The sequence below is a fragment of the Dryas octopetala genome, chromosome 9 (assembly GCF_963921425.1).
Source record: "Dryas octopetala chromosome 9, drDryOcto1.1, whole genome shotgun sequence".
NCBI lineage: Eukaryota > Viridiplantae > Streptophyta > Magnoliopsida > Rosales > Rosaceae > Dryas > Dryas octopetala.
The window spans coordinates 11,903,334-12,182,158 of record NC_141374.1 but is presented as its reverse complement, the minus strand read 5'-3'; the positions used below and the strand labels follow the sequence as shown (position 1 = coordinate 12,182,158).

General features: G+C 36.4%; 46 protein-coding genes, 1 long non-coding RNA gene, 1 other non-coding gene and 3 pseudogenes across 61 annotated transcripts in view; 23 read left to right on the top strand and 28 right to left on the bottom strand.

Moving 5' to 3' along the window:
• Nucleotides 1-3,622: 3,622 nt before the first annotated feature.
• On the top strand, nt 3,623-7,522 carry LOC147274168 (uncharacterized). Of its 2 annotated transcripts, none has more exons than XM_086256543.1 (6): nt 3,623-3,723; nt 4,024-5,386; nt 5,662-5,742; nt 5,851-6,028; nt 6,600-6,931; nt 7,100-7,522. In XM_086256543.1, the coding sequence occupies exons 2-6, from the start codon at nt 4,067-4,069 to the stop codon at nt 7,181-7,183; spliced, it is 1,995 nt and encodes a 664-aa protein (XP_086112669.1). In that variant the 5' UTR covers nt 3,623-3,723; nt 4,024-4,066; the 3' UTR covers nt 7,184-7,522. The 2 variants fall into 2 exon arrangements, with proteins under 2 accessions (XP_086112669.1, XP_086112668.1); XM_086256542.1 differs by having other exon boundaries at nt 5,659-5,742.
• A 2,173-nt stretch (nt 7,523-9,695) lies between these two features.
• LOC147274167 (uncharacterized) lies at nt 9,696-11,643 on the top strand. Its single transcript, XR_015124156.1, has 3 exons — nt 9,696-9,756; nt 10,767-10,985; nt 11,508-11,643. It is a non-coding gene; the product is annotated as an uncharacterized LOC147274167 (long non-coding RNA).
• Nucleotides 11,644-12,260: 617 nt separating this feature from the next.
• LOC147274166 (methylenetetrahydrofolate reductase (NADH) 2-like) lies at nt 12,261-14,112 on the top strand. Its single transcript, XM_086228312.1, has 5 exons — nt 12,261-12,332; nt 12,620-12,700; nt 12,802-12,979; nt 13,529-13,860; nt 14,029-14,112. Exons 1-5 carry the CDS (start codon nt 12,261-12,263, stop codon nt 14,110-14,112), a joined length of 747 nt encoding a protein of 248 aa, XP_086084438.1.
• Nucleotides 14,113-14,185: 73 nt separating this feature from the next.
• LOC147274165 (inositol oxygenase 4-like) lies at nt 14,186-18,340 on the top strand (annotated as a pseudogene).
• A 5,545-nt stretch (nt 18,341-23,885) lies between these two features.
• On the top strand, nt 23,886-28,344 carry LOC147274164 (nicotinate phosphoribosyltransferase 2-like; annotated as a pseudogene). Its single transcript, XR_015119707.1, has 6 exons — nt 23,886-23,907; nt 24,173-24,399; nt 24,853-24,987; nt 25,058-25,160; nt 25,795-25,903; nt 26,643-28,344. The product of XR_015119707.1 is annotated as a nicotinate phosphoribosyltransferase 2-like (transcript).
• Nucleotides 28,345-38,878: 10,534 nt separating this feature from the next.
• LOC147274163 (aluminum-activated malate transporter 9-like) lies at nt 38,879-43,384 on the bottom strand. The gene is made up of 6 exons (XM_086257287.1): nt 42,881-43,384; nt 42,310-42,450; nt 41,907-42,182; nt 41,087-41,226; nt 40,828-40,974; nt 38,879-39,672 (listed from the first exon to the last, which is right to left on the bottom strand). Exons 1-6 carry the CDS (start codon nt 43,188-43,190, stop codon nt 39,052-39,054), a joined length of 1,635 nt encoding a protein of 544 aa, XP_086113413.1. The 5' UTR covers nt 43,191-43,384; the 3' UTR covers nt 38,879-39,051.
• Nucleotides 43,385-46,546: 3,162 nt separating this feature from the next.
• CDPK6 (calcium-dependent protein kinase 6) lies at nt 46,547-51,806 on the top strand. Its single transcript, XM_086256692.1, has 8 exons — nt 46,547-47,332; nt 48,052-48,195; nt 48,664-48,816; nt 49,440-49,555; nt 49,734-49,901; nt 50,487-50,614; nt 50,754-50,853; nt 51,309-51,806. The coding sequence occupies exons 1-8, from the start codon at nt 46,663-46,665 to the stop codon at nt 51,390-51,392; spliced, it is 1,563 nt and encodes a 520-aa protein (XP_086112818.1). The 5' UTR covers nt 46,547-46,662; the 3' UTR covers nt 51,393-51,806.
• Nucleotides 51,807-54,017: 2,211 nt separating this feature from the next.
• TRH1 (Potassium transporter family protein) lies at nt 54,018-60,893 on the top strand. Its single transcript, XM_086256444.1, has 9 exons — nt 54,018-54,183; nt 54,480-54,723; nt 54,818-55,066; nt 55,205-55,252; nt 55,749-56,009; nt 56,087-56,139; nt 57,670-57,784; nt 58,180-58,431; nt 59,264-60,893. Exons 1-9 carry the CDS (start codon nt 54,175-54,177, stop codon nt 60,361-60,363), a joined length of 2,331 nt encoding a protein of 776 aa, XP_086112570.1. The 5' UTR covers nt 54,018-54,174; the 3' UTR covers nt 60,364-60,893.
• Nucleotides 60,894-61,434: 541 nt separating this feature from the next.
• Nucleotides 61,435-65,202, top strand: LOC147274160 (CAAX amino terminal protease family protein). Its single transcript, XM_086256167.1, has 4 exons — nt 61,435-62,202; nt 62,523-62,681; nt 63,678-63,749; nt 64,000-65,202. The coding sequence occupies exons 1-4, from the start codon at nt 62,050-62,052 to the stop codon at nt 64,666-64,668; spliced, it is 1,053 nt and encodes a 350-aa protein (XP_086112293.1). The 5' UTR covers nt 61,435-62,049; the 3' UTR covers nt 64,669-65,202.
• Nucleotides 65,203-67,274: 2,072 nt separating this feature from the next.
• Nucleotides 67,275-67,358, top strand: TRNAL-CAA (transfer RNA leucine (anticodon CAA)). The gene has a single exon. It is a non-coding gene; the product is annotated as a tRNA-Leu (tRNA).
• Nucleotides 67,359-71,144: 3,786 nt separating this feature from the next.
• Nucleotides 71,145-76,666, top strand: DAA1 (P-loop containing nucleoside triphosphate hydrolases superfamily protein). Of its 2 annotated transcripts, none has more exons than XM_086256165.1 (16): nt 71,145-71,377; nt 71,485-71,606; nt 71,702-71,790; nt 71,884-71,919; nt 72,153-72,246; nt 72,377-72,419; nt 72,532-72,632; nt 73,154-73,218; nt 73,381-73,877; nt 73,957-74,044; nt 74,138-74,269; nt 74,504-75,066; nt 75,282-75,420; nt 75,505-75,573; nt 75,661-75,813; nt 76,179-76,666. In XM_086256165.1, the coding sequence occupies exons 1-16, from the start codon at nt 71,160-71,162 to the stop codon at nt 76,290-76,292; spliced, it is 2,523 nt and encodes an 840-aa protein (XP_086112291.1). In that variant the 5' UTR covers nt 71,145-71,159; the 3' UTR covers nt 76,293-76,666. The 2 variants fall into 2 exon arrangements, with proteins under 2 accessions (XP_086112291.1, XP_086112290.1); XM_086256164.1 differs by having other exon boundaries at nt 71,206-71,377; nt 72,362-72,419.
• An 835-nt stretch (nt 76,667-77,501) lies between these two features.
• Nucleotides 77,502-79,173, bottom strand: DHNAT1 (Thioesterase superfamily protein). Its single transcript, XM_086257110.1, has 3 exons — nt 78,790-79,173; nt 78,515-78,706; nt 77,502-78,098 (listed from the first exon to the last, which is right to left on the bottom strand). Exons 1-3 carry the CDS (start codon nt 78,943-78,945, stop codon nt 77,946-77,948), a joined length of 501 nt encoding a protein of 166 aa, XP_086113236.1. The 5' UTR covers nt 78,946-79,173; the 3' UTR covers nt 77,502-77,945.
• Nucleotides 79,174-83,744: 4,571 nt separating this feature from the next.
• On the top strand, nt 83,745-83,993 carry LOC147274156 (uncharacterized). Its single transcript, XM_086228576.1, has one exon. The coding sequence runs from the start codon at nt 83,748-83,750 to the stop codon at nt 83,991-83,993; it is 246 nt and encodes an 81-aa protein (XP_086084702.1). The 5' UTR covers nt 83,745-83,747.
• Nucleotides 83,994-94,372: 10,379 nt separating this feature from the next.
• Nucleotides 94,373-95,430, top strand: LOC147274155 (SsrA-binding protein). The gene is made up of 2 exons (XM_086227938.1): nt 94,373-94,660; nt 94,877-95,430. Exons 1-2 carry the CDS (start codon nt 94,558-94,560, stop codon nt 94,996-94,998), a joined length of 225 nt encoding a protein of 74 aa, XP_086084064.1. The 5' UTR covers nt 94,373-94,557; the 3' UTR covers nt 94,999-95,430.
• Nucleotides 95,431-96,839: 1,409 nt separating this feature from the next.
• Nucleotides 96,840-100,017, bottom strand: BSH (transcription regulatory protein SNF5, putative (BSH)). The gene is made up of 10 exons (XM_086256823.1): nt 99,868-100,017; nt 99,680-99,768; nt 99,473-99,567; nt 99,315-99,386; nt 99,174-99,221; nt 99,001-99,084; nt 98,822-98,860; nt 98,612-98,694; nt 98,423-98,485; nt 96,840-97,571 (listed from the first exon to the last, which is right to left on the bottom strand). Exons 1-10 carry the CDS (start codon nt 99,915-99,917, stop codon nt 97,472-97,474), a joined length of 723 nt encoding a protein of 240 aa, XP_086112949.1. The 5' UTR covers nt 99,918-100,017; the 3' UTR covers nt 96,840-97,471.
• A 2,166-nt stretch (nt 100,018-102,183) lies between these two features.
• On the bottom strand, nt 102,184-103,488 carry IAA31 (indole-3-acetic acid inducible 31). The gene is made up of 4 exons (XM_086227390.1): nt 103,106-103,488; nt 102,631-102,842; nt 102,450-102,546; nt 102,184-102,311 (listed from the first exon to the last, which is right to left on the bottom strand). Exons 1-4 carry the CDS (start codon nt 103,366-103,368, stop codon nt 102,257-102,259), a joined length of 627 nt encoding a protein of 208 aa, XP_086083516.1. The 5' UTR covers nt 103,369-103,488; the 3' UTR covers nt 102,184-102,256.
• Nucleotides 103,489-109,340: 5,852 nt separating this feature from the next.
• On the bottom strand, nt 109,341-111,938 carry LOC147274152 (uncharacterized). The gene is made up of 2 exons (XM_086227924.1): nt 111,700-111,938; nt 109,341-110,957 (listed from the first exon to the last, which is right to left on the bottom strand). Exons 1-2 carry the CDS (start codon nt 111,745-111,747, stop codon nt 109,560-109,562), a joined length of 1,446 nt encoding a protein of 481 aa, XP_086084050.1. The 5' UTR covers nt 111,748-111,938; the 3' UTR covers nt 109,341-109,559.
• A 2,567-nt stretch (nt 111,939-114,505) lies between these two features.
• HYH (HY5-homolog) lies at nt 114,506-116,846 on the top strand. Of its 2 annotated transcripts, none has more exons than XM_086257418.1 (4): nt 114,506-114,886; nt 115,010-115,235; nt 116,281-116,437; nt 116,539-116,846. In XM_086257418.1, the coding sequence occupies exons 1-4, from the start codon at nt 114,697-114,699 to the stop codon at nt 116,608-116,610; spliced, it is 645 nt and encodes a 214-aa protein (XP_086113544.1). In that variant the 5' UTR covers nt 114,506-114,696; the 3' UTR covers nt 116,611-116,846. The 2 variants fall into 2 exon arrangements, with proteins under 2 accessions (XP_086113544.1, XP_086113545.1); XM_086257419.1 differs by having other exon boundaries at nt 114,510-114,886; nt 115,058-115,235.
• Nucleotides 116,847-117,201: 355 nt separating this feature from the next.
• Nucleotides 117,202-121,905, bottom strand: LOC147274150 (pectin acetylesterase 10-like). Its single transcript, XM_086256070.1, has 12 exons — nt 121,335-121,905; nt 120,757-120,839; nt 120,522-120,651; nt 120,334-120,407; nt 119,608-119,694; nt 119,396-119,520; nt 119,260-119,320; nt 118,716-118,769; nt 118,483-118,560; nt 118,094-118,199; nt 117,823-117,968; nt 117,202-117,508 (listed from the first exon to the last, which is right to left on the bottom strand). The coding sequence occupies exons 1-12, from the start codon at nt 121,531-121,533 to the stop codon at nt 117,401-117,403; spliced, it is 1,251 nt and encodes a 416-aa protein (XP_086112196.1). The 5' UTR covers nt 121,534-121,905; the 3' UTR covers nt 117,202-117,400.
• Nucleotides 121,906-123,034: 1,129 nt separating this feature from the next.
• LOC147274149 (protein NRT1/ PTR FAMILY 4.5-like) lies at nt 123,035-126,039 on the bottom strand. The gene is made up of 6 exons (XM_086228311.1): nt 125,944-126,039; nt 125,299-125,392; nt 124,985-125,202; nt 124,478-124,900; nt 124,274-124,383; nt 123,035-123,997 (listed from the first exon to the last, which is right to left on the bottom strand). The coding sequence occupies exons 1-6, from the start codon at nt 126,037-126,039 to the stop codon at nt 123,082-123,084; spliced, it is 1,857 nt and encodes a 618-aa protein (XP_086084437.1). The 3' UTR covers nt 123,035-123,081.
• A 3,140-nt stretch (nt 126,040-129,179) lies between these two features.
• On the bottom strand, nt 129,180-136,701 carry LOC147274148 (uncharacterized). Of its 3 annotated transcripts, XM_086256848.1 has the most exons (20): nt 136,402-136,701; nt 136,284-136,318; nt 136,069-136,190; nt 135,719-135,808; nt 135,471-135,590; nt 135,293-135,376; nt 134,691-134,768; nt 134,038-134,163; nt 133,875-133,964; nt 133,611-133,646; nt 133,461-133,516; nt 132,569-132,713; nt 131,952-132,396; nt 131,744-131,835; nt 131,110-131,659; nt 130,676-130,811; nt 130,432-130,473; nt 130,020-130,176; nt 129,793-129,876; nt 129,180-129,705 (listed from the first exon to the last, which is right to left on the bottom strand). In XM_086256848.1, exons 1-20 carry the CDS (start codon nt 136,641-136,643, stop codon nt 129,565-129,567), a joined length of 2,871 nt encoding a protein of 956 aa, XP_086112974.1. In that variant the 5' UTR covers nt 136,644-136,701; the 3' UTR covers nt 129,180-129,564. The 3 variants fall into 3 exon arrangements, 2 of the variants coding, with proteins under 2 accessions (XP_086112974.1, XP_086112975.1); XR_015124214.1 differs by lacking the exons at nt 129,180-129,705; nt 129,793-129,876 and having other exon boundaries at nt 130,101-130,176; nt 130,432-130,492; XM_086256849.1 differs by lacking the exons at nt 129,180-129,705; nt 129,793-129,876; nt 130,020-130,176 and having other exon boundaries at nt 130,299-130,492.
• Nucleotides 136,702-139,208: 2,507 nt separating this feature from the next.
• LOC147274147 (F-box/kelch-repeat protein At1g16250-like) lies at nt 139,209-142,953 on the bottom strand. Its single transcript, XM_086227543.1, has 5 exons — nt 142,809-142,953; nt 142,544-142,715; nt 141,644-142,219; nt 140,652-141,230; nt 139,209-139,846 (listed from the first exon to the last, which is right to left on the bottom strand). Coding segments are annotated over exons 2-4 (1,152 nt in total). The 5' UTR covers nt 142,546-142,715; nt 142,809-142,953; the 3' UTR covers nt 139,209-139,846; nt 140,652-140,656.
• A 1,845-nt stretch (nt 142,954-144,798) lies between these two features.
• On the bottom strand, nt 144,799-146,991 carry LOC147274146 (reticulon-like protein B5). Its single transcript, XM_086256183.1, has 5 exons — nt 146,685-146,991; nt 145,937-146,117; nt 145,704-145,845; nt 145,385-145,454; nt 144,799-145,287 (listed from the first exon to the last, which is right to left on the bottom strand). Exons 1-5 carry the CDS (start codon nt 146,869-146,871, stop codon nt 145,121-145,123), a joined length of 747 nt encoding a protein of 248 aa, XP_086112309.1. The 5' UTR covers nt 146,872-146,991; the 3' UTR covers nt 144,799-145,120.
• A 9,212-nt stretch (nt 146,992-156,203) lies between these two features.
• On the top strand, nt 156,204-157,685 carry MAKR2 (membrane-associated kinase regulator). Its single transcript, XM_086228121.1, has 2 exons — nt 156,204-157,491; nt 157,579-157,685. The coding sequence occupies exons 1-2, from the start codon at nt 156,204-156,206 to the stop codon at nt 157,683-157,685; spliced, it is 1,395 nt and encodes a 464-aa protein (XP_086084247.1).
• Nucleotides 157,686-162,424: 4,739 nt separating this feature from the next.
• On the bottom strand, nt 162,425-163,280 carry LOC147274144 (late embryogenesis abundant protein At1g64065-like). Its single transcript, XM_086227726.1, has one exon. The coding sequence runs from the start codon at nt 163,214-163,216 to the stop codon at nt 162,548-162,550; it is 669 nt and encodes a 222-aa protein (XP_086083852.1). The 5' UTR covers nt 163,217-163,280; the 3' UTR covers nt 162,425-162,547.
• A 2,757-nt stretch (nt 163,281-166,037) lies between these two features.
• On the bottom strand, nt 166,038-166,681 carry LOC147274143 (late embryogenesis abundant protein At1g64065-like). The gene has a single exon (XM_086228459.1). The coding sequence runs from the start codon at nt 166,662-166,664 to the stop codon at nt 166,038-166,040; it is 627 nt and encodes a 208-aa protein (XP_086084585.1). The 5' UTR covers nt 166,665-166,681.
• Nucleotides 166,682-171,841: 5,160 nt separating this feature from the next.
• On the bottom strand, nt 171,842-172,745 carry LOC147274142 (late embryogenesis abundant protein At1g64065-like). Its single transcript, XM_086256641.1, has one exon. The coding sequence runs from the start codon at nt 172,643-172,645 to the stop codon at nt 172,016-172,018; it is 630 nt and encodes a 209-aa protein (XP_086112767.1). The 5' UTR covers nt 172,646-172,745; the 3' UTR covers nt 171,842-172,015.
• Nucleotides 172,746-174,363: 1,618 nt separating this feature from the next.
• LOC147274141 (late embryogenesis abundant protein At1g64065-like) lies at nt 174,364-175,253 on the bottom strand. Its single transcript, XM_086257537.1, has one exon. It carries the CDS (start codon nt 175,145-175,147, stop codon nt 174,500-174,502), a length of 648 nt encoding a protein of 215 aa, XP_086113663.1. The 5' UTR covers nt 175,148-175,253; the 3' UTR covers nt 174,364-174,499.
• Nucleotides 175,254-176,565: 1,312 nt separating this feature from the next.
• Nucleotides 176,566-178,194, bottom strand: LOC147274140 (ammonium transporter 1 member 1-like). Its single transcript, XM_086228310.1, has 2 exons — nt 178,183-178,194; nt 176,566-177,261 (listed from the first exon to the last, which is right to left on the bottom strand). Exons 1-2 carry the CDS (start codon nt 178,192-178,194, stop codon nt 176,602-176,604), a joined length of 672 nt encoding a protein of 223 aa, XP_086084436.1. The 3' UTR covers nt 176,566-176,601.
• An 812-nt stretch (nt 178,195-179,006) lies between these two features.
• On the bottom strand, nt 179,007-179,892 carry LOC147274139 (late embryogenesis abundant protein At1g64065-like). The gene has a single exon (XM_086227670.1). The coding sequence runs from the start codon at nt 179,801-179,803 to the stop codon at nt 179,174-179,176; it is 630 nt and encodes a 209-aa protein (XP_086083796.1). The 5' UTR covers nt 179,804-179,892; the 3' UTR covers nt 179,007-179,173.
• A 1,156-nt stretch (nt 179,893-181,048) lies between these two features.
• On the bottom strand, nt 181,049-181,990 carry LOC147274138 (late embryogenesis abundant protein At1g64065-like). Its single transcript, XM_086256476.1, has one exon. It carries the CDS (start codon nt 181,870-181,872, stop codon nt 181,243-181,245), a length of 630 nt encoding a protein of 209 aa, XP_086112602.1. The 5' UTR covers nt 181,873-181,990; the 3' UTR covers nt 181,049-181,242.
• A 634-nt stretch (nt 181,991-182,624) lies between these two features.
• LOC147274137 (late embryogenesis abundant protein At1g64065-like) lies at nt 182,625-183,513 on the top strand. Its single transcript, XM_086256534.1, has one exon. The coding sequence runs from the start codon at nt 182,720-182,722 to the stop codon at nt 183,350-183,352; it is 633 nt and encodes a 210-aa protein (XP_086112660.1). The 5' UTR covers nt 182,625-182,719; the 3' UTR covers nt 183,353-183,513.
• A 4,120-nt stretch (nt 183,514-187,633) lies between these two features.
• LOC147274136 (late embryogenesis abundant protein At1g64065-like) lies at nt 187,634-189,012 on the bottom strand. Its single transcript, XM_086257044.1, has one exon. The coding sequence runs from the start codon at nt 188,489-188,491 to the stop codon at nt 187,895-187,897; it is 597 nt and encodes a 198-aa protein (XP_086113170.1). The 5' UTR covers nt 188,492-189,012; the 3' UTR covers nt 187,634-187,894.
• Nucleotides 189,013-189,157: 145 nt separating this feature from the next.
• Nucleotides 189,158-190,050, top strand: LOC147274135 (late embryogenesis abundant protein At1g64065-like). The gene has a single exon (XM_086257043.1). The coding sequence runs from the start codon at nt 189,257-189,259 to the stop codon at nt 189,881-189,883; it is 627 nt and encodes a 208-aa protein (XP_086113169.1). The 5' UTR covers nt 189,158-189,256; the 3' UTR covers nt 189,884-190,050.
• A 2,145-nt stretch (nt 190,051-192,195) lies between these two features.
• LOC147274134 (late embryogenesis abundant protein At1g64065-like) lies at nt 192,196-193,082 on the top strand. Its single transcript, XM_086256535.1, has one exon. It carries the CDS (start codon nt 192,268-192,270, stop codon nt 192,901-192,903), a length of 636 nt encoding a protein of 211 aa, XP_086112661.1. The 5' UTR covers nt 192,196-192,267; the 3' UTR covers nt 192,904-193,082.
• Nucleotides 193,083-200,558: 7,476 nt separating this feature from the next.
• On the top strand, nt 200,559-205,820 carry LOC147274132 (late embryogenesis abundant protein At1g64065-like). 2 transcript variants are annotated; one of them, XM_086256611.1, is made up of 2 exons: nt 200,559-200,647; nt 205,014-205,820. In XM_086256611.1, the coding sequence occupies exons 1-2, from the start codon at nt 200,574-200,576 to the stop codon at nt 205,588-205,590; spliced, it is 651 nt and encodes a 216-aa protein (XP_086112737.1). In that variant the 5' UTR covers nt 200,559-200,573; the 3' UTR covers nt 205,591-205,820. The 2 variants fall into 2 exon arrangements, with proteins under 2 accessions (XP_086112737.1, XP_086112736.1); XM_086256610.1 differs by lacking the exon at nt 200,559-200,647 and having other exon boundaries at nt 204,861-205,820.
• Nucleotides 203,365-204,228, bottom strand: LOC147274133 (late embryogenesis abundant protein At1g64065-like). The gene has a single exon (XM_086256609.1). It carries the CDS (start codon nt 204,133-204,135, stop codon nt 203,503-203,505), a length of 633 nt encoding a protein of 210 aa, XP_086112735.1. The 5' UTR covers nt 204,136-204,228; the 3' UTR covers nt 203,365-203,502.
• A 2,141-nt stretch (nt 205,821-207,961) lies between the features above and the next one.
• LOC147274131 (late embryogenesis abundant protein At1g64065-like) lies at nt 207,962-213,533 on the top strand. 3 transcript variants are annotated; one of them, XM_086227403.1, is made up of 2 exons: nt 207,962-208,077; nt 213,008-213,533. In XM_086227403.1, the coding sequence occupies exons 1-2, from the start codon at nt 207,962-207,964 to the stop codon at nt 213,531-213,533; spliced, it is 642 nt and encodes a 213-aa protein (XP_086083529.1). The 3 variants fall into 3 exon arrangements, with proteins under 3 accessions (XP_086083529.1, XP_086083530.1, XP_086083531.1); XM_086227404.1 differs by having other exon boundaries at nt 207,962-208,085; nt 213,025-213,533; XM_086227405.1 differs by having other exon boundaries at nt 207,962-208,091; nt 213,031-213,533.
• A 489-nt stretch (nt 213,534-214,022) lies between these two features.
• On the bottom strand, nt 214,023-214,867 carry LOC147274130 (late embryogenesis abundant protein At1g64065-like). The gene has a single exon (XM_086227574.1). The coding sequence runs from the start codon at nt 214,838-214,840 to the stop codon at nt 214,199-214,201; it is 642 nt and encodes a 213-aa protein (XP_086083700.1). The 5' UTR covers nt 214,841-214,867; the 3' UTR covers nt 214,023-214,198.
• Nucleotides 214,868-217,066: 2,199 nt separating this feature from the next.
• LOC147274129 (late embryogenesis abundant protein At1g64065-like) lies at nt 217,067-217,929 on the bottom strand (annotated as a pseudogene).
• A 1,400-nt stretch (nt 217,930-219,329) lies between these two features.
• On the top strand, nt 219,330-220,171 carry LOC147274128 (late embryogenesis abundant protein At1g64065-like). The gene has a single exon (XM_086256896.1). The coding sequence runs from the start codon at nt 219,429-219,431 to the stop codon at nt 220,053-220,055; it is 627 nt and encodes a 208-aa protein (XP_086113022.1). The 5' UTR covers nt 219,330-219,428; the 3' UTR covers nt 220,056-220,171.
• A 2,266-nt stretch (nt 220,172-222,437) lies between these two features.
• Nucleotides 222,438-223,379, bottom strand: LOC147274127 (late embryogenesis abundant protein At1g64065-like). Its single transcript, XM_086256707.1, has one exon. The coding sequence runs from the start codon at nt 223,278-223,280 to the stop codon at nt 222,654-222,656; it is 627 nt and encodes a 208-aa protein (XP_086112833.1). The 5' UTR covers nt 223,281-223,379; the 3' UTR covers nt 222,438-222,653.
• A 1,139-nt stretch (nt 223,380-224,518) lies between these two features.
• On the bottom strand, nt 224,519-225,496 carry LOC147274126 (late embryogenesis abundant protein At1g64065-like). Its single transcript, XM_086256867.1, has one exon. The coding sequence runs from the start codon at nt 225,342-225,344 to the stop codon at nt 224,715-224,717; it is 630 nt and encodes a 209-aa protein (XP_086112993.1). The 5' UTR covers nt 225,345-225,496; the 3' UTR covers nt 224,519-224,714.
• A 564-nt stretch (nt 225,497-226,060) lies between these two features.
• On the top strand, nt 226,061-227,143 carry LOC147274125 (late embryogenesis abundant protein At1g64065-like). The gene has a single exon (XM_086257396.1). The coding sequence runs from the start codon at nt 226,132-226,134 to the stop codon at nt 226,762-226,764; it is 633 nt and encodes a 210-aa protein (XP_086113522.1). The 5' UTR covers nt 226,061-226,131; the 3' UTR covers nt 226,765-227,143.
• Nucleotides 227,144-229,752: 2,609 nt separating this feature from the next.
• Nucleotides 229,753-230,632, top strand: LOC147274124 (late embryogenesis abundant protein At1g64065-like). The gene has a single exon (XM_086256839.1). The coding sequence runs from the start codon at nt 229,843-229,845 to the stop codon at nt 230,467-230,469; it is 627 nt and encodes a 208-aa protein (XP_086112965.1). The 5' UTR covers nt 229,753-229,842; the 3' UTR covers nt 230,470-230,632.
• A 3,732-nt stretch (nt 230,633-234,364) lies between these two features.
• Nucleotides 234,365-235,047, bottom strand: LOC147274123 (late embryogenesis abundant protein At1g64065-like). Its single transcript, XM_086257157.1, has one exon. The coding sequence runs from the start codon at nt 235,006-235,008 to the stop codon at nt 234,382-234,384; it is 627 nt and encodes a 208-aa protein (XP_086113283.1). The 5' UTR covers nt 235,009-235,047; the 3' UTR covers nt 234,365-234,381.
• Nucleotides 235,048-240,861: 5,814 nt separating this feature from the next.
• LOC147274122 (late embryogenesis abundant protein At1g64065-like) lies at nt 240,862-241,728 on the bottom strand. The gene has a single exon (XM_086227632.1). It carries the CDS (start codon nt 241,626-241,628, stop codon nt 241,056-241,058), a length of 573 nt encoding a protein of 190 aa, XP_086083758.1. The 5' UTR covers nt 241,629-241,728; the 3' UTR covers nt 240,862-241,055.
• Nucleotides 241,729-243,517: 1,789 nt separating this feature from the next.
• On the bottom strand, nt 243,518-244,475 carry LOC147274121 (late embryogenesis abundant protein At1g64065-like). The gene has a single exon (XM_086228451.1). The coding sequence runs from the start codon at nt 244,267-244,269 to the stop codon at nt 243,721-243,723; it is 549 nt and encodes a 182-aa protein (XP_086084577.1). The 5' UTR covers nt 244,270-244,475; the 3' UTR covers nt 243,518-243,720.
• A 2,150-nt stretch (nt 244,476-246,625) lies between these two features.
• LOC147274120 (respiratory burst oxidase protein F) lies at nt 246,626-257,110 on the bottom strand. Of its 4 annotated transcripts, none has more exons than XM_086227894.1 (14): nt 256,216-257,110; nt 255,874-256,033; nt 255,627-255,675; nt 254,606-254,719; nt 253,209-253,631; nt 251,714-252,100; nt 251,525-251,620; nt 250,912-251,027; nt 250,510-250,677; nt 250,251-250,410; nt 249,862-250,059; nt 249,639-249,767; nt 249,009-249,205; nt 246,626-247,166 (listed from the first exon to the last, which is right to left on the bottom strand). In XM_086227894.1, the coding sequence occupies exons 1-13, from the start codon at nt 256,883-256,885 to the stop codon at nt 249,029-249,031; spliced, it is 2,847 nt and encodes a 948-aa protein (XP_086084020.1). In that variant the 5' UTR covers nt 256,886-257,110; the 3' UTR covers nt 246,626-247,166; nt 249,009-249,028. The 4 variants fall into 4 exon arrangements, with proteins under 4 accessions (XP_086084020.1, XP_086084021.1, XP_086084018.1 ...); XM_086227895.1 differs by lacking the exon at nt 246,626-247,166 and adding an exon at nt 247,183-247,334; XM_086227892.1 differs by lacking the exon at nt 246,626-247,166 and adding an exon at nt 249,295-249,373 and having other exon boundaries at nt 248,317-249,205; nt 256,216-257,105.
• Nucleotides 257,111-272,599: 15,489 nt separating this feature from the next.
• Nucleotides 272,600-273,609, top strand: LOC147274119 (LURP-one-like protein (DUF567)). Its single transcript, XM_086227768.1, has 2 exons — nt 272,600-272,899; nt 273,208-273,609. The coding sequence occupies exons 1-2, from the start codon at nt 272,600-272,602 to the stop codon at nt 273,607-273,609; spliced, it is 702 nt and encodes a 233-aa protein (XP_086083894.1).
• Nucleotides 273,610-275,711: 2,102 nt separating this feature from the next.
• LOC147274118 (uncharacterized) overlaps nt 275,712-278,825 on the bottom strand; it is a 6,203-nt gene continuing 3,089 nt past the window's right edge. For both annotated transcript variants that reach the window (XM_086227766.1, XM_086227767.1), the window contains exons 3-7: nt 278,773-278,825; nt 278,253-278,593; nt 277,385-277,913; nt 277,193-277,231; nt 275,712-276,643 (exon numbers count right to left, since the gene is read on the bottom strand). The exon at nt 278,773-278,825 is cut by the window's right edge and continues 103 nt beyond it. In XM_086227766.1, coding sequence (XP_086083892.1) covers nt 276,123-276,643; nt 277,193-277,231; nt 277,385-277,913; nt 278,253-278,593; nt 278,773-278,825 — 1,483 coding nt within the window. In that variant the 3' untranslated portion in view covers nt 275,712-276,122. The remainder of the gene's footprint in view (nt 276,644-277,192; nt 277,232-277,384; nt 277,914-278,252; nt 278,594-278,772) is intronic.

The following is a 278,825-nucleotide window of genomic DNA, read 5'->3' as shown; positions in this document are numbered from 1 at the left end:
AAAAGTAAGTTATTTTAATTTAGAAATTAAGAATTTTAACAGCAAATTGCTATGGCCATATATGCATAGACATTAATTACCTGTGGATGAACAACCGTCATCATCCAAATTAGTAAAAGTTGGATTCACATTGCTATCAATTGAAGGAGATCTACATGAGCACAAAAAACAAATTACATATAGAAATTAGTATTCAATAAGTAGACAATAAAAGCACAATTCATAAATAAAATAAAATAAAAACGTTCTTACCGATTAAGAAGCTTTGGACAATTTTTTTTGTCATGTGGCTGTCCAATTTTGCCACAACCATGACAACGCCTACCTTTTTATGTTGCTTTCCTTTTTGCTATCTCTTTTGCTCTCTTTAATCTCTTTCCACACCCTTTTGCTCTAACTGGAGCAGGTGCATTAAATCTATGTTCAAGAGTACAATTTTTTTTCTAAGTCACTACTGCACTTCCACCACGAGTACCAACCATTGGTTGAACTTTCTCAAATAAAGTATCTAAAGCATCTATAAATTCTTTGCTTGCCTCTTCACTTACCATGACCTTATTAATCACATGTGTAGCATATTGGAGCAATCTAGCCCTCCTCAAAAGTAAAGCTTTGTTATCTGTTATCTCAGCACCATCAGAATCTAGCACAACTTCAAATTTTGCTGATTTAGTCCATCTGTTTAAAATATATTGATTAGACAAAAAGTCAACATCTTGGATTTTAATCAAATATGCCAAAATATGTCTACATGGGATTCCATCACGTACTCTTAAATTGTTTGCAACTGCATGATGCAAAATCCAAGCTTTTTCATAATTAATTTCTCGCACCTTAGATTTCCCATTATTTTTTTTTTGAACCTTATACATGCAGTGGGTGGCATTATCACTTAAAAATTCCAACTTATAATTGAAACTCTCACACAACTCGTCTCGGAATAACCAAAATTTGAACGTGTATACACATCAGCCATTTGCTTTTCCATATCGTAAGGCAACTTCAATTTCGGTTTCTCATTGAAGTCAACATGATCTGCTCTTAATTTCTCATGGTGTTGGTGTAGGATTTCCCTATTAAACTGAATCATAAACTCCACTAATGAACAATTCTTGGAAACATACTTTTTATAAAATGAATGTGAACTTTCTGCTCGTTGGCTACTTGACATACCAGTTGAGAAAACATGATTCATATATGCTGACACCCATGTTAAGCAGATTTCAAACATTGAATGCAGCCACCGGTTATTCTTCAACCCATTTTGATTCAAACTCATCCTTGCTATTTGAATTCCATATGCAATTTTGAAAGACATGAAAGTAATCTGTATATTTAAGGGTATCTAACTTCTCAGAAAATTTATTCAAAATGTGCCACCTACAAAACCTGTGAAATGTTTGTGGGAGTGCTTCAGCAATAGTTTTGGTGATTGCTGGATCTTGGTCAGTAATGATCATTTTGGGGGCATTGTTTGGCATATCACTTAAAAATTGCTTGAATAACCAAACAAAAGAATCTGTGCTCTCGTTATTTAATAATGCACAAGCAAAAATTATTGTATGTCCATGATTATTAACCCCCATCAATAGTGCAAAAACATTCCATATCGATTTGTGTTATACCTAAAGCAAAGATAACTACATTACCATAAAATTTGTAAGAACATCTAGAAGTAGCATCAGCCCAAAAGCATCGTGTAATCCTTTTTTCATCATCTGACTCTATTTTGAAAATGAAAGAAGAATTTTTATCTTATTCTAACTCAAAATGTGCAAACAATATGTCAGCATTTTGCCCCTTAATCTCATTACGACAATCTCTTTTGTAGTTATAGAGATATTGTTTTGTACATACTACATTTTCTAGTCTTCCTGCATGTCTCCAAGAAAATCAAATTGTCGATGTCTTGGCACATTTAAAACACAAACCTAAAACACAAATCTAAACCCAGTGAGGCAGTGAGGCAGTGACCCAATGACCCATCCTCATTCCTCTTGAAACCTCCTCACAATCACAGTCTCTCGCGCCGCCCTCTCTCTCTCTCTCTCTCTCTCTCTCTCTCGCCTCTCGCCTCTCATCTCTGTCGCCGCTTCGCACGGTCGCATCGTCGCAGGCTTCGCAACTGAACTTTGCCAATTTTCACCCTCACATCATGATTGGAGAAGATAACAAATTGAGAATGCATATTTTTTTATTTAGTTGAAATTACATTTATTGAAATCGAGATGTTTTTCAAGTTCATATCTCAAGTTCAAAAACTTAAAAATACATACCTCAATTTTCATTTTGTGTCAAATTCATACCTCCATTAAGTTTTTTGTCAATGAGAATGCTATCTGCTGACATGGCGAATGTATTTTCATCTTTTCACCACATGTAAAAAGAAATTTAATATTTTAAAAAGTTAAAACTCTTTACATCTTCCTTAAATAGAAAAAATTGTTCTTCCTCCTTTCCCTTCCCCACCCGAGCAACCCCCAACCCAGCCCCTCCCTGCCCCCACCCCCTCGATCTGTAGACAACAAGTAGCAACCTCACCCACCTACCCATAAGCATTCAGGCCACTATGCCACCATTGACCCATAAAACCTTACTCACTCAACCCCTTAATTTCTCAAACAAACCAAAACTTTGAACCCAAACTTTAATACCCAAAAAAGTTTTGTTCACGTTGAGACAAGAGATCGAGACTGATCGATTTCAAGGGAGGTCTTCCCCCAAAAACCTGGCCAGCTCATCATCATCCCAGCCTAAATCCAAATCCAAATCCAAATCCACCCTATCACCACCACCATGCGCCCCTTAATCCTTGCTCATACCATACGCGCCGTCGCAAAATCCACTCTCATCCTCCTCTACCGCTGCCTCGGCCCACTTCTGCAAGTCAAAGTCCAAGTCTAACCCATCTCATCCAAATTGAAGCCCAGTACCTGATATTGAGTCGACGTCCCAATGACGAACCCGCTCATGTCCACGCTAGCCATGACCGACGATTCGGAGTTCGAGAACGAGAACCTACAGCTTTCCTTGTTGCCGTTGATGTTGACGTAAGACGACGGGGCGGGGTGGGGCTAAGTAAGGGGGAGAGCATGGGTCTGGCTTGGGTAAGGAGGGGTGGGGGCGGGGGTGGGGAGTGGAGGGGCGGGGAAGGAGAGGGGCTGGGCTGGGAGGTGCTCGGGTGGGGGAGATAAAGGTGGAAGAATAAATTTTTTTTTTTTAAGGAAGATGAAAATAATTTTTTTTTTATGATTCAAAAAAATTTAAATTTTTTTTATATGTAGTGAAAGACGAAAATACATTTGTCACGTCAGCATATGACGTTTTTATTAATAGAGAATCTAATAGAGGTATAAATTTGATATAAAATAAATGTTGGGGTATGCATTTTTAAATTTTTGAACTTGAGGTATGAACTTGAAAATCATAATTAAGTTGAGGTACTAAATTATAATTAAGTCTAACAAATATAATATTAATCTAATATAATAAATAAATAATGATGTGCACAAAATAAATTCGGCCACGTCAGATTACAAAAAACTCTTATTGCAGCCTTTGCCGGACACAATCTTTTCCCTTATTTATATTCATATAGTCATATAGATATAGATTATAAACGTAAGCCTGGGTTGCGGCCTCTTCTCTCTGCCGCTGCGCTACTTGAACATCGTTTTTATTTCAGATTGTTGCTGGGTTTCGATTTGGATTGAAGTATTTGTGGTACATATTCTGTTCTTCTTCATGCTCATTTTTTTCGTCCTTCTTCTGTTCTTGGGTTTTTGTTTTGCGATGCTGTGATTTTTTGGTTTTCTGAATTTTGATTTTGTTTTTGCGATTCAAGGTTTTAGAGTTTTCGAATTGATGTTGGTTTAGTTGTTTTAGATTACATGTTTTTTGTTATTCGTTTAGTTTTGTCTTGGATATAATGTTTTCTTCTTTTGATATATCCGAGTAACTTGTAGAATTTTCTTTGATTCTTACTGTTTTGAGTTTCTTTTTGTGTGATTGTTCTGTTTTCAGGACTTTTCCTACTTGCTTTTGGTGTTATAGTGCGTTGAACTCGATGGAAAAAGATATGTTTTTGTACTTGATGATGGTGGACGGTGGATGTTTCCGCCTATGTCTGACAGATATGTGTAAATGGTCGTGTCCAATCTATGTGGAGAAAAGGGTGCAACTCCCTGCAGGGTTGAGTCCTATCACGGTGAATTCCCAAGTTTTTCTGGTGGGCCAGCGATCGGATGTTTATTACATTGACTCAGTGGCAAGGGGTAGTGATTGTCCGCGAATCTGCCGCCCTCACCCGGATGATCCAGTTTCCAGCATTGCCGGGCTTCTTAATCACAGAAAATTTGTGGGTTCTCCTATCATTGAAACTCTTGAGAATAAAATATATGTTCTGGAAACACCACCAAAACCCCACCGGGGGTCAGAAACATATGGAGATGGAAGACTACCAGAATTATTTTTTAAGGTTTTTGATCCCTCAAAAAATGCATGGGAAAGTCTTCGTTACCCCCCACACCTCCGCTGTCCAGATAACTGGCGTTATTTGAAGCCGTATGTGTCGAGTCACTCTGCTTGGGGACACAAGCTTCTTGTTGGTTCTAGTGGCTTGCATGGATGTCTTAAGATGTATGATACGCGGCTTGAGAAATGGGTCCACCACCGGTATCGGAACTTGGTAGCTTTTGCAGAGGTGAAGGGTTTCTTTATTGCAGTGGAATTCCCTGGACGAGTTATTGCTTGTCGGTTGGATTCAAATGGAATGCCGGGGAAGGAGTATATGGTCCTGCGGGAACTTGAGCAGCTATTCTGCCCATTTTTATGGCTAGATAAATGTTTTATGGGTATATACGATCGCGACCATTTGTGGTTAGTGCATACTGCTATGGATACTGAAAATGATAGCTATGAGACACATGTAGCCGTATTTGAAGTTATCCTCTCCTACGACCTTGCTGGCAGTACAATCCCCTTTGCATGTCTCAAGGCTTCACAATCCTATCATTTGGCTGTGCGTGACTCAGATGACATTGATCATTCTGATAGGTTGTCTTCGGCTTTCGCCGTACTTCAGCATGTGAACAAGGATGATGGGATTTGGGAGAGAGAGTTGACAATCCCACCACAGCATCATCATCAGCATTGTTATCCTCAGAAACTCCAGGATTTTGAGCCTCTTTCATCTGAGGCTCATAGTGTCAAGAGATGGCGTTCTTCATCTGAGGATTCTGAGCCTCATAAGAGAGGGCATTCTTCATCTGAGGATTCTGAGCCTGATAAGAGAGGGCGTTCTTCATCTGAGGATTCTGAGCCTCATAATGTCAAGAGAGCGCGTCAGGAATCTTCATCTGAAGATTCTGACTCTTTTGATTATCAGGTACATATAATCACAGAACTTTAGTCTTGTTGCTTTCAATTTCGTCATGAACTTGGGCGGATAAATTTTCAAATTTTCAAAACAGTTTAATAGTTAAACCTTCCAATAATGTTCTCTCAAAGAAACAGTTACTTTTAACCATAATCCAATTTATTTTTGTTAGATTGAAGTTCTTAACTCCCATTTGGCTGAAATAGCACATGTCCTTGTTTTATTTTGTTTTCCTTTGCACTAGAGTTGGGTATGTATGACTTAAGTCTTATATTTCTCAGCAGTGCATGTCCCCACCTGAACCTCCTATCAAGCTTTCTAAAGAATGGGTTTTGTCATTGAGTAGTGTTGAAGATATTTATCAGGTGAAATTTCCATCTCATTTTATTTTTTCTTCGTCATTGCCAACAAATTATGTATATATATATATATATATATATATAAATTGACATATTGGAATTGCAATGTATCAGAAATTTAAGAGATTTTGGCTTGGAAAATTGAGAAGCAGTCCTTGGTCAGGACTCTTTGTGCTTCAGTCGGAGTGGAGGATTGAAAGAACACTGCTCGGGAGAATCAATGCAAAGGGCTTCCTTATCATCAACATCCAACCAGCAGTGAATGGGCAAAGAACTGATTCCCCTTCTTTTGGTATGTAGCAAGTGTGTGTGTGAGCGGGGCTTTATGAGAGTTTATTTGATTTTTATCATCGATAGTTTAACATGAATTCGTATCAAGAAAGACTTTAATATGAATCACTGAAGTCACTTAATGATTAAAAGAGTGTAGGTCTCGATGGAACCATAAACTGACTTGAACTTGATGAAGTACAATATAAATTTGATATGTTTTCGTTTTCCATTTGCGAAGATCAAATTAAGTTTAAAATGTATTACCTTTTTGATAACTATAGCACAACATTGAGTTCAGAAAGGTGATGATAGCTCCCATATTGTGGTTTAACCTTTACTAGTAGTACCATGCATAGTATTTATTTCTGTGAAACTGACCTTATGCTCTGCAAAAAGTTTGTCTTATTTAAAAAGATATCCATTTGAAAATGTTAAAGGTCTAGAGATTGAGATGGAAGCTCCTGATGTAATTAATTTACTAAGAGAACATCTTGCTTAAGAGTACTTCCCTTCCTGTCTCCCTCCCCTTACCAAATCTAGAAACTTTGCATATTTATCTAGACTGTACGTAACATATGATTTGTTTTCAGGATCGGGTGGGCTGCCTGGAGGATATTTTTATCAGAGAGCCTGTGTAGAATTTTTCTGTTCCAAGGAGAAGTTGGATGCTCTTGTTGACAAATGCAAGGCTCTTCCATCTCTAACCTACAATGCCATGAAGAGAGATGGGAGTTGGATATCTAATAAAGGTCGAGAAGATGTGAATTTGGTAACATGGGAAGTCTTTCCAGAGGGGACAATCGAACGGACTGTTCTGAATCATGACAATTTTATTGTTCGGAAGGATGAGGCATTTGAAATTTGGTCAACATGGGCCGGCTTATACCTTGAGTGCTACTCATCTAGGGAATTGCTTGAAAAGGTTTGATTTCTTCATTCTAGTCTCTTCTTGCCTTTCTACATAATAATTATGGTTTGATTGTTCAAATGCATGCTTATCACACAGCCCTGCGGGCACTTTTTAACTCATTTTTTTTGGCTAGCATTTAGTTTTGTTATGTTGACACGATCTTGTTCATGATTTGTGCAGGTGCAGAACGGATACTTCTTTGTCAGTTTGGTAGATAATGACTACATCCACGGTGATCTATTTGCTGTTTTTGCTGATTTCTGAATGAGCTCTTCAATTTCTTACAGCCACATTTAAGAATCATTTTGTATATACCTAACACCGATAGTTAGGTTACATGGCGTATTTATTTTGAACAATCCAAGACATGAGTTTGATCATGGATGGAAATGTCTATTTTGTGCATACCTAAAACGATAGTTAGGTTACATGCTGTATTAATTTTGAACAAACCAAGACATGGGTTTGATCGTGGATGGAAATGTATGTTTTGTGCATACCTAACACCATAGATAGGTTATGTATTTTGAACAAACCAAGACATAGGTTTGATCATCATGGAAATGTTTAAATGGCACAACTGTATTTATATGTTGTGTGTACATGAGTGTGTTTGATGCTTTACCTTGATTTTTTTTTTTCTTAAATCTGATTTCTTTTGGGTTTGACTAGTTGGTTTGAATTTTAATGTTCTTTTTATAAAAGAAAAAAAATGGATGACAATTATGTCTGAGTTACTGAGGTTTTTTCTGTCTTGGTTACTATGGTTTTTTCCAATGCCAGTGTCTCGATTGATTATCACGAATTTGACATAATTCTTTAATTACCATCTCTGTCTTGTTTGATGAAGAATATGTTTAACTCAATGCGTCTTATTTCACACATAAAATGTTAGATTCATGAACATAAAAGAAAATAAAGTGACTAGTTTTCAATAGGGGCTAAACAAAAAAAAAGTGAGGGAGGAGTATAGCAAGTTGAATAGAGTGGAAATGAGCATATGGGAATGCTGTGAACTCCTTCAATGAGGTTGTGGATGACAGTGACCCTAATTTGGTTGAACCCCAAATTGAGCACTTGTTGCAAACAGCTGAAGCTATTAGGAAGGACTATCCCAATGAAGATTGGTTGCACTTGACTGCTCTTATTCATGGTATATTCCCACATCAAATTCCTTGATTCTGAAACTAACGCTCTTCATACATCATAGTATTTGTCTCTGTGAGTTTGCCATACCCAATTTTCTTGGCAGTGTGATTAATCAACTTAATCTTGCATGGCTTTCAGATCTTGGAAAAGTGCTTACTCTTCCTAGCTTTGGAGGACTTCCTCAATGGGCTGTTGTTGGTGAGTATTATGTTTTCACTATGGATTTGTAATTGCCCTTTTCCCCTTTTGAGCTATTTCAATTGAAATGTCGAGGCCTCAAAAAATGCATGGGAAAGTCTTCGTTACCCCCCCCACCTCCGCTGTCCAGATAACTGGCGTTATTTGAAGCCGTATGTGTCGAGTCACTCTGCTTGGGGACACAAGCTTCTTGTTGGTTCTAGTGGCTTTCGTGGATGTCTTAAGATGTATGATACGCGGCTTGAGAAATGGGTCCACCACCGGCATCGGAACTTGGTAGCTTTTGCAGAGGTGAAGGGTTTCTTTATTGCGGTGGAATTCCCTGGACGAGTTATTGCTTGTCGGTTGGATTCAAATGGAATGCCTGAGAATGAGTATATGGTCCTGCAAGAACTTGAGCAGCTATTCTGCCCATTTTTATCTCTAGATAAATGTTTTATGGGTATATATGATAGTGACCATATGTGGTTAGTGCATACTGCCATGGATACTGAAAATGATACATATGAGACAAATGTAGCCGTGTTTGAAGTTATCATCTCGCACAACCTTGCTGGCACTCCAGTCCTCTCTATATGTCTCAAGGCTGCACAATCTTATCATTTGGAGCTGTGTGACTCAGATGACATTGAACATTCTGATAGGTTGTCTTCAGCTTTCGCCGTACTTCAGTGTGTGAACAAGGATGATGGTATTTGGGAGAGAGAGTTGACAATCCCACCACATCATCATCATCGGCATTGTTATCATCAGATCTTCCAGGATTCTGAGCCTCTGTTATCTAAAGATTCTGATTCTTTTTCATCTGAGGCTCATAGTGTCAAGAGAGGGTGTTCTTCATCTGAGGATTTTGAGCCTCATAAGAGACACTACTAGAAAATAGATTATCTACCACATCCATTTTACCACGGTCCAAAAAAGTTTGTGGTAGAAAATATATATCTACCACGATCAATATAAGCCTGTTATAAATAAAGTTATTTTATCACGGTCAATGATGGGTCCGTGGTTATAATAAGCTAATTTACCACGGACATTTAATGACCATGGTCTATAATAAAATTCACCACGAAAAATGAGCGTGGTTAACAATTTTAATAACCACAGCGCCTTTTTGTAATCCAGCACGGAATACGTACGTGGTTAATATTTTTAATAACCACAGCGCCTTTTAATATTTGACCACGGGAATAACATGTGGTAAAAATAATTTTTGTTTTTTGTTCAAAATTTTCTAAATCCCGCCTGCTAGCATATGTAACCCTTAAAGTTCTTTTTTTAAATTCAGATTTTTATTTTCATTTTCTTTTTACCCAGCCCCCCCGAACCTACGATTTCTCTCCTCTCTCGCCGATCTCTTTTCCCGGCGATTTCACTGTCGTCCGGCGGCCAACGGCGACGAGACCACTCTGGTTCTCCTCCGCCTCTCTCTCTCTTCCCTCTGACCGCCGATCACGGCGACGAGACCACTCCGGTTTCCGTCGATTCAGGTATCCATTTTAATCCTCTCTTCATTCTCTACGTGATTCTGTAATTGGATTGAGCTGTTGTACGTTGAAAGAAAACAGAAGCCCTGTTTTGAACCCACGGACACGCAGCCACTGTTTGGGACTTTTGGTGAATTTAATTTGATTATTGGATATCTTGTGGATGATGAGCATCTGCTCCAAATTGATGAACATATGTTAATGTTTTTCTTGTTTTGCTATGAACATATTTTGGAAACACTTTTGTTTCATCTCACAGATTTCAGATTGCAATTGGGCTTCAGACTTGTCTTGTATTGGTTTTTAATCATTGGTAGGTGATATTGAGCATATTTAAGCTTATGGGTATTTGAATTTGAGTGATATTTGGATTAGCTTTTTGCTGTTTTTATTGAGATGGGTTTGAGTTTGAGCTCAAGGTTAGACGCACTTGTTGGATTATTGCTTTAAAGTGTTTGGTGCTTTGTTGCTAAGATGCAGCCTGATCAAATGAAAAAGCCTTCTTGTTTGTTATGTTTCCTTATCAGCTTGAGCTGAATGATTTCAGATGTGCAACATGAAAGTGGTGATTTTTCTTCACTTTATTTTATTTTATTTGGGTCTGAAGTTGGTTTGGATTTTTAATGGTGATCAATATTGTTTTTAATGAGTAGAGTATTGGTTAGAGAAATGTGTTTTGCTGACAATGGCATGAACTGGAGTTTATATATTTTCTCAGATGGTATTTTGCTTCTTTCTAGGGGTTGAGATTTGAGAGCGTAACTTTGAGATGCTTGGCATAATATTAATAGCATAGGTTGTTCACAACTTAATCATTCCCTTTGTTGTTCATTTGCTGCAATAGCTATATGTATGCTGCTGCTTATGTTCTGTGTCTAGTCTTTTTTGGGTCCTAGTTCATCTGTACGAAGCTAATAATAATAATAATAATAATAATAATAATAATAATAATAATAATAATAATAATTCTATAACACTACTCTATGCGAATTGGTTTATGTATTTTGTTTCAGATGGCATGAACTTGGGTTTATTGGTTAGAGAAATATGTTTTGCTGCAATTTGTGATAATATTGACGATGAAGCTCATTCAGTGAGCTAGTAAGAATGAATGAGTTATGCCAACAGTATTCAGAAGCTTGTATAAAGCTGTGCCAGGAAATGGGTGTCAAGGTTGTTGATCTTTTTACTGCATTTCAGAAATGAGATGACTGGATGAACACTTGTTTTACGTAAGTTAGCTTGGTCATATTGCTCTCTCTCATTTTTGCTAACGCCATCAAGTTTGACATTTGCATTATGTTGCTTTAAATCATCAATTGCCCTGCCAAATATTTTAGTTTCATGATATATACCTTTTGTATACCTTTTGTATACTCTTTAATTTGCTAGTGGGTTGATTACTAAAGTGGTATTATATTACTGGAGTGATGATCATTGTTAAGATATCTATGAAATATATGCTTCCCATTTTCCTGGAACAGAGCTAAATGCCTAAATGAAGGTGTCCTTATGAACCTTACCTCCACCATAAAAAGTTATTTAACGGTGACATAAATCTATGAGTTCATTGTTTAGTTCAATTTGGGTTTATTGGTTATATGTGGCCTAAAGCTATTTGCATTGTTTCTGATAAATGTTGTAGGTTAATTTTGTGAACCAATACCTCAATGTTTTTATATTAAAGGTAGACAAAATATCCATTTGAGGAAATTACTTCAACTAAACTTTTAAGCAGTGTGTGGTTTTTGCAGGACCCATCATTTAAACAAAGTAGCTACTGGTGGCATTGCCATATCAGCAATGAGCAATGCCTACTACACCAGATTTTGCAGCTTTCACCATCAAGTAAATTTTCTTTGATCCAATTACTGGTTACTCTTCATTTGCTTATCGACAAGGACAACGCCTCAAGGAAAGTGAAGCCTTCAAGTGATAAGTCCTTCACTGTTCGAGTCATACATTGTAGGTGATTTGTAGCTTGGTTATTTTATATGACTCTTTGGACATTAATTTTAGAAACTCTTCTCTAGACATTTAGTATAATTTTAGTTTTAGTAGTTTGGTATCTTGTAATACTTGACTAATTTTCTTAATGAATTTATCATTGCAATTATATATTCTAATGAATGTGTAATTTTGATAAGTGTTTATATATTTATTTTGCCCTTATATAGTTTATTATGATAAATGAAATTTAAAAAAATTATTTAAAAGATTTTATTTTTTTTAATGTTTATTTGACTTTCTTCACGGGCATTGGCCGTAGTTGATGAAGATAATCTACCACGGCCATTAACCGTGATATATGTAGTAATCTACCACATGTAGTGTCCGTGGTTGTATATGGTAATTAATCTACCACGTGCAGTGTCTGTGGTCAATGTTACGTTCAACCACGGATATTGTCCGTGGTAGATGACCGCGCTAATCTACCACATCCCAATACATAACGGGCGGCCCGTCCGTGGTTAATTTAAATCTACCACGGACATTGTCCGTTTTAGATGAACTGTTTTTTAGTAGTGAGAGGGCGTCAGGAATGTTCATCTGAAGATTCTGACTCTTCTGATTATCAGGTACATATAATCACATACCTTTGGTCTTGTTGCTTTCAATTTCGTCATGGATTTGGGTGAATAAATTTTCATAATTTTTCAAAATTTCAAAACAATTTAATAATTAAACCTTCCAATAATGTTCTTTCAAAGAAACAATTACTTTTAACCATAATCCAATTTAGTTTTGTTAGATTGAAGTTCTTAACTCCCACTTGGCTAAAATAGCACATGTCCTTATTTTATTTATTTTTTTCCTTTGCACTAGAGTTGGGTATGTATGACTTAAGTCTTATATTTCTCAACAGTGCCTGTCCCCACCTGAACCTCCTATCAAACTTTCTGAAGAATGGGTTTTGTCATTGAGTAGTGTTGAAGATATTTATCAGGTGAAATTTCCATGCATCTCAGTTTATTTGGTCTTCGTCATTGCCAACAATTATATATATATATATATAAAATGACATATTATAATTGCTATATGTATCAGAAATTTAAGAGATTTGGGCTTGGAAAATTGAGAAGCAGTCCTTGGTCAGGACCCTATGTGCTTCAGCCGGAGTGGACGATCGGAAGAACACTGCTAGGGAGAATCAATGCAAAGGGCTTCCTTACCATCAACATCCAACCAGCAGTGAATGGGGAAAGAACTGATTCCCCTTCTTTTGGTAAGTAGCAAGTGTGTGTGTGAGTGAGGCTTTATGACAGTTTATTTGATTTTTATCATCGATAGTTTAACATGAATTCTTATCAAGAAAGAGTTTAATATGAATCTCTAAAGTCACTTAGTGATTACAAGAGTGTAGGTCTAGATGGAACCATAAACTGACTTGAACTTGATGAAGTACAATATAAAATTCATATGTTTTCGTTTTCCATTTGCGAAGATCAAATGAAGTTTAAAATGTATTACCTTTTTTATAACTGTAGCACAACATTGAGCTCAGAAAGGTGATGATAGCTCCCATATTGTGGAAAGGTGATGATAGCTCCCATATTGTGGTTTAACCTTTACTAGTAGTACCATGCATATATAGTATTTATTTATGTGAAACTGACCTTATGCTCTGCAAAAATATTGTCTTATTTAAAAAGATTTCCATTTGAAAATGTTAATGGTCTAGAGATTGAGATGGAAGCTCCTGATTTAATTAATTTACTAAGAGAACATCTTGCATATTTATCTAGACTGTACGTAACATATGATTTGTTTTCAGGATCGGGTGGGCTGCCTGGAGGATATTTTTATCAGAGAGCCCATGTAGAATTTTTCTGTTCCAAGGAGAAGTTGGATGCTCTTGTTGACAAATGCAAGACTCTTCCATCTCTAACCTACAATGCCATGAAGAGAAATGAGAGTTGGATATCTAATAAAGGTCGAGAAGATGTGAATTTGGTAACATGGGAAGTCTTCCCAGAGGGGACAATCGAACGGACTGTTCTGAATCATGGCAATTTTATTGTTCGGAAGGATGAGGCATTTGAAATTTGGTCAACATGGGCCGACTTATACCCTGAGTGCTACTCATCTAGGGAATTGCTTAAAGAGGTTTGATTTCTTCATTCTAGTCTCTTTTTGCCTGTTTACATAATAATTATATGGTTTGATTGTTCAAATGCATGCTATCACACAGCCCTGCGGACACTTTTTAACTCATTTTTTTGGCTAGCATTTAGTTTTGTTATGTTGACACGATGTTGTTCATGATTTGTGCAGGTGCAGAACAGCTACTTCTTTGTTAGTTTGGTAGATAATGACTACATCCATGGTGATCTATTTGCTGTTTTTGCTGATTTCTGAATGAGCTCTCCAATTTCTTACAGCCACATTTAAGAATCATTTTGTATATACCTAACACCGATAGTTAGGTTACATGGCGTATTTATTTTGAACAATCCAAGACATGGGTTTGATCATGGATGGAAATGTATATTTTGTGCATACCTAAAATGATAGTTAGGTTACATGGTGTATTAATTTTGAACAAACCAAGACATGGGTTTGATCGTGGATGGAAATGTATGTTTTGTGCATACCTAACACGATAGTTAGGTTATGTATTTTGAACAAACCAAGACATAGGTTTGATCATCATGGAAATGTTTAAATGGCAGAAATGTATTTATATGTTGTGTGTGTACATGAGTGTGTTTGATGCTTTACCTTGATTTTTCTTTTCTTAAATTTGAATTCTTTTGGGTTTGATTAGTTGGTTTGAATTTTAATGTTCTTTTTATAAAAGAAAAAAAATGGATGACAATTATGTCTTAGTACGTTACTAAGGTTTTTTCTATCTTGTTTATTACGGTTTTTTACAATAGAAAATTAGAATTAAATACCAAATCTTAATAATTTTTTAGAATAGTATGAAAACCATATAATATTTCAATTGAACTACTAAATTTAAATGTAGTTTTTTAGATTAGGTCACAAACATGTTAGCCCTTTTGATTGGGGCCTTTCCATTTGGTATTTTTGTCTTTTGACCCACATATGATGGGTGTTAGTTAAAATTTATAAAGTTTTGACAAAATTTTAATTGTGACTGAACGACAGTCACAGTTAAGTTGTGACTGAATTGAATTTTTTTTTAAGAGAAATTATCTATATAATAAAACAGAACAATTTTTGAATTATCTCCGGGTTCGAATGGTTGAGATTGTTTCGCTTAAACTTAATGGTCAGTTATCTATTATCTATTAACTAATTACGCTTATCAAAATATTGGTGTTTGCGTAATAGAAAGAGCCGCCGCGAGTGCGGAGAGGCTAGTACTACAATATAGTATAAATAGATGTCAAAATAATACTTTTACTCAAAATAACACCTATTATAGTGGTGAGAGTTGTCTATTTCAATTTACCAAGACAGTCACAGTTAAGTTGTGATTGAATTGATTTTTTTATTTTAGATTTTAATACAATATAGTATAAATTAATATAATTTTTGTGATGTAATTTTATTTTTTATTTTTTTATTGTAATGGCATGTAATGTAATATTTGTGAATTCTAATACCTTTTACTTTATTATTTTGGTTGACTTTTCAACTAGTACCTAATCTAAAATGTTATTAAATTTTAATATCTAAACTGAAAAACTATTAAAATTTAATATTTAAAATCAATGAACCTTTTTTCCAATACGAGTGTCTCGATTGATTATCACGTATTTGACATAATTCTTTAATTACCATCTCTTTCACACGTTTGATGAACAATATGTTTAACTCAATGTGTCTTATTTCACACATAAAATGTTAGATTCATGAACATAAAAGAAAGTAAAGTGTCTAGTTTTCAATAGGGGCTAAATGAAAAAAAGTGACTAAGTTCCAGTATCTTATTTTAAATGTATGGGTATAACTCAATCCTATTCTATCCTCGTATGTATTAACTTTGGTTCTTATAAGAGAAAAATTACCTTTGGCTTGGGGAATGAGAATCTAATTTTACAAATTTAAGGTTGCCCAGTCCACTCCAAGTTGTCATGTGATTGGGTGGTTGCACGTGAAAAAGTATTATTAGCCAATTACATAGTTTTTATTTATTTAAGAAAAAAAAAAACAATTTTAGTACCTGGGTTTACCTGAAGACATAATGCAGAAACTGAGATCATTTGCAAATGTATTGGTTGAAGGGATTATAATGCAGAAACTAAGAGGCAGAAAACTGTGGAAGAATTCTACCGGTTGAACCACATTCATCAAACATATGATTTTGTAAGCATACATACTTCTTGATATATATTATTCAAAGAAATAAATGAAACCACAGGAAATTCGGATTCTGACATTTAGAATTCCAATCTGCAAATGCAGGTGAAGAAGATGAGGGAGGAGTATAGCAAGTTGAATAGAATGGAAATGAGCATATGGGAATGCTGTGAACTCCTCAATGAGGCTGTGGATGACAGTGACCCTGACTTGGATGAACCCCAAATTGAGCACTTGTTGCAAACAGCTGAAGCTATTAGGAAGGACCATCCCAATGAAGATTGGTTGCACTTGACTGCTCTTATTCATGGTATATTCCCCAAACAAAATCCTTGATTCTGAAACTAATGCTTTTCATACATCATAGTATTTGTCTCTGTGAGTTTGCCATACCCAATTTTCTTGGCAGAGTGATTAATCAACTTAATCTTCTTGCATGGCTTTCAGATCTTGGAAAAGTGCTTACTCTTCCTAGCTTTGGAGGACTTCCTCAATGAGCTGTTTTTGGTGAGTATTGTGTTTTCACTATGGATTTGTAATTGCCCTTTTCCACTTTTGAGCTATTTCAATTGAAATGTCAATTTTTCTGTGGCAGGAGACACACATCCTCTTGAGTGTGCTTTTGATGAATCCATTGTTCACCACAAGGTATTTACTTGGACTGTGTACATCTTAAATGTGATTATAATCATACAAGTTACACAAGTTTTCTATGCTCTTGCAGTATTTCAAGGACAATCCTGATTACAACAATCCTTCCTATAACACCAAGAACAGAACCTACTCAGAAGGATGTGGACTAGAAAGTGTCATGATATCATGGGGTCATGATGACTACATGTACTTGGTATGTCTTTCACACAATTCAAACATAAATCTTTGAATATAAATCAATCTGACATAGTCCTAAGTCTTAATTTTCTTCATCATAACTCTGATTTGGTTAACTGGTATATTAAAATCTGCAGGTGGTGACGCAGCAGGTAGCTGGGAGGGGCTAGCTATCGTGCTAGGGACGGTTCTTCCTTGAAACACAAAGAAAGATAGAAACTCAGAGAGTTTTGGGAAACAAGTTTACTTCAAATCTATTCAATAATACTTCTTGAAACAAGAGTACATCAATATATAGCAGTTCAGAAGATGCTATCTAACAGAAATGACAACATAGATAAAAGGAAACCTGCATAAAAGAATTAAAAGACTATCTGGCTTCTGTCTTGGGAAATTGCAAGTGGAGTTTAATGGGGTTGGGAATTCTAAGCAGTCACAAATAGGTGCAGAAGAGAAGAACATAAATCTTCAGAGCTTGCATTAAAGAACACTTATTGGCTGCTTCCTGGGGTTTCGAACTTCTTAGAAGGGAGGCTGTGCTGCCAGCTCTGCTTGTCCTGCTTGTCCTACATCAGGTGGCCAAGGAAAATGGAACAACTTTGCCTCAGGCTGGATTGTTCATCATCCGGTATCACTCATTTTACCGTAAGTACCATCACCAAATTCCCTTCCAAGTATGCAAACTCGACTTGACAATATTCTGGCCAAGGTGAACAATATTACAATTCCAATTTTATCATCTTGCAGCTTTACATAGGTCAGGGGCATATAAGCACCTTATGAACAAGGAGGATGAAGAGAATATGAAGTGCATGGCTCAAAATATTCAAGTAAGCTCCATTTCCAATTCTCATAATTTGTTTATATATTCTATCTGATATTGCGTCAACCAAACTGACCATATTGTGCTTATATAAATGTAATCTTTTGCAGCAAATATGACCTCTACATCAAGAGCAAAGTTGGGATTGATGTCGAACGAGTCAAGCCATAGTATTTGTCCCTCATTGAGAAGGTGACCACTGTTTAATTTTAATATAAGAAATGTATTCTTGTGCTAGCTACTGGCTACTGCACATTACCCAATTTCCCAAATAAAGAAAAAAGTAATTTCATTTGCTGAGGAAGGACACGTGAGGGGCGGGGTTCATGGCCAATCCAAAGCTGACTCACATACGAGCTCTGCGTGACCTTCCATTCCAACTCTCTCTCTCTCTCTTTCGGCGCGGATTCACCAAAGGTTCAGTTGTTTTTCCAAAGACCCCTGATGAGAGTTGAAGGGCCAATTGCTGTAAGAACCATTCAACTAGTTTCTTTATAAGAAATTGTTATGCTTAATTATTAATTTATATTTGTCTTATTATTTTAGGTGGTTCAGTTGCTGGAAACCCCATTCTTGAATCTTCTCAATTATGCATCATTAGTTTCTACAAATGCTGCAAGGCATCGTTTTGTTGCTGGAGAATCTAAAATGCTACCCTAATAGTCTGTAGCTGATACACATATGCATGGCTCAATAAAGCTATAATTCAACAAATAATTCATTATATTCAATGCTTTGCATAGAAATTCTTAATCTTTTTTCTTCATATTTTGTGATCCAAACACTTCTTTTCTTTTATGCTAAGTGTCCAAAACATCATATACTTTTTCACCAATTTCTTAGCAACCAACCAGAGTATAAAAATATCACTAAAATGAAACAATTTTGATAAATATACTACCAAAATAGAAAAATAAAAAAAATTAAGATAGATGAAGAGAGAGTACAAACCATAAGTGAGTTCCATGGCATAGTAGAGCGAAGCTCATTGAAGAGCTGGGTGAGACCCATCTCCGTCGACACCACCCAACTATCGCTGTCACCGTCGATTAGAGTCCGGTCAAAAGGAGCAATGGAAACCCTTGTTACAGTTGCTCAAAAGCAAGGATGGAAGCAATTATTTTCAGGACTTAGCATCAATTACTTGAAGGTTGTAAATCCTAGTCATTTTTTATTTTTTATTTTCACATAAACATCCCTTGTCTTTCTTTTAGGTAATCATGTTTTGGGATGTGTATTTCAGGTTGTACCATCTGTGGCAATTGGGTTTACAGTTTACGATCTTATGAAGTCCTGACTTCAAGTTCCAGCACGGGATGAAGCTGCGAAAAAAGTGCTAACCAACAAAAGAAATACTCAGCCATCCTCTCTTCACTCCTAGTGAAGGTTTCTTCCCATTATTCACTTCAAGCGACACTCTTACACAGATGATTGGGAGCTTTGCTTCCCACTCCATCACCACCACCACCTTTGCAGCTTGAATTTCTGGTGTATATGCGATTAATTAATGTAATTTTACCTTCTTAATTAATTATTCTCTTTATAATTTACTCCAAATTAATGGAAACCTTATTTTGGACACTGATTTTTGTATGTTGGTTGTGCATATATACAATTTCTTATTGTTTTCTTGCTTGACATTGCAGATACAAGTTATGTGGAAGGCTATGCGAATTCTTGCTATGATCGAGGGTTGCTCCAAGAATAATCGTCATAATTAATTATTTAATTAATTGGGTATTAATTGTTGTCTCTGCAATGTCTTGCTGCAGAATATATAAGGGAAAAGCTATGTCTTCCCTGTTATGTAAAAATTTCGATTCTGAATAAGAATAATAAGATTTGCCCAGTTATTCTATTTCTATCATTGCCTTTTGTTGTTCTTTTTTCTTTTTGTTAATGCGTATAATTTCATCATAGCATTCGGCCCATTTACCTGGATCGGAAGACTGTTTTGAGTTGTTGAACTTATATTCGGCTTGACCAAAGAAAAAACTTATATTGGGCCAGACAGGCCCACGTGCTTCAAATTAATGAGAAAAATTAAATAAATAAGGATAATATTAGTATTCTAAAGGGTTAATTTCATTTAAGAGTTAATTACACTTACATCCCCTGAGGTTTATCGTCTTTTCGCATAAACCCCTGGAGTTTCAATAATTACACATACACCTCTTAAGGTTTTAAAACTGTTGCATATAACCCCCTACAAGAAAAAAAAATAAATAAATTAAAAAAAAATATTTGTATTCAGGTTGTACCTTACACCTTGAATAATCTTATTAGGCTATTTAATCCCTTAGCATGTTTTTTTGCATAATTTCTCATCATTTTCGTCTCACTATAGGGGGTTGTATGTAACAGTTTTAAAACTTCAGGGGGTGTATGTGTAATTATTGAAACCTCATGGTGTGTATGTAAAAAGACAATAAACTTCAGGGGGTGTAAGTGTAATTAACTCTTTCATTTATATACCTCAACTATACATCACTTATTAACTGGGTACCTCTGGTTCAAAAACTTTCATTCGGGTACCTCAACTTCAATATTTCGTCAACTTAGTACCTCCGTTAGTCTGATCGTTAAAAAGACCGTTAAATGCCTACGTGGCGCTGACGTGGCACACGCGGACCCACCACTAAACATTGACTTGTCTTTAAAAAAAAGCCACATATACAAAAATTAATAAAAAAATAAAAAAAACTATTAAAATTATATAAAATTGAACCAAAAAAAAAAAAAGCCAACCCCCACCTAGCACCCTCCCTCCCCCACCCTTCCCCCACCTAGGCCACCCCCCCTCCACCTTCCCCGCCCCTCCCCCCCAAACCCAGGCCACCCCCCACCTCCCCCGCCCTTCCCCCGCAAACCCAGGCCACCCCCTCCATCTCCCTCGCCCCTCCCCCCCAAACCCAACCCCCCTGGCCCGTCACAACCCCCCTCCCACCTAACCCCAACCTCTCTCCCCCCTGGCCCGTCGCACCCCCCTCCCCCGAACCCAGTTGCACCCCCTCCACCTTCCCCGCCCCTCCCCCCCAAACCCAGTCACACCCCCCTCCCACCTAACCCCAACCTCTCTTCCCCCTGGCTGTGCAGGGGAGGCGGAGGTGATGCTGGGTTCTGGGCTTCCTTTTTCTTTTTATTTTTTATTTTTTTTTCAATTCAATTATTTAAGTTTTATATATTATATTAATTTAAAGGTTTATTAGTTTTTTATTAATTTTGGTTTAGTGGCTATTTTTAAATGCTAAGTTAATATTTAATAGTGGAGTCCGCGTGTGCCACGTCAGCGCCACGTAGGCATTTAACGGTCTTCCTAATGGTTAGACTAACAGAGATACTAAGTTGACAAAATATTGAAGTTAAGGTACCCGAATGAAAATTTTTGAACCAGAAATACCCAGTTAATAAGTGATGTATAGTTGAGGTATATACATATATATGTAATTAACCTTACCCTATTCTAAAATTTGATGGGTATGATTTATAATAATTTAGATGTAATAGACTACCCTTTCATTTTACATTCAATAGAAGAAAATTAAAAAAACGAATTTATGGAATCAAATGAAGCCTTCATAAGCTTGTCAGATCACCTCTAATAAAACAATATTCTTTTACCAATGAATGAATTTACCTTTTGTACCCAGGTGAGTTGTTTGGTGGTGTTTTGGGGTGGGGAAATAAAGAGAGAGATGAGAATTCAGAATTGAAGTAATGGGTGGTGAGTGGTTGTGGTATTTAATTGAAGTAAGGAGAAATGAGTAAATTGATAGAGATGAGACTGAGGCTGAGGGAGAGGACATGTGAATGAAAGTGATGTGTTTGTTTCTGTACTCTGCAAGTCTGCAGTCTGCTTTTTCTGCTTAAGCTGAGACGAGAAAGCCTTGGGCTGTGTTGGGCTCACGTGCCAAGACTTGGCTTTTCCCTCTTTTAAAACTTGACATTGTATTCTTGATATATTTCATGAACTAAAGAAAAGTTTCTCTATAGCTTTGTTCCCCTCCTCCAATTTCTCTGAGAGCTAATCTTCTTCTCTGCACCACAATATTGACAGTTCAAGCAAACCTCCTAACCTCGGCTCCAGGCTTCTTCAACTTGGCTGAGGTAGGCCTTCAGTCTCTTCTCTTTTGTCTTCTAAATCTTCTTCATGTTTAGGGTTTTATCATTTGGGATTTCAACTTCTTTAGGGTTTTTAACTTTTTGTCATTCTCAGAAGTTTGAACCTGAATCTCTCTTTCTCTTATTTTTGTTTTTTATTTGGTTTTTTTGGGTAAGAAAAAGAAAACGAAAAAAACATGATATAATGTTACTTTTTTACGAATTTTAGATAAATTCTAAACAGCCTAGACGAAGAAAATTACTGATTTGTAAATTCTCTGACTTTCTTTTGAATGCAATGAAAAAAAAAAATGTCTCTGACTTTGTATACCTGAAATTGCTACATCTCTTTGACCAGCTGCCTGACTTGATGCAGGAACTCTCTCCGCGACTATCTCTCTCTTGTCGACATTTTCTCTCACTTCTCATGGATCCGGTAATTCTTCATCACCAATTTGTACTGTGGTCAGCTGGGTTTCATGTGTAGTTAGTGTGAACAAGTCTGTGGACAGAGATTTAAGTGTGTAAAATCAAACATTTATTTTTAAATTCTATTAGACTAATATTGTTTTTTTAAATTGAAGTTGGTTAGCAGCTTAGCTTAGGGTAGATGATCAGCAGATGTATCATCCTCAACTGACAAATATCAGAACTTGATTGATTACTTATACGAGTAGCTATCAAGTTGCTGTTTTAGCTCATACATATCCTCAGAATGATCCCGTTGTGCTTCAATGACAACAGTGGTCGATGGAAAGAGGTAGCATGTTTATACTAAAAATTATTTAACCACAAGGAGGTACAATTTATACATAATTTTCCAGGCAAACCTTAGAAACCTTCATCAGGATTCTCAAAATGTGATTGTCATCCTTGATGGTATGAGAAAGTTTCGTCTCCTCCCCGAGCTGGCAAACTCATACTATCACGGATGACAATCACATTCTGAGGATCCCTGATAAAGGTTCCTAAGGTTTGCTTGGAAAATTTTGTATAAATCGTAGCTCCTTGTAGTTGTATAATTTTTAGTATGAACCTGCTACCTCTTTCCATCTACCACTGTTGCCATTGAAGCACAACGAGATCATTCTGAGGATAGGTATGAGCTGAAGCAGCAACTTGATAGCTATTCGTATAAGTAATCACTCTAGTTCTGATATTTGTCAGATGAGGATGATACATCTGCTGATCATCTACTCTAAAATTGCTAACCAATTTCAATTTTTGAAAAAAAAAAAATGTTAGTGTAATAGAATTTAGAAATAAATCTTTGAACCAGATCTACTCTAAAGCTGCCAACCACAACATCACCAAGAGGGTCTCGTGAGCGAGAAACTTCGAACCTGATCTGCCTAGCACCACAGAAGAAAAGCTGCCAGGAGAACCAAGCCGCTAGCTGAAGTCGAGCGCCTGAAAGCAGTCTCAAACAGAGACTTGAGGGAAGCATCAACTGGAAGGAGATGGAGGAAAAAAGGGTTACAGAGAGGGGGAGGCTTTGAGGGAAAAAGGAGGGAAGCTGAAAGGAAAGGGAAAGAGGCATGAAGCCCAGAGAAGAGGCAAAAAACCCCAGAAAAAAGAGGCAAACAACCCTAGATTTGAGCAATGCTCAAGCAAAAAGCCCTGGAAATTAAGGGAATGAACAGATGCCACTGACTCTCAAAACTTAAGAGAGAGAACAGAGCGTTTTATTCTCTTTTATGTGAGTTCTCTTACAGTGAAGAGGAGTAAGAGAGAGAAATGTTAGAAAAAAAAAAATGAAAACTAGCATATTGTGAACCATTATACGGTTTATACCCATCAAATTTTAGAATACTAATATTATCCTTATTCATTTAATTTTTCTCATATATTTGAAGCACGTGGACCTATCTGGCCCAATATAAGTTTTTTTTCTCATTAATTTCACCATCATCCTGACATTACCACTTTCGCTTTTCGAATCTAAAATGCTACTTGAGTTTGGGCTTTGACGAGCTCAGGTATCCAGCACAAGCTTAGGCTTTGACAAACTCAGGTTTTTCACATTTGAATTCTTTTTTTTGAAGTTCTGAGCTGGGATTTTCTTCATAAGACAGAGGCCTTTGTTTTGATATTCAGGGACCTGATGGTGGAATTCATGCAACAAGGTAATGTCTGTTGAAAACTAAGCTGCGGCATATTATCATTGTTAATTCCATACTTCCTTTATTCTTTGAGATTGATTTTTCTTTTCCTAAAGCATTCTACTTCGTTTTATACATTGTATAATTGCATTCACACATTTGTTTTTTAATATTGGACAGCTGGACAAGTTTCATATGACTTAAAACTTGTTACCAATGGTAGTTTTGGTCCCTTGAGTTGAGACCAGTTTATTCTTTAACATTTTATTGACTTTTTTGCTGTTCTGAGTAAACATTTGGAATTACTTATCTCCATGCACACTATGTTTTGACAGTAATGTTGCAGCTGGGAAATTATTTGGGGTACGTCTTCGTGGGACGCATTCTCATGCCTTTGCAAACTCATCCTTGTGGCTTATACTGGGTTTCCATATTACACTATATGATTCTAGCCATTGGCCCACTTTTGTAGTTGCTCTGAAACTTGAAATCACATTAAGAAAACATCACAGGACGGTACTCGTTTTATTCTAGTCTCCCCCAACCCCTCTCTCTCTCTCTCAATGCTCATTTATTGGATGGTTTTTGTAGTACTTAACTTTGAAGATAAATAATTAACTTACTGATTTTACTGTATAATGAAAAATGGTGGGGAGTGTCATTTATATGATTATGTCCACAGTTCCTGCTACTTGCTTTGCTAATTATTTAGTACATAAATCAAAGCTATTACTCACAGTCACAAAGCAACACAAAATGAAATGTGGATGGCATCTTGAAAATGCAGATGATTCCTTTCCAATGAACATGGACAAAATACTGTTATGCATTATTTTTGTAAAATATTACTGTCATTATATATCAACTTCCAAGTTTTTTATCTTTTAATGTTGGGGCTTGTTGTCATAGGACGAAATACATCTTATTGGACCTAAATTTCTTAATTTAATTAGTCTATTTCGTGTGCAGGGTCATGAGGTTGATGCATATGGAATTGGAACCCATGTAGTTACTTGTTATGCTCAAGCTGCTTTAGGTTGTGTTTTCAAGCTTGTTGAAATAAATAATCAGCCTCGCATTAAACTTTCTGAAGATGTTTCAAAGGTTTGATCACTGTCAATCAGTTTCCAGTACCATGCACTTTTAGATTATAATTTTGTAATTATTATTTTAGGTCTCCATCCCTTGCAAAAAGCGGTCTTACAGATTGTATGTATGGGAAAGAAGGTTATCCCCTAGTAGACATAATGACAGGGGAAAATGAACCACCTTCAAAGGTATCTTGTCAGCTTCAGCTCTGCATTAATCACACCACATATGTTCCAAAGATTCTTTAGTACTTAAATGTTTTCTTTCTCATTCATATATCCAAGTGTATACTGATGAGCACACGCAGACACATTTTGCACGCCCACTTCATACATGGAATGAATTTTCCTGCATTGCAATTTTTTTTTTTTAACTTTACCCTAAAAACTGTGCTTTTTTAAGAAGATCAATTTTTGCTTAAAAACTGATCATTGGATCATGTATTAATGAGCTTTGATGATCAGTGGGATTTAAAGAAGATGAAATAAGAGGGGAAATTAAGAGGAGAGGATCCAAGTCCACACAGATAAATGAAAGAGAGTAATTACAGCAGAACATTTGATGATCCATGCATTTTTGGCTGTTTTCATCATGAAACTGCAATGTAAGAATAGAGTTTTTCATTTGAACTTGTTTATACCATTCATTTCTACTGTCGTGGCCAAAAGATTCAATTCTACATATCCTAATTGCTTGTTATTTCAGCATGCTTCTGTTGCTTGTTCTTTTGGATTCTATACAAGCAAAGAGCTGACTCCATGTGATAATTACTAGAATAATGGAAGCATAAAGGTCTCATTTTATTTATATTTCAAGATACAGGTGGGAGAGAGAATCCTGTGCCGTCACCCTTTTAATGAATCAAAGAGAGCATATGTGGTGCCGCAGCGTGTTGAGGAACTTCTGAAATGTTTTTGGAGTGGGAGCGCAGGTAGACCTTCAGGATATGCTATAATCTTTGAAAAAGAACAGTATTTAAACATATAGCATTGCTCCCCTCCTGCTTTTCTTTTTATATTATTGGGTTGTTTTTCCCAATTTCGTTTCTACTAGACCCTCTACACATGTAGTGTGTGCAAGTGTGACTGAAAGCACATTAAAAATAATTAAAAAGAAAAAAAAGTCCCTTTTTTTTCCGCTGGTAGGTTGCTAGGATCGTAAAAGGAGAGAGGAAACGTATGGGGTGGGACATTTGTTTTACCATATTAAACCCTAAAGTTTTCTCAGGAAAGTTATGCATTTGTGTATAATAATTGATAGTCATGGTTTCTTGAGCAAAAACAAAAGTTTGACCAGAGGTATTGCGCAAAGAGGGTTTCTTAATTAACAGTCGAGATTAGTTGCCTCATGCTGTGGCCTTGTTATTTAGATTGGCACGTCTAGTTCTGCTGCATGCAGTTAGTCACATGCATCTTCAGTTAACGCTTGATATACTTGTTTTCTTTGTGTGTAAATGTGAGTTTCTTATCACTGAAACTAAAATTCTGCCCTGTTGTGCAAATAAGATAATAGATTCTCTATCGAGGTTTGATCTTACTTACATTCTCTTTTAGACCATGAAAGGGTCATGAGCATTATTTATTTGCTTATCATTGTGTAGAAAAATGCCCAAACAATTCAATTCATTATTGTCTAGATAATGTCTATACTCAAGTTTTTGTTTATTGAAGGAGGAGTAAGAGAAGACCTGCCACCGTAAAAGGACAGCAAGGAGCGCTGCATCAAACAACTCGGGAAAATGCATCCCAACCACATGAGGAGGCTAAATCCAACGACGTACAAGGTACCAGTGATGCATCTTTGCTTAAATTATTTTTTGTTATTCAGTGATTGCATTTATAACTCTATTTTTATCAAAGCTAAGCCGGTTAGTGTGAGTGCAAAATTGTATGACCTCATTCATTTCTTATGGCTCAATGATGCACCTGTTGGGGAGTTGCAGTGAGGGTGTAATAGCAAGGGTTACATGAAGAAGTATACATTTTGCAGCGCAAGCAATGATTAAAGTTTTAGGGGCTTCTTTAAGTAGTCAAAGCACATACACATGTCCAAATACATAATTAGCTGAGTTGAATGATTGTTGAGGAACGGAAGATCATTTTTTCTTGTTTATAGAATGATTGTTGCTTCTAGAGAGATACATCCATTTCGAAGGAAATACGATTCTCTACTTACATATTTTAGGTTGATACTGTATTTATGACCGAAATGACGTAATTTTTGAATCTAGTCCCATCATTATTTGGGCTATGCATAAGTTTCAATTCATTCCATGGTTGGCTTCTATTCCAGACTATGCCTTTCCTCTTTTTCTCAGTTTTCATATTCACCAATGCTACTAGAGCAAATATTTATGGGCAGCCTCCTACCTTTTTATTGCATAATGAGTTGACCCTTTTGTGGGGCTTATGATTTCGGTTTTTACCTTCCCAATTTTGCCCAAGATAACGTAAAACGTACCTATGAGGGGTACAATCAAAATGAATTATATTGTAAGACATACATTATCTTAGTATATACATAATTTAAACTGTAAGGAATCCTTTGAACTGTTGAGGCAGCCAAATTCACAATTTTCCGAATTTCCACCAACTCTTTCTCTAGTGGCAGTCTAGTGCTAGGCTCCATCTGCCAATCCAATTTCAGAAAATGATTTAACACTTTTATGCATAAATACAAAGATCATGCCAGAGATAATGCCGTAGTGAAGAAAAGTAAAATTGGATTGCAATTCACTATCAGCTTTTAGTTGACAATGCAAGGTAATAGAAGACACAGTACGCTTGGTTATATACCAGGTTATTGAAATTTCAGCAACTCTGCACTGTGATGTACCTAAGAGCCCCTGCCATGTTCTTTTAAAAAACAGAAACTTTTAATATATAAACAAGAAAATTTGATCTATAATGACTCTTTGCATCATAATGGTCTTCATTTCATAGTTATGTGTATGTTGCCTGTAGATCCATGCATGAAGTGTAAGCGTGAGTTGCTCTTGTGAAACAAAAAACCTCTGTTCTCTCTCCTCCACACACCAGCAAGCTTCAGGAGGGAGAGGGGTGCTCCTCTGTCCCTCTCCCTCCTGCCCCTTCTCTCTTTACTTTGTTTTCCACCCGAAATGGGTGTTCCTTCCCTGAGTTCTGTCTCAGCTGCTCTCCTGTTAATGGGAGCTCCTCTCTCTTCTTTGGGAGCTATTTTACCCTTTACTCTTTCTCTTTTATCTCCTAATCCTTTCTCCTGCAAACCACATTTTGAATCCCTAAATTTCCATGCCTACACCATCATCCCTCTCTCTCCTCCTCAGTACTTCACCTCTATTACCATTCTCTCCTTCAACCTTCTCACTCCTCAAACCCCAAATCTGAATGGATCTTCCTCCTGCCTTACCCGCCTATTCGGCGAGTTGTCTCAGTGGGTGCCGTGCGGTTCGTCCCCGTCACCCCATTACATACCCATCTCTCAGTGTTGTTCCATTTTGCAGGGGCCATGTTTGCCGTTTTGGAAGGTGATGTTTGGATCTTGGTGTTTGCCTAGTGAGTTTTGGTTTGGGTTTTTGCGCTTTTGTCGGGGTTTCAGTTTGGGTTTTGGTTGCTATTTTGTGGCTGGAGTGCGCTTGTGGCTGTGGCTCATCTCGCTGCGAACCCGCGTGGTTGGTGACAGAATTCGGTCTTGGCGGCGGCTGCTCCTCCCTGTATCAGGATTAGGGTTATCGTGTTTTCTTTTTTTCTTGTTTAGCTCAGCCTGCACCTTCTCTTCTTGAGTTGGGCCTCTTGTTTGGGCTGTTTTTCTCTTGTTTTTTCTTTGGGCCTTGGCCCTTTTGTTGTTTTTTCCTGGCTTGGTGCCTCTTTAATGAATCTCTTCACACTTGCCCAAAAAAAAAAAAATGTGTATGTTGCCTAGCCTAATGGGCAAAATAGGGGGAAAATTAACATTAACAAATCCAATAAGTCCATGATCAATGTAACAAGCCCACAAATGCAATTATGCAAGGATCTCTCAGCAATAATATACACCCTAATAGTCTGTAGCTGATACACATATGCATGGCTCAATAACTTCAACAAATAATTCACTATATTCAATGCTTTGCATAGAAATTTTTAATCTTTTTTCTTCATATTTTGTGATCCAAACACTTCTTTTCTTTTATACTAAGTGTCCAAAACATCATTTTCTTTTTCACCAATTTCTTAGCAACCAACCAGAGTTTAAAAATATCACTAAAATGAAACATTTTTGATAATTATCTACCAAAATAGAAAAAAATATATATATATATATATTACAGATAGATGAAGAGAGAGTACAAACCATGAGTGAGTTCCATGGCATAGTAGAGCGAAGCTCATTGAAGAGCTGGGTGAGACCCATCTCCGTCACCACCCAACTATCGCTGTCACCGTCGATTAGAGTCCTGTCAAAGTTGATCTATAATGACTCTTTACCACACTTTTAGAAAAACAGTAACTTAATTTACCCAATACAACAAAAATTGATTCTTTACTACATCCTCTCAGCAAACCATTCACGTATAATGATTTCATTCAATCTATTTCATGTTTTATTTTTTCTTAATTCAAATTAAAAAAAATAAGACACTAGACAAATTAATGAAAAAAAATTGAACCTTTTGAAGGTAATAGGAATGCATAAAACATTAACTAGCATAAACCATCATAGGAACATTAATGAAACCAAAAGCAATATACATGCGGCCATAAAAGAAATGGACAATATGCCCAGAAATTAGAAAGCTAAATAAAAACAGTACCTAAAAGAAATGTCACCACCTACGTCTCAAAGGGTCCAATCTTTTCAATGAACAATTCATGGCCACTTAGCACTTCATGTATCATAGACAAGTAATCAAGATAAAGTTGGTTTAAAAGGTTATCGGCTACTAGGAATGGTAAATTGGTGTAATGTGCACAAAAATTTCTGCATAAGCGAAAAAAGGGTTTTAAAGATTTGTAGTTATTGTGCTTCTTAAAATTAAGATTTTATAGGAATTCTGTTGACCCTGATTTCCAAACTATTCGGACCCAATCCCTCCAATGTCATACGCGACCAAATCTTATCATTAATCTCTGCTTGAAAGCTTTAAAGCAAGTTTATCCTCTATTTTAAGCTTTTGACTCTTTTATGCGCTTTCTGATAGTAGTGGAGTCTCTTTTCTGTTGTACGAAGCACAAGATGGTTTACTGCGTTCATAAAATTTCTCAGAATCCAGTGAATAAAGAATCCAACCTTTGGACGAAGACTTTGAATGTGATCATCCAATTCCAGTACCATTTCACATATTGAAGTTCTTTTGACATCGGAGTGCAATACCTCTACATCCTTCACCATGCGGCATATTGAAGCATATTGCCACATGGTGGAGAATGTATAAGTATTGCGCACCAATGGCAACATAACTTCAATCTGCAAAATGGTACATGATTTGGATGATCACATTCAAATCCTTCATCCAAGGGTTGGATTCCCTGCTCACTGGGTTCAGAGAAATATTATGAATGTAATAAACCATCTTGTGCTTTGTACAGAAGAAGAGATACTCCACTACTATCACGGAGCGCATGAAAGAGTCTAAAGTCTTAAAAAAGAAGACAAACTTGCTTATAAAACTTCCAAGTAGAGCTTAAGGGCAAGATTAGGTCGCGTAAGGAATTGGAGGAATTGAGTCTGAATAGTTAGCAATTCAGGGTCAACAGAACTCCGCAAAAATCTTAATTTTAAGAAGCACATCACCTACTCTTATTTAAAACCCTTAGATTATATTCGCTTTTGCAGAAATTTTCGTGCACATTATACCAATTTACCATTCCTAGCAGTCGATAACCTTTTAAGATAACTCCAGTTACGAACATTTAAAATCCTTCTAGTTACGAATTGAAATTTTCAATGAATAACTTGGGATGCCCTAAGGAACGACTTGAGAAACTCTAGGGTATGACTTGAGATGCTTCAAAATATAACTTGAAATGTCAATAAGTACAATTTGAAATGCACCTTGGGTATAAACATTTAAAATCCCTCAAGTTACGAACTAAAATTTTCAATGAACGACTTGAGATTCCCTAAGGAGCAACGACTTGAAAAACTATAAGGTATGACTTGAGATGCGTCAAAATATGACTTGGAATGTCAATAGGTACAATTTGAAATGCACCAAGGATATAAACATTTAAAATATCTCGAGATACGAACTGAAATTTTCAAAGAATGACTTGGAATGTCCTAAGGAACGACTTGAGAAACTCTAAAGTATAACTTGGGAAGCGTCAAAACATGACTTGAAATTTTACTAGGTACAATAAGAAATGCAATAAGGGTATAAACATTTAAAATACCTCCAGTGACGAACTGAAATTTCAAACGAACGACTAAAGATGCCCTAAGAAACGACTATAGATGTTCTAAGAAAAGACTTGAGATACTCTAGGGTATGAATAAGGAAGCGTCAAAACATGACTTGGAATCTCACTATATACAATTTGAAATACATCAATGGTATAAACATTTAGAATCCCTCAAGTTACGAATTAAAATTTTCAACGAACGACTTGAGATGCCCTAAGGGACGAATTAAGAAAATATAGGGTATGACTTGGGAAGCGTCATAACATGTCTTGTAATGTCACTAAGTAAAATTTGAAATGCACCAAGGGTATAAATATTTAAAATATCTCGAGTTACGAACTGAAATTTTCAACGAACGACTTAGGATGCCCTAATGAACGACTTGAGATGTCTTAAGGAATGATTTGAGAAATTCTAATGTATGACTTGGGAAGTATCAAAACATGACTTAGAATGTCACTAAGTACAATTTGAAATGCAACATAGGTATAAACATTTAAAATCCTGCAAGTTACGAACTAAAATTTCAACGAATGACTTGAAATGCTCTAAGGAACGACTTGATAAACTCTAGGGTATGACTTGGGATGCGTCAAAACATGACTTGGAATGTCAATAGGTACAATTTGAAATGCACCAAGGGTATAAACATTTAAAATACCTCGAGTTACAAACTGAAATTTTCAGATAACGACTTGGGATACCCTAAGGAATGACTTGAGATGTCTTAAAGAACGACTTGAGATATCCTAAGAAACGACTTGAGAAACTCTAGGGTATGACTTGGGATGCATCAAAACATAACTTAAAATGTCAATAGGAACAATTTGAAATGCACCATGGGTATAAACATTTAAAATCCCACAAGTTACGAAGTAAAATTTTCAACGAACAAGTTAGGATGCCCTAAGGAAATTTTATAAATTCTACACCATGTTGTATTATGCCGCATGGTGGAGAATGTATAGGTATTGGACACCAATGACAACATAACTTCATTCTACAAAATGGTACATGATTTGGATGATAACGTTCAAATCTTTCATCCAAGGGTTGGATTCCCTGCTCACTGGTTTCAGAGAAATATTATGAACGCAGTAAACTATCTTGTGCTTCATACGGAAGAAAAAAGACTGCACTACTATAACGGAGTGCATGAAAGAGTCTAAAGTCTTAGAAAAGAGGACAAACTTGCTTATAAAGCTTTCAAGCAGAGCTTAAGGGCAAAATTAGGTCGCGTAAGGAATTGGAAGAATTGGGTTAGAATATATTCAGGGTCAACAGAACTCCGCAAAAATCTTAATTTTAAAAAGCACATCACCTACTCTTATTTAAAACCCTTAGATTATCTTCGCTTCTACAGAAATTTTCGTGCACATTACACCAATTTACCATACATAACAGCCGATAAACTTTTAAGATAACTCCAGTTACGAACATTAAAAATCCCTCCAATATCATACGCGACCTAATCTTGTCCTTAAGCTCTACTTGAAAGCTTTATAAGCAAGTCTGTCTTCTGTTTTAAGCCTTTTGACTCTTTCATGCACTTTGTGATAGTAGTGGAGTCTCTCTTTTATCGTACAAAGCACATGATGGTTTACTGTGTTCAAATATTTCTCAAAACCCAGTGAGTAGAAAATCCAATCTTTGGACGAAGACTTTGAACGTGATCATCCAATTCATGTACCATTTCGCAGATTTAAGTTCTTTTGCCATCGGAGCACAATACCTCTACATTCTCCACCATGCGGCAATATACTTCAATATGCTGCATGATGGAGAATGTATAGGTATTGCGCACCAATGGCAACATAATTTCAATATGTAAAATGGTACATGATTTGGATGTTCACGTTCAAATCTATCATCCAAGGATTGGATTTCCTGCTCACTGGCTTCCGAGAAATATTATGAACGTAGTAAACTATCTTGTGCTTCGTATGGAAGAAGAGATAGTCCACTACGATCACAGAGCGCATGAAAGAGTCTAAAAGCTTAAAAAATAGGACAAACTAGCTTATTAAGCTTTCAAACAGAGCTTAAAGGCAAGATTAGGTTGTGTAAGAAATTGGAGGAATTGGGTCTAAATAGATAGCAATTCAGGATAAACATAACTCTACAAAAATCTTAATTTTAAAAAGCACATCACCTACTCTTATTTAAAAACCTTAGATTATTTTCGCTTCTATAGAAATTTTCGTGCACATTACACTAATTGACCATACATAGCAGCCGATAAACTTTTAAGATAACTCCAATTACGAACATTTAAAATCCCTCCAATGCCATACGCGACCTAATCTTGTCCTTAAGCTCTGCTTGGAAGCTTTATAAGCAAATTTGTCATCTATTTTAAGCCTTTTGACTCTTTCATGCGCTTTGTGATAGTAGTGGAGTCTATCTTCTGTTGTACGAAGCACATGATGGTTTACTGCGTTCATAATATTTCTCAGAACCTAGTGAGCAGAGAATCCAACATTTGGACGAAGACTTTGAACGTGATCATCCAATTCTTGTACCATTTCGCAGATTGAAATTCTTTTGCCATCGGAGCGCAATACCTCTACATTCTCCACCATGTGGAAATATGCTTCAATATGCGGCAATATGCTTCAATCTGCCACATGGTGGAGAATGTATTGGTATTGCGCACCAATGGCAACATAACTTCATTCTGTAAAATAGTACATGATTTGGATGATCACGTTCAAATCCTTCATCTAAGGGTTGGATTCCCTGCTCACTCGCTTACAAGAAATATTATGAACGCAGTAAATCATCTTCTGCTTCGAACGGAGGAAGAGAGACTCCATTACTATCACTGAGTGCAAGAAAGAGTCTAAAGGCTTAAGAAAAACGACAAACTTGTTGATAAAGCTTTCAAACAGAGCTTAAGGCAAGATTAGGTCGCGTAAGGTATTGGAGGAATTAGGTCTGAATAGTTAGCAATTCAGGGTCAACAGAACTCCGCAAAAATCTTAATTTTAAGAAGCACATTACCTACTCTTATTTAAAACCCTTAGATTATCTTCGCTTCTAGAGAAACTTTCATGCACATTACACCAATTTACCATTCCTAGCAGCCGATAACCTTTTAAGATAACTCCAGTTACGAACATTTAAAATCCCTCCAGTTGCGAACTGAAATTTTCAACGAACGACTTGGTATTCTCTAAGGAACGCCTTGAGAAACTCTAGGGTAAGATTTGGAAAGCGTCAAAACATAACTTGGAATGTCCATACGCGACCTAATCTTATCCTTAAGCTCTGCTTGAAAGCTTTATAAGCAAATTTATCCTATGTTTTAAGCCTTTTGATTCTTTCATGCGCTTTGTGATAGTAATTGAGTCTCTTTTCTGCTATACGAAGCACATGATGGTTTACTGTGTTCATAATATTTCTCAGAATCCAGTGAGCAGAGAATCCAACCTTTTGACGCAGACTTTGAACGTGATCATCCAATTCTTGTACCATTTCGCAGATTGAAGTTCTTTTGCCATCAGATCGCAATACATTTACATTCTCTATCATGCGGTATATTGAAGCATATTGCCTCATGGTGGAGAATGTATAGGTATTGCGCATCAATGACAACATAACTTCAATCTGCAAAATGGTATATGATTTGGATGATTACGTTCAAATCCTTCATCCAAGGGTTGGATTCATTACTCACTGGCTTCCGACAAATATTATGAACGGAGTAAACCATCTTGTGCTTCGTAAAGAAGAATAGAGACTCCACTACTTTTACGGAGCGCATGAAAGAGTGTATAGGCTTAAAAAATAGGACAAACTTTCTTATAAAGCTTTCAAGCAGAGCTTAAGGGCAAAATTAGGTCGTGTAAGGTATTGGAGGAATTTTTGTCTAAATGGTTAGCAATTCATGGTGAACAGAACTCTGCAAAAATCTTAATTTTAAGAAGAACATCACCTACTCTTATTTAAAACCCTTGGATTATCTTTGCTTCTGCAAAAATTTTCATGCACATTACACCAATTTACCATTCCTATTAGCCGATAACCTTTTAAAATAACTCCAGTTACGAACATTTTATACGCAACCTAATCTTGTCCTTAAGTTCTTCTTGAAAGCTTTATAAGCAAATTTGTCCTATGTTTTAAGCCTTTTGACTCTTTCATGCGCTTTGTGATAGTAGTGGAGTCTATCTTCTGCTGTACGAAACACATGATGGTTTACTGCGTTCATATTTTTTCTCAAAATCTAGTGAACAGAGAATCCAACATTTGGACGAAGACTTTGAACGTGATTGTCCAATTCATGTACCATTTTGCAGATTGAAGTTTTTTTGCCATCGTAGCGCAATACCTTTATATTCTTCACCATATGGTATATTGAAGCATATTGTCGCATGGTGGAGAATGTATAGGTATTGCGCACCAATGACAACATAACTTTAATCTGCAAAATGGTACGTGGTTTGGATGATCACGTTCAAATCCTTCATCTAAGTGTTGGATTCCCTGCTCTCTGGCTTCCGACAAATATTATGAATGTAGTAAACCATCTTATGCTTCGTAAGGAAGAAGAGAGACTCCACTATTATCACGGGGCGCATGAAAGAGTCTATAGGCTTAAAAAAAAAGACAAACTTGTTTATAAAGCTTTCAAGCAGAGCTTAAGGGCAAAATTAGGTCGCGTAAGGTATTGGAGGAATTGGGTCTGAATAGTTAGCAATTTATGATCAACAGAACTCCGTAAAAATCTTAATTTTAAGAAGCACATCACCTACTTTTATTTAAAACCCTTATATTATTTTCGCTTTTACAGAAATTTTCGTGCAGATTACACCAATTTACCATACATAGCAGCTGATAATCTTTTAAGATAACTCCAGTTACGAACATTTAAAATCCCTCCAGTTGCGAACTGAAATTTTCAACGAACGACTTGGTATGCTCTAAGGAACGACTTGAAAAACTCTAGGATAACTTGGAAAACATCAAAACATGACTTGAAATATCCGGCCATACGCGACCTAATCTTGTCCTTAAGCTCTGCTTGAAAGCTTTATAAGCAACTTTGTCCTTTGTTTTAAGCCTTTTGACTCTTTCATGCACTTTGTGATAGTAGTGGAGTCTCTCTTTTGCCGTGCGAAGCACATAATGGTTTACTGCGTTCATAATATTTCTCAAAACCCAGTGAGCATAGAATCCAACCTTTGGACGAGAACTTTGAACGTGATCATCCAATTCCTGTACCATTTCGCAGATTTAAGTTCTTTTCGATCAGAGCGCAATACCTCTACATTCTCCAGCTTGCGGCAATATATGCCCGCAAGCTGGAGAATGTATAGGTATTGTGCACCAATGGCAACATAACTTCAATCTGCAAAATGGTACATGAATTGGATGATCACGTTCAAATCCTTCATTTAAGAGTTGGATTCCCTGCTCTCTAGCTTCCGACAAATATTATGAACGCAGTAAACCATCTTTTGCTTTGTACGGAAGAAGAGAGACTCCATTACTTTCACGGAGCATGAAAGAGTCTATAAGCTTAAAAAAGTGGACAAATTTGCTTATAAAGCTTTCAAGCATAGCTTAAGGGCAAAATTAGGTTGCGTTAGGTATTGGAGGAATTGGGTCTGAATAGTTAGCAATTCATGGTCAACAGAACTCCGCAAAAATCTTAATTTTAAGAAGCACATTACCTACTCTTATTGAAAACCCTTATCTTCACTTTTGCAGAAATTTTCGTGCACATTACACAAATTTACCATTCTTAGCAGCCGCTAACTTTTTAAGATAACTCGAGTTACAAACATTTAGAATCCCTCCAATTACGAATTGAAATTTTCAACGAACGACTTAGGATACCCTTAGGAACGACTTGAGAAACTCTAGGGTATGACTTGGGAATCGTGAAATCATGACTTGGAATGTCCATACGTGACCTAATTTTGTTATTATGCTCTGCTTGAAAGCTTAATAAGCAAGTTTATCTTCTGTTTTAAGCCTTTTGACTCTTTCATGCACTTTGCGATAGTAGTGGAGTCTCTCTTCTGCCGTATGAAGCACAGGATGGTTTACTGCGTTCATAATATTTCTCAAAACCCAGTGAGCAGAGAATTTAACCTTTGGACGAGAACTTTGAACATGATTATCCAATTCCTGTACCATTTCGCAGATTGAAGTTCTTTTTCCATCGGAGCGCAATACCTCTACATTCTTCAGCTTGCAGCATATTGAAGCAAATTGCCGCATAGTGGAGAATGTATTGGTATTGCACACTAATGGCAACATAACTTCAATCTGCAAAATGATACATAATTTGGATGATCACGTTCAAATCCTTCATCCAAGGGTTGGATTCCCTGCTCACTGGCTTCCGACAAATATTATGAACGCAGTAAACCATCTTGTGCTTCGTACAGAAGAAGAGAGACTCCATTACTATCATGGAGCGCATGAAAGAGTCTATAGACTTAAAAAAGAGGACAAACTTGCTTATAAAGCTTTCAAGGGCAAAATTAGGTCGCTTAAGGTATTGGATGAATTGGTTTGAATAGTTAGCAATTCAGGGTCAACAGAACTCCGCAAAAATCTTAATTTTAAGAAGCACATCACCTACTCTTATTTAAAACCCTCAGATTATCTTCGCTTCTTTAGAAATTTTCGTGCACATTACACCAATTTACCATTCCTAGCAGCCGATAACCTTTTAAGATAACTCTAGTTACGAACATTTAAAATCACTCCAGTTACGAATTAAAATTTTCTACGATCGACTTGGGATGCCTTAAGGAACGACTTGAGTAACTCTAGGATATGACTTGGGATGCGTCAAAACATGACTTACAATGTCAATAGGTACAATTTGAAATGCATTATGATATAAACATTTAAAATCCCTCAAGTTATGAACTAAAATTTTCAACGAATGACTTGAGATGCCCTAAGGAACGACTTGAGATGCCCTAAGGAATGACTTGAGAAACTCTAGGGTATGACTTGGGATGTATCAAAACATGACTTTGAATGTCAATAGGTACAATATATTTGAAATGCACCAAGGGTATAAACATTTAAAATAACTCGTGTTATAAACTGAAATTTTCAAAGAACGACTTGAGATGTCATAAGGAACCAGTTGAGATGTCTTAAGGAACGACTTAAGAAACTCTAGGGTATGACTTGAGATGCGTCAAAACATGACTTGAAATGTCAATAGGTACAGTTTGAACTGCACCATGGGTATAAACATTTAAAATCTCTCAAGTTACGAACTAAAATTTTCAAAGAACGACTTGAGATGCCCTTAGGAACGACTTGAGAAACTCTTGGGTATGACTTGGGAAGCGTCAAAACATGTCTTGTAATATCACTAGGTATAATTTGAAATGCACCAAAGGTATAAACATTTAAAATACCTCGAGTTATGAACTGAAATTTTCAACAAACGACTTGGGATGACCTAAGGAACGACTTGGGATGACCTAAGGAACGACTTGAGCTGCCCCATAAAAACTGAAGGAATATGTGGTCACACAGGAACCCCTTGTGCCTTTACACCCCCTGAAAAATTGTAGAATACATTATATTTCAAAATTTGAACTTACATCCAGATTTTTCCTTCTTTAATATATCTTTTTTAAACAGCAATGTCCTTAATTTTTACATTATTATTTTTCATATCAAATCTGTATATGTGGACTTTAATTTTCTTGTATACAACATTCCCTCATGCACCTAGAACTTGGCCAGTTTAGAAAGCTCATCAACTGCTTCAACCAAGTGATCAAGCCTAGCCACAAACTCAATAAGCAAGGAAGTGAAAGTGGCCAGTGACAAATTTGTAGTGCTCTCAAATGCCTTCATCCTAGGCAAGAAGTCCGTACCAGCTGACCCTTCTTCTTCAAAAGTATCAACCTGCCTTGGTGGCCAAGAATAATGTTGCCTTCTTGACTGTTTCCTCATCAGCTCATGGTAAGAGTCTGCAACCTGCTGTGTGCTTTGATTCAACGGGTTCGAGTTCTTTTCAAGGCTACCGCTGCTATCAAGCTGATTATCGACAACCAGTAGTTGGCTTGGGAGGTCTAAGAAGGTGTTTGATAGGGTCTGAGAGAGCCTGGGGAGTGGCTTAGAGAAGTTGTTGTCTGGGGGATCACAACTGGATGTGAGGAGATAAGAGTGTATGTCTATGGCACGTTGCAGTCGCTCTGTGGAGCTGTGAACCCTCTTGAGTAATGATGTTCTTGTGCTTCTTTTCATATTGCTGATGTCTTGGCCCAAACTCCTTACCAACTCTGCAGCCTGGCTTGTGGCTTCTTGGATCTCTGACTGGAATGTAATTCGGAGATTGTAGGGTGCCTAAAGACCAACCAATAAAACATTTATACAAACTAAAATGGTGAAGATATGCTATTGGAAGAACAAAAAAAAAGAAAAGAAAAGAAAGTAATTTATGTAAACAAGAGTTTCATTCTTTTTAGTATTTTTTAGTTAGTATTTTTCTGCTACATCAGATTTAGATTTTAAGTAACCATCTACTTCAATTGCTAAGAGTAAGACTGCCTTGGCCAGAATACATCAACAGAATATACTGGAGAAGGGGAGCTCAGTTAGTTGCAAGTTATTCTGCATAAATCATAAGGTGAGATCAGAGCTATGCAGTTTCCCATTGAGATCCTTGAGATATGTCCCGAGACAGCCTTCTGACAGAGGATCTGCTCACAGTACAATACCAACTAACTATTGGTTCAATGGTATCTCTCTCCACAATGTTGGAGACGTCCCAAGTTCGAATCCCTCCTCCCCAAAAAAATAAAATAAAATCTCTCATTTACCCAATTCTTGAATTTTTTGAAAAGCTACTAGCTCTCTTCCTCATCCATCCCAACATAAAGTTTATTATGCTACCATGCATGTATATTAGTATATATGTAGGTGCTCTCTGTACGTCACACTATAAGATCTATAAGGCCCCATAGTCCCTACTAACATCTTCGTGGTCTGAAGATCAAATTCTCATGTGAATCTAGTCATAGGAATTTTATATGCTTGTGATTTATAATTCATATCAGACTGATACAATTAAAAACAAATGAATATCATGAATGCCTTTTAGCACTTGTCAAGCTAATTATTATTCCTGGCCCCTAAATATTGGACACCAACTAGAGAATAAACACATCGTATAATTTGTATAACCTGATTCTCACCCCTAATTAATTCTTTCCAAATATTCGCCTGTTCCGAAAAATATAGAGCGGTGAACATAAGTTGCAATTTGTAGATTCCTGAAAAGTTTTGCTTTCTTTGAACAGTTGGAAAAGGGTCCTGATTCCTTTCAAGTGGTCTGTGAATATCCCATCTGATTATTTTATATGTAGACCTTTAAAAATTAATCAGACACAAAAAGGGTTTGAAGTACACAGTAGAAGCTAGCTTATGAATTGAATACAAATTTGATATGTGCACCCACATGTACATACATGGGGAGGGAGAGCAGAGGAGAATATATACCTGAATTTCAGAGTGCAGAACTCCATGAAGTGCCATAACCTCATATGCACAATATCTAAGAACTGCTGCCACTTTAACATATTCTGACCAGGGATAGAAGAAGTGTCTGAACCTCCCATGTGGTGGTTCCCATTTTGCAGAGACAGCCTTTTATTTGATTAAATATGCAACAAGCAGGACTATTTTTTCAGTACATGGTATTTATGGTAGTATAGAGCTGGCTTTAAAGCTTATGAAAAAAATAGAAGAAAATCATTACCAGAGACTCAAGCTTTGCTGATGAATTCAATGTGTTTCGGCATTTCCTATATGCAGGTTCGTCTGGAAACTCATCCATCACAGTTTTACAGAATTCATGATGCTCTGACCCATCATCTTCAAGATATTTTCTAACACATTCTGAGATTTCGAAGATAATAATTAAGAACTTTAGTACTATTCGTTTAGTGACATGTAAAATTCAAATATTAAATAGCCTGGTTGGACATGCATGCTTCAACAGCCATATATTTAAAGGGTAGTGTGAGAGACACTATATATTCTGACCATATCAGCTGACGATATTATGTGATAGATGAGATTCATTTGTTATATAAATTATTATGACCAATTATTAATTGACGCATCACCCATATAAGGTTGTCAATTAATGTGGTCAGAGAACTCGAAAAATATGGTGTCTTTAACATTATTCATATTAAATCCATCAAATGACTCTAAATTTTCTTGTAGCTAGGTTTTAGGGTTTGTGAACTTTGTGTGTGTGATTTTTGTTGTTGTTGCAAGTACAAGCATATATGGTTAATTTGCATAGTATATTTACATGGGATTTGCCATTTTTACTTTTTATGGTGGTTAGAAGCTAAACCTAGTCAATAAATTAACTTGAACTATTTTTACTTATTTCAATCATAGTCATGTTTTACCGATTCATAACTTATGAATCTATGAATGTAATTTCACACACAGACACACAAAAAGTATTATGAATTACATTTATTCTTTTACTCACACACTCTTAGATTTATAATTAAGTTTAAAAGTTGTAAAAACAAATAGAATGGATCCAATTAACCTACCTTCAAGTGAGTTAGCCACAGAGTCAAAGTTGTTCACAACTTCCTTGTGTAATTGTTCACCAGCCCATATGGGAAAAACAAGCACATTCACTAAGACTGCTACGAAGCCTCCAATGGCGATAGAGTAGAGTCGGTCGATTGCAGTGCTCAATGGATTTCCCCTCGACATCCGATACCCAGAAACCACGATCAAGCAATAGGTGAAAAGTATGACCCTGAATCCATACTCATATGGCACAAGTGATGGCCACAATTTCATGAACGATGTAATGGTTCCTGCATATATAAAATGCCCAACAAATTAAAACAAAAAAAGGTGCTTAAAATTTGATCTATGTGAGTGGCTTTGTTAATTTGTTCATTTGGGAAAACTAATTAGTTTATTTGTAGGCCGGTGGCATACCAATTAAGAAGATGCTAATGCCAATGATGATGGGTTCAGCTACGCGGCCAGAACTTAGTGCTACTTGAGCAACACCAATGGCCAAGACTCCCGCAAGCAAACTTCCAAGGGCTCGGTTAAATCCTCTGTTAAATGTTGCACCTACAATATATATATTTCACAAACATGGTATGTGTGAGTAGTTGTAAACAATATTAGTGATATATACACTAGTATTCACACACACACACACACACACATATATATATATGTATATATATTTATAATCTGCTTAAGTCTTTAAGGATGATTCTACATCCTAAAGTCCGCATGCAGATTGCCAACTATGGAAATTATATCTATTTTCGCAAATGTTTTCTTACTAGATGTGTGAAACTTGATCATTGATTACATTGATTATTAGCTTATATATCTGGTCCAGATTTACAGTCTGGCAAAATAACGTTAGATCATATATATACATGTGCTAAAGTCAATCTAAAGATCATGTTAATTAGTTTTGTATGTGGGGGCATGAATTAATATGAATATATACGCATGCATGAAGTTATATATATATGCATGCACATACCAACTGTGTATTCGAACATGATGGCAACAGTGAGGATGGACCAAATGATATTGGTGCCAAAAACTTCATAAGGTGCTCGGAATAGTATAAGCAAAGACACAAGAAGCACAGCCAGGCCCACTTTGAATGAGAATTTTACTCTGTCGCTATCCTCTTTGCAAAATTCCCAAACATTCCACATCCAAGCTTTGAAGGAAAAGCCTCCTCCTCCACTATTGCCGGACTTCTTGCCACCGCCTTCATGCTGTTTCACTACTTTGGTGGTAGCAGCAGGAATGTTAATCTCAATACTACCCTTCTTGCCATTCATTCTCCAATGCAGCAATATAGTCTCTTCTAAGTACCCTATGAGGTGCTCTTTGAAGAGCCCCGTATTGTCGAATTGCTAAGAAATTAAGCTAGAGCTTTTAATTTCAGAGATCACAACAAACTGGTGTGGGAATAGTGATATATTGAGTTCTTAAGGGGTGTGATCAGAAGAGAAGATTAAGGTAGGTTTTAAAGAGGAGGGGGTGCATGTAGCTATATGGTTGTTGTGCAAGTAGGGGTAAAAGGTACGTCTAGTCAGGATGTCATAAATAGATGAAAAGAATACAATACGACAATAATAGAGAAGAGATCAAACGAAGCTAAACCTCAGGATAAAAAGATGCTTAATCTCAATAATGCTAGCTGCATGCATGGATATATGGAGAGAATTAGAATCTGAAATATATTGCAGTTTTCAATCGCCACGTTTGCCTCTCCAAAGTATTGATCTTTCACCATATGGAGAGAGTGGTAATTACCACTAATATATTAGAGTAGACTAGTAGTACTCCTCCTATACTTACGACAACGATAAAAGTATTTGTTTCATATTTACTGAGCGCATTGTTGTTATCATATCTCTTAATTAAATACATGAAACTGGTCATCTATCAAGTGACTCAGACTTCAACAAGAGATATGGTCAATAAATGTGATACATTTAACACTAGTACTCTTTAAAAGGAATGAAAACCTAAAAGCTGGCTTTTGATTTCACATGAAATATGGTAATCTGGCAAAATTTCAAACTTTAGTTGAAGGTTCCTTAAAGTTTAACCTAGAGAAGGTAAGAGTAATCAGCAAGGTAGAGGAATATTTATGGAATACAGAACTCAGAAGCTACGTACGACTCCTTTCACAAGGAAGCCTCTTTAATTTGCTCTTAATTTCTTCATGTAGGAATATTACGTACCTATGACTAAGACTGCTATGCCCTCACCAATTCAATGGTTGTTTGTTCTGGGATATGCACAACTTGTCAAAATAATTACATATCAAAGAATTTTCTCTATATCCCCCATTTTCAGCAATCTCTGGTGGCTGCTCCTTTTCTATCCTTTGCCTCAATGATTATAAGCATAACATGTTCTGTAATTCTTCCCTCTTAAACACAAAATGCTGAGTATCTAACTAGCTATCCATCCATCTAATACCATCATGTATCACCTTTTATGCCTCATTTATTCCTGAACTTAGACATAGAAATTTATGCCATGATTCCTAGCTAATTAATATAGTATTATCTTATGTTCCTTTATTACTATTTACTGCATAAAATTACAGGTATTTTAGTGCTCCATCTATCTATTTCTGAGAAGGATTTCTTTTGTCCCCTCTTTCTTCAATTAATGAGGAACATATTCAAGGAATAAAATGACGTAAGATAAATTGTGATTTGCCAAGAGAAAGTGATTAAGGAGTTCCACTGTAGATCGGGATGGGAAAGGTGACTAATTAAATCGCTCTTGATAACCAAAGTGTACGCGTGGTTCAAATAATGAGCTCACAAAATCTAAACTCAGGGCTAAGTTTGGGATTAGAATCTGACCACCTCATAATTCTGCAAATCGTGCATCGACAAATTCTCTCGTGTGCCCGACGCGTTGCGTCTAACACCAATACAAACGCATGGAGTCCACCACACCCAAAAGTTTGTCTCACATGTTCTTTTTTAAGTGAGTGGTGCATATTTGGTGATGACCTTTTAGCAATGGCAGCAAATAAACTTGACCTTAGTGGCCAAAAAAAAAAACTTGACCTTCTTAAAGGCCCTTAGTTGATCACAGGGCCTGCAGATCCCACATCGCTAATAAGGACAATAAGTACAGTTTTGCTCTGTATTAGGAACTCAAAATATTTACTTCTGTTGCACTTGGTCCGAGCTTGGTATACTTGTCTCTTGCAATAATAATAGTTTCATTATTTGAGTAAACACTCACTCACTCAGCAAATCATTACTTTACTTAGTATTTTTTTCCCCACATTGGCATGTATTGGATTAATTGCCTCATGCAAATTTTAGGTAACATATGAAGCATATTGCCCTTTCATGAGTCAATTTTGGGAATGTCAAACGTATTCTTTTTTTTTTTGGCCACGTCAAACGTATTCTAAATAAGAACAATCTGTTATAATTAGGTTATTTGGGTCTAATGGTTATCTAATATGATATCAGAATTTTGTTTACATGAGGTATGAGGTTCGAAATCTTTATTCCCTACTTCTTTGTTGGTTTGCAAGATACATGAGCCTCTCCACATGTAGAATAAAGTTGCACACGAGGCATGGCGTGCAAGTTTGATATACATGATTGATTCATTTCTTAACAATTTAAACTTTTGAAGTCCGGTAATTAACTAACTATTAAATTGTCAACTTGATACACATCAAAACAAGAATCTATATAAATGATTCAAATTATAATTTAGTATTATAACATGTTGCATTGTTTTAACAAAAAGAAAACATTTTGTTTATGGGTCATATTACGAGTGAACTATCAATTTATAATGACAGCAAAGCCAACATATGGTGGAATTGGATGCCCAGGTGATTGCAGTGAGGATCCTAAGTATTCTATACTCCCGTGTGCAGAGGGGCTTGTGGTGTTGTGGAGATGCAAATGGACCACCACACTCCCACCACCACCACACACACACGTACACCAAGTAAAAATATAAGGTCATGAGGAGCACTTCCAACACACATGTAGCAGATGGCAAATTTTATGAAAATATATATGCAAGGTGATCATTGTGCTGGTCCTCATTTTTGGTTGTGGAGGATATTTTAATATTGGTAAAGTAAGCAAGGGACCGTTTCCATTTTTTGTTTCTTTTAATTTGACATTTATGATTACACATCTGTGTCAAAATGTCAAATGTGAAAGTTTGCGCTTTCTGAGTCAATTTGAGCCTTCACATGGATGATGGATTGAATAATTAAGATTGATTCATGGGCCAAAATACTCAAAATCGATCACTTGTACACATTTCTCATGTTGGAATTGCCTGTGATTCTGCCAATGGGAAGCATTAGTTAGCTTCTAAATAAAGTGATAACATGTGAATAATAAAATTGAATTCGCTTGTGAATAACATACAAACATATGTCAATGGAAAAATCTATATTCTACTAAGAAGATGGTAAACTCATCAAATTTTGAGAGTTAATTAAATGTATTTGTATGACATATTTTGCATTCCATGTAAGAGAGGTGTTTAAATTCTTTTTTTATTTTTTATTTTTACTCAAAAAATATTTTTATTTTTATCTTTAAAAAAAATATTTAACCATGGTCAACTGAACTCCCATGAAGTCCATTATAGTCATTTTACACGTTCCCACTACTTGAGAGTTGAGACATAACTCCACCCACACCGGCGTTGACAAAGACCCAGTTCTAGTCTTTCCCTGTCCGAAGATCCCAACTCCCCCGCTTGCCGCCAAATTGACCAAAACACCCCCCAAAAATGGGCGGCAACTGCAGCACCGCCCTTCCCTCCGCCCAAGACTCCACCGAACACACCTCTAACGGCGTCGTCCGGGTCCTCCCTCCCAATGCCACCCCGACCCGACCCGCTCCACCCAAACCTCAACCCCATCCAACCTCAGCAACCGGCACCGCCCCCATCGGCCGGGTCCTGGGCCGGCCCATCGAGGACATCCGGTCCACCTACACCTTCGGCCGCGAGCTGGGCCGTGGCCAATTCGGCGTCACCTACCTCGTGACCCACAAAGAGACCAAGCAGCAGTTTGCCTGCAAATCCATCGCCACGCGTAAGCTGATCAATCACGATGACGTGGAGGATGTCCGCCGCGAGGTCCAGATCATGCACCACCTGACCGGCCACCGTAACATCGTGGAGCTCAAGGGGGCCTACGAGGACCGCCACTCGGTCAACCTCGTCATGGAGCTCTGCGCCGGCGGCGAGCTCTTCGATCGGATCATAGCCAAAGGGCATTACTCCGAGCGCGCCGCCGCGAACCTCTGCCGTCAGATCGTGACCGTGGTGCACTATTGTCACTCCATGGGGGTCATGCACAGGGACTTGAAGCCCGAGAATTTCTTACTTTTGAGTCGGGACGAGGACTCGCCGCTTAAGGCCACCGATTTCGGGCTCTCCGTGTTTTTCAAGCCAGGTCAGGACTCACGACTAATGGGTTGTGTAGTGAATGTTCAGCTTTGGCTGTTTAAATTTCATATATAGTTTTATTTTTACAGTTATTTTTCTGACTATAATGCTTGGTTTTGCTACTTGCAAAAAGCAAAAGGTGCAGTCTTTAACATGTATTTTGAAACCCCAATCTTGAAACAAGTAATGGGTTTGCTTCAATTTGTATGTTTGTCATTTGGTTCATGAAGAATGTCTCAATGCCATTTCATTGCATTGCTTGTATATGGTAAAAATTTTGAGGGAGAGGGAGAAAGGAGAGGTGGGTTAGGTGTTGATTTTGAGCTGGAGTTGATAACTTGTGAAAGCTGCATTGGTTTAGAAATTAACGGATTTAAGCCCCCATCACCTACTCTTCTTCATGAGTTATATCACTTTCCACTTATATGTCCTCTGGATTGGACTCATCTGGAGATGCTTCAGTGAACATTGCTATTGGTGGGAGAAGAGCATTTATCCTGGCATCCAGCATGTTAAGAGTTACAATTCATTGCTTGCCTTGTTTGCTCCTTGTACCAAAAAAATGAGCAAAATCCTACATATATGCCTATTCTTCTTGTAAAATGTAAATTACTAACAAGCACCTTATGGTTGCCATTGCCAGAATGTTGCTACTCATATTTCTCAATAATTTCAGTTGTTTTGGTTATACAAACCTAGAAGTTTACAGTTTGTTTTTGAGTGCAGGAGATGTATTTAAGGATCTTGTGGGAAGTGCATATTATGTTGCTCCCGAAGTGCTGCGCCGGAAATATGGATCTGAGGCTGATATTTGGAGTGCAGGGGTGATACTATACATTCTACTTAGTGGGGTCCCACCATTCTGGGGAGGTATGGCATTTGTTTCTGAATAGAATTTGGATATCTCTGTTATTGTTTACCCTTTCCTTTGAAAGTTGCCATTACCATGTAGTCCTTTTAATTTGTGAGTAGGAAAAAACAAAATATTACTTATAAATTCAGTTTATACTAGTACATCCATGTATAGATCATTTCCTTCATGAGTATGCCATCTGGTTCACCAATACTACTGAAAAGTCTCAGATGGGTTTTCACCGCCTTTGTTTTACATTTTTTATTCAATGTTGAAAAAGAACAAAGATTTTATTTTATTTTTTCCAAAACAAACTGATAGAAAATTTAATTACTTTACATCCTCCCTCATGACCAATTTAACTGGCAGTATGCATTATGCCATCACTCAACAGCAGCATGAATATAAGGTTATTATCCAGTAGTTATCACATTTCTAAAAGTTGCTTCATAGCAATCTTCAGTTTCACTTTTCTTTATGTGCAGAGAACGAACAAGGTATCTTTGATGCTATTCTTCGGGGACATATAGATTTCTCATCTGATCCTTGGCCTTCCATATCCAGCAGTGCCAAAGATCTTGTGAAGAAAATGCTTCGAGCTGATCCTAAGGAACGGCTTGCAGCAGTTGACGTCCTAAGTAAGTTTGACCAGAGATATTTCCTAGACATGGAATACTTTAAAGTATTTCAAGCTTTTTTTTGTTTTTATTTTTAAATTTTAGTATTTCTATTACTGTCCATTATTTGCTCTCCTGGTCTTTCCCCCTCCCTTGCCTACCTACACTCCTCCCTCTCCCAAAAGGAAAAATAAAAATAAAGGAAATGTGTGAGAAATTTTAATGCGTACTTTTTTCTAAGTAGAAGTGGGCATTATATTGCATAATTTGTAGTTGGGATCATGCTCTAGGAATAATGACATAGTATCATATCCTTCTTGGCATCATTTTTTATGTTAACAAATTAAGGGATGAAAGTTATAGAGGATTCTCCTGGTCACAGAGTCGCAGTTTTATCTAAGTGAGCTAGGCATGCGGTACATCAGAAGTTGTGGAGGATTTAGAGAACATTATAAAGAAGCTCAATTGATATGGTGTTCATCATCAGGATTTAGGAAGGCAATATGTTTGGCCCTATCATACAGACAGGAAATTTTCATGTCATGCGTTCTCTGTTAAACTCATCCATGAATTAGGATTCTTTCTTAGTCTTTATTTGCATTCAAATATGCTACAGTTTTTAAACCACTCAAATTGCAATGCAGATCATCCATGGGTGCGAGAAGATGGTGATGCATCTGATAAACCTCTTGATATTGCTGTTCTAACTAGAATGAAACAGTTCAGGGCAATGAACAAACTCAAGAAAGTAGCATTGAAGGTGAGAGTATCTTTTTATCGTCATTAGTAGCATCGTCTCCATGCATATTGGTACAAATGAATCCTAGGGCTTGGGCTGCTGCTGGGCTGGCCCATGTCATGAGAGTAGAAATGTATCAGTATCATCATGATCAAATCTTTAATCAAATTACACTTTTTTTTTTTTTTCTCTTTTTCAGGTTATTGCAGAAAATCTTTCAGAAGATGAAATCATAGGCTTGAAAGAAATGTTCAAATCCATGGACACAGATAACAGTGGAACAATTACATATGAAGAGTTAAAAGCTGGCCTTCCAAAACTTGGTACCAAGCTTTCTGAGTCTGAAGTGAGACAGTTGATGGAAGCGGTAATGTCTCCAGTCTTCTTAGTATCTGTCCAACTTGAGCTTCATGATGCTAGCGTGTTTTCCAATTTTAGTTAAAAGAAAGATATGAGAAAAGAAATGAGAGAAAAGAAAGAGAAGAGAAGAGAAGAGAATTTTAATCTCTTATATTTTTTTTTTTGGATGGGTAGGAAAGAAACAAAGAGAAATTTTTAATTGAGGACATTTTTGAAATATTTAAAAATCAAACAATGTCTAAATCTCATTGTTCTTGCCTGTATATCCACTCTTGGAGGGAAATAAAAGTGAGTCAGGGGAGAATGAGGTTCCAAAATCTCCTCTTTTCCTCAGATTTCTTCACCTTTACTCAACCATTTTTCTTCTCTTCTCCATTTCTTCCTTTCTAAACATGAATTCCTAAGAATATACTGAGAACACTTTGGTGGAATAGGGTCATCACCTCATTAATGCTAGAGCCTTTATAAGCCTAAATAAGTCATTCACTTTATAGCTAGCTTATATTTTATATAGTATATCCATGTGCACACTTAATTTTGATGATCAATTCCATGATTCTACAAATTTGACAAATTTTGTTTACCTTTTCAGGCTGATGTGGATGGAAATGGTACAATTGATTACATTGAGTTCATAACAGCTACCATGCACATGAATAGAGTGGAAAGAGAGGACCATTTATACAAAGCCTTTGAATATTTTGACAAGGACAAGAGCGGGTGACAATTTACTCTCTTACTAGGGAAATAGTTATAGCAGTCTTTTGTTCCCTATGTTTATACAAACATTATTGTTGAAAACTGATATTGAGTATCTGTTTTTTTTTTTTCTTTTTCCCTTAACTTGTCCTCATTTTAGGTACATCACGATGGAGGAATTGGAGCAAGCACTTAAGAAGTATAATATGGGGGATGAGAAAACAATTAAGGAAATCATTGCCGAAGTTGACACAGACCTTGTATGTTCATAATCTCTGTCTTCATGATATATATTTCTCCAAATTTTGTTTCTATCAATTATTGTTATTATTATTATTATTATTATTATTCTGGCTATTATGCACTGGAGATTAATAAATACACTTTAATGAAGATGTGGCACTTAAAGGATTAGGGTCTGGTCCTTTATAACATAATGGATCACTATATCGTTGCCCAAATTATATTTTTACTTAGATGATTAAGTGGTACAGAGCTGCTCCCCTCCCCTACTCCACCATCACCACCACCCACCCACACCCACATCCAAAATTGAAAAAAACAAGGAAAGGAGAAAATTTGATTGAAGGTATAAGGTGAAATGTTACCTTATAAAGGGGAAAGGAAATCTAATTATCCTTTTTTATTGGGGAAGCCTTGATGTTTAATGTTGAATGTTTCTGTCACAATTAATGAATTTCCAATTTATTTGCAGGATGGAAGGATTAACTATGATGAGTTTGCAGCCATGATGAGGAAAGGCAATCCGGAGTTGGTCACAAACAGACGAAGAAAATAAACTAAACACAGTTTGAATGTTTTGCTGAGCTAAACTCCTGGCTTAACCGGTTTGTTAATTTTGCGGGTTCTGTTAGTTTTAGCTGCTTGGGATTGCAAGAAAGTCCTTCGCCTGCCTTTTAGTGGGAGAGATGAGCTCAATTTCCAGCAGAGGCGGAATGTAGAAGGGACAAAGCAGGCCATGGCCCCTGCAAACTTTTGAAAAAAAAAAAATTCAATATAAGTTGTAGAATGAGTATATTTGATGCTTGTAATTACAATTTTTTTTTTCTCTTTCTATTCTATTATTCTCGTGAACATTTTAGTTAAATCAAACGCTGCCGCCTAACTCAAACCTCACAACATCATTTGGCTATGGCTATTTATTCTTTATGGTTATTGGTAATATGAGTTTATTATTATTATTTTTAGTCAATTAATTATATTGCTTTTTGTTTTTTTGGTTAAATACAAAAATAGTCTATTAAATTTACAGTGAATCTTAATTTGGTCCACTAAATATAAAAAGTATCAATTTGATTCACGAATTTTTTAAGTTGTATCAAAGCAGTACAAATGTTAACTTCTATCGAAAAATTTAACAGAAACTGGTTATGTGCACATCAAGTGATCACATTTTCAGAGGCATTTCAATTCGTTCATCACATTTACATGTGATCAATTTCATTAATTTTTTAATAGAAGTTAACGTTTGTACTATTTTAGTACAACTTGGAAAATTCATGGATCAAATCGACACTTTTTATAATTAGTTGACCAAATTGAGAATCAGTGTAAAATTCGTGGATCATTTTTGTATTTAACCCTTTATTTTTTAAAGATTGGGTATATTTAAACCCAATTATTTTGTATCTTATTCTTAGTACAACTTTTTGTATGTAATTTTTTGCCCACATTTATACTTGCAAAAAACTACAACCATTGATAATTTATTCTTGTAGTTTCCTTTATTTTAAGAACCATACATCTTCAAAGCTCAATTTCCTAAATAAAATTTCTCTATTAAATCAACCAATAAAATTAATATTTAAGAACTAGGTAAGACAATTGATGATGATAATGATTAATGCAACAAATTTGTAAAACATAGTATTCTAACAATAATTTTTTAACATGCTCACAATTAATAAATTCTAATTGCAAATAGCTAAATGAATTTATAAAATTCTTATGAATATATTTTGGGTGTAGTGTCATTCAAAAAATGTGTCATATCATTCATACTAATTATGTGAAAATTAAATATATGTATATGTACACAACTTGATAATTTCATACTATTTATTTTATAATGGAAAAAGTTAAAAAATAAAATAAAATTTAGTCACTATTGAAATTATTTGGTAAGATATTTGTAAAAATTAAACATATGTATTCCGGGAAGCATAGATATTTGTTTGGGACCCTGATTTGAATTCAATTGGTTTGTATAGTGTAGGGCATATTTCTTGTTTGGAAATTTAGTGGTGCAATGTAAGGGATAATATTTGGGTCACTCCCAGGGGGTATTCCAAGGTCACCCCGTCCCCCCATATTTCGATTTTGGCAATGTCGGTGCATGATCAGAACCGTTCACTTTTTAAATAACTAATTAAAGATTATTTTTGTAAAAAATCAAATAAATCGAAAATCATTTGGTTATATAACTGTTGTCAATTAAGTAGAAAAAATTGATGGTTTTCAATTAAAAAGTGATTTTTTGACCAAACCATTAATTTTTTATATTTAATCAACAACATTTATATAACAGAACGATTTCCGATTGAGTTGATTTTTTACAAAAATAATCTATAATAGGTGATCTAAAAAGTGAACAATTCCGATCATGCGCTGACATTACTAAAATTACGATTTTGGGGGAAGAGGTGACCTTGGGGTACCCCTGGGGTGACCCAAGTAGTGTCCCAATGTAAGGGCTAGAACGAGTTCTTCAACCTCACTCCCACATGCAAAAGAAAACAAAATGAGTGCAAGTTGTATAATCCCCTTATAACCTTATACTAATAACAAAACAATAGAAGCTGGAATTGTCATAAATCATATATGTGCTTGAAAGCACTGTTTGGTTCTTTTGAATGAACCATGGGAATCATTTTCAGAATTGAATATTTCATGTTCATTAATTTGTTGAACAAGTAATGGAATTAACATTTAACAAGAAATGGTATACCAACTTTATATCCTTGTAGACAAAGGGCTTAATATGTGTATTGATTCATTCATGAACCAATGAAGAAAAACTTAAATATCACGCGTATACATCCTATATGTCTCTCTTTTTCATTACATATTAAGTTGTGAATGTATATATCAATTATATGAAACTTTTACTCGTACAAATAATTTTCCATAAATATTAGGAGCATAAAAATATCAGAATATACCTGATAAGTGACATAAGTCCAAAGAAGTCATTTACCTAAAAAAAACTCCAGAGAAGTTAGAATTTCAGAAACTTAAAAGGGAGGAATCCGTAATTTGGATTTCAGCGACCAAAAGAGGGGGAATCTGCAAATAAACTTTTAGCAAGCTGATATTCTTTGCAGGGCCCACTGAAACATAAAAACTGAAAGATAGAGACAACCCCGGCGGCAAAGGACCCGCCAGATTTGGATCTGTTACAACGTTCGACTCGTTCGAATTCGATCAATCCCAGATTCCCATCCCTACCATATATTTTTTTCTCTGGTTTTCTTTTTTTGGTATCTGTAATTCTCTTATCATTTCGTTAAGCTTCAAAGGCCAGCAGGACACAGAGCGAATCGTAGAGGTCCCATTGCCGAATGGCCATGGTAAAATTCTCAATTTTCCGTTTGTTTCCCGGGAAAAATCAATGAGAAATGGCAAGAAAATGCTGCGAAACCAAGCCATTCTTTTAGAATTTCGTATTCATTGAATTGAAAATGAAGATAGAGCTTTTGGTTAGAATCTGATAGCTCGTTGAGGCATATTGACGAATAGGTTTCGCATAGAGCTTTAGCATATACTCTACTACAGCAATTGATTGTATACATTGTGTTTGGATAGTTACATGTTTACTGTTTAGCTTAAAAGCTCGAAATTTATGCACTATGTTTTCTTTTAACAGGTTTACAGTAGAGGTCAAATTAAACAAACTGTCCTTTCGGTGTATGGGAGTTTTGGTTTGGTGTTTGGTGCTTTGAGCATTTCCCCTCTTTATGTTTATAGATGTGCATTTTCTGGAGGGTTGTTGAATTACCAAACTGAGGATGTAGTACTTGGGGTGTTTTCGGTGATCTTTTGGACTATTACTCTTATTTCATTGTTAAAGTATGTTGTCATCTTGTTGAGCATCGACGATAATGGTGAAGGTAAGTGCTGAATCTGCTGATACACTTGTCATTGATTATGTGAGCCCTTTTGTTGTTTTGCGGAATTATGGTTGCATTGTTGAGTCATTGGCAGGTGGGATTATTGCATTATACTCACTCCTTTGCAGAAATGCAAAAATCTCTTTGCTGCCTAATCATCAAGCAGCTGATGAGGAGATCTCTACATATCGTTACCAAGGTCGTTCCCATAGGAACAGGCCCACTTCTCCGTTGAAAGAATTTATTGAGAGACATAAAAGTGCAAAAACCTGTTTACTTCTTCTAGTTTTATCTGGAGCTTGCATGGTGATTTGCGTTGGTATCCTCACTCCTACAATAACAGGTGACTTTCCTTTGTTTGACCTCTTTGACCCTTAAAAAAATTCCAATGGGACTTGTAGTCTTGCACTGATTGATTTTGTACAGTGCCATTGCTTATCTCTTTAACAACCTGTGCTAATAAATGTTTGGTTGTTTGCAGTTTTTGCATCTGTTGAAGGGCTAAAATTTGCAAAGAATGTGCATAATAGTGAGTGTTTCTTGCCAAAAATAGAATATATCCATATACATATATTATATAAATCTTATCTTAATAAAATTTAATATTTAATATTTATATTCATCCAAAATAAAGATAATATGTTATGATAATGAACTTAAGCAGTTGTCTGGATTATCTGGTTTTGCTACAAGTTCCAAACTTATTTAAGTATATATGTATATACACATATATAATAGTGTCTGATATTTTGCAAATAAGGTTGCATCCACTAGCTCAACCATAACCTTGTCAAACACTCACTTCCATATGCTGAACAATGAATTGCTTGGCTGCCTAATGGAAGGGAATCATGGCCTCTCAGACCCTGATTTCAGCACTGTACCAATAAAGTTGCAAGAGGGAAAGGAGAAAACATAGGGTTTGGGGATTCGCAGAATTGCCTGTTTTTCCATATATAAATATTACTTGCTCTTAAAAATTTATCTAATGCCATTCTAGCTGCTAACCTTCTACACAAACACAGGTGCCGTGGTTGTTATTGGCTTTATTTTATTAGTTGGCCTTTTTGTTTTGCAACACCGTGGCTTCCACAAGGTGGCCTTCATATTTACTCCCATTGTGATCCTTTGGATACTGTTGATTGCTGCTATTGGAATCTACAACATCATTGAGTGGAATCCAAAAGTATATCAAGCTCTTTCTCCATATTATATTTACATATTCTTTAAGAGGACAGGAAAAGATGGTTGGATTTCTCTTGGAGGAATACTTTTATGTATTACTGGTAAGTACGTCACTTGGACTTTTTTGTTCTGTAGCTTTTACTTCTCATAATTGTGTAATGCTTTTTGTCAATTGCAGGAACTGAATCCATGTTTGCAGATCTTGGCAACTTCAAAGCAACACCAATAAGGGTATGCACGACTGCTAATTGCAACTTAGGTCTTTTAGTTTGTGCTAACCTTCCTTGAAGTCATGATGAAAAATAATATCTATTTGTTCATTTTCAATTGTTTTTAATTTTTTTTTTTTGCAATTCTTAAGAGGTCTTGAGGCCCAGGGATGATTTTTTTGGATTCTTCATCATGGTGTGAAGAACAGGTTTATTAAACTACACATGACTGGATAGCAATACATTGTCATTAAAACAGTGAAACTTCTTTCTACCAAAAAAGAAAAAACAATGAAACTTCTTGTCTGGTAGTTCTTTTTCAGATTCTGATATGCTCAATGTGTCTCCGAAATGAAATGGAACTACCCAGTAACTTGTTATCACTCTTGTTTTAGCCTTTTAGGAGTAACATGCTTTGGTCAACAGGAAGGATAACCCATGCAACTGATGCAGTAAATGTGCATACTTTACAGTTTTCTACACGATCCAATGAAGTCATGGTGACCTTGAGGTGGTGGAAAACATATGTTAGTCTCACTTAGTTGGGGTTTTGGATGTGAGTGAGTTCAATTATCAACTTTAAGGTGTTGCATTCGGGCTATCTGATTTAAAGGAGGTTTTTTTATTGATTAAAATCAGGGTCATCTAAACTATACAGAAGTTTGAAGGGGTATATGTCCATTTTTGCATGATGGTGGTAATGCTCACCTTGGTGAGCAAAAATGAATCCATCTGCTTTTATTTATCATCAACGACATCATCATCATGTTGCTGTTATTATTATTATTATTTTCTTTTTCAATGCAGCTCATTGTATAACTCCTATGTCATACACTGATGGGAGATGAGCTAGTGGCTTAATTCAGGTTTCATTTCATATATATTTTGCTTTTATTTTTCTTTTGCCTGCATGATGGGGTTTCCTGTAAGTGTCAGAGGCTGACCTAATCTACACAGAGAGTGATATTAACTATTAAGGCATAAACCCTCTTTTGGTTTGATTGTGGGAAATCACAATTCGTCTGGCTATTTTCTCTGAAGAACAGCCTTAACTGGCAGGAGCCTTTCTAAATTTTGTACCTCTCTTTTCTGGTTGGTGATCAAAGCATTATGTATGTCCCACATAATTTCTATATAAATGAATACTTGGGTGTCTTTCTGGAGGATTGGCACTCTATCCTTCATGGATTGGTTTTCCCAGTCTGCTGTGCTATGTGGATTGTTGAAGAAGGGAAGGCTGGGGAAATTGTTTTCTGATGGATCCTTATTCAAAAAACTTTTGAAAAGTGAAGCTTTTTTTTTTTTTTTTTTTTTTTTTTTTTTAACTTTAAAGATTTTGTCACAGCTTCACCAATATGTTTAAATAATATGGCTACCTCATTTTCACAACCTTGTTTTAAGAAGTTCCTACTTTTAGACAAACTTCTTTTGAAAAGTGAAATCTTATGTTTGAATTTTACCCTGCAGCTTCACCATTTAGCCTCTATTATTGAGGCTTTGATCAGCAGTTCTAGGTTGCAAGGGAAACACTAACACTTGTTGCTATGTGCAGGTTGCATTTTGTTGTGTGATTTATCCATGTTTAATACTTCAATACATGGGACAAGCTGCATTTCTTTCAAGAAATCTGTCTGCAGTGTCTATGGGCTTCTATGCTTCTGTTCCAGGTAAGCATCTAAAAAGTGTTGTCCAGTAGACCATCTGTTATTTTATACAAGGCAGGCGCATATGCCTCAACGTGGCTGAGTTAGGGCCTGCTTGGTAATGCTTTTGTTTTTGCTTTTTAGTTATTTTTTATTTTTTACTTCAAAAGATGGGAGAAAGATATGGGAGAAAGGAGGGAGGGAGATGCGGCATGAGAGGGGTGGAGAAGAAGTAAGAGAGAACATATAAAACTAGAGAAACAAAAAAATATTTAACAGCCTGCATTTGACACTTGGCATTGTAAGATTGAGCATTCTTGCATTATATTTTTAAGGTTGATTCCGTTAAGAATAACTATTATTTGACTTACATGACCTTCATGTCTAAATCAAAAATGATCTTCATGTCATGTTTGTAGTTCCCTTAGTTTGGCCAGTACTTGTGGTTGCACCTTTGGCCGCCATTGTTGCCAGTCAACCTGTTATCGCTTCCACATTCTCAGTTATCAAGCAATGCCATGCAATACGATGTTTCCCTCGTGTTAAGGTTGTCACACGGAGACGGATCCCTGGTCAGATATACATCCCTGAGATAAACTGGATTCTTATGATTCTCAGTCTCGTTGTCACAATTGGTCTTCGAGACACAAATCATATAGCAAATGCTTATGGTATGTCATCTTTGCTCTAAAACAAAAACTTTTAGTATAAGTTAACATTATTGCCCTTGTTGGTGAGTGTTTGCGCATGTTATATAATTGTTAAGTCTGTCAAAGAACATGTCAGTGTTCTCTACGGAAATCAAATATTGTGTTGAGTATCATATATGCTCATACATAATGTGACAGCTATTAAGAAATCAATAGCATGTCGCGAAGCAGGTTTGGGGGATTTCTGGGTTAAAAACAAAAAAAATAGGATGTCCGCACAATAGACATAAATCATGATAGAAGTGTTTGATTTTCTTTTAATCATAATTTTTTGCCCTTCCGAATTACCATGAACCATATATGTGGTACTTTGGGAAATGGGTGACTTTCTCTGGACAGAATAAGCTGCTCTTACCCAAATAAATGTCAGTTCATTGGAATTCTGCAGATTGTGCATTTTTCTTTAAAGAGGCTATTTGTTATATTCAGTAGGTACGAGAATGGTACCAGGTTGATACTTCATGCAAAAAACTGCTTTCTTTTTAATAGCAAGAACCTACAGTGTCTAAGGACCTGTGACTTCCCATTCATTATGGTACCTTGACATGACATACTCAGCTATTATCAGTAGCTTAATTTATATCCATATCCAAGCAAAACGTGTATAGATTACATGTAATCAAGACTTCCTAGTTGGGTGCAGATCTGGTTGACCCATCAAAGGGCGAAAATTTTATTTACTTTTTCCAATGTATGTTATGCATTATATGGTCAAATGATAATAAAAATATAGTAAATTTCTAGTCTTTTTTTGTTTGGTTAGTGAGAGCTTGTCTTGCTGTCTTATTATCAGGGATTGCATATTTGGCTGTGACATTCATAACGACGTTGTTGACATCACTAGTCATCAACCTTGTTTGGCATAAGAGTTTTATGCTTGCCCTTTTATTTAGTCTACTTTTTGGTTCAATTGAAATCATCTACCTTTCATCTTCATGTATGAGAATCCTTAAAGGTGGATGGTTTCCCCTTGCTTTATCTGTAGTCTACTTGGTAATTATGTATGTCTGGCAATATGGCACGAGGAAGAAGTATTTGTATGACATGCATAACAAGGTTTCCATGAGGTGGATACTCACGCTGGGTCCTAGTCTTGGGATTGTTAGGGTCCCTGGGATTGGCCTCATCTACACTGAGTTGGCTAGCGGAGTCCCAGCAACATTTACTCATTTCTTAACCAACTTACCAGCCTTTTACCAAGTGGTTGTCTTTGTTTGTGTTAAAACTGTTCCCGTTCCTTATGTACCCCAACAAGAAAGGTATCTCATTGGTCGGATTGGTCCCATATCTTACGGGTTGTACCGCTGTATGATTCGGAATGGGTATAAAGACGTCTTTAGACATGATGACGACTTTGAAATTGACCTGGTGATGAGCATAGCAGAGTTCATCCAAATGGAAGCAGAAGGTTGTGGAACACCTGAAGGCACTGTGGATGGCCGCATGGCAGTTGTGAGGACATCTGGGAAGTTCAGCACAAGATTGGTAATGTCACAACTTTCCAGTCAAGGAGAAAGCAGCAGTTCAAGTTCTTCAGCCATTGTGAGCAGCTGCAAGTCATCCACGCTGCAGAATTTGCAGGCCACGTATGAGCAAGAATCACCAAAACTCAACTATTGGCGGCGGGCTCGGTTTGGGTTGCTGGATGCCAAAAAAAAGGATGATGCACGTGTGAGGGAGCAGCTCTTGCTACTTGTGGAAGCAAAGCATGCTGGGGTAGCATATGTAATAGGTCACGGGTATTTAAAGGCAAAATGGAATTCACCGTTCTTAAAGAAGTGTGCTATCGACATTGCCTACTCTTTCTTGCGTAAAAATTGCCGGTCCCCTGCTGTTACTTTGAACATTCCTCATATTTGCTTGATTAAGGTGGGCATGAACTATATTGTGTAATGCAATTGCAACCTCCGGTGGTACATCTTCTTAGGATGCATATTTTGGCAGAAAAATTTGCAGGGTGCCTACTTTATTCAGAGACACAAACACTTGCTTTGTGTGAATAGTTTCAGATTTTTTGGTGTTTGGAAGATATATGTGTTGCTCACTTGGAATAAAGCATGGGTGGAGGAGGTGCATGTCAATGTCAAGCTGTGTGGTGTTCTACTGCTAATTAAGGGGGTTCCTAATAATTGGGTTTGCCAGAGATATGCAGTCTGTCATTTGAAGCAGCATTATATTTGGTCCCACAAAATTTCAAGCCACATAATTCTTGTTTCCCCAAAAATGGTGAATTTCGTTAAGTAATATCCCAATCAGTTTTTTTTTTTTTACATGTATGGAAATAGCATTCTTTTTTAATTTCATTTGAATGGTGATGGAGCGTTGTACAAATGACAGAACCTTGTCCAGATTACTTTGCTCAGCTACAAGGATTGGTCTTTGTCATTCATAATTCATTACAAAAGAAATTCATTGACGTTTTGTAGTTTCTTTTTACTTTTTTAGTATCACCTTCTCCTTTTCTGCTCCATATGAATGACGTTGAAATGCTGTTTTATTGCTTTGTATTGTGGATGGAAGTATAAAACTCAAAATCTTCATAAAGTTGAAGCTAAGTTTTAGTATTCAATCAGGGATGATAATTTTTCGCAAATTATGTGCATACAATTTTATTTTGGTAATGAGGAAAATCTCTACAGTCCACTCCTTTATCGAGTACAAGGCTTAAGGTAAATTCTAGATATGTGTAATTCCTCGCAAATCACATGTATCAAGTAAGTAATTCTAAATGTGTGAAATACAGCTCATCTCATGTTTATCCTTTTATGGTTGAGACATTCATGTGAATTCGGCAAATAAATTATATTTAGGAGGTTCACTAAATTCGGAGAATAACATATATAGTACCAAATTGTGGATGGATAATCCACAAATTTGGACTAAACAAATAAGCTGAATTTACGTAAATAGACAAGCCAAATCAAAGTCCCCTTCTTTTTGGGTAAGCAAAGGCAACCACAACACAAAGTCCATAAAGCTGAGAAGAAGAAGTTGGGTTCTTACTTCCTAATCCTATATTTTATTTGCTTGGTTCTACCTTTTGGTAGTCCAGCACTCCAGCCTTGTAATCTGGTCAGAGAAGAAAAAAATTGCCCTGGAAAAAAGGGCAAATCAAATTATCATTTATCATTTTATGGATGGGTAGCCCAAATGCAATTTTCAACTACGATTATGAGTTATGACCAACAACTAATAATATCCCAATTCCCAGAGATTCTGGGAATTGGAAAACTCTTATCCAAGTCTCCAAACACCCCCTCAAACCCAAACATTACTCAACCAACCAGAGGCAGAGGCCCAGTCCAGTCCAGTCCAGTCCAGACCAGACCCAGCAGGCATGATAGAGCAGGCAGCCAATATAATACTCTGCACTAACAAATCCCAAACTTTCTCCAACACTTTCTGAGAAACCAACCAACCAATTCCCATTTCTTTCTATCTGGGAATCTGGGAATTGGAGAAGCAAAGGCCACTCAACCGTCCAAACAAACAGAGGAATTGGAAGAATTTGGAACGAAACCTCTCTCAAGTTTGATGTAAACAGTGAGTGTTTGGAGCTTTGGAGAATTCGCTCACAACATGTTGAGCTCCACTTGCTCTCACTCTCTCATTCGCCGCCCTTTCCTTCAATCCTCCGTCCCCAAAACTAGGGTTTCGACCCGACCCGGGGCTTTATATCCAGTTTCCCGGAGTTTCAGGATCTCCGAATCTCATTCCAGGACTTCCAACACCGTAAGCAATTTTTGAAATTAATGTTCCCTCGTTTCTTTTTATTTTCGCATTTGCCGATTGCTTACAGTTTGTTTACTGCTTGCTTGCCGAGAAAATGCATGAAAAATCGACAATTTTGGACTTTTTTATTGAGTTTTTAATTGAGTTTTACTTATTGTTCACGGAAGTATTTGTCAGAGAAAAGGGTGAGACTTGGTTTTTGTATTCTTTCTGATTTTCCATGGTTTTCTCGGAGGTCAAACAGAGGGAGTATTGTTTTATATCATCCATTAAGTTTGTACTTAGTAGTTTCCATATCTGTGTTTTGGGTTATTTTGCAGAGATGGACAAGAATTTCATGCTTTAGGCAAGAGGAGTTCTCTTCAGAAACCCCGAAATCTGAATGTTTTGGACACTTGGGGGTGCCTGAAGAAGTAGTCAAGTCCGAATTCGATGATTCCAACGTGGTTAAAAGGGATTGGGCAGTAACTCTTCGAGAGGTCATATTTCCTTGGTTTTATTACTTTATTCAATGAGTTTGAAATGTTAATTCCAGTTTTTGGGTGCCATAGATACTATGTTTAATCGTTGTATGAATGTCTGGTTGCTGTTGTTGTAGTGTGTAAAAGAACTGGATATTGAATAGCTTATAGAACACACAGAGATTTGTCAAAACTATTCTTGAGATTACTAGGAATGTAGTTTGGAATTTCTGACATGTTGACTAACTGCCTTGTTGATCCATCTACATAATTTGTATGGTAGTTGAAGGTACTAGTGTTATATTAAGTATAAGACTTACAATTGGGATAGTTTAAAGACAATGAAGATTAATTACATCTGACATCAGATAGGCAGCCTTTTTTTATTGGCAGAAAATTAGATTGTCTTAAGGGTTCGAGTGATTTATGGTGTTCAAGAGTATTGCAACAGTCACCACATCACTCTAGAAGGAGTTTTCTAACTTTCATGGTTACAGTTGACTTAAGTTGAGCAAAGAAAGTTCAATGGAAGTTCATCAGTCTATATAAGTTTAATGGAAGTTTTGGGCAGTTACCATCTGCATTAACTGTTTCTAAAACCATGGTAAGTTATTTAGTTCTTCAGATGGACCATCTTTCTATGGTGGTATCCTATACTTTAAGCATCAAATAGTAAATACCTAAAGTAGGTTGATTTAATGGAAAACATATCCAGCACAAATGGTAGGGTGTATGGTTAGGATGGAAGATATTTTTTCATTTGCTTTACAGTTATGCTTCATATAATTGTCAAGACATTGAAGAACAAGAAAGTGGTTTAATTTTTACCTCCATCAGAAACTAAGATTTTGACTCCAATTTCCTTTTCATTGCTCCACCTATTTAGTGAATTAAATGATGATCACTTCTGAGAGGAAAATTCTATAAACAACTAGTATTACTTGGATTTGAAAACATACCACAGGTTGCTTCAAGGTTTTCATTTTATTTCCTTGTTGGGATGTTAAATTTCAGGCTGCAGATGCAGTGTTTAGGGCAATTGGAAGTCGGTGGAGTGTACCATGGACAGCAGAGACCATAATGCAGGTAAGTGCTTGCCACGTCAATAGTATAAGATGAAGGTTAGAATTGAATACGACTAGATGATAGTTATGGAACCAAGCTGCCATTATTCATCTTCTACTTTTAGGCATGGGTTGTCAAGGAAAAATTATGGAAATGGGGTGTACTTAACAACCAGGATTTATAACGAAAGAGACTTTTGCCCCTTCATTGTTGTTGAAAAATGACTGGATTCACTGTTATTGGCAAAGTTGATGTGATATACATGATGCAGGTTATGCTACTCTGGGTTGTTGCTTTCTGGTTCATAGGTTCTTGGATGGTTCCATTTGCAGCTCACCTGGCAGGTTTCAGCAGGGAATCATTAACATTTAGAGGACAAGCCTTATTCAGCCTGGTGACTGATGTTACTGAGGGTATTGCTGGAATTGTGATCCTTCATCGCTGCTTATCTCGTTTTCGTCCTCTTCCTCCAGATTGGTTTAGATTTAGCTTGAAAGGAACCTGGCAGTTAGATGTCGTCCTTGGATGCCTTATGTTTCCCCTGGTCAATCGGCTCTCACAGTTCAACCTCACCCTACTGCCACTTTTGCCTTCCACTCCAGTCACACTATCAAGTGTTGAGCAATCAATTTTGGCAAGGGATCCAGTTGCAATGGCACTGTATGCAGTAGTAGTTTCAGTGTGTGCTCCCGTGTGGGAGGAGATAGTCTTTCGGGGTTTCCTACTTCCTTCCTTGACTAAGTACATGCCAGTATGGTCTGCAATATTGGTGAGCTCAGTAGTCTTTGCTTTAGCACATTTCAATGTACAGAGGATGCTACCGCTTATATTTCTTGGGGTGGTGATGGGTGTTATATTTGCAAGGTCGAGGAATCTATTACCATCAATGCTCTTGCATAGCCTTTGGAATGGCTTTGTATTTTTGGATTTAATGAAATAAGCCCAAGACTTGTCCTTGTGATTCATTCATCGGCCAGTCCACTCTCAAAGAAGCATCCAAACTAATGGTTTGCATTCCATCCGAGGATCAGAGGGCCCTATGCCCACTACAAGACTAGCTGCTTGCTCTGTGTCTGCGATGTTGATGAAGCAAATCTCAGCAGAATGCAGTTGAAGTCCCCACTAAGTTAATGTGAAGTCACAGTGGTTGACTTTGAAGTCCTTTATCATCAAGAGGATCAGCTTGATTCTTTGTTCATATGTAATATGTATGATGGATAGCAATGGGAAAAGAAAATGAAAAGAAATCATTATTTTGGCCTTGAGAACATCTTCAAAGTCAGCATTTGTTGGATGAACACATTGTTTTTACTTCTTTTCTTCTTTCAATTCCCTTCCTACTGGTCTCTGTGACGAATAAACTATTAATTTAGAAAGGCATGGCTGCTGAGTATAACTGTGTAAGTAGGCGGTGTTGCCCATTGTAATGAAAATGTGGTATTTGACTTTTCAAATAGAATTACTCTACGACTCATTTTTCTTTTTTGCTATGAAATGAAGGATTTCATTGAAACAGCCACACAGGCTCGAAGAAAACAATACAAACAGACCAAAACCAAACTAACAAGCAGAAACCAAAACCTAAGACTAAAACCAAAAGGACTAAAACCCACTTGTAGAATTTGTAATGTCAAGTTGACCAAAACCAAAAGGACTAGAAAAAGGGCTCGAGGCTCGACAACCCAGCCTGCATTATTAGTGGACCATGATCCACATCTTGAGCTTTGCATTGAATCTAACTGGTTAAATGTATAATTTCTTACTGATCTAAATGACTTAATACGAGGATAAGTACTTAAGGGTTAGATTTACTTCAATAAATTATAGATTTCATGTTAAATTTAATTATTAAATGTATTGTTCTCAAGGAATAAAATTTCGGGTTTCGAGGAAATTTCGATGGAAATTTCGACGGAAATTTCGAAGATTTTTAAATTTCGACAAAAATTTGATGGAAATGATGGAAATTATTATCAAAATACGAAAATTTTGAATGAAACTTTACCATATGTTTATTTATCATATTATCTACTAAATTGATAAAAAATATTGAAGAAACCAAATTATATAGTAGGTTTCATGTTATATAAGATAAATATAATGCACGCTGGAGACAAATACTGTTAAATAAAATTAGTATAAAATGAAATTAGTATATTATCTATACTCTATAATATATACACTAAACCCTATATATTTTATAATCTATATTCTATATTATTTAGGATATGGTATATGATACTATGGTTTAAGCCCTTTAGAGTACTTTAAATTATTTTTTATATAAAAATATATTATAGTTTACTAGTTTAGGGTTTAAAAACAACTAAACGAAACTCCAAAACGGGCAAACGAAACCCCAAACTATATTTTTTCTTCACAATTAACCCAAAGGCCCCAAACCCCAATCAACCCTAAACCTTTTTTTTTTTCTTCTTTTTCTTTCCTTCCTTTTCTTTTTTTTCTTTTCTTTTTTTTTTTCTTCTTTTTTTTTTTTTCCTTCCTTTCCCTTTCCTTTCTTTTCCCCCGAGGCTCCACTCTCCAGCAGGCAGCAAGTTGTTTTTCTGCATTTCTTCTTCGGCCCGTCGCCCCTACATCTCCCCCGCCGTCGCCCCTGCCCTCGGCCCGTCGCCCCTGCCCTCGGCCCGTCGCCCCCTGCCCTCGCCCCGTCGCCCTCTGCCCTCGCCTCTCTCCTTCGATCTTCCCCTTGCCGTCGCCTCTCTCTCCCCCTCGATCTCCCCTTGCCGCCGCCCTGCCGCCACCCCTCTTTCTCCCTCGATCTCCCCCCTGCAACCTCTCCATTTTTCTGCAAAAACCCAGCTCCAAAACCAGATCGAAAACCACCGTCGAAAATTTCGATGATTTCGACAATTTCGACGAAATCATCCCGAAATTTTAGCAAATATGGGTTTCGATTTCAACACCCCTAAAAATCAAAATTTTCGGCGAAATTTCGCCGAAAACTTCGAAATTTAACACCCTGATTGTTCTTCACTTATTCTACATATTCAATATTCAATTCATTAAGTGAGTCTTGCATTTGTATTCCAATTCCAAATTAACACTCAAATCAAATACACACACAAAAACAAGATCATTAATTGGTGTTCAATTTTACTTTTAGTTTTAGTATTTATAGGTTTAAATTTTATATAAAAAATTAAGAAAATTAAGTTAGTTTCATTATCTCCATAAGTTCAATTTTAGGGTCACTTTTATTTATATATTTAATTAATTCTTCTTCTTCGATAAGACTCATGTTGTTTTGTGACGTCAAATATATTTAAATGCCTAATTACAGAATAACTATACAGTAAATAAGTAAAATAACTTATTTTACATAATTTAATAATTTTTTAAAATTATGAAACGGCCTCTGAGATATGCATCGAATTTTGTTTAAATGTTTCGGTAAAAGAAATTTTGTATGGTACACCGTACACGACTAACAAGTAACAAGGTGTCACTACAATTTGCATTTGTGGTATTTTATCACATGTCTTTTGCAAGTTTAAAATCATAAGTGAGAGCAGTTATTAACAATCAGTCAGGATGGCCGAGTGGTCTAAGGCGCCAGACTCAAGTTCTGGTCCTCTAACGAGGGCGTGGGTTCAAATCCCACTTCTGACATTTTCCTTACCATTTTTTTTTGGATTTTTTGCATTGCCTAGTCAGCTATGCTCTTATGGAAAAAATGTTGCAGAAGCTGTTGTAAAGGCTGCTCTGTCACATAAAAAGATAAAATTCCAAAGGACAAGTTGTTGCCAATTGCCATCATCCATTTCTTTTACTTGAATTCATCTTTCCTCTTTTTGTGTATCATACACAACAAGTCTGATCTCATACATCAAAGTTTGTACTCCCAATTTTTGTTAAGCATTGCCATTAAAAATGAATTTTATCTAAGAATTAAACAACTACATATATATATATATATATATTATATGTGATATAAACACACTCTATGTACATCGAAATCACAGGCTCTAGCTTCTATGACTCGTAAGGCATTAAACACACTTGCAGCCATTCCCATCTCATCCAATGATCCAATCTCTCTTTCTTTCGTTATACTAGATTTGATATCATTCGTTATACAAAGTCCGCCAGGCAAATACAAAAAAACTTCTACTTGCATGCTCTTTAACAATTTGAAGTCATTGATATCAAAGTTGTCAGGAGATATTTCGATACATATGCCATTCATTGTATCTGTAATGTACTGAGATATATATAAAAATGATAGTCCTCCGTGTATTGCACATACCATTTTGATGGGGTGACACATACTCTGATTACGAAAAAGAAAAGGAAACAAAAAGTTTGGGTCATGCTCGTGAAATGGTGCTTCTGTGACTTAAAAACGCCCACATGAACCAAAATGCATGCTCTAAAAATTGTACAAAAGTGTGACAGTCTCAGTGTCTCACATTGACATATTTTTTAGGGTCTATATGCATTCTATATATATTAAGTCTTGCAAATACCCAAAAGCTAATTTTGGGTAATACTCCAATGAGAGAGGTAGCTTATTGGGTAAGAGAGGGTGTAATTGGAGAATGTAAAAGTTGCAGTCATACATATAAATACACAGAGAAGTCACCTTTAGGCTTGCACCGTGATCACCATAAACGAATCCCAATTGCTAGCTTAATTACTTGAACTGCATGACAATGCCTCTGTTGCCTTCTCCTGTCTCCATGTCACGTGCAATACAGCTGTAGTGGATATCCACACTGAGCCAAACCTTGCCTGCCATTTATGGGAGTAGTTCAGATACAGTGAGGCACCTTTATACTATAATTACCCACAGGACGTGACCCACATAATGGTATCAAATGTTCAATGTTTTTGCCGGTCCTGATTCCCATAGAATCTGCTTTCAAATACTGTGAATTTAAGAAAGAACCAAAGGCACAAACAGAGGGCCTTTAAGCTCACAAAAAAACAGAGGACATTGGGGCGGACAGACACATCCCCAAGAGCATTGTTCTATAATTTTATTGGCATGTATGCATGTATTCATGTATAGATAAACTGCAATAAACCAATAATGCATATCAAGTTAACATCTTTTTTCACGTGTAAGTCGGAATATGCATATATTATGTGCTAATAATGTATATCAAATTAACACTCCTTCATGTGCAACTTTAATCTGCACATGTAAAGCTGACATATACTAATTACTAATAGATAAATTAAGACATAATTAAAAAATTGAGGATTTGAACCTAGGACCGGCTACAAACAAGCCTATGATGCCATGTTAGCAGAGCTGATCCAAGGATTTAGGAGGCCTTGGGTAGATAAGTAGATATTCAACTTAGAAAATTAGTCTAAGTTGCTTGAAACGCTAGCCCTACAAGTTAGACAACTATTATGCCCTAAAACAGAAGTTGTCATAGATTGACCACAATGTATATTAAGTTAATCATTTATGGCAAAGATCTCGGTTTTTCGTTGAATTTCATTACTTCTAATAAGTTGTATATTATAAACTTAATAGTAAAAGAGATAAATACGTAACACTAATTCGAAAAAAATTATACGTTCTAACATGATCACATATTCTGATATTTACATGCAGGCATTGAGTAATGGATTGGCCAATAACCCAAAAGGAAATGTCGTCTGATATTCACTCTCAGATGTGCACATAGGGGGTGACACAGATGAGACAGTCATATGAACAACATCCAATCCAACAGATACACATGAATGAAGGCTACATGCCAATTAGTCCAAGTCTAGCAAATTCATCAGAGCCGTTGAACGTCAGCCATTTGATGTGGGTTCTGATCGAATTTGAAGGGTGGAGATATGTAGGAGAAGTAGACAGGTGCGGTTAGTGGAGAGGTACAAACTACAAAGTTGGTGATGTTGAAGCTTATCCTCTTCTCCCATTTGGGCTCTATCAGGCTGCAGCTGCTGACACTTTATTTCGAAGTCCATAAAATACAAAACCAAGTGGCAAGTAGCAACTACGTACCTGACACCCCCACTCGGCCCCTCCCATACTCTCATAAATAAATATTACACAATTTTGGTTCTAACAATGTAATTTCCCGGGGACTTTGTCTTAACAAAGTGTGTCATAAACTAATAGAGCTATAGAGGATTTAAATCCCAGTTTATAAACTTTTACTACTCCCTATAATTTGTTAGGGTTTTCAAATTTCATTTTATTGTTTAACATATAATCATACTTATGTAGTTTTGTGCATTGAGTTGCAATCAATATTAAAATATTTAATGAAATGCACGAAATGATGATGCAACTATCATATATTTATTAAAAATATGGTATTTTTGTCATGTAGTCTACCTTTAAAACCTCCCAACCATCAACATTTTTTAGAATCTACCAACTATCAACATGCTATAAACATAGTTTTTGGAGGATTTTAGGTTTACAAAATTTGAAAACTTGGGATGGTTACATTATGTTCTGTCCTTGAATTAAATATTTGAGATTAATTGCAATTTAATATAAACTACGTGTATATAATTGCATTTCATTGTATCATTTTACACAAAAATACGTCAAATTAGATACTTATTAGTCTTTTCGCAATTATCATGATAATTTCTTCTAATTATTTCACCGTAATTAAATTTCTCAACAATATTGTAAATGAGCAAGAAGAATATACTAAATTTTGCATTATTGGATTACATGATAATCAACAAATATTGATTTATTATTTACTTTTAGATTTTGGTTTTTTTAATAAAGAGGGTCAAAGAGACTTCAAATCCCAAGGACCGAAGCCACAATAAACTGTCCAAACCGAAACCCAAGACGTCCAAACATCGACACGTAACGAAAGCACACAGTGACACCCAAACACTCACACACACACACACACACACACTCTCTCTCTCTCTCTCTGTTTCTGTCTTTAAAATCTCAAAAAAACACCGAGAGAGAGAGAAACAGACAGCCCGGCAAAAGCGGGAAACTAACCTCTTCACCACCACTCTCTCTCCGCCGCCATTAACCCACCTTTTCCCGGCGATCCACTTCTTTCGCCACCAAAACACACACAGACAAAATAAGCCATTCGAGGTTTAGAAATTCGTCAAATTCGGCCTTTCTTCAATTCTCTCTCTGTCCGAGACTGCTCTGAGCCAGCCAACAACAAACGATTTTTTCAGATTTTTGTGTCACAAAAATTTTATTTGGAGGCTTTCGATCGTTCCCGACACGTTTGCTTACATCCCTGGCACGAAAAATTGAAGCTTTTTTATGGTTCCGGTCGTTTGTAGCGGTTAATATTCGAATGGAATTGCAGAGAGGTTGAGTTTTGTTGCAAAGTTTGGTTCTTTAACGACGAAGCTCAATGAATCCGATTGTGTACGTTGTTTGAAGGGCAAAAACAGACACAAAAAACAGAGACAGAAACAGAGACAAAAACAGAGAGAAAGATGGAACAGAAAGGCATTCTGTTATCGGCGCTGGGAGTGGGGATGGGAGTGGGGGTTGGGCTTGGGCTGGCATCGGGTCAGACCATGAGCAAATGGGCCGGAAACGACGGCTTCGCCAACGGCGTCACACCCGAGCGGGTCGAGCAGGAGTTGATACGACAGATCGTTGATGGCCGAGACTCCAACGTCACCTTCGACCAATTCCCCTACTATCTCAGGTTCACTACGTACCATTTAATATCCCATATCTCAAATCTCCTCAATTCAATCTTAATTTCTCGGCCTCAAGATTTTGAAAGTCTCTAGTTTTTGGGTTCATTTACAGTGAACAGACGCGAGTGTTGCTGACGAGTGCTGCCTATGTCCATCTCAAGAGCGCTGAGGTTTCCAAGTACACCCGAAATCTCTCTCCTGCAAGTCGAGCCATTTTGCTCTCTGGTCCTGCTGGTTTGTAATCTCTGCAATCTCTAATTTTCTGTATATTAATATCATCATCATCATCATCATAATCTCTGTATTTACTCTGTTTTCTATCTTGGAAGAACTTTACCAACAACTGCTTGCCAAGGCTTTGGCCCATTACTTCCAAGCCAAGTTGTTGCTCCTAGATGTAACCGATTTTTCTCTAAAGGTGAATAATAGTATGGACACTCACTGTTATATATATTTATATTTTTTGGTTTTTACTCTTCTACTAATGTTTATCATGGTTGGGTTTGTACAGGTTCAGAGCAAATATGGTAGTTCCAACAAAGCATCTGTAAGTTTTCCTTTTAAGTTAATTATTTCCAGTATGTTCATGTTTGAAATCAATATAGAACATCCTTAATTTTTTTTTTTTTTTTTTTTTTTTTTCTATCGGGGGATCTTTGTATAGACTTTAACTTAAATGGGTTGCCTTCCTATTTTATCATGCTTCCAAGTTTGCATGATGGGTCACATATTTAATTTCCATATGTTTGTTAACTTACAAATTGTTATGTTGTTTTGTAGGCTTTTAAAAGGTCCAATTCGGAGTTGACACTAGAGCGGGTCTCTTCTCTATTTGGATCATTTTCAATCTTTCCTCCAAGGGAAGAAGTCAAAGGTGCTGTTGAAAACTATTAAGTATATATTTTGGTGGATATTTTCTGATCATTATTCAATTTTCCTTCTAAATAGTATTCTGTGATTCTCTACCTATGACACATAGCACTTACCAGGAAATCTGGTTGTAGGCAACTTACGAAGGCAAAGCAGCGGCGTGGATATTCGATCAAGGTATTGGAGGGCCATTGGAAAATGTCTTTTGACTAATTTAAAGGGAAATATGTTAGTTCCTTACTGGTTTATTTAACTATATATTAACAATATCTTAATCCTGTAACGGCAGGGGGATAGAAGGTTCTCCTAATCCTCCAAAGCTTCGTAGAAATTTTTCTGCTTCGGCTAATATCAGTAACCTTACTTCTCAGAGCACTCCCGCAAATCCAGGTACTTTCCTATCAAGTATACCTGAAAAAGAAAATCATTGAAAAAAAAAATGCTTCTGTTTGTTACAAGACAGAGCTGGCTGTTTATTGGTCTTTACCGCTATGTGTTACAATCTGCTTACAATGTGTGCTGGTCCCTTCATAGCATGTTGGCTTTGTCTTACAACCAAAGACCAATATGTCTCGGTTCGGCTGGCATGGTATTGTAACGAAATGTTAAAAAAATCTGCTTACAATGTGTCGTCAAAGTAAAAGTCTGTGACTTGGTTCTGTTCTGTTGGAATTATGTTGAAGCATTAAAGGACAGAAAAAAAAAGGGGAAATTTTATTTGAATTATTGTTTTAAATAAATTATTTAGAGATTGAAATTGAAATTGCATTAACTAAAAATCATGCCATATTTTTTATGCTGAGAACATTTGTGGTTTCATGTTCTTCAATGGCATATACTTGCTGTAGCTTTTCTTCTCCCTCCTCTTCTGTTCTCCTTTCTGCTTCTGATGAACCCTTCACATTTTTTAGCTCCTCTTAAGCGCACGAGCAGCTGGTCTTTTGATGAGAAGCTTCTTATACAGTCCCTGTACAAGGTAATTAATGATACTCTTTTGTGCTATATTGTGATTTTTACCTCTCAACAACATGCTACCATGTATTTTCCTATGGTTCTGTACAAAGTTTTTGACTTTGCTTTTCATTTATTTCCCCACCAGGATATTGATCTCTGAAATAAACTTTGTATTTACTTTCAGGTTTTGGTTTACGTCTCAAAAACCAGTCCCATTGTGCTGTACCTTAGGGATGCTGACAAGCTCGTATTTAGATCGCAAAGGATATATAACTTGTTCCAGAAAATGTTGCAGAAACTATCTGGATCTGTGCTGATCCTTGGTTCACGAATGGTGGATCTGGGTAACGACTACAGAGAGGTTGACGAGAGGCTTACCGCTCTTTTCCCTTACAACATTGAGATCAGGCCTCCTGAAAATGAATCCCATCTTGTCAGCTGGAACACTCAACTAGAGGAGGATATGAAAATGATTCAGGTTCAGGATAACAAAAACCACATCATGGAAGTACTTTCAGCTAATGATCTTGATTGTGATGATCTGGGTTCAATCTGCATTGCAGACACAATTGATCTCAGTAACTATATAGAAGAGATTGTGGTATCAGCAGTTTCTTATCATTTAATGAATAACAAAGATCCTGAATACAGAAATGGAAAACTCGTGATTTCGTCCAAGAGGTAGGGTTATTATACATTTTTTTAAATGGTTTTCTTACTATGTCCACTCTGTGTATTTACTGTCTTGGCTGCAAAACAGTTTGTCCCATGGACTAAGTATATTCCAGGAGAGCAAATTCAGTGGCAAAGATACAATGAAGCTGGAAGCCCGGGCTGAACCATTTAAGGTTCGTTATACTTGTGTTTGATTGTTCAGTAACTCAAGGAAATATATGGAGTACTAGAGTAATCAGTTTCTGATTTTTCTGTATTAATCATAGGCAGCAGAAAAGGAAGGGGCTGGTGGTGTGAATATGGAAACAAAAGCTGAAACCACAGCCCCTGAAAACAAACCTGGAGCAGAGACATTAGCTGCACCGGCAGAGACTTCAGTTCCAGCACCAAAAGCTGTTGTGCGTCGCCATTCTTCTTTAATTCTTTACTCTTGTGCCTGATAGCTATTTAACATACACGCACCCACAAACATACTAGAAGAAAACATGAAGAGTATATTGTTATTGTTTCGTGAACATTTTTACTCATAGATTTCATGTCCTTTGTAGAGTTTATGCAGTATATGTATGTCTTTCTTCCCCTAATATTCCATTAGTATTGAAATTGAGATATCACCATGTATTACTTATCAGGAACCCGATAATGAATTTGAGAAGCGCATAAGACCAGAGGTCATACCAGCCCATGAGATTGGTGTAACATTTGCTGATATTGGCGCCTTGGATGAGATTAAAGAATCCCTTCAGGAATTGGTAATGCTCCCTCTGCGGAGGCCAGATCTTTTCAACGGAGGCCTTCTGAAGCCTTGTAGAGGTATATTGCTATTTGGTCCCCCTGGCAGTGGGAAGACTATGCTGGCGAAGGCCATTGCTGGGGAGGCTGGAGCAAGCTTCATTAACGTATCCATGTCAACCATTACTTCTAAATGGTTCGGTGAAGATGAGAAAAATGTTCGAGCTTTGTTCACCCTGGCAGGAAAAGTCTCTCCAACTATCATCTTTGTAGATGAGGTTGACAGCATGCTCGGGCAGCGAACAAGAGCTGGAGAGCATGAAGCCATGCGAAAGATAAAGAATGAATTTATGACTCATTGGGATGGGCTTATGACTAACCAAGGAGAGCGAATTCTTGTTCTTGCTGCAACCAACAGGCCATTTGACCTTGATGAAGCAATTATCAGGCGTTTTGAACGCAGGTACCAACGCATCTTTGATAACTTATAATGGTGCCATATATTCTGTTACTTGATGTTATCAGTATGGACTTTGTGATAGCAAACTGACATTTGTGAAGAGAAAATAGATGAAAGCAAGTCTGTAATGTAGAGGTACCATATTTGATATTCAATGGAATCGGTAACATTAAAATTGCTCAAACAATTTTTCTTATGATAGTGCTGGTGTAAAACAGAATTTTGGTGGGGTTACCAACTGTGGAGAACAGAGAAATGATTCTGAGAACTCTGTTGGCAAAAGATAAGGTGGAAGAACGACTAGACTACAAGGAGCTTGCAACTATGACTGAAGGATTTAGTGGAAGTGATCTCAAGGTCAGCATTTTGGTTATATGTTTGGTTGTTTGGAGGTCCAATGCATACTTAGGTAAAACTGACAGTGACATCACTTTTTCACAGAACTTGTGTACAACAGCTGCCTATCGGCCGGTTAGGGAATTAATACAGGCAGAGAGAAAGAAGGATATGGTAAGAGTATCTATTTCTATAGTTTAAATCAAGGCTTAATCTGATGCTGGAGTAACTTGAATTCAATGATCAATGATTTTCTTTTAGGAGAAAAAGAAGAGAGCTGCAGGAGGACAAAATCCACAAGATGCTCATTTAGAAGGACGGAATCCAGAAGCTGCCCCAGCAGATACAAAAGAAGAACGAGTAATCGTCCTCAGACCCTTAAATATGGAAGACTTCAAGCTGGCGAAGACTCAGGTATGATTTCTGTGTGTGTGTTGGGCATGATGTTACTAGCAAGAGTTTTCTCATTAATGTGGCACAAAATGCGTTTCCCTTTCCAATGCTCTCTCTCTCTCTCTCTCTCTCTCTCTCTCTCTCTCCATAAAAATCAAATGTTCTATTGCTTTCTCAACTTTCTTTTTGAGTTGTGTCTCTGTGAAGTGCTTGGTTTTGGACCTTTGGTTTTTGTTACATACATTAGCCATGAATTTGACATGTTCCTGGATTAAAGATCCAGCATCTGACATTGCTGATGCATCAAGTGTTGGCATTCCTATTGGTTTATTGCCATTTGATAATTTGGATATCAGCTTTAATACTTGTTATGATTTGGAATGCAGGTTGCAGCTAGCTTTGCAGCTGAGGGATCTATGATGAATGAATTGAAGCAGTGGAACAACCTATACGGCGAAGGGGGGTCAAGAAAGAAGGAGCAGTTAACTTATTTCCTATGAGACTGGTGGTAAAAACTATACATTTTCCAGTGTTAGTTTCGAGTATCGATGATCAAATGTTTCTTGTACCTTCAGTGTTTTCTGGCATTTTAAGTCGGTCGCCAAATCTGAAGAGACCAACAAACAGAAATCGACCGAAGCATTTTCAAGGAGTTTGTATTAGTAAGTGAAAGGGAACGATCTAATATTGGTTTTATGGTCAATAGTTTATATAGTACATGTGTATAATGCTCAGATATATATGATCTATATTCTGAGAATAAGGTGTGACAAATAGCCCTTTATCTGGATTGCTGTGACATAGTGTTTAAGAACAACCTTTAGTAACAGCTTTATATATTTTCATATGTGATACTAATATAGGCGAAATGCCTTGAGTGTTTTAGATATCTAACCATATACAGCCTTTTCTTCATTTTTTATTTTCTGAATTCTTTAATAACACTTGTGGAGGACATGTGATTCGCTTTAGACAAACAAGAGAGTTGAAATTTTTTTAAGTTTTAAAGTCTTCCTGTGTATTTAATCATCATGTGATGGTTTAGTGGCCAAAAAAAAAATCATCAGGTGATGGTTTGACTTTTGAAGATGAAGGCTTTTCATTATTTCATGCATGGCTAGACATTCCCCTCCAATTTCAGTAATTTTTCAGTGCGCCAGATGCGATTTGCTAGTAAACACGCGTCAAAAAATTTTAGTTTAGTGGAAATCCGCGGTGCATCTAGAAATTTTTGCTCCAACCTTCGTAGAAGCTAAGGAAAATGCTGTTTGTATCAACTTTTGTTTTTAACTTTTCTTTCTCAACCTTTGTGATGAAATGCACACTGTATTATTATTATTTTTTAAAAGTATTATAGAATCAATGTAAGAATAGTAGAAATGTAGAATACTATGTAAGCCGAGAAAAAGTTAAAAAGAAAAGTTAAATAGCACCACCGGCAAGCAAACTATTATTTGGGGAACCTAGAAATGATCATTTTCTGCGACAATTGTTTGTTTTCAAGATACCCTTTTCTTAAGCAACCCAGAAAGGATTATGGCCTTATGGGGGATCAGTATTGCAAAAGAATGAGGAAATCAAGTTGGATGAGATATTCTTTCCATATGGAAAGCCTCACTCGTTTAAAAAAAAAAAGTCTTTCATATTGTTTATTTCTTGAACTAATATTTGTAACTATTCTAACTGATTCAACCATGACATGCATACGCTGAAGCAAAGACACAGAAAATTTCTATTTTGTGAGTTTTGTATATACATAGACAAAGGCAAACCAAAGTAATACACACTTATCAAACATGGGAAAAGAAATTTTGGCCGTGTCGAAGTGCCAAAACCGCAAAACAAATGAAGCCTTCGAGAGATTCCATACTAGGAAACTGAATCTGCCTAGCAGGTAGATTGTGTGATTGACATTCCCAATTGGGTTGTGAGCAACACTACAAGTAGTCAGTACAATGTGTCTCATCCCTAAGACTATCTTGATGCCAAAGCTAGGCTTACACAGTCACTTCTGTTTAGTACAGAACGCATTGAAAATATGGAAGAAATGCTTACTTCAAGCTTGTTTGACTGATTATGGTAAATTATGGTGTCTTTATTTTCTTCATTGGCTTAATCACAAAAAGTGTTGAACATGATAGGGTACAACAAAGTCATAATTTGGCATACTTCTTGAGAGCATCACCCGCATCTTTTGCATGCTCTGGCACAGGCATGTTGCATAAAAGAGTAACTCTTGATGATGATACTAAGGATTTGATGTTTGAGTTTGAAGGATCAATCTTCGAAAGTCTCACCTCCCAAACCTGACCAAAATTGCCAAACCCACACAATTTTGAATGATATAGTCCTTTTATTGATATCATTAAATTAAAGGAAATGATGAGTTAATTGATGGCACTTTGGATGATTGGGTATTGGGATTCACATTTCCATAATGTCAAAGATGGCAGGTTGGATGGTTCCAACAAGATTATTATATTGCAGTTGGAAATTGTGAGTATATAATAGACTAGTAAATGTAGAGAAGAATGAGATGGCAAATTGGAGGCTATACCATACATGACCCTATGTGGATAATGTTGTTGATGATGTGATTATTATCTTGGAACCTATTGTACCTACTGGTTGTATTAGTAATTACAATTGAAAGTGACAATTATTGATAGGGAAGATAAGAGTAGGAGGGTAAGAATGTGATGGTGATGAGAAGTAGAGGAACCTGAATGGTTTTGCCGAGGCTGATGGGTGAGGCTTCAGCAAAGACAAGGTCACCAAGCTCAGCTCGCTTCAAATGGTTGATGCTGAGGTGAATCCCAGCCACCCTTTGAAACCCAGAAGCCATGTGAGCTCCTATGCTAGCCAGGGCCTCGGATACGAGCGCTGACACCCCTCCATGTAACACCTTGAAAGGCTGTTCTTTCGGTTATTTGCAAATTATAGTTGGTGAGAATTCATGGTACCAAAGAAAGATAGAAATTAAAAGATGATCATCACCTGACAGCACCTGTGGGTGACAGGGAGGCGACCAGAGACCTTTTGGGGGGTTACTTCTTCAATCTCAAACCCAATTACCTCGAGCGTAGCATCCAGAGCCGCCGTCTTTTTGGACGGTGACGGCGGCGTTGGCGGAGATTGGGACTGGAAAGCCATATCTAGATGACTATATCAGGTGTCAGCTGGGTATGGTATATACCTTTCCTTCTCAATTTCTCCGTTTGGGTTTTTGACTTTTTGTTTCTTTGGCTCTGCTTGCGTGCTTGATATATGCTTGATGATAGAAACAGAGTTACCAAACAATTGAATGCATTATTGTTCGGCTTGGGGTAGTGGGTTGGTAGACTTTTGTTTCCTTCGGAGATCATAAGATACATTAATTTCGTATCATATCATGTATCCATTTGGTCCTTTATTTGGAGGGGACTAGGTCAGGGGATGGGTGGAGGGGTAGTTTAGTCCATTCACATAACATTGCTGGAGGACGGGAGGTGGTAGGTGGGGTGACTATGATACATGTGATCCTTAAGGAGGAGGATTAGGTGGCTACTGGTCTTTTCTTGTCCTCCTCTGCCCATTTGCCTTGCCCCATATTCTACTCCTTCATCACTTTCCTTCTTTTTTCCCCCTACCATCAACCATTTTCTCTAGTTTCCTACTTTCCACAATATGTCCCTATCATCTTTTGTTTTATTTCCTCACTAAATGAGGACATATTTAGTTAAATGTGCAATAACCTTCTTTTTTAATTCCTTTATTTGAATTCTTGAGTGCTTTAAATTTAGAATTAATTATTTCCTACTGCCTGAAAATTTTTACATTTACCCTCAACTATATATATTGTTTAAACTTAACAATAAAATACTTTTCATGTTTTGGGGGCCAGTTGTCCTTTACTAACCCACATCAAATAACCATTTTGCCCTTCTTTTATTCTTTTATAGAGTATTTAATATTTGTCTTTTTCTTTTCTAGTATAGTTTGTTGTTTGGCTTTGTTTTTAGAGTCTCTGTCATTTCCAAATCTCACAAGCTCCAGATCTCTCTCTCTCCAAAAATCGTGTGAGTTCATGAAAGATGACCTTCAGATTTCTCTCTATCTCCTCTCTTTATCTCTTCGCTCTCCATAAATCGTGTGAGTTTTCAATTGTTGCAGGATTGAAAAACCCTCATTCGAAGTTCTCGGCCACCACGAGCAGCGCTGTTGTCAATGGCCTTGAAAATCTCAGCGCCGACCAAGAAGCAATGGATCTGCTCCGAGCTCTATCAAAGCTTTCTAGATCTATTCTGACCACTCCGGCTTCTCCTCAATTAGGCATGATCACAGCTTGTGGTAGACTCCTACTTTGATTTTTTATTAGTAGAAGGTTCTTGATTTTTTTTTTTTTAAGCTCAGTTTCTGAAACTGCAATTTCTGGAACATTGCAAGTGAACTGAAACTGCAGTTTATTGGAGTTGCAGTTACTAACTACAGTTTATGAAACTGCTGTTTATTAGAGTTGCAGGCTTGCAGTTGCAGTTACTAACTGCAAGTGAAATGAAACTGCAGTTTATTGGAGTTGCAGACTTGCAATTGCAGAAAGATTCTTGTGAGTGAAAATGAACAATTGTCGGTTTAGTAAAGTTGAAGAAAGAGATCAATTTGGCAAAGAAAAGAAGACGATCAGTTTTGGGTTGTTTGTGTAGTTGGTTTGGTTGTGATGCGTTGATGCTGGTCTTTTGGAAGGTATCCGCATGTTATATTTTGAGCTAGTGGAAAGTGTTCGCAAATTAATAAAAATAGATTGAGTGGTTTTGGTTAATGTTTTGCTTTGTTAGTACCTTATAATTAATGAACTCTTAAATTTAACCCTTATTCATATCTTTACAATGGCCAAACTACGAAACATAATAACTAAATTTAATATACATAATAACTAAATACAATACACATAATTTAGGAAAACGTCTTTTATATTCCTCCACAAGTTTTCCGAAAGAACTAGGTTACTCTTTTTAAGTTTTTTTTCCGAGGACTGCAAATAACACAACTATTATGACAATGCTCTATGTGTGCAAGAATACAAGTAAAAAGTGCGGTATAGTACCTTCCTATATTTAATACTTTTATTTTTATTAGAATATATGAAACAAATGTGAGAATGTGGAGTGTGTTGTCCTCCATTAAAAAATTAAGTCTTGTATAAGTGCTTATAAGGGTTTTGAGCCTCTCATCTCATTGTAAATTGGTTTTGTGTTGGATGTTTCAATTTCCTTCATGGTAGCATATTGGGTAACGTGTGAGCATGTGTGGCTACTTGACCTAACACACGTGAGTCAACTTGGCTCTAATACTATGAATGAAATTGAAGCATCCAACCCAAAAGCCAAGTTTTGAAATATATAGAACAAACGCATATTTAATATGTTTTACTAATGTTTTTGAGAAATTTGGAAAAATAACACATTTTGGTTTCTATTAACGACTTTGAACCCTTTTTAAAAATTTTCATAATTTTGATCCTTGAGTAGTAATTGAGCTCCTTTCAAGAAGTGCTCGAATCTCCCTCGAGTAGTGCTCCTCCTATTGAATAGTGCTCGACAGGTGTTCAAGCACTTTTCAAGGGGAGTTCGAGCATTACTCGAGAGTCAAATTTCAAAAAAAAAAAAATTAAGTTTTTAATTAACTTAAATTTGAATTAATTTTCTAGTTTTTTCAATGTTTTTTGGTCAAATATGTTTTACTAATTTAAGTGATTCAAAAGTTAAAATTAGTCCAATTCGAACCTGTACCAAAATATTGGACAATTATACAAAGCCTGCCAGCCTGGTCCCGTAGGTCATAGTGGGCCAAATATAGGAACAGAGTCAGACATTCCAATCCAGTCCAGAATATGATATTAACCGTCTAGTCCAGTTCAATGTTCCAAAATAGGCTTTGTGAGTGTCTTACCATCTCTTTCTTTCCACTTGTTATCTCTAACACGCTCCCCTATTTTCCGACTTTTTATTTCTCATTTCTCTTATTCCAATAAATTCTCCATCTCATTGCTTCTCTCCTTTTCCTATTATTTTTATTGTTTTCCTCATTTGGGCCATAATCCAAGTGGAGGCTCCTGGGCCAAGTTCAATTTCGGTGCAATCTCAAGATCCAAATAGGTTACAGAATTACTAAGCTCTCTCTGCTACTGTATTAGGGAAGAAAAACTTAAGCGGAACGCTGATATTAGGTTATCATGCTGACGTAATATGACTATCCTACGATATGATAGTTTGAGGTTAACCATTGGTTGTTTTTCTTTGTAAGTAATTGGAACCTTTGTATAACCTCATACTGACACAATGACATGAGTATAATTGTGTTTTTAATTGAAGTTGTTTGTAGTTTTACTGAGATTGATATTCGTTTTGTTCTGGGTTGGATTGAGTAGGTTTGGTTGTGATTATTTAACAGGGTTTTGGTCACTTTAATATTGTGAGTTTGAATGTTACCCATTGCGTTCAGATGTAGCTGTTTAGGGAGGAATGTCTTTATTTAGATACAGGCTATATGCCTTGCATATTTGTAGAGTTACCCCTCTACATATATGCTAATATGCAGTGACTGCCAGTCTGCCACGTGCCTGGGTTTGGGATATGATCATACATATCTATCAGCCCCTATTTTGTTATATATTTATATATACAAGAGCATAAAGTAAGAAGTGTTAATATAATAGAAGTGATATTCATTACAACATGAAAACATATAATACTGGATTAGTGATTAATGAAAGAAGCTAAAGGCAAAAGGAAGAGAGATCTTGTTCCCTGAATTTGAATAGAAAAGGGGAGATTTATGCTTACCAAACAAACTCTGGCTCCAGTCCAGGTTTTCTTTGAGATGAGATGCCACAAAGTTAGACAGCTTGAATGCACTGCTAATGGGAGAGAGAGAGAGAGAGAGAGAGAGAGAGAGAGAGAGAGAGAGAGCTGTGAAGAGAGGGGTGGGGACTTTCTTTGAAGACTACCAGCCAATAATGCCTATCCCTAAAGTTTTAAACAAAAAAAAAAAATTAAGTAAAGAGAAAGCTGCACACTCAAAAGCTTGCTTTTGAATTTTTCCTTCAATTCCTTAATCCTCTCATCTTCCTAACCTCTTCCCTTTCATTTTAAGTACTCTTATTTAGCTAGGTACAAAGTATGTGCTGCTGCAACTTTATCTAGCTCTCCAATATTTAGTGGCACCCAATTATGCCATTCAAGCAATTTACTTAACCACATGATGCAGCCATTTCAACCCATTAGCTGCATAGTCATTCATTACTCATATATAAGACAACCCTAAACTTAGCTTTACAATTATCAATTTCTAACACAGTGGGAAACACAGTTTTATACACATTAATCTGGATAAGATAATATGAGAGATCAGACTATGCCTGTTCTGATCTTCTTTTACTTCAGTAATAAATAGTATTTTGATTAACTAACTTTAAAGTCCATGCATCTGCTTTTTTAAGAGATCCATTGAAAATGAAATTACAAGTACCACCAATCCAATCTAGTTCCGTAGGCATTATTTAAAGAGTACTTAGATTAGAGGGCATCTTTTGGGGTTGAGAAAAAATCTGGTAAGAACAAAGGGAAAAGTTGGGTACTGTACCACCTTGAGAAGTGTTTGGGTCAATTCAAAAGCAGAGGACAATAACACTTATGCTTTCTCTTAGTCTCACAACCATCATATCTCCTTTCATACCCAAGTCATATCATTGAATCCTGACCCTCCATATAATCTTAAACATCAGCCCAACTTAGCTGGCCTCCCCTATCCCATGTTAACCCCTAGTGTGGTTTCCTTCCACTATAAATAGACACAGATATTTGATGCCATTGCATAGTAGGCTGAAACTGAAAGAAAGAGTATTAAACCCCTAGCTAGTTAGCTGAAACCCTAAACCTTGCTTGTTAAGAAAACTAGAGAGAGAGATTAAGCAGAAGATGGGCAAGTCCTCTTCACTCTTCTCCTTCTGCAACATATTCAAGGCATGCTTTTCTAGTGGAGGCAGAGATGACACATACTCTGATGATGGTGGTGTTTATGTCAGAAGAAGAATATGTCCGAGCGATGAAGACAGAGGAGGCTGGACTGCTGAGCCTGGGATCGACCGCAAGGCCACTGCTTTCATTGCCAAATTCTATGAGAGTCATGTCTCAGATCCTGAGTGCCAAACTTTTGCAGTCTGATGATCATGATCAATTGTTACCATCCTAATTTCATTGAGCTAGAAATATTTTTGTAGTAGTGATTGATCAGATCAGACCAAGTTCATTATTGTACTTCCATTTTTTGTCATGCTTCCTTAGCTCTTCTTTTTCTTCTTCTTCTTCTTCTCTTGTAATTCTCTTGGAAGTGTGCATCTAATCTGTGAGTCAATTACAATAATGCAGATGCAATAAAAAACATAGTTTCCTCCTTCAAAACCTTTATATTTCTTCTGCTAATTTCTTTTTTCTGGCCAATTGCTTATCTTTCCATAAAAATTATATTTGGATCAAACAGTGAAAGTATCAGCAACTTGTGATCAATTTACAAAATTCAAAGATATTTAACCAACACATTATACTGGTGCAATATTACATGCAGTAGGTGCCAACTGATACAGCAGCTAGTACGTTCTTGGCTCTTAGACAAATTAAGTTCCTTTTACTGTGCATCTATGTGGAGTATATGAAACCAGATGCTTGTACAATACAGGACCTGTTGATACAAGGTGTTTCTTTCCACTCAAATTTGACTCCACACACACTGACACTCATACAAGTCTAGCTTGTACACTATCACAACTCATATGAAACATTGTGTTTCGATATCATTGGAAGTAAATTAACATGTATAGGCAGTCTGAAATTTGGGCAATGAAGAAATTTTAATTACTATAATATTTTTCCTTTATAGTACTAACCCTCATATTATTACCAGTGCAGGTAACAAAGTTGCTAGTTAAAGCACTATAATAGTCTGCTTATTCTTTCTTTCTTTTTTAGTCTAGAATTGCCTCTTTTCTTTGCATCTTCACCATTAAGCCAAAATACAGAATGGACAGCAGTAAGTGTCACCTTAATGAAAACGCAACAAGATTACAAGATGTACTGTGCATCATATTCATAAGTACATATACGTGTAACCGTTGTTCTCTTTTTCTTTTCACTTTTGGTCGCATCGATCCCTTTTTGTCCTTTTTGGCTGTATATATACTCAATTTTCCTACATTTAAAGCCACCTCAATTATTTGATACAATTTAAACTAGTGCATGCATATATGTTTTAAAGTTATTGGAGTGCATACAGATAGCAAATTATTCAAAAAATGTCACGCAGAACAATGATACGTATGAGTAGGCCTTGTTTACAATGTATATCTATAAGCAATGTTGGAATGTTGTAGATCTTGTTTGATTAACTGTTTTGGCAATTGGCATGAGTAGACAGACTAGATAACTACTACTAGTGCCTTGAATTTTACGACTCATCTGGCTTATAGCTTTACATATACATATCGAATTTAGATTCTCTACCGAATTTTAAATTTCAAAATGACGTAGTTTTAGACATAAGTATAAAAATAACATAAAAGAAAGAATCAACAGAGAATCATATTTCATAAATACCGCTCCATGTATATTACTCAAAATAGTTAATTGGAATCCAGAGTGTGAGTAACCCATTCACTCCCGTTTTTCACATTTTTAGACTAACGTGTGAAGATAAGTGGTAATATGTTGCCAAGTAGTTCCATTTGGAGAAAGAATAACAGTGCCCCCTGGTTTTGGGTCTTGGACATTAGAACTAATGGCATAGGAACCTTATGCTTATGGTGTCCAACTAATGGCTAGTCCAAACAGATTAAACCCGGCACCTTCAAAAGTGACCCTAAACCCCTAAGATCAATATAAAATTTGATGTTGTGAAGGGCCAGTATTGCTGAAGAAGCCAACCCATATTATGCTAAATTGCTAAGTTTGTGTAAAAGTGCTAAAAGCAACTCTCATGCTCACTTGGTTCTTTGTTTCTTTTCCCGCAGCTACATGCAAGGAGCTAGCTTGCTAGCACCCATCTAAATGTATATGGACCATTTATGAGATCCCTTTTTCCAATCCCCTTTTGGTGGTTCTACCTACCATGTGCATCTTTAAATGAGTGATAGTCTTCAACCCCTTATATCCACCTTTCTATTCCACTATGCAACTCATTAGTTAATTTTCTTTGGTCTTTCTTCATTAGATTGTAACTTGACTGGAAATTTCTTTATATGTGGTACTAAGATGAATGCATATATAGGCCTGGCCACAAAAAAAAAAAAAAAAAAAAAAGATGAATGCATAGGGAACATGATACTCTGTATCAGTAACTATGAATTAATAGCTTAGCTCAAGGGTGAGGAAGGCTGGAATAAGTTGGGATTAGGATGGATCAAACATGCAATCCCTTCCAATTTTTTTTTTTTTTTTAAATTTGAATTAATGTGATTTATTAGTATAAGTAGTTTATATGAGGGAGATATATAAATCACAAATGTATCGCACTTAATATTAAACACAAGCAATGATAAGATTGTAGCATGATTGATGCCAATTAGATAAAATGATGAATCTCAACAACTAGATAATAGTGGATTCCAAATCAATGTACTAGCTAGTACATGAGTTGCATTGAGAATCATGAGTAGCACGTGAATTAAAATATTGTCTCTATTGATCATATGACTCTCTTAATTGTTGGCATGCAATAGCCCTAATCTTGAGAGCTAGAGTAGCCAATTTTTGTTCTCTCTAGTTAATTACTTTGATTTATCAATGAGTGGGGAGGGATCTCCAAATTAATTAATCAACTGTAGGGTCGTTGGTATGTGGGGTAATTAGGACTATGATGGGAACACTTATTCTCAAGAGTGGATTGACACCCTCTAATATTAATTAGTCAAGATCCCCTTGTAGTAATTACACATTTGACTAATGAGGTTAGTGCTAATCACTTTAGTAAGTCATTACTAAAATGATTAACTAATCATGAAAGGAGTTGTACCTTGTGATTTGAAGTGGTCCAAGTAGGACACTTTGATCTCTAATGCCTAGAGTTCCATGCAATTTGGCCCAACCTGAATAAATCTAATAGAAATACCCACCAACCCCGAAGTTGGGGGGGATTCCCCAACAATGCGGCTTCTGGGTAGTATTGGGCTAAGAGGCCACAGAATCCACAAAGAAAACACACAATCCCATGGGATTTGCTACACTTCACATTCTGTTAAATATCTTTTTTTGTTTGCCAAACTTAATTGACACTTTTGCATAAATTAAGAACAAAATTAAAATGACCCTTTTTCTATGGAACACTGCGTGGGTAGGCTTTAAACCAATTCATGGTTCACACTTCACAATGATGCTTACTTTACTTTGGTATTTTATTTTATTGTACTTTGGGCTGCTAAATATCCCTGCAGACAAATCAGTCAACACTCTACAAAAATGAACCTGCGGTTGAGGTCAGATCAAAACTTAGAACCATTGGTTTACATGTTAATAAATTGAGGATTAGATTAAAGGGTTTGCATTTGGCAAAGATTCTTCAACAATTTAATTTTAAATGGATCGCTCAGTAAAAGGGGCTTCAAACTTCAAAGTTTGAACGCGTTTCTACTTTGAAGAGAATCCAGTCCACGGCCTTTTACAAGTCCTCTATGGCTCTATCATATGATTCATATTAATATTGTTATTATTCCTTTTTGAAAACTGTTGAATTTGAAATTTTAGTAAACCCCAAATTGTAATGATCAGAAACTACACACCGACACAAAAGGTTTATTTAGCAGTCAAAATGGCCATGACAATGTTGCATAAGTCCATAAGTCATAAGTGCGCTATGAGCCTATGCCACAACACGTTGTTGTTGTTTTGTTCTTTTTTTTCGCTGATGAAGAAATAGGGGTGTAATTGTACCGAGGAAAATCAAGTATCAAGAATTCAAGATGCTCATACTCAGCTCAAATAATATTTATCAAATTTGGGCTCAGCTAGAGCTTGAATCAAACTTGAAGAACCATATATGCTCAAACTCAACTCGACTGTTTTCTCCCAAATTTAAATTTGGCTCAGTTTAGCTAGCTTATGGAACAAGCTTGAGCTAGTAATAGTATATAGAACTAGCCAAGTTTGAGCTTAACTTTAATACATTAATTATTACATAATATTAACAAGAGGCTAGAACATCACATATGCCTCATTTGATTTGGTAAGTCGAGAATTTTCAATAATATAGAGACCATAGCATATAATTAATTTTTAATTTTTTTTTTGGTAACTTGGTAGGCTTCAAGTCAAAATCACTTAATCACTAAAAAACTATTTCATAATAGACATGGACTTAACAAAGTTAAAAGTCTAAGATTAATGAGTTAAAACGAATGAGCTAAACTTGAACCAAACTTGAGTTATCTCATAATGAAACACAAATAGTTAACGAGTCGAGAATATCAAGCTCAAATTTTCAGTGAATATTTGTTTGAATTTGGATTAATTTTCTTATAAACTAAGCTTGAATGAGAAAAAACAGACTAATTTATTGAGCTGATTTACAGTCCTATAAAAAATGAATGCTAAGTTCACCTAAATTATGAGAAGTAGTTGAGGTGAGTCATATTTTGATATAGTAAGAACCAAACTTGTATGGAGCTGATTTACAGTTCTATCGATAAGCCCTTGGATTTCAATGAATTTTTTGTTAGACTATAATCACAAACATCAAAGAAATACATCTGCAGCCTAGAATAGATTAATCATGAAAAGCATGAACACCTACCTGATGCCATCGAGTAAGCCTTGAGTAAGCCTTGAGTAAGCCTTGAGTAAGCCTTGAGTAAGCCTTCTCCTCTCAGCAGAATTCCTTATAGCAGCTCAATATGGGACTGAGTTCTTTAAGCAAAAACGATACTGTGAGAGCAGGGACTTACTCCTATATATATGTGATGATCTGATTGGTGTCCTCCCATAAAGGAACTACTCAATCCTAATCCAACACAGCTGCAGTATAGGAAATCCTTATTCATGTCCATATAGGATTCTAACACCCTACCTTCCAGGCCCTTAGTCCTTGTTATGATTGAATCATAAATCATTAAGGACAACCGGATTAATCTAATATAGCCCTTTATCTTGAACTGCAAGTTTGGTTTCCTAGTTGTATCCAGATTTATCAATCATTAGTCCACTAGGATTTCTTACATTTTTTTCTATGTGTTATGGTAAAAGCACTGACATGCAAATCCTTGGTTTAGGATAGTAGATGGCCAAAAATGCCTCATCTGATTATAGATAGCCTTGTGCTCCGATCCAACCACTCAAGTTCAATAAGGAGTGAAGATCAAACCCAAGAGGGAACTGGGAAAAGTGGACATTGATTGAAGCAAATTCCAAATATCAAATCTGATAGCTTGTGGGGGCCACTTTTCTTTGCTTTAAGAGACAAGCACATGACATTATTGTGTGGAGCAGCTCACAGCCTCAGAGTCTCATGGCCAAGAAGTTGAGGCAATGATCCAACCAATTGTACTATTTTGCACAAACTTGGGTCGGGTTTGGCTGGGCCTGTTTCGGGTATTGTTGGTTGAGCTTGTCTTTATGATCGATCTCCTTTGCACGTTTAAAAATTCCAATTCTCCACTGAATCTGATATTAAATCTCATTCCATTAGACTTGGACCCCATTTTGCACTTAACCCCCCCACCACCACTCATTATCACCAGAATCTCTCTGTGTTCCTACTCAATTATTAAGTGGGTCGTTTTGTGCTCTTATCACATTTTATATATAGAAGGCTCAGAGAGGACGAGATACAAATTTAAAGATAAGTCCAACAAGTGATAGAGACATGCATATAACTATATAAGTTGGCAAACCAAATTAACCACATTACCATGTACAGTACTTCTCTTCGGTGGTTAACCGTAGGGCTAGGTTGGTTTGACCGAATAATCGAGACCGTACTCGAAACCGTTCCAACCGATGTCGAGAATAACCGTACCAGAGAGAAACCGTACCGAGATATCGGTTTGCCAACCAAACCGGTATGTTCGGTTCCGGTTTCAATTCTTAGATCCTAGAACTGCCGGTTTATCAAATTGAACCGAGTATATATAACATTAAATTTTAATTTTAAATTTTATACATTTTTATACCCTAAAATACGTTTCTATAATACATTTATATACATTTCTATAATTTATATAAAAAATATATAAATTTATAAACGCTATTATTAATAATTTATATAATAAATTTCTATATAAAAACTAATTAAAACTACCTTAAACTAATATTGTACTATATCCTAAACAAGTTATACCATATAACTATAAACTAAATACTAAACTCTATATCCTATTCCTATATCCCATACCCTAAACCCTATTGTGTATTTTAAAATTTTTAAATCATATACATTATAAGGCTTATTATATCTTATACCGATATAATTGATAATAATTCAATAATTTATAGTTGGTATATAACTAATAACTAGTCTATAGAAATGTTTAGTATGGTGTACTATAATAATAGTCTATAACTAATAACTATAGTCTATATAAATGTTTAGGGTATAGAAATGTATTATATAAAATATTTTTTATATAAATTATAAAACATATGTAATACAAAGTAAAAAATCTAAACCCCCCCAAACCAAACCCCAAAATACCCTAATGTATAAATTTTTAATGGATTTTTAACTTTTTTTGGTCAAATGGATTTTTAAAACTTAAAAATCAGTTTTTATTTTTTAATCTTCTCTTCTCTCTCCTGCCAACACTCTTTCATTTCTCTTACTGTCCCTTTCTCTCTCCCCAACCTCATGCTCTATCTCTCTCGCCGTGCCTTTGACCGACGATATCTCTGTCGTTCGGCGGCTGATGGAGGCGAGACCACCTCCGAAATGCTCGCCTCTCCCTCCTCTCTTTGCCCATATGTTTTGATTTTATAGAAAAGCAAGGATTGCGGCGACCCAAGCTAGGGCATAGCCGAGCCATTTGCCAGTGATCTCTATGCTCCGATGACTTTGCGACTTCCCACCACTGAAAACTCATTCCTCTCGTCGAGCTGGTCCCTCTGGTACCTTTCCTTCACACCGACGACGCCTCAGGACGGCGAATCGAAGCCACCCAATCTGACAAGTTCTCTGCGAATCGAAGCCACCCAATCGAAGAACAGCTCTTCTCTCTCTCTCTCTCTTTCTCTCAAGCCAAGCCGACCAGAAATGCCGGTCCAACCGAGTGCCGGTTTACCGGCATTTCGGTCTAGGTAACCAAAAAGGCCATCTGAGGAAGGTCCAGTCGGTTGCCAGTTTGGGGGTTCTCGGTTCGGTAACCGGACCAAACCCACCCCTGGTTAACCGTATTGCGAAATTGTGAATAACAGTGTCGAACAATCTGTCAATCTCGCAGATCAACTGAAAAGTGTAAGTTTTGTTTATTTTCAGATGTAGATTAATTGACTTTCATTCATCGTATAAATTTTAAGTTTTTATTCTCAACTTTTAAATGTCGAGACTCTAAAACAATTTAAATTCTAAACTATAATTTTACATCCTTATCGAAAACATCCCTTGCTTCTAAAAGTTAAAGAATTAATTAAGACATAGTCAATGAATTATACCCCTACTATCACTTTAGTCTATAAATTTCATTTTGGAATTATGAAGTCTATGAATGATTGCATTGAATATCACTTTAGTTCTTTTTGTAACTTCTGCTATCTTTTTTGTTTAAAACACTCATGTGTGGTGCACGTGACCGATATTTGAGGGGTATTTTCATCCTCACAGTGCCCTACTCCTTCCCATCCAGCCCTTACACAATAATTTTCAAAATAATTGAGAAGAATCACGAAGCAACGTACGCATGGATAAGTGCGGAATGCGTAAGGGCTGAATGAGATGTTGGACGAGGAGTAGGGCACTATGATGAAAAAAATAGCCCTCAAATATGGGTCATGTGCGTAGCACATAAATGTTTTAAAACGAAAAATGTAACAGAAGTTACAAAAAGGACTAAAGTGATATTCAGTGCAATAGTTTATGGACTCCATAATTTCAAAATAAAATTTTATGTACTAAAGTGATACTCAAGGTATAATTTATGGACTAATCCTATAATTAACTCAGGGTTAAAAGTGTCAATTAATCTCCCCCCATTTTTATCTGTGGTTCGATTCACAGGGTTATCCGCACTATTAATACCGCTAGAGAGTTTTTCAACAAAACCATCCACTAAAAAGTTGTCAAGGAAAAAACACCCGACCATCAATTGAGTCCCAAACATGCAGTGTCTGTCAACATGTGAAAACCACCCATCAATCATCCTTTGCGTTATTATTTATTGAAAAGATCCATTTATATAAAACTATAACCATACAATATTTTATCACAGGTAAACTGTCATTGAGCATGTGAGGTGCAATAAACAAGCTAAATTAATCAACTTTGAAAAAGAAGAGAAAAAAAGGCCCAGAAGCTAGGATCAAATTCAAAGGGGGATGTACATTCACTCTGCATGAAATTTACATTATAAAGAAGTAGTAGTGCAGAGACATAACAGAGCATTTTATGTTTCCATAAGAACATTAAATTAATGGGTTGTTAAGATTCTAAGGAAGGTAAACCTTGACTTAATTTAAAATCCCTCTTTCTTACAATGTTAGCAATATGATGATGACCTTCTTGGTTTACTAGAAAAAACACATTATGCAAAGAAGATCATGTGCCTTGTAATGGCAAATTGGCAATGCTGCCTTGAGACTACAATTTCATAATATAATATAATATAATATAGCAATATATAGATATATATTATACTATGTTCCTTAATTGAATTGAAGTGTGAATGGGTGGTTTGTCAACTCATGATTAAAATCAACGCACTACTAATGAAGTTTTTAAAGTAATTAAGTAGGGTTTGATGCGGACCCATTAATCTATGTATAACTGCATTTTGGCATAGATTAATGGGGTTTAATTAATTAGTTAATAAAAGAACATAGAATAGTATATGGTTGGGGTAATGAGCATACAGACTGCAAATAGATTTGGCTGCCTTGGTCAGTCTTTGTGCCTAGCAGAGCATGTGGACGTCGCATAAATAGTGAATGGAATGGATAATTAGCCATGTATATATTAATTTCACATTAAAAGGCCAAGAATATGCAGCATTGGGTTGAGGCACTGCAATATCAGTCACAATGTTACTACTTACTAGTACGAAGCTGCAGGGAATTAAACCAATGGGAGTTGTCCACAGACTGATCCCATTTGCATGTGACAGACTGAGAAGGTCATGCATAATGCAAAAAATTCATCGAACATGAAGACTGCAGTGAGGCCTGTTGGGCATCAATCTGGAGAAATTATTCTGTACAGTCGTGTATAGTGTAATCAATATATTTGTTACAATATAGGTAAACTTTATTAATACTATATTTTAAGGACTCATTTGGTTCAAGTTTTGAAAACTTGAGAATGAAAAAAATAATTCAATTTCCATATTTGGTAAGTACATACATGAAAATCATTTGGTGGCTCATAAAAATTTGATACCGGCCCCAAAAAGGGGGGAAATGAATCATTTCTCTTAATTTGTGTTTGGTTTTCCCTTCTCATGAGAAACCATAAATTATGCTTTTTCAAAATCATTTTATTTTTTAATCTTGAACAAATCAAATATGAGAATGAAAATAAAAATGTATTTCTTGATTTCCTTTTTCAACATTACAAACATAGGAATGAGAATCTTCTAAAAAATTTATAAGAATTGATTATTTTGTGAACCGAACAATCTCTAAAAATATAAATCTATTATACACCTCATATTATAACACGATTAATTATATAATGTGACAATATTACAATTACACATAATTATTTTTTGTTTTATTCTCACTCACATTTGAAACATGAAGAAAACTGTAACATACACTTTTATGCAATGCCAGTCGACCCACTACACACTAGTACAGTACTAAAACGATACCAAAATGATCCATTTAAACACCCATACACACTAAAACAGCCCCATAATGATTCATTAAAACACTCGATACACTAAAACAAATTCGTAATGTAATGCAAATTGTAAATTTGTAATGGTATAGTAATATTAATATTACAGTATATTGCATATTTATGTGTCCTATCACAAGATTTTTACACATAATAGACGATGAGAGAGACAAAGGCAATTTTGTAACTTATGTGAGGAGGAGAGGGAGAGAGAGAGAGAGAGAGAGAGAGAGAGAGAGAGAGAGAGAGAGATGGGGCAAGGCAATCCCATAATATACGACTATACGTCACATTCAGAAAAGTAAAGGGAATCACGTGTAAAGGGGTCGAAGGTGGGGGGTCTGTTTGGGAGCGTGCGCCATGTGCTTTGGTGACAGTCGGCGACCTTCGATGATGAGGAGATAAGAAAAATTAAAAATTAATAAATAAATAAATAAGATCTTTTTTTTTTTTAATAAATAAGATCGAGTGCATGATGTTCTTCTAATCTCCAAAAAACCCCATCTCACGGATCTTGCCCCTCTCTCTTTCTCACCCTCTCCTCCCTACCCACTATATATATTTTATCCAGCTAGCTCAGTAGCACAAGGCCTAGAAAGAGAGACATCTCAAACTATATTCACTCCTCCATTAATTCCACACTTGTAAACTCTTATTCATCTCACCGACAAATACATACCATTCAATTATTAAACTATATACTATATGGCTTCATGGAAAAAGACCATCACATCTCCATTCAGGAAAGCTTGTACCTTCTTCAACCAGCAGCCAGGAACCAGAGATCATAAGAAGTCCCAGCTGCAAGGTATATATTATCACTTTTCTTTCTACTAGATATCACCACAAGTAATGTTTTCTCGTCAGACTGTGAATCTGAATTACACGTCCACTTAAGAGCCGACATAATCAACGTTCAGATTCACAGTCTGACAAGACCACATTTCTGTATGAACAGTTATACGATATACGAGTGATATATGTATGCGCAAGATGTTGATGGAGTAATTGTCCATTTGCGCAGGGAATGAAAATAGTGTGACCGCTCTGCATGGTGAAGTGATGGCATGCGCTTATGAAGATGTTCAGGTGATGTGGTCTATTCTGGACAAGTCCAAGCCCACAGCCTGCAACATCTCTTCTTGATATATAACCACATGGCCAGCCTTTGGCTAGCTAGCTAGCTATCACCCAAAAAAAAAAAAAAAAAAAAAAGAGACCCACTTCAGGAATTAGCATATATGGGTCATCCTTTGCTTGCATCATATATATATATACTGGTTCACATTGTTTGGGGATCGGGTGGTATATATGCAAGTATTACTTGTAGATAGTGATTATGTGTTGGGATGATGATCATCTTGTTGATCAAACTATGGTGGCAAGAAGAAGTAAACCCAACTGAGAAAAGAGAAAACAAAAAATTAAAGAGGGATTTGTGAGGTGAAATTGTAAGATTGCCCCCCATTGCCTTGAAAGTTTTTTAGTTTGTAATTGTTGAGTCGATGAATAGGGAAATCCCTGTGGTTAATGAAACATCACAGTGAGATTATTAATGGAAATTTAGAACAACTTTTTAATCCCCTTCTTCCTTTTCTTGTTTCTCATCCTCATGATTTCTTAATTTTGTGTAGTCTATTTACCTTATCTCCTCTTTATCTTCTTTGTGGTCCTCAAGTAGTCCCAAATCCCAATTATATAAATTTGCATGGTCAAGTGACTTGCATGTTTTACTGTATAAACATTAAAAATTTATTGGTTAGAAAACTAATACTATAAAATCAAACAAGGTGGAAAATGAATTCTACAGATAATTCACACAACTCCCAACTACTTTTTTCAGCCGTTTTAATAAAATCCCACACATTGCTTTTTCTAATCAATATGCTCTGCTTCTTGTACCTTCTGCAAAACCAATTTGTTTGGCGTCATTAAATCAATTTGTAAGTTAGCTAAATTCATACCGGTTCAGATCTAGATCCATCGGAATTTCTCATCTACTCACAACGTCAATCATAAAAAATAAATGAGCAAATTACAAATTTCTAAAGTGTAATGACACATAGGCCCGTTTGGATTGTTGTGGAGGACCCAAGAGCTGCTATAGATGACATTTCTCAATCACTCACAGCAGTTTTGGTGTTTGGTAAAAAAAATGAAAAAATGTTTTGCCTCACAATTCTCAACTCCCCACAGCAGAAATAGAAAGCAAGTTTGTAAGTGCTTTTGAAAGCTGCAGTGAAATGAAAATTTTATTTTACCCATAATATCCTTATTTTAGTAATTATAAATAGTCACAGCAGTTTTACATTACAATTTACCAAACAGCTTCATACTATTTTTTGTATTCACAGCACTTTTGAAAATATAGTTTATCAAACACTCAACTGCTTTACTTCATAGCTGCTTTACTTCACAGTTGTTTTTTCTCACAGCAATCCCAAACTAAGCCATAATATGACGAAAAATGCTTAGCTCTTTACATGTAAGGAGTAATTTATCCTTACAACTCAATCACAAATTGACACCAACATTTATTTTTCTTTTCTTTTCTTTCGTGATGAGCAATTTCTCCTTATAAGTCAACACGGCTCAATGCAATTAACCTACTTATAATAAGAATGAATGACTTCTTACATGTAAGAAGCCTAGTATTGTCCTAATAAGTTATAAAGTTGGAAGATTCAAAATCAAATATAGAAAATTTAATGAACGTCCACGATGGTCTAACACTGGCTTTCGTGCAGGGGCAATGTGAAGCTTGAGCTTCTTTGATCTGATGATTTGACATTGAAGTTTTGGATAAAAAAAACAAAAAATTTGAAGAAGAAGATGAGTCATAACACTTTTTCACAAACACATTTGTCATGCAAATCATACTAAAATACTTTAAGAGCGAACAGCAGAGAGTACATGAATAATTTGTCCAAAACAAATAATGGAGCAAGGAACACTGGAACAGTACATGGAGTACAACTGTACAAGAACACTTTGATACCTAATACTTTATTGGAAGTTCAATCAGACTCACAGTCGGTGGCCTTATAAAAGATCACAGAAATGGACTTAAATTTGCATATTTCAGAAGTCAAAGCAAGGAAATGGAGACATGGGTAGGCTCCATAGTCCATGCCCATGCCACCAATCCTCTTTTTCTTCTTCCTTCAAAATCATCACCAAGACGACTTGGATGGGATGATGGCAATGACTTGTCTTCTTCTTCTTTTAAAGATCAAATTGTCTTATTGTCGTAAATGGACAAATGAAGATGATATCACAAGATTGGCAATGAATGAATAAGAGGAAAAACGGCCTTTTAGAGTTGACAATAGAAGGAAGACAAGGACCCAACTAAATTTGTCTTTTATGTATTTAAATTCACGATGTGCATTGTGCAGAAAAGGACATAGTTACATATGTAGATTTGCTGGGATAAAATCTTCCCTGCAAGTAACCATTTGTATACGATGTGACTCTCACATCCCACCTCTCACGTGCTGATCATGTGACAAGTAGATTTTAGAGACTCACTGCAAACAACGGTTATAGGATTGAACTACAGGAACCAGAATTAGGGTCCAAATGACAGGGAGAATTTCCATCACAGCTGTGTATTAATTCACCGAGCAGTCCTTTCTTCTTTTGCTTCAAGGGCATCCACCTCCTCACTAGATAGAAGATCAACAATGGGTTCGTATACATCCCACTCCTTTCTTTTCCTGAAACATTTGGAAGCAAAGGGGCAAATAACTCAGTATTTCATTTTAATTTTTCTAACAACTCCATCACCTAGTGTAAATAACTCAGTATTTCATTTGTCATACTGATGGAGCAATTGAGCTCAACCAGGCACCCTACCTTCACTTAGGAAAATGTTTTTGGAGAGGCATGAAGGAATTGAATATCTATAGGTATGGTAGGTTTAAGTATGAGAATGAAGGTTTTCTCTTTTCGTTGTTATGGTCACTTTCAAAATGTTAATTTACACAGAAGTTGATAGAGAGTTTTAGTAAGTAATATGCAGTTGACTTGGCAATTTAAATTTTAGAGGTATAAGATATAAGCCTATTGCCCTGCTGTCAAGCACTTTCCTCTTTGAGGTAGATCAAAACAAGATCAAGTTGATGATAATGAGGAAGGTTGTTGATAATGGAACACTAAAAGTAAATTTCCAACATGGAGCGTGAAAAGTTCACCTTTATATTTTCTGGTAAGCCAAACACAGTTAGAAAGAACACTACTTGATTGTGTTAATAGAAGATAAGCTGTTGGAAGAAAATATATCTATAATGGGAGGAAGAAGGCTTTAATTCAAAAAATTCTAGCAAGTATGCCAACATAGTCTCTGTTCAAGGTTATGTTTTGGTTATATGCCAGAGGAAGATAAGATTAGGCAATGATCTTATAACATCATAAGTGCAATTATAGTATTTTTAGTTCTATCCAAAAGCATATGCAATGAACCTTATTCCTTTTGTTCTTGGCCAAAAAAAAAAAAGCATATGCAATGAAAATTTCAAGTTTCATCAGAAAAGAAATTTCCAAAACTTAGTAGAGTGAGAAGACACACCGAACAACACTGGATCTGTGACCAAATAACTTCACCAGGTCCAATCCAGTACTACCAGCTTTACTGTGAGTGAGAGAGAGAAAGGAGAGTTAATGACATAAATACTATCATGTAGGCCTTGCAATGTATATTTCCTCATCCTACCCTAAAATGAATTGTAGGGTTTAAAAAAAGGGTAAACACAAAAACCTGGCTGGAGTATGTTCAGCCCCTCGGCGTCCCTTCTTGCTTATTCTGCTTTCTCTTGCTGAAGCTACACTTTGAACTGAAATCTAGAAGATGAGATACAGAAAGACCAAAGATTAAAATTCTCACATTACTTGCACCTACAATGTAACTCATGTAAGGTACAAAAGAAGCACAAACACATAACAGATCAAAGAAGCAATAAAATCCAACCTCATACAGTTGTTCTCTAATTGCAAAAGCAACTGCAGGCTGCAAATAGAGAATTACTTCTTTTAGCAAACTGAAAAGACATCAATGTTCAACTTCGACACAAACCAAAAGCTTCAATCAAAGTGAATTGCATTTATGTGTCAACCAAAATCACATTTGTTTAGAAAATGATGACTTACACCAACTTCAGGGTCTTGAATACCTAAATCCGAGCAGAAGGTTTTAGCAAACTCTTCAGGATCACTTTCAAAGTTGTTCAAGTCCTGAAATCCATCAAATATTAGATGAAACCCATGTGCAAGAGCAGGAGCTATTGGAATGATATGATGAAATAACAATTGTTGAAGCTTACCCATAAAAACTGGTCCCTAATAACAGTACGGTTTACTCGAAGATCAAGCTGTGAATAAAAACAGCATTAGAATTTTGCTAATAAACAAAAAGCATTGAAAGGTAGCCACTTGCCAATGTGGAGAATTATGTACAGGGTAACCTTAATTGGAACAATCCTCTCGCCTGTGTACATGTCTTGGCCTTCGAATGATCGAAAATCGGCAAGCTGTGACTGAAATCAGATAACATGGTCATAAGCTATTAGTATTTAGCAGAAAGTTTGATAGGAAAATTTGACATAGTTGAATGAAGGCCAACCTGAATGGAAGAAGCAATGAGTGTAATGAAAGCTGGAGGAAGCTTCAAGTCTTTTGCTGTCCTTCTCGAAAACACCACAATCTCTGAATCAGGGTCTGTCAACAATCAACATAAAACGAAACCCATTACTAAGTGCTGTCAACTGTGCAAGAATCACAATTTAAACAAACAAAAACAAAGAAAAAATTGAAAAAATTCAACTTCTACCAGAAGGGTTCCAAGTGAAAGAGTCTTTGAACTTTTGGCCTTCGACTTCAATGTCCAAGCGAATTGGTACCAAGTTCTGGGCTGTGGGCCTGCCCATTGTGATACGTATACATAATTATTTGCCAGGAATTCACAGACCAAAACGAAAACAATTAAGAAAACGAAGAAGAAGAAACAAACAAACTCACATCCTGAACTTGACAGCACCTTTCGAAGAACCCGACGTCTGGCCTTTCATGGCTTTTTCTTCTCCCCCGATACTCCCTCCTTCTACCAATTTTTTATTTCGGAGGGGCGGACATGCCCGACCCGATTCTTCTTTACTTATTTACCGAAAAGCCCTCCCGTTTCTTTCTTTCTAGAGCTATCCAAAAAATAATAAAAAATAAAAACGTAATCGACCCAAAATAGAGTTACGGGTAAGTCCAAAGCTGACATTACGGGCCATGGGCCAGTGACAAAGAGGCCGGGCCAGCACGAGCAAGGCATGTAAGGGTGTAAATGAGCTGAATCGAACTGAATACTAAGGTGGTCAAGAATTTCAATCACTTAGCTCTAGCTTGAATGATTTTTTCCAAGCTCAAGCTCGATTCAGTTCGCTTGATTTTTCCTAAGCTCGAGCTTGGCTTGCTGGGCTCGTTTTTGAAACCAGCTTGAGCTCGAGCTAGAACTTGGTCAGTTTGGCTCGAGATTAAGTTAATGTCAAATAATAAGGGTGTAAATGTGCCGAGTTGAGCCAATTATAGAGTTTGATTGGCTCGAAATTTGGCTTGTATATTTTTAATCAAGGTCAAGCTCGACTCTAGCTCAAATGATGTTTTCTAGGCTCAAACTAGGTACGACTCGTTTGATTTTTCCCAAATTTGAGCTTGGGTAAGCTCATCTCATTTTTTTAAATGAGCTTGAGCTTGAGCTTTGTTCAGCTCATTTGGCTCAAGATTACGTTAATGCTAAATAATAAGAAAAACATGAATACAATTAATAATCTAAACTAACAACAAAGCCATCGAGAATTAATAGTTAATAAGGACATGTATAAACAACCTAATACATAAGGACTAAAATGACAAAATTAAAACCACAAGGGTCAAATGTTATTTCTGACCAAAACACAAGAATCAAAAATGTAGTTTACCCTAGTATATGTGTGGTCGGATTTTCTGTGGCGATTGTGATTTCTGTGGTTCTAGATTGGCGTCGAGTCAATGGAGATTGTGATTTGGGGAGAAAGCTGATTGCTTTGGGGTTTTGTTTATGATTTGATTTCGTTGAAGACATTTGGGGAATTTGTCTGTCGTTTTGTGTTGCTATCATTTTTCTTTAGTGTTTTGGGCTTTGTTGTTGTCTTCTATTTGGTTGGCTTTTGGGCCATCTTTGTTTGATTTTCTGCTTTGGGGCTCTTTTAATATATTCTTGTTTCAAAAAAAAAAAAAAAAAAGTAAGGATTGAGATCTACCTAATACATGCGGTAACACTCACCAGATAGAATAGACTATAAACATGACACTATTAAAGAGGATGACTTGGTAACTAATTATACTTTCTAAACTTGGTGCTCATACAAATTTAGTTAATAAGAAGGACCAGTGCGCCATTTTCCACTTTGCCCTGAATACCCAGGTTTTGGTCTTTTTTGGTACTCATGATGTAACTTCAATGGTTGTGGTTGGCTTACCTAATAACATTACTCTGCCTCACAAGTTGACATTCTGACTTGTGTGCCACAAACTTTAGGTTGAGATTATGAAGAGTAGCTTATTCCTATTGCTTTTTGAAGCACCACCATCACCAAAAGTTACTGCGCGTGAGATAACACCCCCTCGGCACCACCGCCACCACCACGTTTTGGGTGGTCAATGGATGCACTTCTTGACATTATTACAGATCAAGTTATGATGCTTAATTATAACTTTTTCCATGTTTGAATTAAGCTTTTGAAAAGGGTTTATTGTGGAAGTTATAAATCTGCGCTCTGCAATCAAAACGACAGGAGTGATCATGAGCATTATGGCGTGCACGTCGTCTAAGCTCACACAAGCTGGAACCCGTGTGCCAAGTCATGTCTTGATGAGGAGGATCATTCATAGTTACTAATCATCACCAGATTTCAAAGGCTACAATCTTGTTGTGACAACATGGGACTCCATCCAAGAAAACCACATCCCACCTAACAATGAGGAAAAAAAAAACACCCAAGAAAAAGAAATGCACAGAGAAAAATGAACGAAGCCCATCCATGGCCAGCCCAGCCCCACGTTTGTTTTCCTTTACTTTTACTTCTATAATCATTGGCTGCCTCTGAGGGACTTTGAACATGTTTCAGAGACAATTACAAGCCATGGAGTAAAGAAACCAATAAGAAAGAGAAGGAGATATACACTGTTATAATATTGAGGCTGTACAGCCTGTACACAAACTTGGAAAAAGCCCAAACTATGCATTTCTGAGTTTGTTTTTTGAGTATGATTGTATGAAGTTATGAACCACCATCACTAAGACAAAACTGGTATCTGGGTAGATCAGACAGATTGTTCTGCTAACTTTGTCTGATCAGATGAACAAATATAATTTAACTAGCTAACATCTGTCTGCTCTTGTGATCTTCAGTCTTTTCACAGTGGTCAAGAAAATCCTGTGTATCAAACCCGATTAAAATGATCAAAATTACACAATGTAATGCAAGGACAAGTACTATTATATATGAAAAACATGAAGAGCTAGCAAAAGTTGGTAAAAGAATTGGAGTTGGTTTAAGGTTGTGTGTGCTTACTCCCAAGGCACATCTCCAACCAGCATCCAATCCCCTTCTTGATCTTCATAAGTTAGCACATGGTATTTGTCTGAATGAACATGAATATCATCAGGACCTGCTTCCAAAAAATATATGAACCCAACTATTATTTGATCTGAATAATTGGAGGTCCTATTTTGTATGTATATATGTGACTTACATAGAATGGTAGTCTTGAACATGAGGCCAAGAGTTGAAATCAGAGCATCATAACCATCATGTGCAAACAGATTCAATTTTCTACCAATGGGAATGCCCTCCATGTAGACCTTCACAAATAAGGAGGGATATTGGTGCCTGTTTTCTGCTTTCCCTGCAAGAGTGCTCCTCAAGATAGCTTTGATTGGTGGCCAGTTTATCAATGCTTGCTCCCTGAAATTATGTTCACTATATATAAGTTAAACTTAAACATATCATTTCCTACCCAAAAGAATTGAAGATAGTAAACAAGAGGGAGTTAATACAATTCCTTGTATATCAGAATAGAGTCATGATCAATAGGAAGTAAGAACCCAAAAGACCAAATTTGATGCTTAGAAGATTTGTTTGGCTGAGAGAATTAACAATAGAATTGGGAAAACCCCAAGTAAAATTTTCCTTAATTTTCTTTTTGTTCTTTAGAAAAAAGTGCATACCTTGGGGTTGAAGTGGAAGACAAGTCATTTTGATGAGAGGGTGAAATGCTTAGGCCAAGTCTTAGATCAGTGCTCAAATCTGTTCTCCTGCCACTGTGACTACCATGGCATTGAGTCCATTGACTGTTACTGTAATTGCCATTGATTTGTTGAGAAAGAGAGGAAGAAGAAGATGAAGACCCAGCAGGCTTAGGAAGATGATGATCAGGATGGTTGCTGCTATCAGTGGAAGAAGAAGATGAATGGGCAGCTCTAATTCCCATTTTCCTAATTTCAGAGAGAGAATATATAAATGTGATCGATAGTGCTCAAAAGCCGCTATCTCAGGCCATGAATCTCTGTATATATAATATGTGTACACACACAACCATACCAGAAAAAGAGAGGGAGTTGGGACTTGGGAGAGCCAACGCCCAAACAACTGAACAAGTCATACTTCAAAGGAGGAATTCGGAATTCGGAAATTGATGATTGATTTTGCTACCATGGTGGCCCACATGTCCATATAGTATATCCCATGTGGTTGTTTTGTTTATCGACCAGATTTATGTTAACAATTTGTCGATTCATATCATAATATAGTATGAGTCTGATATGTTATATTAATAAACTGTACATTTAAATTATTAATTAAATTAATATTAATTTAAATTTACAGTATAACAATATAATATATCAAATATTCGACAAGAGAATGTTAATCAATAAAAAACTAGTTTCCTTATCAGCTACAATAATTCATTCCCAACCCTAATTTAGGAGGAGAATATTAAAAAATAGAAGTAGCTTTAATAAACCCCTCTTTTTTTCTGAGGAAGAAAAAGTTATCCACTTCTTATCTTATATTATCTCCCAGAAAAAAAAAAGAAAAAGTTTTAAGCCTTCAACCAAATTGAATACTGAATGAGATGAAATGTAACCGATGTCAGAAATTTATTGTGAGCTGGGTTTTGTTTCTTTTCTAAATATTCTCCATTATATTCATCCAAAGGACAAGAACAAAAGGCTAGTCGATCGATTATCAGATTTTTCTAGATTCTGAGGGAAAACATATGACTGTCATATTCTTAATTATATATAATTAAGATTTAATGGAGTGGTAGGTATCTGAAATTAATAGCTCGATCTGAAAAGAATTGATAACATGTACAAGGAAACAGACGAAAGGAAAATTACAAGACTAGCATATTCCCCACGCCTCATGCATTTCCTAACAAAGAGATGTGCATGCTAGCCAGCCTAGTCATATGTAACAATATTTTTAAGCATGAAGCTTAGTATGATTTAAGTTATTTAACTAGTGGCGGATTTATTATTTTTCTTATGTTTCTTAAAAATCGAAGCTCTCAAATATTCTTTATATATATTGTCCATACCTCATTTTTTAGAGACATTTTATCAAGTACCTTGTTCTACCATAATAGCAAAACAATTTAGGTGAACATCAAGGAAAACTTAAATTGCTAAGACAAATTAGGTGTATAAAATGGTTAAGTGAGGGCAACTACTTTCACTCGACCCTGAGTATAATAATACATATATTCTCATTCTACCACTAATAGCTTTAATAGTAGAGTTCTTTACCTCCACGTTTATGAAAAGAGTTCGACTCATATTCTTGGCAGTACACTGATGATGACACCCATATATAGGGCCATAGGCAACTCAGACATACATTCTTGGATTGGATATGTCTACCTTGTCACTAATGACTTGTGTGTAACAAATGTTTTAAACAAATTTCAGACCTTATTAATCCAGAGTTCCAGACACGACACTGGGCCAACCAAGCTAGCTAATTCGAACTTGATATATGCCAGACAACACTGTTTTATTTAAACTTTTCTTTTTTCTAAAATTAGAAAACATGAATGAAGGGAAGAGAATTAAGGAGGTCGCATAGTGCCTAATGGGGACAAACAAACAGTATTAAAGTTACAATCTCGTCTTTGGAGCTAGAGCAGATGATCTGCCTTCTCTCTTTTCTAATTATATTTTAGGATTAAACACCTCAATAAAGTTGATGTTTGTTCAAATGAGGTTAATGTATAGGTCTTACTGGGACAGCCTTCAGCCATGCACTTCCCTTGTCCCTTCACATTACTCCCTTATGTGCTGCACCCTAAAAATTTTATAAGATATTTCTAATGATTATGTATTAACCATTAATTAATCAATGAATTAATATGTATTATATTATATGTCGAAAGTGATCAAGTGATTGCTTTCCCACCACCCATCAGACAAAAATATAAACCATCCTTCAGTATATGTTGTTGGCAACACGCTCTCTTCTAATTATGTGTCACGTGTGAAACACAAATTTACCATAATATTGAATTTTTTCTTAGCCCTTAATTAATTTGATCATTTGATTGGTAATAAATGATTTTGAATATTTATCCCAACAAAGTATGACATTTCGTAGGTGATTGAGATTCATGCTAATTAAGAATTTTATTTTAGACAATCATGTATGTATACGTAAATAGCTGCCAATTGTTAATGTATACGAGAATCAATTATAAAATTCATATAACATTGTTAAGTAATCCTTCCAAATCAAATTAATTAATTCGCTAGCTATTGGTAATTGTGACAACGCATAGGCATAAGAGGCAAAGGGAGAATTAAAGCAAAGGAAATGGGGGAGACAAAAAAGTGTAAAAGTCATAGGAGGTTGGAGGAGGTGTTTGATAAATTGTTTCAAAGACTTTTGAACTAATCCAAGACGACGTCTCTCAAAAGCGAAGACATGAGCTCAACTTTATGAAACATGCAATCAACTAAATTCCGCACCCAACGCCCCTATAAACCCACCACTTTTTCTCTCTTTGTCCTCCAAATTAATGCAAATTAAATACACGTGCAAAAGGATGCAAGAGCATGACTATGTCCAAATCAGCAATAACATAATTAAATTAATTATTTTAGAATGATCAATACATTCCATAGATCTCAATATATATTGTTGCCACTTACAACACTAGGGGGTTCACAAATTATTGTGTCAATTCTAGCCCCTCACACACGACCACTTATGTGTTTGTAATCATCCTTATTTTATTCCTGTGAATTGTTGGGAAAAACAAAATGAAAAATATAGAGGTGTCCATGATCTGCTTTATACTCATAATGAGTACCAGAAGAGAATATTTTGATGACATTGTTTGTACTCTGTACAACGAGATACGTTAGTATGGATGAATTATTGATAATTGTGGACCGTATAAATAGTGAGATTCACAAATTTGGTATGGGTCCTATATATAATTAGATTCACATTTATCAACGGTTCAAAGTCACCCATGTAAGCAAGAACCCTTTCTAAATATATATATATATATATACATATAAACCAAAAAAACTAAAAGCTTATTACAGGTGTTTGAGGCAAATTATGCAAATGCCCTATGCCCTAACATGTGTTGAGCAGTACTGGGCTGAACAACATAGTACCAACATTCATTCCCGGTTTGGACACAAGATTGTTTGTTCCAACATTCCAACAATGCATGTCATAGGTTATATTTACTGATCTGACCTAGGAAGTTTGGCACAAGTCATATGTAGGTTCATTAGTTAAATAATGTATAAAAATTTTGTGGGCTTCACTTACAGACGTGAAGTGCAAGTCTGGATCTCAAAGCCAAAGCACAGGTAAGGGGTTCATGCCCCAAATCCCCACTCCCTTTAATTTGTGTCTATATTTGGAGGGAGAGAATTAGAAAGACTGAAAGAGAGAGAGAAAGAGAGTGGGGGGGACAGATAGGCAAACTTGGTCCTGAAGAAAGGTAAGGGTCCAAAGGGAGAGGAGGATTTTGATTTTGGGTTGCAAGTTGTAACAAAGAAAGAAGGGTAAAAGAAAAGGTTGTTCCCCCTATGTTGCTTGGGTCTGCCTCACTACCTCTGGCATACATATCTTTCTCTTGTTCCAATGACATTGATCTGCATCTTATATAATTACTTTATGTACAACTCAAGCATATTTTTATTTTATTAAATTGTATATGTACCACTAAGCATATGAGCATATGAGCATATGTAGGCTATGTAGCTAGCCTAGCTAGTAGCTACTCTCACTTTTGATTTGTTCCAACCTAGCTGACCTTAATTGGCCTTGGGCCCTTTGGCCTGTGGGTATACCAACGTTGGATACTTTGTTCACGATGACCAACATCTAATTACCACTGCCCCCATTCTCACCCTACAATCACATATATATATATATGTCATTTTCTATTTTATTCATTCATTTTCTTTTTCTTCTTTTAGGTCTCAGAATTTATGAACCCAATAAAGGCCATTGAAGAACCCTCTTTAATTTCTTTCAACTTTATTCTCTCCCAAGCTATACAATATGCCCTTCACTCACTGCTATAAGTGCTCTCCTAATTAATCTACATGTGGATGTTAATCTAATTACTTTTTGGTCCTCCTTTTGATTGGGAGTTAAATGTAGGAATGTGTTTAAGTAACCCCACCAACCCATGTCTCCGTGTGGAGTAGTGGGGCACGATCCCCTTTCTAGGCTTGCTGTCTGGAGTTTTCTCTATGCATATTTCATTGTCAGGGAGAAGACCTTTGGCTAATTTATTCTAACTCACAACTATCGATCTTATTCCAAGGATACTCCAAGTCGAAGTTGAATTGATAACAACAATAACAACAAAGAAAAATGTCGACATCTAATTCCCATTTAATTAAATCCCATTCCTTCTTGTCTGTGAGTCGAGAAAGTCAAAATCTGAATTGGGTCTGGCCCAAAATGGAAAGGGTTGGCAATCATCAGCCCACCTAACTCAGGTTTGGACTAGAGGTGTCAAACGGGTCGGGCCGGCCCGAGCACGACACGGCACGGCAAGATTAAAATAGGCACAGCACGATTAAATGGGCCGGGCTGGGCCGAAGTTTTTAGCCCATCGGGCACGGCATGAGCACGACACGGGCCAAGCACGGCACGAGCACGAGCACGAAATGGGCCCGAATTAGGCACGACTATTTTAACATTGTTTTTTCTATTTTTAAAGAATTTTTCAACAAAAATATTCAATTTTCATGAAAACTAATGTTAATATTTAATTATGAATAAGAAAAAATATCATAAGATTAGTTTTATCACCATAAAAAATAAAAATAAAAATAGGTCCGTGGGCCGGCCCGTTTAAGGCACGGCACGAGCACGAATGGCCCGCGGGCCATGGGCCGTGCTGGGCTTAGGTCTTAACTATATGGGCCGGCCCGAACACGGTACGAAAGCACGATGGATTCAACTTAAACGGGTCGGGCCGGGCCGGGCCGGCCCGTTTGACACCTCTAGTTTGGACATATCCGATCCATTCTAAACTCCAGCCCAAGAAGAACTTTTTTTGGTCAGGCCCAAGAGAACTTGATCAATTAGATTGAAGATCCTCTTTTTTTGGCTGAGAAGGGAGGATTCAATTCTACATTTTTTTGATTAATTAACTATCGTCCATGAGATTTAAACTCAAAATATACTTCTACAAACGAGAAATTAAGTGTCATCTACTCAACCAAATGGTCATTGACAGGTTCAATTCTACATTTAGTTTTGTTGTACGAATAAGCGAATAATGAAGTATAAGCTTACAAGGACCTAGTACAAGTGGTGAGAGAAAGTGAGGAAACAAGTAAATATTAGAATAGATTTAAGAGTTTAATTCCTTTCAATGCAAAAATGAAGTATAGATTTATTTATATGACTTTTTTGGGATTATTTTCACAGTGACATGCAATTATTCAACATATGCGATCAAAGAGAAAGACTGTATGTAATATCAATTATCATGTGTTATAAAATTTTTTTTGAGTTAAGATTTAAGAACAGATCATAAATAACGGAATATAGTAGTTTTTTCTTTTTCCCAAAGAAGGAAAGAGTAAAGTCAAATTTTTACCTTGAGTGTTGAAATAAAGTGTTCTACCATTGAAACTATAAGTCCCACCACTTAGAAAAGTAGTGACAATACTTGGGATCTTCTTAATTTTCTATGATTCTATCACAGAACATCAATTCCATGTCTATAAAAAGATTAACATATTCTACTTAATTGTTTTGTCCTATTAAAGCTGATCAATATGTAAATCTTTGCCATGGAAGCTACAGGTAAGATAACAGTAACACTCATTATAACTTAGAAAATAAAAATAACAGTAAAAAAACATATCAATACAATGTCAATTACATGTCACATGCACACATGACTCACCCAACCTGCCAACCATACACAAATAATACTTGTATCTAACATGAAAAAGAAGTAAGAAAATCTTGCAAATCCCACACAAAACAAAAAAGCATGGTCTTTGCCCTCTTGTGCACACCTGTTCATCATTCCAGAGGTAAGCACATGAAGAACCCCAAATCAATCAACTACACCATATGTGACACTACATAGAATCTGCAAAGTGATCCATAAACTATCTTTTAAAACTATTTGACATGCTCATCTGCTTTGACTTCAGGTGTAAGCACTTTTGAGCTGGGAGATTTCCCAATGATAGCTTTCTTTACCTTCACAATAGATTGCTTCACCTTTGACATGATGCTACCTGATTGCTTTTGTGCTGGTTTTGCTGATAAAACGTCTTGCACTACCTCATCTTTGGAGGACTCATTTGTAGTTTCTTCTGTATTCTCCAACTTATTTTCATCAGCTTTCAATGTCTCCACAGCCTTGACATCCAACTGGGAATTCTTGTGTTCTCCTGCAGGTTCACCAATGGCGGAAGGCACGGCGGTGTCTTCATTCACCGTAATGTCCTTGTACAACTCTTCTTTGACAGACACCTCTTTAGCCTCAACCAAGTCTCTATCAGTCTGCTCTCCCTCTAGTGATTTTTCAGCAACTTCTGCAACATTTTTTAACCCATTACCATCCTCATCAGTTTTCTTTGCTTCAGTTTGAAGTGATGCTTCAGTCTTCTCATTCTCTTCAGTTTCTTGTTCTATTTTGACACTCTTTTCTTCCTTGTCTGCAGCTTTTTCACTTAGCACTGTCTCATTCTTCAACAACTCACCTGCTTCTTTCTCTGTTTCTTTCTCTGCTTCTTTCTCTGCTTCTTTATCTTTCCCAGCTTCTTTCTCCTTAGTTTGAGCTTCATCAATAGTTGACACAGAGATCTCAGTGGCAACAAGTTCATGAACTTCTGTACTGACTTCCTCAATCTTGTCTTCATGAGCAATAATCTCTTGCTCACCCTCTACACTTTCTTCAGTCTTTTCATTTATGGATTCTGAATCTTTGACAAGAGATGTCTCCAAACACTCCCCTGACTGACCAGCTGCTTCAGTTATTTGATTAGGCTCATCTGAAGCTTCAGTTTTTGGCTTCTCATCATGTTTCTGTTCTTCAACTGGTTCAACAGCTGGTTTCTCATCTGCTTCAATAGTTTCTGTCTTCTTCTCTGGCTCTTCCTCAACTGCCTGAACTGCTATTTTCTCCACTGCTTCATCTTCAACTGCTGGTTTCTCAGCTTGAATATCTTCAACCACTTCAATTGTGGGACTCTCATCTTCTTGTCTTTTCAAAGCATCACCTACTGAGTCTAATTTTGTTGATGATGCTTCTGGGTCCTGATCACAATTCTCAACCTCTTTCGGGCCAGCTTCAACCAGAACATGATCAACCTTCTGGACCTCAACAACAGGAGGCTCAGTCTGGTTGTGATCTGCTGGTGTTTCTTCAAACTTAGTGATTGAAATCTCTGAACCTTCAGAGTTATCTGCTATAAGATTTTCTTTCTCATCTTTTTCCCCATCATCCTTGGATGGAGGACTATCATCCACTTTAATTGCATGTGTTTCTTCATTTACCTTTTTCTCAAGTGGCTGCAATAATACAAAACCATATGATCAGCTGCAATATAACATGACCATAGAAGACAACCAATTTCGAATCATAACAACAGATAAGGTAAAACATAAAACAACATCAGCAAATCAAGAAAACCTGTTTCTACTGACTATGTGGGTTCTAAATTAATTAATTATTTATCTGCTTGATTTATTTAGAAATGATGGATTGAAATACAACATATAAAGCATCTTTTCTATGTACTAATCCATGGGTTAAAATGCAATGAAAACTTTAGTCAGACACATAGTGAGCAATCCAACTGTCAATAGATTCATTAAAGAATCTGAATACTTACCTAGATAAACTCATAAATGTTGCAACTAAACACACAAAGCTGGAGCATATAAAATCAGACATGGGATTTTTGGTTAATGGAAGGAAAATTCAGGCCTAATTGTGGCTTGCTAAAAGTTAGAACATTCAACCAAAAACTAATTGTCGCTTGGTCTCCTGATATTATATATTATCATGCAAAGCTTAAAATTTCGGATGTGGGATTCTATTTCTATATTCTCAACAATATTAAACAACATCCAATAAGTATATATCAAGTACTAAACCCAGATATTAACTCCTTGTTCTGTTGTTGACAGTAATTCAGACAAGGATTATTGGAACATAATTATACCTAAAATCCCATGCATCTTTAACAACATAAGAGGCGTAAATTAATAAAGAGAAAAGTTGTCAAAATTAAGCAGATGATTTAATTACCTGATCATCAGCAGGCATAGATACCACAGTAGTAGTCTCAGTAGACATGGCTGCAGCCTATGAGATGAGAATCAAATGGAAGAATAAGAAGTAGAGCGCTTTGGGTTTGTAGAAATGACTGAAGATGGACAAATAACAAGTAGAGCCTATATATATATATATATATATATATATATATAGAGAAAAGCAGTTGACAGAGGGGTGGTCACATTATATGAGCTGGTTAATGGTTATGGTATGTGTGCAGGTATGTGTAGAGGGGGATATTATTATGGAGGTATGGGATTATGGCTGTATACCACATTAACCCTACAAGACAACTCACTCCTCCAGCCCTTAAATATATTAAACTAACCTATAATCTTTCATTAATACAATAATACTTTATTATTCAAGATCATTTATTCCCAGATATACATGGTGGCACGCCAAGGTCCCTGTCATATAGGTAGTGTTTTCTCATTAGCTTGTGAATCTAGATCATACATTTTATCCAGAATTAATATAATCGATAGTTTAGATTTACAATAAGAGAACATTTCCGTCTATATATGAATAGGTAAAAGGGAGTATATATACAATTTCAGTTGGCTTTGTACTGCACAAATCAAATCTACCTAGCATTCATGCCTTGGCATGTCCCAGACCTCCTGACAGCTACACAGCATGTTGGTTTTGAGTGGTGTAAGACCAGAAAGTTCAAAGTTCAAAGTTGGTCTGAAGATTTAGAAAAAAAAAATGAAGTCTTTGCCATGTTAACACAAAAAGTGATGCTCATGATTCATGACCTCCTACTTAATGAACTTTTTTTAATTGTTTAAAGCCTGTAGTGTTTCAAGTTAGATTATAATAGATGATAAAGTCTTAATCAACAACCGCCTTTGGAAGTGATAGCAACCAATATTCTTCTGCAACAGAATGGGAAGTTGTTGATTGGCTTGCCAGCCAAGAAACAGATAGACAAATAAACCGACTGTGAGTCCTGACAATGGATTAAGTTTTTGTATTCTAAATAAACATAACGATTTGGGGTCCATAACAGTACTAATTAACAGTTTTCCATATTATATATAATGAATGACACATACTAGCTAGTTTGTGGGTTTGCACACAGTTTCGTTGATTTGATTTGGTGAATGAACAGTTGGATTAAATATATATAACAAATGCAAATTAAGAAGAAATTAAACCTGCAGAAACTTGGTGCACACATTATTGAAAAGCTTGTGTTGTATGAAGGGAGTGGTGGGGTGGGCTAGACAGAAAGCCGGGTACGCCAAGAGCCCCACGTTGTAAACTGACCCAAGGGCATGTGGAGAGACAGAGCTATAGGCAGGGGCAGTCCAGCTTTAATTTGTTTTCTAAGAAAATTGAAATCGACCACTCGCTCCATCACCACTGCACCTTTATCTATCTTTCTATTCATCTTTCTTTGACTAATATAGCTGCCTAGTTTAGTAGGTGAACTTTTAACTGTTCTAACTAAGCAAGATATTAAAGTAATTAGTTATATGAGATAAGTTAAGTCAGGTGAGCGAGGTGTTTGTTTAACAAGCCCCAAATCCCTCAGATTACTAGGGCACTCCACCCACTATGGGTGAGTAGCAAATCTATGACTAATATAGCCACTAATCAGTAATCACCCAAGGCAAGTGGAAGTAATTAAGCATTAATATATTCACATTAAAGAAGCAGTTAATAGTTGTTGTAGTGGTGGATAAAAACTTATTTGCACCCATGGTATGCAACATCATGTCTTTCACATTCATTGATCATGTGTTGTGTTGGTCACATTGTCATAGTTGTGGGCTATAGGGCAACACGTTCAGCCCCTTTGCAGTTGGTATTTGGAAGGCACTCGTCCATTCGTCTTGCCAATTTATTGCCAATTTAGTAGAGATGTTGTGGTCAGTGTCACCATCAGAAATCGGACCTTAATATATGTTACTTGGCAGAGATGTTGTGTCAGGGTCAATAACGTCATGATATGTTATGGATGGATAATGGGCCTAGATATGCCAAACAGCAATTCATATGAGAGGCCCAGAAGGGTAAGCATTGCTTACAGGGCGCAAAACCTAAAGAAGCCAACCACACCCAAACAAACAAAAAGTCAGGCCCAACACCGGGAAAAGGTGCATTTGATTTGGCAAAATAAGATATGTTTTATAGTCATTTTCCCCCTCAACTATAATTTGAGTGTTAAATTGCCTGTCAAACTAAAAAATTTGGTTAATTTACCCCTTGAGCTTTTAAAAATAGGCTAATGTGGCCATTCTGTCAATTTCTTAAGATTTCATCCCAATACATGTCACATGTCATGTGCTTAAGGGTAAAATCAACAATTTATGTTCAGGGAAGCCACTAGATAAAGGGAAGCCCTAGGGTGCTACACTGCTACACATGGTGGGGGTGCATGGGGACTGGTTTTATTTTTATTTTATTGTCTTTGGGCATCCATTGTTCATTTGACCCTTATGCGCATAACACGTAACATGTGATTAGATATAAATATTAATGAAATTTTAAGAAATTAATGGAATGAGGCAAATTGGCCTAGTTTTAAAAGTTTAAGGACTAAATTATCAAAAAATTTAATTTAGAGAGCAAGTTAACACACATCATAATTGAGGAGACAAAATGGAAAAAAATAAAAAAAAAAGTTTGAGAAAATGGTTGGTTGTGTTGTGTGTGAGTCGTGTGACTGTGTGGCTTGTGTGTTGTTGGGGACTGGGTAAAGTAAAGAGCAGCGAATAGAAAAGTCGCGGCTGTGTATGAAGCAACGTGTTCGTTGCTGAACCAAAGCTTTGGTCATCTCCATCGCACTACTCAAAAGTATTCCCAGAACACACAAATCTATGAAGCCTCACTGACTGACTGGACTGGACCAACTGCAACGTCACACATATATATAATATATGAGACTGAGAAAGTGAGAAATATATATAGGGTTTGGAGTACTGGTAATAAGCAAGTTAGGTAGTAGGAGAAGCAGACATGTCTCTCCCAATCGGACCCGGAGATGGTAAAGCCAAAGTCGACCCCTTACTTGTGTCCTCTACTACTTTGGACCAGCAACAGCAGCAGCAGCAGCAGCCTGGGTCTTCTTCACCATGGAGGACGCTCAATGCCAACAATTCTGATTCTCTGCTTGTTCAAAATAACAACAAGAAGAAAAACAAACTAGGTAATGAGTCTATGCGCGCATGTGAGTTACATATATGACTTTATTTTGATCTACACATATATATATATAGTTTTATTCTTGTTAATTATTTTGGGATATTGTACTTGTACGTGTGTTAATTAGACGTTGCTTGGTTTTGGTGGGATGATGATGATGATCATATTAATCCAGAAGAGAGCGATGAAGATATGTTCACAGTTCCAGACGTGGAAGCTATGTCTTCTATCACTGCAAACACCAATGCCATTAATAATAAGAAGAACCCAGATGATCACCACACCACTGGCTTTCCCGGGAAACGCCGCAGAGGCCGAAACCCCGTTGATAAGGAGTACAGACGACTCAAGAGGTATATCTAACTCATTTGCATATATAACAATTACATGATGATGCATTGCTTTAATTTGTATATTAAACCTAGATAAAATGCATGCACGTACATATATATGGTGATCGATATGGACTCAAACTAAAATTAGGTTCACTACTTAATAATGCTGCATGTATTCATAACATTGATTTCAAATTTTGACAGCAAATTACCTGGATGGGAATCTATTACTGCTCTGCATATATTGTCCAAAATCTAAATAGTGGTCAATTGCCCAAAATCACACTTGTCTCTGCTCCGTTGTCCAAATTTCGGGGTTCTCGTATCAATCATTACTAAGCTCATTAAAACTATGGTATCGTTTGATGCCTAGAATTGGATTGAATAGGATAATAGCTAGATTTATGTGTATTTAAAGAAAAATATGAAAAGTGTCTTTTAACTTGAAAGAAGAAGATGTATTTAAGAAAACTAATCCCACCATTTTTGGAGGGATTAGAAGGGATAAGTTTCTTTTTATGATTAATCTATCTTCTTCTTATATTTTTCCTTAAACTTAGAAGTTTTTTCCTTAAATACACATGGATCTAGCAATTTATGATATCTAATCCAATTTTAGGCATCAAATGAGGCCTATGACTTCGTTTGATGCATAAGATTGGATTGAATATGATTAATGACTAAATTTATGTGTATTCAAGGAAGAACATGAAAGTGTCTTCTTATTAACCATGAAGAAAGAAACTGGGAAGAAGATAGATTATTTATAAGGGGAATCTTATCCCCACTAATCCCACCATTTTTGGGGGGATTGGAAAGGATAAGTTTCTCTTATGATTAGTTCATCTTTTTCTCATTTTCTTCTTTCAAGTTAGAAATTTCTTCCTTGAATACACATAAATTTAGTCATTATCCTATCTAATCTTATCCTATGCATCAAACGAGACCTATGTGTACTAATTAGTCACTGATCATCTGGTTATAGCTTGACACTTGCATAACAAATTATCCATTGAATAGTCCAATTGACACTTATCAAAATTTGTCTACTAAACTATGACAGATTGCTAAGGAACAGGGTATCTGCTCAACAAGCCCGGGAAAGAAAAAAGGTTTACGTCAATGACCTGGAATCAAGAGCCGGAGAATTGGAGAATAGTAATTCAAAGTTAGAAGAAAAGATCTCAACCCTGATCAATGAAAACACCATGCTTCGAAAGGTGAGCTTTCTAGCTACTGTTAATTAGTATTGTGGTTTACAAATGTAAATTAAGTACTCTTTGTAATTAATGGTTGAATATTTAAAATCATTCTGTATCAGGTTCTTATGAACACAAGGCCAAAAGTTGACGAAAGTATAGAGCAAAAGCAGGACCAGTTAAGTAAGAGCTGACAAACTAGCTTAAGGTGTTCTTTTAGGCATTTTAGCTCAATTTATTTAGAAATTATAGACCCATTGGGACCAATGTGAATCATGAGCCCTCAGTTTTTATTAAATGAAAACTCAACTAGCTAGTATGCTGTAATAATCTGATATATATGGCCCAATATGATCTGTTCATAATGAAGATTTTATGTATTCCTGCAACAATATAATTTTTCATGAATTTCTATCTTCTTCTTCTACCATGTATTTCCTTAGACAATTTTTTAATTTTTTGGATGAATTTCTTTTGAGTTGCAACTCATCTGTATATGACACATGAATGACTTCAATTCCTGATGAAAGGCAATGTTGTGCATAAGCTCAACTAAAAGTTACAATAATAAGTGAAAATATCAATAATACTAATTGTCTCACATTTTTTTTTCTCACATTTGTATCTCACATTATGTGTCATTACTTTACTGGACATGGTATATTTTTATTTTTAGGCTATATTTTTTATTTTTAGTGTCCAATGTATGAATGTCATGTAATGTGGTATAAAATTGTTGTATAAAAATATAGAAAGTGTAGCATTACTTTGAAAATATATTAAGATGCTTAACTAAAAGCTATCATAATAAGTGAAAATATATTAAGATGCTTAGATGTATAAATTGGCTCATAAAGACGATAGATGAGCTTGCTGATCACTCTTTGAGCTTCACAGCATATATATCATATTGAATATAAATGTTACAAGCCCTTGGCAATATAATTGGGGAAGAGAAGACATAAATAGATGGTACATCAATTTTCACCTAAACACCAGATTATGGCAGGTCTTGTCACAAGGGTACGGACAATCTATAGCCTTGGTGCTAACTCGATCAAAGTACCAGTTCCCGACAGATTTGGCTATCCCCTGCAAGTAGATAATCAATTGCATGAGCTCAAGACTGTCACATTCTTCACCTGGTTGTTTCAGAAGAAATATAGTTAACTAGGTTCCAGTCTCTATTTCCTTTTAAGATTAAACTTCTGCTATACCATCCAATGGACTAAAATTCAGTTTCCTTTTATTTTGTGCATAGGATGTGCTATGACCAAACAAAATCTTTGAAATGCATTGTCTGCACGTTTTGTTCAACTCATCCTAGGAAGGACCATACTCAGAAAGCATGATTTCATGGTATCAACTTGTCTAACTTATGAAATAATAAGTGCAGTAGGGCATACCTTATTTCCAATTTGGGGAGAACCTTGAGCGAACCATGTATCCTGTCTCTCAGTCTGGCAATGAGCAAAGCATGAATTTATGAAAAAACCATTTTTACCGGCGCTTGAGAACCCACTTACAGCTTTGAGCATTTGATTCCGGAAACCTGCTTTATTAAAGAAAGAAACGAAATAATTTGAAGTCAATTCTGAAACACAAAGCCTCAACATAAAATTAAATCATCATTTGGAACACAAAGCATAAAGAGACTAACAAAACTAATGTGATCACCTTGCAAAAAACCAATCTGCCATGCAGCACAACTTGCATGATTTTTTGTGCATTGATGCCAATGGCCATTTGGATCAGCTGATGCTGGAGCTAAACTGGCCTGGATCTGATTGAATGAGAAAAAGATTCAAAATGATCTTTAGTCATCAGGGTATCATAATTCTACAGAAAGATATAAGGTTATTCATGAAGCATGAGAATGCATGCTTTACATTCAACCACCGTATGAATCTGAAAGGGCAAGGGATCACTTTTCCCAACATAAGAGATCTTTTATGAGCCATATTAAGAGTCATTTATAGTACAAAGAATTTAAACTGTCAACTTTGAACAAAATAGACATATTTATTCCTTCATCAGCTGAACTGAATTTGAGGATAAAAACTCACCTGCCATGTATCATAAGCTGCATTGAGCAGAAAAAGGGGGGTCTTGACACTTGCAATTAGGTGCTGAGGGAAAAAGCACTGAAAATGGATGATGAAGTTAATAATTAAGACTAAAAACAGAAGAGAAAACTTCATTTATTATAATTGCACAGAAGTTGAATACCATTTCTAAGATTCTTCATTTTTTTTCTCAGAGAATTTCTCTAAGGATTAAATACAAGAAAAGAAATTACCAGAGTAGGGTTGAGGTGATTGGTACAACTCCATGGAAGATTCTTCTGAACTCCCTGCAATATAATTAGATCTATATTCTTAAAAGGTTCCCCAGATCAAACCAATAGAATAACTTTTTGGAGTTCAAAGATCAGTGACGAATTGCACCCGTGTTCTGCTTATAACTATTACTACTTATTACCATATCTAGTTCAAATTACCATCATATCCAACAAATTTACATCCACATATTAAATCCCTTTTCAGACATACCCCTCATATTTATGAGCTACCTATCTGTTTATTTTGTGACCACTTGGCTCTTCTGGTTAGAAACCTAGTGATGGAAAAAGTAATTAAGATCACCCAATTGGAAACTTTCAGCACAAGAAATAGTACCCATTTGGGCAAATGACAGTCGGAAAGAATTTAACTTTGCATCTATAGTTGGTCAAACAAGTTTCAATCCAGAATAAGCACATCAGGATAGCCTAAGATTTTATCCCTTAGGACTAGAATATAAAAGGCAAAATGAAGAAAAATCTACTTTAAAATGGAACGTACCTGAAGGCTAACCACACGTCTAAACATACTTCTTAAAGTGCGCCTACCAGATACATCAATTCTGCATTTCAGATAACAATGTTATTATTCGAGTAAGAACCAAAGGCATGTAGACAATTGAGATAAGGCTTCTTACGCATCAAGAAACAATCCAGCATCACTAAGGCACTTGACTCTAGTAGTTCCAGGAAACATTCCACGGAATTCATCACAGTGGAGTATAGCTGCAACACCACCAGCAGAACATCCTGAAAGAAGAGCCTAGAAATCCAAAAGTAAATTTGTATAATATCAGCAGAAGAATAAAAATATCAAAGTCGATATCTCTGAAAAATCAATAACCGAAACCTGATTAGCATGGCGCATTCCCTTGGACATTAAATCCTCCATAGCAGCCTCCCAGATGTGTTGACCTCGAAACTGCAATTGGGCTGCCTGAGCACCAAATAAGCCACTAGTTTTTAGCCATAAACAATGTAAGGTTGACCTTACCAATTTAATAAATATCTTCTAGAGACATCATCATACATTAGTTTATGAATAAGAAACCAGAGTGAGTCAACTTAACAATATCTTTAATTCTTGAGTTGTCCAATAATAGGATTGAAACCCAAAAAGAGTAAACAGGAAAGACTGTTCGCTATAAAGTAATATTATGAAAAAAGAATGCAGCTAAAACAGAAACAACACAATAGATAAGTAGCATAAGAAGAAATTAGTGCATTTGTAAGAAGGAGAAGATGACACCAATTGAGGACATGAAGAAAGCCTTGCTCAATTGAGGACACCAATTAAGTGACACCGTAGTGTGGTTTAAGAATGATGAACATACAATGTTAACATAAAGAATTACCAAGTCGTTTCTATACTTTGGATTTGAAAAATAATGCTTGGTATGATTGCCTTAAAATTGTTCAACATCTTAAGACCTTGTTACATCAGAACAACCAATGTCTACAACAACTTTAATTCATTTGAGTTCCTTATCTCTGGTGTTTGAAAATTAAGAAAATAGGCGCCAGACTTTCCATGAGAAAATAGATATAAATATATGATCATTTTATTCCCACTAACCTCATTTTGACTGTCTCCACTAAAAGATGCGCCATCACAATATCGAACCTTGACTCTGTTCCAGTTGAAAAAGTCTGCAATGCATTGTCCCATCCATAAAATCAGATTACTAACTACTCTGGAAAGAAACATTTTGGATAAGTAGTGATCTATGTATAAGCAAATAAGGATGCAGTCAGATATATAACCAGGGTTTTCGCCAACTTTGTTGCTCAATATCCCTGTGAATGGTATCTGCTTTTCCATATATGCTGATGAGCCACGACGAGTTTTCTTACGATAGACACAATTTTTGATTGTATCACACCATCCACCTCCCTGTCATTAAAGAAGTTTTCAAAAAGGCGAGTTAACAAGTAAGTCTCACATCAAAAGTAAGTGTGTGCGCGCGCGCTCTCTTCCAACATGAGCCATATGACATACCTCCAACTGAATGAGCCAACTGTTTGCTCCTGCCCCATATCCACGGTGGATGTGGTAACCAGGTAGTGTTCCATCCAGGCAGACTGCACATAGAGAACATAGAAGTCATGAAATTACAACAGCTTTGAGTATTAATCTCTAATGACTTTAACTGACAGCCTGCAGCACATGTTCTGATTTACTGCTCTACAAATATTGAATAAGCCAAGGTATGTGCAAGCATAATAACTATCAAGAGCACAATGCAGGCAAATGCATTATCTGAAGACTAATGACTGAAGGAGCATTTAACAAAGAAACAGAGGAGTTTAACAGAAAAATAAGATGACCTTGTCATGCCATTAAACCCATCAACTGGTTTGAGAAAGAATCAAACTTTGAAGAAGAAAAGATCATAAGGAGTGTGCCCGTCAAGATAAAAAGTAATATCATTATAAAAAAGAAAAGAAAAACTAATATGCAATAGAACAGATAAAGATAGTTTTTTTTTTTTTTTTTTCCCTTTTGTTTTAGACTTTTAGACTTTAGTAGTTAATAAATAAATAAGCATGGATGTACGGTGAAGGATAGGGGCAAACCTGCTCCTTTGGCAGCAGCTCCACCAATAAGAGTGAGACCCACCATCAAGGGTCTGCTAGACACCCCATAACCATAGCCAAAGACATTACTCTCAGTATAATGCAAGTCTTCTTCATGTGTCACATTCACATCTGCAAAACCATCTGCCCCTCTGCACAACACTACCCCCATAAACCCCAACACCCACAATAGCTTCATGTTGGCTGACTTCTCACTCTCACTCGCTTTGCCCAGAACTACAACCAAGACGATGTTGACAACATAATCAAAAAGACCCAAATGCCAATCACAAAACTACAGTTAAATCTGAGCCAAGGGGAAGCTGAGAATGAAGAAAGGGAAGGGGGGAGACAGAGACAGAGACAGAATGTGGCTGGAGAGCAACTTTGGTAATATGAAGAAGTGAGCTACAGTTGGCAGCTGCTAAAACTCATATCTTTTATTTTATGAATGGAAAGTTTTTAGCATTTAGCAAAAAATAGGAAAAGACAAAAAACATAGACGTGATTTACTGAAATGAAAGAATGAAGGAGAAGAAGTTGAAGTCTTGAAGAGAAATGGGCTTTTGCCTTTTGGTCAGCTGGTAAGGTTAGCTTTTCACACTTTTTATGAATTCAATTCTGTTAGACGATTTAGTGGTCAGTTTGTTCCTCTGTTTCTTTATGACTGGCCCTTGAGTTCCCGCTTACCACTTCTTTAGTGACTAATAAAGTGAGCTAGAAGACGGTAATTAATAGATAAGGAAGAATAACTAATAACAGTGATTGCATGATTATTTTTCATTTTTGGTCGAATTGCATGATTTTATTTTACCTAAAGAGTGCTTGGTAAGAAAATGAATATACATATAATGAACAAATTATTGTATGTGACCGTAACACTACGTGACATAATGATGTGGTGTCTCACACTTATTGTTCCTAATGATGATCACCTAAAAGGAACCGTAAATTTAAGCATCTTAATTTCAAACTGTAAGTGTACTTAATGGTGATCCTCTAATCCCATAAATAATTTTTACTAAAAGGGCCGTTAATGTCATTTCCAAACTGGTGTTAATCAAATAAATGAGAGCTTTTAGGGACATTATAACTAACCCTAATTTTTTTTTGGTAATAATAACTGAGTCTAAATTTAGAGTTGGTTAAAGATGTATTCCATTTGATTAGAAGTTGGGGCCAACCATAGCACGGGTAGCAAAGTGAGAATGCTGGCCGACACTTTGTTTTACCACCAACCACATCCAGTAGGCAGTAGAGCTGTACCACACTCTCACTCACTTATTAGCATCTCTGCATGACCATGACCCCCCCATACTGTCAATATCCAACATTATCATCGTATTAATTTACATGTCAAAGATGATATGTACCATCATCATCAGTTGATTCAGTTCTTTATAACCTAAGCCTGCTAATGCATATGCGTGTCCCACACTACCAACTATCTCTCCTTGCAACTTTGATTTGATTATGCAAATGGGAAACTGGAAATGTACCCAATTTAAAGCAGAATTTCCAAGATATATAAAATGTGGTCCATCCACTAATTTATACTACTACTCATGAATAAAAGTAGACTTCATACCATGACTTTTTAATGTTTAGGACTTGGGGAAATTTCATTCTTATGTTATGGTACGTTTAGTACTCCAACTCAAAACTTTCTCCTTGCACTGGACACATAAGACAGATGGTGGTAAGGTGTTTATTGGTTCCTATTTCACTTATCCTAGTTCTGTTTTTCTCATTTCTCTTCTGCCATGGTGGAGGCATCTTGGTTCTTGGGCAAAATGCTTACACTTGCAGAGAAAGACTCATCTATACGTCCACTAGTTGTTTTCAGTAACATTTCCTCACCCTCTGGAACATCATTCTTGTACTTGTACCATTTGGCCCAGAACACATAATTTCCAAAATTGAGCACACTAAGGATTGCCAGGAACCAGTAGAAGAGGTCTACGTGGTTTGTGTTCATGTCACGCCCCTCCAGCCACCCTCTCTTGCTGTCTGTCAATTTGCCAGTGATACAGTTAATGAGCTCCACAAAAGCTGAGCTCAAGTAGTAGCCAATGGACAGAGAGAGCCATGAAAATGAAGTGGACAAAGATCTCATGCCAGCAGGAGCCTCCCTGTAGAAGAATTCCATCAACCCCACAAGAGTGAACATGTCTGCAATCCCAAAAATGGCATAGTGAAAAGAGAGCCAGAAGAGGCTGATCTTGTGGTTGTGGTGGATAATTGCATGCTTCCTCTTCACCTCTACAAACCCTGCTATGGCCATTGAGATGGCTGAGAGGACAAGCCCAACCCCAACTCTCTGGAGGTAGGTTATGCCATTGGGGTGGCCTGTGATTTTGCGCAGAAGGGGAACGAATAAAAATTCGTAGACAGGAATGAGAAGGGACATGAAGACTAGAGGGATCACTGGGATTGAGGCTGATGGGACATCAAAACCACCAAGGCTTGTGTTCATGAGAGTTCCTTGTTGAATGGAAAAGGTTTGCAGTTGAGCTAAGCATGTGTTCATGAGGATTGTGCTTAGAAGGATAGGCATCATCCTTGTCAGGATCTTCACTTCTTCCACCTGTGTGACTGTGCAAACTTTCCATTTTGCTGCTGCATCTGTGCCCTTGGGGAGAATGGCTGCCTTGTCTAGTAATCTGCTCAAACAGATATACAGGGGCTAGTTTATTTTGCATGTCAACTAAAATTGTTCTCATATATATACAAGTCTCCCCATATATTTGCTATATTATATTGTTAGACTACAAATATGGATCACACATTTAAGTAAGAATTCACTTCATCAATGATCCAAATTGATAATCTGGCAACATAATATGTCAGATTATAACATTACATTTCAAACTGTCGAGAAATTAAGGAATTGAAAGAGAACAAGTAGTCGTAACAAATTAAGACTTTGAGGAACCTGCCTGAATTGATTGCTGTGGGGGATGAGCCCTCCCTTTTTACCAGACTCATGTAATTCATCAGGATTCTTGGGTACATCCACCCTCCAGTTCTTTACAGTCACCACCAAAACCTGCAATTATGGACTCAGCATCTCAAATTAGTTCAGTTAGTACTGCCATTACTCATAACTTGTTAGCCAAGCTAGGGAAGAGAGAGCTAGAGACCTCTAAAACCCTTAATAAAGGACTTTCTCCTGGCACTCGGACTCGATAATATGGCTTTCCCAAAGCAAGAACAATGAGACCAACACAAGCGCAGGACAAGGAGATGATGAATCCAATATCCCATCCAACATTTGAGCTCACATACACCACAAATGTGACTCCAATCACAGCCCCAACGGTTATACTAAGCAAAAACCAATTGAAGAAGCTGGCTATGTACTTGCGCTCTTCTGGGTCTTTGTAGTCGAATTGATCAGCACCTAAAGCAGGGACTGCGCCTCTGATTCCACCTCCTCCAAGTGCCACGAAGCATATTGAAGCATAAAACAGAAGGGCTTTTGAGCCATGTACGCAGGTTGACTCCCCACAAGGTAAAGGTTGCAGTTTTGGGTAATGGGATTGAACAATCAGCAACATATATCCCTGCAAGAAGTCAAAAGACATGTTTTTGGTTGATATAAATTAATCAAAGTATTTTGCAAGCTGGAATTGAAACAAAGTTTTTACCGACAACTCGATCACGCCAAAGAGTAGAGTAGTGTTGAGGCGATTCATATAGGCATCAGAGATGAATCCTCCAACTATTGTGAGCAAGAATGTGGTGCCCAAGTAGTTTGTTGTGGTCGTTGCAGAGCCAGAGATGTCAAAGTGCAAGACGAACATAAAGTATAGAACCAGGCTTGCCATGTTAGCCACAAAGCCTATGCTGTCCATAAACATCATTGCTGCAGCATGCAAAACATGATGTATGTATAAACAGTTTGATTAACTGCATGCTGTCTCAAACTTGCCAACAATATTGGTACATAAAAATCACTTACCTAAGATGAAATAGTTGGCCTTAAATCCGCCTTGGTTTGGTTTCTTCATAGGTTGGTAGGCTAAGTCTTTCGTGCCAAGTTCATTGTCCAACCCCTACAAATTGGAACTAACCAATATGAGAAAACGACATACAAAACTTGTAGTTATGAGTATGAATTAACGACCATGTTACTTTATTACTCTAGCTTCTGTGTAAATTTTATATGAGTATAGTACTTGCAGGAGACTGCCCAGATGATCAAAATTGAATGAGCAAGGTAGGAGACTAAATGAAATTACCATGGCTGTGGATGGTAGAGACTACTGGCCCGAGAATCAGTAAGGAAGGGAGAGGAGAGGGCTCTGCAAATGGTAGAGGTCACAAAGTGCATGCATATATATAATAGAGCGAGTAACAATGTAATGTTATGTTATCAGTAGTATGTTATATTATTAGAGTATAAATTTGAATTACGTACACATTTAGTTAAGAGTCAACTTAATCAATTTTTGGGAAGTAGTATATATGTGATATTATGATAGGCAAGGAATATTATTGTGTGAAGTGCATAAAACATTACGCCAATCATCCCAAGTCCCAATCCGAGTGGAAGCATACAAAAACAGTGGCATTCATTCCATTTCCAAAATCCAATATACCAAACCAGCATAAGCCAACGGACCGGCCTGGAGAGGATCCTAAATCCAACACCAATATCAATCAGCATAGCTTTGACAGCGAACTGCTCTAAGTAATACATCCCAATCATGCATGCTATGTAGAAATGAAACATAATTAATTACATATGTCAATTCAAACATGTGGTGTGCAACTACAAGAGCAAAACATTAGATGACAAAATCCCCAAATTAACATGAAAGGTAGAACCAAAGAAACTTGTTGGAGAGAAGTCCCCAAAGGTGACCAAAGTGAGTCGGTCTTTGCTTGATTAGCGTTTTTTTTGGGTGTGAGATTCTGGCTGCTAATGAACGGCCACAAGGGGAATTAGATGCTTTGGTGGCCTTCATAATTGAAGGCCATAGCTGCCCAACAAAACGTCAAAATCTAATGTCTGAGAGGTTGCAGTCTTGTGGGCGGATATTCCAACCTCTTGCCTACCTCCAAAGTGTTCAAACAGTAGCTTGGTTAAAAAAAATTCATCACAGAATTGGAATTGGGGAGAAAGCAAAGCATACATAAATGAACATATGCCTTCACAAGTTACTGATTATTTGAATTTATGCTGCCACACTTGTGATCTTCATCTAATCATAGGGTAAAATCTAAAAAATTTGTAAGCACTGATATGCACTACATAGGAAATTGGCCAAGTAGAAATTCGGCTCAAGTATAAATACATCCACCAACTATAAGAGGTATTTTAAATTGGTCCACGAACAAAAAAATATTTCAAATAATCAAATTCATATATTAACTAATGAAAACTTACAATATAGCATGTAAGTTAAGATTTATGTCCAAAAAATTGTTAAATGACACTCTGAACATAGTGGCATTTTCAATGACATGGATACCAAATTTATGCCATGTGACCAAAAAATAATAAAAAATACCAAAACTTATAAAAATGAAAAAATAGAAATAAAACTAAAAAACCAAAAAGATTTGAAATCACCCCATAAATCCCCCACCCACCCACCCACCCACCCACCCACCTATATATTAACTAATGAAAACTTACAATATAGTACGTCAGTTAAGATTTATGTCCAAAAAATTGTTAAATGACACTTTGGACATCGTGGCATTTTCAATGACATAGACACCAAATTTATGCCATGTGACCAAAAAACAATAAAAAATACCAAAACTTATAAAAATGAAAAAATAGAAATAAAACTAAAAAACCAAAAAGATTTGAAATCCCCATAAATCCCCCACCCACCCACCTTGCTCCCACTGTATCTTAAAAAATACCACATCAACTATGTCCAACGTTACATTTAATGTTTTTTTGGACAGAAATCTTGACGAACGTGCTATATTATAAGTTTTCATTACTTAATGTATGAATTTAAAATGTTTTTTTGTTCGTGGACTAACTTGAAATACTCCTATAGTTAGTAGATATATTTGTACTTGAGCCTAAAAATTGTATGGGTGCAAAACTGACTGCACAATTGGTTTCACATCTAATTATGGCGTTCGTATTTTTTGTTTGGCTTTTTATGTCCCTCTACTTTGGGCCAAACATCATATTGGTCTTTCATCTTCATTTTTGCTCAATGTCATCCTCCATATTAATTACCGCACATCAATTAAGTCCTTTCATTAAAATTCGTCCAACATGCCGTCAAAATGATCACGTGCAACACGTGACTATTTTTTCTAGGACAAAAAAGTCTTCACACCCCCTCCCCCCACCCCACCCCCCCCCCCCCCCGATTACTCTGCAAAATCGAAGAATGCATCAAATATTCACCCAAAAAAAAAAAAAACATCAAAATAAGCCAATGTTAGAAACCATGGGATTGACCTTAGGTATTGCACACAAAATAAATCTCCTTCCAAGATTTGTGTCAGTCCAAGATGCCCTCTATGGTGCAAAGTTTCGCAATGGCAGAATGCAAGACAAAAAACCCAGCTAGCAGCGCCATTAGCCTAACAATGGGGGCTTTAATAGAGTAGAGATGGAGATAAAGGAAATGGAGGGAAATTGCTTGAGGTTGGCGGGAATGGAGGTCAAAAATAGAGGGAAATTGTCTGTAGGCTGTAGCAAGCGTTTGGGTGTTATGGAAAGTGTGAAGACCTTTTTGTCCCTGAAAAAATGGCCACATAACGCTAATGTTATAGCATCTTGGACATATTTTAACGGTAGGACTTGATTGATGTGCAGTAGTCAGGGCCGGCTATCAGGGGATGATGGGCCTCTGCGATCGCACAGGGCCCCCATTTTGGGAGGGACCTCAATTTATCTACTTCCTTTTAAACTCGTTACACTTATGTTGATGTATTAATTAACATAAGTGTAAATAACATATGTTGATCGGGCTTTGGGCCCAATGGGCTCTAAAGTTTAGGGTAGTTGATGAGAAATAGATTCCTTCTTAACTTTATTATGTTTTTTCATTCCCTTTTGTTGTTCTGTTTTGTTTCCCTTTCTTATCGTTACTTCTTTGGTTGTATCGACTATGGCCTTGGGCCTTTTCTTGTGTTTTTAAAGTTTTTTCCTCTTGCCCTTGCTTGGGCTTTTTTTTAATCAACCTTGACCAAAAAAAAAAAATAGTTCATCTCTTTAGCTTTCGGGTTACACATGGCTTTAATCTTATGCTTTAGAATGTTACACTTATGTTGATGTATTAATTAACTTGTTCCCTTAATGGAGAAAAACTTTAGTGGGTAAGCTCCTACCACCTCACCATACTGAGTGACAAGACCCAACCATTTAAAACTTGCCATTTGTTCACTCATTTTATAATCAAGAAAAAAAATTAAAAAGTCTCTTTCTTCTTTTCTCTCCCTCAACACCGAAGCTCTCTATTTTTTTCTCCCCTAAGAACCTATGCTTTTCTTTCTAATCAAAAGAGTAGATGCTTGGAAAACAAAAGATCATGCCATTTTGTTTGGGCAAATAATAATAATAATCATAATAATATAAGCCATACCATTTTATTTTATGAATATTTTGCATGATAAAAGAACTCATTTCTTAACTTCCCATTCATATAACACAATCTTAATTTTGAAAAATATAAATGTCTTAATACATTTTTTATAAGAAATGAAAGGGCCCATTTATGTATTTTAACACAGGGCCCCAATATTCTCAGGGACGGCCCTGGCAGTAGTTAAGAACAACATTGAGCAAAAATGAAGATCAGGGATCAATCTATAATTGGCCCAAACTAGAGGGAAAATAATTTTTTTTTTTTTTTTTTTAAGGAATCAACGATATATAATATAAACGATTAACAATATAATCAATAAACATGGTACAAATAATTTTATTTGTTTCAAAATTCTATTTACTCCATAAATAAGAGTGTAACAATTTGAAAGCTACAATTGACTATACAATCCATCACGGAAAAACACACGCTTGAGTCCACTCAGTCTTTTGAGCATGAATAGACAGCAAATGAAGCTCAGAGTGGGTAGAGCACATATTCATGTCTTTTCTGCAAGTCGATGAATTCAGCTATGCATTTGGCAAAATTTTTGCAAGGTAATCGATGCAGATTTCATCTTTTTCTTTCACATGAATCACTGCAATAATCAATAACAAATATAAAGCAAATTTTGCAGTTGATAGCATGTATGGTCTTCATTTTTTGGTAAACCGATCTTGTAGGGAATGATCTTCCACTCTGCTAAAATAATAATGTGAGGCCAAACAAACGAGTATATCTGTAAGTATAAGACCCGCTACATCAAAAACAAACTTAGGAGCAAATAAACCCCATACCTGCAAGGTAAAACATATCATTAAGGTCATTAAATGTGCAAAATTTTTTATAAAAATAATAAAATTGTGTCAGAAAGACAACTTTACCATTAAATGCCGCCTATGCATCGTAACACATATTATAGTGGCTGTGACCGAAGTGGCCGTGATTAGCCCATAAATCATATACACCTAAGAAATCAACAATAACCAATTAACCATCAAACTGACTAGACAAGCCAAGCGGTCACATGATCTTACTAAAAGGATACCTTTTACAAGGATAAAACCAATCAACAATTGGCAAACATATGATCTATAGGCAATGAACTTACTAGAGATAACCGCACGAGTATGAATTGCTTTCCTTTCTTAGTCTGACCCAGACATGCAACAAGAAGTGGAAGTCCAAATATTGGAAGGATGAGAGAAAAACCAAATGTATCCATTGTAAGAAGGATTGCTTGGGGTACTAGGATGAACTCATCAAACCTGAAAAGAATACAGGGTTTTAATAATCTATCCATAGGGCAATTGATATAACTCCCACAGTGTGAACAATAACCAGGACACAAGTGGGAGCCAATCACTACTGAATGCTTGAGCTTACAAAAGATAAACAGTCAATGCGAGTGCTGAGGTCTCTAAGGCCACATGTTGTATGCGATCAATTTTTGGCTTCCTAGCAGTCCATGGATATCACAACAAGTTAATAACTATACATGTGTGTGCATACCCATGACTCACCCAATAAATGCAGCACCATATCGGAGGCCATCAAAAGCACACCTGAAGAAAAGTTTGTTTTCTGTTATGAAACATAAGAATGCAACAGATGAGGAAAGAATGTCCAAAGAGAAAGCAAAATATATTATAGAATGATTCAACTCTAAATGATAACAAAACTACTTTTTGTAGAGACAAAACCAAAGAGATTCCAGAACCTAATCAGAAAACATGAAAACCTCAAAGTAGGAAACTATTGACAAACCAGTGGCCAGTGCAGAAAAACAGGCACACAGCAAAAAGGCTCCCTTGTGTTACAGGAACAGGATCAAGCATCAAATTCCAACTGCCTCCATCTTTGGCATCCAGTTCTATATTATCCAGCCGCACTATGCAATAACCTGTCAAAACAGACTCTTACATGAACCAGAATTCTCAGAACAAGAGCACAAATTGTGCCATTGGACCTAATAACATGTATTATCATCCAATGAAACAAACTTCTACAACAGACAAATATCAAAATCAAGAGGCTAAATATAATAAGCCTTACAGAAAGGTGGAATGTGTATCACCTTGAATTGGTCAAAATATGCGGAATTCTTTCGCGGAGGATTTAAGGCAAAGTTTATTGGCCAAAATAATTCCATTTAAAAGAAAACTAAAGCACCAAAAATATAAATAAATAAAAACACGCACCTCCAATTATGAATGCTAAAGCAACCAAGGGCCCTTGTTTCCCCAACAGAATAATGACTGTTGAACTCCATGCAGATAACATGGCCACTGTTTTAATATATAAGATTTTGCTGCAATCTGAGGATTTCTGTTTATTGAACAGCTCATTAAATGTCAGTATTAAAAATTGTCCAAATCCAATGGCATAAATTAGTCGAGGAATGCAATTTCTTCCAACATCTTCAAGCACCCAAGCCAGATTCAATATGTTACTTTCTGAAGCCCAATGCACTGCTATTAGCATATAACTTAAATTAGTTCCCATTATAATATACTTCCAAATCCCCTCACAAGAGCTTCTAGTAATGGCCTTGTGCAGCAAGAATGCCAATAAAATCAGGGCAAGCACGGGTAGAACTCCAGCGACAAAATTCCAAACTGGCAACCCTGAGGTGATCCTGAGCATCCATGAAGGATATGCATTCATAGATTCAGAACTAGGAGCCTGCTTTGACAATCCAACTTCAATAGTAAATCTGAAAATGGTGATCAGAAGAAGGAAAACAAATGCCTGCAATTACATCAGTGAAAATGAGCATTACAAGAAACAATATTTGATATTTTTCTGTCTAGAAACCTGACGAAAATTACTTACTTCTAATATCATCTTCTTCTTCATGATAGAATATCGCATTTTAACAAATCCAGTTGTGGCCAAAAGAAAGCATGCTACTTTTCCTTCTTCCACTGATCTCAAGTTCCCATCAAGGGAAAAAATAAGAGAAAAGAAATTAATTTTTCAATGTGAGCATCAATCATGGGTTTGTGCATCCATAAAGCAATGAAAAGTACCTAGAACTTACAGATATAACTATTTGAGAAGAAGCTGCTTGCACGTATCACCACCATAAAACAAGCAAAAATTAACCCAAAGGAAATTCCAGAATCTCCAGATGAAGTAAAAGAAAAACCATATTGCTCCTTCACTTTCTTAATTGCAAGAAAATGGATAAGAAGTGATATTAACATAATGCCAAGTCCAGTTCCCATCATCTTTAAATTAAACTCAGTCCATTTGGAGCGTGCAAGTTCAGCAACACTTGCTAGGAAATCAGAATACGCATCAATTTGCCTCCTAAGAGCAGGCAACAATGCATTGCAGCTTTCCTTTTCCTGTAAAATCAACTTCTTTGTAGTATGTGACCATTTCTCCTCTGCTTGAGCATATATATTTTCTATGTGCAGCAAGTCTTCATGAGAAAATCCAATGACGGATGAAGCTGAATAAATATCTATATATCTTTTTACCTGAACAAGAAGAATCCATCTGTTAAGTGGTAGGTCAAAAAAGGCTACCCGTTTACTGCGCAAACTAATACAATACAACCCATCAAGTGGTTGATCAAAAAAGGATCACTCAACCATTCTTCTAAGAATTGATGAAGTACATTGACATGACACAAACTAATAAAGTAGATACCTGCCAGGAATTGGTGCAGAGTACATTGACATAATTCAGCATCCATTCATCCAACTTTGACTGATCTTGGCAATTTCCCACATTGTCTTCAAAATTCCATGTTCCAGCACCTAAAGCATATAGTTGAGGATTAACACGCCCAATACTGAAAAGAAAACCAATATCATAAGTGATATTACTCGTATATAAATTCTAAGAACGACAACAAGCTAAAGTAATTACACAATGGTATAGAGGTGAATTGTCCATAGTAAATTGATTATTGCAAGATCTACATAAACAAAATGCAGGAAGCCAACATATGCTCCAAGGAATGGAGATTGAAATAATTATCAGAGCCCATAGATATTAGAAATCAAGTTTTTAAGCAAGTTAAGCCTTGTGAAGGATCACACCAGACATTGACAATTGGAAATAAAGTGAATAACTGCGTTATCAGTGTACAATGCTCTCACAAACTGAGTACCATGATAACAATGCAAAAAAAATATGAACATTTGATCTCCTAAAAGACATAAGAAAACCCATTGTGTATGCCATCTTGTGTATTCATAGACACAATAAAGGTTGCTAGACTGACAGCTTAATCTAATGCCTTACGGTCTTTTGAAGTTTAAAAATGAGCAACCTGGTCAAATATTGTTGCATGTAAAAGCACTGTCTCAAATAAAGTAAATCAATGTTGACTTCATGGACATTGTTTTATACAGCAATCCTGAGGCTGAATAGATGATTTCATTTCATTTTCACCAAAAGTAAATGACTTGCCCATGGTATTATAGATTTTAAGGAAGACTAAGGATCTGAGGTAGTCATTTCATGATAAATTTATTCAATTAGTAATGACATATATAATGGAAAAAGTTAAATTGACAGGATGCTTACACTACACCTTCCAAAAGGAAAGGGGATATCGAGCAGCGCTGATATCGTCACTGCAAAGTCAAGCTGCAGAGAGGGACTTGGCTAAGTATGGGTCGTGGGTAAAATACTATAATTTACAACAAGGAAAAAGTAAACAAAATATATAAACCATTCAAACCTGCTGGATGGAACTGATGCAGATATTTCTCCTATCCTGAAACCAGACAGTTATTAATATAATCAGAAGAAAACAAATTAACTTAAGACTCATATTCAAAATGCCAATTCAATAAATAGAATTCTTCTTTAAAATTCTCCAAAGGATAATAGGACTCCAACCCTAGAAGGGCAAGGGGAGAAACTAATTCCAAGGTAGAAGATCTCCATGTAATGTATAAGCCACAGGCATATATGTGTATTTTGAGAGAGAGAGAGACAGTACCAAATCTAGTCCACAAAATGAGGTATCAAATTCTGATAGTATGGGAGATGGAGGATTCTTAAAGCTCACAGCAAAAATTGATGTCTCAACCTGCATCATGTCACTCAAGTTAGCATGAGTGAATATATATGATAAACATTTAAGTTAAATACATGTAGTATACCTCTTCAGGACTCCCCCCACCATGATCTCCATTTACGGTCTGCCCATGATCGCCCATCACAAGTAGAAGAGTATTCTCATGTATTCCCCCTGGCGCAGACTGGCTTTCCAGTGCTCCAACTACTTTCTAAAGCAAACTGATTAGTTTGTGAAAGTAACTAAGGATAGATAAAAAGGTTAAACCTATTGCACAATATTAGGTGAACATGAGGATCAGTAGAATAGGGTACCAACCAAATATATGTGCCTAAAACAATATATTCCATGTCAACAAGCCTATTGGGAGATAACCAACATGAAAAGAAATACGATGGCAACAAGCCTGACTATTCAATATCAATTTCCCAGAAACGACCTAAAGGTTGGAAAGAATAGGAAGCTATATTCAGAAAGTTGAGGGAAAATTATAATTGCAATATATTCCCACATGCTTGAGCTTCACTGCTCTCTTTTAAAATTATACTTTTCTTGCTTATCAGGGGAGAAAAAGAAAAAATAATATTAATTATATAGAACTGGGTAATTTAGCACAGGGAACCCAAGTAACAAGCCAATTAAAAAGCCAACAAGAACTAGGAATCCATGGAAGCAAAATATCCAATTAAGAATACTTTCTAAATTTTTATTTTTGTATGTATAAGAATGAGGAATTACCTGCAAGACAGTGTTGTATTGCTCCAACTTTTCTATCATTTGCACAGAATCAACCCCAAATATGTGCCCGGCATGATCCTGAGCCAAAAAGAAAATTAATATATATATTTACAGCCTGCACAGTATTCAATGGAAGGACATGATTTCTCATATGAAGCCCTTAGTAACTTGATGCAGGTCTTCAGAAAATATTCCACATTGAATCAAGATACTCAAACAGAAAAAGAAAAGAAAAGAAAATAATACTGATTGGTTATATATATGAAAATAAGGACACATTCTGCTAATATGTATCATGATAAACTTTAATAACCTAAACCATGAAGATCACTATATCTTATTCTTTTGCATACGGAACGTCTCTACAATCACAAAAACACGTGTATGTATGATAAAGGCAATTAAATTTAATCAATACTAGGTACCAACAAATATCAATCCCAAGTACCATTCTATAAACGATTTGTGGCATAAGGTTAAAAAGGCAGTTCATATCTGATTTTGTCCATAAAATCTTCTGAGTGAAAGACAGACAATCAAAATTTGAAACCAAAACATCCTAGTTTATCTATCACCGCATAAATCAAGCAAATGAATCATACCACACCAAGAAAGTGTGCGATAAGAACATCCCAATCTTCTTGATACAAGATCGGAAGGAGGTGGTCAATGCATCCGTTGTCCACCTGGACGAGAAAGACAAATCAATTCTAGCCATGAAAATAGTCAACAATATGACTACATTCAAGGAAAAAGTTAATAAAATTATTGAGTCATTACCGTATCAAGATCTCTAACATTAAAAGAGGGATAAGGAAAAGATTTTTCAAAATGATGAGGAAACAACTGCATCCATGTATCATCCCCCATCATCACAACTCGCTTCCCATTTTGAGCCAACTGCAAGTGGGTGAACATTTCAGATTTACATAACAGTAAGAAGTTATATAGCTTGAAAAAGAAAAAACTTTAGAATACAAAACATGATGCAAGTAAAAACAGACCCGAACAGAGAGAGAGAGAACCACCTGATTTATCAAGTTATCTTCAACAATTGCAGGAGCACCGAAGCTATTCCCAACATCAATAAAAGTCGGCAGTCCACCGGTTGTCAAGCCCTAGAAAACATTGCAACAAGGGAAGAAATTGATAAAAGTTAAAAATTCATCCGTGACATGAAGCTGGCTCCACTGTGCCAAAAATAGTAGCCTCATTAAAGTTGGATTATCAAAGCATGTTGCGAGATTAGAAAAGCAGTCCCAAAAAGATGGAGCAGCAACTATAATTTAAAAAAGGCTTAAAGTGGTGCATGAAGCATTGTACAGAGCAAGCAACCATGTTGAAGCTAGCATTAGAACAAGGAAGCGACGAAGCTAACCTTCAAACGCTGCAAACTTGTCGTAGGTGGATCAGCAATGGCTTTGAAAATCCGAGCGGATGATGCATTTTTAGCTGCCAGGTCTTGCACAAGTTGTAACTTGTCCATCCATGGCTTCTTTTCTGTAACATATTATTCATTATACACTTGACTAAGGTTCAGACATCAGACGACAACAAACAGTAAAACCGTAATTGTAGGCAATGAATGCTAACCTTGGAAAAACGTACTGGGAGCCACAAAGTCAAACCTGGGACATTAAGAAGGTTGAAGATTGAGAAGAAACCCACATGCCATCATTCGAATTTGATATAATGGGAATGCTTTGTTTACCTGAGAGCGTCGAAAACGATGATGACGAGGCGACTCACGGCGGGTTTGCTCCAGCAACGCTGCTGATCGGTGTGGTTGTGGTTTTGGTCGACGGAGAAGGAGCAGGGGGATTGGGAAACGTCGGAGCAATTGCTGTAAAAGGGAAGCTCGGTTCGGGTCAGCAGAAAGCCTCTGGTGAAAATGAGAATGGCGGTGACGTGAAGCACCATCATCACCCAATGAACCCATATTTCTTTTCGCATCTTTCAACTGCTTCCGAAACACTGCAAGTAGCTACACGAAGAAGAAGAAGAAGAAGAAGAATAATAAACGTGAAGAGGTTACTGGGTTTCTTTTTGGGATATAACCATGGGCCGCCATTTTGTGAGATCCTCTATTTTAGGTAATGGGCTTCCTTCACACATCCACTGCTCTCTACTCTTCTGTTGGCACTTATTTTTAAGGGTTTATTACCCTCTTATCAGATAATTAAAAATCTTAACAATAAATACAGTCAATAACTTAATTATGCGTGTCCGTCAACGTAAATTAGACCGCCGAGAGTTCAATTTTTGTTTTTCTACTTGAATCTTTATATATGTGGTAAAGTGTTTTAAGGGGATTTATTGGTAGATAATTTATAATTAACAATCAATAACATAATTAAGCTCAATGGCAATCCATAAGCGTGTCATCAACATAAATTAAACTGCCGAGAGTTCGATTTTCCTTTTTTACTTGAATCTATATATTTGTAGGTAAAGTGTTTTAGGAAAATTGATTGATTGATGATTTAAAATTAGTGTTTTTTTATTAAGAATATATAACGTAGATATAGGGGTGTGTTTCGGCCGGATCGGATCAGAAATAGGGTGTTCCAATTCCAATCCAAAAAATTTTGGAATGAAATTTATGTTCCAATTTCCATTCCAAAAAATCAGAATTTCAACATCTCATTCCGATTCGGAATTTTCGGAATTTTTCGGAATATAATATTTTCGGAACTTTCGGATAAACATTTGAAATTTTCGAATAAAAAATCAGAATTTTCACATTTTCATAATTTTTTTAGAACATGTTCAGATTTTTTTTCATAATAGTTTGGTCTCCCAAAGCGCATCAACGAAACTCTCTGTTGACAAAATTCTACATTTTGTCGGTTCAACTCACTTGTTAGAAAAAAGCTTTCGTCGGCCACCTCAATCGGCTATTAGCTATTGTATCTTTTCGTCAGCATCAAATTTTTAGGCGCGAACTAATCTCATTAATGTACGGTATATATTATGTATGTTATAAGAGAAATAAATTATGTATGGTATATATTATGTATGTTATAAGCGAAATAAATTATGTATGGTATATATTATATATGTTTAATGATATATATTATAACACACATAATATATAAGAGAAATAAATGTCACTATGAATGTATAATAGGCTTAATAGCACATATCTTAGAGGTGGGGGATTAATTTTTAGACCTCATCCAACATTGTTAGAATAAATGTCACTAGTAGATACATGTTACTCATATATATATCATGTTTGAAATTTTGAATATAATAAGCTTAAATATTTAGTAATTAGTAATTACAATTAGTGGGATATTCCAGTTGGAACAACTATAGAATTGCCCCATATCTTCAATTCCCCTCCCTAATAAAAAAAAAATAGTAATTACATGTATGGAAAAATGTGGGTGTTTGTGTTACCAACTTACTATTTATGTTATTATGATACACATATATTTATAATGTACATATATTTATATTAATAGTATTAGTCATCTTTTTTAAAATATATGTTATATGTATCATACTAAATAAATGATAAAATATATAATATTAATATAAATATGGAATAAATTGGCATAATTTTGGAAATATCGGATCGGAATCGGAATTTACATAAACATTCCAATTCCAATCCAATTTTTTTCGAAATTTTCAGATTTCGGCATTTTTCGGATTCGGTATTTTCAGATTCGGAATAAAATTGGAAATTTTCCGATAGGAATCGGTCGGATTCGAATTTTCCAATCCAAATCACATCCCTACGTAGATACAATATTGTAACTGCAGATGCAGTAAAATTGCATAGTTGTCGAGCACTTGGCCATAAAATTTTGTTCTAAAACTTAATAATGCAACCAGTTGTCCTACACTCCTACTAGGTAAGTAAATTAGTAATTTTGGCTTGAAAATTAAAGTAACTTTAAATTAAATTATATACATAGAAGCCATTTATGGTAAAATATATTGTAATGAAGCTTGTAACTCAGAAAAGAGTTTGATTTTCTAAAGGTCTTTTTTACAAATCAACGACTTGAATTATGACACCGTTTGCACTTTATCACTTACCTGGGTTTTTTTACAAATCACCTTAATTTTAAAAAATTTACAATGTTACGCCTTCATCCAATTTCGTCAGCTTTTTTGTCAAAAAAGATCACATAACATTGTAAATTTTTTAAAATTAAGATAATAGAATGATTCAATTTTTAATTTGAGTGTTGAAGTACATACGGAGAGATAATAGGTGACTTCTAAAAAAGTCTTTATAAAGAGAATTGCAAGAAACTCGCTTACAAGTGGATAGCTTTCAATTTAATGGCAAAAACCGGCAGCCACTCAAACTGACCCACTACCCAAAAATCTTAGAAAGTAAAAACAAACTTCTCTTCAACCCAAAAAAAAAAATAGCATACTTATCAGTTCTCACCCACCTCCTACCCATGGCAGCCTCATCTTTCTTCGGTTCAGAAGAGAACCTGGGCCATCAGCTATTCAGCTATGAATGAGAACTTGTGTTGTTCCTTTAAATTTTAAAAATAGGTTGAGATTCATAATAATAACAATAATATGGATAAAATTATACTGGTTTTTGCTCTACGTTTTGGGAGTTGATGATTTTCTGGTCTCATACTTCTCTCTTTAGATTTAAGAAAGTAAGTAATCATTCCTGAGGTTCAAATCAATTATATTTAATAAGTTATTCTCAGTGTTTAGCTGAGTCTTCTAGTTTTGGTACTTTCAAGGGATGCCCTCCTAGGCTCCTACAATCTTGGTAATTTTGGTGGTTTTGGAACCCTTCCTTGCACCCCCCACCTTCAGGGCATGGAATACCTTGTACGTTCATGCACTACCAGCACATCTCTATATAAGGATACCCGCATTCGTTGTCACACCTACTCTTCTTGGAATGTCAAAATTCTTGTTTTTTCCTTGTATTTTGGAATGCCAAATTTCAGAAGCTCTGTTTCAGACAAGGTTCTCTTCGTCGTTCTTCTTCTTCTTCTTCCAACACACCTGCACACCTGCATGTATGTGTAGTCTCTCCTCTGTGTGAGCTGTCTTTTTCCATATGCATTAAGTTAATGTCACACTCTCCCCATTAGGAAGGGGAAGAGAAGAAATAGAAGGACTTTCGAAGGGGGATGTTGTCTTCTCCAACAGAAGAAAGCCTGGAAAGAATGAGACAATACATTAAGCAGCAAAACCATTGGATGAACTTCAACATGGTTAACCAAAACATGAAACTGATATCAAACACAGAAACAGAAGAGAGTAAGGCAAAATGGGAGAGAACAATGTTTAGGGAAACAAATTGTACCAATAACCATGTAATGAATACGAACACTAGTGTCCAAGAGAATAAAACCATATGTTCTACGGCAGCAGAATTACCACTATGTTCACAATCGTTAATTCGTAACAAATCCTGGAATGTTTTTCTAAACAATATAACAAATATCTCCTGAAAGACTCACAATTTTCTAATCAAATTCATGTTTTGACAATAAACCTATGTTGCTCGTTCACTTTCTATAAGCTTCTTATATGTGATATAGCACCCGGCTAATATTGTTCAATAAGTAAACTTTACTAAGATAACTGGTAATTTAATCTAGACCAAAGTTTCTTTACTAGATAACTGGTACGTTAACCTTTTCATAAAAAATCGCGAAAAGATTCATGAATAAACAGACATGCATTTACTTGATATGTACTCAAACAGATTAAAAAAAGTAGGGGTGGGGGTGGGGGCATCAGATTTTCAGAAAAGTTATTTCTTTTGGTTTTTGCGACAAGACACTTGTCCCAGAAAGTTGTTTAGTATGAGCTATATATCTTCCAGAAATAGAATCATCCCATTTTATGTTCTTCTCAGACACTATCATTGAATCTCAGCCAACACCACTCTTAGTCTTAGAGGCCTGCCATTGAACTAAATGCATCAAATCTAACATGTTCCAGCCTAAAACTTACCTTGATCAAAATGAAGATTCTTCTTCCATGGATGCACACCCTATAACAGTGCCACGAGCTGACCCAACCATGGGTCTGGTTTCCCTCCATTTTAATGGCTTAACCAAGGGGTTACAAACCCTCACCAAACCCAACTTCACAATGTCAAACCTCCCCGCACCAGATTGTTCCCACTTGAGAGCCTTCCCTCCCAGAATATATAATTCGTGTCTTAAGGAAGCAAAACCATAACCAAAAGCCTCCAGTTTCCGAGAGTGATCAGGAAGAACCACTGAAGGAACTGAGCCTATATTGTACCACTCTCCTTTTTCAGTATCCCTTGTTTTAATTAAGCTCTCACCCCAATCTACAACAGTATATACTTGATCATCTCCTATCACCTGAACTGCAAATTGCATTGCCCTTGAAAATGGCCAGATGTCTTCCACTGTGCACCATGTTCCATCAGATGGACTAAAAACCTCAGACGGGTTTACGTCTGACAGGCCTACTTGGTCACTCAGAACATGAAATTTGCCTTTGTATGATAAGCCTAAGCAGTCCATCTGGGAATTTGGCATTGGCGGCAACTCCTCCCATCTGCAATTTTTACACAATTATGACTGAAATAGAGAATACCAACTGGGGAACAAAATAAAAGAAAGCAAGAAAGCCAATCGAATCAGTTGGTTAACAACTTCATATATATATATATATATATATCACAAATAAACTTATACACATATGCATATTTGTATGCAAACACTATGCTATCTGCTGTTAATACCATCAGGTCACTATTCTGACAAGGGAGGTCAACATAATTATAAACAAAAGTCACTAATCAACAAACCTCAAGGAAGATCAAAGTAGTTTTCCCCAAAAAAAATTGTTGAAAAATAATAAAGCAAGCAAAAAAGAATGTAAAGCTTTTCTTTGTAAGTAAAAACAAAAGAAGCATTGATAGTATATCAGTGCTCAGACATGTTCAATGGCCAAATATAGGAACATACTTATCAGCCACTGGATCATAAACCTCAGCAAGAGCAAGCCCTCGGGTGCAAGATAAGTTTCGTCCCCCAGCAACATAAATTTTACCAGAAACAACGCTGCATGCAAAATGAGAACGCGGAGTAAGCATGCTTGCCACACTGGTCCACTGTTTCTTATATGGATCAAACTGCATAACTTCATTTGTTATCAAAGGCCTTTGGTGGGGAAAGGCTGGATCATGCGGTGCATAGGACCCTCCAATAATGAAAAACCGATGGCAAACACTAATACTTGAAAATCCAAAGTGTTTCCAGTCATCATGGACAGTCGGAATCTTTGGTAAAGGATGCCACCTATCAGCTTCAGGATCATAAGCAACCCACTCATTGTTGGAGCCTTCCGTCAGAACAAACAGCCAGTTACCACACCACTCTTCTCTGGCTTTGTAGCTGGCATAGTCCAAGCTGCGGATTAAATCTCTCCACGTCTTTGAGACTGTTTCAAGCAGTCCATGGTACCCATGAGACACCTTCGCCAAACATCTCAATGCCAAGTCATCAGGCAATCCAGGAATGATAGGCTGATGCAGAGACTCCCTATAGGCCAAAGATTGACATATTGAACCAACCAAATACTTGATACCAAAAATGAAAAAAACTATATGCATATATATAGAAAAAGATAAACCTAAATTCATCGAAATGCAACAATTACAAAAGTAAAATAAAAAACCCAACAGCAACCAAAGATGAACTTATAAATTATGAAAGCTCTCTAAAACTCTGATTGATACATTAAACGCTTCTATACAATTTTATTCTTTAGGGACAAAAATGGAGACTGGTCATCTGTTACAACTCTAATAATGGCATTCTTACTGTGCAGAATCGATATTTTAGTTGAGAGAAACAATTCCTTACATGAATCAAAATAATATCCAGCAAAATGACTCCTTCTTATGAATCTGACATGTGCAGCTGCAACTCCTCTTTAGAAATCAAAAACCAACCAGAAAAACAAAAGGTAATGCCTTCTGTTTGTGGGATTTTAGTTTCAATGAATTACACACCCAATTACCCTCTGATGAATTTCCTGCAAATTGAATTGGGCTCAGATTAATTTAAAAATGCATTCGTAAAAATTTATATAAATGAGAAAGATAATTGAGGGGGAAAAACAACTTACAGAAATGAGCGTTATGAAATCAAACCCAAGCTTGTTTCTTTTGCATTTTCAGCAGCTCTAAGCCCCTTGGCCCTCAGAAAATTAAACCCAAGCTTAATTCTTTATCGGCCATGGAGAACTAAGTACTAACCTTTTGATTTTTGAGGCCAACATGTATGTCTTGTCGGGAAGGGGATAAATGAATTGTTTACTTTTTTGAGGGTCAGATAAATTAATATTTATGGGTTTTTTTTAGCAATAGGTCCAATAAAAATATTTTAATACATTAATTAGAAGAATTAACTATGGTTTGTTAGAGTTACTTCAGCAGATGACACGTGGCAAAAACTTAATAGGGTGGTGATGATATCATGATAGTGAGGAAATTTTGGTGGTGAGCAAATTTGCTCTCACTCTCTTTAGCAATAATAAACTCTGATAAATTCCGTTTATTTTCAAGCCCCAAAAAAGAAAAAATTGCTTTAAGTTTCCAGCCCCAATTGGGCCAATTCAGTGTACAGCCGGCGGTCCACCGGTGATATAATATCTTTCATTGAAAACGACTCCTATAGTCCTATACTCCTATGTGACGAAAATGTTTTACTAAATCTAAATGAATTTTTTTACGAGAGAAAATAAGAAAGGATGGAAAAATGACTTGAATTAGTAAGTCTCGAATTATTAATATTTGCAATTTAGGATCATCTTCTTTTAGTTTTATGGGAAATTTGAAAAATCCCTTAAAGACATTACATTTTTTTAAAACTTTAGAAATTTAATCCTCGAAAAGCGCTCGAGTTCGAGCTGTGCTCATAACCTTTTTGAGAAGTGCTCCAACCCTATGCTATGGAGTAGAGCACTATTGGAGGAGATTTTGAGGGTTTATATTTCTGAAATTATAAAAAATTGACTAAACTCCTTAAATAGAAATAAAAAAGGACTCGTTTTCAAAAAATTTCTGGTGTCATATGTAATTGGGAAAAGAGAAAATTAAAAAACTAATCCAATTTTGTTTCCATTAAAGATTGTTAAATCCTTTTTTAAAATTTTTAGAATTTTAACCATGGTGTAGTACTCAAGCTCCCCTTGAGAAATGCTCGAACCCTTCTCGAGTAGTGCTTGAGGGGTGTGCGAGCACTTGTTGAGGGGAACTCAAGCACTACTACTCAAGGGTCAAATTTCAATTAAAAAAAAAAAAAGGTTAAAAGTCTTTAACTGAATTAAATTTGGATTAATTTTTCAAGTTTCTCTTGAGAAAATGATTACCCCATCTTAGAGCCATGTATGTAGTGGTATCAGTATGTATATTCATGTGCTGAGCTATCTTTGCAATTGGTTGAACAGTACAAGGACTTGAAGCGCTTCTTCTGTCACCATTCTACCATGTAGGAGAGTCTCACCTGGTTTACATGTGCTCTCGCTCTTGTGGAATGGGATCCAGTTAGAATCTACCATGTAGTACTGAATTTGCATCCATGGTTGCTGTCCTGTTCGGAATCACACTACTGCTTTCCAAGTCCCTACTCATGTTCTTTTAGTTATAGATGTAGCTAACTTGTCGTAGTCCAATTATATGGTGAACTTTTATGCTTCTTTTGTTGATCATTGACAACTTTGATGGTTGTTGGATGGCCTGGGTTTATGTTTTGTGTGTGAATTTAGGAAGAGAATCAAAGTAACTTTTTTTCTGAAGAGAGGGCAAACTGTCCTTACAAAATCAAAGTTTTTGGTAAAACTTGTCCCTACAAAATCGACTCGTAAGGAAAAACTGTCCATGGTTGATTCTTGTCCAGTTGCGTGCCACTTTGATACCAAATGCTACGGCTTATGCTGTTCCCCAAAAAAAAAAAAAACAAAAAAATATGCTATGGCTTATGATAAAACTTGTCTTTTAAAAACGGTTTGTAATGAAGGTAGGGTTAAATATCATTATTTTTAGATAAGAGGGTAAGCAATGTCATGAACAAGCACCAGGTAGAATCATTCCATGCAACCATCGACAATATCACCATAATTGAAGAAAATGAAATTGAAACCCAATGTACATAATACTCATTAGTAATTTGATATGAACTGTACCAACATGATCACCAAGTTTACTTGATCATGTTTACTCATAGAAAACCACCCATGAAACTAATACCCAAATATCATATATGTAGCCAAAACAAGGATAGAAAAATCCAGTCATCCACATTGTGAATCCAAGGGACTCAAGAAGAAGAAGGAGAAGAGGTTCCTAGCCAATCATGGGCAAAATTTCAAAAACACCCTGGCAAAACATAGCTACCCAATATATGTCAGCAAATAGAACCAGCAGCACCTCAGAAGCTCTAAAACTTCTTGTCCTTCATTGGCCTCCTTGGAATTTTACTTAGCACCTTCGCATCAAATACTGCATACTGTTTCTTGATCTCAACCGTTGCCTTCTCCGCCAATGCGTCCACCTGATCGTCATATTTCTCATAAACTACAGGCAGAGTGAAGAGCAAAACAATGGCTGCATAGAAAGATCATGTAACAGCATGGTGAGAACACACATAGAAATTGAATGAAGTACCGGAAATAACTGATATGTGTAAGTGTAATTTCATTACCTATGTAGACCAAGGTCAAGAAGTTGTACCACTTCCCTAAGATAGACACAACCCACAAGCCAGCAATCACCTAATCAACCAAAACACCATTCATGTGTACCACAAACATAAACAATCAAGTCAGCAACATGATATCTACGAACTTCATATGAATATAGAGACTGTACTTTGCATATGCCAAAATTGAGCTATAATCAAATTTAAATTCAAGAAACAATCAAATAATCATCATAAACAGCAGACAAATTACTTAACATGATCACCATCAACTAGAAAAGGTAAGGTTCCAGAGAAAAAGCAGAAGAAGCAACAAACATACCGAGAGGAACTGCTTCGGATCCTTCCCAGAAGCGATATCTCTCAGGATAACAAAAGCCCGGTTAATCTCAAAAGTAATCGCAGACGCAATCTGTAGAACCGGCTTCTCTGGAATATTAACTTTTGGAATTTGAGGTGGAGTCCTGAATGTAGCAATTGGTGATAAGTGAATCATCCCAAACAGATAAAATTGAGACTATCACACCCAAAAATATATTAAAATCAGTGGCATACTTATTAATGAAGGTTGAAGCGTTGGACCATAAGAAGAACAACGTGACCCCAAGAATCAAGCAGTGGGCGACCAGAGTCAGCAGGGGGTATTCAATCACTTCAAAGAGAGCCCATATTACCGTTGCGGAAACAAGAACGCTTGCCGATAACTTCTTGTCCCTCCACAGGAAAACATCAGCCGCTGTGACATAAGATTTTCATTTCAGCAAAATGAAAATTGGGTAACAAAAAGTCGCATGCGCTTTCAATATTTTAGATGATGAAAACAAAACCCAGGTAATCAAATATGTTACATAAACAAGTTAACCACCGGAAAAATGCAATACGAATATAAAGGTTCAGCTAAATAATGAGCTTGAAAAGCCTTAAAACTTTTTTCAAATCAAAGCGAATACGGACCATTAACAAAGTGACACGATCAAATCAAATCAAACCCACAACCTTTTTTAGTTTTTTTTTTGGTAAAAAAATGAAATTATTAACTAATCAAAGTCAGAAGCTCCATTGATCAGATCTAGATCCATTCGCAACATATAAGTAAATGCACACAATACCAAGCAATTAATTAGAGTTTCCAAGTACGATTCAAACAAAATGTCATCCGTTTCTCCAATCCTAGCACTGTAATATAGTTTCTCAGAAACCAAACAAGTCCATACGGTTCCAAACACACCAAAAATCCATGAAACAAAAGAACAAACAAATAAATAAAAAGAAATTGAAACGACGGATCGCGAAACAAGCGAACCTTTTCCACCACCGAAGACGTGGTGCACGGGCTTCTCCCTCCCGAAGAGCCTGAAAACCTTGTTCTTCAACGACGTCTCACTGCCGCTACCAGCGAGCTTCTCGCTCCTCAACTCCGACGAATCGTGGCCGTGGATCTTGTCCTCTATCTTATCCGCCGCCGCCTTCACTTCCACATGCTCCGCCATCGCAAAACGCTACCGTTTCGACAAAAGCAAAAACAAACTCCTCCCGTTTCGAAATCTCGTTCGCCGCTCCTCTTTCTAAATGAAACGCTCGCAGTCAGCCGCTCTCTCTCTTTCTCTCTCCCTGGGGCGTTTAAATAGTGCGATTTGAACCCGAGACCCGAAGTAATTCGAGCCGCTACCGCGTTTCTAATTTCGAATGCAATGTTTGACGGCCGTTATATTTCACGACTTTTCGTGTCGACTCCGTTAGTCTGGCCGTGAGCTTTTGTACACGTGGCGCCAGGAGAAGCGTTTCTGTGTGGGTGACAATTGTCGGACCTATAGGACGAGGACATGTTGGAGTGACCAATTGGACTCTGGAGATTAATTTGGGAATGGCGGTGAAGGAAAGTCTTGGTTTATTGAAAACCTTAGCTCTTAAGCAAAAATTAATAAGGGATTGAAGTGACGTGTGTCCTAGATGTAATTTTCAGTATCTATATGTCAATATGTGGCTGAATCTGAATATTCTATCTTATGCAGTAATGGAATCTGGGCCGTCCATGTCACCAGCCTCATATAAGGAAATGGTCCAGGTTTATGCCGACATCACATAACTGTATATAGAAATCTCATTTTTATAATTTGTTGATATGAAACTACAATTTTGGACCCTACGTTTTATTGTTTTAATTTGAAATCAGTTTTGTCTTGGGGTCCTACTTTTTGCCAATTGTGAATTTATTATTCGAATTCGAGGACAGATGACAATCTTTGTCAAATGAATTGACGGATGGGGCACGTTAAGCGTCCATGAAGGGTAGATTAGGCAATTTGCCCCATCTTTCCTATATTTTTCCTTCCTTTCTCATCCCTACCCTTGAAGATATTTATGATCATCAAGAGGGTTGGTCTTAGGATTCAGCAGGCTTTGGACGAGACAAGGAGGAGGGTGTATTTAATTAGAATTTTAAATGACTTTGGTAGAATTAAAATGTTTAGTGGTATTTAAGTTTATAAAAGTCTGTTGGTATTCAATCAATACTTTTAAAAAGTCTATGGTATTCAATTAAGACTTTTAGAGAGTCTATAAAAGTGACATGATATTCAAAAAGTCATTGACTTTATTAAATGATAGACTTTAAAAGACTTTCATGGACTTTGTAGTATAAATTATGTTATATCAGTCAATAATTCTTCAACGTTCCCCCTGCAGATTTCAAAAGATTTCAAATATTAAAAAACTATTAAAAAAATGGTATTTATTTATTTTTTAAAAAGTGATGCTAAACCCCCTAATCTTATTTTTTCACCCACCTCTTAATTTATTTTTTTCTAATTACTATATCCTCTTATATTAATTTTTTTTTTCTCTTATATTTAATTGACTCATCATCCTGGGTTGGAACCAACAGCGTTGCCACAATGCAATGTAACAGCAAGATATTCAAACCAACCACTTCACAGTCTTTAAGTACTTAATAAAATCACAAGATTATATATTCATAATTTAAAAAATAATGTTACCACCACATCATATAATGTTCTCAACCTGTCAATTCAATTAGATAAATTCTAACAAATCGTTAAAACACAATATTTGATAGTATAACAACATAAAAATATAAAATTCAGAACACTTATAATAAATTATGGAACAAAATAATTTTGGTCCCTACAATTCTAGCCCTAACTTTTTATATTGTTTACAATATTATGACAATTTATAACACATGCATCTCGTTCTTGAAGCTCATCTCCATTCCACTCACTCATGGAGGACAAAAAAATAAAAAACATATTGGAGAAATCCTAAAATAAATAATAAAAAATTATATCAAAGTTATTAGAAGTCTATAAAAATCCTTTAAAATCTATGAGAAAAGTCAGGGAAACTCTAAATAGAATTCTGTCAAAGTCTATGTGGAGTTTATGAAAGTCATTAAAAATCCATCAACTCTACCAAAGTCAATGACTTTTAAGAACTCTACAAAAGTCCATTAAAATCTTAATTGAATACACCCCCCTAAAAGTTGAGACCAACCCTTATTATTTAGAATTGGTTTATACAATTTGAATATAAGAGTTTCACTTTTATTTTTCTAGTAAGCAGAGATCCATCCTTGCTTAAAACTAAGGGTGGAATCGGTTTGATTACCGAACTGATTGGCCAGAACGGACCACCAAACCGACTTCGGCTGAATGGCACAAAATAGGACTGCCGTTAAACTAATTTCTGTCGGTTATCGACTATTTCGGATTTGGTGGGCTTCAATCAGTGATATTAGTGGTTCAGATCGGTGATTTGGTGGTTCTGATTAGTGATATCACAACCATTTCCCATACCGATATTGGCAGTTCGGTATGGTTTCAATGCCGAAATTGAAATTTCAACAAACACAACCGAACCGATCAATTCGGATCGAAGGTCGATTTTTTTCGGTTAAGCGGTAAAAATACCTAGCCCTACTTAAAACACTATTTAATAAGTCTTCTTTTCTTCATTATATTAGTGGGCTAAAATTTCTAAAAACATGTCCTACATTATGGCCGGCTGTGTGCGGTCGCCCAGTCCGCACACCCTCAAGGTGGGCCCTGCTCATCGACCCCTATTTTCATAAAGACACTATATATATGTGTTTTCTTTCTACAAAAATTTTCTTTTAAAGAATAAATTTTAAGCAATTGTGAGAGACAGTGGATAATCACCATCAAATTAAAAATGTAATCTTCTAATGAATAACTCATTAACTCATTGTATTTTTTTGACCAAGTATTAGTTTATTATATTTGATCCAAGTCATCCAACTATAATTAAGTGCAATAAAGTATTTAATCTAACTATTACTGTTGCTCAAAAAAAGAAATGGACTATTTTGAACTATATATATATCGACTTTCTATATAACTATATGACTATATGAGATAGATGATAGGTGTGAGAGTCGGTGTGAGAAGTTGTGCATGTGAGCGGCAAGAATGACTAATAGGTAGTGGTAGACTGGTAGTGATGCTTGAAGAAAGAGGCTGAGACAAGTTGTGGCGGCAAGAATGACTAATAGGTAGTGGTAGACTGGTAGTGATGCTTGAAGAAAGAGGCTTCCCACCTAATAATTTTACTTCCATCTGTTCGATCCAATCTTTTTACTGTATATGCACCTGCCCCATATCAACACATATAGTCCATATGCCATTCGGACTTTTATCCCCAGTTGCTCTGCATCATGCATATATTCTAATCATGTACACTTGCTCACAGCATGTGCAAATTACAGTCATGTCCTCAAATGTGAATGAGTTTAGAACCAGAAACTGAGAAAAGGTAGGTTTTCTATATGGGTCAATTTCATTCTTCCAAATGAGATCAGATCATATGTAAGGAGGAGGAACGAATGAGATTTAACTGTAAAGGTACATGAAACGAATTAAGTTGTTATGAAACTATATTTATATTTTAGTAATTTTATAAGATAGTGCCAGACAACCAGCCAGTTGGAAAAGGAAAATTACAGAAAGCACCACTGAACAAAAGGAAAAGAGAAAGGGAGAAAGGGAAAGAGGAGAAAAATACTTCACCTAGCTACTTTATGCTGTTAGAACCAAAAGTTGCCCAGCCTTTCAATTATGCAGAACGTTGTGATGTAGATTACAGTGATTACTAGATTGTATTGTCATTATAGGAAGCAAAGTGTGTGTGTGTCACAAGTTCAGGTCCTTCTGCGATGCTTTTAACTATCATAACCTTGAGCAGCATTTGCTTCATTGCACCAAGGTGTGGAAAAGGAAGAGGAGTTGAAGAAAGGATATGGTTTTTGAAGCATGATGGAGAGAATGATAGAGGTCAGATGGGGATAAAACAGAGTTCAAATCCATTAAGTAAAATGGGAATGAGAATGGAATTAATGGAACAAAGAAAGGAATAAGAATGACAATGTCTAGACATAAGGCAACATATGGATTGGCCCATGCATTGTTCCTTGAAATTGAAGTGCAAGGATGCAAACTTTTCTTTTCATTGGTTAAGTGGAGGCCTCAGGCCCAAACAAACAAACTAGAACTTACAGAACTAGCCCAATGTACGAGAGCACAGGTAGCAAGAGGTTTTGAAAAATCCCCAAAACCAATGGTTCAAGCATATTTCAACAAACAAAAAGTAGTTGAGATCTCCATTTTGGAGCTCTCTTGCCCATGGACCATGTTAAAACCAACACATGACTTGGGTTGGGTTTTCTGGGCCCTATAGCCTTGCTTAACTAATATTAATGAGACTACCCTATACTCATCTTAGTGAGCCCAAACCAATAGTGAGAGAACTCAGAAGTATTGATGCCACCCCCCACCTTGTATCAGACCTGTCACCTGCCCAGTTAATACATTTTGGTGGGGCTGCTTGTTAGCCCCATGTGAAATTTAGGAAATGTTCCATTGTGGTGTCACTACTACTTTGGGGACCCCCTTAAAGATAGTTCTGCATAAAGATAAGTATCACCCAATTCCAAACACCAGTTTGTGGCAATCAATCATAATCACAAGTGGAAGTGGGAAAAGCTTCTTCATCAACCCCTTTTTAGATGGTAGGTCCTTAGCATTATATTAAAAAAGCCATGAATGATTCTTATCTTTCTCGTACAAACCAAAACCCACTCTTCCTTTGTGTGTTCAAGCATCTCAAATAGTTTCAAGAAAACAAAAAAAGAAAATGGGTTGAGCCCAAACATCATGCTTCTTGTATATTCATCTCAATTCATATGCCTGAGTACAAGATTTATATGATTATCTCTATCACCCATGAAGCATTACATTCTTATTAAGTTAATACAATAATACACAGGTGAGGGATTGGCTTATCGTAACTTAAATCATGGATGGAGTCATCGTTTTCAACAACAAAAAGCAAAGGGGAGAGACAAGGAAAATAATGGTAGGGGCACTCTTTATCTTCAAAGAAAGTGGTGCAAAAAATGCCAAAGTTGTGATTACCATCGTGATTTTCTTGGTAGAACCATATATTTATTGTTTCGGGCACACTTTATATAATATGGGGGTTGTGTCAAACACTCGAACTTGTGTCGTATGCTATAGACAAGACAAAAACTTACCAAATCACCAAGATCTCATTCGACATATAAGGTTATATTTAGAAATTAAATAATGCATGCCAATTTGTAATTTAGGCAATGTGGCATTAGGCCGAATGGCCAATGAGATGAGTAGCCAACATACAATCTCAATCGTGGAGTATATGAAGAGCTTTAGTTCTATATTGGATGAACTAAGTGTTTTTTTTTTTTTTTTTTAATTGAGGTCATAAATATTTATTCTTTCTCTCCACCTAATAGTTTAAATTTCATGTCATTAGCGCACAAATTTAGGACACAAAATTAAGATACCCTAACATTGTCTTATTTAAAATAGTACTAAAGGCACCAAATTAATATATATTATCTTTAAAAAGGACCGAACATAAAAACTCTTAAATATTCTTTGTGATAAAAGAAATTGTTTACTCACTCGTAGTGGCTTCACTTGTTCTAGTTATTAATTATTAATGGCTTAGTTGCCATTGTGTATGGATACCAAATTACCAATTATAGTGTAGTGAGTAGTGAGAAGTGAAAATAATGGTTAATAAACAAAAGCATCGATAAGTGGCTTTGCTTTTGCGAATTTGCCTTACCCTTTATCTTTTATTTTGGTTTTAATGTCCCTTTCATCCTCATGCGAGCAAATAGCGAAAGGCTAACACAAATACATAGACAGAGAGAAAAACAAAAGAGAAAAGCAAAGAAAAACAAGAACCTTTTAAGTGAAAGAAAAATATAAAAATAATGACATTCGAATTGTTGTTCTTGTTGTTAGGTTCATGCTTCATAGCTACAAATCCTCTGCAAATCTGAGTTAGGAAGGTGTACCCTATACTATAAGTAACCCATTTGGGTCATGTCCTATCTGATACTTTAATTTTGTCTAAAGTTGTTGGTCTATGCATAATGCATGGTTGGTCTGAACAGCAAATGAACCAAAGGATGGGTAGCCCATGGTGAAACTATAGGGCCTTTGAGGTCTTTGACTCACTTTATGTAAAGTATTCTACCCTTCTAGAAAAGCTGAAGGAGATGGCATTTAATTTCCCACACTGTAAATGTCTTAAAGCCTAGCTTCAGGCTCTTGACTTTATCAGTGTAAAAGACTAAAAAAGCTAGCTTTGGATTGGGCAATTCTAAAGATAGAAAAAGGTTGAAGTATTACTTACTGCTGTTTTAGGTAAAATAACAATTAATTTATCTTTCATTGGGCTGCAATATTAAGTATTCAGGCTGTGTAACCTGCATATACCTTGATTAACCATCAACTTGAAGAGTAAATGCAGTAGAAAAAATTGAATGCAACTAATTACACACACACATATATATATATATATATGATTAAGGTTATCCAAAGGCTTATTCTCATCTAATGAGTTGCCTCCATATCGATTTTCACATTTCAACAAGTACATATTATGATATTTCAAGAGAGAATCTTGAATTTGGAACTTTCTCCCTTGATGAGAGGTATAGTTGATTGATGAATTATCAGTCACTGATTTGATTCCAACGATGAAATGAATGAATTTGTTCTAGTACTTAATAATATGATTCAAGAGGTACAATAATTTACCAGTCACATGCTTAGAGAATAAATTATACAGATGGAGCTATATTATGTCCTAATTATGCACATAAAAATAATGTAGACTTATGCCAACTGCCAACTGCCAAGTATCAGACTCACAGTGTGACTTTAAAGTGGTAGCAGACTCACAGGTTAGCTAGGCCCATTTAAGATTTGGGGATTGTATTGTCACTTTCTGGGGCCGCTTTGAATAATTGTTCCCAAAATTTATGATATCATGAGAATGGTCCACAAATCAAGAGAAAAATCTACACGTGTTATTTATTTTTAGATACAACAAGCGGATGCATTTCACATTAAATAATTATGTGATCAAGTGAAGAAGAGCCGCTTGTATAAACCCATTGCATATAAATTGTTTTGATATATTTAAGTTTAAGTTATACATTCAAGTGCGAACTAAGCCCATCAAGCTAGCTTTTTCTCCTTAAAAGTATTATGTCTATTTTTGGTTTTTTTAAAGAGGGGAGCAAAAATTGTTTGATAAAATAGTTCGTCCTAAGATAGGGACTACAACTCTTCTTTATCAACCTCGCACAAACACATTTCTAAATCGGCCAATGTATTATTTTTGGCCAAAGTATATTTTTTGTCTTTGTATTTTAACGAAGCTTTCACTTTAGTCCCCGTTATTTCAATTTTGGCAATTGTAATTTCGTATTTTCATTATGTTTGCAATTAGGTCCAAATTGTTAATTTAATTTATTTTTTAAACGGAAATATGACGTGACAATGCATATGAATGAATATTTTAGACATTTCATGATTAATACGATCTAAATAAACAATTTAAAAAGTTAAATAAAGTAGAATTAAGAAAAAAAGAAAAAACAAAAACTTAAATAATTAAGAAAAAAAGAAATGTGTCCAAATGTGATTGGGCAACGTCACTCCGTTAAATGAGTTCCACTCATAAGTTATTTAAAATATCTAAAATATCTCTGCTACGTCATATTTTCGCCAACAATTTAAACTTAATTAATAATTTGGATCTAATTACAAATGTAATGAAAGTACGAGACTAAAATTTTCAAAATTGAAATAACTTGACTAAAGTGGAAACTTCGTTAAAGTACAGGGACCAAAAATGCACTTTGGCTATTATTTTTGTTCTTATTATACTGAACTTATGATTAAAACAATGTTATTTTGAGTCTTATTCAACTTTCCATTATAGATTTTAAATAAGGTTGTTTAAGTTTTGATCATAAACATAAAGAATATAATTACAGATGCTGCTTCTAAACGTCTACCAGGAACAACCCTCTTTCGATGGCAGCTATCAGTTCCCAAAGCATATACCATGAAATATATATGAATGAGTCATGAGTGTTTATCCCATCCCCCAAGTGTAGGTGATGTGTTAATATATGTGTCATGTGTGGACCTTTTGTTTGCTTGGTTGAAATCTTCAATAATTTATTAATCTTTGAATATATGGAAGTATGGAACTGGTTTGGTTGAGGTGAGGTCAAAGCTTTTTAATGTGGAACAAGAACTGGGGTGTGCATTGCATTGTGGAACTTCAACTCCCTCATTCGACTGGAATAAGGATTCCTATTCCCATTCCAATTCCATTTCCAGGTCCCCCATTACCATTTGCATGTCTGCCACGTAACATTTATAGGGGAATTAGTGCCCACTACTTGGCTTCAGCTGCAGCCTTGCACCTGTTACTGAGACAGAGACTTGTTAGTAGTATACTCGTCCTTTACTCTTTGAACTTTTTTTTTTGTACGAGTCAAAATCTGAATTCATTTACCCAATGCTACTTCATTGTGTCATATACATCTCAGCCAACCTTCAATAATGAACAGAATAGTAACAATGTAAGTGTAAGACTGTAAGTTAGTATAAAGTTGGGTCCCAAAGCCAGCGTTAATTTGTTCCTTACACATTCTTACCTCCTAATTAGAATGCTTGAATGTGCTCCAAATGTATCCTCTGCATTACTTTGAAACTGACATGCAATGAAGTTACAACTAAAGTAAATAAACAAAACATGACAATTGGGTTTGAAAGGCCAGAAATTAATAACACAAGACTCAGTTGTCACGTTCGTTGTAAAATGGATGTAATGATAAAAGCCTGAGAAACTAGGAATTTGAGGAATAATATTGGATGTAGCTACTTTGATGACTCGCATATTTAATGTGTTCTTAGGATTAGGCATGTCAATAAAGCGAAGTTGATAAACTCAACTAGTACTGGGGAAGATGTGAAATTTACCTGCCAAATTAAAAAGAGTGTGTGCACAGTGCACCGAATAGACACAGTAGACAAGCAAGGGTGGTACTGGTTTTCGTATACCCACTATGTACTCTCTCTATTAATTCGTGGCTGTCTCTATTATCTGAGATTTTCAGACGAGACTGGTCTCACTCACATCACATGACTACACTGCAACAAAACCCACGTATTCACTACAAGTCTACAACACAAATTAAATAAATAAAACAAAAGAGTCTCACTTTTACACTTTTACCTCTATAGTGAGTCTATGGTTACTGAACTTACTGCCAACTCTGTCACCTCCATTTTCAGCAGTACTCCTCCTGCAAACCCATTCACCTAAGCTTCCTCTCAAAGCCCTCCTTTTTCTCTCTTTCCCTTTTACCCTCTCCAAAGGCTAAAAACCCACTCACTCACTTGTGTATGCTATACTGGCTCTCCCAACCATGGAAGCTTTTAGCTTGCTCAAGTACTGGCGAGGCGGTGGAGTAGTCGGCACTGACACTACTACTACTACTACTACTACTGCTTGTGCTGCTAAAATGCGTACCGCCGCCGACTCCAACACCACCACAATCCTCACTGCCGTGACCCAGAACAGGGACGAAACCGACGATGAAGACGACGACAACGACGGCGACGACGACGGTCCTTTCTTCGACTTGGAGTTCGCTGTCCCCGACGAAGAAGAAGCTGACGAGGCCCAAAATCGCGAGCCCAGTAGAAACAGCGACAGCAGTACTACCAGTGCTGACGAGAGCGATGGAGAAGAAGATGGGGACGGTGACGATGAGTCTGATGATGGTGTGGACGGTGAGAGAGAGTTTAACTTCACGGTCTCTTCTGGGTCCAGCAACGACCGTACGGACCACAACCTGTCTCTGTCACCCTCCGACGACCTGTTTTTCAAAGGCAAGCTTGTTCCAATCGAGCCCTCGTCGATTGTGTTCAACCCCTCCGAACCCAACTCCAAGCCTCAGTTCGCTGGGTCGCTGTTGAAGTCGGCCACCAAGTTCCGGGTATTCATGTTGGGTCTCAAGAAATCCAAGTCAAATTCAAATGGGTCAGAGAAAACAGAGCCGGCAGGAAATGGATCTGTTGCGGTGGCTCCCAAAGAACCGCAGCAAAAAAATCAACAGGGCAAGTTTTTTACGGTGAAATTTAAGGTTGAGGAGGTGCCCATTGTGTCCTTGTTTACCAGAGACAACAGCTCCAGAATCTCTACCAACAACAACAACAAGACCCAGACCCAGACCCAGAAGCAGACCACCTCTTCCGAAGATCAATCAGCTGCTTCTTCTGAGGACAAGCGCTTTTCCAAAGAAGTAGTCCACAAGTACTTGAAAATGGTAAAGCCTCTCTACGTTCGCGTTTCAAGGAGGTACGGCGACAAGCTGAGGCTGTCTGGCCAGCTCAGCTTAAACGGCTCACAACCGCCGACCTCGTCGACTCCGGTGGCTGCGGTTGACAAGCCGGAGAAGAGCCAGTCGCCGACGGCAGTTTCAGAAGCAGTGCCAGCTGGCAATGCCAGGAGCCTGAAACTCAGTCGCTCGGCTGGGCTGAGGGTGGTCTGCAAGCACTTGGGGAAGAGCCGCTCGGCTTCCTCGGCTGTAGCCGCGGCTCCGCCCGGTGGAGCCGTGTTGTCGAGGAGGAGAGATGATTCGCTGCTTCAGCAGCAGGATGGGATCCAAAGCGCCATCCTGCATTGCAAGCGTTCCTTCAATGCTTCCAGAGGTAACACTATCATTCCCATTTTCAATTTTTTCAATTTTTTAAAAATTTATTTTGAAATTTAATTATTATTATTATTATATTTTGTAGATTCGGACTCTAGTCTGCTATCGCGGTCTGTGAGCGATGCCTCCAATGACAAGTCATCAGAGTTGTCACGCAAGTCGTCGGATCTAGGCAAAGGGGTTGCGCTTTAACGGCTGTGATCTTTCCAGGTGCCCCACAAAAAAGGGCGGGAAAATCGGCTTATTACCAGTCAAGTCAAGTCAAAATGTTCATGTTGGGAAGCTCAATTGCCTTGTAATCATTCTCAAATGAGAGAGCGAAAAAGAGACCCAGAACCGAGTGATAGATGGCTCTGTTTTCTTGTTGCTTGTAAATGTTTTTAAAAACCCAGAAAATTTGAAGACTAGGATGAAAGAAGAAGAATCAGATCTTGTACCTATTATTATTATATGAAGGCCTTTGTAGTCACTATAGTTTGCTTATTAGCTTCAGTTGGGTTCCTTCTATTACGAAACCCAAGTCATTCTGGTGAATATTTTGACTAATTGGTTTGTTTATGCATTATAATATTGTAGGCTTGTGGCTTAATCCATAGGCTGATTTTTATGGGTACTAGCTAAATGGTGTCTTTAGTTGTCAGAGAGGCTGAAAAAGTTGGGACCTAAACAGTTAAAAGGGTTTTTTATTTCTTAAAGAAAGAGAGAGAGTAGACAATAGAGTAAAGAAGGGTCTGAGTCTGGTCAGAAAGTGAGGGTGGAATCTCTCCAAGGCAAAAACGCAAAACACCTACAAGACACACTCTCTAATCTGCTTTATTTATTAAAGAAAGCACTTTCTTTCTCTCTCTAATTAAGCACGTAATCTGAGTTTCTCTCTCATGGGATTGGGTTTGCTTTTTGGTCTAATGGTGGTGTTTGGGAATTGGTGAAGTTTATGTTGGTGTTTCGGGGATTGATTCAATTTGTCTCCCTGTGGCCGTGCTTGGACCTACAAAAGCGCTGCTACATTTGTTAATCTGCCGCTGCCTTGTGGCTTTGGGCAAGCCTTTTGTCGTCTTTGGCTAATTATCAGATTCTTTTTGACCTTTCTTTTCAAAATTGAAATTAGGATAGAGTGTTTTGGCCAAAAAAGAAATTAGGATAGAGTGTTGAAAGTTACTTTCTTTTTAAAGAAAATATTACAATGGCTTTATACTTGTCACTTTGTTTGAGCTCATCGGATTTAAGGAATTGTCACTATTTTTTAATGAAATTCCAATATAATGTGGGCAGAAGATAAAGTAATTTAAGCCATTTAATCATAGAGTTGAGATACTAAAGATCAAAAGACATACAATTGGTCAAAAAAAAAAAGATCAAAAGACATAAGGAATCACTGGGGTGGAACTTTACTTGGACAGTTTAATGCAATTCCATAGAAATTTTCAGTTGTTGAAAGTATCCCATTCCCATATCGAATGAAGTAAATTCTTACACAGTGATTAATGAATTGTTGGATTTCAATATTTATTGTAAATTAATTTTGAGTTGAATATTTCAATTCTTTCATAACCTAATTTAGTTTGAATTGAGTATATGTTAAGATTCGTATAAGTTGATTGAGCATGCAAGTTGACTCGACCAATTTGAATTGAACTAAATTTATAAATATTAATTTATAAGTGAATATCAAGTTGGGTTTGGATTGAAACCCGAATTACAAGTCTAAGTCTTGAATTGAGGTATGGTTGGTCCTCACTCCTCAACTCATCAAAAGTATTTGGTCTATTTAGAACTTGAAAGTTAGGAGAGTGAAGGAAAGGTTAGATAGAGACTTCCTCTCCCCTTCCTCGGTCTCTTTCCTCTTGCATACTTAAGCCATTGTTTGGTATTCCATGTTGAGTCCATTTTTGCTTACCACAAAAAAGTGGTGGTGAGTTTTACCACTATAGTAGATGAGTGATACGTGTTACAAAGAAATAGTTAGATAATATGTGTCATCTATTCAACATCGTGATAATAGTTATGTGATGAGTAAAAATAAATCTATTCCATGTCGGTCTTCCAAGTCTTGATCTTATCCTTAGGCATCATATCTGAGTATGACACTACAAAGTTAATTTGACGAAAACTAATGGAGTATAATTATTGCCCCATTGTTCGAGGAATGAAATGATTGGTGCATGTTTGTATGGAGCTAGCTACGTACGTGTGTACCATATATGTGTGTAGCTGGCTTTGTTTCTTTGAAGCATTTTTCAAGCGTGTGAATCAGTGCACATTTTGCAAACTTGTACCACTTTGTTTCTGTCTCACTTATTATTCTAACGTCTGACTTTGCACATGTGAATTCACTGCATGCGTTTCATGTACACAGTTACTCTCGACTTATTCTAAAGCATCGATCTCAACGTACCAGCCCATTTCAGTTCGTGTTGACGTCTCTTGGCTTAATGGAAACATCAACCATGAAATGAGGTGTTTAATGTCAACTCTACATAAATGTAATCAATGCCGTTCATTAATTAAAGAGGAATTTGGGACGATGAATTCGATCAATGTATTTAAGAATGTATTTAAGATGCTAAAAGGACCCAAAATTCATGAACAATTAAACAAAGAAAGGAATTGGCCAAACAAAAAAAAAACAAAGAAAGGAATGGCAACATGCAGCTAGCTGGAAAGCTGTGACTGAATTTAGGGGCAAATACCCCATCAAAAGCCTGCATGTATGTATGAGTTGAAGTAGTGGCATATATGGTTCATGTACCATATATATCTAGGGTTTTGAATCAAATCAAACCCCTTGGAAATTAATATGTTTCTGTGGCATAGAAGGTCATAGAAGAAAAAACTGTGACGTAGAAATGACGAAATGGAAGTGTTTTGTTTCAAGTTCTGAATGGAAGAAATATGATCTATGTAGAAGTAGGGGAGACAACTAGATAAGGTGTCCTTATTATTACACCCATTCCTGTATCCAGGGATGACGGATATATATATATATATATATATATATCTTTGGGCTCTGAATTCCAGGGTTGATTTTGTCTCCCGCTTCTCTTTTTGCTGGAAGATCTGTCTCTCTTTCAATTCAGTGAATCTGGATCATTATCACCCGGGAAATGCTATGTGTTTTGTGCTGGCTTCTTGCACCCCCAAACATGGAGGAACCAGTTGCTGGGCTGGGCTGGGCCTTGGGGTTATGAGATAAGTTGAAGGCTGGAGGTGGGCTGGGAAGGACTTAGAATATTTCCTTCCATTTCTAATTTGGAGTGGGCTGCAGCCTATATGATATGTGAGTCACACCTGGGTGGAAGGTGTAGGACTGAGGTCTGGGCTTTGGGCGTGGGGGACTAAGGTTTGTGGGGTGGGTGGATATGAGGTAGGAGTGGGCTAGGACCTACTTTTATAAACTTTTTTTCTTTGGTAAAATCTTTTATAGTCTAGCATAGTTTATTTAGAAAATAAATTACTCTAAAATCAATTTTACAGCTCTTAGTAATAAACAAACTCATTTAAAAAATTACAATAATAAATAGGTTCTTTTATACGAATAAAGCCTACATTATATTTGCTTCAGTGTTTTTTGTCGAGTGTTTGGTTGGTTATTTATTATTATTTTTTTTAACTTGGCAAATTGCCATTGTTGTACAGTGACAATTTGTAATAGTATAATATGGATGTTTTATGAAATTTAAATAGTTACTGTCGCACAGTGAGAATCATTGCCACTGTCTGACAGTGGCAATTACCTAGCGCTCGGCTCATTAAAGTGGACCGACCTGTCACCGAGTTTTTGTAAGTGGTCTGGCCGATCATGGGTTTTTTTCATTGTGGACTAAAAAAAACCCTTATTTATATGTATATTTACATTAAAAGAAATCGAACACTAAATTTATCATATTTTTAATTCGTAAATTCACCGACCTATATATCCCACCTTCACTAATTAAGTTAAACACAAAAGCTCTAGCGCCCACTTATATTTATGTGACATTAGTAGTACTATTCACACTCATGAAGTCAAGAGGAGTAAAAGTGGTGGTTTTTTTTTTTTTCTCAAGTAAATATATTGTTAAATTAAGTTCATGATAAGCTTATAAGTAGTGTTTTGGGAAGCACAAACAAAGCTCCCTAGCTTTATTGTTAATCACTTTTTCATTTCTCTCTAGTCTTGAGGCTTGGAGGCCAATCCGGCAATCCCTTTTCATGTATATATGAATGTAGTCACATTTGGCTATTAAGCACTGGTCAACTCCCTCACAATTGGAACCCCCAAAACTTTGGCACTCAAGTCATGTGCTAAGCCATTTGCAGTTTCCCATATCATATGCCCAGAGTCCCAGACACATGTATCACCATTCATTTATACCTACACAGGTTAGATTGGTAATATAATTGAGTTGAAACCCTATTGGGCATGTCTCACAATGAGATTGGATCCACATGTTAGGGCATGCCTCACAATGAGATAGGTCCCACAACACCTCATTGTGAGCATGTCCCATGGAAGTGTTAGTCACACACGTTTGATCACAATATATATACAATTTTTAATTACATGCATGTGAAAGGAGCATAGATGGAATAATGGGAACTCGTCAAGCTTCTAGATAATCAGCCAAATTGCCTGATCTGTGATCTGTCCATATTCCAAAGCATCACATATTGTGGGGCCTGCTATATAAAGCGAAAACCTCATTCTCTGAGCCCATATAATTTGATATTCAATTCCGGAATCTAATTTGATATTTAATTCAACCACGCTTAAATCATGCTAACCTATTTAATCTGATAATTAAGATCTGAAATCTGATATTTAAATTCAATCACGATAAGCAGTCACTGAAGAGGTGATCAAGCATAAAATTTTGCCCATCCATTGATCGAAGGCACTTATCAAATGGTGTCGATCATTGAACATAAACTAGATCATCGATCAAGAGGGATTTAGCAACGACTGCTCTTTAGCAACCTGTTTATATATTAGCGTCAAAACAAAAACAGAAAATACATAAACATATATACTCTATTTCAACAAAAAAACAAACAGAAAATTGATGAATAAAATCCTAAAGACTAACACGGCGGTGGCATGTCTCATCCTCAATCCCGGCGCTTCCAAAGTTGTACCTCAAGGTACAATTCAGCTCAACCACGACATTCTTCTTGACCATCAAAACCTTGACCTTCCCGCGAATCCTAGTGTAGCTACTGACGCTCAAAACCCCGGACCTGACCTCCTCCAAAAAGCCGGGCAGCCCCAAGAGCGTCGCCGTCACGATCTCCACCGTGACGTTCATCCTCAGCGTCCTCCTCGCCCTCGCCACGCCCCCCGGGCTCCTCCCCTGGCCCACCTCCGTCCCTTTGTAGTAAACCGACGTCGTCGCGTTCTCGTACTTGAACGACGCCGCGTTGGGGTTCTTGACTGACACATCAGCCAACAGCGTCACGTTGGCGTCCGCGCTGAGGGACGTCCCGTTCGAAAGCTGTTCGATCGTGACGTTGTTCATTTTGATCTTCGGACCCTTTACGTGGAACACGGTGAAGCCCAGGACTATGGCGGTCACGGCCACGATCAGGAAGAGGGCGGCGGCGAGGCCGCAGCAGTGGACGTATTTTCTCTGCTGGAGCTTTATGTGGAGGGAAACGATGTCGTCTTCGCGGAAGGCGGCTTCGTCGCTGCGGAGGTGGTGGGAGTTGCCTGGGGCTAAGGGCTTGGCTTGCTCTTTGGCTCCCATGGCTGTGAGAGAGAGTGGTGATCAAGATAAGAGGTTTGGAGAAATTAAAAGGTGCGAAAATGGTGGTCGAGATATATATATTTGTTTTAATTTCTTGTTTTTGGGTCATTGACAGTGAAATGTTTGGAGAATTTTAGAGTGGGTTTTTGGACTTTGATTATTTAACGCGTTTGCTCCAATTGCACGGTTTGACTCTTGACTTTTGGGTTGGTGTTTGGGAAAATTTGAATGAAGCTAAAAATATGAATAGATAATTGCAAGCATTTAAAATTCTTCGGAGAAGGTTCTAATGGAGAGCAGTAGGGGTAATGTCTGGCTGAAAGAAACAAAACTTGGTGAATGGACCCAAAAACAAATGTTCATAAATAATTGATATTTGAATGGAATTGTGGACGGCTAGCTTGTATAATAGTATATATATAGCAGAGGCAGAATGATGGTGAGGATATAATATGAGAGTTTCCTTTTGTCTTAAACATTTGGTGGAAAAATGGGAATATATATTGCTTTGCGTGAAGAGTCAAGAGTGGTGTTTTATTGATTGACCTACAGAATCGGGCGTTTTGATTGTGATATATTTACATATAGGCGATGGAATCCATGCATTCACAATTAATATATATGGAAAAGTTAAAGGAGAAGAAGCTGGTCCCATCTGAGTAACAATTGAGTTGTAGGCTTGTAGCTGAGAAGGTCTTTCCTTCTTATAAATATATATATATATATATTTTTAAAAGGAAACGATACACTATAAAGAAATTTTATTAGTAGAGGGTAAAATATTAAAAATAAAGAACTTATTAAATAATTGAAAAAAAATGAGAACATATTCCTAAAAATGAGGAACCACCAACAACATATTCCTAAATGAGATCATGAGATAAGTAGGAATGAAAGAAATAACCAGGATCTAATTAGAAATCCTAATTATGAGATAAGTAGAAATGAATGCGACGCAATCTCCAATGAAGGCCAATTCATGCCAATATATCTTTCTTGGGTCATTTGAAACCCTATAAATACATGCATGCAATTATCATAGAATGCATTCGCTTTTTAACAAAGCTGAGGGTGGTGCAAATCCCATGCATTTACCGCGAAGCTTAACATTGATGCAGACTCTCCGATCCCCAATTTAGGTCATTCGGAGTCTTTGTTATGTTTAGGGTTTGGGTTGTAGCTTTTGGGCTTTCTCTCTTCAGCAGTACCAAATATAGATTTGCACAAGCCCAAATAACTTTATTTCCATTCCAAACCGGTCCACAAGTTTAGAGGGGTTATTTAAGTTGGGCCCATTAATAATTGTGCAGTGTCTTTTTAACTAAAACATTTGGCCCGGCTCGGCCATTTATTTGTGTCTTGCTCATGCTGGTTTGACTTGTTTCATGCTCATGTTATATTGTATCCATTCATGTTGTGTTCGTATTGGTTCAAATATTTGATACCTCTAATTTAGCTTACTCAGATATGAGTAATTTTTGTTTAATTAGATTACTCAGATATGAGTAATTTTTGTTATGACTATAACATTGTCACATTCTATGTTACTAATTCACTTATGTTATAACAAGTATTTTTTTAATTCATCATTTATTTATATTATAACATGACAGTGTTAAGGTTACTAGTAATTTCTCACTCGGTTACATAGCGTGGCCGGATATCTTCGATTGAAAAGAACCTAGGCAGGCTGGAGTAGCACGTGGACTCTACGACCCAAAACCGACCAAGAAAGATGCTCAAGTTTGGAGATCGAGCAGAACATATGCAATGCAATGATGCATGCAAACGATATATCAGGGGAAAAGCAAATAATAAACAAGTAACAGCAGAGACCAACCGGAGCCACAGGGTCTATGAGCTCACCTCCAGTTTGGAAAGTAATATAAAAAGCACCATCACCTTTATTAACCTCTTTATTAAATATTGACACAGAGTTTTGGACTTTTGGTACCCTAGATTGAATTCCTTTTCAATTCGGTGATGCTGTTGGTCTCATTCCATAGCAATTTAATATAAATAAATATGAAGATGAAAAATTTTGATTCACTTGGCAACTCTTTCAAGCTAAAGACGTACTCATTTTCCGGCCAAAAGAAAACGACATATTCATTGTTTCTTGCATGTGAACGTACTTTGGCATGTGCCAGCCAATGAATGAATGAACTTCCAATTTTGAAAGAGTTTTATCTTTTCTGAGCAAAGTTATGGATTAATTTAATTATTAATCTACCCTAAAGTTGGCAAATGGCAATACATGCTGAAACTGAAACACAGCTCCTGCTATCAAGTATTCAAGTGGACAGAAAAATAAAACAAAGAAAAAGAAACTAAATCAAACTTTGAGTAATCATTCTTTTGTTAAATAATCTGGCTGTTGCTATTCGCAAACTGTATGTAAATTTGGAACACATATTCAACTATTTAAGAAGCAATATTATATAATCAATAATTCAAATCCTTTTACAAGAGTACATTTCTCATGAATCATGATTGAAATATCCAACTCAAAATGAAACTATAAAAGGAAACATATATGGACAAAAAATGATACAAGCTTTTATGAGAAAAAAGTAACTCATAATCTCATATATAGGTAGCCATATATATACAGTATATATATATATATATATTAACATAGAGAAATTAATTTGAAATAAACAAACAAATGATAGAATGCTTAGAATTAAAATCTCTACAAAAATATGATTGAATCCCTAGAGATAATATTATATCTAGATCTCTACAAACAAATGATTGAAATCAATCCCTACATATATATGAGATCTCAAATAGATCAAGCAAAGGAACCACCCTATTCTTATGTGCATACCAAGTCCTTGATCGTCTTGTTCTTCAAAACAAGATTCATGGTGCAATTCATTTGAACAGTCTTCCTCTTGTTTATAATCTTCATCAAATGCACTCTACCACTGAGCTTGGCATAGCCACTGAGCTTCAGCACCCCAGACCCAATATCAGTCCCAAGACTATTAGCACCCTCCGGCAGCCGACTCGACCTTACCTCCACAACCACACTCACCCTCGTCGTCTCTCTCGCTTTGGCTCGCCCCTTCCCCACTTTCGAACTCCCCACCTTGGCGCCATCATACCAAATGCTCGCACTGCTACTCTCGAACTTGTAGTGACCGAAGTTGGTGTTCTTTATGGTCACCTGGGCAACCAGAGTGGCATTGAAGGAAGATGGAGAAGTTGAGTATTTTAGGGTTCTGACTGTGACGGACCTTATTTTGAGGTCAGGGGATTTGACGGGGAGAACAAGCAAGGCGAAAACCAAGATGAAAATGCTTTGAATAACAATCGCAGTAAAAACGTAGACGAAACACTTGTTGCTTCTTTCTCGGCGTATGGCTTTGAATGTTGGGTTCTCTTCGTCGCTTCGGATTCGGAATGGGGCTAATGGCCAGACCTGGCTCTCTTCTGCCATTGTTGGGGGCTTTCGGGAAGTGTCAAGGTGTGGATGAAAGGGTTTAGGTTTTGGTTATGGGTATGTGGGGGATTAAAGGCAGGGGGGTTTAATAATGTGAGCATGTGCAGGCTTAGTGGGGTGGGTCTGGTTTTTCTTAGCTGATAAGAATGGGTCAGTCGTGGGCTATACGTCCGTGTCGGCTGTTCATTGTGGGATTATTAAGTTTAATTAATTGTAATTAACTTTAATTTAATTGTGATTTATAGATCACAAATGACAGCTTTGACATATTTTCTCTTTTATGAAAATTTTCGTTGGATTTGGTGCGCGCCAAACGCGGTGTTTTATAGGAGAATAGGAGGAGGGAGTCAAAAACGGTCAGCGATAGGGGGAACTCCGAACTCGGAGTTGCCGTTTTTGTTTGGGCCATGTTTTCGTTACTTGTTTGATCTTTCAGAAACTCAGATAGTCAGATTGAAGTGGAAGGAGTTGATAGGATGTGATCCGAGGAGTGTGAATTTGTCATGGAAGTGAGAATGGTGGAGGAGGAGTGGGATGGAAGATTGGGTCAGGCTAGCCAGCTGGTCTCATGATATTTGGACACTTTAATTTTCTCAAAACACCCACAGTCAATTTCAAACAATTCTATATTTACTAAAGACACCCAATACTATTTGGCAAGATACACCACAAACTCTTAAAATTAAAAATTTGAAATAAAAAAGTAAGGGTTTGATGTATAGACTATAGAGATTAGAGCATCTTCAGCATATTCGGTAAAAGTCTTTGGCTACTCAATTAGTTGTGCTATGTTAGATAAATCATCTCCAATAGCCTATACAAATGAGCTCGTCAAAATAGAGATCCAAATACAGCTCGTCAATTTTAACGAGTGAATTTGACTCTTCAAATTTTAAAATATTATTAAAATATTAATTTGGCTCTTCAAATCTTAATGAAATCTTAATTTTGTCTAAATAAGAAAAAGATTAAAAAAATAATAAATTAATGAAATTGAAGAGTTGATCTATTGGAGTTCATAATTTTAAAGTAAGAAATTTGGCTCTTCAAATTGCCACATAGGTTAACAAAGTAAAATTTCAAGAACCAAATTTGAGTAGTTTACTGGAAATGCTCTTAAAGATCATATTTAGGAGTCTGTAAAATCACTCCATTTAATTTTATGGTAAGTCTCGTTGTTCGATTTTGAAGAACACATTTCAGTTTATATGTTAGATCATGAAAGTTAATTGTTCATTTGATGAATGCAAATTTTGATGAGACAAACTTTCATTAGATGGTTCTATACGCCTATTTTGACTATATTTCTCATCACGTTCTATTTTTGATGCAACTCACATTGATCATAATTACCTATTTCAACTTAATCGGCGCAAATCTGAAAATTAGGCTTTCGGTGTTCGATTTTTACGATTTATGCCTTCACATGCAGTGTTATAGGTCAAATTAGTGTTTTAAGTTTTTCCAAATTTTTTGATAATTTTCTAATTGACATTTATTGCTTTCCTTATTTTGTTTGGTGACGTGTTTACATTTTTCTAGTACCATAGGGTTTGGTTGTATTTAATTGACCTTGTTTTGGAATTGTATTAGGAGCTTTTAGATTAATAAAAAATTGAGATTTTTCTCAAACTCTTCTATCAACTTAGTATCCTACCGGATCAACAAGACTATAGAGCCCCTATTCTTGTATTCTCAATCTAGAGGATTAATGAGTCTAGGGTTTTTGTGTGTGTTTGTTTTGATTCATCACCTGCCCTGCGTCAATTTCTCTCACCACATCTTGTCACGTAATAAGAGAAGTAGACATATAAAAAATAAATATATAGGACCATTCTATAGAAGTTTTTCTCAGCTTTAATTTTTACGTGAGGCCTACAACATGCTGCAAATGTAAGATGGCCCTATCGTTGGTCACCTAATAAACTAAAAATTTCATAATAAAAAAGGTAACCAACCTGTTTATTAATACTTATTAGCACCTTAATTTTAATAAATAGTAGGGCTTTATTACATTTCACTCACTTGAACTTTGAGCTCGATCTCACTTCACCACTTAAAAAAAAATTGTGTCAATTTATCACCTGAATTAAAAATTTGTTACAATGGTAACCTTGGGCTCATTATGTTTAAACTTCTGCTGAAAATAAGGATGTATTGACTTTTCAAGTCAGTTTTATATTGTGTGAAAGCGGGTAAAGTTTTTAAAAAATCAATTTTTTTCTTTCTAATAATAGAAACTTGAAAAATATCAAAACACTCTTATTTTTAATAAAAATCTAGACAAAATGAGTCATAGGTAGTATATTGCAACAATTTTTTTATTCAGGTGGTAAATTGACACAATTTTTTTTAGGTGGTAATTAAAGGGAGATCGAACTTAAAATTCAAGTGAGTAAAATATAAAAAAAGTCTAAATAGTAGGTTGGTGGTTGATATAAGACATATTCTTATGATTTAATATAAAATTCAACATTTTCCATTTGTTGAGAATCAACAAGTGAGATTGTAAGACTTGGCATTCTTATCAGTAGTGTTACATATACCATATTTTTATACCATAATTTCATACTACCTTATGTGGCAACTTACATGACATTCATACATTGGATACTAAAAAATAAAAATAAAAACCCAAAAAGGAAAAGAAAAATTTTGTCCAATAAAGTAATGACACGTCAGAGAGTATAAAAATGTGGTAAGTATAATATTATTCCATTCCTATTTATCATACTTACATGGCTTAATTATCGATTTACCACCCAAAACTATAACTCATTCCCACTTTACCACCTCAAATTTTTTTTGTCCCAGATTACCACCTGTAACTTACACCCGTGTCCTATTTTACCTTGTTCCGTCAACAATTCTGTTAATGCTGACGTGGCGCGCTGGATGTGCACCACGTGTCACATCTTTTTTTGTATTTTTTGATTTTTCTATTTTTATAAACTTTGAAAATTAATTAAAAAATAGCTCCGAGCTTAGAAAAATACACGGAAAATTCCTACTGACTTGTCTTGACTAGTACTAATTTACTATGGGGTCAAAATGCCAATTTTCCCTCTAAAAATTTCCAAAAAATTTGGAAAGTCTAAATTTATTTCTAGAAAATTAAAATACTCTAGACTCTTTGGAAATTCATAAAATAATCTCCCGAACTCCAAAAAATATGAGGTCAGCACCGTTAGTCTTCTAAAAACTAAAAATACCTTTCTCGTGAACACTTGCTACCCAAAAGACCTCTCGGTCTTAGAGGAAAATAAAATTCCCTATAAAATAAATTCTAGAAAAATTCTAGAATTTCTGTAAAGTCTCTAAATAATTCTCTAAAACAGGCTTTTGGTAATTTTTCAAAATATTTTTGAGAATTTGTCCAAGAGTTTACGAAAATTCTAGAATTTATTTAATAGAGGAAAATTTATTTTAATTTTTTAGAAATAAATTTGGACTTTCTAACTTTTTTGGAAATTTTTAGAGGGCAAATTGGTAATTTAACCTTATAGTAAATTAGTGCTAGTCAAGACGAGTCCGTAGAAATTTTTCGTGTATTTTTCTGAGTTCAGAGCTATTTTTAATTAATTTTTAAAGTTTATAAAAATGTGAAAAATAAAAAAAGATGTGACACGTGACGCACATCTAGCGCGCCACGTTAGCATTAACAGCCAGATCGTCAGCATTAACGAAATTGTTGACGGAATAAGGTAAAATGGGACAAGGATGTAAGTTACAGGTGGTAATTTGAAACAAAAAAACTTTCAGGTGATAAAGTGAAAATGAGTTATAGTTTTGGGTGGTAAATCGATAATTAAGCCTGCTTACATTTCTATTTATCACACTGCCCCGGGGGGGAGTATAGGTTGGCCGGCTTGGCCCAACTATAGCCCAGTCAAGCCCACCAGAAAATTTTTGTTACGCACAACTACAAGTTTGAAGCCCACCTTAACTCTCACCTCCATCCTAGCTCCAAGGTTCATCCCCAAATCTACCACTTGTTCTGATTTAGGCCCAATATCCCAGCCCAATGCATGACAGCTTTTCATTTTCCAATATGATATACAGGAATAGTAGGCAACCAAACAAACCATTATTAGAACCTGAGACCCGAAGCATGAACCATCAGCACATGTGAATGCTTCTAGAAGAGTAGGTCTATTAATTAATTTACCCGGGCATTTAACACCTGGGCTGTTTTCTTGCAAGCTGGCTTATTTTTTTTTTATTAATGTTTTCTTGCAGGCATGCAACTGGCTAGGCTACCTAGTTATGGAGACCTGATTAAATTAATTAATTTGAGATTAATTAATAAATCAACCTATGTATCGTGCATGCTACCATCCAATTAATTAAGCTTAAAGCATACCTCATGAAGGATATAATTTTTAATGTAAGCTATGCATCTTAATCAGAAAAACGTACAATAGGGATCCTTTCCTTGGTTTCTCCACTATATAAGCCACCATATATATAATTAATTCGGATACTCAAATTGATTATTATTGTCCAGCAGCCCATGCGTTCCACACAAACTAATAAATAATACTCTGCTTGAACCTGAAATTTTAGTACGTTTCATCTCAATTTGATTACAAGTGCAGCCACTTATATATAACAATATATAGTGGGTGAGAATGTGTTTTTGTAGACTGTGTTCTCAAATTGCAGCAGTTAGAAAACTATAACAGCAACATTGATACGATTGAAATTTGGAATCTTAGTGCAACTTGACACAAATTGTAGGGACAAAAACGTAATTTAACCAATATCTAATATATGAATGCATTCAAATTACAATACAAACTTCAACTTCAACTTAATTATTAGACAATGATGTTGGAGGTCATTTGTGAATGAGCACAACTTGCAACTTGCAACTTGCTTTCACTCGTGAGGAGAAAGTCTTTGGGATATACGGGTAGTTCAAAGGTTCTAGTCAACTGAAGTTGGCGTGCTATATATCTAATACAAACATTGCTTTGTGGGTCACTATCTCCAATATAATAATCTCACCACTTCATTAATTCTTCCGTTGCATTTCAATATGAATATGAATGGTGGTAGTTCAATGTTATATTATCAAGTGGGCAAACACATTCACAAAACTTATAAAAAAAAAAAATAATAATAATGAATAAAATCTTACTGAAACAAAGAACCAGCTAGCCAAGATAGAATGAGTTCAAGTTTGGAACATTAATAGCACTACCATTAATCTTTATATAACGAAAAAAGCACAATTACAAACTGCGCTTGCATGGTAAGTATGCATGTATCACACATCCTATAGACAATAACAAAAAAATTTGCAGGAATTTAAAACAAAGTACAAAGAAATTAATGTGTTTTCATCACTTGCATTGTAAACTTTTGAGCGTCTTGGCCGACACATCAAATGCTATGGTGCAGTCCATTTTAGCAGACTTCTTCTTCTTCATGATCATCATCAGTTCAACCTTTCCAGTCAACTTGGCTTGGCTTGTCAGCGTCAACACCCCGCTGCTCAATTCACTGCCAAGACTGGAATTGCTTAATGCACTGGAATTCAAATCCACTGTCACATCGATCTTCTTGGTGCCACGCATTCCGGCCTTGCCCTTTGGAATCACAACTTGCCCCACAGTCGCGCCTTGGTACATGAACGTTACAGTGCCTGCATCAAACTTATAGGGACCCCAGTTTGTGTTCTTGACCCTGATTTGTGTTGTGAAGCTTGTGTCAAATGATGGTGTTGCAGTGACAGAGGTGAAGCTTTGGACATTGGTGTCGCCCAATCTGACCTTCGGGGTCTTGACACGCATCACAGTGAGTCCAAACACAGTCATGACTATGATTTGAAACACAATGAAAATACCAATATATGTGAACAACTTGATTCTCTTCTTGCGTTTGAGCTCATCTGCGGATAAGGATTCTGAATCACTCCTTGGGTGGCCATTTGCTGGTGCCAAAGGATAAACCTGTTGGGTTTTCTCAGCCATCTCTCTGTTTCTTTTTTGATATAAGAGTGAAGAAAAGAAAATATAGATCTCTGTTTTTAAAAGATGAAAGTAGCTAGGAAGTGTAGGGAGTTGTTTGTGGAAATGAAGCAAGAGTAGTGTGTTATATATAGTGTTTGGAGTTTGGCCATTTTCAAATAAGTTATTTAGGGGAATTTATGAATTTCCGGGAAAATGTCATTTGGGGCCGGGTGAAGAATTTTATTGCAGATTGCAGTACCAAACGCGTCCAAAGTTGAGAATTATTGACTTCTAGATGATGGATGACTTTGTTGAGGACCTTTTAGGGTTTTGGTACGAGTCATGAGAGATTGGACAAATTAAATATCAACAGAAGCATCGAATCTGTCCGTTGCATAGACTAACTCTCCCAATTACTATTTACTGGTGAGAACGTGGTGTTGGGAATCTACTATTATAGTACACTTTACTCACCATGTGAATAATATTGCCAATTTTGTTTTTTGGTATTTTAAATTTGATTTATTATTTAATCCCTATACAACTATACAAGCATGAATTGAGTCCTTGAAGACTGAAAGTTGCTTAGGACTTGACCAATCCAACATAGCCAATGGTTTGAGGAAATTAATTAAATTATGGAGCTAATATTTTTGCTCAAAGTTTTATTTGATTAAAATGATGAAGATAAGATGTGTATGGTGCAAAGCTAATAGAGCAGATATGGCATATCCCAAAGGAGTTATGCCTCAATATAACTCCATTCAGAATCTGATAGAAAGTTTTTTGGCTTGAGGCTTGATAGGTCATTTTCCAAAGAAACATATAGAGAGAGATATATTTTCACTCATCTTAGATATTTTGTTTTATGCTATTTGTTTGTACTCTGCCCAATTGGCCATGATCTAAAGGCACTTTTGAATGCTTGGAGTAAAAAAAGTGATTACTAAGGTGAACTTTGCATTTCTTTCTCTTTAAAAGTGACTTGGTGATAAATTAATTAGTTTTTTTATTAAGATAAATTAATTAGTTAATAATTTGCAAGAGAGAACTCTCCCAATGAAGCAAAATTCAGTTTTGGGTACCTGGTAGACCAACTTCCCGATGAAGTTGCTCAGTAATTAGTCTGAAAAATGTGCCCTGTCTGTCATGTTGTGAGAGTTTTACTATGTGGCTAGAGAAGTATCTGTGTTCTTAGAGCCATTCAAATATTATGTATTAACTTCGACATTAATTCTTAATAATGTTTAATTTCCATCATTTTCAGCTTAAAGAGAAAAACATCTACAATATTACACCAACCGATTAAACAATTGACAATAGTAGCTGAACTTAATTTATCATTGCATCACATCTTATTCCATCATCATGAAGGTTGGCTAATCGATCTATGGAATATAATTCAAAAGGCTGGGACCAGTTTAATTTGTTTGACTTATTTTTTGTTAATGAAATGACCAATTCCATAATTGAGAAAGTTACATTAATTATTTCGAAGCTAATAATCCATTCCGATGCCACCAACTCAAAGAAAAAGGAGTTCAGGTCCCAATGGTTGCCCAATGTCAAATTCCCAGTTCAAGCAGAATCCACAGCTAGATTCGCCATATCACATTTGCATGAAATTTTTAAATTTTATGTTGGCACATCCACTGCCATAGTGCCATGTCAAATATCAAAATGAAGTTGGGGAAAAATGAAAAAAAGAAAAGAAAAAAAAGGAAACAATTAAAATAAAGTTGGCACTAAAATCGATCTGTATATATATGCTGACAGAATCTGTAAATAAAATACAACATTGAAAAATTGAAAGCATTAAAAATAAAGTAAAAGTGGTGGAGCAAGCAAAGCCTGAAAGCCACCATCGATCTGTTTTCACTCGCATTGCAAATTCTGGATAGTCCTTGTGTTCAAATTAAACATCATAGAGCACTCCATCTCTGCAGTCTTCCTCTTCTTCATGATCATCATCAACTCCACCTTCCCATACAACTGGGCTCGGCTGCTAAGCATCAGCAGCCCATTTCCCAACTCAGTTCCGAGATTCGAATTCCCTGCTGCAGGCAATGCTTGAGAGTTCACATTCACCAAGACATTAATCTTTTTGGTGGAACGCATTCCAGCTTTGTTCTTGGGTATGGTAACTTGCCCAACGGGCAACCCCTGGTACAGAAACGTGGCCGTGCCTGCATCGAACTTGAAGGCACCCCAGTTCAAGTTCCGGACCCGGATTTGGGTCTCGAAGCTTATGTCAAACGACGGCGTTGCAGTCACGTAGGTGAGGCTTTGCACGCTGATGTTGTTCAACCTGATCTTGGGGGACCTCACTTTCATCACAGTGATTCCAAACACGCTCATCACTACCACCTGAAACACAATGAACGCGCCGATGTATTTGTACATTTTTATCCTCTTCTGCCGTTTGAGCTCCTCGGATTGAGTCGTTCCGGATTGTTCTTCGTCATGGGTGTGCCCGTTGGCGGGTTCCAATTGGTGATACTTCTCTGCTACTTTCTCAGCCATTTTCTTTTCTTGGAATGGAAGAAATCAAAATTTCTCACTTTTTATGGGTTTCTAATCTCTCACTGATAGATTGGGAAGAGGAGTTGTGTTGGTTTGGTTGTGGTCATGGTAGTGAAAGTGTTGTGTTTATTTATAGTGTGTTTAGGGACTGTGCATTTTTGTCTATGGGGGACTTGCTCCTGGAAATGTGACATGAACAGGAGGGCATTTTGGTCATTTGATCAATTTGAAATGCCAAACGCGGTTCATGGTGAGGCCTAAAATTCTTGACTTCTAGATGGTCGCATGGACTATATAGCCATTTGATATTTTGATACATGAAAGATTCTGAGACTGATTATTATATGGATAGAAGCTTCGGTGGCCTCCGTCGTCCGATTTGGACCCTTGAGCCAGGTGAAGACTGTGACTGAGTTACGTGTGATTTTGTATTTTTTGTGTATTAATTGTATTGTAGGCAACCACTCATGGGGTGCCAAGGCATTGTTGGTTTTGTAAATTACAAGCCTTATCAGAATATAACCTGATAAAGAAAGACTTCTGGTGGTGGCCTGGTGGGGCTGTGACTTGTGAGTCTTACACAAGAGCCTGAGCCACCACTTGAAGTACTTCAAATTTGAACAAGACCAAGGATGTGATGGTGGCCTATGCAAGTTGGTATTGGTCCTAAATAGCATCCGTCTTGTTTTTATTTTATTTTATTTTTTTCTCTTTTGTTTTTATAACATACAAACAATATTTGAGTTAAGGAGAAAGAGCCCAATAATGGCCAATAATGGCCATTAATAGTCTAAACACTATTACACTATCCATTATCCAATAATAGTATTGATTTAATAGATTCTACAGGGAAGAAAAATGAAAAAAGCCTAACACCATCATCGTTAGCATAGGTGAGATTGCCTAATCTCTAAAACTTAATTAATTAATTTAAATCAACCGAAAAAACAAAGAAAATATTTATGGACGAGGAGGATGGAACCTCCATGTCCAATTAATCTAGAAATAATCTATGAGCAAATTACAATTTAGTACCTCAACTTTATATGTTGTTTCAATTTAGTACCCCAACTTTAAAATTTTGCAAAAAAATACCTCAACTTTCATTTTGTATCAATTTAGTACCCCAACTTTAAAACCTTGCAAAAAAGTACCTTAACTTTCATTTTGTGTCAAAATAGTACCTCCGTTAAATTTTCTGTCAAAATAGCAGGGGTATTTTCGTCTTTTCCTTAAATTTAAAAAATAATAATTTTTTTTGAATAAAAAAAATTTTAAAAAAATAAAATTTTTAAAAAAATTATTTTAAAATAATTAAAATTAAAAAAACAAAAAATTTGGTTCCCTTCCCCCCCCCCCCACCCCGCCCCCGCCCCCACCCCCACCCCCACCAGCCTCTCCCTTCCCAAAAGAAAAAAGAAAATATGGAAATTAATTAATTTGAGAGTTTGTAACTAAATTGAAGTGGGCGTGGAAGCACTACTTGGTTCTACTTTTCTGAGCTGAATGGTCGCTGGCTTCTGCGAGTCGTCATCATCATCATGGTAAACGTAAGCAAACCCTCCATGCCGGGTCATATCCATACCCGCCATTTCATCTTCGGCCGAAATCCTCAACAGCTTAAGCTTATGGAGCACAAAAAACAAAGGTCCCATGGTGGCACTGACCCACCCGACAATCACAAGAATCTGGATCAAGTGGGCCCCGAGAAGCCTCCCTCCACCACCCATGAACAGCCCATACGGGCGACCCGGTTGCCCCGGGTACACCTCGTTCACGTATTTCTCCGTCGCGAACAGCGCCGTGAATATAATACCCCACGCGCCACACCCGCCGTGGAGCTGCGCCGCCTCCAATGGGTCGTCGTATTTTGCTTTCTCGGCCAGTTTGTTGCAGGAGACCAAGACGATGGCGGCGACGAAGCCGCAGATGATGGCGGCCCAGGGCTCCACGACGGAGCAGCCAGCGGTGATGGCGGCGAACCCGCCGAGCAGCCCGTTGCAGACGTCGGTGACGTTCCAGTGGCCGGAGAGGATCCGCTTCCCGAAGAGAGTTGTGAGGGCGGCGGTGCAGCCGGGACGGGGGTTGGGGCTGGGGGAGGGGGTGCGACGCGACTGGGGTGGGGGGAGGGGTGGGTCGGGCAGAGAGAGGGGGAGTGGGTGGGGGTGGGCTGGGGATGGGCTGGGGAGGAGGGGAGGGCAGGGAGGGGGGGCGGGCTGGGGAGGGGAGGGGAAGGGAGGGTGGGGGCTGGCTGGGGAGGGGAAGGGAGAGGCTGGTTGGGGAGGGGAGGGGTGGGGGTGGGGGGGGGGAAGGGAACCAAATTTTTTTTTTTTTAATTTTAATTATTTTAAAAATTTTATTTTTTTTAAATTTTTTTTATTCAAAAAAAATTATTATTTTTTAAATTTAAAGAAAAGACGAAAATACCCCTGCTATTTTGACAGAAAATTTAACGGAGGTACTATTTTGACACAAAATGAAAGTTGAGGTACTTTTTTGCAAGGTTTTAAAGTTAGGGTACTAAATTGATACAAAATGAAAGTTGAGGTACTTTTTTGCAAGGTTTTAAAGTTGGGGTACTAAATTGAAACAACATATAAAGTTGAAGGTACTAATTGTAATTTGCTCATAATCTATTTACGTCTCCACCCTCCAGTACAGCAGTACGTGAAAGAAAGACACCATAAAATCATTAACTAGAACAGTTGGTGGGACCCATAAGCTGTTAGTCTTCACCCAACTTGCAAGCTAGGATTAACATAAAAAGTCTTTAGAAGTGAAAACTTTTCATACGACTGAACGCAAGTTTAGTGGGGTTGGGTTGATCAGTGCTTAACACAAATCTGCTTATGACATGATTTGTTACCACCAATACTAAATAGATCAGAAATGAATAATTCAATTTTGACACAATAAATCTATTTAACTACTATTATATATATAAACTAACTGAAATTTTTTTCTGCAGGATGTTCATTCTTTAATTTAAATAATGCTAGTTGTCCCACATTTTTTTTCCAACATTTGTATCACACCTGATGTGTCATTACTTTATTGGAAGGGTATTTCCTTTTTCTTTTTTAGGTTTTATTTTTTAATTTGTAGTGTCCAATGTATGAATGCCATGTAAGATGGTATGAAATTGTGGTATAAAAATGTGGTAAGTGTAGCATTACTGAAGAACATACATCCTACCCAGAGAAATGCTGTATAAACTAATTATATTTTCGTTGAATAAATGTGGAATTAATTTCTTTTTTCCAAGATCAAGAGGATTTAAGGTTCACCATTAAATGCCTCAAAAGTGAACTTTAGGATGGTAATATCCATATAATAAAACGGAACGGTTTTTGAATTATCTCTGGGTCCGAATGGTTGAGATCGTTTCGACTTAAATCTAATGGTCGGTTATTTATTTCTCAAATTTATTTTTTCGTCCATGAGAATTGGTTTGCCGCCTCTTTCTTCTTAATTAATTGCCGCCTCTATTTCCTTAATTAATTTTTCTAAATTTACTTTCCGTTATCTATTAAACTGATTACGTTTGCCAAAATATTGGTGTTTACGCAATAGAAAGTGCCACTTCGCAGTCGTATGAGCGAGTGTAGAGAGGCTAGTGTATATTGATACTACGATTGTAATTCGTTTGTGATTTACTTTATTCCCGTGTATTTTAACTTTTTCTAAGTATAATATTGGACAAGAAGAATTTGAATTTGAATCTTGATCTGTGACTTGTGGAAGTTCATAGGGATGACCTTATTAGTGGCAAAAACAATTTTTCAGAAGCGAAAATTGAATTGGTTTCATCAATATATTAGCTACAAATTAATATCGCTTGCGCCACTGTTATGAAATTATTAGTAGTACACTAGTACTATTATGGTGACAGGAAGCAACTAAGTCAAAATTATATAACATGATCTACATTCTTTAATTACAATGATGATGAAAATTAATAACACCACAAGCCATATAAACAAATCCTAAGCCAGCACTTGCTCAAGAGCTACCAATTCATGCCTTTCACTTGCATTCCAAAGCCTGAACCCCTTTGGTTGCCAAATGAAATGTGATGGTGCAATTCATCTCAGCAGACTTGTTCTTCTTCATCACAAACATCAATTCCACTTTCCCACTAAGCCTGGCCTGGCTGCTCAGAGTCAACACCCCTGCATTCAACTCATTCCCAAGATTTGAACTGCTTGGCAATGCCTTGGAACTCAAAATCACTGTGGCTCCAATTTTCTCAGTCGAACGCCACCCAGCCTTGCCCTTAGGAATCACAACCTGCCCCACAGTCATGCCCTGGTACTCAAATGTGACACTGCTACTATCATACTTGTAGGGTCCAAAATTTGTGTTCTTGACCTTAATTTGGGTTGTCAAGCTCATGTCAAAGGAAGGAGATGATGATGATATTTGAGAGCTAGTGTTCAGATTTTGGACATCAATTCCGCCTAACCTGACCTTTGGGGACTTAACACGCATCACAGTGAGTCCAAAAACAATGATCACTATGATCTTAACCACAACAAAAGCAGCAATGTATGTTGCTAATTTGATCCTCTTCTTGCGCTTGAGCTCCTCGGATTGCAAAGTGGTTGATTCTTCATCTCTTCTGGAGTAGCCATTTTCTGGGCTCTTCTCTGCCATCTTTCTTGAAAACTTGTAACAAATGATTTGGTTTAATTTAATGCCTCTGTTTTGGTGATCTCAAAAATGAATATCAATGGAACAAGTGGCAAAAGAGTAGTAACTGTTTGTGGCAATTGTGGGAGGTATTTATGAATGAGTGGTATATGTAGTGTTTGGAGAATTAATCTGATTAATTTGGTGATATGACTTTTGAGAGCTTCCTGGAAATTTGAGAGCAAAGCGCGTATTAGGCTCATAAAGTTATAGGTTTGATATACATTTTCATTTTCAAGATGATAGCATGACTTTTTCTTTAGGACTTTTAGTACATGTTTAATTTGGTGTAAACTGACATTATTTTATGATCACATCCATAGAACCTTCGACTATACACGTCTGCAATAGGACATACCTTTGAAAATGTTATCTTATCAGTTTTTTTCCTGTACATGTGACATGATTTGAATTTTGACGATTTTTGGTCATTCAACTTCTACACCCATCAATTCTGACTTTAGCCTAATGACTAGATATGGAATGATAGGCAATTCACTACAACAAAATCTGTCTTTAATTAGTGACGAACTATCCGTAGCTAAAGGCTTTAATGGTTACAGTTACAGATATTTGTGGCTAAGGATTATTCTTATGTGTTGCAAAACCAATTACCTCATACTTTTTTTTTTTTTTGTCCTAACCTATTACATAGTGATCATAGAATATGGAGGAACATAGCATTTGCATAGGAGAAGGAAAACAGCAAAGAGAAATCTAGAACCACAAATTTTATATTATGCAAGCTGAATGGGAAGTACCAACAAACAGCATAAGAAAATTATTCCAAAATATTCAATTATACAGACACAATTTTCAATAAAAAAATCATAAAATAGAGCAGAGAAAAAACAAAACAAGTTTTATCAGCCATCCTCTTCTTAAAGCATTCCTTCCTGGCCAACTATTATACTATAGGCTCTCTTGCCTTTGTCTTGGTTGCAGAAGACAAAAACATTGTCATTAACCTTGTTCCCAACCCAGAGCTGAAAATTTATTAAAACATATCCAGGGAGAAGGAATAAACATATTTTGAAAATAATTGATGCCAAAAATATCCATTAAATATCACCAAATTAACTGAAGACTCACCAACCAATCAGACTCAGCCCTTGAGTATGACATAACTGAGAAGACAACATTGGACAAGGAACCTAGTCTGCTGAGACATTTTCTGTAAAGCCTCCATTCACCATAAATTAAAAGTAAAGTTCAAAAGAATTAAGCACCTGCTTCTATATTCAATCATATAAATGAAAGTACAAAAAACTGAAAAACAGTGTCCTCAGTGGCTAAATGAATAAATGAAATAACAATATTACAACTCTATACAACAAATCCAAGAACTAGTTTTGATTCCTCCCAATCTAAATTCTGAAGATGCAGCAGCCTAGCTTTGTCTCTCATTTGCATTCCAAAGATTGAATCCCCTTTGTTGAGACATCAAAGGCTATGGTGCAGTCCATTGTGGCAGACTTCTTCTTCTTCATGATCAACATCAACTCCACCTTTCCAGTCAATTTGGCTTCGCTCTTAAGTGTCAACACCCCGCTGCTCAATTCACTGCCAAGATTAGAACTGCTTAATGCACTGGAACTCAAATTCACTGTCACATCGATCTTCTTGGTGCCACGCATTCCGGCCTTGCTCTTTGGAATCACAACTTGCCCCACAGTTGCACCTTGGTACATGAACGTTACAGTGCCTGCATCAAACTTATAGGGACCCCAGTTTGGGTTCTTCACCCTGATTTGGGTTGTGAAGCTTGTGTCAAATGATGGTGTTGCTGGGACAGAGTTGAAGTTTTGGACATTGATGGCGCCCAACCTGACCTTAGGGGTCTTAACACGCATCACAGTGAGTCCAAATACGGTCATGACAATGATTTGAAACACAATGAAAATTCCAATATAGGTAAACAACTTGATTCTCTTCTGGCGTTTGAGCTCATCCGGGGATTGCAAAGATTCTCCATCACTTCTTGAGTAACCATTTGCTGATGATGGGAAAGTCTGCTGGTTCTTCTCAGCCATAATATTATTTGCTGGGAAAGAAAATGTTGTGTTTTTCTGTTTTTCAGCTAAAGGGTAAAATGAATTGAGCAAGTGAGAAAAGTGTAGTATATGGTTGTTTGTGGAAATGTTGGCAGAATGCTGCATGTATATATAGTGAGACCGTTTGATTAATTACTACTCCACAGGAAATGATGCATGGGGGGTCCAAGTCTAAGCTTCCAGGAAATACCCAAATGAAACCAAACACGCTTAGTTTAGAGTTTTTGACTTAATAGTCTTCTAGAGGGTCGAATGAGTGTTATGTGTGCTGCATAGCTTATATTTTAATGATAAAATACAAATTAATAAAAGAGGGTTGAATCTTGAGTGAGTTCCATGAGGTCCTTAATTTTAGGCTGTTGCTGTAAGACGAATTCTTTACGTCCCCATGTTACAAGAAAAAGAATAAAATAAAAATAAAGATAAAAAAAATATGGGACAGCATTACAGCAAAGACTCTGTAAAACCTGCATGATCCTTGTTTGTGTTGTAGGCAAAGTCTTTTATGACTATGAAAATTGCCGATACTTTTGTATTGTACATGTGAGTAGTATAATATAGCTTTGAAATCACTTTTTCTCAACCATTTAGAAATTAAGGCAAGAAGTCAAATGACTCTGCCTTGTTATGCGCGTTTTGGCCCACTTTCCTGGAAGCTTACACAATTCATTTCCCAAATATTAAATTGTCCAAACTCTATATATACCAAGTAGCGTTCATCCATTCCAACAAACAAGTACACTTGCTCATTCAATTCACAATTTAGAGGGCTAAACAGCAAAAAACACAACATTTTCTTTCAAAGCCTTTTGGTAAAAAGATAGAGATGGCTGAGAAGAACCAGCAGGCCTTCCGATCCACAAGTGGTTACACAAGAAGTGATGGAGAATCCTTGCAAACCACAGATGAGCTCAAACGCCAGAAGAGAATCAAGTTGTTTACGTATATTGGTATTTTCATTGTCTTTCAAATTATTGTCATGACCGTTTTTGGACTCACTGTGATGCGTGTTAAGACCCCCAAGGTCAGGTTGGGTGCCATCAATTTCGAAAAGTTCAACTCTGACCCTGCAACACCATCGTTCAACACAAGCTTCACAACCCAAATCAGGGTTAAGAACACAAACTGGGGTCCCTATAAGTTTGATGCAGGCACTGTTACGTTCATGTACCAAGGCTTTACGGTGGGAGAAGTTGTCATTCCAAAGAGCAAGGCTGGAATGCGTTCCACCAAAAAGATCACTGTCACATTGAATCTGAGTTCTGGTGCATTAACCGGTTCTAATTCTAATCTTGAAAGTGAAATGAAGAGTGGGGTGTTGAAGCTGAACAGCCAAGCCAAATTGACTGGAAAGGTTGAATTGATGATGATCATGAAGAAGAAGAAGTCTGCTGCAATGGACTGCACCATAACATTTGATTTGGCAAGCAAGACGGTCAAAACTTTACAATGCAAGTGAAAACACAGATGGACATTTCTTTCTACTTAATTGTTTTATGTTTCTGCAAATTTTTTTGCTTTTGTTTATAGATTGTGTGAGTATAAACATACATACCAAATGCAATTTTGCAATTGTACTGCTTTTTTTGTTGTATACAGATTTGTAGTGGTATTGTTTCACATTCAATTTGTCTTTCTTCTCTCATGTTTTTTTTTTTGGGTCAGAACTTGCACATTAATTCATAAAGCCAATACCACTACAGAGAAGCCCCCCCAAAGGCAATACACAAGGTCAAGTCAAATTACAAAAAGACCCTTATCTTTATAACACTGAATTGAAATATCTAAAGAGAAGACCATATGAGGGGAGTGCAGTGTTGAGGGCCCGTTTCATTGTGAGAGATGCCCATTAAGGCATGCCCCATGAGTCTAATGCAAGTATTGAGGGACCCATTCATTGTGAGAGATACCCCATTAACTCATTAAGGCATGTCTCATTCAAGACTCTGGCGAGTGGAAGTTAGTAGTCATAGAAAACTAACGGAAAAGTTAATCAAGTGGCCTGTAGCCAACTTGAGTTGACTAAAAGTTTGAGCTGACCCATATATTCCAAGACTTTCTCCTCATTAGAGAGCAAGTTGCAAGTTACAAGTTACAAGTTACAAGTTGCAAGTTGCAAGTTGTGGTCAATGGTCATGGAGAGGTGGGGTCCAACATCATTTGTCTTGTTAGTTCAAGTTAAAGTTCTTGTACCAAAATAACTAAATAAGATAGCGCAATAGATGATGGCAGACTGTCACTTTGAATATTTCATATATTAGATAGGTGATTCGTTATATGAAGATTGGTAGTGCTATTGTTTCAAATTTAAAATGGGCTTTCTTCCATGAGCTCATAACAGCATAACATCCTGTAAATTCTGACAGTCATGGAATTTTTTAGGATTGGAAATGAATATTGTATAATCAAATACTGTCTACCTAATTATCACATTTAGCCAGATGAAAAGAAACTATCACATTTAGGTCTACAACATGGAAAATGAATATTGTATTTCGATCGTTTCATCTTTTCCTCATGAAATGTTCATGTATGTATATATAAAGGTGGGATGATCACAATTTACTATGTCTTAATTATCATTCATTAAACTATGTCCAAAAAGTCTAAATAATAATAGACAATTAATTCTTCAAATATGCATGTATTTTAATGTATGCCTCCCATAAGAATGCAATGTTGCAATTCTTTTCACCTCAGTTGCTTTTTTATTCACTTAATACTTAGTAAATTAAGGTATTGGAGCAAACTAAAAATATTAAGCTCTCAAGCATTCTGGATTGATCCTAAGCACCAACTCAGTTAATAACCAAACTATAGGAGCCAATATTTATCTATGCACTAAAAAGTGATAGATTTTCTTGAAAAGTTTTATAATTTTTCGTTATTTTAAGATACATATCTCTACGAATCCAAATTCAGAAATCGCAAAGAAAATAAAAATGCCACGGAGATCAAGCTTCAAAATTACAAAGAATTCAATTTCAAACCGAAATTGAAAATTGAAATCAAAAAGGAAAATTGAGAGAGAAAAAAAATAAATGGAGGCAAAACATATCATTAATGAAACAACAATCTAAACAAACTGAAAAAGGGCAAAAATAGAAAAAAATTATAATAATAACACGTGATGAACACATGAAACATACAATACGAATAGGATGTCTTTGTAGTTAATATCCATATTAGCCGTATTACATGTTAAATTTTTCTAAAAACTGGATCTCGAGTTAATTTATTATAATTGTTATGGTGATCAGTTGACCATGTAATATCACTATTACTAACTAGGGTTGATTGTTAATGAAAAATATTTGACCGAAAATTTACCAAACAGTTCTTGATCGATAGTTGATACTTTAACGACCTTCTAATATGTTTGACTACCAAAGAAAAGTAGAAACCCTTACCTAAATGACTGACTCTCCTTTAGCTTCTAATGTATCTTTCCTTTAATGTCATCGATCAACTCATCAACCTCATCAACTAACAACAACATATAATTGGAGGACCAACAACTTAAGTAAATTATACGTACAAAAAAAAATTCAATTACACAGACACTAATTTAAGAAAAAAAAAATCATAAAACAAACCATAAAAAAATAGAACAAATTTAAAAGTCTTTCTATTATTACTGATTAATTTAAACCATAAATTGCCTTTTTGATACCAAATAAAAATTAGAACATTTAACCAAAATCAATTGACAATAGTAGTGAGATTCAAAACACTATATAATGTTGATTAAAATTTTACATTCCCACTCTCAACAGATAACAAGCGAGTCGCCCAAGACATCTTTTGTAAAACCTCCGTTCACCGTAAATGCAAAGTAAAAGCTTAATTTAGGAACTATATTTAGAATGAACAAGCTGTTTCTATATTCAATAATTTATTAAAAGATAGTTAGAAAAAGAAAATAAGCGTGCTCAGTGGTTCAAAAAAAATAAATAAATAATATTATATCTCCAGTGCTCTACACAATTAAATTAATTAATCCAAGAACTAGTCTTGAGTCTCTTTAAGCGAAAACAGACTGAGCTAGGTTCTTTCTAGATGTTATATATTTCTGCAAATTTCTTTGTTGTTGTTGTTTAGAGATTTTGTGGGTATACATATAATATACTTACCAAGAGAAAATTTGCAATTGTGCTTATTTGCTGTATACATATTAGTTACGTTGTGGTAATTTGTCTCAAATATATGTGAACTGATTCTATCTTAGCTGATTCTTGTCCTTAATTAGGATTTTATTCAGCTTTTCTTTCTTTTTTTTATTTATTTATTTGAATGTGACATTGTTTTGAAATATCCAAAGGGAAGACCCTATATAGATAATGCAACTTGGACTCACTGCAACTAGCCGAAAAGTTAATCAAGTGGGGGCTCAAGTGACCAAATTCTTAAATTCCAGATAGTGACCCCCTTCCCTCAAAGAGTCAAAGCCATGTTTGCATTACGTTCATAGCGCGCAATGGGTCCAAGACTATAATTTGTAAGCGTAGTAAATAGTAATTGTTTGTTGCAATTGTGGGAGGTATATATATGTAGTGTTTAGAGAATGAGATAATCTGATTAATTAAGGGTTTAGTTGTTTAAGCTTATCCATCCGTACATGTGTGACATCATGTTCTGAATTATGATGATTTGGCTGTTCCAACTACTGCAGCCTTCAATTCTGACTTTAGCCTATGGTTTGGATATGGAATGCTCGGTGATACAACAAAATATGTCTTTCGCGGCAAGCTACCCGTAGCTAAGGTCATTTGTAGCTAAACTTTCAATCACAGACACAATAATCGACCATATTGAAAACCAGAGTACACTTCAATAAGGCTTTTTTACTCGAATGCCACTTGAACTATAGGGAGTGTGCTCACGTACCACTATAACTTTTTTTCTTGCCAATTTACCACTTGAAGTATCAATATGTGCCAATATGGCACCTACAGTCAACTTTTCTGTTAAATCATTAACTTTTTTCTCAAACTTCATAATTTGCCCTTAAGTATAATGAAGAAGAGAGAGGGAAGGAGAGGAAAGGAGGCCGGCATCGTCAAGGATTGGTCGGCCTCGGGGGTGAGGGTGGGTTGGATGAGTTTGTTTGTTTTTTTTTTTTTTTAAAGTGTATTTGGATTTTAGTTTTGTTTTTCAAATATTTTATAATATGAATTGACAAAATTAGCCTTCAAGTTAACAGAAAAATTGACAGAAATGAATGACAGGTGCTACATTAGCACATATTGATACTTCAGGTGGTAAATTGGCAAGAAAAAAAGTTTGGGTGGTATGAGAGTATACCCTCTATAGTCCAGGTGATATTTGGGTAAAAAAACCCTTCGATAAATTAGAGTATTCAACCCAAAAAGAAATGACAATGAGTGAAGAGATGTGTGAAATTATATATTATAACAAAAGGGATGATTCTCGCATCCACACATAGTATGAACGAGATCCTATATGGAAATCTTTTATGGCAATCATATATAAGAAGTTTTTCATGCATAAAAATCTCAAATTCTCATATAAGATTCCGTTTGGACAAGCATTTTGTATTGAATTGGTATAAAGGGTTCTCGTATATATAGAATCGCCTATGGAACAAGTGTTGATAACCCATATATAAATAAATAAATCACCCATTTCGTTAAAGCATATCCCCTACCTAAAACAGAAAATTCATTAAAACATATGTATTCAAGGAGTAGAAATACACATTGGAAATTATTGATGCAAAAGAACCAATTATATACGTTTAGGAGCTATATATAGAAATGAAAATTAAAAAAAGTTAAATTAAAGCATCTTCTTCTATCTTCAATCATTTAAAAGAAAGTTGAAAAAAAAAAAAAACAGTACGTACTAATAAACAAATAACAGTATAGCTCTATACAACAAATCCAAGCGTCACAAAAAGAATAACAAGTAAACCAAGAACTAGTCTTGATTACTCGCTGTCGAAATCCTGAAGATGCAGCAGCCTAGCCTAGCTTGACTCTCATTTGCATTCCAAGGCTTCAATACCCTTTGTTGACAAATTAAATTCCATAGTGCAGTCCATTGTGGCAGACTTCTTTTTCTTCATGATCAACATCAATTCGACTTTTCCAGTCAACTTTGCTCGACTGCTCAGAGTCAGGACCCCAGTGCTCAATTCACTGCCAAGATTGGAACTTTTTGGCAATGCTTCGGAATTCAAACTCACTGTGACATCGATCTTTTTGGTAGAACGCATTCCCGCCTTGCTCTTTGGAATGACAACTTGCCCCACAGTCGCACCTTGATACAGGAACGTGACAGTGCCTGCATCAAACTTATAGGGACCCCAATTTGTGTTCTTGACCCTAATTTGGGTCGTGAAGCTCGTGTCAAATGAAGGTGCTGCTGGGACAGAGTTGAAGTTTTGGACATTGATGGCTCCCAACCTCACCTTGGGGGTCTTAACACGCATCACAGTGAGTCCTAATACGGTCATGACTATGATCTGAAACACAATGAAAACACCAATATATATTGCCAATTTGATTCTCTTCTGGCGTTTGAGCTGCTCGGACTGCAAGGTGGCAGACTCTTCATCTTTTCTGAAGTAGGCCATTTCCTGCAAAGTTTTGAAAGAAAATGTTCTGTTTTTGCTGATTTGCTCTCGAAAATATAAATTGAGCAAGTGTAGTATCTAGTTGTTTGTGGCCTTGTGGGAATGTTAAGAAGAATGCCAAGTGGGTATATATAGTGTTTGGACAATTAATTTGATTGAATAAGTTCAGAGGAAATGATGGTGGTGGGTGCAAGCTTCTCTGAGATGCCCAAATGTAACCAAACGTGCACAGTTAAGAGTTTGTGACTTTATTCTTCTAGAACTAGAAGGTTGAATGAGTTCCATGAGGTCCTTAATTTTAGTTTACAAAAAAAAGGATCAAATAAAAAAAAATTAAAAAAGATATCAGAAAGCAAGGACTCTGTATGTCTTGCCGAGATCCTTGTTTGCGTTGTAAGCAAAGTCTTTATGCCGTCATGGATTTCTATTATTCTATACTTCTTTTTCTTTCATCAGTATAGAATAAGAAAATAAACTATACGTTTTTATTGTAAATGTGAATTAATGGCTTTCAAACAACTTTCTCAACCATCCAGAAATTAAGACCAGAAGTCAAAGAACTCTGCGTAGCTTTGCGCGTTTTGGTTCCATTTTTCCTCGAAGCTAGCTTACACCAATTTTCCAAACCCTATATATACCAAGCAACAATCAGCCAACATTCCAACAAAACGTACAATTAGTACATTTGCTCAATTCTTAATTTAGAGAGCTAAACAGATAAAACACAGAGCATTTTCTTTCAAAGCTTTCAATTGGAAAAGAAAGATGGCAGAGAAGAGCCAGCAAACCATGCAATCGGCAAATGGTTACACAAGAAGTGATGGAGAATCTTTGCAATCCCCAGATGAGCTCAAACGCCAGAAGAGAATCAAGCTGTTTACGTATATTGGTATTTTCATTGTCTTTCAAATTATTGTCATGACCGTTTTTGGACTCACTGTGATGCGTGTTAAGACCCCCAAGGTCAGATTAGGCGCCATCAATGTCCAAAAGCTCAACTCTGTGCCAGCAACACCTTCATTTGACACAAGCTTCACAACCCAAATCAGGGTGAAGAACACAAACTGGGGTCCCTATAAGTTTGATGCAGGCACTGTAACGTTCATGTACCAAGGCGCGACTGTGGGGCAAGTTGTGATTCCAAAGGGCAAGGCCGGAATGCGTGGCACCAAGAAGATCGATGTGACAGTGGATTTGAGTTCCAGTGCATTAAGCAGTTCTAATCTTGGCAGTGAATTGAGCAGCGGGGTGTTGACGCTGAACAGCCAAGCCAAATTGACTGGAAAGGTTGAATTGATGATGATCATGAAGAAGAAGAAGTCTGCTACAATGGACTGCACCATAGCATTGGATGTGTCGGCCAAGACGGTCAAAAGTTTACAATGCAAGTGAAAACACAGACGGTCTAATTAAATTTGGCTGCATCTTCAGCATTTGGGTGGCTGAGTGACCAAGACTAGCTAGTTTCTTGATTTGTTATTTTTTTATTCTTTAATTTTTCCCTGTTTGAGGTCTGGATTTGTTGTAGTCTTGTAGAGCTAGCAATGATGTTATTTATTTATTTATTTAATAAACAGAGACCATCTATTAAAAAAAAATTTGTCATATATCATGCTCCTAATTAATATGGATGAAAATATCCAAGATATTGTCGATATATTCACCGATATATCTGTAATTTCATTCATCGATATTTAAATAGACTATAACCAATATTTCTCCGATATCGGTATATGTTGACAGAATATATCGGTATATATCGACAAAATATCAGTAACATATCGATATATATTAGCAGAATTGTATATAAAATTTTAAAATTTGGAAAGAAAAAGAGGAATAAGATAAAATTAAACCAAATTTAGTCATAATTAGATCAAAACTCATCCACTAATCCTAATTAATCAACAATAAATTAACAAAAGAACAAAATCTAACTTAATTTTCTTTACATCGATATCTACCGAAATCGAAATATCCGTAAATTTGAGTACCGATATTTAAAAAATTTCTGATATTTTAATCCTTGCTAATTAACAGCAAAAAAAAAAAAAAAAAATCCCAAAAGTCCTTTTTTTTTTTTTGGGCTAGGCAAAAAAGTGTAGCTTAAAAGGTAATAAAGAGCAACAAAAATCCAATTTCAAGGAGCAGCCATGTCAATCACTATTCAAATCATGGAGGGCACCCCAAATTAATTAATAGCTAGTTATCGTGCAAAAGTGCAGTTAAGTTTGTCTCAGGTTAATATTTTGGCTTCTAGATGGCCTTAAGAATTCTGTAAGTACCCCAAATTGTTTTATCAATTCCAGATGGTGACCGCTTCCCTCAAAGCCATGTTTGCATTACGCATAGCACGTAGTGGTGGCGATTTAACGCCAACTTCAGTTGACTAACTACCTAAAACTTATAACTTGCCATATATCCCACTAGAGGACAAGTTACAAGTTGTGGGAGTGGGTATGATATTCCTGAAAGTTTATGAAAAAATTTGTATGATGGACCCCCAGTTAAGCTGTTTCGTGGGCCCCTCTAATTTGTATAATGAACAAGCACAACAAAATTATGGTTTGCTGAAATATATCGTGGTGTTCGATTAACTCGTTATAAACAATCCTGTCCTATATAATAATCCGACACATTATCTTGTGCAAAACGGTTATACCATGTTATTTTACTTAAATATATGTATATGACTATCCTCTAAAGTCATGTACTGCAACTACGTACGTGAATCGGAATCCAAACCAACAATGGAAATGAAAAAATTTAGACATTCGTTGAAAAATTAATTAGTTATGAGAGACATAAATCAAACTCTTATATTTTTGATATGGAATCTTCCTCTCAACACGCCCCTGCATGTATGGTCTTACTCAAACTTAACACGTGAACAATTTATATTAATTGGGTGACGTGTAGCACAATATATGGATAGTCTGCTATGATATCATGAAAAAATCTAAATATCTATCCCAAAACAAAATAAAATACTATGCAATCTAATCCAAACCCTTATAAATTATTATGCAATTCTCCATATTTTCGATGTGGGATCTTCTTCTCAACAGAAAATACAAAATAAAATTTCAAATTTTATTATTGTGTTATAGAACATCAACAAGGGTTAAACGTACACCACGCCACATGATGTGGTATAATGGTCCCACATAAGTTTTCTCACTTATGCTTCAATTAACCAAACGCGCAAGTGTAGTGCTAGTTTTTGACTTTGATAGTCTTCTAGAGGGTCGAATGAGTGTTATTTGTGCTCCATAAAGCATAAAATGCAAATAAAAGATATCGTACAGCTTGGACGTACTCTGTAAGTAAGACTTGGAGAGATCCATGTTTGTGTTCTAGGGAAAGTCTTTAATGCCGTCATAGCATTCCATTATTCTGATTATCTCTTAGAATATCAAATTGCTGATACTGATGTTTTATACTTTGATATGTTCACCTATGACTCATTGCAAAACCCTAAAAGGTCCTCAACAAAGTCATCCATCATCTAGAAGTCAATAATTCTCAACTTTGGACGCGTTTGGTACTGCAATCTGCTATAAAATTCTTCACCCGGCCCCATCACATTTTCCCGGAAATTCATTAATTCCCCTAAATAACTTATTTGAAAATGGCCAAACTCCAAACACTATATATAACACACTACTCTGCTTCATTTCCACAAACAACTCCCTACACTTCCTAGCTACTTTCATCTTTCAAAAACAGAGAACTATATTTTCTTTTCTTCACTCTTATATCAAAAAAGAAATAGAATGATGGCTGAGAAGAGTCCTCAACAGGCTTATCCCTTAGCCCCAGCAAATGGTTACCAAAGAAGTGACACAGAATCTTTATCTGCAGATCAGCTGAAACGCAAGAAGAGAATCAAGTTGTTCACATATATTGGTATTTTCATTGTGTTTCAAATCATAGTCATGACTGTGTTTGGACTCACTGTGATGCGTGTCAAGACCCCGAAGGTCAGATTGGGCGACATCAATGTCCAAAGCTTCACCTCTGTGCCAGCAACACCATCATTTGAGACAAGCTTCACAACCCAAATCAGGGTCAAGAACACAAACTGGGGTCCCTATAAGTTTGATGCAGGCACTGTAACGTTCATGTACCAAGGCGCGACTGTGGGGCAAGTTGTGATTCCAAAGGGCAAGGCCGGAATGCGTGGCACCAAGAAGATGGATGTGACAGTGGATTTGAGTTCCAGTGCATTAAGCAGTTCTAATCTTGGCAGTGAGTTGAGCAGCGGGGTGTTGACGCTGACAAGCCAAGCCAAGTTGACTGGAAAGGTTGAACTGTTGATGATCATGAAGAAGAAGAAGTCTGCTACAATGGACTGCACCATAGCATTTGATGTGTCGGCCAAGACGTTCAAAAGTTTACAATGCAAGTGAAAACACATTAATTTCTTTGTACTTTTCAATTTCTGCAGATTTTTGTTGTTGCTGTCTATGTTAATAATAGCTTTTATGGTATCAGAGCCATGGCGTTCATGGCGGACCTGGCTTTATGTTTCATCATGCTTGTTCTCAGATAAGTTTGTTGTTTCTCTGTATCGCATACTGCTTTCTTCCCCATTTGTTCAAGATCAATTGCTTCAATTCTTCATCAACTACTTTCGTCAAATTTTTTTTCCACTTTGTTCACATTCGATTTTCATTGTTTAATTCTTCAAATTTGTTCTTCCAATTTCTGTCTTTAACTCTCTGTTCTTCGTATTTCTGGGTTTTCCTCTTGATTCTTTCGAATTTCTGTGATTCACGCTTGGTTCGTTGCAAACCCTAGTTCAATCTTGTTGTCCTTCTTTCTTGTTCTTCTCATGGCTGCGTCCACTATTCCTACTGTTTTCCTTCCTTCTATTTTTCTGGATGAGTTCAATTATCCTACATGGTTATTTCGCATGGAGTCGTTTCTGCGTGGTCAGAATCTCTATGGCTTCATTGATGGTTCTTACTCTTGTCCTTCCAAATATGTGTTTTCTGCTACGGAGGGTCTCACTTCTGAGGTTTCCCCTGCTTATACTCAGTGGATTGTGCAAGATCAGAATCTTGTGCATATGCTTGGTCAGACTCTTTCTCCTGTTGCTCTTTCTTGTGCTATTGGCAGTAAAACTGCAAGAGAAATGTGGGTTAATCTTCAGCAGAAATTTGCTGCTCCCTGTCGTCAAAACATTCTTCAGCTTAAATCTAATCTACAGGAGTTAAAGAAAGGGTCAGATTCGATTGAGGTGTATCTTGATAAAATCAAAGCTGCTCGCGATGCTCTTGCTACTGTTGGAGTGTCTCTTGATGATGAGGATGTGGTCGTTACTGTTCTTCGTGGGTTACCTTCTGACTTTGCTGCTATCAAAACTGTCATTAGCGCTCAATTTGTTAGTTGTTCAATGAGTGAGTTGAAAACTCTCCTTAAAGCTGCTGAGGTTGATGTTGAAAATGAAACCAAGAATGCTTCTTTGCTTCCTCTTACTGCTATGGTAGCACATACCTCTCAATCTGCTTCAGTGTCATCCTGTGGTCCTTCCTCATTCAATGTCTCTTCTAGCCCACAACATGTTCCTATCGTTCCACCAGGCTTCAGCCCTCCTTCCACGTTCGTGCCTTCTGGTTATTCTACTGACGGCATGACCAGATATTTTGCACGGGGGAGAGGCCATTTTTCCAATGAGGGTCGTTTCTATGGCGGTCGTGCTCAGCACACTGGTGGCTTCAATAATCATGGTGGATTTCATAACACTGGTGGTTTTTCTAATCATTTTCGTCATTCTAATGGTTCTTCTGGAGGACAGTTTTCTGGTGGTCATGGTGGTCAACATAGTGGATCACATGGTCTTACTTGCCAACTTTGTGGCAAGCATGGTCATGGGGCACAGACCTGCAGAACATTAACTAATTTTCACCATGGACTTGCTGCTTCCTCTTCTATAAAGTGTCAATATTGTGGCAAGCCCAATCATACAGCTAATAAGTGCTATTTTCTTATTGGCTTTCCTAGTCAACTGCAGCACAATTCTCCTGCTCCTTATGCAATGTATGCCTCAACTTCTTCTCCCACTCCATATTGGCTTGCAGACACAGGGGCAACCAATCACATGACTAATGAAGTTCAGCACCTTACTGATGTCACTGCTTATCCTGCTTCTGACTCAGTCACTGTTGGAAATGGTGCAGGTTTGCAAATTTCTAGCACTGGTCATGGTAAATTGGTTACTTCTACTGGTACTCTAACTTTGAAAGATGTTCTGCACATTCCAACTCTTGCTGCTCATTTACTTTCTGTTTATCAGTTATGTAAAGATAATAACTGCCTAATGTGGTTTGATGAATTTATGTGTTGCATTCAGGACAAGGTGCAGGGAAAAATCCTTTACAAAGGGCTGAGTAGGGATGGACTTTATCCTCTCCCTTTTCATCTTCCATCTGCTTCTTCCTCTTCACCTTCATTTTCTGCCTTTCTTGGACAATGCATCAAACATTCCTTGTGGCATCAAAGGCTTGGCCATCCTACTAATGAGATTGCTACTGTCATGTTGAATAAATGTAGTTTGTCTAGTTCTTCTGATACTGTCTCTTCCATGTGTGAACCTTGTTTAGCTGGCAAGTTTAGTAAACTGCCATTTCCAGTGTCAAAAACCAAAAGCACAACTTCTTTTGAACTCGTACATTCAGATGTCTGGGGACCTGCCCCTTTCTCATCTTTAGATGGTTTTAGATATTTTGTACTATTTGTTGATGATTGTACTAAATACACATGGATTTTTCCATTGCGTAATAAAAGTGGAGTCTTTTCTTTCTTCCAGTCCTTCTGTGCCTATATTTCTAATCATTTTTCTACTTCCATTAAAAATCTAAGAACTGATGGTGGGGGTGAGTACATGAGTTTTCAATTTCAGGAATTCTTATCCTTAAAAGGCATTGTTCATCAGGTGTCTTGTCCTTATACACCTAAACAGAATGGGGTCTCGGAAAGAAAAAATAGACATGTGAGAGAAACGGCTGTTACTCTTATGCAAACAGCCTCCTTGCCAAATCAGTATTGGTATCATGCTTGTGCTATGGCCGTGTATCTCATTAATAGGATGCCAACACCTATTTTACATATGTCTTCTCCTTTTGAGAAGTTATTTCATCAAATTCCATCCCTAGAGCATTTGAGAGTGTTTGGTTGTGCTTGTTACCCTCTAATGAAACCTTACAATTCCAACAAACTTCAACCAAAAACCATACGATGTGTCTTTCTTGGTTTTGCCTTAGGATACAAGGGTTTTATTTGTTACAATACTATTGCCCAAAAGTTTATTGAGTCAAGACATGTTCTTTTTGATGAACATTTGTTTCCCTATGCTACCACATCATCTGTGTGTCCTTCTTCTCCTATTTTGAAAGCTAATCAGCCACCTAATGTCTCATTTCCTATTTCTGTTCAATCTATACCTACCTTTGCTCAGGTTTCTGATAAGGATTTTCTTGCACCTGTTCTTGATAATTCATTATCCCTTGGCATTTCTTCAACTGCTAGTGAACAAGTTGGTGCCTTAGTTTCGTCATCTACAAATCAAGGTCACTCTGCCGATCTTCATATCATAGGTGAGTCATCTGCTCTGCAGCACAATGATCATGCATCACTTGTGTCTAATACTCAAACAGTTATTCAGTTTGAGGGTAGTAATGGTGATGATTCAGTCCATACTATGCCTGGTAGTGGAGTCACAGTTGGTTTAAGTCATACACATCCCTCTACCCCTCACTCAGATGCCACTATTCTCCATCCTGTGCATGGTCCTACTCCTGCCATTGTCAATGATCATAGTATGATTACAAGGGGGAAACGAGGTATTTTTAAGAAGAGAGGGTTTTTATCCATCATATCTCCAGACTCATCTGATCCTTCTCTCATTGAGCCTTTCAATTATAAGACTGCCATGAAAATTCCAGAATGGAAATTAGCTATGCAAGAGGAATTTAATGCCTTAATGCATCAAAAGACCTGGACTCTTGTTCCCCTACCTTCTAACAAAAATCTAGTTAGCTGCAAGTGGATTTTCAAGCTTAAGAAAAATTCTGATGGGTCCATTGCTAGACACAAGGCTAGGCTAGTTGCTAGAGGTTTTAGTCAAGAGCATGGTGTTGATTATGATGAAGCTTTCAGTCCCGTGGTTAGACATACCACTGTTAGGACTATTCTCGGCTTAGCAGCTCACTTTGGTTGGAAATTGCATCAATTAGATGTTAAAAATGCATTTTTACATGGTCTGTTAAAAGAGGAAGTTTACATGTCTCAACCAGGTGGCTTTGAGGATTCTACTTACCCTACTCATGTTTGTAAGTTGAACAAATCATTGTATGGTCTCAAGCAGGCTCCTAGAGCTTGGAATGATAGATTCACAGCTCATTTACCTTCTCTGGGGTTTCGGTCGTCATATGCAGACCCTTCTTTATTTGTTAAGATTACAGGATCATCTAGAGTTTACCTACTTCTTTATGTTGATGATATCATCATCACTGGGAATTCTGAGAGTGATATTCAATTGGTTAAAGATGAGCTACAAAGGGAATTTGATATGAAGGATCTTGGAGATTTACATTATTTTTTGGGGTTACAAATTCATTATATGTTAGATGGATTGTTTGTGTCTCAACAGAAATATGCCAAGGAAATTATACATAAAGCAGGCATGGACAATTGCCATACACATGTTACACCCTGTCAATCTGGTGTAAAATTGTTAAAGGATGAAGGTATTTGTCTCTCTGATGCTGACATAGCTCTATACAGGAGCTTGGTAGGGTGCTTGCAGTATTTGACATTCACTAGGCTTGATATTGCCTATAGTGTCAATACTGTCTGTCAGTTTATGCAGAATCCTACATATCAACATCTTCTAGCAGTAAAAAGAATTTTGAGATACATACAGGGTACTTTGACTCATGGGATTACATACAAGAGAGGGAACTCAGGGTCTGCTACCTTGCAGAATGCCACTTTGCAGGCTTATTATGATACAGGTCCTTCCAAACATGTTTTAAGTTCATCTCCAGGCTTATCTGATACTTTGCAAGCCTACTGTGATGCAGATTGGGCAGGTGATCCCAATGACAGAAGATCAACTACAGGATTTGTCATTTTACTTAATGATTCTCCTATTTCCTGGTGTAGTAAGAAGCAAAATGCAGTATCTCGTTCCTCCACTGAAGCAGAATATAGGAGCATGGCAGACACTACTTCAGAAATATTATGGCTCAAGAACCTTCTTACAGATTTACATCTTCCTCTATCATCTACACCAGTCTTACATTGTGACAATATCTCTGCCTTGGCACTTGCATCCAATCCTATTCACAATTCCAAGCTTAAGCATATTGAAGTAGACATTCACTTCACCAGGGAAAAAGTGAAAGCTGGTTCACTTGTTTTACAGTTTATTTCCTCTGTTGAGCAGCTTGCAGATGTGTTCACTAAGGGATTGTGCTCCCCGCAACATTCCTATCTGTGTTCCAGCTTGATGCTTGGACCTCAACCATCAAGCTGAGGGAGGGTGTTAATAATAGCTGGTTTATGAGTTAGTTGTATTAGTTTATTAGATTGCCAGGTGTTATGTTTTGATTGGTGTAAGCTGTTAGAGTTAGTTTGTCTGCTTGTGATATATAACCATTTTCCTGTACTGCATTTCTTGAACTGCTACGTTGAAATACTTTTCAGCTTTATACACAAAAATAATACAATACATTCATAGATCTTTTCTCTCAATATCTCAATTTCTTTCAAGCTTTTAGTCTATAGGTTGTGTGGATACATAATTACTGAGCGCAATTTTGCAATTATGCTTATTTGTTATATAATTGGTAGTGTGATGGTTTCAAATTTGAACTTATTCTAAATTTACGGGTTTTGAGTTGAATTTTTCCCAGCCCCCACATGTGTCGGTGGGATCCTCGAACATTTTCTCTTTTTACTTTTTTTTTTCTTAAACATTTTGTCTACTTTTATTTTTAATTTTCTAAATTTTCTGGAAATATTTTATTATTTGGATTTAATGCTTTTAAATCAGTTTTGTTAAGAGGTAACCTTTTCTTTAAAAATTATTAAAGTGTGAGGTCTTGAGACAATTTTGGGGTGTACATAGAATCATCCATATTCCATGTTTTCCGATCCGGCCCACATAGGCTTCATGAAGGGCTACTTGGGCCTTCTTCCGCTTGTTATTATCTTGTGGTTATATAATGACTTGCTTGTAATCCACAAGAGTTGATTGACCGTAATTGCTACAATAACGACTCCATTACAACTTGTGACGCTCACGGAATTTCGCTGTCCACATTCAACATGTTGGGTTCCTTTGAAGATTGGAAATGAATATTTTATGAAATGGAGTCTACCTAACTATCAAATTTAGTCTACAACATCGAAAATGAATATTAATTTTATGTCATTTCAGTTGTTTTTTCTTATCATTTATGTATGTATATAAACTATAAGAGAGAGTGAGCTGAAATTTTTTATTAGGTTTTAATTCTCATTCATTAATTAAGCTATATTTCAACGTCTTTAAAACAATACATAATAGGCATTTTTTTCCCCAATACGTATTTTAATGTATGCTATTTGCTCATGAGAGCAAATGTATGAAATAAGAATAAGTTTGACAGCGAACAATTATCCAACATAATGACAATCCAATCGCACAAGTTGAGGGTATGCCTACATGCATTCAACTTTTGCTAATGATCGATCTTGCAACACTGGGTTTCTTCTTGAAGGAGTACACATCAAGCCCAACTTGACATCTCCAGCTATAGTCCATTCAATACTTGAGTATCCAAATTAATTAGAATTAGTTGTTAGGATGGTTCTACAGCTTTTGGATTACTTGAAAATAACTTAATGTAATTTTGTATGAATATTGATCTGAGATGAAGTATATATATTGTAATTCACTATTACAGACTTTAATGGAAAACTCAAATTTTCACACTATTTGCCTTCCAATACTAAACCAATTAGAAAAAAAAAAAAAAAAAAAAAAAACTACCAAATAGTTGATCTTTTATACTAAACGGATCGACTGTTCAATCGACACCAGTAAACTTGCAGGTTGAGAGAACACTTAATTTCTACTTTAATCTTTAATGTAAAGATGTTCGGATGAGGAACAAATTTTAAGTAACTATACATGACAATATATAATCACCGTTAGGTTGAATTTATAAATGCTAAAATTAGTAACCAATCCACTTATTATTAAATCTAATTGTTGAATATAATAAGTTTTTATTGGTGTTCAAAATTTATCCCTTAGGTGAGCATGACTCCCCCTTCAATGAACGCACCAGGCCTACTTCATTTTGTATATTAATTAGTTATTTATATCTTATTATAGGATGAATGGTGCTATATGCTTGCAGGAAATGCCCAAATGTGACCAAACGCGCTTAGTGTAGAGTTTTTGACTTAATAGTCTTGTAGAGGGTCGAATGAGTGTTTTGTGTGCTCCATAGCGTGACATTTTTTTTTTTTGGTTGGCCAGGTCCATAGCTTACATTTTAAACTTTAAAGCATAAAATACAAATAAAAGATATCGTACAGCTTGGAGTCTTGGACTCTGTAAGTAAGACTTAATACTTGTTTGTTGTTCTAGGAAAAGTCTCTATGCCGTCGTAGCATTCTATTATTCAATTTATTCTGATTATCTCTTATAATATCACATTGCTGATGCTGATGTTTAATCTGCTCACCTATGACTCATGGCAATGGCAAAAGCCATCCATCATCTAGAAGCCAATATAGAAGCCAATAGCCATCCATCATCTAGTAGCCAATATATAATTCCCAACACTTTGGACGCGTCTAGTTGTACGTGTCTGCAAATAAAATACCTTTCCCCAAGTTTAATTCACAATTTCCATGCAGGAAGTTAATTCCCCTAAATAACTTATTGAAAATGGCCAAACTCTAAGCACTATAGATATAACACTACTCTTCCTTCCTTTCCACAATCCTACAAAAACCAACCCACAAAACAAAAGCAGAGAAATTCACTTTTTATTCGTCTCAGAAAAGAGAAAGAAACATGGCTGAGAAAACCCATCTGGCTTATCCCTTATCCCCAGCTAATGGTTACCAAAGAAGTGATGGAGAATCTTTGCCATCCACATGAGCTCAAACGTCAAGTCTACAATTGTCTCCAATTTTTCAGTTTGTTACAAACATCATTTTAGTGTGTTTGAAAAGATAATCAAAACAATTGTGGCTTTCACAAATTAAAAAACATTTATAGGGAAGCCTTTTCTTTTTGGAAATATGATTGGATTTTTGTGCAACTGTTCATGTTCATGTTTGAAATTCTTTAACTTTTATCTTTTTTTGAAATGAATTTTTTTAAAATTAGATATAAAAGATGGCTTTTTATGAAATTGAATGTGAAATTCTAGCGTATGATATTTTACAGCTTGTAAAGTGCTTAACACTGTTTTTTTTTTTCTTTTTTCAGAAGATATTGGCAAATGAGAAAGAGTAGGACGACCTGGGTGAACATGTGACATTCTTGAAGAAATAGTTATTTTGTGGCAATATGTGTAGTATTTTTTTTTTGGGTTATTATGCTTACTATAATCATGTGAATAGATGACACTCAGTAGATAACGATACTTATTAAAACCGACCGTTGTATGTATATATAATTTGATTTAATGAATTTGATGTTTTTGGTTTAATGATATTGTCATGATTCAATGAATTTGATGTTTTTGGTTTATCTTATTTTATAATAAATAACGGTTTTAGTTAAAACCATTGTGTAGGTGAATTATAAAAAAAAAAAACACGTTCTCTCTCTCCCCCCTTTTTCTCCTCTAGCATCTTGTCCTAATTCTTAGCCCTTGCCGCGAATTCACATACCTTAATATGAGATTCTCTCTCACCTTCTTCCTAAGCTGCGGGCTCTACGTATGATACCCTCATGGTAATTGGTAAATAACATGGCTTGAAAACTAGACAATCATTGAGCAGTTTATCAGCTTATTGGTGTCACCTTTCCTTAGTGATTTAATCAGAAATAACCATAGTCAGCTTCGAATCATAAGTCAGAAACAACCATAAACGGATTTGATATGTGCATGTCAGGCTCTGCCCTGAGGTTAGGCGGGCTAGGCTGGTCGCCCAGGGTCCATGCACTTAGAGAGCCTCCTATGAAATTTTATAATTTATACCCAAATAACCCATAATCCAATAGATCTCTTCAAATTAAAATGCAACTGTTGTTGCTTGGTTTTAAAGGACATGAGTGTTTTTCTTTTGACTATTCAACCCAAGGTGATTTTAATCACCACTTATTTGTATTAGGGTGCTTCACAGGCCAGTCCTATTTTCTCACATTCTTTAGACTAATATTTTAACGGTTTTTGGTTTTTGTCTGAATGAGAGTCTGAAATAGGCCCAAGCCTAATTTTTTGTTTGTATTAATTGGGTAAAAACGTGGTTGTGTGTCTCTCTCTGCCTCGGGCCTCCATAATCCTTGGGCCGACCCTGATCTGTGTAAACCCAAACATGACCCCTTTTCCTATTCCTCCATACAAGTCTCCCTCACCCAACACCAATCTACCTTTGAGTAGGGGTGTAAACGAGCAGAAAATATCATGTGCTCAAGCTTGGCTTGTCTACAATATATCGAGCTTGAGCTTGAGCTTGAGCTTGAGCTTGAGTTGGCTTGGTTTGTTTCTTATAAGAGTTGAGCTTGAACGAACCAAAAAAAATCGAGCTCGATACGAGGCCAAGCTATATCGACCAATTTACATAGTCCTATCTGATGGTGTACCTATACTACAAGCCTATAATTGCATGTCTGTAAAAAAAATTTTGTTTCATGAATTTATTAGTGATTCATCTCTACAAAAATGATAATTCATTTACTTGGCATAGTAATTATCTATGACATTCTTAATTCATTCTAGTACAATTATATATGGCATATCTAACATATGACCACCATAATGAACATTATTATAACTTAAACGAACATATATACGAGCTACTCACGAGCTTTACTAGTCGAACATACCAAAGCTCAAGCTTTGCTTGTTTCTTAAACGAGCTCGGCTTGGATTGTTAATTTCTTTTACTAACCGTGCTTAAACAAGCCAAAGCTGAGTCAAACTCGATACGAACTCGAGCTGTATCGAGCGCATTTACAGCCCTATTCTTGAGAATTTCTGCTACCAAAGACTCTCGACTTGTAAAAAGTCACGAACAATAATGCATTCCAAGCATGGCCTTATTAAAGCCTTCTGTTGTTGAAAGCCAAGCTCTCCCCTGTGATTTTGCCTTGCAGAGTCTCTGCCATGTAAACCAATGAATGCCTTTATTTCTAATTTTCCCCACCAAAGAGAGTTGATGAGAGTTGAATCACATTCATGGCATATGCTGACAAGGCTTGAGTATTTCTGCATACATGAAATTGCTGACTACACTTCCTCCAGAGTATTAATGCTAAAAGTTTCGGTGGATGTAGCAAAATTAATCCTCTGCCTCGGAGCATTTCATACCTTTTAAGTGCATCTTTAGCCAAGTACTGTTTCTGGCTTGCCCCAAATAGGAGCATACTGTGAGTACTTATTACCAACAGATTTGACTCACTTATTGCCAGCGGATATATAGATTAGGACACTCATAGGAAGTGTTTCATTCTCGCCCTTCTCACTCCCTAACTAAAACACATGGATGCATATGCATGTTTTTTTGTTATCTTAATTTTCTGACCTGATTTTATGTAAGGCAGGTATTATTGCTATTAATTATAGAAATTAACCACCTGCTTCTATATTCAATCATTGAAAAGAAAGTAAAAAGATCACTGGCCTAATTGATTAGAAAAAATCAATAAATTTCATTATAGTTCCACAACAAATTACACAAAGAAAATAAAAATTAAATCACAAATCAAGAACCAGTCTTGATCACTCGCAATCCGAATCCTGAATTGCACCCTGGCTCGCCAGTCTTGATCACTTGCATTGTAAACTTTTGACCGTCTTGGCGGACACATCCAATGCTATGGTGCAGTCCATTGTAGCAGACTTCTTCTTCTTCACGATCATCATCAATTCAACCTTTCCAGTCAATTTGGCTTGGCTGTTCAGCGTCAACACCCCGCTGCTCAATTCACTGCCAAGATTAGAACTGCTTAATGCACTGGAACTCAAATCCACTGTCACATCGATCTTCTTGGTGCCACGCATTCCGGCCTTGCCCTTTGGAATCACAACTTGCCCCACAGTCGCGCCTTGGTACATGAACGTTACAGTGCCTGCATCAAACTTATAGGGACCCCAGTTTGTGTTCTTCACCCTGATTTGGGTTGTGAAGCTTGTGTCAAATGATGGTGTTGCTGGGACAGAGTTGAAGTTTTGGACATTGATGGCGCCCAACCTGACCTTGGGGGTCTTAACACGCATCACAGTGAGTCCAAACACAGTCATGACTATGATCTGAAACACAATGAAAATACCAATATACGTAAACAACTTGATTCTCTTCTTGCGTTTGAGCTCATCTGCGGATTCCAAAGACTCTGCATCACTTCTTTGGTAACCATTTGTTGGGGCTAAGGGATAAGCCTGATGGGTTTTCTCAGCCATGTTGCTTTCTCTTTTCTGAGATGAGTAAAAAGAGAATCTCTCTGCTTTTGTTTTGTGGGTTGGTTTTTGTATGATGAAAGTAGGAAGTGGAGGAAGTTGTTTGTGGAAATGAAGCAAGAGTAGCGTGTTATATATAGTGTTTGGAGTTTGGGCAGTTTCAGAAATAACCTTAGTATTTTATTTCAGATCCACCAAACGCGCGTGTCCACAGTTGGGAAATATATATTGACTTCTAGATGATCGATGACTTTTGTGAAGACCTTTTAAGCTTTTGCTATGAGTCATTGGTGAACATATCAAACATCAGTATCGGCAATTTTGATTCCCAAGATATTATACAGATGAAAAGCAAAATAAAGTATAGAATAATAGAGAAGGCTGTAACGGCATAAAGACTATTTCTAGAACACAAACAAGGACTGCTTACAAAGTACTCGGCTTCTTGTTGTGGGATATTATTTTTTATTTTATTTTATCCTTTTCTTTGTAAGCTATGTGGGCATTAAGACTTGAAGTTACAGCAAGAACCCAAATTAAGCTCCTCATGGGAACTCATTTGACCACCCTCTAGAAGACCACAAGTCAAATACTCCAAACTATGCGCGTTTGGTTACATTTGGGCATTTCCAGGAATTGAAGCTTACACGTACACATCATTTCCTCTCAATTCATAAATCAAATACTTGTCCAAAACACTACTATATATACCACGCAGCATTCAGCCAATATTACAACAAACAATTAGTACACTTGCTCAATTCTTAATTTAGAGAGCTAAACAGATACAAAACAGAGCATTTTCTTTCAAAGCTTTCCAGTAAAAGAAAGATGGCAGAGAAGAGCCAGCAAACCATGCAATCGGCAAATGGTTACACAAGAAGTGATGGAGAATCTTTGCAATCCCCAGATGAGCTCAAACGCCAGAAGAGAATCAAGCTGTTTACGTATATTGGTATTTTCATTGTCTTTCAAATTATTGTCATGACCGTTTTTGGACTCACTGTGATGCGTGTTAAGACCCCTAAGGTCAGGTTGGGCGCCATCAATGTCCAAAACTTCAACTCTGTCCCAGCAACACCATCATTTGACACAAGCTTCACAACCCAAATCAGGGTGAAGAACACAAACTGGGGTCCCTATAAGTTTGATGCAGGCACTGTAACGTTCATGTACCAAGGCGCGACTGTGGGGCAAGTTCTGATTCCAAAGGGGAAGGCCGGAATGCGTGGCACCAAGAAGATCGATGTGACAGTGGATTTGAGTTCCAGTGCATTAAGCGGTTCAAATCTTGGCAGTGAATTGAGTAGTGGGGTGTTGACGCTGAACAGCCAAGCTAAATTGACTGGAAAGGTTGAATTGATGATGATCATGAAGAAGAAGAAGTCTGCTACAATGGACTGCACCATAGCATTGGATGTGTCCGCCAAGACGGTCAAAAGTTTACAATGCAAGTGAAAACAGAATGTGATTTTTCTTTGTACTTGTTTTAAATTTCTGCAAATTTTTTTGTTCTGTATAGGTTGTGTGATACATACTTATTACCGATCGAGCGAATTTTGTAATTGTGGTTATTCGTTATTCAAATTTGAACACATTCTAAATTCACTTTGGTGTGTGGCGACGTCACCAGCCTCCACGGCCGCCGGTGGGGTCCTCGACCATCTTTCTCTATTTTATTTCTTTTATTTTTTATTCTCTAAATTTTCTCGAAAAATTTTATCATTTGGATTTTGTGCTTTTAAGTTTTTTTTTTTTGGTTAAGGGTATACGTATATTTAAAAATTTTGTTAATAGTCTGAGTGTCTTCAGACAGTTTAGGGTTGTGCATAGAATCCTCCATATTCCTTGTTTTGAGATTCAGCATAGGCTTCATGAAGGGCGGCTTTGACCTTCTTCCGGTTGTTATTCTCTTTTGGTTTTATGGTGCCATGAGTCCCATGCATGATGACTTGCTTGTCTAGTTCATGCTTAAGCTTATAGGTCATGAAAGTTGATTGAGAATGCTTAATTGGTCTAGACTGTAATAGCTACTATATCAAAATGATGTTAGCTGTCCCCACTCAACATGATGTTCTGGTGAAGATTGGAAATGAGTATTTTATGAAATGGAGTCTATCTAACTATCACATTTAGTCTACAATTAATATCATTAATGAATATTGTATGTCATTTCAGTTTTTTCTCAACAAATGTATGTGTATACAGGCGAGTTGAAGAGTTTAGTTATGTTTTAATTCTCATTCATTAAGCTATATCCAACGTCTTCTAAACAATATATAATAGACAATTTGTTTTATTTTTTACCCAATATGCATTTTAATGTATGTCTCCTATAAGAATGCAATGTATCCATGTAATTCTTTTCACCCGCCCTATGTTCCACTTTATTTTAACTTAATTAGTACTTAGAAGATTAAGATATTGGAGCAAACTAAAAGGATTAAGAAGATGTAGGATCTAACTCAAATAATTGAGTGCTTAGGCTAATCTTAATTAGAGTAGGTCAAAAGTTTGATTAGATTTTTGATCGAAAATTTGTTTGTAGAGCCATCAAATGCAATGATCAATTGTCACTATTGTCACGTTTTAACTTACATAACTGAGAACTTGTTAGAAACTGCTGATATATATAGTCCTCTCTCTTGCACCATTGAATGCTAAGATTGATGAAAGCCGCTTTTCTAGATGGGAGTATCATACCTATGATAGAGTGATATACTCTAAAAAATGCAACAGACGCTTTTTAATTGCCCTCCAAGAAATCAAGTTAGAAGAAATAACACACTAGCTTGTTGCCCAATTAACAACGCACACAGCACAAAATGCTTGCTTCAGTGCCCACTTTCATGAACCCACTAGTTGTTTTGTGGGTCAACTAGTTTTTTGTTGATCAAATTAATTTTTAATATTAAAATAAACAATATTTGGGTAATTTTATACCATGATGAAATATTAACTTTAATCACAATTGCAGAGATTTGTTCACGAAACATAATTGCGACAATGAGAAATATTTTTACACAACAAATACAATAATGAAGATAGTCCATATATAATGAATAACTGTCTAACAAAGAGAATAACAGTGTAACTAAGGAACAAAAACAAAGAGAAAATATAACAGAAAGTAAGAGTACGTAGTCGTCTTGGTCACTGCTCGCAATCTAAATTCAGAACATGCAACCTAGCTCGCCAAATTTGGAGCCAGCGTAGTTCATTTCCATTGTGGCAGACTTCTAGGAAATGCCGAAGTGTAACCAAACACGCGCATAGTGGAGTTTTTGACTCATAGTCTTCTAGAGGGTGCGTGGAATGAGTTCTCTAAGCTCCATACCTTACCAAAAAAAAAAAAAAAAGATAAAATAAAAATAAAAGATACCGTACAGGTAGGACTCTGTACGTAAGACTTGGAGATCCTTGTTTTTGTTCTAGACGTACTATTTCTGGGGAGGCAAAGTCTTTATGCCCTCATATATACAGTACTTTAATTTTCACCAGTTTAATATGTGGGAATATAGTCAATGCATGCCTGATCGATCGTCTCTTATCAAACAGTTCCCACTTTTGGACGCGTTTGCTGTCTTCAATAAAATACTTTCCCAACCCCAAGTTTAACTCACAATTAATTTCCAGGAAGTTCATTCCCCTAAATAACCTATATATTGAAATTGGCCAAACTCCCAACACTAAAAATATATCACACTACACTTCCCTTCATTTCCACAAACAACTCCCTCCACTTCCCACTTTCATCCTACAAAAACAAACCCACAAAACAAAAGCAGAGAAGTTTTCTTTTCACTCATATCAGAAAGGAAAAAGAAATATGGCTGAGAAAACCCATCAGGCTTATCCCTTAGCATCTGCAAATGGTTACCAAAGAAGTGATGCAGAGTCTTTACAATCCGAGGATGAGCTCAAACGGCAGAAGAGAATCAAGTTGTTTACTTATATTTGTTGAACAATGATGCTGTGGTGAACAGAGAATAGAAACGAGAGTGTGGAGAGAAAGAGATGGAATCACAAAATATGCGTGATGCTCACCCTGAGCCAGCCACACACAAATTCAATATATATCAGAGCATGTCCATGTAAGGACAAGAATAACGGTTACAAAGCAAATAGGGTGGAGTGACTGTGATCACCTCAGCACCAATCATGCAACTGTCCTATAAGGCAGTGCCATCTGTCAGAAAATTAATACAACCAAATTGTAACTAATTAACTAACTTAGTCTTACATTAATGCAGCTATTTAAAACTGGAATTCAATTAGAATCCTTAATTCCAACACTCCCTTCTAAGGTTTTAATTGAATTCACTCCCAGCATACTTCTCAACAAACAGAACCTTTCCTTTGCTAAAGCTTTGGTGAATATATCAGCAATTTGATCTTCACTCTTGCAGTATAGAAGATCAATCTCCCCTTCCTGCATTGCCTCTCTGATAAAATGAAACTTCCTTTTAATGTGCTTTGATCGTTGGTGAAACACAGGGTTCCTTGTCATTGCAATAGCAGAGGTGTTATCACACATTATAGTGGTTGGATCCACTTGTTCTTCACCAAAGTCTTGCAAAACAAACCTCAACCAGATAGCTTGAGTAGTGGCTTCTGCTGCACTCATGTACTCAGCTTCTACAGTGGATAATGCAACACTTTGTTGCTTTACAGATGCCCAAGAGAAAACACCACTGCCAAAAGAGAATGCATAACCAGAGGTTGATTTCATGTCATCTTCATCACCACTCCAATCACTATCACAGTAGCCAATTAGAAATGCTGATTCCCCCTTTTTGTATAGGATTCCATGGTCAATTGTACCACTGATGTACCTCAGTACTCTTTTGGCAGTTCCAAGATGTTTGGAGGTTGGACAATGCATAAACCTAGCCAGCAAACTAGAAGCAAACATTATGTCAGGTCTAGTTGCTGTTAGGTAAAGCAAGCTGCCAATGATTTTCCTATATAAGGCTTCATCTGCAGCCTGACTTCCATCTTCTTTTCGTAGCTTATCTGTAGTGGCAAGTGGGATTGAAACAGGTTTGCAATCTTTTAAGCCAAACTTCTCCAGCAGACTTAAGGCATATTTTCGTTGATGAATGAATATGCATCCTTCCTTTTGAACAACACCAATGCCAAGAAAGTGATGTAGTAATCCCAAATCTGTCATTTCATATCTTCTCATCATCTCTTGTTTGAATTCCTCCATCATTTCCTTATCACTCCCAGTGTATACAATATCATCCACATAGATGGATACAATGAGTGTGCCTTTTCCCATTTTGTGCCTCACATACAAAGTTGCTTCACTTGAGCTCTTTTCAAAACCACACTGCACCAGAAATGAATCAATGTTGCTATACCAAGCTCTTGGAGCTTGTTTAAGTCCATAGAGGGCTTTTTTTAGTTTGTACACTTTGTCTTCTGCATTTGGAACCACAAATCCCTCAGGCTGTTCAACATAAACTTCTTCCTCTAGCACTCCATTGAGAAAAGCTGATTTCACATCTAGTTGATATAGCTTCCACCCTTTCTGAGCTGCAAGAGCAATTAAGGTTCTGATTGTATCCAATCTAGCTACTGGTGCAAAGGTCTCGTTGAAATCCACTCCTGGCTTTTGAGTGTACCCCTTTGCAACCAGTCTAGCTTTGTGTATCTGTATTGAACCATCGAGATCAAGCTTTGTTTTAAAAATCCATTTCACTCCTACAATAGGCTTATCTGCTGGTCTACACACAAGTTCCCAGGTATGATTTTTCTCTATCATATTGATCTCATTTTCCATGGCCTTTTGCCATGCTTGATCTTTTGCAGCATCAAAGTAACTTTCTGGTTCAATGACACTAAGTTTGCAATGAGCAAACACTTCATTCAGGTTCTTCCATTTTAAAGGAGTAGTATCATAAGTTTCAGCCAGCACAATCTCATTTCCAATCTCATTTCTTGAGTTGACTTCAGGTGAATCTGACCTCAAGGAATTTCAGCAGCAGGAGAATCATTGTTTGGGGATTCCTCCACACTGTGTTGAGTTTGGTTTGGAAATTCTGAGCTTGCAGACATATCATCTTCAAATTCTCCATCTGTCCAGGGCACAGCAGCATATGTAATCTCTTCATTTTCCCAATTCCACAAAGCTGACTCATCAAACACAACACTTCTAGAGACAATAACTCTGGCTGTTCTTAGATCATACACCCTATACCCCTTTTCCCTGATGCCATAGCCTACAAAGACTCCCTTCTGACCAGATTCATCCAACTTATGCCTTCGTTGAGATGGAATATGAGTGTAACAAATGGAACCAAAGATTCTCAAGTGTTTGACTCCAGGCTTCCTTCCACTGAATTCCTCAAATGGAGTCACATTTTTCAAAGCTCTAGTGGGACATCTATTGAGTAAATAGACTGCAGTATTGACTGCTTCTCCCCAAAAATGCTTAGGCATTTGTTTTTCATGTAGCATTGCCTTAGCCATCTCTACAATGGTTCTATTCTTCCTCTCTGCAGTGCCATTTTGTTGGGGTGAGTATGAGACTGTTAGTTGTCTTTCAATTCCACATTTTTCACAGAATTGATCAAATTCCAAAGAGATATATTCTCCACCCCTATCACTTCTCAATTTCTTGATCATGAATCCACTTTGCAGTTCCACCATTGACTTGAACTTCTTGAATACATTTAACACTTCAGATTTGCATCTCAGAAAGTAGACCCAGCACATCCTGGATTTATCATCAATGAATGTGAGAAAATATCTATTCCCACCAATAGTTTCAGTCATTGGTCCACAGACATCTGTGTGTACCAATTCAAGTAGATTAGATGCCCTCTTAATCTTCCCTTTGTCAAAAGCTTCTCTGTGAGACTTGCTTACTGCACATCCTTCACAAACATGATTCTTTCCAACAATTTGAGGTAGTCCATACACCATATTCTCATCCTGCAATCTTAACAAGCTGTCAAAATTTAAATGGCCATATCTCTTATGCCATTTCCAGGAGGAATCAATGACAGTGGCTTTGTTTGCCATTTCAAAGCCAATGTCCTCGAAAGCAAGGGGAAAACACCTGTTCCCTTTCATCTGCACACTCACAACTAGATTTTTAAAATCTTTATCTCCATAAATGTTTGCAGAAAAATCTCCAAAGATCAACCAATACCCATGCTCGACCATTTGTCCAACACTCAACAAGTTTTCATCTAATCCAGGTACAACCATTACTTCAGTAATGTATCTTGTGCCATTCTTGGTTTTAACAGGTAGTGTGCCTTTGCCAATTGACTCAACAAGATCACCTGTCCCCATTTTAACCTTGCATCTCACACTTCGATCAATGTCCACAAGTAGAGACTCACACCCTGTCATATGATTACTGCAACCACTGTCCAGGTACCACACATCTTTGCAATTCTCCATAGATGCTTTATGACATGCATAAAACATAGTAGCAGCCTCTTGTACCTGATTAGCATAGTTGGCAACCTGTCCCCTTTTACTTGGTTGATGGCAGTCCTTCATCATGTGCCCAAATTTCTCACAATTGTGGCATTTGATTTTCCCTTTGAACCAACATTCCCCAAAATGAAGCTTATCACAAATTCTGCATTTGTTCTTCCCTGCATCTGCCCCAACTCCTTTCACATTTGTATTTGACTTGTTTTCCCACTTCTTGGGTTTACCTTTCCAGGCAGCTTTCTTTCCTCCACTGTGATGGTAGGTTTTGTTTTGAGGATTTTGAGTGTTAGGTGAAACACTCATGCTAGCCAGAGCCTTCTCAGCATAGCCTGAATCTTCCTCATGTCTATCCAGTCTGAGTTCATAGCTCTTAAGTGACCCTACAACCTCATGCACTGATACTGTATACAAATCAATAGTTCTCTCAATAATTACACACATGGGATCATAAAGCTTTGTTAAACTAATCAAAATCTTCTGTACCATTCGTTGGTGAGGAAGAGTTTCACCAAACTTTTCCATTTGATTGGTTAAGTCAAAAAATCGAGTAAAGTATGAGGACAAAGATTCATTTTCCCTCATCCTCATATATTCAAATTCTCTACGCAATCCTTGGAGCTTCACTGACCTGGTTTGTTCATCTCCATGGTACTCATCTCTAAGTAAGTCCCATGCTCCTTTAGCAGTTTCTTGATTCACAATTCGAGGGAAGATCTCCCTTGAAACAGCACCTTGAATGATTCCTAAGGCCTTTGCATCCTTCATCTGTTGCTCTTCAAGATAAGAGTCTGCTTCCTCTTCGTCATCCACACTGAGTGCTTCTCCATCCTTCTTAACTTTCTCTTTCTTCTTCCTTGATTCTGGAATGCAAATTCCCTTTTCCACAAGCTTCCAGATCCCATAGGATTTGAAGATTGTAATCATTCTGACTCTCCAGAATTCATACTCTGTTCCATCGAAGACGGGAGCTCGTAGCTCACCATTTCCAGATCCAGCCATAGCAGCTGAATGTTGAGATTTTCACATTGGATTTCTCACTCACTCTTCACAGAACCAACGCCCCAGCTCTAATAATCAAAACCAGGGCTCTGATACCATGTTGAACAATGATGCTGTGGTGAACAGAGAATAGAAACGAGAGTGTGGAGAGAAAGAGATGGAATCACAAAATATGCGTGATGCTCACCTTGAGCCAGCCACACACAAATTCAATATATATCAGAGCATGTCCATGTAAGGACAAGAATAACGGTTACAAAGCAAATAGGGTGGAGTGACTGTGATCACCTCAGCACCAATCATGCAACTGTCCTATAAGGCAGTGCCATCTGTCAGAAAATTAATACAACCAAATTGTAACTAATTAACTAACTTAGTCTTACATTAATGCAGCTATTTAAAACTGGAATTCAATTAGAATCCTTAATTCCAACAATATTGGTATTTTCATTGTGTTTCAGATTATAGTCATGACTGTATTTGGACTCACTGTGATGCGTGTCAAGACTCCGAAGGTCAGGTTGGGGGCCATCAATGTCCAAAACTTCAACTCAGTCCCTGCAACACCATCATTTGACACAAGCTTCACAACCCAAATCAGGGTCAAGAACACAAACTGGGGCCCCTACAAGTTTGATGCAGGCACTGTCACGTTTTTGTACCAAGGCGCGACTGTGGGGCAAGTTGTGATTAAAAAGAGCAAGGCTGGAATGCGTGGCACCAAGAAGATCGATGTGACAGTGAATTTGAGTTCCAGTGCACTGAGCAGTTCTAATCTTGGCAGTGAATTGAGTAGTGGGGTGTTGACGCTGAACAGCCAAGCCATATTGACTGGAAAGGTTAAGTTGATGATGATCATGAACAAGAAGAAGTCTGCTACAATGGACTGCACCATAGCATTTGATGTGTCGACCAAGACGGTCCAAAATTTACAATGCAAGTGAAAATTAACCGACTGAGATTAATTTATTTGTACTTGTTTTAAATTTCTGTAAATTTGTTTGTTGCTGTCTATAGGTTGTGTATTATACATACTTATCACAAAGCACAATTTTGTAATTGTGCTTATATATATTCTTTTTAAAAAGATTGTAATTGTTTCAAATTTGAGCACATTCTAAATCCACTTTGGATTCCGAGGGCCTCACCAGTCTCTACCGTCGTTGGTGGAGTCTTGGTGCGACCATCTATTTATAATTGGAACGCCATGAGAACCAAACCCTTTCACTAGTAGAAATCATTTTCCAAATTTTTTGGGTTTGCAACGATCAAGTTGTTGCATAAATTTTTCCGCAACTGTTCTGCGTCAGAACCACATTTACATATTATTATAGAATGACGGAATTAATGCAAAATGTTAGCGATGATTGTTGAGTTCTGCCAGAAAATTATTCTTTTTTTTTTTTTTTTTTTCTGATAGAAACGCAATGGTGTCAGATTAATCATTCAATTTCATAAAACCATTTACATCATAAAGAGAACAGCCATCAAATTCATAAAAAAAAAAAAAGCAAAGAAACAATTAATGACAAATCAAGAACTAGCTAGTCTAAATCCTGCGCACAGCCTATATAGCTGGTTCTCAGTACTCAATGCTTAGCTTTGTCTCTTATTTGCATTGCAAAGTTTGAATCTCCTTTGTTGACAAATTGAATGTGATGGTGCAGTCCATTGTGGCAGACTTCTTTTTCTTCATCATCAACATCAACTCCACCTTTCCACTGAACTTGGCTTGGCTGCTCAGAGTCAGCACCCCGGTGCTCAATTCCTTACCAAGATTAGAAGTACCAGGCAATGCTTTGGAATTCAAACTCACCGTGACATCGATCTTTTTGGTGGAACGCATTCCAGCTTTGCTCTTTGGAATAACAACTTGCCCCACAGTCACCCCTTGGTACAGAAACGTTGCAGTGCCTGCATCGAATCTATAGGGACCCCAATTCGTGTTCTTCACCCTAATTTGGGTCGTGAAGCTAATGTCAAACGAAGGCGTTGCAGGGACCGCGTTCAGATGTTGAACGTTGATGTTGCCCAACCTGACCTTAGGGGTCTTAACGCGCATCACTGTGAGTCCAAATACGGTCATGACTATGATCTGAAACACAAAAAAAGCACCAATATATTTTATCAACTTGATTCTCTTCTGGCGCTTGAGCTCCTCAGATTGCAAACTTCTGGCGGATTCTTGATCATAAGTACTTCTAGGGTGCCCGTTCGCCGGTGCCAGGTGATCATTGTACTTCTCAGCCATTTTCTTTTCCTGGAATATATTTATGTTTTTGCTTCTCAAAGATGGATTGGGAATCGGAGGAGTTGTGTTTGTGGTAATGGGTAGAAATGTGTATTTATAGTGTTTGGACATTTTGATTAATTAATGTATTGCTGTAATTAGAAAGGAATAATAGGTGAGTTGTTTCTGGAAACAAATGGGGAGTAGCTTTTCACCTTTTGTGTGTTTTGTACGTATTGAGATACAATAAAATAATTATTGTGCATGAGATTCTTGACTTGTAGTGGGTCGCTTGGACATCGCGTTTGATATAAGAGGAAACTTGGATGACATCCGATTGGGTCCAAAAAATAATATACACATAATACTTTGTCCTTTTAGGCAGGTGAAGAACGTGATATTTGAGATTTATTCCTACAGCCTGTACTCATCATGTGTAGCTATTATTAATTTTAATGATAAATTATTTTCAATGACAAAAAAGGCAAAGTTCTTCAAAATAAAATTAAGTCAAACGACATTTTGCGTACATGCAATTATCAATGTAAAAAAAGTTGCCGAGTGCTCGGCATTATTGTCTAAATGCATACTTCTGCATCTAAATGCATCTATAGCTTTTTTGAACATTTGAAGTTAATTTTGGAATTGCATTAACATTTTTAGGATATTTTAAACTTGTATATTCAGCTTTTAGGATGTAGACGTACCTACACACAAAGTAACAATGAAGAGCCAATCATGGAGCATGGCTAAGAAATCATTTATATAGTGTATAAGAGGCTTAAACTATAATAAAGTGTAATTTTTTAAAAAAAAAACTATAATAAAGTGTATAAACTCCTATAAACTCAACTCTCTTTTTTGTTTTTATAAACTTGTAAATTAAACTTTAAAGAACATTTTAAGATAGGTGTAAAGCCAAGGATCAAATAATATAATTTAGGAAGACTTAAAGTTCAGTCCATTTTATGAGTCTTTCTTAAACTAAAACCGGTAGTGATTTAGATACCATTTTATGAGTCTAGTCCAAAATCTCGGAGTTAAAACCAAACAGCCTCTATAAAGCCCACTATACACCCTAGGAGGAGAAATACCTTCAAATCAAATCGGGGAATGATTTTATTATGAATTAAAAGAATTTTCTTATAAATTAAAAGAACTTTATTATGAATTTAAATGATTTTTTTATAAATTTTAAAACACCCCTTGGTCTCCATCTAAAAACTGTTTTTCTAAAGAACCTAAGTCTAATTATCTCTACAATTTATTAACCTGATGGTTGCTATCTAGTTGTCTTTACGGTGTCCTTCTAAATTAAAATTTTGAAATTTATGACGATTAAAAATTTGACAATGTGGCCTTACACGATCGAGTATAGAAGTTTCAAACCCAAAAATAAATCATAGAAGTTGTAGACTTGTAGTATAACATTATCCATCCATTAATTTCTACAGTTGAATTAATCAACATACAAATATAATGACTTGGATGTCCTTCTACATACTGTTATGCAAAGCTAAAATTCCTGACACAAAATTTATATTGTTATTCAAGTTAACAAGCTAATTAGTGGAGTACTAAACAAGAAGTGTGTGCAGTGCAATATGCGTGTATATATGTATATATCTAGGCCCATTCAGGTGCACACGTTCGCACCTAGCGCCAAACATTTAGTGACCATTGCCGAGCGCTCGGTAGTGTAAATTTTTTTTTCTCCGAATGCTCGGATCTGATTTGTCGGCTTTATGTTAGGGTTTCGTCCAAAATTTCAGGGTTAATTAAACCCTAACATAACGTCTCCACAAAAATCATTATACATCCCAGGAGGGTACGTATAAGGTGAATCTTTCGGCGTATACCCTCAAAACGGGTGGAGGAAACGGTACGAAGCGCTTCTGTTTTAAAAAATTGCACCGAGCTTTCGGTGGAGCATCGGTGTACCTGAACGGCAAGAGTGCTTGGAAAAGATAATCTTCTTTAGTGGTAACCTTGCAATGGTCATTCATTTTGCCATTTTGTTGCCTGCAGGCATCTTTATTTTGTCGCTACTCCTTTATTTTGTGACAGTTAGATTCAAACGCCTGTATACATATTAAGATTGTCTGTCATTTCAATATTTCATTTTGCAAGGTACCTAATGATTCCATTTAATTGCCTGAGTGATCAACTTGCTAAGAGATTACGAGCATGTTGATCTAAAAGGAATTCTTTTAATTTCATATATATATACATAACATTGAAAAATCCACAACAAATCCACGCGTCACACCGAAAAATAAAGAATAAAAAAATAACAAAACAAGAAACTGGTCTTGATCTAGCAAATCCAAATCTGCTAGCTGAAGAAGCTAGCAACCAATCGATCACTGCTTAGTTTTTCCAGTATATCACATGCATTGTAAACTTTTGACCGTCTTGGACGATACATCAAATGCTATGGCGCAGTCCATGGTAGCAGACTTCTTCTTCTTCATGATCATCATCAATTCAACCTTTCCAGTCAATTTGGCTTGGCTGTTCAGCGTCAACACCCCGCTGCTCAATTCACTGCCAAGACTGGAATTGCTTAATGCACTGGAATTCAATTCCACTGTCACATCGATCTTCTTGGTGCCACGCATTCCGGCCTTTCCCTTTGGAATCACAACTTGCCCCACAGTCGCGCCTTGGTACAAAAACATAACAGTGCCTGCATCAAACTTATAAGGACCCCAGTTTGTGTTCTTGACCCTGATTTGGGTTGTGAAGCTTGTGTCAAATGATGGTGTTGCAGGGACTGAGTTGAAGTTTTGGACATTGATGGCCCCCAACCTGACCTTTGGGGTCTTGACACGCATCACAGTGAGTCCAAACACGGTCATAACTATGATCTGAAACACAATGAAAATACCAATATAAGTAAACAACTTGATTCTCTTCTGGCGTTTGAGCTCATCCTCGGATTGCAAAGACTCTGCATCACTTTTTTGGTAACCATTTGTTGGGGCCAAGGGATAAGCCTGTTGAGTACTCTTCTCAGCCATCTTTCTTTTCCTGGAAAGCTTTGAATTTAAGAAAATATTGTGATCTTGATCTGTTTATTTGGCTCTCTAAAAATATGATTGAGCAAGTGAATTTTTTGTGGGAGTGTTGCAGAATGCTGCGTGGTATATATAGTGTTTGGGAATGCCATTTAATTAATGAGTTTTGAGGAAATAAATGATGGGTGTAAGCTTCCTGGTAAATGTAACCCAAACGCGCCTTCTAGATAACATTGTCTAATACTATGATGACTAGTTGACCACACGCTCTCTACTCTACCGTCATTTAATTGACAGTTGAGTGTAAAATTTTTTTTTTATTTGTGCTAATATTAGAAGCTTCCATAATCAAAATGGGTAGTTGTGTAAAGAGTAGTAGATATTTGTGCTTCTTATTTGAATTATGCCAAAAGATATCATTTTTCACAAAAGATTATATAATAAAAATATTTTAAGAAGAGAAAAAAAATATGAGTAACCCTTCCATTTTAAAAGTAAATCATCATATGCAAAGCAACTGAGGCTAACAAATTTAAGACGTACAGTGGAGGAAAGCTGATAGAATGATGATAAATTGTGGATTTGATTAATCAAAACAACATATCGATCACTCAAATGGTACGTGTATGTAGATTTGAATTCTTTGTTATCCTTATTATTATTATTATTTTTTTGACAACTGAGGGTGTCCTGTATCAGCTTTCGTGTACCAGACTAATCCTTTAGACCGGTCAAAGACAAGTAATCCACGCTGGGCCTAAAGGATTCACGAGAGATTTTACCTCCCTTACTGCCTGACTCCAAGGGTCGAACTAAAACTCAAACTCAAGTGTCTGAATTTACAGCTGCATTTCCAAACCAACTCTTTCAACACCTTGAAGTTCTGTTATCCTTATTTTATTTATAATTGATAATTTCTTAATAATACAGCTACACAAAAGAATAATGTTGGGATAAATATATTATATATATATATATATGTATAGAACCTTCCACGGTTACATGTGGAGATGATCGTATCTCATAATTTTGGACACCTATTTTGTGGAATATTATACTTCTACTTGCTCCGAAAACAAAAGTATCGTCCACTTTGATATTTTAAGATGTGAAACAGATTAATAAAAATGGAAAGATTATGTGCCTTTGAAAGTTTTGAGGGCGTTAAAGACTTTGCCTAGAACACAAGCAAGGATCTCTAAGCCTTACAAAGTCCTAGTTGTGGGATATTCTTTATTTTAAGTAGTTTATCCATGTCTTTGTAAGCCATGTGAGCATAAAGACTTCATCTTACAGCAAGAACCAAAAATTAATTAAAAGTAAGCTCCTCATGGATATGAACTCGTTCCACCATCTAGAAGACCATAAGTCAAACACTCTAAACTATGCGCGTTTGCTTAGATTTCGGCATTTCGTGGAAGCTTATACGTACCCACCACTTGTTCAAAGTTCAAACACGTACTATATATACCAAGCTGCAGAAGCGAACATTCCAACAAACAAGTACACTTGCTCAATTCTTAATTTAGAAAGCTACACAGATAAAAAACAGAGCATTTTCTTTCAAAGCTTTCAATTGGAAAAGAAAGATGGCAGAGAAGAACCAGCAAACCATGCAATCGACAAATGGTTACACAAGAAGTGATGGAGAATCTTTGCAATCCCCAGATGAGCTCAAACGCCAGAAGAGAATCAAGCTGTTTACGTATATTGGTATTTTCATTGTCTTGCAAATTATTGTCATGACCGTTTTTGGACTCACTGTGATGCGTGTTAAGACCCCCAAGGTCAGATTAGGCGCCATCAATGTCCAAAAGCTCAACTCTGTGCCAGCAACACCTTCATTTGACACAAGCTTCACAACCCAAATCAGGGTGAAGAACACAAACTGGGGTCCCTATAAGTTTGATGCAGGCACTGTAACGTTCATGTACCAAGGCGCGACTGTGGGGCAAGTTGTGATTCCAAAGGGCAAGGCTGGAATGCGTGGCACCAAGAAGATCGATGTGACAGTGGATTTGAGTTCCAGTGCATTAAGCAGTTCTAATCTTGGCAGTGAATTGAGCAGCGGGGTGTTGACGCTGAACAGCCAAGCCAAATTGACTGGAAAGGTTGAATTGATGATGATCATGAAGAAGAAGAAGTCTGCTACAATGGACTGCACCATAGCATTGGATGTGTCCGCCAAGACGGTCAAAAGTTTACAATGCAAGTGATCAGAAGACTAGCTAGTTCTTCATTTGTTATTTTCTTTATTTATTTATTTTTTTGTCTGTGCATGACGCTTTGTATTTGTTGTAGAGCCTATAATGATTACTTATTTTCTTTTCAATCACTGAGGTCTCTGTTTTTTATTTTATTTTTTTATTTTCTATGATATGATTGAATATAGAAACAGATGCTGAACTTCTATATAATAGCATGAATACATGGTTACTCATATATAATCATGTCAGTATAATTATAACAAATACCTGGCATGCATAAGATGGAATATATTCCCTCGAACTCAAGGTATAATATATTTTAGGCATAAATTCAATTTAGACACATAACTATATAAGCTATTTCAATGGGGTCCATGAACTTTAAAATATTTCAAATATACACCCGATCTATTATCTAAATTGAAAAATAAATTTCTGTACATTGATTCGTTGAGAGATCAGTTAAATGACAGCTTGGCTTTTGCTGACTGGGATTACTTGGCGATGTGATGCTATCTCAGCAAACATTTCCCGCCAAATGAGCGACACAGACCCACAATTTAATAATAATAGAGAGAGAGAGTTTGTGGGCCCGTGTCAGGCGTTAGGTGGACCCGTGTCGCTCATTTCCCGCCAAATGAGCGACATAGGTCCACCTAACCCCTGACACGGGTCCACAAACTCATCATCTCTTTCTCGCTTATTGAACACAAGTGAGGGATTTATATTTGAATTTGGGAGAAAACGTGATGTTTTTAGGAGACTAAATGGTTATGAGAGCGTTCAACGAGCGGGAAAGAGGTGATGGGTGTGTGAGCTCGTGTCAAGTGGACATGTGTTGCTCATTTGGCGGGAAATATATGCTGAGTTGGTGTCACGTCGCCAATTAATCTCCGTTAGCAAAAGCCAAGCTGACATTTAACTGATCTCTCAATAAATTGATGGACGAAATTTTATTTTTTAATTTACATAATAAATCAGGTGTATATTTAAAATATTTGAAAGTTTGTAGACCCCGTTGAAATAGCATATATAGTTATGTGTCTAAATTGAATTTATGTCTATATTTTATATATATATATATATATATATATATGCCAAGTTGAGCTTGGCAATAAGTGCCTGAAAGTGTCTTGGAGATAATGAGACATGTAAGAATATTAACAACTGGCAAGTTGACCACTCAAAGCAATTGAGTGGAGGGATAGAGCATGTACCTTACCAAACAAAGTGACAATCAATCCTAATTAATATTTAATGCGTTCATAAATAAATTGAGAATGATGCTATAGCTAGAAGGCAACGATAAAAATTGGCAAAAACGACAATTGCAAGGTCACCATGGAAGAAGATTCTCTTTTGGGTGGCACTCCTTTGTAGACCGGACCAACCATACCTATTTATATAATTATGATATATACGCATGTTGCATACCACTCTTCTTGTTTATTGTTATGCACCAAATCAGACCTATTATTATAACTTATAAGTTAATACTATTGGTGCCTGAAATCGGTCCAAATGATGAATGTTGGAAACCTCATAAAGAACAAAAGAATATATAGTTGTTCACCCAATCCGATTTAATTACAGACCACGTCTTCTTTGAAAAAGGGTTTTCACTATATGAATGAGAGGATATTTTCAAAGTATTTGACGTAGGATATAGCCATCACTTTAAAAAGGGGTCCCTAGCTAATTTAAGTGGTGAGGGTCCCTTTTATAGACAAACCCATTCTTTTTTCACAATTTCTCAAGTGGAGTTCAGAATTGCATGCAAGATTGCAAGGGGAGTTCGCTTGATTGCAGATTGGTCATGGCCCAAAGACCCAACATGGCATAAAAGCCCAATATAACACAAACAAAACAAACACACAAATTAACACGCGTTATATGCTATACATTAACAAATTCAATAATGTATTTTTTTATTTATTAATTTATGTTGATAGGTATTAATCACATTAACACATTCACATTCAAATTCAATGTTCCTCTGACTTTTGAAGTGCTTTCTTGTTTCTTTTGCAGGGGCTCGTGATATTGACTTGTGAAAATTTTTGGTCACACAACAAACCGTGTAAAGTTGAAGGTTCTATGTCTATAAATATTTATCATAGAATAGAGTCTTACACCAAAATACTGAAAGGTACTTACAGAATTCTTAAGGCCATCTAGAAGCCAAAATATTAACCTGAGACAAAGTTAACTGCACTTTTGCACGATAACTAGCTATTAATTAATTTGAGGTGCCCTCCATGATTTGAATAGTGATTGTCATGGCTGCTCTTTATTACCTGTTAAACTAGGCTTTTTTGCCTGGCCAAAAAAAAAAAAACTAGACTTTTTGGGATTTTTTTTTTTTTTTTGCTGTTAATTAGGAGCATGATATATGACAAAGTTTATTTTAAATAGATGGTCTCTGTTTATTAAAACAATAAATAAATAACATCATAGCTAGCTCTACAAGACTACAACAAATCCAAACCTCAAACAGGGAAAAATTAAAGAATAAAAAAATAACAAATCAAGAAACTAGTTAGTCTTGGTCACTCAGCCACCCAAATGCTGAAGATGCAGCCAAATTTAATTAGACCGTCTGTGTTTTCACTTGCATTGTAAACTTTTGACCGTCTTGGCGGACACATCCAAAGCTATGGTGCAGTCCATTGTAGCAGACTTCTTCTTCTTCATGATCATCATCAATTCAACCTTTCCAGTCAATTTGGCTTGGCTGTTCAGCGTCAACACCCCACTACTCAATTCACTGCCAAGATTTGAACCGCTTAATGCACTGGAACTCAAATCCACTGTCACATCGATCTTCTTGGTGCCACGCATTCCGGCCTTGCCCTTTGGAATCACAACTTGCCCCACAGTCGCGCCTTGGTACATGAACGTTACAGTGCCTGCATCAAACTTATAGGGACCCCAGTTTGTGTTCTTCACCCTGATTTGGGTTGTGAAGCTTGTGTCAAATGAAGGTGTTGCTGGCACAGAGTTGAGCTTTTGGACATTGATGGCGCCTAATCTGACCTTGGGGGTCTTAACACGCATCACAGTGAGTCCAAAAACGGTCATGACAATAATTTGAAAGACAATGAAAATACCAATATACGTAAACAACTTGATTCTCTTCTGGCGTTTGAGCTCATCTGGGGATTGCAAAGATTCTCCATCACTTCTTGTGTAACCATTTGCCGATTGCATGGTTTGCTGGTTCTTCTCTGCCATCTTTCTTTTCCAACTGAAAGTTTTGAAAGAAAAATGTGATTCTGTTTTTGCTGTTTAGCTCTCGAAATTATGAATTGAGCAAGTGAAGTAATTGTTTGTGGAAATTTTGGGCGAATGCTGTGTTGTATTTATAGTGGTTGGAAAGGATTGGCGTAAGCTTCCAGGAAAATGGAACCAGAACGCGCATAGCTGGGTAGAGTTTATTGATTTCTGTCTGGTCTTCTAGAATATGGTTGAGAAAGTGATTTGGAAGCTATTATACTATTCACATGTTAAACTTATCAGGCATAGACCCTTCCCACATATTAAACTGATGAAAAAAGAAACCAATTATAGAATAATAGAAATTCATGATGTCATAAAGACTTTGCCTAGCTACAACACAAAAGGATATTTTCAATTCACCATCTAGAAGACTATTAAGTCAAAAACTCAAAACTGTGCGCGTTTGGCTACATTTCAGCATTTCCACCTACAACTAGATACTAAACTTTGCTCACTTGCTCAATTCATTTTAGCCTTTACCTGCGAAACATTTTCTTTCAAAACTGCTTTTCAGGAAACAAATAATATTATTATGTCTGTGAAGAATGGCAGAGATTTGAATCAGCAAATGACTACTCCAAAAAGGGCAAAGAATCAGTCACCTTGCAATCCGAGGAGCTCAAATGAAGAAGAGAATCAAATTGGCAATCTATGTTTCTGCTTTTGTTCCTTTTTCCTCTGTATCACGCTTGGATTTGTTGTAGAGCTACAATGTTATTCATTTGTTCTTTTAACTAGAGGCCACTATCTTTCTTTCTTACTGTGAGATGCTTTCTATATATAAATTTAGCTTTAATTTTTATTTTTGGTGAATGAAGGTGGTACAATAGATGTCTCAGTCGATTGGTATCCTTGTCTTTCATTTTTAATAAGTACAGTTTTCCCAGCCTTAGACAAAAGCTGATTCTTCTAAGTTCCATCCTCCAAGTTATTGCCAGTCTATCCTTCAAGTAATTGAAAACTTTGATTCATTTGTTGGCCAACAATATTTGGCAACCGCAAAACAGTTTTTGCGGCAGAATCCAAATGGGACTTCAAGCATACATGAAATGTTGGACATTAATTCCAGAGAGTTTGGTTCTTGCTCTCCCCATTTTCTAAATAAAACACATGGATGCATGCAGCCGTATCAATGTATTTGTTGTTATTCTGACATGATTTTATATAAGTAAGCCAGGTATTCTTGCTATTAATTGTAGAAATTAAGCACCTGTTTTTATATTCAATCATATAAAACAAAGAAAACAGAACAATGACCTCAGTGACAAAAAAAAAATTAATAAATCCCATTAATAGCTCCACAACAAATCCCAGGCGTCAAACAGAGAAAAAAAAAGAAAGAAGGAAAAGAAAATAACAATTAAATAACAAATAAAAAACTAGTCTTGATCACTTGCATTGTAAACTTTTGAGCGTCTTGGCCGACACATCAAATGCTATGGTGCAGTCCATTGTAGCAGACTTCTTCTTCTTCATGATCATCATCAGTTCAACCTTTCCGGTCAACTTGGCTTGGCTTTTCAGCGTCAACACCCCACTGCTCAACTCACTGCCAAGATTAGAACTGCTTAATGCACTGGAACTCAAATCCACTGTCACATCGATCTTCTTGGTGCCACGCATTCCGGCCTTGCCCTTTGAAATCACAACTTGCCCCACAGTCGCGTCTTGGTACACAAACGTTACATTTCCTGCATCAAACTTATAGGGACCCCAGTTTGTGTTCTTCACCCTAATTTGGGTTGTGAAGCTTGTCTCAAATGATGGTGTTGCTGGCACAGAGGTGAAGCTTTGGACATTGATGTCGTCCAATCTGACCTTCGGGGTCTTGACACGCATCACAGTGAGTCCAAACACAGTCATGACTATGATCTGAAACACAATGAAAATACCAATATACGTGAACAACTTGATTCTTTTCTTGCGTTTCAGCTCATCTGCAGATAAAGATTCTGCGTCACTTCTTTGGTAACCATTTGCAGAGGCTAAGGGATAAGCCTGGTGGGTTTTCTCAGCCATCTTTCTTTTTCTTTTCTGATATAAGCAATAATAAAATTTCTCTGCTTTTGTGGGCTTCTATTTCTGTGATGAAAGTCGGAAGAGGAGGGAATTGTTTGTGGAAATAAAGGAGGAGTAGTGTGTTATATAAAGTGTTTGGGTTTGGCCAATTTCAATAAGTTATTTAGGGGAATGAACTTGCTGGAAATGTGAGTTGGAGTTGGAAGGAAGAATATTTTATTGCTTTCACCAAACGCGTCCAGAGATGGGAATTTCATTGACTTCTAGATGATCGTTGACTTTGGTGAATATATTAAACATCAGAATCTGCAATTTTGATATTTTAACAGGTAATGCCGCATATGTAAAATTCCCAAGATATTAAATTGATAAAGAGAAATGGAGTATAGAATAATAGAAAGCTATGACGGCATAAAGACTTTTCCTAGAACACATTACACATATAAGGATCTATAATAAGTCTGCTTACAAAGTCCTACAGCAAAAACAAAAAAGCCAAAGTTAAGCTCTTCCAAAGACTCGTTCGACCCTCTAGAAGACCATGAGTCCAAAACTCCAAACTATGCGCGTTTAGTTACATTTAGGCATTTCCTGGAAGCTTACGCATACCCATCATTTCCTCTGAACTCGATCGTAAATCAAATATTTGTCCAAACACTACTATATATACCACGCAGCATTCCGCCAACATCAACAAACAAGTACACTTGCTCAATTCATATATAATTTACAAAGCTTAACATCAGAAACAGATCATTTTCTTTCAAAGCTTTCCAGTAAAAGAAAGATGGCTGAGAAAACCCACCAGGCTTATCCCTTAGCCCAAGCAAATGGTTACCAAAGAAGCGATGCAGAGTCTTTGGAATCCGCAGATGAGCTCAAACGCAAGAAGAGAATCAAGTTGTTTACGTACATTGGTATTTTCATTGTGTTTCAGATCATAGTCATGACTGTGTTTGGACTCACTGTGATGCGTGTTAAGACCCCCAAGGTCAGGCTGAGTGCCATCAATGTTCAAAACTTCAACTCTGTGCCAGCAACACCTTCATTTGATGCAAGCTTCACAACCCAAATCAGGGTCAAGAACACAAATTGGGGTCCCTATAAGTTCAATTCAGGAACTGTAACGTTCGTGTACCAAGGCGCGACTGTGGGGCAAGTTGTGATTCCAAAGGGCAAGGCCGGAATGCGTGGCACCAAGAAGATCGATGTGACAGTGGATTTGAGTTCCAGTGCATTAAGCAATTCCAGTCTTGGCAGTGAATTGAGCAGTGGGGTGTTGACACTGAACAGCCAAGCCAAATTGACTGGAAAGGTTGAATTGATGATGATCATGAAGAAGAAGAAGTCTGCTACAATGGACTGCACCATAGCCTTCGATGTCTCAACAAAGACTGTCCAGAATTTACAATGCAAGTGAGAAAGGACAGCATCGATGGACTTTGTAAATGACTGTAAATTTGGTAATTGAACCAGGCTGCATATTCAGGATGTGGATTGCAAAAGATCAACATTCAAGACTAGTTCTTGGATTTGTTATTTCATTTTTATTTTATTCTTTTTTTCTCCGAGTGATACCACGATTTTCTTTAGAACTATGATGTTACCCTGTTCTTTTAATTCTTAGGCCTTTGTTACTCATTTTACATAATCTTTTCTTACTGCTGCATATAATGAAGAGACTCTTGTTTTTCTTTCATTGTCTCTCTTTTAAAATCATGTGTCAACTTGGTACATGCTCCTTTGCTACCAAGTCAATGTCTGTCATAATGTTTTTTAGAGTCATTTAGAATACATCCATTTTCAACACCCTATTTTAGAATACGCCCATTAGGTAGTTTAACATTTTTTATTATTTTTTTTCCTGATGTCAGCTAATAGTTTGGGTATTTATTTCTTGATATTTACAAACGAGAAAATTACAAATTTGGTCCATATATTTTATACCTAGTTCAATTTTGGTCTACGATTATTTTAAAGTTCAATTTTGGTTCACAATTTTTTTTAATTTATGATTTTAAATCATTTTTGTTGTGTTTTCTTCAATTATAATTGAAGTTTAAGTTATATTTCATCATTTCTTAGTCATAGGAACTAATTTGGAGTATTAAAATAAAAGAAAATTGAAATTTGGTAAAGTTTGAAAATTTTTTAGCAAAAATTAGTAGTTTCAGATACCTTACTTTGGGGTCAATTATCTTGAGTTTTAGAACTCCGATTTGAATGATCTTTATATGGTTGTAAAGAGGAGACGCATATTTTTAAAACAAGTATATGTTTGTTGAATTTGGCTGAGATTTAATAGAGTAAAAGGTGGGACAAATTTGAAATAACAAATCTTGACCTTTATTGAACAATTAGTGGACTAAAACTGAACTTAAAAAAAATCGTGGACCAAAATTGAACTAGTTATAAAATAAGTAGATCAGATCTATAATTATCTCTTTACAAAATATACCATCCTTTTTTTATAGGTAGTCAAACACGTTAATTAAATGCGTTTTGAAAAACCTATACAATTAAAGACCCAAAAATCTTGCAAAACCCCAAAATCTGAATTTAATACCCAGAAAGCATTAAGAGCCAGTTTGGTATTACTGTGAGAAAAAACAGCTGTGAAGTAAAATTAGCTGTAAAGTAAAGCAGTTGAGTGTTTGGTAAACTATGTTTTCAAAAGTGTTGTGAGTGCAATAAACAATATCAAGTGTTTAGTAAATGTTAATATAAAAATGTTGTGACTGTGTATAATTACTAAAATGGACATAATGCTGAAAGTGCATTTCACTTATTTGTTTGGTAAAAATAAAATATTTTTTTACTTGTTTTTGAAATTTTTGACTACAAATTTTTATTAGCATTAATTTTTCTAAGAACAACATTACTTAATAAGTATGCCTATTATTTTTTTAGGTATATTATAATTTTAATTGTATAAATAAAATATCATAATTAATTATCACACTATAAAATATAACTAACAATGGACATATTTTTTAATTAAAAATAAACAAATAAAAATTATAGAAATCAATAAGGGTATTATGGGTAAAATAAAAAATTCATTGTTACTGTAAGTCACTGCAGCTTTCAAAAAAAACCTAAAAAACCTATTTTCTGTTTTTGCTGTGGTAGTTGAGAATTATGGGGAAAAACAAATTCAAAAATTAGTTTATATCAAAAGGATAGGGTAATATCAAATTGGGCCTCAGAAATAAGTGTATCTCTAATTAACTATTTTTTAAATAAAAACTTCATGCATGAAAGTCTATAAAAGTCTGTCACTTAAAAAAAATCTTTAAAAACCATTGAAAATCTAAATTGAGTACACCCCCTACTTTGGTCTTTCGGAGGAAGATCATGAAATGTTGCTCCCGAATGAGAAAGTATGGTAATTGCATGTAACATGTAACATTCTGTCATTTAGTTTTCCCCTCTCGCTAAATTGTAACCCTTTAAAGGGGTCATTTTTAATTCTTCTTCTTCTTTTTTAGAAGATTAATTTCCTATATTCTGCTCTATTTCTCTATGTTTAGATTTCATTTTTTAACAGTTTTTAATTGTGCTTTTTGTGGTTGAATGGCGACCATATTATTCTAGACGACAATTTAAGTATTGCCATTTTCTATAGTGGTCTTTTGATTCTTTTTCCCACCATCTTCTCGAGCAATTAGCTTGAGGACAGAGTCCATTGAAAAAAAAAAAAAATAGACAAGAAGAAAAACATAAAGGTCATTTACAAGCCAATTGGTAAATAACATGGCTTGAAAATTGGACAATTATTGAGCAGTTTATCAGCTTATCAGTGTCACCTTTCCTCAGTGATTTAAATCAGAAATAACCTTAGTATTTTATTTCAGATCCACCAATAGCGGGCGTCCACAGTTGGGAAATATATATTGACTTCTAGATGATCGATGACTTTTGTGAAGACCTTTTAGGCTTTTGCTATGAGTCATTGGTGAACATATCAAACATCAGTATCGGCAATTTTGATTCCCAAGATATTATACGGATGAAAAGCAAAATAAAGTATAGAATAATAGAGAAGGCTGTAACGGCATAAAGACTATTTCTAGAACACAAACAAGGACTGCTTACAAAGTACTCGGCTTCTTGTTGTGGGATATTATTTTTTATTTTATTTTATCCTTTTCTTTGTAAGCTATGTGGGCATTAAGACTTGAAGTTACAGCAAGAACCCAAATTAAGCTCCTCATGGGAACTCATTCGACCCTCTAGAAGACCACAAGTCAAATACTCCAAACTATGCGCGTTTGGTTACATTTGGGCATTTCCAGGAATTGAAGCTTACACGTACAAATCATTTCCTCTCAATTCATAAATCAAATACTTGTCCAAAACACTACTATATATACCACGCAGCATTTAGCCAATATTACAACAAACAATTAGTACACTTGCTCAATTCTTAATTTAGAGAGCTAAACAGATAAAACACAGAGCATTTTCTTTCAAAGCTTTCAACTGGAAAAGAAAGATGGCAGAGAAGAACCAGCAAACCATGCAATCGGCAAATGGTTACACAAGAAGTGATGGAGAATCTTTGCAATCCCCAGATGAGCTCAAACGCCAGAAGAGAATCAAGCTGTTTACGTATATTGGTATTTTCATTGTCTTTCAAATTATTGTCATGACCGTTTTTGGACTCACTGTGATGCGTGTTAAGACCCCCAAGGTCAGATTAGGCGCCATCAATGTCCAAAAGCTCAACTCTGTGCCAGCAACACCTTCATTTGACACAAGCTTCACAACCCAAATCAGGGTGAAGAACACAAACTGGGGTCCCTATAAGTTTGATGCAGGCACTGTAACGTTCATGTACCAAGGCGCGACTGTGGGGCAAGTTGTGATTCCAAAGGGCAAGGCCGGAATGCGTGGCACCAAGAAGATCGATGTGACAGTGGATTTGAGTTCCAGTGCATTAAGCAGTTCTAATCTTGGCAGTGAATTGAGCAGCGGGGTGTTGACGCTGAACAGCCAAGCCAAATTGACTGGAAAGGTTGAATTGATGATGATCATGAAGAAGAAGAAGTCTGCTACAATGGACTGCACCATAGCATTGGATGTGTCCGCCAAGACGGTTAAAAGTTTACAATGCAAGTGAGAAATGATATCAGTGAGTGCAGGAGGGTGAAATCCATGCACTTTGTAATTGACTGTAAATTTGGCGATTGAGCCAGGCTGCACATTCATGATGATCAAGACTAGTTCTTTGATTTGTTATTTCATTATTATTTCATTTATATATTCTTTTTTCTTTTGTGTGACACCATGATGTTACCTTGAGCTTTATTTATCTGGCCAGTGTTATCCTATTTTTTTCAATTATTTTTCTTTATTGCTTCACATAATGAAGGGAGTTTTTTGTACGTCTTTCTGAATTCTCTCTACAACGGGTTTAATCAGGCACATCTAAAGTTTGGATAGACACCCAACTTTGCAATGAGGGCTACTATATGCACATCCTTATTTCTCTCACTACACACCCCCTTTAACCATTTTGTGAAATGACAAAAAACACCCAAAACAAAATTACCATAAAGGACAGAAAATACCAAAACTCACCCAACTTAATTCATTGCCGGCCTCCTCCACCCGCCACTGCCCTTGTCGCCGGCGATCGGAGTCCTCACCAGCGGCGCATCTTCTCCTTCTCTCTCTCTCTCTCTATCTCTCTCTTCCCTCACTCATTCTCTTTTCTCTCTCTATTCATCTATATTTTGCATGTTCCTTACCGGATAGTAGAAAGTTTTTGACCTCTGATCTTGAGGCCAGCAAGCTCGCTGGCCTTCCTTTCCATCCGACAAGGGACTTGCGAAAAAGAAAAACAAAAAGAGAGAGGGAAGAGAAAGAGAAAGAGATAGAGGAAGAGAAAGGAGGGGAGGAAGAATGAGTCGACGACGAATGCAATGGCTGTGTGGAGGCCAGGAATGGGTTGGGTTTGGGGTGTTGTTAGGGTTTTTTTTACTAAGTGAGGTTATTTGGTAATATTTGGGGTGTGTAGAGAGAAATTTAAAAAATTAAAAAGTAAAATAGGGTGTGTAATGGGAGGAAAGAGGGTGTGCATATGGCAGCCCTCTTTGCAATTTATAAGAACACTGTATTCTTTTCATTCAGTCCTTCACTTACTCTTTGTCCCTTTAGAGGTCTTTTTGGGGTAAGTTCCCACCAAAGGTTTCCTAGTAAGGTTTTGATGACATAATTATATATCCTATGGCCCGTTTGGCACTGCTTATTAGGAAGCGCTTCTGCTCATAAGCACATATAAATTTTTATAAAAATTCTAAGTGCTTCATGGAAAAACACTTACATGTGCTTCCTTCTAAACAAATCACTTATAAGCTCTTGTATAACTTATAATTAAGCACTTTTATTTATTTCTATCAAAAATGCTTTTGGTAATTCTATATGGTGGACATATCACATATGAGGAAGAGTGTCGAAAATGCATGCCCTAGTCCCTAGTGGCAGACCTAGCTTCAAGTACTAGGCCTGGAAAAAAAAAAAAAAAAAGGTTGTAGAATTTAGAAGAGAAATTTAGAAAACTAATCAATTTTTGCTGCCATTACAGACTTTTAACCATTTTTCAAAAAATTTAGAGTTTTAACACTCGAGTCAAATTTTTTAAAATTTAAAAAAAGGTTAAGAGTCTTTAATTGACTTCAATTTGGGTTAGAATTAGGCATTTTTAAGTGGGTTTGACAAGAAATTTTTCTCAGTGAATGGGTTTAAATAAGCTACAAATGAGACTGTTGGCTAAAACTTAATGGGCTGTCAAATTTACATAAAATAAAAATTTTAAAAAAATTTTAGTTGAGCCAACCCAAGTTACAACTGTAGAATTACCCACAAATAAAAATAGCATTTAAATCATATCACGTTCTATTGTTTAATCTTTATTCCATCCATTTTTAAAAGAAAAAAAAAATTGGGTGAGAGGAGGTTTGTTACCATTAAGATCATATCATACATAACACACTCCATAACATGATACTCATAGTCTTTCTAACCACAAATTTTAACTTTATAATATATAGTAGGGTAAAATACGATTTTGGTCCTTGTGTTTTGACCAGAAAACACATTTGGTCCTCGTGTTTTAAAAATTGTCAATTTAGTGCTTGTGTTTTGTTCCGTTAACAATTATAGGACAATTGTTAACTTATGTCAATTGAAATAACGATTTTGATATTGTGAAGTTTGTGTGCAAGGGCTTAAACGGATTTGATATGTGTCGAGCCCGGCCCTGAGGTTAGGCGGGCTGGGCGACTGCCTAGGGTCCATGCACTTAGAGAGCCTCTAATGAAATTTTATACCCAAATAACCCATAATCAAATAGACCTCTTCAAATTAAAATGCAACTGTTTTTGCTAGGTTTTAAAGGAGATGAGTCTTTTTCTTTTAATTATTCAAGCCCAAGGTGATTTTAATCACCACTTATTTGTATTAGGGTGCTTCACAGGGCTGGTCCTATTTTCTCTCATTCTTTAAACTAATACTTTAACGGATTTTGGTTTTTGTCTAAATGAGAGCCTGAATTTGGGCTAGAGGCTAATGTTTTGTTTGTATTAATTGTATATAAAAATGGATGTGTGTCTCTCTCTTTGTCTAGGGCCTCCATAAGCCTTGGGCTAGCCCTGATCTGTGTAAACCCAAACATGACCCCTTATCCTATTCCTCCATCCAAGTACGTCTCCATCATCCAACATCAATCTACCTTTGAGTAGGGGTGTAAACAAGCAGAGCCAAGCCGAATACCATCGTGCTTAAACTTGGCTTTTCTAAAATATATCGAGCTTGAATTTGGCTTGGTTTGTTTCTTATATGAGTCGAGCTCGAACGAACCAAAAATAATCGAGCTCAAACGAGCCAAAAATAATCGAGCTCGATATGAGGTCAAGCTATATCGATCCAATTTACACAGTCTTATCTAATGGTGTACCTATACTACTAGCCTACAATTGCATGTCTGTAGACAATTTTTTTTTTTCTCATGAATTTATTAGTGATTCATCTATACAAAAATGATATTTCATGTAATTATCTATGACATTCTTAATTCTTTGTAGTACAATTATATATGGCATATCTAACATATGACCACCATAATCTAAACATTATTATAACTTAGATGAACATACGAGCTACTCACGAGCTTTACTAGCTGAACATACCAAAGCTCAAGCTTTGCTTGTTTCTTAAACGAACTAACCTTGGCTTGAATTGTTTCTTTTACAAATTGTGCTTAAACAAGCCAAAGTCAAACCAAACTCGATACGAACTCGAGTTGTATTGAGCCGATTTACAGTCCTATTCTTGAGAATTTCTGCTACCAAAGAGTTAAAGACTCCCGACTTGTAAAAAGTGACGAACAATAATGCTTTCCAAGCATGACCTTATTAAAGCCTTCTAATGTTGAAAGCCAAGCTCTCCCCTGTTATTTTGCCTTGCAGAGTCTCTGCCATGTAAACCAATGAATGCCTTTATTTCTATTTTCCCCAACAAAGAAAGTGGATGAGAGTTGAATCACATTCATGGCATATGCTGACAAGGCTTGAGTATTTATGCATACATGAATTTGCTGACTATACACTTCCTCCCGGAGCATTTCATACCTTTTAATTTAATTGCATCTTTAGCCAAGTACTGTTTCTGGCTTTCCCCAAAGAGAAGCATACTGTGAGTACTTATTGCCAGCGGATATATAGATCAGGACACACATAGGAAGTGTTTCATTCTCGCCCTCCTCTTTCCCGAACTAAAACACATGGATGCATATACGGTATGTATTATTGCTATTGATTATAGAAATTAAACACCTGCTTCTATTTTCAATCATTGAAAACAAAGTAAAAAGATCACTGGCCTAACTGATTAGAAAAAATCAATAAATTTCATTATAGCTCCACAACAAATTACAAAAAGAAAATAAAAATTAAATCACAAATCAAGAACCAGTCTTGATCACTCGCAATCCGAATCCTGAATTGCAGCCTGGCTCGCCAGTCTTGCATGATCACTTGCATTGTAAACTTTTGACCGTCTTGGCGGACACATCCAATGCTATGGTGCAGTCCATTGTAGCAGACTTCTTCTTCTTCATGATCATCATCAATTCAACCTTTCCAGTCAATTTGGCTTGGCTGTTCAGCGTCAACACCCCGCTGCTCAATTCACTGCCAAGATTAGAACTGCTTAATGCACTGGAACTCAAATCCACTGTCACATCGATCTTCTTGGTGCCACGCATTCCGGCCTTGCCCTTTGGAATCACAACTTGCCCCACAGTCGCGCCTTGGTACATGAACGTTACAGTGCCTGCATCAAACTTATAGGGACCCCAGTTTGTGTTCTTCACCCTGATTTGGGTTGTGAAGCTCGTGTCAAATGAAGGTGTTGCTGGCACAGAGTTGAGCTTTTGGACATTGATGGCGCCTAATCTGACCTTGGGGGTCTTAACACGCATCACAGTGAGTCCAAAAACGGTCATGACAATAATTTGAAAGACAATGAAAATACCAATATACGTAAACAGCTTGATTCTCTTCTGGCGTTTGAGCTCATCTGGGGATTGCAAAGATTCTCCATCACTTCTTGTGTAACCATTTGCCGATTGCATGGTTTGCTGGCTCTTCTCTGCCATCTTTCTTTTCCAATTGAAAGCTTTGAAAGAAAATGTTATGTTTTTGCTGTTTAGCTCTCTTTTGTGTGACACCATGATGTTACCTCGAGCTTTATTTATCTGGCCAGTGTTATCCTATTTTTTTCAATTATTTTTCTTTATTGCTTCACATAATGGAGGGAGTTTTCTTTATTTTTCTCTCTCTGCGACAAGCTTAATCAGGCACATCTAAAGTTTGGATAGACGCCCAATATGCACACCCTTATTTCTCTCACTACTACACACCCCCTTTAATCATTTTGTGAAATGACAAAAATCATCCAAAACAAAATTACCATAAAGGACAGAAAATAAAAATAAAAAACAAAACAAACCAAAACTCACCCAACTCCATTGTCGGCCTCCTCCACCCGCCACCACCCTTGTCGCCATCTTCTCTCTCTCTCTCTCTCTTGCAGGTTCCTTATGTCGGCCTCCAGATCGAAAAAGAGAAACATCGAGAGAGAGAGGGAAGAGAAAGAGAAAGAAAAAGAGAAAGAGGAAGAGAAACAGAGAGGGGGGAGGAAGAATGAGCCAGTGATGAATCCGGCCACCTCCGGCGAATCCAATGATGTGTGGAGGCCGAGGATGGGTTGGGCATAGGGTTTTTTCTTTTGTAAGTGGGGTTATTTAGTAATATTTGGGGGTGTGTAGAGAGAGATTTAAAAAGTCAAAAATTAAAATAGGGTGTGTTGAAGTAAAGGGTGTGTAATGAGAGAAAAGAGGGTGTGCATATAGCAGCCCTCTTTTCAATTCATAAGAACATTGTATTCTTTTCCTTCAGTCCTTCACTTACTCTTTGTCCCTCTAGAGGTCTTTTTTGGGTAAGTTCCCACCAAAGGTTTTCTAGTAAGGTTTTGGTACACAATTATATATTCTATGGCCCGTTTGGCATTGTTTCTTTGAAAGCGCTTCTGCTCATAAGCACATACACATTTTTATAAAAATTCTAAATGCTTCATGCAAAAGTACTTAGATGTACTTCCTTCTCAAAGAAATCACTTATAAGCTGTTTTATAACTTATAATTATGCACTTTTATTTATTTTTGCAAAAACACTTTTGGTAGATTTATCTTGTGGACATATCACATATGAGGAAGAGTGTCATAAAGGAGTGTGGCAAAAACTTCCATTTTCGCAAAATTCTGGTGGGCCAAGGCCAAAAATTATAGGGGGATTCACTGGGCCAACTGGGATGCTGTGTGTCGAGGAAAATATGGTAGTGGTCTAGGATTCAGACACAGTGGTGACTTTAATCAAGCCCTGGTCGCCAAGCAATGTTGGCGTCTCCTCACTGCGCCCAACTCGCTGGTGGCAAGGATTTATCAAGCTAAATACTTCCCCAATAGACTCCTTCTCCATGCCCAGCTGGGCAGTCATGCTTCACATATCTGGAGATCCCTCATTTGGGGCAAAGAGCTTCTCCAACTGGGACTACGGTGGAGGGTGGGCACTGGGCTCTGTATTCGCGTGTATCAAGATAATGGATCCCAAGGCCTTCCTCCTTCCGAATTTGTTCTCCTCCCAGATTGGCGCCGGATGCAATTGTCACTGAGCTGTTTTCGGCCCCAGGTGCTTGGAACGAACGTCTCATCCGGGAATCATTTTGGGAGGAAGAAGCCACTGCGATTTTGAGTATCCCCTTGAGTACACATATGAGAGAAGACTGCCTCCTTTGGCACTACGAACGGAACGGCCTCTACAGTGTCCGTAGTGGGTACAAAATTGCTCGATCTGAAAAAGACAGAATTCTGGAAATCCCACTACTTCCACGGGTGTGGATTCAAATATATGGAAGACAATTTGGACCTTGCAATGCCCAAATAAAATTAAATCCTTTCTCTGGAGATGTATGCACAACTTTGTACCTGTTGAACAGTAAAAAAAAAAATTTCAAAAAAAAATACAAAGGTTGAGGTTGAGATAAGATCCCCATATACCATGTGCCACATTAATTTCAAATGAAAACAAATTGAAAAGTGAGATAATGTGGATTTATCTGAAAGCTTAATTATCTCTTATCTGATGAGTTTAAATTTAAATGGAGAGTTATCTCATCTCCATCTGCTCTCATCACTTGGACTTCCCATGGACTCTATAAATAGAGCATAAGGGATTCAGAAAAAAAGAGGAGAGAAAGAGGAGGAGAGGACGCCAAAAGGCTGAGGAAAGGGAGGTGTAGAAAGCAAAAGTACAGTTGCCAGAACAAACATTACAGGTAGCTGTCATTCTATGCCATTCATTTCATCTCTATTTTGGGATCGATTCAACCAAAATTCTCCTTCAATGGCGTGTTGAATCAAGCCTTTGGATTCGTTTAGAATCCTCTTAAGACGGCTTTTGGATTCGTTTAGAATCCTCTCAAGACGGCATTTGGATTCGTTTAGAATCCTCTCAAGACGACCTTTGGATTCGTTTAGAATTCCCTCAAGACGACTTTTAGATTCGTTTAGAATCCTCTCAAATGTCAAATATTTGGATTCGGCTGAATCCTTGCTCTCTAAAAAAAAAAATTTGGTTTCGGCTAAAACCATCATGAGCTTTAAATAATAGATTCGGCTGAATCTTTCCTCTTCCAAATTTTGGTTTCGGCTGAAACCCTAAAAAAAAAAAAAAGTTTACCAAAGGATTCGATTGAATCCATTCTCTTCCATTCGGTTTCGGCTGAAACCACAAAAGTATATCAAAGGATTCGGCTGAATTCATCTTCAAATTAGTTTTGGCTGAATCCATAAACAAAAAGGATTCGGCTGAATCCGCACAAAAAAAATGGATTTGGCTAAATCCTCAAAGAAAAAAGATGGAATATTGCTGAATCCACATTCCCCAAAATGCCACAGAAAAATCACATTCTCTGCCATCAGTCAACAAAGAAAACAAGTCTTATGGCTGAGATATATTTCCTTTGCATCAGACGAGGAAAACAAAGAAGGAGAAAGGCACGAAAACAAGAAAAACAACAAATGGACAGCAAGCCAGGAAAAAAATAAATGAGAGAAATAAGGATCAACTTCTTGCTCTCTGCAGAGAGACGCAGACAAGGGACGTGTTGCTGCTATACTGATGCATGCAAGGAAGAAAGAGCTCTTGCCTCTTCAAGTTACGGCAAGGAAGCTCAAAGATTATCTTGGCCTTTCATGCCAAATTCTGCAAGAGAGGCCTTGTTGGGTAATACCTAGCATGCAAAAGAAGTCCAACTTGGAAGGAGGCGCAGCAAATAAGAGGGAAAGACAAAAGGCCTAAAGTGGTCTGCTATTCGATCTCTATCAATTTGGCTATCAAAGTCATCAAGCTAGTGAACCCATGTGGTTGCTTGGGCCCACGGGAGCTAAAGGCTACTTCCCATTTGGATTGCAATTTGCAATTTAGAATGCAAGTCTACAAATTAATTGAGCTTGCATCCACAAAATCAGAATACCCATTAGCAAAATTAAATTACGTACCAATAGAAAATTAATTGGTAGAAAATTAAATAAAGCTTAATGGGCTCTTTCCATTTAACTTTTGCCCATTAAAAATATAAAGTGTGTCAATTACAAAATAATTGATACAAAAATATTAATGGGCACATTTTCCTCCAAATCCTAAATTTTTAAATTTGTACAAAACCAACACTCTCAAATTGGTATAAAACCAACTCTCTCAATCGGTACAAAACCGAAACCAAATCCAAACCCCAAATTTAAACTCTCAAATTTGTACAAAACCACCTTTCTCAAATGGTACAAAATCATCTCTTTTAAGTTGGTACAAAACCAAATATCTCAAATCTAAATCCTAAATTCAACTCCAAAATGGCACAAAGCCAATCAAGTCAAATTCTTTCACCGAACTACGTCCGGTTTGATCCCATCATAGGGTACGTAGGCAATGTGAGCAAAATTCACACTCAACCTCATTCACAAAATTCTCTAAATTCCCTTAGGAATTAATTCATATAAATTTCTTCGAATTAATTTCGTACCAAATCAAATCCACCCAAATCCTTCAGAAATTAGTTCTACACACACAAAAGTCCCTGAATTAATTTCTCAAATCAAATCCAAGAGTTCTAAACCCTACCCAAATTACACAAATCATTTAAATGGGTCATTCACCCATTTAATTCCCAAAAAACGCGGAACTACGTGTGGTTTGATCCTGCAATGGGTACGTAGGCAACCTAAAATACAAGTGCAATCGCAATAACAAATAAATTTCATTTCAATGGGTCTTTTATCTATTGGAAATCTAAACACTCATTAAAGTGATCCGTTGGTTTCATTGCATTTGGAATCAAAGAATGTTTCCTTGAGTCAAGGGACTGTAATTAAGAGATGTACTCCATCTTGAATGGGTCGTACCCAAAATAATAAAAACCCTCCTTCCATAAATGAATTTAGGTGAAATTATGTTGGGTAATATTTATTATTTATTTACAAATTTTGTTCAACAGTACCATGCCGAGCTACTTTATACAGGAGGAAGGTGACCATTGACCCTTCTTGCCCCAAATGTGGGCGAGTCACTGAGACCTTGCTACACGTTCTCTAGGATTGCCCCTTTGCTCATGATGTCTAGAAACTCTCAGTGCTACATGGTGGCTCGAAGAGTTGGAATTGGGACGGGTTTACTGGACTCCTACGTTACTTATATGCAACTCTCTCCCAAACTGAACTGACCCTTGCAGCTTACATTTGCTGGCAGGGGCGGATGCAGGGTGGGGTCAATGGGGTCAATTGACCCCATGAACCCAGAAATGCTAGGCTTGAGGAAAATTTTTGACCCCATAAAGTTTGGGTCTTGGTGGCAGGCGCAAGGGCAAGAATGCATTCAATGTGTTTGTGTAAATGTCTAAACAAGAAAATAAGAACTAGACTGCAGAGAAAGGGGAAGAAAGGCTGAAAGGGTGAGTGACAGAGCAGAACCAAACCAGACCCAAGGGCCAAGGCAGAAACGAAGGGCTGAAATGCTGAAGTCAACTCTCCCTGCGCAATTGTGCGCCTGCGCTCGCTCACGACGTTAGACCCAGAGACGTCATCGCCCCCTGCGTGGCTGCTCCCTCGCGACTGCCTTTGCTCGCTGGGTTAATTTTGCCCCCATAATAGTTGATTTCTGCATCCGCCACTGTTTGCTGGGGTTTATGGAATGCCAGAAACGACTTCCTCTGTAATGGCTCTGTCACCTCGCCCCTCAAGCTTTTTGATCGGATGGATGAATTTGCGCGCAACTATATGGAGGCCAACTTAAGGAAGGAGAACACACCGACACCGGCATCGGCCCACCAATGGAGGTGTCCATTGCCTGGTTGGGTGAAAGTCAATGTTGACGGTGCGGCCAGATCTGTGTCGGGTGCTCGAGGAGTTGGGATTGTGGTTCGAGATGAAGATGGTCAATTTTTGGCTGCTGGAGCGTTACAGACGCAACCTTTCTTATGCTCTGCTCACACCGAGTTGGTCGCAGCAAGAGAAGGACTACGTTTTGCTTGGGACTTGGGTTTCAGACATGTTTTACTGGAGCTTGATGCTAAGGATGTGGTGGCAAAGATTGTGTCCCAATCGCTTTATTTGGGTGCTGATGCTGCTCTGCTCAATGAGGTTGTGGAATTTGGTTTATTATTTTCCTCTTTCTCCTGTCAATGGGTACCTCGCAGCTGCAACATGGCAGCTGATGCTGTAGCCAAAATGGCCTTATCATGTAATGCGTTTTCCACTTGGATTGAGGAAGCACCCCCCTGGTTGCTCCCAATCCTCTTAGCAGATGTTTCCAATTCTCCTTAATCAATGAAAGCTCCTTTTCTCAAAAAAAAAAAAAAAAAATCAATTGATAATAATAAATAGATCCAAAACATGATATACTCTCAACACATTTCTTTATTCATTTTATTACGATCCAGGAATAAAAAATAATTAAGCTACATATTAGCTAGTTATGTAAACATATTCAAAGGCCACCAAAAAGGGAAGAAAAACAGAGTCCATCGAAAGAAAAAAAAAAAAAAAAAGAACAAATTAAAAAACAAACAAGAACAAAGATGAAATCAAGATCATCATTTACAAGCCAAATCGTGAACTTTCCGGCTTGGCAAATTCACAACCATTGAGCAGTTCATGTTGGCAGTCTTGCGCTTCTTCATCAGCCCCATCACTGTCACCTTCCCTCTCACTCTGGAAAGGGCGCTCAGTGTCACATTCTCTGCATTCAGATCATTTGTAAGCATGGCACTATCTACCCCAGCTGAGCTCACTTCAATGGTCACATTCATTCTCTTAGTCTTCCTAAGTTTGGCCTTTGATTTGATTATGTCACCTTTGCCCACAATGACATCCCCATATGTGACATTGGCTGTGGTGGGATCAAACTTGAAGTGCCCAAAATTCTTGTTCCTCACTGCAACCTCAGCAATCAAGGTCATGTTGAAGGAGGGAGATGTGCTATTGGAAGCAGTGAAGTCTAGGCTTTCGACTGTCACGGATCGAAGTCTGACACTTGGGGTTTTGATTTTCATCACAGTTGCTCCAAAAACGGCCATGACTATGACTTGGAACACAACAAAGACAGCAATGTATGCATAGCATTTTCTGTTCTGCTGGATCTTCTTGAATCTCTCAGATTCCAACATGGCTGCAGGCTCTAGCTTTTTGGGTGCACTGATCAAATGGGTATGTGCCAAAATTTGATGTGTGTCTAAGGTGAATTAATTTGTTTGCAATTTGTTGGTGAAATATGAGGTTGGTTGCTAGCAATATATACTGTTGGGTGGGGGTCCCCGAGAGCCTGTATTTTTTGAAAATGTCATGGAAGAGTGAAGGAAATTATGGGGTGTATTACTTTTCTTGTAGAGAGTACGTGTTGAAAAATCTTCAGTCTTAAGGCAAATTGTCAATAGAGGCGCTTGGACGCGTTGGTCGAGTATAGAAAAATTAAAATACTTGGAAGTCTCTGACCATAAAACCAAAAACTTAAGGAGTCTAAAATAGAAGCTTCCAACAAAGGAAAACTAGGCCCATAAAACTTCTTAATTAGCGGCTGGGTTTAATTAGGCTCAAAGCCCAGTCTAATATTCATTGAGGTTGGGATGTGATTCAGCCCATCTCCTTTTCTCTTGGGCCCAAGTCAAACAATTCAAAGGACTCGAGTCTAATATTTTGGGAAGCCAATTAATGTAAGAATTTGTCATTTATTCATCTATACTTCTATCCTACACCTTATTTATTGACAGCAAGTAAAAATTAACATATCATCTTCCACATAAGTTGGGATTAATAACTTGGGATATAAGATGGTGTCTCTATCATTATTGAGGAAAATAATTGATAATTGTCTTCTATTTGTGTCTTCTCTTTTCTCATATCCAAAGAGATGTATTGGTTAATAATTAGATTCATCGTATATTTATTTAATAACAATTAAATAATTGAATGATTTTTAATTTTTAATTTTTTTTTGTAGAAATATTTTTAAAGAGATAATTTAAAAAATGAACGTTTCTGATCGTGAGATTATACTGCAAAATAAACGATAAAAAAGAATGCACAAAGAAAAAACAACTAGTATTTCTCTTTGGGAAGGTGCTTTACTTGTATAATGAGATTGGACCAATTGAATGATTGAATAAAACAAACACCTAAAAAATTAGTTTTTGCACACATTTCTTTTTCTACGCTTTTCTGATAAAACAAATGCACCATAAAGTGAAGAGCACTTATTTACTCCTGTCACATTTAAAGTGATAGAGATACACATTATTTATAAATTTATGTCTCCTAAAACAAGTAGGTTTCACATTTTTTAAATCTTCCTTCTTTTTTTTTTTTTGGCCAAGGAATCATCCTTCTTCAACAAAGGAAAAAAAAGCCAAGAAGGTAGAGGGCGAGATGAAACTCATACTTTGTCATTTAATGCATAAAGTAATGCAAACTCACATTGATTTAGAACTCACTCACTTTCTTCCCAATGAAGCTGGGCCCACATTTATTAAAATTTTGAAGACCACTTGCCAAAAACCGATGGATAAAACAAAATTTGATTATTTTGTTGTCCATCTTGAAGTCTTGCTGATTCCCTTTTCTTTTTTTTTCCTGGGACCTTGTCCTTAGAATTTTTTTATTCATCTGCAACCATGGCTGGGACCTTGCCCCTTTCGTCTTTGGCGGCCTGTTTAAGTGTTTAACTACGAATCCCACGAATCCAGTTAATAAGCTTTTTTAATGGACAATATAATGGTTTAGGTAGACCTTAATTATTCTTAGGGAGCAAATTACAAAAATAACATTGATTATAATAGATGTTATAATCACATGTCCGATGTCAATTTCCAAAACCCTGTTCAAAACCATCCTAATTAACTTCATATTCACTAATGCATACTCGAATTAACTTCAAAAAATTAAAATTTGAGGCTGCTAGTAAGTAACTACATATATGCTGATTTGAGGTTAATAGTATGTTGCCTAGTTAAACCTTTCACTACCCAAAGAAGCATAAATTACTCTGAACTCCATATGAATATAATCGTAAAAGAATGTGTAATCAATATAACTGAGCAATCCAGAAGCCTACTACAAACTACATCTGCAACAATGCCCAAATGTAAAACAAAAACACAAAAAATACACAAATCAGAGACTTAACATAGCAACAGTCCCCTTGAAAAAAAATATATCAAACAGAAACAGAGTAAGTAACCAAAAACACAGAGGAATTCAATTCCATCACTTGCACTGCAAATCCTTGACAGTCTGTTCAACCAAACTGACTGACATGGTGCAGCTCATTTTGCCAGACTTGTTCTTCTTGATGATCTTTATCAACTCCACTTTGCCTTTCAAGGTGGCCTCACTGGTCAGCGGCAAGACCCCTGCGTTTATGTCACTTCCAAGTTTTGAAGTGTCTGTAAGCTTGTCTGTGCTAATGCTAATGGTAACATCAGTTCTTCTGGTGGACCTAGCCTTGGCTTTATTCTTCACAATATTGGCCTCCCCAATTGCTTGGCCTTGATACAAGATGGTGACGGTGCTGTCCTCGTACTTGAAGTGGCCAAAGTTTGTGTTCTTCACTGCAAATTTGGTCACCAAGTCCATGCTCACAGATGCAGAAGTACTGTTGGAGCTGCTGAAGTTGTCTGCTTGCACAGCGCCGAACCTCACTTTGGGACCCTTTACTTTCATCACGGTGAGTGCAAAGACCGTGATGACTATGATCTGAAACACAATGAAAATGGCAACATATGCCAGGCACTTTCCTCTTCCTCCTTTCTGCATTTTGTGTGTATGAATGTTTGTTGGGTATGTGTTTGTGTTTGTGTTTGTGGAAAAGAGAAAAACTGGGTCTTTTGCTCTTGATGTTTCTCTTTATTGGGTACCAAATTGAATTGTAGAAAGCTGTGAAGAGGTGGATGAGTGCTTGAATGTCTTTGGAGGCAAGGGTTTGCTGTATTTATAAAGTCTTTGTGCTGTCTAATACAAGTTAAAACAGCTTAAGGAATGCAAGTGGAGACATATGATTTCTTTAATATGTTGAAAATTTATTTGAAGTTTGATTTGTTCTTTGTTGATATTTCAAAACGTGTTTGGAAGACTTTGACCGATATTGTACTAATTATGACAGAAGCTTCTATAAAATATCTCCACCATTAAAACCTAACTCTTTTATCTTTCTAGAAATGCACTGTTCTCCTTTCAATTTCTTGAGCTTACTATGTGGACCAATAGGGTACGGACTCCCCCGAACATGAGAAGTGAAAATTGTAGCAGTTTATGTTTAAAAATTGTAAACATGGGAAAAATTCTTGGTTTGGAATGGTGTGAATCAAATACAATTGTTTTATATTAAATAAATAATTGTATTTTTAAATATAGAGAAATGATAGGTGTCTTTTCTTTTATGCCTTCTCTCTTCTCCTATTTATTTCACAATATAGTCTCACGATCGGAACTGTTCATTTTCTAGATCACTCTTTAAATATCATCTCTACAAAAATTTGAATGAATAAGAAATCGTTTAGTTATTTAACTGCTATCAAATAAATAGACGGCTTTTATAATAATTAGATTCATCGTCTATTATCTCGGATGACTAAACGATTTCAGATTTATTTAATTTTTTACATAAATGATCTTTATAGGGTGATTTAGAAAATGAACGGTTCTCATCGTGAGATTACACTGTAATATGAACATAAGAAGAGAAAAGACACCTAGCATTTCTTTATATTAAGTGGAATGTTTTATTAATTCATAGCGTAATTTAAGAGATAAAACTTCACATCTAGATACGTTTATTAAATTTTTCATCATTATTCATTCGAACATTCTTGTTATCAAAAAGTATAACATGTTATATTGTTAGCCTGTCAACTAATATTACATTTACAAACCTAGCCAATAATAAGGAGATTATAACCCTAAACACCTTCTTCCAACTCTTAACAACCTACAGTCCAAAACTTAGGGAGTTTTGAGAGATTGAGTCGTGGCCCTTGAGGGTAAGAAGGACTTTTTGGATTGTCAAGTGGAGGGGGAATTCACGTAAAGGTACGTGGCTATTCTCTTCTTCTTATCTTGTGAATGAGAAAGACCCCTTGGCTTAGAATAATTGAAGTAATAGAGTTAACGACTCAAACGTGTGGCGTGCGAATGATAAAAAAAAGGAAAAGAAAGTCTGTCATTTTGGAAATGTCCGTGAAACAGAACATAGATGAGCGTAATAATCAAAGACCCAATTTCCTAATCCTATGAAGCAGCCAACCATTGTAGACTTTTTTCGTTGAAACTTGGAACTAAATACGGATAATGGGTCCTGCTATTATTGAATTTCATCCATTTGTTGCCTTTATTATTAACAACAGCAAACACCATATTATATGCTCCTCTAGACTTTATTTATCTACTCTCCCTCTAAATATTCAAGGCAGCACGTCATTAGAATTTAACATAAAATTAGAGTTAAAGATTCATTACTTCAACCAACCATAAATGATAAACAGGTCATGCCCATGCATTAGTGTCTCAGATCAATAATTAATTCCATTATAACACCATAAACTTGTTTAAGAATAAGAGAATCTCAGTATTAAGTTTATACATGTGGCCATGTCGGTTAACTCAAACAGGATGCGATCAATGCGATAAATAAACAAAATAAGATATTTATCAAATTATTGAAAGATATTAAATATGTGAACCCAAAATGACAGACCATGTCTATTGCCACCTCTCATAACAATGCGCTTGCTCTACCAAACACCCAATCATGACCACGGACTCAAAGCCCTCAACGTTGACTGTGGGATTGAACTTTAATGTTCGACAATTTAGGGGTTTCCTTTGTTCAGTTTATGCTATTTTTGTACACATCGACTTTCTTTTTGCCCCGGTTACACATTTGACTTTCAACCAACAAAAAAAGGGTAGGACACTAGCAGTTTAAGCCCACCATATATGGGCTTTCTCAACTTAATCCAAAAGTTTATTTGATACGGGCCATTGAGTTTAATTGGGCCCAAAATATTTGTATTTGAAAGTAGCAAACAAACTTACATTTCGTTTGATTTTAAGCTCAGCAAAGATTATTCCGACCACCCTTTATTACTGAGTTGACCATCTTAACATATTTTGGACAAATTTTTTATATTTTACCTTTTTTTGCAAAAAAATATGGAATCATCCAGACCTATTTAGTAGTATGTCATCAAAATATACTAAGGAGTTCTGCAGTTTACAGTCGAATATAATGACAATGTTCGGCAAAATATTGCTAAATGTCTTTTTCATTTTCATTCAGTGATTACTTACATAAAACTTCGCCAATGTTCGGCAGTTAGATGCTGAATAACCACAAACATTTCGACAGACAAGTATCGAATGACTCGATAAATAAATTTCAAATTTTTTATTTTAATAATAAAATTATAATTTAAAAATAAGATGGTCAAATCAGTAATTTAGAGTGGCCGGAATAACATGAGCCTTTAGACTCCTTTCCTTAGTCACATCTATTGCCAATTTTTTAGCATGGTGATCCCTAGGTTGCAGCACGTCTGGCTACAGTTGTCTCTACTGATGTGGGTCATGGTGGTGGGATATCTCCAAATTTTGATGTAATTCTTCAATTTCATATAGGACCGGCAAGTCAGGAGCAACCACAGTACTATGATTATCTATAAAAGAGAGAGAGAGAGAAGAGAGAATTCAAATTTAAGACTTCTTCCAAAATAAGAAAAAGAGGGAGATATGTTCACTTCACTAGTAATAGCTTCTTTGGCTTGCGGTCACTCAAAGGATTCACAAATCCTTGGGCTCTTAAGATTAAGGCCAACAGTTTTACCCTAAGGAAAAAAAAAAAAAGAAAAAAAAAAAAGATTAAGGTGAACGGTGAGATCAAGAATATTATACCGAAGATTGTCTTCTTATAGTTTCAAGTAACATGGACAAAAATTATTTAGTTTAGTGCATGACATCTAATTTTTTCTTGTCCGGGGAAGTCATAAGTTCAAATTTCATAAATATTGCTGAATTTGGTTTGGGCTTTATGAAGTCGCTTAGCTAGGGACCACCCGACCAAATTTGACCAAGCCCAAATGACATCAAATTGATTAATTTAATTTGCAAAGCCCTTAGGGAATCAAACTTGTGCATTCAATTCACAAGTCACAGGCTAACAGTATAATTGGTGGTTATGGTAACGTAACAAGTAATGTACCATACAAATTCTAGCTATAGCCCACCTATAAGGTGCAACCTTTGGGCTTTGTAAAGCTAACATGGAGCCAACAAGAGGCCTACATGGGGTTAGGAATTCACATGAGGATTGGAAAACTTCAGCCCATAATAAACAGAGGTTGGGCTACAATTTCATGTGTTTGTTAAATACTAATCCACTTGAATTCGATCTATTTATTAATTATAATATATTCGAACTGACTTACATATTTTGTGTACTACAAGCCTAAGATTAGGACTCCTTATTTCTAAACTAAAGATTATATGTGATGGATTAATGGTGTGAAACTAGCAAAGTTTTTGGGTTAGGGTTTACACAAATGTAACTTAATCATGTCCCAAGTTTTAAAGTATAAAGATATATGATTTTGTATATAATTGCATACTGTGCATTCGTCAAAATTAATAGTAGTGCATATCCTTCATAAAGCTAGAAGGCTTGGAATTGTAGTTAGGATTCCATTCCTGCTAGGAAGACTGAGACATTTAATCATTTAATAATGGCTATATTTAACAACCGAGTGTGATTCAAGTACTAAACTAGAGCATATAATGCACTAATTCTTTACTTTACACTGGATGCCAAAATCTTCCAAAAGACACTGAAATATTATGTTGCTTTCATATGGATCTCCCCACCACAATGAAAAAAATAGAGTATGATCCACATTTATAGGCAAAATTCTATTATTGTAAAGTAACCTATAAATAAATAATGCACTGCATGTGGTTCTCTGCACCTTCACATTCTAGAAGGATTCTCTGAGCCCACTTCACAAAAAGATGGAGATCATTTCTGCAACAGACAAACCATGTCACTCCCACCACCTCCATAGTCCGTAGTCCACAACCTTCCTTTCTAACTTTATCCTTTTCCAAACTGTCTTCTTCTATCCCCACCAATGAATGTCTAGCATGCAGGCTCAGTCATATCATTAGCAACTGGGTCAACTTCTCCATTGTAGTTGTACCGCACTCACTAGCTAATAGCTCCCCAACAATGACATTTTAGGTCACTATCTAGTTGTTACATGTCACCTATGATCTGTGGCCATGTGTACAATGCAGGACCAATGCAGCATGAAATTCCTAGTCATCTCACTAACCAGAATATTTCTTCTGGTTGTGCTTGGTACTTTAGTTTATATGGCTAAATAGTGATATTTGTATAAATATATATACTTCTTTTTTTCTTTTTTTCCATTTTCTACCCAAGACTGTACAGAATTCCTTTTTTTTTATTTTTTATATTAATCTAAGAATATTGCAAAATTTCTTACTCTGCTAGTGAAGGGAGGTGTTAGAGATGGATTTGAATGGAGAAGCTGAGGCATAAGCTGCGGTTATGTATGTACTCCCAGAGTCTTTTAAAAGTGCTCCTTGTGGAATTCGAACTTGGTTGAACCTTTCTGATTGAAATCATAGCAAAGTTTGCTGAGTTCTTTGGCCAAAACTGGTGCTCCACAATAGAATACCCCTGATCCAATATTTTAACACAAAGAACAGTATTAGGACAAAGCAAAATCTGGTTATATGTCTTTTATAGGCTCTGGGAGATTGACTCACCTATCCTTGCACTACAGTGCTTGGAACAGGTTTTTGAGAAAACTTTCTTCCAATTAGGTCTGGCAAAATGGGTGCGCACCTAAGCATAAGAATCAGGAACAAATCAGTAAAAATATACCTAGAATCTTATAAATCAAGTGAGAAGTAAAATGGATCATTTTGTCCACCCAGTTTTGGTGACTTTTTCTAGGATAGTTTGGACAAAACAAAATCCCAAGTGAAAATGTTATATGTAAGAAGCAATGACATTAAGGCATTGGTTGCAGCTTTAATGCCACAGAATTCTAGGATGCAAGGAGAAATGTTTGAAAGATTAAGAGAATGACAGAGATCAAATATCCTACCCTTGTGCCAGACACAATGTCGACCCCATTCTTAGCATGGTTGAGAGCTTGGACCATGGTGATGAGTGTTGATCGAGCATCGCCTTCCTCATACACGCTAGTCAAATAGTTGTGCATCTCAATGACACCCTAGAATTAAATCAAAAGTCATGACAAAGTTAACAATAAAGAACGTCATGGTCACCTATAAATGTATGTACTTCCAGGGAACATTTCCAATTACCCTTTGGTCAAGCTCTGCAACTTCATTCATCACTCCTTTGAACCAATCAAATGAACCTTGCTCCCTAGTTACCCAATAAAAGTAGGCATTGGTGGTCTTCAGAGTCTTTTTCCGTTTTGGATAAACCTTGTTGGGATTGGAAGAATCTGTACTCCCAGCACTTAGGTCTGAATTTCTACTGAAATCTGAGACAGAATCCTGAAGAGAAGAAAGCAGAATTGTGAGTTTGGAAAAATCAGTCAGATCGATACTCATTGACTCAAAGGATGTTGGTGACCAATCAACACAGATTGAAAAGTATAATATGCATGACACTTCCATGAACTTAGCAGGTTGGGATAGTGAAGTAGTAGCAGTACAATAAGCATAATGGCACAAGCTACACTTACTGCCTGCTCTTCCATTTTGACAATATTGTTGAGCAAATCTTTCAAAATACTAATGAAAGGTGTTGCGCCAATCCCAAGACCAACAAGCAGCAGGACATCATATTTCCGGTAGTCTTGTGCCGGGGCACCATAAGGCCCATCTATTAAAAGCTTGGGCAAACTGTTGTCCAAAGAAATTAAATTTAGCACTATACCGAAAATATGACCAAAATGAAGGAAGAAATGGGACATTATAAACAATAATTAGCATAATATACACCTTGTCTTGGTTGTTTCATCAGCCCTTAGCAGGCCACTCTTCCCAGCTAAGGGAGGCTCACAGGCTTCTGAGAAAACCCTCTTAAGCTCTTGTGTCCAGTCACCAAGCTGACGGATGTGAACACTAAGGTAGTCATCGCCGGGAGCAGATGTAATGGAAAATGGATGCCTGACATACATAAAAATAGCCTACTAACATTCAGAATGAGAAAAGCAGAGCACAACACGGATATAGAAAAACAATACAATATTATTAGACAGGGGTTCGAATATCTCAGGATAAACATAATTCTTATAGTTTTACCATAAAGTATGAATGATTGAGTCCAGATTGGGAAGTTGACTCAGATTTTCCATAAGAAGAACATATTATTCGTGAATTGGTATAACCATGGTGACTTACCACTCAAAGGGAGAAACAGCTGGGCACTGGACAAACATGTACTGTCCACTTTTGTATTTAAACTGGGACGGCTTAGACATTTGCAATGTGAGGACGTTTCCAGGATAAATAGCAACCTACAAGTTCAGAATTAAAGAGAAAAGAACAATGTCAAAAATTAAAACATTTCAGCAACAAAAAGGACCAAACTGTAGGACCGCATCAACATCCATGGATAGTAGAAAGATAAATATCTCTTAACCAAAGAAAAAAAGATAAATATCTGATAAAGTGGGACTCATAATTCAGAAAAACTAGAACTAAACAAGACTGTAGATTCAGAGAATGCAATTTGTGTGGAAACCACTAGCATTCAACTATGTGCCTTGAGAACTCCTTCGAATACCACACAGGATGCACATTAATTAGCCTAGAAGTGTCTAATAAAGTAAACATATATGCAGCCAATGGCCTAATGGAACCTCTTTGCCTTTAAAAATTTAAAACAAGACTGGAAGATCAGTTGTGAGGTTAAAACCCCAGTTGTTGCATGTGTAACTTATTAGAAAAGAAATTGCACTATATGTTAGTTTTCTAACAAACAAAATTTATGTATTAATGCACTTATGCTCACCTTCAGAAGACGGACAGTATAGAAGCCAGATCGGAAGATTCTCAGGGTCCTTTCTCCAGCATATAGTAAAACTGGAACAGCAAGATACATCCAAGTCTGAAAACATGAAGATAACGCTCTTAAGCAATTAAAAATAATGATCCTATTATTGAAAATATATATATTACTAATCATTGGAGAGATTTATACCGTCTTAAGGTACCATTTGTGCACGAGATAGAGGAAAACGCCATGGACAATGAGCAAGATGTAGACAATGACAAATAAGTGATGTGAATACCAGAAGGCATTGAAGCCAGTGAGCCTATTAAAGGGCTTGGGGAGCTTAATGAGGCTCCGCCTGAACCATCGTGTAGCAAGTGTGAAAGCAATTGCCATGCATATCACCATGGTAATTCCAGTCATGCCCTCGGCCCCTTTAATCAAATCTATGTATCTGGGTTTATGTTTTCCAAAGTCGTCATGCAAGTACTCCTCATAGACTGTCTCGGACACCTTTATAAGCCTTGGAAAATCACATGCAAGATGGTTTCCAGCATGGAGAATGACACCAATTACAATGGCTGCAGCAATGGTCTGCACAGATTATCAAAAGAAAATTCAATTTAGAGGGATTACATATCATGTTAGGCTTCCATAGAGTGAGAATTGAGGTTAATTAGACGGGGTTTAACAAACTAATTAAAATCAGGACCTCTACAAATCAACTCTGTTGACATTCTTGCAGTTAAACTGTCTCACTTTGATGTGTCATGGTACTTCAAGGGTCTTAGCCAAACCTTTATACATAAAGAGATATCTATGTCACAATGCGATCAATGTGTCATTTGAAACCATTACACCAGACACGGCAGTGAGGCACAATGCATTGATGTCATATTCTAACAAACCCAAGTGAACAGAGGAAATCATCCGTAATTACCTCGTCAAAATTATTGGAAAAAAGAAAATATCAATACTAATGGCTATGAATAGTCCTGTGAGCTTCCCCACCTTAGCCTTATCCCTTAAGTTAAAAAAAAAAAATGTCAAAATTATTTCAATGACCAACCACGGTTATGGCCCAAAATTAAAAAATTATCTGTAATTAAAATGATCAATGCTCAGATTGTGTGATTCAATTATTGAAACTTAAAACTAAATGGACATAAGAAAAAAAAAACTTCAAATTAATTTTGGCACCTCAACACAGGGACAAGTATTATGTATGTTATCAATACCGAATGTGTGTGTGTGTATATTTTCTTTCTTCTTTGCTAATAAGATAAGGAAAGTGTTTTATCTTTTTGTCTGGAGCGAATGTTATAACCTTCTCAACACAGACAGAAAGCAATCTCATGTAGGGTCTCTGAGCATATACATGTAGTATGCGTATAAGTCTTGTCTGGTTTCCACTATCTGATTTTTTTTTCTCTCACCCAAAGAAGAAAAGGTATACATAGAAAGCTATTTATTCGCCAATTTTTGCTTCGTGCAGGAAAAATAAGTGCTTTCCATAGACGTGTACCAAATTCACCATCTTTGTGAGCAGCAAAACACGTAATGGAAACGTATTTTCATTATAATGGCTGAGGTCAACCCTCGCGTAACTCGCGTTGACCTTAAATAAAGTCCCCTCTAGATGGGTCCCAACTCCCAACGTATAAACGAAGCAAAGAAAGATAAGAGTTGTTGTCGTGTGTACCTTGTGGAAGTTGATGTTGTCATCAAAAGGCACACAGTGGCCCAGCCTGGTGGACCTGAGCCAAGTGATAGTGTTTCTACAAACGGGTAAGAGCACAAGAGCCATGTTAAACTTCAAGGTCTCAGCCGCACCCTTAGACGTGAGGAGACAGTAACCCATTATCTCGAACGCGTTTTTCTGCTTGTACTGAATGAACTTCCATGTGAACAGCCCAATCATAATGGCCACCCACAATGTCAAAACCCAGATTCTCTTCCAGTTCTCCTGCAAATAGTAGAGCAACTTGGTGCTCAATCTGCGGATTGGGCTTCTCCTTCTCAGCCCTTGGAGGTTCTGGCTCAAGGCTTGGCTCGTGTAGCTCAGGGCTTGGCTGTAGTTTAGGTACGTGTCCTTCTGTAGCAGAAGCGTCTCCAATTGCCATAACTGCATCATCGTCATCATCAGAGATTTGACGGGAACCATGCAAAAGATATCAGAAATCTGCATGATGTCAACTCTTGACACCATGCGTGCCTACGTGTTTGAGTGAGAATTAAGCATTATTTGATAACCATGGAAGTCCACTTGGGAACACGTACAACTACATGTGAACGTCAGAAACGCCACTTTTCGAGGCAGGAGTAAAAAAGCAGGTCAATCACATATTCACATGTACTGGTGAAAGTGTAGCAGGTGAGGACGATTTCAGACTATGATTAATTCACTTGGCTTTGATTTTTTATAGTGTTTGAAACAGTCATAGGATTTAGATATAGAAAAAGATGCATGGCGATGCGAATGACATATCGCTAGCTTAGGAAAATTCTTCCACTAGCTTTGCTTTTGGAACTGGGCCACCTATTTTTTAACCTTATTGATACATTTTTGCAAAGCTAGACAAAACAGCATGTCCCTATCAACTTAATAGCATTTGTCTGAAAATTGAAGTATAAATCCAGAAAAAACACAAAATATTGTCTTCTTTTTTTTTGTGGGATAACAAAATATTGTTCAACTATATAGCATAGATGTTCCAATTGAAAGATGAGCTTGTTTGGCACCAAACCAGTTAAGTTGTTCTTGTGATGAGAGTTTGGTGTTTCTTCGTGCACAGTTGAACAACATGATAACCCAGTTGGTGAAATTTTAAATATGTATCTCCTAACAATGGACATGGAAGGAAAATTCTAACTCAAATGGTGCAGAAAAGTCTAACTGGTCAAGGCCCTATTTGACCATGTACACCCAATTAAGTATGTGAGACAACTAATTTGCACAAAAAGTCAAACTATTTTGCCTCTAGTTTTTGAGATTTAATAATAAATGGTAGTATATGTATATAAGATAAAAAATCCAACAAAAAGTTGTGACACACAAATAGAAATATAAAAACTATTCAGATATAACTAGGGACGCACCTCAATGTAGCCAAGTCTTTCAGGATCTAACTCTTCCATGATCAGAGCTGCATATTCCTCTGCCTGTTCCTTCAATCTTGATAGCTTGTTTGCAGAAGCACTCAGCATGATAATCTAAACATTCAAAAAATATATATAAATAAAATTAATCAAATAGCCAAGAAAAAAAAAAAACTGAATATAAATAAAGTTAAAATTTTTCCACCAAGTATGGCTTCTCCTTTTTGTGGTCTGCAAACACTGACTTCATATTATAAACTTAATTTTATGATAATAAAATATATTACAAACTTAATTTCAACAAAAGACTGAATCATTAATTTGCATCATTTGATGACAATTGACTAAAAAGCCCCCACCAACCGCACTGAAAAATGCCTTAAAATGATTCCCAAAAATTTGGTAAAATGAGAGAATTCGAGATGCCATCTGTCCAATCTCATCAAACTCTCGATCAAAAGAAAGAGACCTGGTGCACTAGCCCCCGACTAATAATAGATAAAGATGCTTACGAACATGGTAAACATCATAAACCAAGAAAACTGATCAAACATGCATTTTAATTAATTCCTTTATTATTATTGTTTATTGCAGTGTGGTAGTTAGTTTTGGAATTTCATGGATTTAAGCTCACCCAATCCCGCCCACCGTGGATTATTATAACCAAATGACACCCTGTAGACCATGAAACAAGAAGAAACTTATGCATGTACAATTAATATAGAGTGCTCAAATGGGTCATGACTCTAGACAGTGCAGGGTCGGCTCAACCTTTATTTTTTTCTATTTTTCTAATTTCTGGAATCCGAACGTAGAGTAGCTCATGAACATGATTGGGTAGCACTATAACGTTATTCATATTCTCAATTTGTCAATTTTTCTGTAAATATTTTAACATAATAAAAAATTAAATTTGGCACACATATGACAAACTGAGACCGTGAATAACAGGTAAGCAGTATTTATTGTTAATTTAATGTGGCTGCTAATGCAAGTTCAATGTTGACAGAAAAATATATACCTCTTTTACTTGTTCTTCAGTAATTCTACCATCATCATTCTTGTCCACCCTGTGAGATAAAAAAGGAATATAAAATTAAAATTAAATATTATCAATAACTAATAAGTGACATACTAATAAAAATGGGGAATTGGAAAAGACAGTTTTGGCCCCTTTATCCAAGTGTTGGAATTAAAAACAGAAGATTAAAATCATGTAAAACAAGGTTGAAATGATTAATTGTAGTAATTAATTAATGAATGCGTACATGTCGAAGAAGATCTGAAGCCTTGAATCAAAGCTTTGATCGGAAATTTGGGACCAAAACTCATAAAGCTCGTCCTTGCTGATTTTCTCAACCTTCAATCTTCGTCTACGACCAAGCGCATCGAACAGCTCCACAGCAAACTCTTTTGAATCTCTCATTCCTTCAAAAAACAAATAAAATTTTTTAAAAAATTATTAATTACTGTGCAAATATTACGTACTCTAACAAACTATACGGCGATGAAGGTGAAGAGTTTTTTTCTTGTTTCCAGAAAACAGGAAACGCATTTTCGAAAATCTGAACGGAATTGAATTCCACAATGCGAAGAGAACTGATTCGAACCTATGCATTCAGCGAAATCGGCGCGGTAGAGAAAGCCGTCCTTGGCGAGCTTGTTGAAATTGCTCTCGACTTCGTTCCATGCATCGACGCCATTGGTCTTAGTACTCTTGCAGTTGCTGATGAACCTCAATCCACGAAGTGCTTTCTGAGCGCCGGACCGAGTCCGATCCAGCTGAGCTCGCTGCCGCCTCAGAGCTCGAGCCGCCAACGCCGAGTCGTATCCGGCGCCGGTGGAACCGACACCGGCATTCTCAGAAGCCGAAGCGGAAGCCGAGAGCACGCGAGAAGCATGACCGTGGCTCCACGAAAACCTCCGAAGCTCGGCCTTGAGCTCCTGCGAGAACTGCTTGGCCTTCGCCACCGCCTCGGCTTTCAGCTCCTGAGAGAATTGCCGAATCCGACTATTCGATGAACTTCGCCTTATCGTCGACGGCGACCTCGACGCCGAAGCCGGAGTACTGGCAGGTCCGGCACCGACTCCGTCGTCGATGTGAATCACGGTGGCTGGCTCAACGCTGCGAAGCACAATCGTGTTGTCGTCTTGTAAATCGAGTGTTACCTCGACGAACTCCTCGCCGGCCAAGCTGGACTCGGTCCCCGGCGACGATCCGGCACTGACCGGCGATTTCTCCGGGACCGAGTCGGAGGCCCATCGGCGATGAGCCCTCATTGGTAAAGGAACAAACTGATTAAGATGAAACTGAGTCTAGTACTTATTGATTGGGATGATAAATATTTATGTATATATATAATATAAAAATCTGGTGGTGCGCGCCTAGCTAGTTATAATGGTCTAAATGCAGAGGGAGTGAATTTTTTTAAACAAGCGATCGAAGTGGTCGCCGAACGCGTTGTTAGAGAATCTCTGAGAGAAAAGAAAAGACATGTACGCGGAGCGCAGCAATTAGAGAGAGGAAAAGCAAGAAACAGACAAGTTTGTTTGTAGCAGAGAGAGCAAGGGACCCAAACCCAATACAAAGGGACCATACAATAACACTACACCACCACCGAATATACATACATAAAAATATTATAAATATTTTGTGTTGTATTATATTATATCTACGTGTTTTCTAATTAAATTGCGCCACTAACAGAAAGCTATGGTATGTGTGTGGATTTTCTTTATATCTTCCCTCTTCTTTTTTGGATTTCCATCCAAGGAGAGAGGAGAAATAAATTCATATACGTACGTACCGTCTCAATAGTCAATTATTGTAAGAAAATAATAAAAATTCATGAGAAATTTTTTAATAGAATTGTCTAACTCTGTATATGTACGATTATCTTATGTTACAACGTCATATATATTATTTATTTTAAAACATTGTAAATTTTACTTGACATAAACATACATGTAAATATATAATTAGATATCATACAAAACACGTGACACGATTGTCTTATTAAAGAATCTCTCAAAACTAACTAACAATATACACTTGTTTTATGTAAAAGAATATTTGAAAAGAGTGAAAGTGAGACCTTTTATGCACAATATTTTTTTCACAAATAATCACATAACATAACTAACAAGTAAGAGATTGAATGTGAGAAAGTGATTTTATATAACAGTTTTATACAAGATTTTTTTCGAAAGAGAGTAGAAAGGAAAAGCGAATTTCGTACTTCTCTCTTGGCAAGGCAGGGTGGGAAGGAGTAGGTGTGGCATCGATGATTCTGGGTTTCTGTGGTCCACGACAACAATTACTTGAGTGAACCCAAGAGGCATTCATTTTATTTTTCTTTGCTGAAATGACTATGAAAATGTGAAAATGATTTCCAAATACATAGAAAAGAACTATAGAAAATGTTTAAAAAAACTCTTGCATAATTATCATATATATTAGCGTAATTAATTGTTTTTAATTTAGATTTAGATATATATCACTGTTATATCTACAAAAAAAAAAAAAAAAAAAAAAGGATTTAGATGCCATTGTGTAACACTGACATTGATAAAATCTAAAAGTGGGATGAGTTGTCCAACTTAAAGGGAAGCCGAACAAATCCGTGCATGGTTTTTTTTTTTTTTTTTTTGGACTTATCTCTCAATGACTCAAAAAATAATAATACATCACAGAGTTTTTCTTTTATAAAAAATAAAAAGATAAAAATTGGGGTAGAATTCTTTTATATTTTGGTTGATAGATTTGAGAAACTATAACAAGAAAGCTTTCTAATTTAGAAGGGAATTAAAAACTTCTCAAGCTTGAGGTAGGTGGATATTTGAATACGTATATAGACTGCTCGTCCATATCTAGATTATTGCTTGCAATGTATTATTCTAGAATGCTTAATTTCTTTTATGGTTAAGGGCCTAAGGCCCAAACAACCAAACGATAACATCTAGAGAATGCTTTCATCACATTTCAAAGATTGTAGTACAACATTTTCAAAATTCAACTCTACATTTTGTCACTTCTGTACTGAATATATAGAAACATTTTTCTTAGTGAAAGTGATAGAGTACTATTACTTCTAGCTAGCAACAAGTACTTTTGTACTTCTTCTTTTTTTATCTTTTATGTTTTCTTAGGCTTTATTTGTATTTATCTTAACGCGGACTGTACAGTCTGTACATATTGATTCCACACAATGTATGAACAGGAATAGAACTAACGAAGTTTAATATATAATATAGTAACTTATATCATATTTTTCTTAGGTACACATTACAACTTAGATTATGACTTTGCACTAACCCCTCATAGCATTTTACCTTAACTGGCTCGAAACTTTGACTCTTAATTTTAATCTGAAATTCACTTGGAAACCCATCCTCATATATGTAGGATGATGAGTTACAGCTCATTCCTATATAAGCCTACTTCTTAATTTCAAATTAACAAAATATTGCATGTCTCTATCTGAAGGTGAATTTGAAAATAATTTCCACATAAAAACCAACGTACATAACATCAAATATCAATTAACAAAAAAATAAGTAAAGAAGTTGAAGACCACCATAACAGTATGCCTTGCTATACCAATTCAAAAGGAAATATATTTGAACTCTAGGTGTACCATATAATGCATATTCTTGTCACTATTTCGGAAAATTGAAGTTATTGTATGTAACCGCGCACACTGTCTACTGGGGCAACTGATCTCACGTACTAAGTTAATTTTGAGTTAAAGATGCAGCATTTATTGCCTCTATTTTCTTGAATTTTTCCTTAAGAGAGAGGGGCAAGACATGCTGGACACATTTTTGTATGCAGCAGTGTACGTAGTCATTTTTGTATGCCAGACAAATTTTTACTCCGCCACTGATTGTACATATATATATATATATGTGTTATATATAAAATTTAGGAGATATATGTACGTAGGTCTCACTATTATGTAGTGAGATGTCTCATATGCATATTGCGAAAAGGTGATAACATCTTGATCAATATTTTAATTAGACTCTGTTTAGTTAGCGATTCCAGGCTTGTGAATGGGTGTGAGATTCTATCATGTTTTGTAAGCACACATACTCATGGGAATGTGTTACCTTTTACATGAGTACGTATGAGATACCCATAAAGGCGAGAATTTAAAACCCTTAGACCTTTTTGAGTCTGCGCGCTATTCCCATCACTTGATAAAATATTTATTGTTGGTGCTTATTACCAAATTACCCCACTAAAAATTAAAATACTATTTTATACACAACAAATTAGGGTATTACTGGAAAATAAGTTTTGATTCCTATTATTGCACCTAGTTACCATTTCCAATATTTCTAAACATTGTAATGGAAATTATTCATTCTCATCTCCTTGGAATGAGCATGGGTATAACATTTCCAAAAAAACCAATCCGTGAACTAAACGAGGCGTGAAATCAAATACATTGGATTACATGTAAAAAATATGCACATTTGGAATGTACAAATTCATACTGCAATGCCTGCTCACGTATACCATATTAATTCATTTATAACTAGTTAAATGTTATACAATTTATTATAAGGCATGGGAAGTTCTCAAAAGGTTTAGCGTGCATTCAATTTTAACCCAAAATATGGAGGAAAATTAATTAAGTCCATATAGGGAGGTTAGGTTTTGCCAATATAGGAAGGTTAGGTTTTGATCGATCATGTTCATAGTGTTGTTCACTTTACGTACCAACTTATAGGCAGGCATGCTTCCCATGCCTAAAGGGATCGATGATGTTAGTCATACCAAAAACGAAAGGATAATGTCATGATGGGGATGAGTGACATTTTATTCATAACCTAATTTGTTCATGTACAATTCATGGGATGGTTTTTCTATATTTGAAAATGTGCTCGAATATTCGGTTTCTCAAATTAGTTTAAATACTTCTGAATATTACAATCACATGGTAATTAAGAAAAACAAAGTTTGGACTAGCACCAGAATATAATTAGCATAATAGAAAATTGTTAAAAATCATATCTGGAATATGAAAAGAGCATATGAAAGAAACAAACAATATTCAACCTAGTTAATGGGAAAAAGAAAAAAAGGGTTTTAAAAACATAGCTTAGGGTCAAACTCAATTCACTCTAAAAATCGATTGACCCATGGGAATGAATGAGATTTTCCTTTGTCCTTTTAATTATATGCGATAGTTTGCCCCAATCACAGCAAATAACTTGTTCTCTAAGATTTCTCTAAAGCTAAAAAGTAAAAACCAATATTCTCACTAGCCTTGGAAAAAACACATACCCACTTGAAAAGCACCCATCACCGACGCTTTAATTTGCTAACTGAAAAATAAACGAGACATAAATAAAAAAGAACTGCACATGTGAGTTGATGTTGTTCGAGTGGCGCCGTTCGATCCCCAAGGTATATATGGTTTGAAAGGTCGATAGACACTATTCGAACGCACATGCCATTTCCTCAATAGTAGACTTAGTAGTTATGAACTTATGAATTGCATTAATTAATTTTACCATAGGGTGAAACATATATAAGTTATAACATCCACATGTTATTTGTATTAATTTAAAGGAGACTTAGAGTGCAGTCCATTTTATGAGTCTTTTTTAGATTAAGATCGATAGTGATTTAAGGTTTTTAATTAAGTCTTTTTATTTTTCTTCTTTATGTTAGGTTTTAACTCCAAGATTTTGGCTCCACCCAAAATATCGAAGTTAAAACCTAACATGTAGCATCTACAAATTTCATTCTACACCCTAGAAGGGGAAATACCCTTCAAATCGGGAAAAGATTTTATTATGAATTAAAATGATTTTTTTATAAATTAAAATGACTTTATTATGAATTAAAAAAAAAATTTTATAAATTTTAAAATACTCCGGTCTCCATCTAAAAACTATTTTTCTAAAGAATCTAAGTATAATTATCTTTTAATTTAATTAATATGATTCAATTGGGATCCAGCGAGGACTGAAAGGGAGTTCACCGAATCACCCACCTGCTGCATTTTGATCGGGCTTTATTTAACACCTGCCAGCCAACATTCTGTGTGGTGAAGCATGGATAAATATGGTAAGCGTAAAATTCTTGTGTGACACATTTTCCCTCTATTTGGAGGTCTTCGGGTTGCTATATCCATATATGCATGTTCTAGCTTATATTGAATCGTTGTTAGCTGAGTCATGTTGGAATATTATATCATATATGTCCTATCCATAAGGACAAAATAAAAAATAAAAAAAATACTAGACAATATTGCAAACGTATTAGTGGCTTAATTATGTTACCTTGTATAGACTTTTTTTGGGTTACATGGGTCTTATAAAAAAAATAGAAAAAATAAAACCTCTATTTCAAGATCAAATGCCCCAAAATGAAAATTATTGTACAAAAATAACTTTTTGTCCCCATAAATTAGCTAGACAACCTACGACTTTTGCATGAAAACAATTTCATTATACCCTAGATCGACCTCATCTTAATCACATCTCAGACTCATGTAAAAAGATTATTGATGGACCCTTTTCTTGTGAGAGAAGAGAGATAACTTACATGCTTATTTAGTTTTTAGAATCTACTAATTGTCCAATATGATAAAAGTCGGTTGCAATATTAGCTTCTGAAATCAGATCAATCCATTAACCCCACTTATTTTTTAACTCGCAAGAAGCATAGTGAGACGTACTATATATACCTACTTTTCTCTATGTCTAACGTCTGCATTTGTCTACTCTCTCGACTTGGAGGATGAGATTGCACATGATCATAAAAGATGGTGGCTGGCTTGACACATTAATATTAGCCCCCTCCGGCCTTTCTTAGCATTTAAATTTTGGGTTTCAGTAATTGTGTAACATATATAAATGTTTTATAAAATGAGACCATATGATATCAGATACAAATTTGGGTGAGTCAAGTCCAATTCAAATAAGATTTAGAACACAGCCAAATGATGCGATCAGGTTTGAATATGTTCAATAAAAAATTAGATAAACTAGCATTCCATCTTGACCCCAAATACTGTAATTGCGTAGATTCACCTGTGGCATTAATGTCACAAAAGGCCAGGCACAAACGGCCACAATGGATAACCAAAGTATATATAGCACATATATAATAAGTTGTATATATGTGACTGAATTAACTGATAGAATTAGAGCATCCAACCCAAAACCAATTGGCAATGGGTGGAGAGGCCCAAGACTTATAAGCACATATGCTAAGCCTTAGTTTTCCGATGTGGGACATTGCTCCACATTACTCTCAACACACCCCCCAAACGTGTGGCGATATTTTGAGCCTTACACGTGAACAAATTGTATTGGGTGACGTGGGAGCACGTGTGGCCGTTGGGCCTTACACGCGGATAACCTGGCTCTGATACCATGATAGAATTAGAGCATCCAACCCAAAACCAATTGGCAATGAGTGGAGAGGCCCAAGACTTATAAGCACATATGCTAAGCCTTAGTTTTCCGATGTGGGACATTGCTCCACATTACTCTCAACATGATAGAATTAGAGCATCCAACCCAAAACCAATTGGCAATGAGTGGAGAGGCCCAAGACTTATAAGCACATATGCTAAGCCTTAGTTTTCCGATGTGGGACATTGCTCCACATTACTCTCAACACGCCCCCGCACGTGTGGCGATATTTTGAGCCTTACACGTGAACAAATTGTATTGGGTGACGTGGGAGCACGTGTGGCCGTTGGGCCTTACACGCGGATAACCTGGCTCTGATACCATGATAGAATTAGAGCATCCAACCCAAAACCAATTGGCTATGGGTGGAGAGACCCAAGACTTATAAGCACATATGCTAAGCCTTAGTTTTCCGATGTGGGACATTGCTTCACATTACTCTCAACATTAACTAATTAATAAGATTGTCATGTTTCAGGAATCTGGGATCGATCGATGTTGACAGTAAAATTGGAGAGATCTTAAAAGCTAGCCCAAGTTTCAACAGAATTTGCGGTGGGAATGGGATTTTGCATTCATAAAGTGTGCATAAAGATATTCCATGAAAGAGGGTGACATTTGTTCATATTAATATATACCAGGAGGTTCTGTTTGTTGCAAGGGTTGAATAAGTTAACTAACAAGATTTAATGTGTAATATTGTACGTGAAGATAAATAATGTTTTTAACTTGAAGGAAAAAGATAGATCAAGTATAAATGATTGATATCTAAAACACATCCCCAGATGCCATTTTTGTGAGGGATTAAAGGAGATAAGTGTTAGATATCAACCCCTGATACCTAATTCATCTTAAAATTATAAGTTAAAAATGTTTCTTTAAATACACGTAAATTTAATTATTTAACATATTTAATCTAATTTTAAGCACTAAACAGCCGGATAGTATCGAACTGAACTGTACTCAGAATTACAGTCTATATATATTAATTGTGTGGGGTTTTCTGAACTCTTTAGCACGATTTAAGCATCCTATTAGAAACATTGAATTAATTGACTAATTTTTTAATTCATCATGAAGGTTGAGGCCACTTTTAGCTGTTAGTGGCAATTAGCTAGTTTGAGGCGTCAGTGGGTTTCATTATTGGCGTCAAAAAGCAGAAACGTACAATGCATATGATCATATATCGGAAGAGTAATCCCAAACAAGTTCATGTTCTGAAAGTAGTAGGCAGAGAATAATTCTGAAACAAAGAACTTGGAAGGAATTAGGTGGTGAATAGGTGGGGTAGCTTCTAGAACATGTTTACGTACAAAGCCCGCAGATGACAAAAAGGTCCTCGTCCACGGCCACCAAGGACGTATACATTAAGGTCAATTGCTCACCAACTCTACTTGTATCCGAATTTTTGTATGCTTGGTTCTCAGTAACTGCACTCCGCCAATCATTCTCATGTGTGAATGTTAATTGGGTCCCCTTGGCTGTGATCACATTAATGAAAGAACTACTCTAAGAATCAGAGAAAACTAGAAAAGGAAGAAAAGTTGAAGATTACACAGAAAAGAGAGATCCTATTACAATATTCTAACAAATTCCACGTGTCACAATCTTGTAAGTCTACTAATAACTAAGTCACAAACCACTAAGTGATTGCCATCTGTTCAGTCAACAGGCTGCACATATATATTATTATTAATTAGTAATGGATTCATTTTTGTTCACCATGATAAATAATTAACACGTATCACTTGACCACCTTAATTACCATTTTCATTTGTCTAGCTAGCATTTAGTAACAAGTACTAGCAATGCAACAGCTGCTTTTGATTTGGTTTTAGAATCAGTTAATTGCAAAATGTTAAAGTTAATACGCGTTAAATTGCGATTGGCTTACGATTAAGAATCAACCAAACATTTTTAGATTAAAATTGCAATTCTCGAGATATTTTTGTAGTGCACAACTATTTGCGACGCGTACGTCTCATAGAAAAATGAGGAACCAAGAGCAAAGCAGTGAGCCGCGGTCCATGTCAACCAGGCAGTCGTAGTCTCACCCGTTACAGTGTGTCAATATTTTCCATTTGGGGGTTGGTAGGGTTAATTAGCTCCAATTATTGAATATATACAACAAGATGCTCGTCTTGACCACGTACCCCTTATTTACTTTCTTGATCCATGCCATACGCAAAAAGACACATTCCATTACCTCAAAGACTCTTAACTGAAAGACCTTCTTTCATTTCTACTGTTAAATCAGATGCCTCAGTAGGTTATAGGTTTAGACTCCGCAAACAGTCTTAGTCTGTATCCACTCGTCCTTGGGCTCTCTTAGCCCATAAGGTGTGCCACTATATTAACAAGAATACAAGACAGAAAAACCACTACTCATCATACCACAAGAAGTGTCATATACATAGATACGAAGCTTTGGAATTAATTATCAATTTTTTTAAGTTCTAGTAGGATAATCAATTCCTAATAATGGTTTTCAGAGGCTATCGATTTATTATGTTTTGGTAAATTTTAGTTATAAGTCATGTATCATATACGATGTTCATGACCGCTTTACAAGTGCTCAACATTTGAGGCCTAATCTAAATGCAGGACATCAACAATACCTTATGTTTGCGGAGTCTATGAATTTGTGATTGCAAATTTCAATCCGGACTTGTAGGTCGTGGCCCAATCCAAGCCTATTAGTCAACTAGCCTGGTCTGACCATCCTAATAGAGGGGTTCAAGCCTGCACCTTGCTTTTGGGCCTGACCTGGACCATGGCGTCAGCCCATTTTCTCGGATTGAAGGTTTGCCTGTAACTAGGCCCATTTGTTGACTAGTGTAAAACTTGGTTCGGGTCCAGATTTTCTTAAACCTACTTAGTCTCAAATTTGTGTTCTAAATTTAGATCCTAAATATCGTGACAGTGTTTGATGGATTTATAATTGGGTTCACTTTAGGCCTTATTTATTTACAACAAATAAAACACTTATACATATACTTGTCACATCATTTGAGAATCCTAACATTATTCATACGTGCACACCCTCTAAATAATGGCTGAATATAAATGCAATGTGAATAACTTAAGCCCAATCTAGATCGAGTAAGGTGCTTTTACAACCCAGACCCTGAATTGGGCTAACACTCAAGCTTGTGTAACCTAAACCCAATTCAGACATTGGATATATATATATATTTTTTTTTTGTCAAGAATGGCGTTGGGTAAGTGTAAGTTTGATTTGCCCAAAAAAAAAAAAAGGGTAAGTGTAAGTTTGAGTGAACCTTTTCTCTCATTCGAGTTGAGAAGTGAATTGTGGTATATTCTCCTGAAGGAATACCTCCTCCTACAGTCCTACTCCATCTCATAAACACTTGTCCTTCTAAATATATGTCCTGTTTTATTCATTTTAAGTATGAATTGATTATATTTATTTGAAATGAAATGATAAAGAGGATATGCGTTTTGTGAAATATGGAAGGAGTCCTTCTAGGGGAGGAGCAAGCATTGTTCTTTTGAGTTAGTGTTGGGCTATGACCCATAAAATTTATATCTATCTTTCTTAGAAAAGAGCTTCAATAAGAAAGAGACATGGATTTATATAATTTTACGAAACAACTCCTAGAAACACATGACTAAAAGTATTATTACTTTTCACACAGTGTTGGCTTTAATTAATTAGTTTATTAGTATGTATAGATATGCCTAGTTTACTAGTATAAGATTCAGTCAAAGAATCAAAGATGATCAAGCATATGCATATATATAAGGAACCTAAAAGGTGCCAAGTCGCTGAGTTTTCAACAAGCAAACACACACGTGGTGGACTCCCAGTTGATAGCATTGCATTTATTCTAAATTTGGCAGTGAATAAAATCTGAGAGGGGTCCCTCATCCTGATTTAGTCGGATCCCAAGCACTGTTTTTTTAATCCAGTCCCATCTGCTGTTGATGAGTCAGATATTCCTGAACAAAGTATTCATTGCATGTATGATGTATCCCACCAGTCATCTGGGTGTCCCTAGCTTCGCTCCCTTCCCATACAAAATGTTAAAACATGAATGAGAATGTTATCCTATCTGGGTGTCTTTAATTTATTTATTTTTATTGATTTATTATTATTATTATTTTATAATGTATTTCATGATTGAAACTGTTCATTTTTTAAATCATATTACGAAAATTATTTCTACAAAAAATCAATCAAATTAAAAATCGTTTGGTTATATTAATGTGATTGAATAAATAAACTGTTTTGATAATAATTTGATTCACTGTTTGTTTATTTGATAACGATTGTATGACCAAATGATTTTTGATTTAATTGATTTTTTACAAAGATGATATTCAAAGAATCATCTAAAAAATAAATGATTTTAATCATAAAAATAAACTACGGAATAAGAATAATAAAAGAGAAAATCGATGAAAAAGATAAATTGAAGAAAGTAGATAGCATTACCCTTATCGTATGTAAGGAATGTGTGCGTGGAAAATAATGGTACATTTATGTAATTGAGTCTAATAGGGTAAGATGTGAGTGTGATTAGGGTTATATGTGAGTGTGATCAAGGCATAAATGCCCACATGACCAAGCAAAGAGGCCTACATAATCGTCAACCAACCGCCCATTCGTGCTCATGACTTAGGCCTAGTTTAGAATTGTAGTGTGTTGAAAATAAATTGTTTATTTTCAAAACTTTGGTGTGGGGGGTTGAAAAAAGCAAGTCGAGGGGTGCTTTTCAAAACTGTGGAGTGGGATACCATTTTTACACTTGCAACATTTTTAAAAATATAATTTATTAAATACTTTAATATTATTTTTTACACTCACAATATTTTTATAAACACAAATTATTAAATACTCAACTATTTTATTTCATAAAAACTTTGTCACACCACACATCAGAAAACAATTTTTTTTTGAGCAAATTACTTTGTTAGAGCAAATTTTCCTTAGAAAGTTTATGCTCTAACAAAACATTTACTCATATATATGTCAAGTTCTGAATGATGATGGATTAAGTTTATGCTAGTTCATGTTATATATTTCGTTAAACTCAACAAACTCTAAATTAACCCATAAAACCACAAGTTATCTAATTTGTTGAATAATTAAGTTTATTGCTTGTAATCTAGAAGGATGCTCTGCTAATTAATATTCTAGTGTTAGCCATTTGTATCTGTTAAGGAGAAAAAATTTTATGGCACCGTCTAATTTGTCTATCCCGCCCTTTCATTAGGTAAATATAAAAATTACTTTCTTGTATAATCAGTGACGTGCAGTAATAGTAGTAGTCTAAAAGGGTGGTAGGGTGGTGGTGATCAGCCAAAACACAAGGCCAATGCGAGTTCTGGGCGTGTAAAAATTTGGTTGGTTTTGCAAACTCAGCCATATTGTCTGGACATGTTAATTATAGCTACTAGTATATATAGCCAAGTTGAAAAGGAACCGAATGCATAAACAATTTGAAAAGTATTGAATGGAGAAGTAAAGGCAGAAGAAAGTATCATGAAAATTAGAAAGATGGGGTTCAAATTCAAAGCATAGTCAGAGTCAGTCGGCTGCTAATAATAGCAAAAGAACCCCGAGAAGATCTTCTTAGAGCCACTAGCCAGTAGTTAGAGAACACATGCCAATTAATACATCATATTTTAAAGTGATTAAAATTAGATGAACTAAGAGTCTAAGAGTCTATACCGGCCAAAAACAAATTAGATGAAATATGTAGCATGTAAGAGCTAGCTTATTAAACAAATTATACCAGGTGGGGTTGTTCCAATGTGAACTTTTGCATTTCTATGGGCACATTTTTTTATGAAGAAAATGTTGTAGTTGTGTAGTTGGATACGACTATACAAGTTATAGACGTGAAATAAATTTTACATTAAAAAGTGATATAACAATCTATTTATTTATATAATAAAATAGAACGATTTTTAAATTTTAAAAAATATCTCCGGATTGAAATAGTTGAGATCGTTTCGGCTTAAATTCAATAGTCATTTATATATTTTTCAATTTACTTTTCCGCCTATAAAAATTAGTTTTTCGCCTCTATTTTCTTAATTAATTTTCTCTGAATTTCACATGTTTAATTTTTTTTAAAAAATTTGGGTTGAACAACTAGGTTTGTTTGTATTTGTGATTTGAGAACATAAATATAAGAAGCATATTAAACAGATTACGCGTGCCAAAATATTATTATTTACGCAATAGAAAGAGCCGCTTCACACTTGCAGGAGCGAATGTAGAGAGGCTTGTAATATATAAGTGAGAAATTAACTATTAATAATATGTACCAAAATTGTTTAAAATAAAACTTCCCACTTGAATATATTTATTAGATTAGATATCACCTCCATAGTGGACGTGCATGAGCTAAATTAGCAGGGGCCCAATTGAGCTGTAGCACAACATAAAACTCTTCTGAAGATTATATATATAGAGGAGTGCTCTAAAGCTAATCAGTTAATAAGTTAATATGAAGTTAACCATGCTTTTGGGCTCACCACATCACTAATCTCATAATCCGAACTATCAATTATTTAGGCTATACTTCAAAGATTATCATTGCAAAAAATCAACTAAATCGAAAATCATGTAGTCATCTAATTGAGATTAAATAAATAGACGATCAGTATTTTTGATAAAAACATAGAAATAGTTGTTATTATAATCAAATGGCTAAATAAACTTCCGATTTTGAAGATTTTTTACATGAATGATCTTTGAAGTATGGCCTAAAAAATAAACGGTTTGGATTTTGAAATTACATTGTGCAGTGGGCCCGACAGAGTGGTTAGTTTTGCATTAACTTACAAATTAGTTAGTTTTAGAGTATTCTTGTATATATATATATATATATATATATCCTATTATGATATTGGGGATTAGGTGTCCTTATTTTTAATGTTATAATGGGAATAAAAAGTCTGAAAATTAATTTAATAGTATTTTTCTTCTTAATGTTGGAAGGTATCACAAGCTCAACTCTCCCCTCCTCCAATAAAATAAAATAAAACAAATTGGAGTCTAGCAACATCAACTATATTATCAGGTAAAATTTGCTCACAACAGTGATGGGGTTAATTTGTTAAGAATTGAGAAATATAACTTTAGAGAAAGGCTAAAACTGGTAAGTCTTAAGCTGCAAAGTTATTCTCCCTATAGATGTGCGTCAACTCACATGTTCAATCAGAATTCAGCATCTCTATGCAAGCCAAATTTAAAGAGCCAAGAAGATGATAACGAATCTCAACATATAAATGCATATTAATTAACAGCAAAAACGAACTTTAAGCCATGGAACAAACTTGGGATTCACATCTTTCGAGCTTCTATAAGATTATCTCAAATTTTAACCACTTTGAGTGTATAAGTATAGCATTTTATCTCAAAAGGTCCGGAATGAAATAACTTAAAAAATGATTTCATTTACTTAAAGTTAAAGCAGTTGATTATCTAATACGGGACAATTACATTTGAATTGTACAATTCCTAACATATTCTTCTTTTGTCACAAATCTCATTAGTTCTCATGGATTGAGATCGATCAATTCGAATGACTGAGTCTAAAGGTCGCTTGGAACAAAATAGGGGCACTGAGGAAAATTTGTAATTGCAAGAGGTAGCCAAGAGATTAGTGCATGCAAATTAAAGATGGAAATGGACAAATAATAGTGTTTCTACCATTTTGTCATGAGGCAAAACCGTCCACAGCAAGTGGCAAGAGGACGTGTTTGACTATGATATGACTGATGACGCACCTACAGTACACATCAACATCCTCCTGCTGCTGCCTACGTGATCACCAAAATCAATCAAAGCTAATGACAATTAATTTAAATGTATGCAGATCGATTTTGGGGAAATTGAACAGAGCAAGGCACTACTCTTATTGCTTACTTCTTCTCTTTAACTAATTTGTTTCCATGAGATGGGGATTGGGGTGGTGAATAATTGAGCCACTTTAATTAGTTTTACCTTCCATTATATAATTAACTTTGAAACATCTTTTCAATTAACAGTTTAATTTCCACCAAAAGCTTAAGATTAATCTAGGTAGATAGATTCTTCGATCTTTCTAATATATTCCATGCACCAAATATTATTACTGTTTCTAGCACTACTCTTCATAATGTTTGCTATGAATTGAATTACATATATATGATCCACAAGCTAAATGTTACTAGCGAGCATATATATATATTCTGAACTTTCTCTACATTGTTCTCCCCTTTCTAATAATAGAAAAATAGTAAATAACTGCAGCATTCTATATATGCAAATTCTAACCGATAATTATTTTTTTTGAGAACTGATATACAATTATTAGACTTTAAAAACTTAAATTGTCAATCATATTTTGCACATAAAAAAAATAGAAAGATATAGACAACATATATATGAGTAATCTCATCATATACCATATATAATGACAATTAAATGACAAGTTGGGAATGAGGAATGGATGGTTAGGAATACAAGATTTTAGAGAAATTAAAATTCTGATATCATAATAGATAATCAATTAATCTTAATTAAAAACATAATTTATAAAAAAAATAGGTAAATGATTAACAATGCATATCAAACTAGTTAACAATTATAAGTCAATAACTCGAAATATATAGCAAAATTTGTAGTAAATAAGTTCTTGAAGTAACTTCAAGCGGTAAATAAAATAAAAAATTATAATTATAATGAACCTAAAGTTGGATTCACCGATATAATTAAAAACTTGTAAACATTTCTGATACCCATTGATCATAAGAGTAAATGAATTAAATAGAGTTTAATTTTTGAATGCATGGTGACGGAAATAACTCGAGCAATTTTCTTGGGTTTCAACCTAGCTCCCTGCAGGCTGCTCCCTCTCCATAATTGTTTATGGTTCCCCTTTTTGTCTCGTGCTCATCAATCTCCGATTAAACAAACACAAACCTAACTCGCAAGTCACAAAACAATCAAAAGAAGAAAAAAATTGGAAGCTCAGAGACCCCTCTATGCAAACAGTACACGTGTCACCCATTTTAACGCTAATTACACGTGAAATCTAAATTACAAATTAAATAATCAATTAAGATATGTATATAAATCGCCTCTATTAATTAGTACTATATGATTAATGCCATCAAAGTGTGTCTCTAGGAAACCAGCAATGACTTTTCTGGCAAGGTTGTCTCTTTCACAACATTATATTTAAATAATGGAAAATTAAACCGGCCCTCTCACTCATTGAGAGCAACTCGTGTCATGCTTCTGACGACCATTATTAAAAGGACAAAGTGTTGGGTTAACTTCATGCATTAGATGTATACAATACCATATATACAATCCACAGATACGTATATATATATTATACATAGAATTAATTACGTGATCAACTATAAAAAATGGTTGTATACATACAACTGGTGTGTACAAAACGGAGGATATATTTCTAATATTAGAAAGACCAGCTGATCTCAAATTAACATTATTCTCATTTCCCAGGCTATAAATATCTGCTCCCATAACCTGCTTATGGTTCAACAATTTAGAGAGAGAGAGAGATGAAGATTGTTCCTTTCTTGAGATCTTTGTCAAGGTCAGTCCATGATCAAGAACAACATCATGATGATGATGACTACAACAAGAGAACTAGTAGTGCTGGGCCAGCTGGGCCCGGGCCTGGGCCTAGTACATCATTAACAGTGTGGAGAAAATCACTTGTGCTCAGCTGTAAAGGGTTCACGGTGATCGATTCCAATGGAGATCTGGTGTATCGGGTGGACAACTATATCGGACATCCTCAGGAAGTCATTCTCATGGATGCCTCTGGAAAATCCGTCCTCACTATGCGTCGTCGCAAGGTATATCGATCAATATTACTTTGTAAATATCAATTATTATAACCCGAAATGTTCTCTTACCGGCCAAGACCATAATTAATTTGAATCATTTATTAAATAAATTCTTAACTAAATATGTGGTTTAGATTCACAATCGAGACAGACTATGGATCTCAATTATTTATTTGGTTACGTATTCTTTATCTAGATGTGTAGTATAGATAATAACATTGTTTTACCAATAGAATATTACCCTTTATATCATTATATATATCTATAAGCAACTGTGTTAACTTAATCCTGATTGTTCATCACGTTTTTCTTGGCAGAAGCTAAGCCTAGTAGATAGCTGGTTTGTGTACGAAGGAGAAGAGGGTGAGTATTACACAACAAGTAGTAGTAGACCAGCAGCATCAAAAATCAGGCCAATGTTTTGTGTAAGGAAGAACATGAACATGTTGAATGCCAATCGGCCCAATCCCAATACACTTGCTTTTGTGTATCGCGAGACATGGGGTCATAAAAGTCATGCTTATGTGATTGAGGGTTCTTACACGCATCGATCTTGCAAGGTATTAGATGAGTGTAGGAATGTGGTATGTGAGATCAAGAGGAAGGAAGCAAATGGCATTTCGTATGGGGCTGAGGTTTTTCATTTGATTGTGCATTCTGGCTTTGATTCTGGTTTTGCAATGGCTCTTGTATTATTGTTGGATCAGATGTTTTCTTAATTAATTAAATTTTTATTGTTGTATATGCATGTTTCTTGGGATGAAGGTATATATTATGCCATATATACAAGTTCAAGTGAAAATATATAATGATGCTTTATAATTCTCCAACCACATGAATTCACATCTGCTGTAGAAGCAAAAATAAGTTAGCTAGGGGCAAGCATTGAATCACGACCTATAATCATATTTGGTCGTAGCCTCGTAGGTGCAAAATTTGGCTCTAACAGTATTAATGTAGCCAACAAAAAAGAAAATTAATAATGTTTTATAGTTATAGGTTCTTCTACACATCAACAAATTAATAATTTAACATGTACTGTGTACAATTTTGCCAAATATCTGATATATTATTAAACTGTTAATCAGAATTACACATACAAATATGGTTTTACCTAATCAATAATCACCATAAATTCTTGATCATTCACGGTCTAAAGAAAATTACTACACCACATGTATTTTGGTAACCGTAGTCTTTGCATATTCTACAAATTTCAACGAAATTGATGAATGGTGATTTTTAAGTAGTGGAGTAATGTTTGAGAAACCACATTTTAAAACCAAACTAGTTAACCATAATATGGGGAGAAAAACTTACCTATAACAATGATATGAGCTGATTTGGCATCCCAAGAAATAGATTATGTCTTGAAATTAAAGAAATTGTTATGTGATGAAGTATAAAACCATAGGTGCTATCAATTTATTAGACTGAGATATCAAATCAGTCATATCCTTGTTGCAGGGAAATTTTTCTCTATTATGGGGCACTGGCGTGGCAAGGGGGACACATGCCCCCCTCACATATATAGTTTCTCTCAATACTAACATATATTTCAGTAACAATTTATATAAATAACTCAAACATATCAATAACCATTATTAAGCATATATTCTACATAAATATCCTTTTCATTCTCCTATTTTTGTTCATTCTTTGTTCCACTCTTCAACTCCTCTTCTTTTTGTCTTTTTCATTCAAGTGAATTGTTGTACTTTGTAATGGTATAATCCAATATTTGTTTGTACTATTTTTATTGATTTTTATAGTCAGTTTATTAACTTGAAATTTATGGGTAGAGACTAATTTCGGAGGATTCTCAATGATATAAATATTGCCAATTAAGTAAGGATTTTGAAGAAATTTTTGTTAGAATATATAGGTTAATAAAAAAATCCCTCCTAGCTAATCTAGATTTCTGGCTCCGCCACTTTTATGGGGTATATGCATTTGATATTGTTGATGCCTAAATTTGGTTAGTTTGAAGAGTCTAATTAGCAGGCCTTCAAAGGATCGGCTGACAACTCGAACTGACTGTTTCCATGCTCAGAATGGCCGATCGAGTAAACCTTTTATATTAATATGATCTACACAAGGAACACCGGCATGCGGTGTTGACCAAAGATTGTGCCCAAGTCAGTAAATAAGTTGAGATGACAGTCTAGCTATATAGCAGAGTTTCAACATATGGTAGTAATTAAAGTACTGGTTCGAGCAGGTAGAGGTACTTTGGTTTCTTTGGGGTACAAGACTTTCTTAAATGGCGGGTTGTCCTCGTTGGTATCTGAATATATCGCTGTTCACTTGTTCCTTTGAAATTATGTCAAGATGAAGACGCAATTGTCCTTAGAAAATAAGTATTGGTCAAATATAAGAGGGATATTTTAAGGTAAGAAAAAAATGTGTGAACACCAGAAAGATGGTACTATAATAAAATCACAAAAATCCATTACCAGCTTAATTTATACTTTATAGCCTTCTTTAGTACAAAACATAACGATGTGTCTATTTGCATTTATAAAATCTTTCACATCCACAAAAAAAAAAAAAAAAGCCACCCCTCCCAACGTCATGGCTTCTATGACTCGTAATGGCCATTACAACTATGGCCGCCAGATTTGGCATAATCATAATCGTATTTGGCCATGATTAGACTGATTCTTCTAAATAAATGAAAGAGAAAATTAAATAGTCTAAATGGGTGAATGAGTATAAATCATGAAATAGAAAACTTTTTACAAACTTGTCATGATTAGCTTGTATATCAGATAAAAATGGTGTGTTATTCTATTGCCACAAAAGGACCATTCTCATAAAAAGACCATGCCAGTTTCCAACAATAAATTCACAGTTTCCGGACACAATTGGAACATGTATAAATGTACATGTACATGTACGAGAGAGAGAGAGAGAGAGAGAGAGAGAGAGAGAGAGAGAGAGAGAGAGAGAGAGACTTTGAATGCTCTACATAAAGCTAGGCAAAGAATTCACCCCTGCTGTGTTCTCTATCCTTGTGTTACAACATAAGATTCCTATTCCTCTTAAAATTAAACCCCTTACAACAATTTCATTGTGCCTACAACATGAACCCTTACAATATTCCCTTTCCAATTCCACCTACAGCATGATATGTACAAATAAACTTTTCCCCATAACACGACAGAGACATCAGATTAGATGACAACCCTTGTCAATAGGAATTAAATCTTTTGCATAATTAAGAAGATATTCATCGGTCTGGCCGGTCCCTTCCTTTGTTCCATTCCATTGTCAATAACTTTCTTAGCTTATCACGCTTATGGGAAGCCTTATCTGGAACCCTTGGAGGTGGGGGCATCATACTTGATTGCTTCACTGCATTGGCAGTTGAATGCTTAATATCTGCAATTGATTCCTTAACTGATTTGCTAGGTGATGACCTACTTGATCTGGGTGTAGACCAATTTATCGGTCCTTTCCTAACACAACTGAAATTATTGAAATCCCTTTTAACATCAATCAAAGGGAGCTTCGGCTTCTTTGGAGGCGGTAGGTCCATGCTTCTTGTGGGATTTTTAGGCCCAGATACTGCATTTGATGTTGCGTATACTTCTTCAGGTTTCTCAATTGATTTCAACTTGCGAGCTTTCATGGCCTTTTGTGAAGGCTTCTTTGGCCATCTTATGATTCCATCTGGATTTTCCCTCGAGGATTGAGTTGCCATGTCATACAGTGTTTGGGCAGCAGCTAACAGTATTGGACACTGCTCATCTGTCACAAGCAAAAAAACACCTAATTAACAAAAGCGAAATAGCACAGCTGCACAGGGAGAAATAGAAAACAGTGCATATGGAGAAACATATTGCCAAATTCTTCTTTAAGAAAGGACCAATAATGTGTGCATTGATGGGCCCGACATCCAGTTCCTATTTCCTTAAAAAGCTCCCCATTGGAATTATTTACTATTTTGTTTAAAGCATATATAATGCAGCATCTGCACATCCCATGATCAGATTAATCAGGAAACAACCAGCCAAAGGTCTTAATCTAGGCCAGCTAGATCATATAATAAAAAGTGAATACTACAGGGACAAGATGTCCACTCAGCTTGCTTCTGAGACTTGGTATAAACCAAAGTAGGCCTCCAATGAATGGTTTGAAATAAATTGTTAATGCCAACATGGCGTCATCATACTTTTTCATATTCCTTGATACCTCCTATATACATCGCCCACCATCCCAGGCATCCATAACACATGCATATACACGCACAAAACAAGAAGCATAAAGAGAAAGGCTACTATCAGGTTGAAACTTTACCATTATCATTTCCTGAATCATCCACCTTTCTTCCAGATTCTGCATTTCCAAACAAATTAATAATTATAAAAAGACATGCCCCAATTGATGCTTGAAGGAAAAAAGTATTATTAGTGACAGTGATAGTAATACTTTCAAGAAATGAATGTGACATAATGAAAACATGAAAGCATTCCCATAAAAAAAAAATACCTAATGTAACATCGGATTCTTTTGGACATGTTGCTGGAGATGATGAATCCCGCTCACACCGAGGAATACTAATGGATATGGATTGGGAAACTATATTTTCTGAACAAGCCATTTTTAGTCTAGTGGAAGGAACTAGACTCTGATCAAAAGTTAGTGACTCCAAGCCTGTAATATTATTAGTAGCAATCCCCAATGAAGTAACAATGTTCTTCTCTATTCTTAGCCATCTACCTTGGCATGTGCCCCTCCCAGTAGACAATTTTGCGGCATCAGAACTGGTTTTACAATGCCCACTAGAAGTATGTGACCACGGAAAAGGTGGCAAGCTTGCTCGGCGAGATATTTGTTTGCCAGAACATGGATCGGGAGTATTTTTTGAAGATAAAGCTGGTTTCTCAGCATCCAGAAGCAAAGATTCCAAATCCTTGTGTGGAGGAAGAGCCAAGCGTTCCAAAATATATTTAGGTTGACATAATGGCAAATCAAGGGGATTAGCAGGAGTGTCAGGGTTGCTACAAGAATCCTGTAACTAAAGGAACAAAAGGAGAAACTACATCATCAATCATTAGTAAGAATGCAATGAAACACTAGCATCTAGAATGAAGCAGAACTAAAATCCCTCAGTGGAGCCTAAGACTTCCAACTAAAATGTGCAGACATTCATACAGGCATCCAGACTTCAGTCAGATCCAACAACATATCCATAATGGATTCAGAAGATCTATCCAAATAACTATAACAATAATAACTTTTCCACGGTTTTCCATGTAAGCCATAAAACTTCTAATTTTAATCAAACAAGCCATGTAAGATACTGTCAATTTTCTCCAGGGCTAACAAATATCTTAGATTTCCCCTGATCACTAACCTTGTTACATGAAGACAGATCTGTTACGGATGACTCTCCTTTATCACTATCAACACCAGTAGCCACAACAGAAGTTGTGCTTAACGGCCATGATGACATTTTCTGGTCGGAATTGCTATCATCTTCATCCATATGTTGGGGCTGGACATACCTCCGGAGCTGAAGGATAGAACAAGCCTTTCTAACTGAATGCAGAAAATTATCGTTAGCATTTGCTGGCTTCTTCCCTTTGTCCTTGCCTAAACTGGGACACTTGTATGTGCCATCAAGGAGCTCATTCAGTGGCAGATCATCTGCAAGCTTTGTAACATCATGATTATCTGACTTAAGGCCATGTACTCCTGACATTAATTTCAATTACGAATTTAATTTTTGCACAGTATGCAAAATCAAATCAGTCTAGTAATAATCGATGAATACACTCCCTTTAAGGAGCTGAATGATAGATGTTGACCAAAATAAAAGAGGTGAATGATAGATATATCTAGAGATGGAATTTATCATTTTTGTGATGTCATACCAAAGAAGTTGTTCCCTCCAGCAGCTGAACTGAAGCTTGCCAAACCCGCCTTC

Excerpts from the sequence above, each read along its gene's own strand:
- LOC147274143 (XM_086228459.1), bottom strand. The coding sequence starts at position 166,664 with ATGGCAGAAGAGAGCCAGGTCTGGCCATTAGCCCCATTCCGAATCCGA.
- LOC147274160 (XM_086256167.1), top strand. The coding sequence starts at position 62,050 with ATGTTGAGCTCCACTTGCTCTCACTCTCTCATTCGCCGCCCTTTCCTT. Across the intron at positions 62,203-62,522 it reads ATTCCAGGACTTCCAACACC|AGATGGACAAGAATTTCATG; the intron begins GTAAGCAATTTT and ends GTTATTTTGCAG. Across the intron at positions 62,682-63,677 it reads GGGCAGTAACTCTTCGAGAG|GCTGCAGATGCAGTGTTTAG; the intron begins GTCATATTTCCT and ends GTTAAATTTCAG.
- LOC147274163 (XM_086257287.1), bottom strand. The coding sequence starts at position 43,190 with ATGAATGGCAAGAAGGGTAGTATTGAGATTAACATTCCTGCTGCTACC. Across the intron at positions 42,451-42,880 it reads CATGTTCGAATACACAGTTG|GTGCAACATTTAACAGAGGA; the intron begins GTATGTGCATGC and ends TATATATTGTAG. Across the intron at positions 40,975-41,086 it reads CAGCAAAGCTTGAGTCTCTG|GCTGTCTCTGCAAAATGGGA; the intron begins GTAATGATTTTC and ends ATCAAATAAAAG.
- LOC147274128 (XM_086256896.1), top strand. The coding sequence starts at position 219,429 with ATGGCAGAGAAGAACCAGCAAACCATGCAATCGACAAATGGTTACACA.
- LOC147274123 (XM_086257157.1), bottom strand. The coding sequence starts at position 235,008 with ATGGCAGAGAAGAGCCAGCAAACCATGCAATCGGCAAATGGTTACACA.
- LOC147274126 (XM_086256867.1), bottom strand. The coding sequence starts at position 225,344 with ATGGCTGAGAAAACCCACCAGGCTTATCCCTTAGCCTCTGCAAATGGT.
- LOC147274124 (XM_086256839.1), top strand. The coding sequence starts at position 229,843 with ATGGCAGAGAAGAACCAGCAAACCATGCAATCGGCAAATGGTTACACA.
- LOC147274138 (XM_086256476.1), bottom strand. The coding sequence starts at position 181,872 with ATGGCTGAGAAGAACCAGCAGACTTTCCCATCATCAGCAAATGGTTAC.
- LOC147274134 (XM_086256535.1), top strand. The coding sequence starts at position 192,268 with ATGATGGCTGAGAAGAGTCCTCAACAGGCTTATCCCTTAGCCCCAGCA.
- DHNAT1 (XM_086257110.1), bottom strand. The coding sequence starts at position 78,945 with ATGGCTTTCCAGTCCCAATCTCCGCCAACGCCGCCGTCACCGTCCAAA. Across the intron at positions 78,707-78,789 it reads TCACCCACAGGTGCTGTCAG|CCTTTCAAGGTGTTACATGG; the intron begins GTGATGATCATC and ends CCGAAAGAACAG. Across the intron at positions 78,099-78,514 it reads GCCTCGGCAAAACCATTCAG|GTTTGGGAGGTGAGACTTTC; the intron begins GTTCCTCTACTT and ends AATTTTGGTCAG.
- LOC147274125 (XM_086257396.1), top strand. The coding sequence starts at position 226,132 with ATGGCTGAGAAAACCCACCAGGCTTATCCCTTAGCCCAAGCAAATGGT.
- LOC147274119 (XM_086227768.1), top strand. The coding sequence starts at position 272,600 with ATGAAGATTGTTCCTTTCTTGAGATCTTTGTCAAGGTCAGTCCATGAT. Across the intron at positions 272,900-273,207 it reads TCACTATGCGTCGTCGCAAG|AAGCTAAGCCTAGTAGATAG; the intron begins GTATATCGATCA and ends TTTTCTTGGCAG.
- LOC147274131 (XM_086227403.1), top strand. The coding sequence starts at position 207,962 with ATGGCTGAGAAAACCCATCAGGCTTATCCCTTAGCATCTGCAAATGGT. Across the intron at positions 208,078-213,007 it reads CGGCAGAAGAGAATCAAGTT|AATCCTTAATTCCAACAATA; the intron begins GTTTACTTATAT and ends GAATTCAATTAG.
- LOC147274139 (XM_086227670.1), bottom strand. The coding sequence starts at position 179,803 with ATGGCAGAGAAGAGCCCAGAAAATGGCTACTCCAGAAGAGATGAAGAA.
- LOC147274166 (XM_086228312.1), top strand. The coding sequence starts at position 12,261 with ATGAACTGTTTTTTAGTAGTGAGAGGGCGTCAGGAATGTTCATCTGAA. Across the intron at positions 12,701-12,801 it reads GTGTTGAAGATATTTATCAG|AAATTTAAGAGATTTGGGCT; the intron begins GTGAAATTTCCA and ends TATATGTATCAG. Across the intron at positions 13,861-14,028 it reads CTAGGGAATTGCTTAAAGAG|GTGCAGAACAGCTACTTCTT; the intron begins GTTTGATTTCTT and ends TGATTTGTGCAG.
- LOC147274135 (XM_086257043.1), top strand. The coding sequence starts at position 189,257 with ATGGCAGAGAAGAGCCAGCAAACCATGCAATCGGCAAATGGTTACACA.
- LOC147274149 (XM_086228311.1), bottom strand. The coding sequence starts at position 126,039 with ATGTATTACTTAGAGCAGTTCGCTGTCAAAGCTATGCTGATTGATATT. Across the intron at positions 124,901-124,984 it reads TTGGCGTGATCGAGTTGTCG|GGATATATGTTGCTGATTGT; the intron begins GTAAAAACTTTG and ends GACTTCTTGCAG. Across the intron at positions 124,384-124,477 it reads CTTTATTAAGGGTTTTAGAG|GTTTTGGTGGTGACTGTAAA; the intron begins GTCTCTAGCTCT and ends CCATAATTGCAG.
- LOC147274132 (XM_086256611.1), top strand. The coding sequence starts at position 200,574 with ATGGCTGAGAAAACCCATCTGGCTTATCCCTTATCCCCAGCTAATGGT. Across the intron at positions 200,648-205,013 it reads AGAAGTGATGGAGAATCTTT|AAGTGATGGAGAATCTTTGC; the intron begins GCCATCCACATG and ends TGGTTACACAAG.
- LOC147274148 (XM_086256848.1), bottom strand. The coding sequence starts at position 136,643 with ATGCGAAAAGAAATATGGGTTCATTGGGTGATGATGGTGCTTCACGTC. Across the intron at positions 131,836-131,951 it reads CTTCTCAAATAGTTATATCT|TGGAAGAAGGAAAAGTAGCA; the intron begins GTAAGTTCTAGG and ends ACTTGAGATCAG. Across the intron at positions 130,474-130,675 it reads TTTTTCTGCACTGGCCACTG|GTGTGCTTTTGATGGCCTCC; the intron begins GTTTGTCAATAG and ends ACTTTTCTTCAG.
- LOC147274127 (XM_086256707.1), bottom strand. The coding sequence starts at position 223,280 with ATGGCAGAGAAGAACCAGCAAACCATGCAATCGGCAAATGGTTACACA.
- LOC147274120 (XM_086227892.1), bottom strand. The coding sequence starts at position 256,885 with ATGAGGGCTCATCGCCGATGGGCCTCCGACTCGGTCCCGGAGAAATCG. Across the intron at positions 255,676-255,873 it reads CTTCAGATCTTCTTCGACAT|GGTGGACAAGAATGATGATG; the intron begins GTACGCATTCAT and ends TTTATCTCACAG. Across the intron at positions 249,374-249,638 it reads ACATTGTGTCTGGCACAAGG|GTGCGCACCCATTTTGCCAG; the intron begins GTAGGATATTTG and ends TCTTATGCTTAG.
- LOC147274133 (XM_086256609.1), bottom strand. The coding sequence starts at position 204,135 with ATGGCTGAGAAAACCCATCAGGCTTATCCCTTAGCCCCAACAAATGGT.
- LOC147274136 (XM_086257044.1), bottom strand. The coding sequence starts at position 188,491 with ATGGCCTACTTCAGAAAAGATGAAGAGTCTGCCACCTTGCAGTCCGAG.
- LOC147274156 (XM_086228576.1), top strand. The coding sequence starts at position 83,748 with ATGGGCAAGTCCTCTTCACTCTTCTCCTTCTGCAACATATTCAAGGCA.
- CDPK6 (XM_086256692.1), top strand. The coding sequence starts at position 46,663 with ATGGGCGGCAACTGCAGCACCGCCCTTCCCTCCGCCCAAGACTCCACC. Across the intron at positions 48,196-48,663 it reads GGTCCCACCATTCTGGGGAG|AGAACGAACAAGGTATCTTT; the intron begins GTATGGCATTTG and ends CTTTATGTGCAG. Across the intron at positions 49,556-49,733 it reads TCAAGAAAGTAGCATTGAAG|GTTATTGCAGAAAATCTTTC; the intron begins GTGAGAGTATCT and ends TCTCTTTTTCAG.
- HYH (XM_086257418.1), top strand. The coding sequence starts at position 114,697 with ATGTCTCTCCCAATCGGACCCGGAGATGGTAAAGCCAAAGTCGACCCC. Across the intron at positions 114,887-115,009 it reads CAAGAAGAAAAACAAACTAG|ACGTTGCTTGGTTTTGGTGG; the intron begins GTAATGAGTCTA and ends TGTGTTAATTAG. Across the intron at positions 116,438-116,538 it reads AAAACACCATGCTTCGAAAG|GTTCTTATGAACACAAGGCC; the intron begins GTGAGCTTTCTA and ends ATTCTGTATCAG.
- BSH (XM_086256823.1), bottom strand. The coding sequence starts at position 99,917 with ATGAAAGGCCAGACGTCGGGTTCTTCGAAAGGTGCTGTCAAGTTCAGG. Across the intron at positions 99,568-99,679 it reads TTTCACTTGGAACCCTTCTG|ACCCTGATTCAGAGATTGTG; the intron begins GTAGAAGTTGAA and ends GATTGTTGACAG. Across the intron at positions 99,222-99,314 it reads AGAGGATTGTTCCAATTAAG|CTTGATCTTCGAGTAAACCG; the intron begins GTTACCCTGTAC and ends TTTTATTCACAG.
- LOC147274121 (XM_086228451.1), bottom strand. The coding sequence starts at position 244,269 with ATGCAGAAAGGAGGAAGAGGAAAGTGCCTGGCATATGTTGCCATTTTC.
- LOC147274168 (XM_086256542.1), top strand. The coding sequence starts at position 4,067 with ATGGAAAAAGATATGTTTTTGTACTTGATGATGGTGGACGGTGGATGT. Across the intron at positions 5,387-5,658 it reads CTGACTCTTTTGATTATCAG|CAGTGCATGTCCCCACCTGA; the intron begins GTACATATAATC and ends TATATTTCTCAG. Across the intron at positions 6,932-7,099 it reads CTAGGGAATTGCTTGAAAAG|GTGCAGAACGGATACTTCTT; the intron begins GTTTGATTTCTT and ends TGATTTGTGCAG.
- LOC147274137 (XM_086256534.1), top strand. The coding sequence starts at position 182,720 with ATGGCTGAGAAGAACCAGCAGGCCTTCCGATCCACAAGTGGTTACACA.
- LOC147274155 (XM_086227938.1), top strand. The coding sequence starts at position 94,558 with ATGGCTTCATGGAAAAAGACCATCACATCTCCATTCAGGAAAGCTTGT. Across the intron at positions 94,661-94,876 it reads TAAGAAGTCCCAGCTGCAAG|GGAATGAAAATAGTGTGACC; the intron begins GTATATATTATC and ends CCATTTGCGCAG.
- LOC147274144 (XM_086227726.1), bottom strand. The coding sequence starts at position 163,216 with ATGGGAGCCAAAGAGCAAGCCAAGCCCTTAGCCCCAGGCAACTCCCAC.
- LOC147274152 (XM_086227924.1), bottom strand. The coding sequence starts at position 111,747 with ATGTCTACTGAGACTACTACTGTGGTATCTATGCCTGCTGATGATCAG. Across the intron at positions 110,958-111,699 it reads CTATGCCTGCTGATGATCAG|CCACTTGAGAAAAAGGTAAA; the intron begins GTAATTAAATCA and ends GTATTATTGCAG.
- DAA1 (XM_086256165.1), top strand. The coding sequence starts at position 71,160 with ATGGAACAGAAAGGCATTCTGTTATCGGCGCTGGGAGTGGGGATGGGA. Across the intron at positions 71,378-71,484 it reads CAATTCCCCTACTATCTCAG|TGAACAGACGCGAGTGTTGC; the intron begins GTTCACTACGTA and ends GTTCATTTACAG. Across the intron at positions 71,607-71,701 it reads TTTGCTCTCTGGTCCTGCTG|AACTTTACCAACAACTGCTT; the intron begins GTTTGTAATCTC and ends CTATCTTGGAAG.
- LOC147274146 (XM_086256183.1), bottom strand. The coding sequence starts at position 146,871 with ATGGCGGAGCATGTGGAAGTGAAGGCGGCGGCGGATAAGATAGAGGAC. Across the intron at positions 146,118-146,684 it reads CGTCTTCGGTGGTGGAAAAG|CGGCTGATGTTTTCCTGTGG; the intron begins GTTCGCTTGTTT and ends CTTATGTCACAG. Across the intron at positions 145,455-145,703 it reads ATCCGAAGCAGTTCCTCTCG|GTGATTGCTGGCTTGTGGGT; the intron begins GTATGTTTGTTG and ends TTGGTTGATTAG.
- LOC147274122 (XM_086227632.1), bottom strand. The coding sequence starts at position 241,628 with ATGTTGGAATCTGAGAGATTCAAGAAGATCCAGCAGAACAGAAAATGC.
- LOC147274130 (XM_086227574.1), bottom strand. The coding sequence starts at position 214,840 with ATGGCTGAGAAGTACAATGATCACCTGGCACCGGCGAACGGGCACCCT.
- TRH1 (XM_086256444.1), top strand. Across the intron at positions 55,253-55,748 it reads TGCAAAGAATGTGCATAATA|GTGCCGTGGTTGTTATTGGC; the intron begins GTGAGTGTTTCT and ends ACACAAACACAG. Across the intron at positions 56,140-57,669 it reads TCAAAGCAACACCAATAAGG|GTTGCATTTTGTTGTGTGAT; the intron begins GTATGCACGACT and ends TGCTATGTGCAG.
- LOC147274150 (XM_086256070.1), bottom strand. The coding sequence starts at position 121,533 with ATGAAGCTATTGTGGGTGTTGGGGTTTATGGGGGTAGTGTTGTGCAGA. Across the intron at positions 120,652-120,756 it reads GTTGGCTCATTCAGTTGGAG|GGAGGTGGATGGTGTGATAC; the intron begins GTATGTCATATG and ends CTTTAATGACAG. Across the intron at positions 117,969-118,093 it reads GCAGATTGGTTTTTTGCAAG|GTTTCCGGAATCAAATGCTC; the intron begins GTGATCACATTA and ends TTAATAAAGCAG.
- LOC147274142 (XM_086256641.1), bottom strand. The coding sequence starts at position 172,645 with ATGGCTGAGAAAACCCAACAGGTTTATCCTTTGGCACCAGCAAATGGC.
- LOC147274141 (XM_086257537.1), bottom strand. The coding sequence starts at position 175,147 with ATGGCTGAGAAAGTAGCAGAGAAGTATCACCAATTGGAACCCGCCAAC.
- MAKR2 (XM_086228121.1), top strand. The coding sequence starts at position 156,204 with ATGGAAGCTTTTAGCTTGCTCAAGTACTGGCGAGGCGGTGGAGTAGTC. Across the intron at positions 157,492-157,578 it reads TTCCTTCAATGCTTCCAGAG|ATTCGGACTCTAGTCTGCTA; the intron begins GTAACACTATCA and ends TATATTTTGTAG.
- IAA31 (XM_086227390.1), bottom strand. The coding sequence starts at position 103,368 with ATGGGAATTAGAGCTGCCCATTCATCTTCTTCTTCCACTGATAGCAGC. Across the intron at positions 102,547-102,630 it reads GTTCAAGACTACCATTCTAT|GTCCTGATGATATTCATGTT; the intron begins GTAAGTCACATA and ends TTTTGGAAGCAG. Across the intron at positions 102,312-102,449 it reads GTTGGAGATGTGCCTTGGGA|GATTTTCTTGACCACTGTGA; the intron begins GTAAGCACACAC and ends TTTGATACACAG.
- LOC147274147 (XM_086227543.1), bottom strand. Across the intron at positions 141,231-141,643 it reads TATGATCCAGTGGCTGATAA|ATGGGAGGAGTTGCCGCCAA; the intron begins GTATGTTCCTAT and ends TAAAAATTGCAG.